Source organism: Mirounga angustirostris, unplaced genomic scaffold (assembly GCF_029215605.1).
Source record: "Mirounga angustirostris isolate CCGP_5_RB_7025 unplaced genomic scaffold, mMirAng1.0.hap1 SCAF_9, whole genome shotgun sequence".
NCBI lineage: Eukaryota > Metazoa > Chordata > Mammalia > Carnivora > Phocidae > Mirounga > Mirounga angustirostris.
Window position 1 is genome coordinate 107,268,898 of NW_026991717.1, and position 288,358 is coordinate 107,557,255.

The following is a 288,358-nucleotide window of genomic DNA, read 5'->3' on the forward strand; positions in this document are numbered from 1 at the left end:
CCTGAGAGCATTACCTCTGTGATACAGACCTAACCCAAACCTAATTTCATCATATGTGACCTAAAATAAGTCATTTCATCTCTTATAGACTATTTCTGTAGTAGTAAATGTAGCAAATGGAAATAATTATAGTATTGAATGTGTTGGAAAGAGTAGAAATTAAACACACTAAAACTGTTGCCCTATTCAACTCACAAAAATTAAAAGATTGATGCCCAATATTAACAATGTTATTCTGAAAAAGGACACATATAAACCTATGTTGGTTATAGCTCATTTGATCTTTTAGAAGAAATAAACTAAAAGACCCTGAATCGCCAAGGAAATGTTGAAAAAGAAAAACAAAGCTGGGGGCTTCACGTTGCCTGATTTCAAGCTATATTACAAAGCTCTGATCACCAGACAGCATGGTACTGGCACAAAAACAGACAAATAGATCAATGGAACAGAACAGAGTGCCCAGATATGGATCCTGAACTCTATGGTCAACTAATCTTTGACAAAGCAGGAAAGCCAATGGATAAAAGACAGTTTCTTCAACAAATGGTGCTGGAAAAATTGGACAGCCACATGCAGAAGAATGAAACTCGACCATTCTCTAACACCATACACAAAGATAAACTCTAAATGGATGAAAGACCTCAATTTGAGACAGGAATCCATCAAAATCCTAGAGGAGAACATAGGCAGTAACCTCTTTGACACTGGCCACAGCAACTTCTTTCAAGACATGTCTCCAAAGGCAAGGGAAACAAAAGCGAAAATGAACTTTTGGGACTTCATCAAGATAAAAAGCTTCTGCACAGCAAAGGAAACAGACAACAATACTATAAAAGTAATATAAACAATAAAATTTACATACTCTTTGATTTGCCAAACCCCATTCTCAGTGTTTATCTTAATATAATTATTAGACATCTTAAATATCCAATAACAGGAGGTTAAAAATATATACTATAACTGTTAAATAGAATACAAATGTTTTTGTAGCATATATTTATAATATAAATATATGTTCACAAAATCACACAGAACACATGTGGCAAGCCATATTTCTATGAGTAGTGGGATTATGGATTATTTATTATATTTTCTTCTTTTCTAGCTCTTATTTCTAATTTTACATAACAGTTATGTATTATAAGCATTTTATATTTACATAATATTTATATGTACCTATGTACAAAACATTTATGTAAAATAAACCTTTTATAGACAAGATAGTTACAAAATATTCTTCTAACATTTATTCATCCTTGGTAGAAGTGGTAACAGAATGCATAAAGCTATACTCGGATCATGAATGTATTATTCTCTGACACTTGCCCACAAAGGCAGCAGACCCAGTTCTAAACAGATATGTGTTGGTTAATTTAAACATGATCAGGGTACCAATGAGGTCAGTACTTAAATTGATAATTTATGTGTTGTTATTGGTTTTAGAGTAAGATTTTTAACCAATGTGAAAGATCAGTTTAAGTTATTCTATGGCACATGGAATGTACAAGCCATGTGCAGTTAATTAATGTTGGTTAATTAATAATTTATTAGGACTTAATGGACTAACTGGATCTTTGCTTTTTCTTCTTTCTATTCTTTTCCAACTTCAAATCAGTAACGATGATTAGCACATAGGTAACTTGTGTTTTATTATAAAATCTGTGAAGAATTTCAGTTTCTAACAAGCTTTTATGTCCAAATTCTATTGCTTTCTCTATCACCTTCTTTGACCCACATCCTTCCAACCTGAATTAGATTCATCCCCCTCTCCTTTAAAAATTTTACATAGCTCCCTATATTGTATTTCAAGGATCATCACGATTTGGAATCCTATGTTTATCTCTGTGGTTTTTTAAGTCTTCCCTCCCCCATCAGACGCCGAACATCACAAGAGCATGGACTGTGTTTATCTTTATTTTCCACTCCATAGCAATTACTACAATATCCTACAAAACTATGGTTCTGTTTGATGTGGATGTAAATTTTAGAGGATGGCTATTTTCCTATTTGCAAATTCTACCATAACATAGATCCTTCTTTAATGGATGTCTTCTGTATCTCAGAGATACCCCAGGAGAAATGAGGGAAGTGAAGACTTCCTCAAGAAAATCCCAGATATAAAGAAATCAGGAAGAATGCTAATGTGACAAAAGAAGAGAATGCCGGAAGGTCTCAGTCTCAAGACAGGTCAAGACTCATAAAAAGCAAAACCCGAGAGAAAGGCACCGGATTGCATAGCTGTGTTTTCCTCTCCTTGACTCCAGGACCATGCCCAGGAGGAGGGAGTGAAGTAGCATTTCAGGCAATTGGCAGTGAACAACTAGAGGAATCTCTTTCTTACATAACAATTTTTCTTTTTCTTTTCACGTATTTATTTTCTCCACCCTCTTGCTGCCTTCTGCTGTGCCAGACAGAGATGCCTATGGGTATTTGGTACTACCAGTAAAGGAGCTAAAAGTGGCTTTTCAGTACTTCCAAAACTATAAACGAATCCAAAATTAAAAAAACAATCAGCGTGGGGCGCCTGGGTGGCTCAGTCGTTAAGCGTCTGCCTTCAGCTCAGGTCATGATCCCAGAGTCCTGGGATCGAGCCCCGCATCGGGCTCCCTGCTCCGCGGGAAGCCTGCTTCTCCCTCTCCCACTCCCCCTGCTTGTGTTCCTGCTCTTGCTATCTCTCTCTCTGTCAAATAAATGAATAAAATCTTAAAAAAAAAAAAAAAAAAAACAATCAGCGTGAGCCAAAATACAGGCATCTTTTAGGCATTATCATAAGAACCAGAAAAGAGATGGGAAAGTGGCTAAGGACTAGAAAGCCACAGAGCCCTGGAAGAAGACTCTAATATAACAAACACAGTCAAATAATAACAACAGAAATCACAGGAATGGAGACATCTTTTTTTTTTTAAGTTCCATTTATAAAATCCAACCATCTGCATAATTCTACCTTTGTCTAGTAAACTGCAAAATTTGTAGGAAATACTATAATCTCATTCAAAAATAGGTTTCTCAGTAGACATTTCTGAAGATTTACTCTAGTGTGATTCTGGAAACAGATCAATCAAGGCAGCTCAGAACAAATACACACACCTACTCCTATCATAACACTGTCTGCAGCATGTGGATTCGTTCACGATTTAATTTTTCCCCTAAGTCTAAAATATGTTTGTGCATTTTTGTGTTCAGTGTGTATGTATATAGAAATATTTTATTCATCCAAATTACTCTACAATTGAGGTTCTATTTTCATCTATATTTAAAGATGACAGGACGCACTGAATACTAAGATTGAAGACTAAGATTAAAAATGGTGCCAGGCATGACCAAGTTCTCATAATTTATAACTGGTAAAGGAAGAAATAAATTATAACCGCCACAGACTAAATTACTTGTTAGCACTTATTATTGTTTCTCTTATGCAGGCACTACATGGGTACTTTTCATCTTCCTGTCAAATAAGTAAGGTGGGTGTTTGCATTGCCAACACAGATGTGAACACAGAAGAATGAAACCCAGTCTCCTGGTCTATATAAAGCCATGCTATTGCACAAGTCATCCATTGCCCTAAATAAGCAAGTCCTTCTTCTCATTCCTAGACTATAGATATCAAATGATTTCTTAGTCCCTTCCTCAGAGACTAGTGGCAGATTGGTAAGAAAATGAAATACAAGCCCGCCCACACTACTGCACTGAAGTAATTTCAGCATGGTACATAAAAAGATTACACTTATGGGGCACCTGAGGGGCTCAGGTGGTTAAGCGTTTGACTCGATTTTGGCTCAGGTCATGATCTCACGGGTGTAGAGATCGAGCCCCAAGTCCAGCTCTGCACTGGGCATGGAGCCTGCTTAAGATTCTCTCTCCCTCTCCCTCTCTAAAAAAAAATTATAAATAAAAGAATACACTTAACATTCCTGGAGAGAGATTTGGGTCACTCAGGGCTTATTTTAGTCACACAATGCCTCCCTATCATTACCAGAGCAAAATAATACTGCCTATTACCACACAGAAAGTTTACTAATAATTATATCAGCTAACAGTAATATAAATCTTGCATTGGAGCATTCCTGAACTATGCCAAAAGCCATGACAAACTACATATACACTTGAATGTTCTGAAATATCAGAGAAAATATTAAATTTTAATATGAAAAATATTAAAAATTTCAGAAAATATTTAAAGTTTTCCTTAACTTGTAATGTTTCTCATAAACCCTTGAGTATTATTTTAATTTCTGATACATGGAAGGAAAAATAAAATTGAAGTTTCAGATAAAAGTCTACATTTTCAGAGAAAGCCTATAAGGTCAGCTAGGACAGAGGAATGTCCATAATGACTCTGAATGCTTCAAACTATTTCAGTGGGTAACGAATGAGCCACACACATGGCCATGATAATATTTAAATTCCCTTACCACGTTTCTACACAGGTAGGAAGCTCAGAGTTCTCAGGAACTCAGGGCATGATGCTTCTCCAGGCTGAAGAGTAGTCCCTTACAAGGATAGACTAAGCAGTCTCTTTTGCTCAATAAACAGGTTACTAAACAACCACAGAAAAAATATGCCATTTGTCTCCTGGGCATGGCCTAGCTTAGCCCCATCAGAGATTCTGTGTTCCTCAGAATTTTTTAAAAATTAGTTCCATTTGTAAAACTACAGTACATAGATGTAGTAATAAAAAATTGTTGAGAAATAATTACTGACTCACCATAGAATCTTACTCTATAATTTTTATATAGAATATCTTGAATGTGTGTCTGAATTTGAAATAAGATATGATACATACTAGTACTCCAAATCATTCAGACACAATTATCATATAATATCTTTAATACTACTAAATTAGTGTCAGGACGTGCAAGTTCATTTTGTACTACATTCGGCCTGTATCCTTTACTCGCAGGGAGTTAATTTTCTCCTGAAACAGTTAGATCACTGCATTTTAAAATACTTAAAGTCACCTGTCATATCTCTCCCCAGGTCTTCAATTAGCCAAACTAAATATTCATGTTTCCTTTAATTATCCACCATATAACAAGATTCCCAGAACTTCATGCCATCATGGATATTTTCTGGTAAGTGTGCTGTCATTTGATAGTATTTCTTTAAAAATATCCAGCTATGGGGCGCCTGGGTGGCTCAGTCGTTAAGCGTCTGCCTTCGGCTCAGGTCATGATCCCAGGGTCCTGGGATCGAGCCCCGCATCGGGCTCCCAGCTCAGCGGGGAGCCTGCTTCTCCCTCTCCCACTCCCCCTGCTTGTGTTCCCTCTCTCGCTGTGTCTCTCTCTGTCAAATAAATAAATAAAATCTTTAAAAAAATAAAAAAATAAAAATAAAAATGAAAATATCCAGCTAGAATTATAACACAATATTTTATGTATGATCTGATTAACATGGACTGGAATGATTCTTACCTCTCTTGATCCAAAGACAAGAGTGCTTTTAATGCATGTTAAGACCAATTCAGTTTCATTTTACTATATTCACATGTATATCTTTACATGAGCTATTTAACATAGTACATTTGTCTGTAGAGTTTTTCTTGGAAGGCTGGTGCCTTCACTCCTAGGTTCTGTTGTACATCGCCATAGGAACCTCTTGAATTATTCAGATATTGAACCAAGAAAATGAGGCCAGGTATGAAAATGTCATCCCTGTTTTTCACATTTAGGAATACAAAGAAAAATATTTAGACATGCTTTTCTCAATTAAAAAAAAGATAAAAGTAAATTGGCTAAAAGGAAGTTACTTTAACTTATAGGAGAAACAAAATATATTGCCTACCATATTTGGAAGAAGTGGAGTACTTCTTTGATAGATTTGGTTAAAAAAATAATCTAAGATTTTAAAATATTCAAATCTCAATTTGTTTAAATTCTAAAGGTGTATTTCTGCCTGAATGTTTTGCATATTTCTGCCAGAACTTTTCATATAATGACATCTTCCTACTGAGACTTTATGCTTATTACAAAACACATGAAACAAGAAATGAAGACCAAAGAGCTTTTTTCTACTGATTTTTTCAAATTACATGTTAGAAAAAAAAGTGAGACAGTGAAAAATAAAAAATGACAAGGTTTTAAGCTTCATCATCCTTTCTATTTTTTTCCCATAATCTCCTTTTTCCTTTTTAAATCCTCAATCATTCTACCCATTTCTCAGTCTTTTAAGTGCACAGGATGTTATGAGCAGCAAAGCCCAGAGGACAGATTTTGGTTATTAAATTTGAAAAGAATCTAAAGCAACTATAGAGCAATTAGTAGTCAATAAAATACTTTCAACTAAATAAAATTAATCTCGGTACTGTTCCATATAGAAAATCTTGCCTAAGGCAAACTTTCCTGATAGAAATGCTACAATCTTCATGTCAGTCCTGACTTTAATGCCACAATTTGTATTAAAGAAAGCATTATTCACATAAGGCAAGGTAAGACTGAATTACATCACAGTGATTAATTTGCTTGTGGGGTAAAGCTGAATTCAAAAAATCTATGAAACTAAATTTGTGGAAATGATAAAAGGAAATGTCAGTAATTAGGGCGAAGGTTCTTCTCTAATTAGCTGCAATGCATCATTAAGTTCTATTGTACTAGCAACTGAAAAAAATCTCACTGTTTCAGAACTAACAAGAGAAGCATTAGAACAAAGAAATTTGACTTTGTACATTTCAATCTTTTTCAGTATATACTCATAGTTAAATCTGATAACAACCAACATAATAAAATATCTGAAAGAGACTATCAACAAAATGTGAGATAAGAAACATAGTAAGAGAAAGTATTTGGCTTACTGAGGAAGTAGAATAGAGGACTCTGACATCAAATACAGGATAATTGTTAAAATTCAGATGCTGTTTACTAAAGCTACATCCTCAAATACATTCATATTGCTAAGATTGTGAATTACAGAATTTATTTGATTACTACCATCAATCTTTCATTTCCTTTTTTCCACTCTTGTATTTTAACAAGCTCAATTTTATTCTTATTCTCAAAAAAGCCTGCAGTACACACAAATATGTGATAGAAGATAGATATAGATAGATAGATAGATAGATAGATAGATAGATAGATAGATGATAGATAGATAGATGATAGATGGATAGATAGAAAGCTTTATTATGAAAGCCATATAAACTCAAAAGCTGCTGTGCCGAGAATATACTATAAAGGGACAGACCAGTTATTTGGCTATACAGTAACCCAGGTAGAACATGATAGTGACTTGGACAAGGAGATGGCAATGGAGTGGTGAGAACTGGAAATGGAGCCAGCAGGATTTGGTGGAGGTTTTAATCTGGGGAGGTTTATCTAAGCAACTGAGGGGTGGAGTTTCCATTAACTTCATTAGGGAAGAATGCCCGTGGAGCAGGTTTATGGGAGATGATGAGAAGTTCAGTTCTGGACAGCCTTTTTTTTTTTTTTTAAGATTTTTTTAATTTATTTGACAGAGAGAGTGAAAGAGCACAAGCAGGGGGAGCAGCAGAGGGAGAGGAAGAAGCAGGCTCCCTTCCGAGCAGGGAGCCCGATGCGGAACTCGATCCCAGGACCCTGGGATCATGACCCAAGCCGAAGGCAGATGCTTAACCATCAGAGCCACCCAGTTCTGGACAGCTTCACTGGATGTGATTAGGCAGCTGGATAGGGGAGTCTGTCGTTCAAGAACAGATCCAAATGAGTGTGTAGATTTGGGCAGTGTTAGCATACATTTTTAAAGTCATAAGATTGTATGATATCACTGAAGGAGAGAATATGAACAGAAAAGGGAACAGGCACAAGGACTTAGTTCTAGAATATACCCCAGTTTAAGATATTATCTTGGTCAAACTGCTTTCAAGAAATGCCACACTAAATTACACACAAACCACAATTTTATGATAGTGTTAGTCACTACAGCTTTTGCTAAGAGTGGACATTATCTTTGTCCATTTGACATATTAAAAATGGTCTCTTGCTGTTTCAATATTTATTTATTACAAGTTAAAATAACATATATGTTTATTGCTAATTTGTATTTTTGTATATTTATATAAATTAACTATGTACTTAGCTCATTTTTCTCCTCAGGTATTCTAATTCTTATTCATTTACAAAATCACTTTACATATTAAGGTATTAACCTTTCACTTGCGATATCTGTTGCAAATACTCTATCTCATTTTCATTTTCATGGTTTTTGGTGTGAAAGATTTTACATTTTTTAGCCAAATCTATTTATCACTTTGTTATGTATTCCATTGCTTTAATATGTACAAAGATAAAGTAAACATGGTCACGTATTTTCTTTTTATTAGTTTATGGTTTCTTATTTTTTACATTTGACTCAGTCCATCTGATATGTTAGGCCACATGGGAAACCCTCATTAAATATTTTCTGAAATTTTTAGCTCATTTTATAATTATATGAAATAATATATCAATTCCTTCTTTGTGATATGTCCTTTAACTTAAATTCAGTTCTTATCTATAGTAAAATCTAGTTCTGAGAAGTTATTCCCACTCTTTGCTCTGGCTAATAATTCTTGTGTCTATACTTTGATACTTTATTACCATATTTTAAAGTTATATGTACACTATGTAGTCAAATTACTGAATGCCTAACAAAAATGTGGCTCTTCTGCTCTGGTTGGAGTTTCTCTACTAAACCCAAAAGTTGAACGACAATTTTTGTTTTCTCTTTGTTCAGTAGAGCATATGGCGTGCTAAGAATGCATTTTTTAACGTTTTTATTTAAATTCCAGTTAGTTAACATACAGTGTAATATTAGTTTCAGGTGTACAATGTAGTGATTCAACACTTCCATACAACACCCAGTGCTCATCATAGCAAGTGCACTCCTTAATCCCTACCACCTGTTTCACCCATCCCCCACCCCCCTCCCTTCTGGTAACCATCGGTTTGTTCTGAGTCTGTTTCTGTAAGAATGCATTTTTAAATTCATCCTCATTGACTATACAATTCAAAAGAATCTCCTATAACTCTGTCCCAGGCCCAGACTTTGGCGTATATCCCTTTATTTACAGTTCTGTTACAGCTAGTTCTCACACATTTGGGTGGGGATTTTCTTACAGACTGGGAGAAATCAATACAGGCATGGAGAGTTTGCTGCCACATTAAATTAAACTTTAGATAGGTTTTATACATGCACAACAAACCTTTCATATTTGCCAGTTATTTAACTCTGCTTCCCCCTTTAGTAAAAAACTACTCTTTCTGGATTCCCCTTTCAGTTAGGAAGCACATCTGTGATTTTTTTCTTATCCAAAAGCTAATCCACTTTAATATTTTAAATTATTTCTTTAAGAATCTTTTCATTTAGGGTGCCTGGGTGGCTCAGTTGGTTAAGCGACTGCCTTCGGCTCAGGTCATGATCCTGGAGTCCCGGGATCGAGTCCCGCATCGGGCTCCCTGCTCAGCAGGGAGTCTGCTTCTCCCTCTGACCCTCCTCCTTCTCATGCTCTCTGTCTCTCATTCTCTCTCTCTCAAATAAATAAATAAATAAATAAATAAATAAATAAATAAAAAGAATCTTTTCATTTGAACTAACATTTTATTTTACCTTTAATATTAGCCTCCCAATCTTTTTTTCCTATTACTCCACTTTCTGTGGATACTCTACTGATCAGAAGTACATTTCTGTGACTACAAATAATGAACAAGCAAACCAAAAAAAACGAAACAAAACAAAACAAACACCAAAAAAAAAAAAGTGGTAAATACTAGGAACCCAGAAACTGTTTCCTGATACACTGGCATGTGGTGTGTCTGGAAGTGGACACGCCATGTAGCAGTTTCACTGAATGTGGACCTCAAAGAACATCATGCATTTGATGTCTTAAACACTGAGTCTCACCTGTATCCCTGAGGAAGATTCTCTTCCTTCTCTGGATACCCTCCCTATAACCATATATTGTTTGGCTCAGGCATATATAAATCAAATTCCACAGAATGTAGTTTGTCCTTTTCCCATCTGTAGTCATACATTCCATTTTAATGGCCATTTAACTAGAAAATTAATACTGCAGCTTGTAAGATGTTGAAAGAGGGAGAAATCTCATCCTCTTTCATGATTCCTCGAATAATTGCTCCTACCCCCTCCCCACCCCCCACCAAGTATCTCACCTGCACTTCCTGTAAAGGCTTTCCTCCCTCAACTCTTCCATGTCTGACCCCTAAATATCCCCTCAACCATCTGCTCCTAACAACAGCTGCTGTGGCTTAAAATTACCTCAATGAAATTCCTCCGACTGAATATCTACTTTGCTCATTTGCTCTTTCCCTTTGACAACAAAAGGTGCTTATTGAGCAGACCTTTCAGAAAAACTCCAAGTCAACATCATATGATTAAAAGAACAAATCGAATTTGTGGGAAATGACAAGGAAAGTAATGTACTATCTGATTATCATGTCAAAATTTAGTACCTAAAAATAATCATCTCCCATGATGCTTATAAAAAGAGCTCAAGATGGGTTTTCTCTAAAACTCCTGTGCAGACCCCACTTGTCATCCCCCATACTGGATGTAAATCAGCTGGGTGTAGGAAGTGAGAATTTATTTATTTTTAATTTGGTTTTGTTTATTTTAAGGAGGACTTTGGGTCCTTCTTTTCTTTTTTTGGTTTTTTTTTTTTTGTTTTGGTTTTTTGGGGGTCCTTCCTTTCTAATATAAGAGAGATGGGAAAAATTAGAAAAGGTTTCATGAGAAGACAAGGAAGACATTAGAGATGTCAGATGAATGGGGAGCCTGGTATCCACTTTATAGATTTATGTAAGGAAAAGAGGAAAATAAAGAATTGTATGTTCTTCATAAACATGTGTGAGAGAGGGGAGAGATTTAAGTGGAGGACAGCATAGAAGACATATCACTTTTTTACTTTATAAGCAAGAAAGTTTCTATCTAAATTTTAAATGGGCAAAAAGTCAAAGAAGAAATCAAGAATAAAACTGACCAGAGCGATGGCAGCACTGTTAGTTTTAGAGGAATGCAGCAAATTACTCTGAGTGGTAATGAGTGTTTTAGGGAAATGGAGTAATTAGTTGTTTTCAGAAACAACAATTTCTAAATTGATGATTAATGGTTGAGTGCTTAGCACCTTCTAAGCACTCAATACATACTACGATTGACTGATACGTCACTTACGAAAAACAAAGTAACACAAAGCAATTATACAAGCAATACATGAGTGGGAGAGCTACAGGCATCTGAAGATCCTATTGAAATGGAAAATAAATAACAACAATAATATCCCATACCTTCTCTGTGTCAATGCCTTTTGACATGGACCATGTTGAGACAATATAATCCATGACTCGTTCACTAAGGCCTTTGGGGACCTGATAGAGTTTCAGAAAGTCCCGCACATTATTCAGCATCTCATGGTATCGGTTGGTGTTGGCATACATTTGCTGGAAAATTGTAGTAACATTTCCAAAAATAGTTGCATAAAGAAGAGCTGAAAGAGAAGAAATAATGAAAATAAAACAAATATCCCAAGTGAAAAATAAATATGAATATTTATTAATCAATGAATCATCTGACAGAGATGTCTTTATGAACTTTTAGAGATTAATGCATGTTAACCCCTGAGAAGAGTGCCTGGAATTTGGTATTCACTCAGTAATTGTTACCTTCAGTCTGAGAAACACAACTTCATGAGTATGTGCCATCCTAGTCAATGTGGCAAAACATGAGACAGGCTAATCAACTTCCTAAAGAATTAGATAAGGCAGAGTTATAATTTGCCTAAGGAATTCTAGCCTTAATGACTAAAGACATCCTGCTGTCTTGTCGTCCTGAATGAAGCCTAATCAATTTAAATTTTCCAGGGATTGAAGATCCAGTTTAGAAATGTATGCTCTTTTTCATTGCTTGTTTCTTCAGCTTTTTGGAATACTTCTCTGCTAATAAATATTTTTAACAGAACATCAGAAATATAGGGAGTAAAGACAAATTAAAGAGTTCCATTTTTTAAATAAGGAAATGGGACTGGAATAAATAGCTAAATTAAAACTTTGCAAGTGCTTGAAAATTCCAGTTATTAAACTCATGTTTAATATCATGTTTAAGGACGCCTGGGTGGCTCAGTCGGTTAAGCATCTGCCTTCGGCTCAGATCATGATCCCAGGCTCCTGGGATCAAGCCCCACATCAGGCTCTCTGCTCAGCAGTGAGTCTGCTTTTCCCTGTGCCTCTGCACCTAAACCTTCCCCCCACCCACTCATGCTCTCTCTCTGTCTCAAATAAATAAAATCTTTAAAATAATAATAATATCATGTTTAATTCCAGCATTGTAAGGTTTTTGATTCCATCATTTTACAAGTAAAGCCAACTTGCAGACCACTATTATTTATCATCAGAGCCCTATGAATGCAGCAGGACCCTCCCTCAACCCATAATTCACCAACTCTTCTCTCTCCGGATGTGGTCGGGCTACAATGTTAACCTCATTTTGTAAAAACTTTTAAAAACAATTGAGTTCAACCCAGACTCAACATACCTCCAATCCCACCCACCCCACACTATCCTGTCCCTTTGGTTCCATTCCTTGCTTGGCAGTAAACTCTTTTGAAAAGGGGCAATACTTTATTCCCCTTAATATTCATAAACACAGTATTTAGCAACCATGTACATTCCATAAGCATTTCACAAATAAGTGTAGTATCACCAGTGGTCACTTCCTTTCTACATCCTCCAAGCATTTGAAAAATGACTCCTCTAAACTGAGTATGGATTCATTTTGCAGTTTCATCAGCCAAATCCCGTTTGATGACAGTGGTATAAAATCAAGCTAGTAAAGCAACTTAACCTTAATCTGTTTTCAGAAATCATTCATTTTTTTAAGAACAGTTGTTCTTTGAATACAACAAATTATAAATTCACAACAGAAAGCTGCGATTTTATAACATTTACTCAGTTTGTTTTGTTTTTTGTTTTTGCTGTTATTTAGGCATTTTGATGCCAGTTCAGAACAATTTTTAAGACCGATGATATTGTGTTAAAACTGAGTAGGAACAAGGCAACCTCCTTGGGTCCGCTTCCTCTTTGGGAGTTTTGTACTATTATTTTACTATCGCTCAATAAACCTTGCTTTGCTAAAAAACAAACAAACAAAAACAAAATTGACTAGGAACTGTATAGTGCTGACATTTCTCAACTGGGAATTAATTAATTAATTTTTCAATTATTTCCAGTGTATTAACATACAGTTATTTAGTTTCAGGTGTACAATATAGTGATTCAACAATTCTATACTTTACTTGGTGCTCATCAAGATAAGTGTGCTCTTAATTCCCTTCTCCTGTTCACCCATCCCCCCACCCACTGCCTCTAGTAACCATCAGTTTGTTTCTTCTCTACAGTTAAAAGTCTGTTTTTTGGTTTGTCTCTTTTTTTTCTCTGTTCATTTGTTTTGTTTCCTAAATTCCACATCTGAGTGAAATCACATAGTATTTGTCTTTCTCTGACTGACTTATCTTACTTAGCATTATACCCTCGAGGTCCATCCATGTTGTTGCCAATGGCAAGATGGGTCTTTAAATCTTTGAATATTTATATTTAAAAACAAAAACAAAAAAAAGTAGGTAATCACAGATTTAATATCTCTATTCCATCATTGTTGGTATCAGGAAAGACAAAGAAATGTAAACAAATTAATGGTAGACGAATCATATATCAAAATATGGAAGTTTTCATTTTCAGAAAAGAGAAATAAAGAGAATTTATGTCTTTAAAATAATGAACATTTCAGAAGTTAATGAAATAATGCTATAATCATTGTTTTGAATAGTGTTCAGCTATTATAAGTTGTCAATAAATATCACAGAGCCACCTATTATTTTGACATGTTCAGCTTGTTTGGCTCCCTAAAATGCTTGCAATATGCTGTACTTGCCAAAGTGTCTTACTACTGCCTTTTAGTTTAACAAATTACCACACATTTTATCTTTTTGGGTACATTAAATATGCACACATTCTGCTCATATAAAAAGTTTCAGCACTAAAACATGAATAAAACTGCCAAAGTATTAAAAGTGTGCAGCATTAATAAATGAAGAATATAATCAACATCCCATTAAGTTTGGCATATTACAAAGATAACCACTTCTGCTTTCCATTTTCATGGGAGTGTGGTGGCTTACACTGGGTAGGACTAAACAAGGTCAGAATTTAAGATAAGACATTCAATTTTGTGTATTTACATTAGAGAAAAAATTTTTTACTTTGAAATAAGTTGCAAAAACTGTGCAGAAAGTTCACATGCACCTACATGCAGCTTCTCAGAGTGATGACATCTTACACAACTAAAGTCATTTATCAAAACCAGGAAATTGAAAATGGCACAATACAATTACCAAGACTATAGATCTTACTCATATTTCACCATTGTTTTACACACACTCATTTTTTGATATATAATTTTATAAAATCTTATCACATATACAGATCTGTGTAATACATCTGTATTTTTTTAAAAAGAAACTACTTCTTCCTTAAAAATATTCTCAATGCTTGGGACTAGCATACATTTCAAAAACCATAGTAAGAGCAAGCAACAATGTTCCATGGCAGGCAAGAAAACTGTGTCCCGCCACAGTCTGTGTTCCCAGGATAAATGCGCACATCTCTGTGTTATGTGCATTTGCCAAAATGCCTAATTTTTTAAGTAGGCTCCATACAGTGTGGAGCCCAATGTGGGGCCCGAACTCACAACCCAGAGATCAAGACCTGAGTTGAGATCAAATGTCAGATGCTTACCCCACTGAGCCACCCAGGCACCTCCCAAAATGTCTATTTTTATAAACCTTATATTTGACAACAATGTGGCTATCATCAACTAATCTTTTCTTCTTTATTTAAGTACTTTTTAATCCCTTGGAGAACAGTGGTCCTCCCTGTCATTCTGCTGTATTTCAGGCCTTGTCTTCTATGCTCCCTACTGTATTTCTAGAACACAGACCAGGTTCTGGAACATAGTAAGTGTTCAAATATTTTTTTCCAGTATATTCACACACCAAAAACCTAAGAAACAGTTTTTCAGAAACATCCTTTTTGCTAATCAAAGTCTCACTACTGGTGATACAAAAACACAGAAGGAATACACATTATTAACATGAGTAGGAGAATAAAATATTTAGAAGCTAAGGTGATACGTGCCCTGGCTATATTAAGATAATAAATAATTTGGGAAGGCCCATTATCATTCATCAAACATGAATGCCTGTGCTTGGCCTGGCCAGTTTTATAGAGGCCTGTTACATAATTTTACCCCTTGAATGCAGTGCTACATAGTCAATTCACCTACTTTACTAATAATAATTTGGCTAATTTATTAAAATTTGATAAGCCTTTTTTATATGCATTCCCATAGCCTTTTAGGCTCAAGACAATTTTAGACAAGGCAAACTTATCACAGTTAAAGTCTTGGTAATTCTGGCATACAGTTGGGTAATAATCTTATCTAAAAAGTCTTATATTTTCTTATTCACACAAAGAAATTATTTTGAAGATAATTATGGTAGATTGAAGATGGCCACAAGTCTCTGACACCTCTTCCATTGACAAGCAGGGTCTACACCCTTCCCCTTGAATCCAGGCATGCTCTATGACTGACCGATAGAATACAGTTACTATGCTTCTATGTCAGTATCTGGGCCCCGGCCTTAAGAAACCAGAAACTTGCAATTCTTTGCAACACTTGCTCTTGGAATGTAGTTTCCATGTTGTGAGGGATCCCAGGCATTCTTGTAGAGAGGCCTACACGAAGAGCAATCAAGACACCTAGCCAATAGCCATAGCTGAGCTCCCAGCTAAGCAGTGGCCTTAAACTGAACAATTTAAAATATTGATATGAGAAGACACTTCTGGTAACACTTAAGGCTATATAGGTGATTCAATAATATCTTTCCTTTCTATTTCTATTTAATAATGATAGTTAAGACATGAAGGAGGAGAGTCTGGGCGGCTAGTCAGTCAAGTGTCTGACTCTTGATTTCAGCTCAGGTCATGATCTCAGGGTCATGAGATTGAGCCCCGCATCAGGCTTCATGCTGACTGCTTGGGATTCTCTCTTTCCCTCTACCTCTGCCCCTTCCCCTGCACATGCGCAGACACATGCTCTCTCTCTCAAAATAAATAAAACTTTTTTAAAAATTATAAAAAATACAAAGGAAAATGTTCCATCAATCTATAACTATGTGTGGGGTGCCTGGGTGGCTCAGTCGTTAAGCGTCTGCCTTCAGCTCAGGTCATGATCCTAGGGTCCTGGGATCGAGCCCCACATCGGGCTCCCTGCTCGGTGGGGGGCCTGCTTCTCCCTCTCCCACTCCCCCTGCTTGTGTTCCCTCTCTCGCTGTGTCTCTCTCTGTCAAATAAATAAATAAAATCTTTAAAAAAAAAAAATCTACAACTATGTGTGCAACACACAGCTTGGCAACATCAGCTAACCAGCCATGTCTGTGGCTGAGCCACCTAAGTGGATTTTCCAGACCCATTCAAGCCACCCCAACTGATACCACATAGACCAGAAATAAGTCATGCCCTCCTATCCATGCATAAATTAGATTCAAGAGTAAAATAAATGGGTGTTCTTATTTTAAGCTGCTAAGTTTGATTAGTTACACAACTAAAATAATTTAAACCTTAATAAAACAGATTGGTTCTCAACAGGATAGAGAACCTGGGGGATGAGGGGGAGTGAGCTCCTTACAATGCACATCAGAGCTCAATAGTATATTTTAGGAGATACTTTTAAATATTTAATATACTTCGGGGAGCCTGGGTGGCTCAGTTGGTTAAGCTTCTGCCTTTGGCTCAGGTCATGATCCCGGGGTCCTGGGATTGAGTCCCACATCAGGCTCCCTGCTCGTCGGGGAGCCTGCTTCTCCCTCTCCTTGCTCCCCCCTTCCCACTCATGCTCTCTCTCTCTTTCTCAAATAAATAAATAAAAATCTAAAAAAATTAATATACTTTATATTTTCAAATTCTAAAACACCTTTTTTATAATATAAACATTAAAGTCATTAATGTTTAATGTTTTCAAAAGGAGGCATAGGTTAAAAGACTGAATAATGTCATTATAACTAATCACAGATTTCATTATCCATTCAACATTGTTGAATTCAGTAGATATTTATTGAACATCTATTTTATACCAGCCACTACACTAGCCAGTAAGGAAATGATAAAAAGACAGACGTTTAATTCCTGCTCTCAAGTAGTAGCACTACTTTCTATAGAAAAGTATAGTCTTTAATTCTCCCAAATCACATTCTTTGAAAGAAGGCTAATGATCTTTTCCTTTTCATAGGTTACAAAAATTCACAAATAAACTTATAGCCAGTCCAAGTATATAAACTAAATATAGTTTATTTTTCATGGTTAAAGAATTTGCAAAGTCAAACAAAAATCTATGTTCAGCGAATTAATTGTAACTCAGCTTCCACTCTTAGGAGTTGCTCAAGAAAACAGATTAAGATGATGATATCTGGGTCTCTGAAGGAATTACATTCTCCAGCTGCTTCATTTTGTTTGCTCCTTAGGTCAACCTATATCCATTCATCTCATTAATGACTGATTTGTACTTTTTAGACTTTTTGTGACTGTTCATGATGACATCCAACATTTACTTTTCCTAATTACCTTCTTATAAATCTTGGCAAGTAAACACTGGCCTTAGAATGAGCAATTTAAAATGTTGCTATGAAAATGTATTTCTGGTAATCTTTAAACCAAGTAGGTGGCTTAACCATCATTGTCTTTCTATTTACATTCACTAAAGTCCACCTGTAATAATGATATTTAAGATGTAGAAGGAAAATGTTCCATCAATCTGGTAATTGTATGGGTAGCTTCCAGCCTGTTAAAATATATGAAATGGCTCCTGTTGGTCTTAGGACAAAGTGAAGGAGCTGATCTTCAGAAACCTGTGATTTCACAAAGTCTTCCTTTCCTTCCAGCTCTCATAATGGCTCCTGATTTCTTCCCTGTATGCTCTTTTGCAATGACCCATATATGTGTGCACCCTCTAGGTATCCACTTATGAGCAGATATTTTCTCTTTTCCAATCTTCACTTAATCTATGCCCCATTCCACCTAGTACCTGAAATGTGCCAATTATCCAGTTAGAAATGAATCTTATTACTTTACGTTAAATATTGAAAACTATTTAATATACTAGCTCTCTAAGAGATATTGGAATTTTGAAGGGAGGAATTCCATCTAATACAATGAGTTGATTAAATCATTATTTGAATTAAATGTTAACTAGTGAGATGAGTTGGGACACAGAGGGACAATTTTTAGAACTTAGCAAATTATAGCATAATATTGGACAGATTACACCAGTTTATAGATGATCCCATGAGTACCATAACAACTGACTATATCAAAATAGTCTCAATAATTACATGGCAATGATTATTGATATTATTTCCTGTATACCCTAAGAGTTGCTTAATTTTATGAAATTAATATATATAATAATAACAGAAACCTCTGTTAATCAACTAGTAATGTAACATCAAAGATGGACAGAAAGGGAGGGAGATGAATGGAAAGATGTAAGAGGACTGTTCATTCAGAAGAATTCCAAGAAATTAAAGTTCGAGTAAAAACAAAGAATCAAAGGATCAAAATAGCTTGATCTTCACTTTATCTTTCTGTGATAGTTATTCTATTTTTTATGCTAAGTAAATCCATTTTCTTTTTCTTTCTAATCCAGCAAAATTCATTTGTACTCCAATAAAGTTAGTACATTTAGCTTGATTATATAGCTATAGAAGTTTTTGTAACTTTGATAAAGACTAGCTGGAAAATATAGAACAATGACTCTGAAATAAGGGGAATGATAATAATAGATAATAATAGAAGTTCAATGAATACTGACCTCATTATTTCAAATTCATTTATTATGAGTCAAACAATAGTTCCTAAAAAGTATCAAAATATATCAGGCAACCAGAGACAACCAAACGTTAGGGTTATCTTTAGAGGCCCCCAGCTCCCTCTTAGTGCCCACCTCTTCCCTCTCTTTGATATACCTACCACCAGCCAGAGCCCCCTTCTTACAGGGGCCTACCTCATTGCTTAGGACATCATATCTTCCTGGTTGGTGCATTGCCCAGCTGATGCAAAGGCAAGATTAGTCACACACACACACACACACACACACACCTTCAGAGGGAGCTGTCTTAGACACTGAACACCATCTCAAGCAAGGGCACTGTTAGATCTGCCATCCTTGGGACACTGGTCACTCTTGTTATGTTTCTCAGAAATTCTAAAGCCATCTTAGAAAGTGACAGAGGAAGGAAAAATATGAGGAGGTTTGGAAATAAAAAGGCACAGAGACAGAGATTGCTGGTGATGCACAGTCACTCAGACATGCCTGAAGGGAAAGGAGATACTTTTTTTCTGACATTGTATTTCAAAAATCATAGTTACAAACAAAGACTAAAACTTCAGCTGAGTACAAATGACTAAAGGAAAATAAGATATGTTCATTTCAGGTGATGCCAAGCTGGGCAAAGTTCAGCACAAACACAAAAGGCAGAATACCAACTTGGAAAAGGTAGCATGATGGACCTTTTTATTTTCTGTATCTAAAAATTGCTACTGTTTTGGTTTCTAGGAACAACTGAAAGTATAAACTACATTTTATGAGTTACTAACTAATAACATGTACTTTTTGTACTTATATTTTGTTTCCAATATTTTTTTTCCTCTGTTAAGTTAGGAGAAGGCACATTTTCTCCTCTCTTCATCTCTATTCACACACACACACACACACACACACGAGTTTAATTATAATCTGATCTGATGAATAGGTAATAATGATATAAGTTGTATTTTTCAGGGTATTTATAAATTCTTATATTGTATCTTTCTTTTTAAAAAAAACTTTAAGGGGGCGCCTGGGTGGTTCAGTCGGTTAACCGTCTGCCTTCAGCTAAGGTCATGATCCTGGAGTCCCGGGATCGAGTCCCACATCGGGCTCCCTGCTGAGTGAGGAGTCTGCTTCTCCCTCTGACCCTACCCCCTCTCATGCTCTCTCTCTCTCTTTCAAATAAATAAATAAAAAATCTTAAAAAAAACTTTAAAACACAAAATAAGGAAACCATAATGGTAAGATTCAGACTATAGCAGTTCAATGATTTTGATACAGGAATTTTCCTATGCCCCTCAAATTATGGAATGCCAAGATCAACCTGCTTTACCTAGTTACAAGTCCAGCTTTATGAGCTACGGGGAAAAAAAAAGAGAGAGAGAAAATAAAGTGAGTTCATCATGGTGTAATTAAGGTGAAAATGGAATTTCTTTTACTTATGGCTCTTCTCTGTTTATCTTGTACTAAATACACATTTTAGTTGCTTTTTGGTAGTGTTAACTTTTCAGTAATGATATCTGCAAGTCATTTTTGTAATCTTTAGCACCAGAATATAAAAAGAAACAATAAGTAGAGCATAACATTAAATCACTTACTCTTTCTATGTATCTATAAAGTGGGTGTTACTATTACGCTTACATTGGATGGAAGCACCAGATACAGTATTTGAATAATACTAAGATACCTTTTTGCCAAAACACAAGTATTACTGATCCAAGATCCAAAAGTGGGAAGTGGCACTGCCAACAACCTGAGGGCTCCTAGGAACAGTACCTGTGGAACAGCCAAGAGCTTCTCATATACTATTGCAACCTGTCTTCTTGCAGACCCTCAATACATTTCATTCTTACTTCCAAATCTTTGTTCATGGAACTCCCTTGTGGTGGATTGCAAAATATGAAAATTTTTTTCCATCTTGATATGCACATGTCTTTGCATTGAGACTTTATTGCCTCTCTACCATAGGTGGAATCTATTTCCTTTACTCTGGGCTAGCTTTATGACTTCCAATAGAAGGTGGCATAGATGATATTATGCAACTTTGCTTTCGATTTATGGGTATATATAGAAACATGACTAGAAGGATGTTTACAAAATGTTAATAGTTGTTATATTTGGGCAATAGAATTTGTGGCAATTTTTGTGTCCCTTAAACTAACCTACATTTAAATTTTTACAATAAGCATGTACCATTTTTACAAAAAGGGTAAGTTATTTACATTTTTAGAAAGGACAGAGCTATAAATCTCTTTAAAGGACAATTAAGTCAGTTCCCAGGTGACATAGTCATGAAAAGTCATTAAAAACCCAAGATGCTAATGGTGATAGCAAATCTTTACTTAGTGCTTATTATGAGCCTTATATATGTTATCTCATCAAATTCACACAATCACCCTAAGTTACTATTTTATCCTCATTGTAAACATAAGAAAACAAATTCAGGAAATTAATCTGCCCAAAGTCAGGTCAGAGTCTCAGTAACTACACAAACTAACACCCTTATCAGCTTTAATGTTGATATTGCAAATAATAATCACCTTATCCCATAGCAGACCTCGTATAGCCAATGTTAGCTGTTTACTAATCATTGATCTGGCCAAAAGTTCTTAAGTAGGAATAGTAGATCTCAAAGAATCAAATACTCCCAAGGTCTACATTATAGGTCAGGTAGAAATAGGATGCACCCCTTAAGTGACATGTACCCATCACTAAACTAGGATATGCTTACATGAATACAGACAAGAAACCCTTAAATCTGCTGTGGTTGCCACAATACCCATTCATTTAATGCAGTAGAAAACAAAATTTATTGATTAATATCTCTGTAACATAAAAGGAAAATTCTAGTTTATGTTGCTTATGCTTATTCACTATGATATACTATTATATATTATGATACATATCAATACTAATCAGGCATTTATCTTTATTTTGACAGAATTAAAAATTCAAGAAAATTGGATATATACTTAACTGACAGAATGGGATTTCTAATTTGTGAATCTTAGCAGGCAAAATACCCAGGGGACATGAACAATACAAATCTAACTCTTACAGTCTCCCCATCATCATCCTCACATTGTACATTCTTAAATGTACTTCTTTTTTTTAAAGATTTTATTTATTTATTTGACAGAGAGAGACACAGCGAGAGGGAACTCAAGCAAGGGGAGTGGGAGAGGGAGAAGCAGGCTTCCTGCAGAGCAGCGAGCCCGATGCGGGACTCGATTCCAGGACCCTGGGATCATGACCTGAGCCGGAGGTAGACGCTTAACGACTGAACCACCGAGGGGCCCCACCTTAAATGTACTTTAAATGTATCCTTTGATCCTCCATCACAATCTAGTTTAGATGCCCTGTCATCACTTTGCAATGACTGTAATGACCTTCAGCTGGACTCCTCCTTCTATTTTTTTTTTTCTCAATTACTAGGGTCAGCCCACTGAACTCATCAATAAATACCTTTTATCAGCCATCTTTGAACCCTTTCTTTGAAGAAGTAGGCAGAGTAACTTGTCCAGTCTAGAGATCCATCTGCTTGTCACTATTCTCCTGCTTCCCTTCTATCTGTAAACTACACTAAACACCAAGTTTCCAAGCCGGATAAACAGCACTTTGGAGGGTGGAGTGAAGCCTTTCATTCTGGAGCTAGGAAGGGAGATGAGATATTGTAAATTTCTTTCTGTTACCATTTTCTCAACATATATAATTTATAGACCCTTTACATGGTGGAGATGCAAAGTTACAACTTTCAAAGGTAAAACTGAACAATTTTATGAGGCAGACATTTTAATCAAGGGCACCACTGCTGTTCAGTCAGTTAAGAGTCTGACTCTTGATTTTGGCTCAGGTCATGATCTCAGGGTTGTGAGATCGAGCCCGCACTTTGCTCTGCATTGGGCAGGGAGCCTGCTTAAAATTCTCTCTCTCCCTCTCCCTCTGCCCCTTCCCTGCCTCTCTCCCTCTTAAAAAAAAAAAAAAGAGCACCCCTGCTGTTCTCTGGTCAACTGCTGGCTCCTCTCTCTGTAAGAGTCCTTTATGAAATCAGTTACTAAGAGTTTTTCATGCTGCCTTCAGATGAACTCTTATAGCTTCCTTTCTGTTAACATCTCAGAATCCAGTCTTGTCATTCCATGGCTAGTTTAACCACAACAACCTCCTCACTGCTCTCCTTATCTCTGTTCTCCATTATAATACAGTCTGCATATGGACGCCTGGCACAATCTCCTAAAATACTAAAATTTGTGATCCTATTTTCCTCCTTAAAAATATTTAGTATATGCACATAGTCTATAAGGTAAAGGCACTCTGAGAGAAACTGTAGGATGATCTCTACAATGGGAAAAAGTATCTATCTGTCAGACTCAGTACTTTTTTTTCCCTCACAAGTTATTTTATTTATCACTTCCCCACCTAGACTCTGAGCTACTGAGAGTTAGAAACTATATCCTTGCCTTTTTTTCAAACCAAGTCAAAGTTTTGCCTAGTGAGTGAATAAATGAAAGTTAATTTAGCCTTCTATAAATAAAGGGACATGAGGATTTCTCTATGTGAGTATAACAGAACATTAGCATGACTATATCTCTCTGGCTGCCTATACAAAGCATGAACAATCTTACTACTTATGAGAATTTCATGTAATGCATAGCAAACACTTCATCAAAGGAAAGGCATTATAATCCCTGAATGAATGTATTCTTTAAGCTTTTTAAGCCAGGGCCAGTATCATCTATTTCCTTCAGAATCCTCAGGAATAACTAGATATTCTCAACAAAGTGTGTGACCGACAAAAGTTGTTGACTAAGATGAAAGAGTTACAACAGTGATAGGGACTCTGTCCCTTGTTTGGTGAAATTATACCACGAGTTTTTGTGAGCATAAAGACATTAAGTTTTATGCACACTGTCAAAACTTTTAAGAATGGTATTTTAGACATTTTATAAACATAATTAGTGCCCCCCCACCCATGCATTGGCCATGGGTATTCATGGACATATCCAAGCACACAGGCATTAAGTGCTTACTGTGTGTAAACACAATGCTAGGCACTATGGGAGATACAGAGATGTGCAAGTTTATAAACATATTTTAAATTTTTAAATTAACATTGGAAGCAATTTGGTTATAAAATTCTGTGCTCAGCTACCATATGATTCAGCAATTGCACTACTGGGTATTTACCCCAAAGATACAAAAGTAGGGATCCGAAGGGGTACATGCACCCCGATGTTTATAGCAGCAATGTCCACAATAGCCAAACTGTGGAAAGAGCCAAGATGTCCATCGACAGATGAATGGATAAAGAAGATGTGGTATATATATACAATGGAATATTATGCAGCCATCAAAAGGAATGATATCTTGCCATTTGCAACGACGTGGATGGAACTGGAGGGTATTATGTTGAGCGAAGTAAGTCAAACAGAGAAAGACATGTATCATATGACCTCACTGATATGAGGAATTCTTAATCGCAGGAAACAAACTGAGGGTTGCTGGAGTGGGGGCTGGGGTGGGAGGGATGGGCTGACTGGGTGATAGACACTGGGGAGGGTATGTGCTCTGGTAAGCGCTGTGAATTGTGCAAGACTGTTGAATCTCAGATCTGTACCTCTGAAACAAATAATGCAATATATGTTAAGAAAAAAAAAAAAGAAGAAGGTAGCAGGAGGGGAGGAATGAAGGGGGGGAAATCGGAGGGGTGGACGAACCATGAGAGACGATGGACTCTGAAAAACAAACTGAGGGTCCTAGAGGGGAGGGGGGTGGGAGGATGGGTTAGCCTGGTGATAGGTATTGAGGAGGGCACATTCTGCATGGAGCACTGGGTGTTATGCACAAACAATGAATCATGGAACACTACATCTAAAACTAATGATGTAATGTATGGGGATAATATAAGAATAAAAAAATTAAAAAAAAAAATTCTGTGCTCAGGAATGATTATGAATGTTCTCATATTCCTTAAAAATGTTCTTCAGTGAGGTATCAGAAATCTGACAAACTATCAACACAATAAAAATCCTGATCATTAAATAAAAATACATATGGAAAAATGCTCTAGAAGAGTCAATAAGGTCAAAATGGAACAGGTTGACCTTACTTTCCTATTGAGACTATTCTACATTAAAATCATAGGTTAGCCTCTTCATCACTGACTTAACACTGCCCTTGACAACTCTCATTACTCTCTTCCTTTTAAATAGTGCTATCTCCTTCACTTTTAGGACACACTGTTCCTCTCCTGGCTCTTGTCTCCTCCCTTATCTAAGCTGTCTGTCCAATTAATCATTCAAACCAACACCTTCTGAGAGTAAAAGAGGGCATTCTCAATAGTTACATTGGGACAATAGGAGTTAGTCGATCTATCCCAGGTAAACCAGGGACACTATGGGTCACTCCATTCTTGTTCCAATTTCTCTTCCTATGGTTCCTCCCCTCATTGTAAGAAACAAGGTCTATGGGCTTCTGACAGTCTTTTGCATCAGAACTCACTCCTTGAGGAAGACTGGCCATTCATGGGATCAACTAGCATCTAACCCAGATGGGTTTTCATGTCTTACCATCTCATGTTACAAGTACCTACACACATCACTTTATTTGGACAAATATATCTCTCAAACTGCCTAGTGTGGTGACCAGAAGGAATCATGTCTAGAATATTCCCCAAATTTCTTTTTACCGTCATCTGAACAGACAAAGTATAAAAAGAAGGCTCTAGAAGCTGAAACCCCTACGTTCTTTTTTTGCTGGGACTGTATACAAATTTAGCTGACCCTGAGAGTTTAAAATGAACAGTAAATTTTGAAAAAGATATGAGTGAGATGAGAAAATTCTGTCTATAGAAGGGAAAATGACTTAACAAGGTGGAAGGAATTTGATTTGATGGAGCAGTCTGGAATTTGCAAACCGTATTCTCTTGGAACACTATAATTCTCTATGACTTTAACAGATGTTTTTCTCAAAAAAATAGTTTCTGGATCAAATAAGTTTTCTATTAGCTCGCTCTCTCTGAGAGTCCCAATTCACATTAGCATATCACAAGGCTTATTAACATATCAAAAGCTCTGAGAAGCCTTGCAGTAAAGACACCATTTTTCATAGTTGTTTGTTCTTGGAACCCTTTTTATTCATTAAAACCTTAGGAACATTTTGCAGATCTCCATGGAAAATCATTTCACAATACATGCACTGGAGCCTGTGAGAGACTGTTGCCACCGTCCCAGGATGCTAATGCAGGCCAGCAGTGAAGAACCCATTTTAGCAAATCTAAAGACTGGGGGTGCTACATCGACCAGTGTCACAGACTGATGTAGAAGGTAATGCCTATCTAAAGGAAAAGCAAGAGAAGGAGTGCTAGCTAGGTGGTGAGGCCAAATTTGAACTTGAACAAAAAATAATCCAGGCAGTGGTAGAGAGCAAGATGAGGGGAGAGTATAGGTGAGTTGGCAGGGCTTGTCACTCCATTCTTATTCCAATTCCTCTTCCTATGGTTCCTTCCCTCATTATAAGAAACAAGGTCTGTGAGCTTCTGATAGTCCTTTGCATCAGAACTCACTCCTTGAGGAAGACTGGCCATTCATGGGATCAACTAGCATCTAACCCAGATGGTTTAGCCAGAGTTGTTGGGTTTGTAGGCAGACTCCCTGGGTTCCCCTGCCACCGTTTTGTGGGTCTCAAAGTGGCATTCTCTAATTGGGTCTGAAGTCAGAGTTTGATGAATAAAGAGTAAAATGCTATTTGAAAAAGCTTGCTCTTGTGGGTGTAGACAGCTTGCACTGGAGTGTGAAAGAGACTTTCACAGGTGAATAAGGTGAATAAGCCAGCAGGTTGGTAACCATCTCTATGAAGAAGAAATCAAGAGTACCTGAAACAGAGCAGGGGCTAGCAGCTAAAGAGAGAAATCAACCAGCCAAAACACAAGGAGGAATCAGCAAAACAGTAGCTTAAGTCAGTGGACCCATATGCAGTTATACCCTTGCAGTCTTGGGGGCCTGGGAAGGGTCTGCCATAGCTTGTCACTCTGCATATTCGGTGTGTACTATCTTCCTTTATGTTGATCTGTACCTTCCCGAATCTTTTTGTAAATCACTTCAGTTGTATACATTTAGCTTTTCTATATATATAAAGTGTAAATTTTATTGTAAACAAGAAAACATATTTTCCATGAATTGTGCATTTCTGAGGAGAATCTTGTATATTGCTTGGAGCAATAAATTAAAAGATGTAAAAGGTTAACTGATGTTAAGCATGCATTATAAACATGCATTTTATGTATGATAGAGCACCCCACTGACTTACTTTAAAGATAAATTCCCATCCTGTGTTTAAACAGGACTGGATCTTTTAAAGACTAATCACCAAGAGACTATCATGTATAAGACAATCATATCATCATCCAATGAAAGGAACAAATCCATGTGATGATATATGAAGACATGAAAATAATCCATCATGAAATAGAATATATTACTCCACTTACAATTCCTGGGAACTATGATTTATAGAAACTTTGAGTATTCTGGCCAGGGAAATTTTCCACCCTCAGCCTATTCATTAGTTGCTGGCTGAAATGCAGAACTTAGTTAATTGCCTATAATGAATGGAGTCAATACTAACCTATTGGGTCAATAGAAATGGCATTGGTTTAGTAGGTTTCAAAGGCTTTAATTCTTGATTTGATAAAATTATCCTCATCTTTCTAATTTGCAAGACTGTGTACCCCATGAAGCACTGTGCATCCCCTGAAACACGACATAATATATTACTAAATGTCTTCTCTATCTCCCACATTACTAGGTTTCATTCTTTTCTAATAACACTTGGTACCAAATGCTCACCTTTTCAATAAATCATTACTGCCAAGGTCTGACGTGTATGGAATAAAGCCATACCAAGTTCATTTTACTGGGCACATCACTGTGGCAGAAATGTCAACTATAATAAGCATGTGATGAAAAAGATCTTCAGGGCTCCTGTCAGGTAGTACATAACCTGACAGTAGGTTAAAATTGAACATTACCTGAAGAGGCTGGGTGACTGCAGCTGACAGCTGTCATTAACAATGTGAAGAAGAAGGAATATGTCACCTAAGACCTCCCAGCATTCACAATTTACAGGTGCTTTCACATCCCCATTTCATCTTTCTAACAAACATGGGGTTGGGCATTATTCTCCACCTATGGGTGAGAAATATGTCTCTTCTCCCCGTCCATATCACCACTGCCCTGATTCAGACACTCATCATCTCTCAGCTGAATGACTGCCATAGCCTCCTCACTGACATCCTTGCCAACGATCATGTTCCAGCTATAAGAACTGAATAATATTAGGCTTTTCTGGGAGGACAAAAGAACCTGAAAACTCAGTTGCTTAACAATAACCAATTTTTACTTGTTCACAACTCTACGGTGGATGTGGATCACAGTTCATTATGTTGTTTGTTTGCCTAATTTATAGATCTATAATGTGGCTCTTGAGTGAAATAAATGCCTTGTGCAATTGTTTCAGTTATTAGGAAAACTCATGATTTATCTGAAAATGAGAACTATACACAAAGCACAGATTCAAGCACATGTCAGTATGTTCTATATCCTTGGGCACTCAGTAAAAGTGAGTTGTCCAACTGACTAAGTCACGGACGTTACATTTGGGAAGAACGATTGTCTAATGATTCAGTGCTTTAAATTACATTAGTTACTGTAATCAATCAATCACTTATTTTTACTTTTCTGAAAAGATCGGGAGTAAAAGAAAACAATAAAATTCTGTATCCATTTATCATAAATGCCCCAAATCCTCCTCAATGTTTTCTCCAAATGAAAGAATCAGGTAGTAGGGTATAAAAGATGCTGGAAATGAGAGGAGACCTTAGACGCTGCAAAGATGGAGTGACTATCATCAGACACAAAGTGACTTCTGTGTATGCACATGTCAACTGGTGGTTCATGTTCCAAGGGCTGATCTGGCTCTAGCTTTCTATGTTTAATTAGGAACTCAGGCTTCTAACATAACAGTGTATTTTAGGGGGCTTAATACCCACTAACTCTTAAGCATGCAAGAGGCTTGAGAGTCCTGAGGCCTGAGGCCTGAAAATAATTCCTATTTATTTTTTTATTATATTATGTTAATCACCATACATTACATCATTAGTTTTTGATGTAGTGTCATACACAAACAATAATTCTTATTTAAAACAAACTTAAAAATCCTCCCATAGAAGAAAGAACAGAGCATAAAGTTTATCTCCTAGAACTTTATTCCTGAAAAAGTGAGGTTTTTGCTGGACATTTTGCTTGTGTATTTGCTACCACAGAAGATTTAATTTCACAAGGAAGCTCGTAATTAAAGCAACTGAGCACCCTGTGTATAAGTGTGTTTTTTCCTTTTAAATGGCTGGTAAAGTTAAGAGCATGGGATTTTGCATTCAGAATCTGAATTCAAAATCCCAAAAGCACCCACACAATAGTCGGTAACCTTGGAAAAGTTATTTAATCTTTCTGAGTTTCTGTCTCTTCAGCAAAAAAAAAAAATCAGTAATAATAATAATAAACCTTGCCTATATAGTTTTTGGAATAATTGAATGACATGATTCATATAAAATGGTTTGCACAGAGGTTGCCACATGAAAAGCACTCAACAAAAGTAAGTTATAGCCAAGATACGGAAGTAACCTAAATGTCCCTCAATAGATGAATGGATAAAGATGGTATGGTACATATTACTCAGCCATAAAAAAAAGAATGCCATCTTGCCATTTGCAACAACATGAATGCACCTACAGGGTATTACGCTAAGTGAAACAGGTCAGACAGAGAAATACAAATACCATATGATTTCACTTATATGTGGAATCTAAAAAGCAGAACAAATGAACAAACAAACAGAAACAAACCTGCAAATACAGAGAACAAACTGATGGTTGCCAGAGAGGGTAAGATGAGGGGACAAGCAAAATAAGTGAAGGGGATATAGAGATACAAACTTCTAGTTATAAAATAAATAAGTCATGGGAACAAAAAGTACAGCATAGGGACTATAGTCAATATTATGGTAATAATGTCATATGGTGGCAGATGGTAACTATACTTACCATGTTGAACATAACGTAATATATAGAATTGTTGAATCACTGTGTTGTACACCTGAAACTAATATAACATTGTATATCAACTCTGTTTCAACTTAAAAAAATAAAAGTAAGCTACAGTTCTGTAAGTAATACTGAAATCTTGCCAGCTCTCTGTACATTGTTATAGGGGAAAATTTAAATCTGGCTTCAATATTATATTGGCTTATCTAAAGATTTTGGAAGTCAAAAAAATACTTTCTAAGCATTTTTTATGATAAGAACATGACTGCAAGTGATCAGTCAAATCTCAAATTCTAAAACTTTAGTAAGATTTGCTTGCTATTTTAAATATACTCTGGATTTCTTATGCACTATTCTTAAAAATAGACTACAAAAAAACTTAATAAAGCAAGTAACCATAAGATGACAAAGTATCAAATATGCTTTTAAAATTATTGCTAGATGAAAGGCCAAAAAGGCTAATTTAGACTAGGAAGATTATTTTCTATAATTCTTGTTTCTCATTAAGTTCATCTTTGAACAACCTGAGATTATGGTACATATATTTAGGGAACATTAACTGCCTTCCTAAAAATGAAATCTGGACTTCTATTTCCAACCAAGATGTAGTAACTGATAACAGCCATATCCTTCCATTATAAATAATGAGAAAACTGGATAAAATATTTGAAACAATTGTTTTTAAAAGTTGGGCAGCAAACAGGACATAACTGTTTCCGTGAGGGACAGGAAATAGACAAGATGAGCCCAGTGATTGACCACAGAACAAGAAGGGGAGGGAATTCAGGTTGATCAAGATGATCGAGCTGAGCTGAAGAGACTGAGATGAGAATTTGGGAAGGCTAAGGAGGCTAAAATTTTTGTGACAGAGTATCAGAAATGAATATGACAAGCAAAGAAAGAAACTCCAGAAATCTCCATAGGTCCCCCTTGAGTCTGCCTGCACACTACAGTGTATGGATAGGGTGATACTCCTTGAGTTCAAGATAGAAATACCTGGTGAATCTGTAAGCTGAACCAAGGTCTCATAAAGGACTGTTCTAGATTTGTCTTCCAACCAGCCAGAGTGAAGAGACCTCATTGAATATGTAAGATATTCACTAGAAAACCCAGAGAAGTCATATCTTAGGAATAGGGATAAACTAGTAAAAGAGTAAAGGCAAAGGGCACCTGGGTGGCTCAGTTGGTTAAGCATCTGACTCTTGACTTCGGCTCAGGTCATCTCAGGGTCATGAGATCGAGCCCCATGTTGGGCTCCCTGCTGGGTGTGGAGTCTGCTTAAGATTGTCTCTCTCTCCTTTTGCCCCCTGGCCCTGCTTGTACTCTCTCTCTCAAAAGAAATAAATTAGCTAATTTAAAAAAAAAAAAAAAGGGGTGTTTTAGACTCATCTAACAAAGCTTTAAAAACAAGCCTTAAAGGGGCACTTGTTTTGAGCACTGGAGGTTATATGTAAATGATGAATCACTAAATTCTACTCCTAAAACTAATACTACACAATATGTTAACTAACTAGAATTTAAATAAAAATTTCAAACAAACAACGAAAAAAAATTGATGGTCAGTGATACATTTATAAATAGGCTTAGAATGCGGAAAATTTGTCACTACTGAGTCCCAGTTCACATTCTTCTGGAAGAAATAAGACCTGGATATACCGAATTTGAAATGCATATGGGAGAAGAAGCAACAAAAGTCTGGAATTAGCTGAATGTACATTACTTTGAAAAATGAATCCAAATACAGATAACCTGAATAATGAGTATTTCTAACTTAAGGACTTGAGAAAGGGAGAGAACAACGAAGTGATTAAAAATTTAAAAAAAAAAAAAAAAGGAAAGGAAAGAGAAATTACAAAGTCAAAGATGCTAACAGATCACCAGACAGTCATTCAAAGACACTTCTAATTCTGACTCAGCCACTAGATATTTAGCAAATCTTTGCCTTTTGCCTTTGTTTTGTCACTGGAGGAACTTCCAAAACTGCCCCCTATCCATATGTGAAACTTCTGTGCATCCTAAGTATCCATTAAAAATATTTTTCTCAGAAAAAGAGGTTATTCCTAATCTCCCTGGCACAGAAAATTGCCTCCTCTGTGTATGTTCTATTTTCCTCTACTGTACATGGTGCTATCAGCCTGTTTCCCTTGCTTCATTAAACTTCTTCATTGTTCAGTAACATAGGACTTATCATGTGATGAGCCAGTAGATCATAATAAATGTTTGTTGAATAAATGTATGAATTAACAACAACAACAAAAAAAACAAGCCTTAAGAGGATCAAATTTAAATGCAAATTACTGAGCCATATATCAAAAGAATACTCAAAACTTTTTAAAGGAAGACAATGAAATCCATCAATAATATAATATTGACAATATCCAACACCTGATCAAAAATTATTAGATATGTAAGGAAAAAAATGTGACCCATAGACATGAAAAGAATTAGTCAATATAAACAGATCAAGAATTAACAGAGATGACAGAATTAGTTTGTAGGCACTTAAAACAGCTTTTATAAATATGTTTAAAGATTTAGATAAAAATATGAGTATACAGTGGAGAGAAAGGGAAGGTACATAAATAACTAGATGAAATTTGTAGAGATGAAATATACAAAATCTGGAATAAAAAATTTACTGAATAGGATTTATAGCAGATTAAATTGTATAAGAATGAAGAACACTGGAAAGAATAAATACATAGGTAAATATAAAAGACAATTTCCCATTTTTAAATTTATTTGAAAGGAAACTGCCCTTAAAATAAAAACAATTTTATGTTGTAGAGTTCATAACATATGTAAAAGTAAAGTATATGATTAGCCATAGCACACAAATAGTGGTAGGATATAAACATATGCTGTTATAAGATTTTTACATTATATGTGAAGTGGTATAACATTATGTGAAGGCAAAATATGATAAAGTAAATGTACATATTTAAAACCCTAAAACCTCTATTAAAAATTCGAACAGAGAAGTTTAGCTAATAAATCAAGAGAGGCAATGAAATTGAATGTGAAAAGTATTCACTAAATATCAAAGCAGAAATGAGGGGGAAAAGGAAAAACAATAAAAACAAATAGGAAGATAGTGGACATAGACCCAACCAATGACAATACATTAAAAGTAAATGGCCTAAACATTCTAGTTAAAAAGTGGAGAATGTCAGTTTAGATAAAAACACAAGACCCAACTATAAGAAATTCACTTTTAATATAAAGATATGGATAGTTTGAAATTTTGAAATGGCCATACAGACAGTAAGCATGAGAAAGCTGAGTGGGATACAGTTATCAAGTGTGCTTCAATACAAGCAATACTGACAGAAATAAAGAGGCAAACTTCATAATAAATTAGTGAATTCAACAAGAATACACAAGAATCCTAAATGTTATCCACCTAATAAAAAAGGTTCAAAATACAAAGTAAAAACTAAAAGAACTGAAAGTGGAGGTAGTCAATTTCACAAATAAGAGTTAGAGACTTTAATTCTCTTTTCTCAGGAATTCATTGAACAGTACCAGAAAAATCAATAAGAAAATGTAAAATCTGAACTCTACTATCAACCAATTTAACCTAACTGACTACAGAACATTACTCCTAACAATGGCAGAATACACATTATTTTCAGGTATATATGGAATATTCACCTGGGTAGACCATATGCCATACGATGAAACAAGTGTCACTGAATTCAAAAAAGGATTGAAATTCTACAGACCACAAAAAAAAAAAGAAAGAAAGAAATTTAAGCCAGAAATCAACAGCAAATTAATAATATCTGGAAAAAACTTCAAATATTTGGAAATTAAATAACATGCTCTTAAATGTCTATAGATTACAGAAGAAATCACAAAGAAAACTAGAAAATAGCTAGAGCTGAATGAGAATGAAAAATATCAAAATTTTTATATGAAATGAAAGAAATGAAAGCAGTATTTAATTGGGAATCATAACGTTAAATATTTATATTACAAAAGAAAGGATGCACCTTTAGAATTTAGAAAACATCTAAACTAAAACCCAATTAAGTAGAAGGAAATAAAAAGTTAAAAGCAGAAGTCAATGAAACTTAAAAATGAAAAAAAAAGAAAAAAATGAAACCCAAAATGGTTATTTGAATAGAAGCAATAAAACTAACAAATCTCTAGCTAAAATGATCAAGAATAAAAAAGACAAAAATTATCAATATCAGGAATGAAAGTGGATGCTTTCATTAATAATAAAGAAATAAAAAGTAATATGTCAATAATTTCAATGGCTTAGGTAAAATGGATAAATCCTCAAATGACAGAATTTGCCAAAATGCCACAAGAATAAACAGAAAAGGTGAATAGTACAATATCTATTAAAGACATGGAATTTGAAATTAAAAACCTTCCCACAAATAAAACTCTACACTCAGATGGCTTTAATGGGGAATCGCTCATATATTTCAGGAAAAAGATATAGCAATCTTGGCAAGTTTTTTCAGAAAATAGATAAAAAGGAAATAACTTCTCAACTCATTTGAAGAAGACAGCATTACTCTGATGCAAAAGCTAGTCAAACGTATACAAGAATATTACAAACCAAATATGAGAATATTTATTTATCTCACAAATGTTAATACAAAAATGCTTGAAAAATATTAGCAATTCAAATTCAGCAATATTTAAAGAGGATAAGTATCATGACCAAGTGTAATACATCTTAGGAATGTATGATTGGCTTAACATTTGGGAAATCAATCGATGTAATTTACTAAAATGACAGCCTAAAACAGAAAAATCATACAATCATCTCAGTAGATTCCAAGAAAGAGCTTTACAAAATTTAATGCCCATTAATGTTAAAAATTCTCCGGTAGTAGAACTTGATGGAAATATCTTCAAAGTGATAAAAGGAATCTACAAAAAGCCTGTAAGTGACACCATAGTAATAGTGAAAGACTTAAGATTTTCCCCTAAGATGGGTAGTAAAACCTACTCACTCTCAGCACTTCTATTCTATATTAAGGTAGGGTCTTAAATGCAGGGAAAAGAAATAAAAGACACACTGACTGGAAAAGTGAAGTAGGGTGGGTTCATAAATGACATGATACTAACAGAAAATCCTAAGAAATCACCAAAACTATTAGGATAAAAAAGTGAATATAGTCATGTTACACAAACCATGAGAGACTATGGACTCTGAGAAACAAACTGAGGGTTCTAGAGGGGAGGGGGCAGGGGGATGGGTTAGCCTGGTGATGGGTACTGAAGAGGGCACATACCGAATGGAGCACTGGGTGTTATATGCAAACAATGAATCATGGAACACTACATCAGAAACTAATAATGTAGTGTATGGTGATTAACACAACGTAATAAAAAAAGAAGAAAAAAACAAGACACACAGAGAAGAAACAAAAGTGTAATTTTATTTCTATACACTACCAACAAATAATTGAAAAAGTATATTAGAAAAACAATGACATTTTAAAAAGCAAGTAGCATGAAAGTATTTAAAGATAAGTTTAAATATGTGTAAACCCTGAACAATAAAATCCACAAAACATACTATATACTACATACTATATAGACTTCTTTATCAAGATAAAATGGCTTTACCATAAGGGTAAGATAGGTAAGATCAATGAAACAGAATAGAGAGTCCAGAAATAGAACCACATGTTTGATTAACTGATATTTGCTCAGGTGATTAAATGGAGAAAAGATAGTAGTCCACAATAAATGGAGACAGAACAACGACGTATCTCTACATGAAACAAAATGAATCTTGATTCTTACACCACATGTTTTTTTTTTTTTAAATTCAAAATACACCTAAAAGTACAATTAGAGCTAGGAAATTTCTAAAAGAAAATACAGGAGAAAATCTTATCAACCTTAAGGCAAATAAATATCTTTACAGAACACAAAAGCACTACATATTTTTGAAAATTGAAACACTGGACATCTTACAAATCAAAACCTTCTGCACTTGAAAGTATTATCATTAGAAAATAAAAATTCACACCATGGGTTGCGAGAAAATATATATATATATATTTATATGACTTATCCAAAATATATAAAAAATATGTGTTAACTAGTAACTTAAAATGGGCAAAAAAAAAAAAAAATTGAAGTTCCTTTGTATTAGTTTGCGAGGGCTCCATAATGAAGTGCCACAAACTGGGTAGCTTAAATAACAGAAATTTATTGTCTCACAATTCTGGAAGCTAGACATCTGAGATGAAGGTGATGGCAGGGTCTGCTTCCTGAGGCCTCTCTTCTTGGTGTGTAAATGGCTGTTTTATCCCTATGTCTTCACGTGGTTTTCCCTCTGTGCTTGTCTGTGTCCAAATTTCCTATCCTTATAAAGACACCAGCCATATTGGATTAGAGCTTACCATAATGACCTCATTTTAACTTAATCATCTCTTTAAAGACTCTATAATCAAATAAAATCATATTCTGAGGTACTAAGGATTTCAACATACTAATTTTGGGACACAATTCATCCCATAACCCCTTTACTAAAAAAACCCAAAGATAACAATGATTAATAATCAGGCTCCCTGATTTCAAACTATATTACAAAGCTACAGTAATTAAAATAGAATGGTATTGGCATAAAAACAGAAACATAAGTCAATGGGAAGCAAACCCATGCATATATGTTTTATTCAATTAATTTATTACAAATGAGCCCACAGCATATAATGGGCAAAGGAGAGTTTCTTTGATAAATGATGCTGGGAAAAATGCAAAGCAATGTGCAAAAGAATAAAACCCAACCACTATTTCACACCCTACACAGAAATGAACTCAAAATGGATTAAAGACCTGAATGTAAGACCTGAAACCATTAAACTCCTAGAAGAAAATATAGACGGTAAGCTCTGTGACATAGGTCTTGATTTTTTTTCATTTTAAACCAAAAGCAAAAGCAACAAAAACAAAAGCCAACAAGTGGGACTACATCAAACTAAAAAGCTTCTGCACAGCAAAGGAAACCATCAACGAAATAAAAAAGCAACCTACAGAATGGGAGAAAATATTTGCAAATCTTGTATCTGATAAGGGGCTAATATTCAAAATATATAAAGAACTCATACAACTCAATAGCAAAGAACAAACAATCAAATTTAAAATGGGCAGCAGATCTGAATAAACATTTTTCCAAAGAAGACATATGAAATGGCCAATAGGTACATGAAAAGATGATCGTTATCACTCATCATCAGGAAAATGTTAATCAAAACCATGAGATATCCCCTCACACCCCTTAAAATGGTTATTTTCAAAAAGACAAATAACATGAGTGAATGAGAATGTGGAGAAAAAGAACCCCTCATGCACTGTTGGTGGGAATGTAAATTGGTGCAGCCACTATGGAAAACAGTATGGAGGTTTCTCAAAAAATTAAAAATAGAACTACCAAATGATCCATCAATTACACTTCTGGTTTTATCTGAAGAAATTGAAAAAACTAACTCAAAAAGATAATATGTACCCCTATGTTCATTGCAGCATTATTTACAATAGCCAAGATATGGAAACATCCTAAGTATCCATGAATAAATGGATAAAGAAATTATGATATATATGTGATAGAATATTATTCTGCCATAAAGAAGTATGGAATCTTGCCATTTGCAACTACATGGGACCTCGAGGGCATTATCCCAGGTGAAATAAATTAGAGAGAGAAAGAGAAATACCGTATGATGTCTCTTATATGTGGGATCTTAAAACAACAAAACAACAACAACAATCTCACAGATATAGAAAACAAATTGGGGGTTTCCAGAGGCAAGGAGGCAGCAGGGGGCAAGGGGAGGAGGAATAGGTGAACTGAAAAAAAAGAAAAAAGAAAGAAAGAAAGAAAAAAAATGATCGTCAGGAACAAAAACAATTCTCAAAACCATTAGTAATCATGTTAATGCAGATTAAAATCACAGGGAGGTACTACTACACACCCAACAGAATGGCTAAAGTTTTAAAGACTAAAAGAAGACGTTGGAAAGGATACAGAACAACCCCAACTCTCATATAGCCAATGGGAACACAAAGCGGTACAACCACTTTGGAAAACAGCTTGTCAGTCTTTTACAAAGTGACATATACTTACCATATGACCAACAACCCCATGTAATCTCCATGATTATATTCTAACGATGTAATCTCTAATAAGTGTCAAATCATATCTATATCATCTGTTCCCAATTACATCCTGAGACTGAAACCGTGGGTGGCACGTAATGAGCACATACAAAATATTAAATTCATGAATGGATTTCTTTAACTGGGCCATTCCTATTTAACACTTAGCTTATTTCCAATGTAAAGGTAAACTTTCAACCGCATGTCTGGTAATTTAGGCACATTTTAAACTTCCTGAAGCACATTCCCAAATACTCTCCAGAAAACTCGTAGGGATTTATATTCCTATCTGTAGGGTGCTACAGTGTTCATTCTGCTCTCTACCCAGTGTCAGGCATTAAAATTTACTGCACTTTTGCCAATTTAATTTGGAATTTACTTTTTTAGTCTGTATTTCATTAATTATCAGAGGTGTTGATCTTTTTCCACTAAATTTGTTTCTTCTTTGTATATTTTGGAAAAATCTTGTTTTTATAGTTTTGCTTTTAGTGCTATTCAAAATCAAATGCCTTCCATGTAATACAGCCCATATAATAATTTTTAAATTCACAGAGCCAGGACAGAACTTTGTGTCCACTTTCTGCTACATGAGAACATTTTTATTAGAGAATATTTCATTAAGAATGCTAAGCAATGTGTTTATTAGCTGCTTACAACATAGCTGCTTCACAACAAGCTGGACTTTATGTTTTTTTACGAGAAATGTACTGATATACACTTACATTCAGTGAAATTTTGAGTGGCAATTCTATGTGAGACACACTGAACTAAAGGTATTATCTCAATTTCTACTCGTGCTTTCACAATCAAAACATTGCAACAGTTTATTAGATCATTCCACATGTAATTGTATTTTCTGTGGAGTAGACTGTGGCACTTGAAAAATAGTTAATCAATGGTACAATCATATATTAGAGCTATAAATTCCACCCTTTTTAAAAATGCACAAACATGCACACTCATGCACTTACACATACCACTCAAAACTCTCAAAATTAAAGGAAAAAAATCTCAAACTACAAGAAAATTTTTCCAAAAAGAAAACCCAACACTGAGTTTCAAAAATCCTTTCACAATGGAAAAAAGTAGAAAGTGGGATCTGATGGTCAACACTGGTGGAATGAGAACTGTTGGATCTCATTAGGCACACCAGTTAGGATATAGTGCATTTGAGAGCCAAGAGGAGAACCTCACACACAAAACATTATTGCCTACCAACTATGTTCAAGAAACTACATAAAATCATAAATTTTTAGAATCATATTAAAATGATGATGTATAGATGTTCTTGGGGACAAGAGTAAGAGATAAAAGAAGTAGATGGTAGGCAAGCAGAGAAAAGAGGACTGTGAAGAATTTTATCATCATTAGCGGCAACTTCATCACTGTGCCCAATTCTTACTTTTTTTTTTCTTTTTAAAATAATGAACAGCCAGTATAAATGTAGTATAGTATTTATTCATTTGAAAACATCTCAGAAACATGGACTATTTTTAGAAGATGACAAGTAAGTCTCATATGTGTTTGTTGCCAAGCTGAATCTGGAGCTAACAAAGGTTCCACATCCAGTGAGAACCAGCCATTGATACATGGCTCAGTCTTTACTCTCATTGACACAGAGAAGAAAAAAAAAAATGCAGCAAAGCTGCAGCCATTTTGTAAGAGCTGAATTTATCTAAATGTTTCACTTTTCAATCGGTTGCACTGACATTGTATAGAAACACTTTTAAGCCTTCAATAAAATGCATGTGCATTAGGGAATATTTAGCCCACATAATAGATCACATTTTTCTACCCCTATTTGGCATTACAGGTAGTCAATGGTACCCTGACACGGTGCTTACCTTCCAAGAGCTTAGATTCTAAAATAAGCAACTTCAAGGTACATAAGAACAAAAAGAAACTAAGTGCATGTCACTTGTTTAAAGATTTCCATGGAAGATTCTATCAGGTCCATCATTTATAAATCCCTAAGACAAGAATGTCTCTCTTCTGAGATCCCTGAAATCCCTCATGCTATAAATAAATGGAAAATATGGGCGCCTGGGTGGCTCAGTTGGTTAAGCGACTGCCTTCGGCTCAGGTCATGATCCCGGAGTCCTGGGATCAAGTCCCACATCGGGCTCCGTGCTCGGCAGGAAGTCTGCTTCTCCCTCTGACCCTCCCCCCTCTCATGCTCTCTCTTTCAAATAAATAAATAAAATCTTTAAAAGTTAATTATCACCATGTATATTTCTAGTAATAGGTGCCATTTAATGACCACTTTCTATCACAATACTTTTTGAGGTTGATGTAAGTATCCATTTTTTACAGATCCAGATGAAGAAAAAGAAGATTCAGTAGGTTAAATTATGTCCCAAAGTCACTAGTTGCTGGTGAGTGAATTTCAGGCTATCTACTTTCAAAGTCTTGCCTCCCAATCACCGGATCAGATATATATACGGTCTCCTAAAATAACTTCAATAATCTACTCTATTTCTATCATTCTTGGAAAACTTTTATTTAAAACACTTAACGATCTTTTAAGGAATTTCTGGAATCCACTGAAACTCTTCAACGTTATTCTCCTCCTGGTCATCTGAGGAGGACTACAGGTTAAAAATCTTTCTCAGGAAAATAATAATTCCCTCTAAGAAGAGAGAATGTGAATTACAGATAGGTCCTGAGCTGCATGCTGTAATTTCTTTTTTTTTTTAAGGTTTATTTATTTGAGAGAGAGAGAGACTGCGTGTGTGAGGGGGAGGGGCAGAAGGAGAGGAAGAGAGAGTGCTAAGCAGACTCTGTGTGGATCGCAGAGCCCAAGGCAGGGCCCTATCTCAGAATCCTGAGATCGTGACCTGAGCTGAAACCAAGACTCTGGGGCTTAACCAACTGAGCCACCCAGGTGCACCTAGCATGCTGTAATTTCTATGCTCCTCGACATGCACAACCATAGGACTTCAGCCAAGTCTCATAAGCAATGTGCTACACACTCAGTAATCGGACTCACGATTAACAATACTGACACTCAACCACCACAGTGCTGATGTAGAGTAGGGCCACATGCCTTCATGGTTCTAAACTAGATATAACATGTGTCCTGGAGTAATAGAGCCACCACCATTCTGATTCACACAATAGTCACTTCAAAACAAAGTTGGAAATTGTTCATTTTCTCTTTTCTGTTTTAATGCAATTTACTAAATTTGTTTTACCATTATAATGCATGCTGAACATGCTTCTTGGGTGGGTTTTAATTGAGGAGCATGACTCTTCAGAATCAGACACGAATGCAAATTCACAACCAATCAAATTTCTTTTTTTTTTTTTAAAGATTGTATTTATTTATTTGACTGAGACAGAGAGCAAGAAAGCACAAGCAGGAGGAGCTGCAGAGGGAGAGGGAGAAGCAGACTCCCCACTGAGCAGGGAGCCCGATGCGGGGCTTGATCCCAAGACCCTGGGATTACGACCTGAGCCAAAGGCAGATGCTTAACGGACTGAGCCACGTAGGTGCCCCTCAATCAAAGTTCTTATTAATAAAACATGCAACTTTAGCACATAGGGATCAACTAACTTCATTAACATTTGGGAAACTAAGCTAAAAAAAGTTTTCAAGTATTTTCTACACAAAAAGAGCCTTTAGCTTTATATTACTTCCTTTCTACTATGTGGCCTAAGAAATTTTCTAATATCCTTGAAAATTATATCAATAGCTTACAATGTTAAACATTTGTGGTTAGGTTTTAAGTCTCTAAACATGAATTTAGCCTGAAATTACATTGAGGAATCACAGTGAGAACTGTTTAATGAGTTAATTAGTACTCACTCTTCCAACAGAACTGCGCTCATTAATCTGGGAGATAAACAGCAGATGCTTGCTTTCTACTCTCTGAAGTATGGTTCTTCTCCCAATCCTTACTGTCCATTTAACTATTTGATCCAATTGGGACAACTTTTTGAGTAAGAATTGGATGTATTTGCAAGTTCAGTAGAATTCAATTACCTATGATGTGTCTAAGAAAATTTAGCTGCCCTGTTTTGAAAGCTAGTAAATGAATTAGCCCCTTAGGTACTCCAGGAAATGCAGTGATTTCACCTGAAAAACATAGAAGTTTTTTTCTCAGGAGTAATTATAACTAACTAGGAACTGCTTTTAAGTTCAGGACAGCGAAACTTTGCTAATACTCATGCAATGTAAATTAAATTTAATGTAAATTAAAATTCTAGGACACATTAAATCTGGGATGCTGGCGATCCAATGTGAAATGAGGATTATCCAAGAGAAAACCTAAGATTGAAAGAGTCTGAATAAAATATATACCTGTAGATACATAAAATTTCTGTTATAATTCACAAGATGCTATTCATAATACTTAACATTTCTGGTGTAATGATGGGATAGTTAGGGTGAAGGAAGATAAATTTTTCACATTAATCCTGCTGTTCTTTTTTCCCACCATGGATATGTATTACAGCAATGATAATAACAATGATATAATAATAACAGTGATTAGTGGTTCATAATAAGTGGAAAGAGTAAAGTTGGAGGAGTGTGGAGGCAAATGTCCTTTGCGCTCAGTTTGGAATTTCTGGCTATGGAAACATAGCCAGTTGTTTTCTCTTATTAAGACATGGAAATTTAACAATATTCTAAATCCAGAAGTATCTAATTTGATAGCCAAAGCCCTTTTTGCAACTTAGAGAACCCCCAGTACTGCAGAAAGAGCAGATTTTCTTCAAGATCTATATTAGAACTAAAAATTTTTCTAATTAAAATTATAATAAAACTGGACAATAATACAAACCTCCATTTAATCTGTAATGCACCTATGATGTGATGCTAATAGCTTTTGGTATGTATATAGCCAAACTTATAATCTGATTTCCCTAGGTCTGTGATTTGCATTCCAAGCAACAGACTTAAAAATGAAAAATTACTACTCTTGGCTTGTCATTTATATAGCTTTGAGGCATGTATGTGTAGGGGATATAAACATGCCATGAATATGCCAGCTTTTTAAAAAGACAAATAACAAAAACAAAGGAATAGAAGGCTGGGTGATAAGTAAGTATAAAATACTGATGATGAAAACATTATAAATCTAAACCTGAATTAGTGCAAGTACAACATCAGAAAATTTTCACCTGAACTCTGTAACAAAATTATACCACTTCCAGTATGAAATAAGTGAATTCAGACACAAACTAGATGCTTTTTAAAAATGCTTTGAAAACAAAAGCACATAATCAATGAATTATTTATATAACTTTATAGGATGCCAGTATCCAAAAAAACAAAGATGATCTCAAATCCTAAAAAACAATGATTCTACTTTAATGAGTGAAAATAAAGACCTGTTCTTGAAGAATGAATTGGATAATGATAGTAATTATAATTTCATGCTTGATCTTAGTGCCCGGGAAAAGATTCTTGAAATAGCACCAAATATATATATATATGATACATAACAACCCACAACTGATACTAAAACCTACCAATATGGTACTAGACAAGCCATGTCATCTCTGTGGACCTTAATTTAATTCTATTTCCTTTGAATTACATGATGTCTAATGTCCTTTTCATCTCTAAGACAATTATATTAATTATAATTATTATATCCCATATTCTAAGAATATGGTAAGTATAAAATGTTACAGAAGAATATAAGAAGAAAAAAAGTATTTCCCAGAACTATGATGAAAAGATAAAGGCTTATAACTAAGATCATCAATCTTCAATATTGACCAGTCTTGTAAATAATCATTAAAAAATTATAGTGAAAAACATTCTTATAGGAAAACATGTTTTCTGCATGATTGCATAAGGTGAGGACTGGCTAATGGAGCATTACCCTAGATAACACACTTGAAGACAAAACTTTAAAATATTTAAAGCACAAAAATATGTTGAACAAGTACTAAAAAATGATAGAATAATTCATTGAATTAGACATTTTCCAAATACCTATTATGTACCTGGCACTGTGTCAGACAGTGGGGAGGACAATGACAAAATGACATGGCCTGTGCCTTCAGGGGAGTTAGATTCCAGTAGAAGTAGCAGGCAGTTAAACAAGTAACTATTTTAAAATATTATGGGTATAAGGAGAGATATTTGTTGAAAGAATGGCGAAGACCATTACCTAAACATCCTTTTGTGTTTCAGAGTTATTATTTATCAGCACAAAGTAGATGAAAGAAGTACAATTAAATACAAAGCTAGACAGAGACCGTATGTTACATAGTGGGTTTTGGTTTTTTGTTTTTGGTTTTTTTTACAAATAAATAAAATGTTGAAATTCCAAAGAAGGACTCTCAGAAGAAAGGGCTAAGCCTGTAAGGAAAACATGAAGCCCCAAATCCCATAGCCCTTCTCGAAGGTAATACTTTCTGCTTTGGATTCTGTGCTGCCAACACTTGTCTGTTTGCAAATAAACATCTCACAATTATTAGTCATGTTTGCTCAAGCTGAACATTTCTCTCCTTGAAAATTTAGCACCTGCAGAGAAAACACACACACACATGAAAATATCACTCTTCCAGGCATCTTCAGGTTTCAACTTTGGTGCAGACGAGACAAAACATCTCTAATTGCACAGCTGACTTCCTCTGGAGCCTGTCAGTGCAAGAGATAACAGCCGAGCAGTCTGGCTGCTTGGTCATAAACTGCAATACTTGTAGTATCTAAAAATTTGTGCTTCAATTTTTGCATTATGCCAAATGGTCTGCACTTAATACTAACAGAAAGTGGAATCCCGCCGGCTACAGATTTTCAAGAACACAACCGGCCACATGCTCTCATTAACGGCTGTGCTACACCAAACCTGGGGCTGAGCAGAGCCACCCCGGCTTTAACCAGGGCTGGGCCATGGGTAGGTTTAGAAGCCCATAATGATAGTGAAACTATCTGAAAATTTAAAAAGAGTATGTTCCCATTTGCTACATGAAATTCTTCATGAAGTCAAACTTGAACTGAACCTTGAAAGAAAGTGGTCATAAGCTCTTCGTCTGCAAAACGGGCTTCATCAATCATGCTTTTCAGGAAAAATATGGCTCCTGTCAGCATGAACATTGTGTTAATATACACGCATGGTTGGATGCTTATTTCCTTCCACACACTAGGTCATGGGACAGACTAGCTTTGCACTTAAGGAGCATTTTGAAACAGGCACAAAATGGGGAAATTACTACATCTCTGTATAAACAATAAAAATGATTAAGTAAGGAATAATACCAGTTAAGACTGTTAGTAGAGACAGTTAAATACAAGAATGTTAGCTCTGAGTAGAGTTGGCAGTATGATGATATTGAAAGTTGTACTTTTCAGGAGTGTTAAAATAACATTTCTAGACGTAAGAAAATACCAAACACAATGCCACATTTGGTTTACCTAATCCCGTATTTCTGACAATGGGAGAAAGGGCATTTTAAGGGAGAATACATAATTAGCCCTCTTGCTCCTAATTTCCCTTATATAAACTATTATGCTATCTTATTTCTAATGAGATGTTCATTTTACTATTTATCACTGCATACATTTGACAAAATACAGATCTAATCATCAGACAGACTTCAAAACTATACCACTCAGCTTGTATGACCTCCTTGGCAACAGGAGGAAAGCAATACAAGTCAAATGCAAGTTCTTGGTTGAGGATGGGGCAAAATACCCAAGACTACACTTCCAGAAGTTGTGTGCCTCATGCAACTCAATGTCAGTATTTGGAGACTGTGTGGTGACTATTTCCAGAAGCAGGAAGACAAAACACAGAGGTATAAGAAAAGAGCAGGACAAAATCTATCTCTTATCAATGTTTCAAAAATCATTTGAGTATATTAAAAAAAAAAAAGTGTGGGGGCGCCTGGGTGGCTCAGATGGTTAAGCAACTGCCTTCAGCTCAGGTCATGATCCCAGGGTCCTGGGATCGGGTCCCGCATTGGGCTCTCTGCTCAGCAGGGAGCCTGCTTCTCCCTCTGCCTCTCTCTCTCTCTCTCTCTCATGAATAAATAAATAAAATCTTTAAAAAATAAAATAAATAAAATAAATAAAATTTTAAAAAAAGTGTGGGAATAAACCTTCAACTTGAACCATAGGGCTGAACACATCAGATAAAATAATGCTGAGCATGATACAAAATTTGAGGCTCATAGAAGGAGACTCCCTTCATTAAAATGGAAAAAGCCTTGGCCTCTGGGGTCAGAACAAGTGTTCTGGTGACGGCTTGGCCACTGAGTGGTCTAGAAGGAAACTCTTGGAGCCCATGACTTTCTCTTTACCTCTGGTCAAATATATAGCCTCATCAATTTTTAGGACCCAGTTCTTCTTACTTAAAATAAAAAGGATAGTCAAGATGATTTTTAGTCTCAGCTATCTCTAAAATTTTATGAATCCTTCAGTTAATCCTATGGTATGTATTTCTAAGAGCATTTTACATTTCTTTTACCTAAGAATGGTGAAAACTGAGGACATGCTGATTCTCAGTCAAGAGTCTGAGGCTCTGCAGATGACTTGTCTGGTCTGCTATACTTTGTTAGATGCACTATGATTTGTCTTACAAGAGCATAAACGCTTTCTGCCTTACAGAAAGGGAAAAGCCTTTGATTTTATCCTCTAATCCCATTCGGCTGAAACTACAGACCGAAAGTCCTGCACATATTATAAGAAGATGTGCTTAGGACACTGCTGATTGTTTTAGAAGCTTTCTATTAAGGGAAAATTTAAACAAAAATTATGAAAACATATATTCCCTTTTGGACTATATCTCAGTAGATGAAATTTATTTTCTTTCAAAGCTTTGCTATGTCACCCTTGGCAGGAAAGTCATTCAACCTCTTTGGATCTCATGAGGATGAATGCTTTGTATGAAATTTGAATTATACCTAACCTGCCCATAGGCAGGTATCTGAAATAGATGACCTCTTAAGGTGACTTTAAGCTCTATGATCTCTATTTCTGTGTTGTTAAGTTGAAAACTAATTTGATATACATTCCTATAAACCTGGTCTAATAGAAATTTAAGGCTTCCCTCAGAGAACTGTATTAGATTAATTCTCAATAGCAGATAGTGTCACTAGATATTAGAAGCAAGTATCTGTGTACATCTTCACCTACACAACAGTATCATTATTTTTTTAAATATATTATTTATTTATTTGAGAGAGAGACAGAGAGAGCATGAGCAGGGAGAAAGGCAGAAGGAGAAGGAGAGGGACAAGCAGACTCCCCGCTGAGCGCAGAGCCCGACACAGGGCTTGATCCCAGGGCCCTGAGATCATGACCTGAGCCAAAGTCAGATGCTTAACTGACTGAGCCACCCAGGCGCCTCCACAATAGTATCATTATTACTTGTAGATTTCCTGAGATTGCAGAATGTCTGTCACCCATCTGCATAATCCACTTGGATCTGTGTCCTTCATATCAAAGCATATTTTTTATGCTGCAGAAAAGATCATTGACCCCCAACAGTTGGATAATATAGAAAAATAAATCTGCTTATCTAAGAATTTCCTGAAATTGCTCTCTGATAAAACCTAAGAACTTCTTAGTCATAAAAATATCTATTTGGGGAGAGGCAAAGTCACATAGAGACTCTAATTCATCCTTAGTGCCAGTTGAAATGTACTTTAATATAGGTGATAACACCTTATAATATTAACATCCTCGAGCATATCATCCAGTGGATTGCCATGGGCTAGAAGTGGCTAGATGGCATGAACACTGAGAAAGAGGAGATTTTCTCTGGAGTTCCGGGATCACCCTGTAGGTAACACAGGTTAGATACCTGACAACAAAGGCTACTCATGGAAGTGCAAGGTAAGAGAATTAGAGGAAAACAAAATGATAGAAATAGAAGTCAATAAATGTTATTCAATATATATTTATTAATTGAGAACTTGACACCTGCCAAGCATTATTCTAGTCACTGAAGGCATAGCAATGAACAAAATAGATTTCCTCCCCTTGTAGAGCTTACATTCTAGCAGAACATCATATGGAAACCCACCCTGGAAAGGTAGAGACTGTACTGAAGAAGCTCAACTGCAAGTGAGAAGAATATCAAGAATTGCACAGCCCAGTGACAGGAAACAAGGGGAAAGTCTAGAACTAAGAGTCAGATGCACAGAATCAAGGAAAATGATGATATGGTAGTCTAGAGAACAGCCAGGGATCACATTAACTTTTAGCCAGTGGTCACACACTACGAGGCTAGGTTTTTACAGCTGGCCTAGTTCCTATTGCTCTGCCATTCTGATTCTTAAGAACCAAATCTCTACAAGGTGAGAAGCCAGGGCAGATTCTGACACCCAGACTATTTTAGTACCTGCAATGTTTTGGATATGAGACTGGCTCATTAAGTACCAAATTCTGCACACAATAACAATTCTGTGTGATAATAAATTATCCTAAATACTGTGTATTTCAATTGAATACGTAACTACCTAGGAGATAAGTGAGTAATCCATGAGTATGGAAGACAGTTGCTCAGAAAGGCATTAGGTTATGTACAAAAATTAAAAGTTGAAGGTCATAAAAGTGTCATTGATCAACTAGTCATCAAATCAATACGAGTCATCAAGACTTGAAACTAAACATGAACATTAAGCCCCTACTCCTATAACCCTATACTGAGAACACATATACACATACACACACCACAAAATACACGTGCACACAGAATCTATGCATTAAGAGACGGGGTCTCTATCCTGGTGGTGTGGGAGTGGGACAGGAAGAGTTCAGACTTGTAAGTAATAAAACTGTCATCAACTAAGAAATATGAGTGCTTCCCTTTATTGCTCTCGTGTATTTAGTAATTGCATGTGTTCAACCACCTCATACAGATTTCCTCCAACTCAAGCGGCAATGATACTGAACTATTCCAAGTTTCTTATTCCAGCAAGTTATTTTTTTAAATTTTATTTTATTATGTTATGTTAATCACCATACATTACATCATTAGTTTTTGATGTAGTGTTCCATGATTCATTGTTTGCATATAACACCCAGTGCTCCATTCAATACATGCCCTCTTTAATATCCATCACCAGGCTAACCCATCCCCTACCCCACTCCCCTCTAGAACCCTCAGTTTGTTCTCAGAGTCCATAGTCTCTCATGGTTCGTTTCCCCCTCTGATTCCCCCCCTTCATTTTTCCCTTCCTAATATCTTCTCTTTTTTTTTTATTCTTATGTTAATCCCCATACATTACACCATTAGTTCTATTTTTTTGTTGTTGTTTTAATATATAATGTATTGTTTGTTTCAGAGGTACAGGTCTGTGATTCAACAGTCTTACACAATTCACAGCACTCACCATAGCACATACCCACCCAGCCACCCCATCCCTCCCACCCCCACTATTCCAGCAACCCTCAGTTTGTTTCCTCCAGCAAGTTATTTTGTCTTCACTTTTATCACTACCTTCAAGCTGCATCCCTTAGAATACCTGGAAGTCAAACTAATGATTTCCACTATACCAGAACAAAAGCTACCTAATGTTGGTTAACATCCAACTAATTCTAGATAGCTTTTGTCTGACCATCCGCTAAATCAGAAGCCAGGGGTGAAGTGTAAGTCATCCTCCACTCTTCCTTGAAGTCTCTGCATGGAAGAACACCTTTCTTCATCTGATAGCCTGAACTAAATGAATCCACCTTTGATTTTCATTAAACACACTGAAATTAAACTCACTAAGGCTCAATAAATTTTTCAGATATTTCAAAAAATAACTCCTCTTAATTTAATTTCTAAAACTTGAGTGAATACATTCCCCTCTTTTCTACAGCTGGGAATCTATAGATAACCAAGCTTATAATCTACTCTAATGATAACTCAGAAATGGAGCAAAAGCCTTAAATTCATAATAGTGAACTTAGTAATGGAAGGAAACTTGATATTTCAGCTTTTCTTTAGTTTTAGACTCTGTTAATAAATTACAAATAATATACAATTCTCATGGCTCAATTAACTCTTAAATAAGCCTTTACACTTTGGAAATGTGAAATGGGAAGGTTTTTCCTACATCTATTTTGAGATATTTTAAAGTAGTAATATTAACTGTAAATATACTTTGCTGTTCTGTTTTCTTCAGGCTCCTAGGAAATTATAGAAAGATTCTGATAACCTAGTGCCCCCAGATTTAACGTTTATGCTATCAATATAGATTAAGGAACTCATTAGTCAACAATAATTCATTCTGCATCATGATTTGAATAAAGCAAATCACTTTCTGAGCAGGATGGGGGCAAAGACAAATTAAGATGCTCCATATGCAGCATCTACCTTTGCAGTCTTTTTGGTTCAGAGATATGACACTGAAATTTAAGACAAGAAGGTTTATGTCTTTTTCTCATAAAACTTACTCCAAAGAGATAATCTTGTAAAGCTGCCTCAGCATTACTGAGAAACACCTCTTTTTGACATGCATGGATACCCAACATTAAACCCTCCTTTCTATGAATTCCTTTAAGAGGTATAACCCTAACTCCATATACATAAAGATTTAATTTACTCTTAAGTATAGGGAAAATAATGACCAAGGTGTGGGCATAGAACGAAGAAATTGCTTTCATACCATAAGCTTTCCCAGTGGGCAGAAATGATGGAAATCTACACTATGTCTTCAACCCAATAATCCATAGGTATGTCCAGAAACGGAATCTATAGCAACAGCCCCAAGAATATCCCTTTCCCTAATGGCAATTCTTTTAGATGAGGAGGGGAAGGGCACAAGTCCTAAGCAAATCTGTCTTTCCATTTGAATTGTTAATAGGTCACTGAAGCTATATGCTATGAATCAATCAGAATTACCTAGTAATACAGTGAAAAAGTTTGATTCACCTTTGTCAGCAAATAGCAGGCAACTTAGATAAAAATGTTTTAGGGGTTGGGGGGGAATGCAAGATGGAGACCTACTATTGGATAGCTGCTTCAATTCTTCATTTTACATTGCCAATGAATATTGAGAATTGAGAGGAAATCCCCCATCCACCTTCCTCTTATCATGGGGAGTATCCTTAAAGGGAGAGCAGAAAGTATATTGATCCGTATGTTTCAAAAGTCTTTCTGAGGTAGATTCAGAGTTCAATTTTATGATCAATATAGCATATCTTGTCCAGGTATCAACAGATGTACATAATAAACTGCTACTTAACGCATTATAGACTATGAAGTGAATTCTTGTTTCTTTACAGGCATTCTGATCAGAATTCAAAGATTTTCAGAAACAAAGATTTTCATGAGGTCATAGGAACCCCTCTCTTGATCCTTTTGGATCCCAGCAATTACATGTAACAACCCAGTAAATAATCCCAATGAAAGATTAAAAATTATTAAAGATCATATAAATAATCTCATATGGCCACATATGAAGGATATACATAAAACACCCTGCCTTTCTTTAGAAGAAAACAATTATTATTATTATTATTATTATTATTATTATTATTATTATTATTCTTTTGCTGGTAACATAAGTTTTTATTTTCATTCCAGTTAGTTAACATACAGTGTTATATTAGTTTCAGTTGTACAACCTGAAGTGTTAAATTACTATATTGTACAGTGGAAAACAATTATTGAAAGCTAAAAATTCCAAATTATTCTTCAGCAACTAAATATAGTGACAAAAGGTCACTGTGATGCAGTGGTTAGAACTGAAAAATTTTGACCACTAACTTGCTTTATGGTGGTGGTCCTTTGTCCCACACCAACACCTAGTGTTTCAGATTTAGGCTTTACTGACATCACAAGCAAAGTGAAAATAACTAAAGACAATGCATGAATCTTTTGAGCAAGCAGTATGAGAAATAAATAGCAATAACTCTGGATTAGCATGACTTTTAGCCAGAGGTTATAAATAATGAGTAACAGATGTCTGATCCAGAGTCCTTTTGTTGCATTATCTTAAGTGAAATTCAGGTTTATTTTTAAGCTCTCTTGAATCAGATACTATAAGGCAAGAAAAGTGTTTTTATTAGTGGGAAAGAAATGCTTTTCTAGATGAACCAAGTGAAAAAGATAAGACTGAAAAATTAACATGGGTGTTCATCACATACTGAAGAAAGAGGTTTTTTGATCTGAAAGACACTGGAATATTGGAAAAAATGGCATGGATGAAAAGAAAAGAGATGTAAATTTTGCCTTGAATCTAACATGGCCTTATCTGACTCAGAACGAGGCCAAGGAATAAAATCTATCACTGCCTCATCTACAGCATGGGACTATTATGAGGACTCATAAATGTCAATAAGTTAAAAAAGAAAGAATATAGTTAGACAGAAGAGCAGCAAGTGAAATATGAAACCATGCTAGCTTTATTGCTTTTCACATAATCACAAAATGCAATAATATTTTTTGCATTCCCTATTTTTCTCTTTATGTCTCTTCCCACCACCACTTCCCACACCAACTTGGCCTGGTAATTGAAACTTCCAGTTGAATCAGTCCCATGGAAATGGAGCATGGAAAACCAATACCAACCACAGCAGAAAAAAAAAAATCTCTAAACATTTTCACTTGGATGTTAAATTTTCTCATTTAATGAAAACTCATGAGAATAATTGGATGCTGAGTCAATGAGCCAGCAAGTATTTATTAAGCACCTGCTAAGTACACAGCATTGTCCCAGGCACTGTGGATTAATATAAATAAATAAATAAATAAAACCAGATGTTTAGTCCTAAAGAGCATAGAATATGTTAGGGGCACAGACTAGAGAATATTATGTATGATATTATATCATATAATATAATAAGGAGTTACTTTCTAAGATTACATTTTAGAAAGTAAGAGAAAAAATAGTATAATGTGTGTTTTACTCACTATGATATCTAATTTCTGGTATTAAAAACAGAACTAAAAGACCAGAACAATGGTAAAAAGTACAGAGGGGAATGAGTGGATTTGATTTAAAATTCCTTATGTTGCACTAAAAGAAGGGAAAGCTACTCATTAACAGTAGACTTTGTTAAACATACATATTAAGATTTCTAGAGAAATCACTAAAAGAATAGACATAGAGATTATAACTCCCAAAATAGTCAAGGGGGAAAAAGTCAATCCAAAAGGAAGGAAGGAATGAAGGAACAAAGGACAAAGGAAGGAAAGAAAAGAAAAAGAAAGAAAGAATGAAAGAAAGAAAGAAAAAAGAAAGAAAGAAAAAGAAAAACAAAAATTAGAAATTGAAAGCTTATAAAATAAGATTATAGATAGAACTTTAAAGTACTGGTAATTAAAACATATGTAAACAGACTAAAATCTTTAGTTAAAATCAAGATTGCCAAAGTGAATTTTTCAAAAATATAACAATGAACGATTTATGTGAGATTCAAAAGAGAAATAAAACACTTTTAATGTTCAACCTTTTAGGTTGAAACTTGAAGGTTAAAAATTATATCAGACAAATATTAATCAAAATAAATCTGGTATTAATAATAGACAACAGATCCCCATTCAAAAATCATTATTAAAATATGTGCAAATACTACTAGAGATCAAATAATATAAAAATTATTACTAGAGATATTATGAATTATTGTTAGAGATATAAGAGTTATATAATAATGTTAACTACACTGGAACTTAAAATTAAATTAAATTTAAAAAAGAAACAGATACAAAAAATAATAGTTATATAATAGACATTAGATGCAAAATGTGATACATAGAGTAACTACATATGGGTCAAAATGTTAATTATCCTGAGATGACATTTTAAACTTGTATGTACCTTGTAACATAGCTTCAAAATAAATAAAGCAGAAATTGCCAATAGACAGGAGTTTGAAAAATTCACAAAAATGAAAGGAGATTTTAAACACATCTCTCTTAAAAACAGATTCATCAAGCAGATGAAAAAATCTTTAAAGATATTGAGCAACACAGTACATAAACCACAAAATCTGGAGAATTTAATTCTTCTCAAAGGAATGTTAGAAATGAACCATATCAAGGCAGTAAAACAAGTCTTGACAAATTTCAAAAACACTGGCACAATGTAGAATATATTTATATATATATTAGAATATGTGTACAAATACAAATATATTTATTAATGTATCTAATATAAATGTTTATTTTTAATATTTTTAAATATTTATATTAGATTATAAGTTAGCAGTCAATACCTATAAATACAGAGAACAAACTGAAGGTTGCCAGAAGGGAAGGAGAAGGGGGGAGGAGTAAAATGGGTGAAGGAGAGTGGGAGATACAGGCTTCCAGTTACGGAATGAATAAGTCATGAGAATAAAAGGCACAGCACAGGGAATATAGTCAATGATATTGTAATAGAATTGCATGGTGATGGAGGGTAGCTACATTTGTGGGTGAGCACAGCATAATGTTTAGAGAAGTTGAATCACTATGTTGTACACCTGAAGCTAATGTAACATCGTGTGTCAACTATACTCAAATTTTAAAAATTCTGAAATAAATAAATAAAAATGGAAAAAATTCAGCAGTTGATAGCAAAAATAAAAAAAAAACCACTCATGCATTTAGAAATGTTAAAATAAGCTTTTAAATAACCTACAGGTTAAAGAAGAAAGATATCAAAATAGAAATTGGAAAACACTTAGAACTGAACACTATCTTGTATCTAATCTAAGGCATGCAGTTTTTCACATTTTAATATCTCTGAAATCAGAATATATCTTATAATCAATGATAACTTTCAACTATAGGTGGCCAGATGACATAATTGCCATTACCTTCACATAACGGATTGTTATTCCTGGTGACTTAACAAGAAAATTGCATCCTTCATATTCCCGTGTGCAAAACATTTAGGATCATTTAAGGAAAAAATACAAATTCTGTTTGTTCACCAAAAATGATCCAGTGGCATATTTCTGGTAAGATCAAGAGAGCACCTGGGTCAAAACTCACAGAATAGCTGTCAGCATTTTGGAAGCAAATCCCAGGAAAAATAGTAAAGCACTCTTTTTTTTTTTTTTTTTAAGATTTTATTTATTTATTTGACAAAGAGAGACAGTGAGAGAGGGAACATGGGAGGGGCAGTGGGAGAGGGAGAAGCAGGCTCTCCATGGAGCAGGGAGCTCGATGCGGGGCAGGGAGCTCGATGCGGGGCAGGGAGCTCGATGCGGGGCTCGATCCCAGGACCCTAGGATCATAACCTGAGCCGAAGGCAGACGCTTAACGACGGAGTCACCCAGGCGCCCCAGTAACGCACTCTTTAAGGAATGCCTTTGATGGCACAGAGGATGACTTAATACGGACAAAAATAAAAGTCTATGACTGAATCAATGAATGATTCAGAAGAGATGGATTCTGAATGTGAAGAAGCTTAATATCTTAACCAATTTGGTTATAAATATTTCTTTCACATATTTGCACAAGAGCAATACATGGCATAACTACATGTTTTTTTTTTTTTATTTTATTATGTTATGTTAGTCACCATACAATACATCATTAGTTTTTGATGTAGTGATCCACGATCCATTGTTTTCGTATAACACCCAGTGCTCCATGCAGTACGTGCCCTCCTTAATACCCATCACCGGGCTAACCAATCGCCCCTCCTCCCTCCCCTCTAAAACCCTGTTTGTTTCTCAGGTCCATAGTCTCTCATGGTTCATCTCTCCCTCCAATTCCCCCCGCCCATTTTTCCCTTCCTTCTCTTAATGTCCTCCATGTTATTCCTTATGTTCCACAAATAAGTGAAACCATATGATAATTGACTTTCTCTGCTTGACTTATTTCACTTAGCATAATCCCCTCCAGTCCCATCCATGTTGATGTAAAAGTTGGGTATTCACCTTTTCTGATGGCTGAGTAATATTCCATTGTATACATGGACCACATCTTCTTTATCCATTCATCTGTTGAAGGGCATCTTGGCTCTTTCCACAGTTTGGCTATTGCGGACATTGCTGTTATGAACATTGGGGTGCCTATGGCCCTTCTTTTCACTACATCTGTGTCTTTGGGGTAAATACCCAGGAGTGCAATTGCTGGGTCATAGGGTAGCTCTATTTTTAAATTTTTGAGGAACCTCCACACTGTTTTCCAAAGTGGCTGTACCAACTTGCATTCCCACCAACAGTGTAAGAGGGTTCCCCTTTCTCTACAACCTCTCCAACATTTGTTGTTTCTTTCTCTGTCCATTTTTGCCATTCTAACTGGTGTAAGGTGGTATCTCAGTGTGGTTTTGATTTGGATTTCCCTGATGGCTAATGATGACGAACATTTTTTCATGTGTCTGTTAGCCATTTGTATGTCTTCTTCAGAGAAGTGTCTGTTCATCTCTTCTGCCCACTTTTTTACTTGATTATTTGTTTTTTTGGGTGTTGAGTTTGAGAAGTTCTTTATAGATTTTGGATACCAGCCCTTTATCTGTAGTGTCATTTGCAAATATCTTCTCCCATTCTGTGGGTTGCCTCTTTGTTTTGTTGACTGTTTCCTTTGCTGTGCAGAAGCTTTTTATCTTGATGAAGTCCCAAAAGTTCATTTTTGCTTTTGTTTCACTAGCTTTTGGAGATGGATCTTGAAAGAAGTTGCTGTGGCCGACGTCAAAGAGATAACTACATGTTTTTAAAAGTGTATAGAATCATCCAATAAGTGTAAAATAAAAATTAGTAATTATAAGAAACCATTATGCTATAATTTATTTTTTCTAAGTGTTATACAAAATAATCCTTAGAATAAATGATGAACTATGGTACCATATGTGGCAATTGTGTGATAAAGCTAAGAGAAAGTACTGAACACTTACAATAAAGAGATGAAAGTCTGAAAACAAATGAGCTCAGCATCCAAATAAAGAAGTTTAAGAAAATAAATGAAAAAAATATTAAATGAAGGAAAGAGCTAAGAGCAGAGCAAAAACTAGTAAAAAAGAAAACAAAAGGGGCACCTGGGTGGCTCAGTCGTTAAGCGTCTGCCCTCAGCTCAGGTCATGATCCCAGGGTCCTGGGATCTAGTCCCACATTGGGCTCCCTGCTCAGGAGGAAGCCTGCTTCTCCCTCTCCCATCCCCACTGCTTGTGTTCCATCTCTCGCTGTGTCTCTCTCTCTGTTAAATAAATAAACAAAATCTTTAAAAAAAAGTGGTTGAATGTCCTTTGAGAGACTTAGCATGATACTAACATAAAGTTACATAAGGATAGTAGGGATGTGGCAGGTGGGAACATGTGTTTCCATCCATCACTCTGTTCATCCATCCAGCTACTTACATTATTGCTGTTGGGGACCAGGGCTAGACACTTTGGAAGATGCAAAGTCCATGTGTATGTGTCTCTCTGATGTTTGAGAAGGGTGAATTTTGCATACGTTTGCTGTACATGGTTGATTTTGTTTTATTTGACAGAGAGAGACACAGCGAGAGAGGGAACACAAGCAGGGGGAGTGGGAAAGGGAGAAGCAGGCCTCCCGCGGAGCAGGGAGCCCGATGTGGGGCTCAATCCCAGGGCCCTGGGATCATGACCTGAGCCGAGGGCAGACGCTTAACAACTGAGCCACCCAGGTGCCCCTAAAACTATATTTCTTAAAAATAACACCTGGGTGGCCTGCTTCTCCTTCTCCCACTCCCCCTGCTTGTGTTCCCTCTCTTGCTGTGTCTCTCTCTGTCAAATAAATAAATAAAATCTTTAAAAAAAAAAAAAAAAGAAAGAAAAAAATATGATGTAGAGGGTCAACAAAACCAAAAATTGTTTCTTTAAAAAAAAAAAAAAAGAATAAAAGTGCCTAGCAACACTGATCAAGGAAAAGAGAGAAAAGTAGAAACAAATAATAATAAAATAAAGAATAAACATAAATGAAGGCACAGCAGAAATTAACAACTGTGATGAAATGAAAACATATGCTAATAAATTTGAAAATTCATGTGAAATGAACACATTTCTACTAAGTGTAATTTAACAAAACTTATCAACATAGCAAAACTGGCTCAAAAAGAAAAAGGAAACTTGGGCGCCTGGGTGGCTCAGCTGGTTAAGCGACTGCCTTCGGCTCAGGTCATGATCCTGGAGTCCCGGGATCGAGTCCCACATCGGGCTCCCTGCTCGGCAGGGAGTCTGCTTCTCCCTCTGACCCTCCTCCCTCTCATGCTCTCTGTCTCTCATTCTCTCTCTCAAATAAATAAATAAAATCTTTAAAGAAAAAAAAAGAAAAAGGAAACTTATCTTTTGACACTATAAATGTTGAAAAAATTGAATCAGAATTAAAATCTTAGCACAATATCACTAAGTATAGATGGTTTTTTCAGGGACATTCTATGAAGCATTCAAGAAATATGAATTCAGCCTTACATGAAACTCCTTCAGAATCCAGAAAAATTGGGAAAAGTCCCACTCTTTATGGGGCTAGTTCACCTGGATACCCATTGCTAATCTCACTTACAAAAATAGATGCAAAATTCTCAGTAAAACATTAGCAAAAATAACTCACCAATTTATGAAAAAAGTTACACATCTACATGAAAATGATTCATAAGGACCAAACAAGTTCATTCCAAAGATGTAAGATTTAATGTTATAAAATGTATTATTCTAGTTTACTATGTTAACAGATTAAAAGAGGAAACATGATCTTCTCAATAAATTTGTTATAAAAATTATCAGCAAACTAGAATAAAAAGACCCTTCTTTATTTAACATGATAGGGGTTATTTTTTAAAACTATAACAAACATAATACTTGATGGTAAAACAGAAAAGTATTTCTTTTGAAAGCAGAAGCAAGGTAAGAATTTTCATTTTCATCACTTTTGTCACCAAATGAGGAATTCTAGACGGTTCCAATAAGACCAAAAAAAAAAAAAAAAAAGAGTTAAAAGTGTTAGGGTTGAAAGAAAAAATATTATGTATTATGTATATCTATAGACAATTTTTTAGAAATGATAAAAGTTTATCACTATGATTAACCTATAAATTTAATAAAGAAACATTAATGGCTTTCCTATTCAATATCTATGAATGGTTAGAAAACATAATTTTAAAGTATACTATTATAATTCACTAATACAACAAACATGTATTAAGTGGCCATTATGTGTCATGAACTAGTCTATGGGCTGGGACAATATAAGTTAAAAACAGACATACATAAATAAATAAATAAAGCACAAAAATTTCTGCCCATGTTAAGTTCTCTATAGATATATATGTATATATATAACATTATATATAATATAGAATATACACCATATATATTATATTATCATATATTATACATTTAATGTATATGTTTTTTATAAACTTAACAATAAATATATAAGACCTTTATGGAGAAAATTATAAACACATAGAAATAAATACCATGCTCCTTTCTTTCCATGCCGATAGCGCTCTCACAAACATGTTGAACGTTCCTAAAACCAGCCAGACTTTCTGCAAGAAGTGTGGCAAGCACCAGCCCCACAAAGTGACACAGTACAAGAAGGGCAGAGATTCTCTTTATGCCCAGGGAAAGCGGCGTTATGACAGGAAGCAGAGTGGCTATGGTGGGAAGACTAAGCCAATTTTCCAGAAAAAGGCTAAAACTACAAAGATTGTGCTGAGGCTTGAATGTGTTGAGCCCAACTGCAGATCTAAGAGAATGCTGGCTATTAAGAGATGCAAGCATTGTGAACTGGGAGGAGATAAGAAGAGAGAGAGCCAAGTGATCCAGTTCTAAGCTTCATATTTTGTTAATATTATGAAGACAATAAAATCTTGAGGTTATGTTCACTTCAAAAAAAAAAAAAAAAAGAAAGAAGAAATACCATGCTCAATATCATGAAATACCATTTCTCTAACAACTGATCTACAGTTTCAAGGTAAAATCAAAATGTCAACAGGTTGTAGGTATTCCTAGGTGTGTGTGAATAAATTTGCTTGGTGATTCTAAAACTGGAAGAGAAAAATGCCAAGAAGGGTCATAACATTCCAAAATGAGCAGCACCAGACTGAAAGATTTGCCTTACTTTATAATAATACTAATTATAAACTTCTACTAACAAAAAGCAACAAGTAAATATTGGAGAGGCAGTGTAGTATCCAGAGCCAGACTACCTGAGCTCAAACTTTGGGTCTGCCACTTTCCAGATGTGTGACTCTAGGAAAGTTAGGCTTTTGTGCCTAAGTTGCCCACATCTATAAAATTAGGGTAATAAGAGTAACTTCCTTATAAAGATTAAATGAATTAATCTTTATAAAACTCTTAGAACAGCAACCAGCACATAGTAGGTACTATACATGTATTTGATAAACAGACAGTGTGGTAGATATATGGAAAGACAGGTAACTCCATCAGCTGCGTGCGTTTATGAAAGCTTGACGTATAAAACATGTGACACTGCAGATGAGTTGGCGGAAATGAACAATTCGATAAATGGTACTAAAATGTCCAGATCTGGGAAAATGAAACTAAATCCCTACCTCACATCTTTTTTTTTTTTAAGATTTTATTTATTTATTTGAGAGAGAGAGACACAGCAAGAGAGGGAACACAAGCAGGGGGAGTGGGAGAGGGAGAAGCAGACTTCCCGCTGAGGCGGGAGCCCAATGCGGGGCTCGATCCCATGACCCTGGGATCATGACCTGAGCCGAAGGCAGAGCTTAACGACTGAGCCACCCAGGCGCCCCTCCCTACCTCACATCTTAATAAAAAATGCATTTTAGATCTGACTAGGGTTTAAATCGAAGTGGAAAAATATTTTAACATTCAGAAGGAAATATAGGAGAGTATTCCTAAGATCTCAAACAAGACGGCAAAAGCACAAACCGTGAAAGATTGGTTTGACTACATTAAATGAAGATCTGTTCCTAAGATACCATAATGAAGGTAGCAGAGTGGTGCAGAGGAAGTTTGCTGGCCCATAAGATACCACAATGAAAATGAAAATATGCGACACACTGGGAGAAGATATTTGCAACTAAAGATATATCCAGAATATAGAAAAAATAACTTGGAATCAATTAAAAAGACAAACAACCAAATGAAAATGAACAGAAGATCTGAAAAAGTCTATTATAGAATAAGAGACATATGAAATGGTTCTCATCTTAAAAAAAAAAATATTTAAAATTCTGATTAGTAATCAGGGAACCTAACCTGAAAACACAGTTATCACATTCCCATCCACCTGGTGGTGATGTGGATCAGGACCTCATGTTTACTGCCGGTGGAACACCATGGAAATAAAATTTCACATCATCTTGTAAAGTTGACCAAATGCACAGCTATGACACAGTAATTCCTCTCATAGGCATGTACATATATACACTTCTTGTACATCCGCACTGAGAGATGTAAAAAAAATGTTTACAGAAGCACTGTTTGTACTGAAAATAAAACTAGAGATAATCATAACATGTAGCACACTTTAGACTGGTAACAAGAATTGCAGGAGCCATACAACAGAGCACTATTCAGCAGCGACAAAAAAATGAACCACAGTCTCACATAACACAGTGAATGAATCTAATACACATAATGGTCAGGCAAATGAGAAAGTCACAGAAAAATGCATATAGTGTATGAATCCATTTATATAAAATGCAAAAACAGGTAAAACTAAGCAATGTATTATTTGGGGACACATTCCTTAGGTATGGAAACAAAACCAGGAGAGTGGTTTCCTCTAAGGCAGAGGGAAGAATATTGGATTGTCAAGGACCAGGGTGACATCTAAAGCGCAGGCAGTGTTTCTTTTTTTCTTTAAGCTGGGTGGTAGGTGCATTTTGCTGCTTTGATACTGTACATATATTTGATAGACACTCTTTAAGTACACGATGTATCACATGACAAAAACAATTCTAACAAATAAAGAATACTTGTAATTTCTACCCTCAGCAAAATGTATAATACTTTAAAAAATACATGTAGGGGCCCCTCAGTGGCTAAGTTGGTTAAGTGTCAGACTCTTGGTTTCGGCTCAGGTCCTGATCTCAGGGTTCTGAGTTGGAGCGCCCTGTGGGGCCCCATGCCCAGCATGGAGTCTGCTTGTCCCTCTCCCTCTGCTCCTCCCCCTCTCTCTTGAATAAATAAAATCTTAAAAATATATATATATATGTAAACAGATGTTTATTTTATAATCCATATGCAGCTTATTTTATTTTGTTGTGATAAGAACACTGTACATGGGACCTAGCCTCAGAACAGATTTTGAAATGGCATTTCTAGACGCTTCTACAACTGCTACACAATGTTTCCATCTTGCAGAACTGAATCTTGCTAACAAACCCTTATAAAGTTTCATGAAACTTTTTTTTACTTGCACACTTATTTCCCCACTCTTGGAAACTGTGACCTAATGACCTCTCTAACACTGAAGTAGGCTGAGTCTGATAGAGGGAGTATGGTATGTTTTTTAAGAAGCCAATTCTGTAGTCAGAGAAACCTGGCTTAAATCCTGACTCTGCCACCAGTTAGCTGTAGGACTTCAGACAAATCACTTAATTTTTCCTTGTTCCAATTTTCTCATCTGAAAAAAATGTGGATAATAATATCTATTTCATAAGACTGTTATAAATACATTTATGAAAATTATGTGGTTTTCCATAAATTATGAAAATTAGAAACAGTGTCAGACCCATAACTAGGGCATAATAAGTAGTTGTGGATAAGAGCAGAATACTGTAGTCCTCTGATTATATTCCAAATGAAAGAACTGACCTCCCTTCATCCTTGTCACAACACCCTTGTGTTCCTGTCAAAAGATGGAGTCCTCAAACCACTACCTCTACCACATACACCCATGCCCACACCTACACACTCCTCTACTACTAAATCTTACCCCCTCCTGGTTTCCATTTTGCTAAAAATCTTCTCAGGATGAGAATGTGGCAAGTGTTTATTTTGAAAATTGGGTTTCTCCCAGAGGGGGAAGAAATGGGACCCAACTCAGAGTCTGCCCCTTTAGAAATAAGAAGGGACCACTCTTCCGAGATTGAGGGAAAGATGGGCTGAAAGGCAGAAAGTGAAAGTGAATGCTGGGTACCATCAATCTTGTTACTTTCCATCTCTGGACCCCAGTTTAACTGAAAAGCTTGGTCAGCCAACATGTCTGGTCCTCTTCAGTACTAGCACTCTATCAGCCCATGTAGGATGCTGACTCACTGCAAGCTCAGAAAAAAATAATTTAGAAGTGGCAGGGAATGTGCCAGGGGATCAGTGATAAATAAAGAAGAAGATTATTCCACAATGACAAAGACGAAACTGGACTGCATCATTCATATGGCCCGAGGAAGCAGCTAGAAAAATAATGACTAGATTGATGGATGGTTGGCTTCATTGCTGGGGCTATCAAAGTTATACAGAATGTATGATTACTAAAGCTATTATAAATAGTTTAATACTAAAAGTTGATCTTATGTCATATCTAAATAATTTCATTATATTATAAATAATATTTATTTTTCAGAAAATATTGATTGTGAAATCATAGTCTTTTTCCTTAAATGAAAAAAGTCATTCTTATATCAATTTATTAAGGAGCTATAAAACATTTATGTGAAATTAAGAGAGCATGGCTTTTGAACATGTCAGAAATGATGGCATCCCTATAAGATTACCCCAAGACTACTCCTTGATGAAGTCATTACAAATGCAACTTCCTCAGAAATGCACATCATCTTCATCAAGAATGCAAGTAAATCAAAAAGTAGCTGTTTCCACATGGGCATATAAATAATTTTAGTCTAAGTTAACTCTTTATACATCAAGAATGAAATTACCAGAATATTTTCTCTTAATCACTGTATGTGTTTTTCCTTCATCAGCACGGCTCTCCTGTTTTACACAAGTGAAGGGTCTCCACACTGAATTCAGTCATATGATGCCACTTTTATGCTATTATTATAGACTCAAAAGCAGATGAAACCTAGTTAGAAGCAGCCTAATTAATTTGACTGGAGGGGGTATTATGTTTGATTCTTGCCATCCAACCAGAGAGATCCTCTCGTCTTCAGCAAAATTGCACCCATACATAGAGCCCCAGCCCTCCCCCCGCACCCCGCCCCCCCCGGTCCTCTGTGGTTTCCTTATAAGCCACACCATCTGGAGAAGCTGCCTTGGGTCACCTCACACATGCATACACATACACACACACACACTTCACAGAAATTAAGCCCTCATCAAAGGTGCAAAATCATTTTTCTTTTAGTCAGGTTTATCATTTTTCATAGTTTTCACAGATGATATACTGAAGTTTAAGTGGCTGCTAAAGATAACCACTAGCCTTTGATAAAATAAAAAGTGCTGAGTTCCACCTTGGATGTACATCTCACAATTCATTTTCCCCTACCACAAGCCAAATGGAGGTCTTACATCTGAAATTTGATTATGTCTGACTTCCACAAAGCTTACCACCTATAATAGTAACCATTAGCTTACATGTAAGAGCTTTGCTTTTCAGGGAAAAAGAAGTTTAAAAGAGAATGGAACTAACTTAGATTATGATGTAAAGAATATTCATTTATAAAGTTTAAATTTTACCCCACCCCTGATCTAGATGTGTTTCTGAGTATGAGTATATTTTTTTTGTTTACAGAATCAGAGCTCTGGAGGAGTCACTGAGAAATCATTAAGCCAATCATTGGGGTTCAGATGGAACTGTACCCAAACTAGGTTAAGAAAAAAAAAACTACCCCCCTCCTGATGAAGTCCCAATAAGTAGCCACAACTTCCCTTCCTTTCCTCTCCCCAAATTTCAAAACCTCACCAGTTCCTCAGATCTTTTTGGAATATACAATGAAGCCTCTTTTGTTTTGTTTCAGCTTTGGTAACATTTGCATAATAACCCTGATACTGAAAATTATTAATGAAGATAGAAAATAATGAGGCACAGAGAATAAGGCCATAGAAAGTGAGCACTATGCATGTCTGCCATGAAAGTCATTCCCATCCTGGCCTTAATCTCACAATGACCCCACGATAAAAGTTTGGATTCTTTCTACCTTCTTTTTCCTGTCCTTGCTAAGATTACTTTTCCTCTCTTCTCCTTCACTTTGGGGGAAAAACACAAGATGACAGATGTTAGGTAAGAGTCCTGGATTCTCCCAACAAAAATGAAGTCATGAAATCATGAAGTTGCTAAAGGATAGAAAATTATTCTGTGGCATGTGTTCATTTGCTGTCAAAATTCCTGTTAGCTTTCCCGCTCTCCAGTAAATGAGGCCAACTTCCCACTCTGGGAAGCAATGTCAGCAGAGGGGAGAGAAGTGTGGTGCAGTCAGCTTCCAGGCTGAGCCAACCATGTCTAATTCTCCCAGGCCCTCAGTCACACTCACTTGCTACATCGCAAGGACCCACAGAGTGCTTTTCTTTCTTTCTTTTTTTTTTTTTTTTTGTGCTTTTAAATAGGCTCTCCATGGCACGATAAAAGAGAAAAATGTTCAGTAACAGTTACTGAGATGGGCGGAAACTGAAGCAGGAACCAGGCCCACTTCTCATCCATCCGCCACCCACGCAGAACATGACAGCATTGCCTCCTGCCTATTGCTCTGCTTCTTCCACATGGTTGGAAAGCTGCCTTCCTTACTCAAAAAGGTAACACACCTACTGTAAAAATTCTACGTGAGCTCCCTTCACGGACAAGGACTACAGTTTTATTCAACCTCATAGTTTGTTTTTTTAATTTTTCTCCAGTATTTTAATATCTTGACTGCATTCATTCATTCATTCATTCATTGTCATTCATTTACTGAGAGTCTAATGACTGTCAGACACCATGCTCAGTTCTTGTTAGGAAATGATGAGCAAACCTACACATTCCCTGTGTTCAGGGGAGCTTACAATCTATCCAGTGGGGAGGATTAAATTAAAAAGTCACACACGTGACCTTTGTATGTGGATGTGTGTCATCACAGATATACATATAGTTGGTGCTGGGAGTTTATTAAAGGCTGAGATGACCTGAGTTGGAAGACTTCCAATGAAATAGTGATCAAGTTGAGATGTAGAGGAAACATAGAAGCTCATTCCATAACAAAGCCACTTTCCTCTCTTTGACACAAATCTATATTTCACTTGAGTCAACACTGCTCATAATTTCCATTAAGAATGAGAAAAATCCATCTTCTCTTTTAAAGAAAAGTTTGGATACTGAAAATGTAAGACCTGTCTAGTTCTCTGTTGAACAATAACAGAACACAGCTAGGCTTTTCCCCCTTGCTTTCCAACTGAAATTGTTAAACTCATAAATATTAAAAGAACAGACCACCCTTCACATATAAAAGTCATGTTGTTCACTCACCATAAGTAGGACACAAATTAGAGAGTTTGGGCTTTTTCTTTTCTTTCTTTCTTTTTTTTTTTTTTTTTTTTTTTTGAGATAGAGAGAGGGTGTGCAAGAAAGGGGCAGGGGCAGAGGGAGAGGAAGTGAGAGAGAATCTTAAGCATGCCCAGCATAGAGCCTGACTGGAGGCTCAATCTCACAACCCTGAGATCATGACCTGAGCTGAATTCAACAGTTGGATGCTTAACCAACTCAGCCACCGAGGTGCCCCTCTTGTGAACTCTTATTTTTGGTAACATCAATATTCCTTCTCATTTCACTTTCCCCATGAAGGTACATGAAAGGTACATGTTTGTAAAGACTGTTTACTGGATTGAACAGGGAATCAGAATCCAACTCCGTTCAAAATACTTTCTAACACCTTACCTAAGGTATTTCAAAACAAAACTGTGTCCTTCATTGGACACTTACAACACCATCTCATTTTTTCCTGAATATTTTGTTAAGCCCCATTGTTTTTTCTTAATCTTACAATCTGAATCCCTTCTTGTAATTCTGACAATTTCCCACATGTACAAAACCTAGATAAACAGAGGTCTCTCTTTAATTATTTAATTCTGCTGCCTTGATTTTCGTTAGCATAACATCCGGCATGTTGGCTTGGATGCACAGTCTCAGGAAAACTGGAAAAATTAATCAGGCTCAGTGACAAAGATCCTGTGTTTCTCATCTATATAGAAACATAAAATATGGCCCAGTCATACCTGGAGTGTTTTAGGAGTGATTACAGGGAAGCAACATAGATCTTGTCCATTACTCCCCCTTGTTTATGAGGCCTGTCATTCTATCAGAGCAGAAAATGAAATAAGTCTGCGATGATTTGTCTTCACAGTACCACGCTGTTTCCTAGTTTATCATGCATTTTTATTCACTCCCACTTGATAGTCTCGTTGATGGTTTCATGCTATTCTTAAAGAAAGGGCAACTCCCAAGGTTATATAACAAGGGGCCAGGAATCCAAAGAGATCAGTATCCAGGACAAGAAACCAAGACGCTGCAATCCAGGAATGCCTACAGGGTAGAAAAACTGGGAACCGCACTGAAGCAAAGAGTTTGAGTAACAAGTATCAGAAATTAAAAGCAAATAAGACCTCAATACTAAGTGACATCTTTTTGTCATTTCCTGCTCATTTGTTTATTTTCTGTAAAGCAGGAAGCAGTTTTCAAGTCTGGGTTTCCTGGCTGAGTGTCAAATGATAGGCACAAAGTACAGCAGCATCTGAAACTTGCTCTGGCCCATGTCCTACATAATAACATCATATACAACTCAGTAATCAACTAATAATCAATGCTCTCTTGCTGTTAGATTTCCATGAGTGCATTGTGCAAGATGGAAGTCATCTACCACAATGCTATCTTCAAAGTATTGGGGATATGTTCTTAGATGTCCCAAGGGTATCCTTGATACTCCATATGAATCTATCATCCAAGACCTTATATAAACAATTTTCAAACATGGTTAAATATACAAACTACACAAACTCTTGGGGGTAACATATTCCATATGTTCACAACTTAGCTTGTATTAAAGTATCATATCTCATTTTATCTGACCTGAAAAAGAGAAAAGAAACCAATATTTATTAAGCATCAAATATGTAGTAATAGAAGGCTGTGTGTTCATTCTTCGACCTCATTCCATCTTCACAAGACTGCTATGATGTCCATTTCACAGGTTAGGAAACTAAAAGTTTCAATGACGTTGACTACTTGGTTAATAGTCAGGGGAGCAGAGATAAGCAGAGGTTTAACAGACAAGTCTCACTTCCAAATATCTGCCTGCCTCTTGCTCATATAAAAAGTGCCTCCTGAGTTCCTAGTCAAGATGGTGGTCTTAGAATATGCTATGGTCTCTCCTTCCCACCCCAAATTCCTAGAAATTACAAAACAGCTTATTGATGAGGATCCCTCAGCAATCCTAGATTCAAGGAAATTATTGGGAATCCCTGCAAGATGGGAGACAGTATCTAAACAAAGAAGGAAAACAAAGCTCCAACATCCAGACAAATGGATTGGAACTCAACAGCTATAAATACAAAATGATTGCTAATGATGACAACAACAAAAGAATAACAACAGCATGAAACAAATTCTAGATGATGTCAGCATAATAGTTGGGATTTTTGGAAGGAAAAAAAAAATTGAAAGAATTCTGTAGTTCTTTTCTTGGACAAGATAGAACAACATTGTAATTCTGAGCCATGTTAAAAATATATACATATATGTTAAAATATATATAAATCGGACATACATATATATGTAGTCTTTCAAAAGAAAGAAAGAAAGAAAAGAAAGTATAGTAAACATAAATTAATTCCTACGAAGCAAAATTCAAATTAAGCATAACTATACTAAACTCTAAAGGCAAAGCAAAAATTTAAACTCACAAATAAGACAATTTTAAATAATTCATGTATTAAGGAATAAATTTAAAGACAAAGTAGAAACACAAAATATAACAATAATGAAAATATAGCATATCAAAACCTGTGGGGTATGCCCAAGGAGATTCTCAGAGGGAATTTTCAGCAACAGGTATATTTAATAGAAAATAAAAATATTAACCTAAAGAATTGATGTTATTAAATTGAAACAGTAATCAATATGATCTACCTCCTATCTCAATCTTCCATTAAAGATAAAAACAAAATAAATTCAAAGAAAATACAACAGTGAAAGTTTAAATTAATAAGCTAAGTTACATTAATAACAAACTAAATTAAAAGTTTAACATCAGAATGGATGTCACAGACAACTTTTGTAAGACAAAAATAAAGTACCAATGAAATGAAATGGGTTTTTTTTTGTTTTGTTTTTTATTTTTATTTATTTTTTAAAAAGATTTTTATTTATTTATTTGACAGAGAGAGATAGCGAGAGCAGGAACACAAGCAGGGCGAGTGGGAGAAGGACAAGCAGGCCTCCCACCGATCAGGGACCCCAATGTGGGGCTCGATCCCAGGACCCTGGGATCATGACCTGAGCCGAAGGCAGACGCTTAACGACTGAGCCACCCAGGCGCCCCTGGTTTTGTTTTTTAAGTAGGCTCCACACCCAGTGTGGCACCCAACGTAGGACTTGAACTCAGGACCCTGAGATCAAGAGTCGGACAGTCAACTGACTGAGCTACCCAGGCACCCCTGAAACAAGTTCTTTTAAAATAACCAAAGAGAGGGCGCCTGGGTGGCTCAGTTGGTTAAGCGACTGCCTTCAGCTCAGGTCATGATCCTGGAGTCCCAGGATCAAGTCCCACATCGGGCCCCCTGCTCCGCAGGGAGTCTGCTTCTCCCTCTGACCCTCTTCCCTCTTGTGCTCTCTCTCTCTCTCTCCCATTCTCTCTCTCTCAAATAAATAAATAAAATCTTAAAAAAAAAAAATAACCAAAGAGAGGGGCGCCTGGCTGGTTCAGTCGGTTAAGTGTCTGCCTCTGGCTCAGCATCTGCCTTCATGATCTAAGGGTCCTAGGATCGAGCCCCATGTCAGACTCCCTGCTCATCAGGGAGTCTACTTCTCCCTCTCCCTCGGCCCCTCCCCCCTGCTCCATCACTCTCTCTCTCTCTCTCTCTTTCTAATAAATGAATAAAATCTTTAAAAAAATAAATAACCAAAGAGAGGTAGCATATAAGCACATGAAAAGATGTTCAATATCATTAGCCACCAGAAAAACAAAAATTAAAATCACACTGTCACTACACACCTATCACAGTAGATAAAATAAAAACTAGTGACAACAGTAAAAGCTGGTGAGGAGGAACTGTATCACTCACACATTGCATGGGAATACATTGGTGGGAATTTAAAATTGTACAACCTCTCCAGAAAACAGTTTGGTGGTTTCTTATAAAACTAAACACACAGTTACCATAAGACCCAGCAATTGCACTCTTGGGCACTTATCCTAAAGATATGAAAACGTATGTTCACACAAAAAGTTGTCAACAAGTGTTTATAGCAGTTTTACTCACAATTCCCCAAAACTGAAAACATCCCAGATGTCTATTTATATTAAATACCATTTAATACTACTCAGCAACTAAAAGGAAAGAATTATTGATACACACAACAATTTGGGTGAATCTCCAGAAAATTATGCTGAATGAAATGTCAAAGCCAAAAGGTTATATAGTGTGTTTCCACTTATAGAACATTTTTGAAGTGAAAAATCCTTACAAATAATGATACACTATATGCTGGCTAATTGAACATGATAATAAGAAAAAGGAAAAAAAAAATGGAAAGCAGATTGGTGATTGCCAGTAGGTAAAGATGGGGAAAGTGTGTATGTAGGGGGGAGGAGGATGGAGGTATGTGTACTTATAAAAGGGTACCAGGAGAGATGACCATGGTGATGGAACTCTTTAGTATCTTGACCACAGCACTGTAAACACAGATCTAGCCATATGATAAAACTGTATAGAATACAAACACAGACACAAAGAAGTACAAGCAAAATTGAGCAAAGTTGAGTAAGATCAGTGAACTGCATCAATGTCTGAATAGTAGTTGTGATACTACACTGTAGCTTTGCAAAGCAGTACCACCATCAGGGAAGCCAAGTAAAGAGTATATGGGATCTCTTTGTATTATTTCTTACAACTTCATGTTAATCTAGAATTATCTCGATTTAAAAAATTAACAGAGATGAACTTTTGGCAAGTCTAATCTGAGACAAGGCACAAGTAAACATTAAAAAGAAAAAAAAATAAAAATAATATCATAAGGGAATATTATGAACAACTGCCAATGAATTTGAAACCTAGTTAAAATGACAAGTTTTCTAGGAAAAAATTACCTAAATCATCTCACAAAGAAGCTAAAAATCTGAATCGATCAATAAATACAGAAGAAACTGAAACAGTAATCAATATGATCTACCCCCTCTCTCTATGACACCCAATTCCTCCATGCAGAAAAGTTATTATGACAGATCTGAGACTGCCATCATTAGGAAGGTCAGTTTGCAAGGCTGGCTCTTGGCTGGTTTCTGGGATCTCAACCAGTAAACACTTCCCTACATTGATATAAAACTTCCTCTAAATGAGTGGCTCGCCCTGCCTAAACTGTTTGTACAAAGAATATGGTTTATGCTAAAACCCAGCATTCTTTCTGGGAGTCTGGAATTTTGGTGCACATTATACAAAGGGTGCTTATGTAACCAGCTCCCAATTAAAAAAAAAAAAAAAAACCCTGGGTGCTGAGTCTCCAGTGTTCTTCTTTGGCACAGTTCATATATGTTCATCTTGTTGCTGGGGAAATTAAGCTCACCCCATGTGACCCCACTGGGAGAAGACCACGGAAGCTAGCACCTGGTTTCCTCCAGACTTTGTCCCCATTCACTTTTGCCCTTTGTTGATTTTGCCTTGCACCCTTTTGTTGTAATAAAGCTTAGCCATGAATAAAACTAAATACTGAATCTTGTGAGTCCTTCTAGCAAATCACCAGACTTGGGGGTGGTCTTAGAGAATCCTGACACATCCCTTCACTATCTAAAAAAAGGCAAAGGTCCAAATGACTTTTTGAGCAAGCTTAACCAAACCTTTAAGTAAAACAAAATTCATTTTATACAAGCTGTTTATATCTCAAACATCTAAAAAGTTACCCTATGTATTTTAAAAGGCTAATAGAACCAAACATGGCTTATGGAAGAACAGACAAACGTAGCACAATTTTAGAGTATCATTGCAAAAGTCCTAAACAAGTTATTAGCAAATCAAATCTAGCTGTTTACTAAAAGAAAGAAACATCATGATCAGGTTGCTCAGACCAAAAAACTTAACCTCTCTCTTCCTCTTATATCCTAAATGCAATTGAAAATCCTTAAAACTCTTGTTAGCTTTCCTTCAAAATAGAAGTAGATTTTCATCGCCTCCACTACCATTCACCAAGTCTGTTCTGTCTCTATCATCTCCCTCCTGTTTCACTGGGATGAGCTTTTCCACATCTCCCTCTTCTTCCCTTGCTCATCACTCCCGTATGTCTGTTAGTCCAGAGCGAGCCTGCACAGCCACAAGGCAGGTCATGACACTCATCTGCCCAGAATCAGCAACGTCAGCCCATCTACAAGCCCTCTCCTCACACTTGAGTCCCCTTACCTGCGCTGCTATCTCTGTTTCACAATGCACTTACCTCTTCCTACTAAAATTACAATTTTTTCATTTATCATATTTATTGTTTATTTTATGCTTTCCATTATTAGAATGCAAGCTTCATGAACTAAGGAACTTCGGAGTGTTCACTGATGTAACTCAGGTGTCTAGAACACTGCCTTTACATGCAGACACTTAATAGTTTTCTAATCAATGTATATCTGAGAATTGAAAAATAGTTAAGGAGGGCATGTGATGTGATGAGCACTGGGTGTTATAGGCAACTGATGAATTACTGAATACTACATCTGAAACTAATGATGTACTATATGTTGGCTAATTGAATTTAAATTAAAAAAAAAAACAGAAAAAAGAAAAATAGTTCTACAAAAGGAAAGAGATCAATGCGATTCACTACATTAATATGTGTTACATATACATACGAACTTCTTAACAGATGCTGAAAATTTTTTACTTTAAAAAAGTCTCTTAGCAAATTATAGGTAGGAGAAAAATTCCCCTGCTCCATTAAAGAAAGAAACAGCAAACATCATGCTTTATTATGAAATGAGAAGCATTTCATTAAAATTAGAGAAAGGAAAAAAGATGCTCACTTTCATAGCTATTATGTATTTTACTGAGTGTCCTAGGAATGTAGTAAAACAAAGAAAAAAGAAATAAAACATGTAGGCCAGGATGGAGGAGATAGTCATTAGGCAGGACTGTTACTTAATAGAAAACCAAATGGAATCAATTGTTGAAATACTAGAACTAAGTTCATAGTGTAACAAGATATAAAATCAACATGTAAGAATCAGTAATTCTCCTATACACCAGCAATGACCAATTAGACGGGTAATTTTAGAAAGAACATTTTAAAAAAGGTATTCAGAGAAAAGACTGTGAAATGCTCCCAGGAATAAACCTAACAAGAAATACTCAAGATCTTTATGGAGACAACTGCAAAATGTCCCTCCCCCCTCTCCTGTCTTCTCCCCCCTCCCTTCTTCCCTCTCCCTCAAACCTCGCCCTCCGGGCTCTGTTGTTGAGCAAACACGTCAGGCTATCAATCTCCCACCTCAAAGATTTGCATCCGTGGTTCCACTTGAAAAGTAGCTCTTTCTCAAGACATACATGTGGCTCAATTCCTCTCCTGATTCAACTCTGTTCAAATGTTACTTTATCAGTGAAGATTCCGCTAACCAGAGTGCACACGTGCACGCATGCGCACACATGAGCCTTTATTGTTCTTTCTCCCGATACCCTACTTTATTTTCCTTCTGGGCACTTACCACTCTGCAACATATTATATATTTGAATCTTACTTGTTTTCTCTTTTCCTCCAGTAAAATATAAGCTGCTTAAAAGTAGGAACATTTTAATCAATGTTATATCTCCAACACCTATAACAGTGTCCTAAAAATAGTATGTGTTGAAAAAATATTTGCCTAGTGAAGGACATACGAGAATACCTTGAATAAATTGAGATATTTACGTGCATGGAGGGAAAGGTTGATGCTATAAGTAAGCTAATGATCTAGATTTAACCTATGACTCCAATGCGACCTTTTTTAAAAAAAAAAAATTTTTTTTGAGAGAGAGAGAGCAAGTGTGCACACACAAAGGGAGAAGAAAAGGGAGAAGCATGGAAGGAAGATGCTCAGACGCTCAACTGACTGAGCCACCCAGGCACCCCTAAATCCAATGCAATCTTAATCAAGAGTCCAGTAGAATGTTTTCATGGAACTTGACAAGATAATTTTGAAATTCATACAGAAGAGTCAATACTCAGGAATTGTGTCCTACCAGATATCAAAATATATTACAAAGATGTACAAATTAATAAAACATGACATTGGTTCACAATTAGACATTCTGATCAATAAAATAGAATAAAAGAACTGGGCCCATGGCATGTGAAAATTTTGTATATGAGAAAAATCAGCATTTCAAGTTGGTGGATAAAGGCTTTGAAAACTCAAGAAATATAAAGTGTTTTACATACTCCTCTGTTTCACAAGATACATATTTTTTAATTCATCACATTATATACCTGAAACTTACACAATATTATATGTCAATTATATCTCTATAAAGCTGGGTGGGGAAAGATGCTGAAGAAAATATATATATATGACTAAAGATTACTTTTACCTAAGCCTGCCTACCTCTTAAGCTTGTGAGGATTAAATGAGCTGATATATGTTAAAGAACAATAAAATCTTTTTAAATGTCCCTAACACTCAGTCAATTTAGTATGAAGAATTATTTGACAATTTTATAATAAATGGAAAATTAATTGATGACAACAATCAAATTTAATTTTATCTTTCAGTCCTTAAATGTGTGCTCATTCAAAACAGATTCTAGTCTTACATTCCCTTACCTTGCTCTATTAGCTCTTAGTTTCTCTTATATCTTAATTTATTTAATAATTGCCTCAAAAAACTAATGTACTGTATGGTGACTAACATAACAATAAAATTAGATTAAATTTAAAAGCAATCTGCCATGTACAAATACAACATAATTAAATTTATAATTGCTTTTATAAGCCATTTTGAGCATGAAAAATGAAAAGGAACAGAAAGCTTCAACTACATTTTTTCACACTGAAGTAATATACACAGCCAGGTATGTTCCCCTTAAAGGTGCATGGATTGGCGTATCTGTCTACTTAAGACTAAACCCCTGCTGGGAATATAAATTGCGACATAAAGCAAAAAGTGGCTTTTTTTACTTAAATTGTGAAGAATTACCTAACAAATATATATATATATATATATATTTTTTTTTTTCCAATAACATCTACCCGAAAATGGTTTCTAAATCAGTACTTACTTTAAATTTTATTCCAAAGGAATAAAAATGTATGGAGGAAAGGCTGGGGCAGTGACTTGTCAAGACAAATGAAGCCACAGGATAAATCTAATACATTTTCTAGGCCTAGTATATAAAATGAACCATAAATAATCAATAGTGAAATAAATCCAGAAACGACCACACGTTAAAATAAATTTGAAACTTCTTTATTTGAAGAGTAGTGGTGGGCAACTGATTCAGAATTGCAAGTAAGATAGCAATGGTTTGTCTAATTAATAGGGACTCTCTAAATTCAATTTATATAACCACCTAGAATAATTATAGTGCTCAGGAGAAGTTGAAAGAGTAATAACACTATAAAATCCAAGGCAAATGGTTTTTAATGCATACTGGAAGAAGCTTTGGTTTCCTAATGATTAATAATCATCACCTAAAATAACACAGTTTGTCAAAGAATTTTATTCATCTTTCAAGTAACTGTAGAGCAGTAATACATCCCTGAGGTTTAAAAGAAAAAATTTCTCTTGGCTTCCTTCCCGTAATATGCTCTTGGAGTCTTGGAGAAAGGAGCAACAATTTTAGTCTCAAACCTCCCCAACTAAAATCTCTCACCCTGTGTATGAAAGTCAAGGATTATTTGTCACTTCATCTTCAAGTCTGAGAAAATATCAATAAAAAAACACATTCAGAGATATTCCAGTAATGGAACTGAATGAAAAAGGCTGGGTTTTTAGGAGTAAACACCACTCTAATGTGTTTTGTTAAAATAGGAAAATATATCAAGGGTTATTACAAAAAATTAGATTTGCTGATGATATATAAAGAACTCTCAGATGTTAACCATATTCCTTCCACAAAAATAGAAATTGTTAATCACCATCTCAATTGGATTACTCATGATGAGTCATCATTTATGCTGGCCTAATGTGATCTGGGAAAGTCTCACTTGTGTTTATATTTTCAGGAGGCCTCCAAACCACCCCCTTTAAACTGAAAGATACAACAAAAAGAGAGACAATAGGGAAAGAGAGGTAGAAAATGCCACAGGGATTCTGCACCACCTGGGAACTCCAATCACTGAATAAATTAAGTGGAACTGGCCTCTAACAGAGACCGTTGAAAACAGATAATTAAGCGGTGCCTGGGTGACTCAGTCGGTTAAGCATCTGCCCTTGGCTCAGGTCATGATCCCAGGGTCCTGGGGTTGAGTCCTGCATAGGGCTTCTCCCTCTGCCTGCTCTGCCTGCCATTCCCCCTGCTTGTGCTCTCTCTCTCCCTCTCTCTCTCTCTGATAAGTAAATAAATCTTAAAAAAAAAAGAAAACAGATAGTTAAAATCATGATTTTATATAAAATTTCATAAAAGGAGGCTGTTACAATGTGGCTTCACAAGTGACTGGAACTATTCATTTCCTAGGAATTTTCCATTGGAAGAAAAGGACATCTCTTCATTTCTCTCTTCTCACATTTACATGTATCGTACCTGTACATAAAACATATTGCATGTACATTTACACATGCTACATGTGTATCTTTCTTTGAAGATATGTAAGGAACATGCAGAATATCAGTGGGAGAGGGATCTTATATCACCCAATAAAACAAGAGGCTTATTACATCATGTCACTACAATGACAGAACAATTGGAGTTCTAGGCTCTCCATAGTACAAGGACAAAATAACAAAATTGAGGCTAATTAGCAGGCACTATTTCTTACCTGTCCCTTAAAGTACATCTCAAATACCATGGGTTCCACAAAAACAGTTTGATGCCTATCTCAGCCCATTCAGCTTCTCCTGCTGTAATCATATAATTCAATTGTGGCTGTTATTGGTCAGACACCTGTAGGGTATGTCAATATGTATAATTTTCCCTCACCTCTCCTTACGCTGCCATAGCCACGGTGGCTTCCTTCTCATTACTCCTCGGATGTTAACACGGCAGGCACAATTGCATCAAAGGTCTGTCCCCTAATTGTTCTCACTGTCTGGAAGGCATTTCCACCAGATATGCACAGGGTAAGTCTCACTGCCTGTCCTTCCTAATTACCACCTTCTCAATAAACATACCTGACTTCCACCCTGCCTCCCACACTCCCAAATGCCCAGATCCTGCTCTACCTATCCTTTTTCCATCCACTAATTATTGTCCTCATAATAGACTATTCATTCTCTTATTTACTATGTCTATTATTAACTGCCCGTCCCTCCCCTTTTAGAATGTAAGTACCATGACAGCAGGAATCTTTTTTTAGTTCACTGCTACATTCTAAGAGCCACAGAACAGTATGGGCTCAACAAATATTTGGTGAATGAACAGTGTGGGGCTCAACAAATATTTGGTGAATGAACACAGTGTCTCTAAGCCTCATACAACCCATCAGATACCATTCATTTAAGATAAGAAGCAAAACCTTAGAAAGGTCAGTAAATGGTCCAAGGTGACATGACCAGCAAGTACGGGAGCAGAAGTACTACACTGTTCGAGGGCATCCACATTATTGTATCTACTACTTTGACCTCCAAAGTGACATTAGTGCTATGCATGCCTCATTTTCCCCACCATAAGCACAGTGTCTTATGTTCAGCAAACACGGGAGTATTCTAATAAAATGGAGCAGTGACCGTAAGAGGAAGCCAATTTTTTGACATGTTACAAAGAATAACATTAAGGAACTTGGATGCTCCATAAACATAAGAGACAAGGGAAGGAGGAACAGGTCATAACCATCATTCATCGCCAGCAGTTCCAATTCTCAGAAAGTAAGCTGTAAAGGGGAAAATGGTAGTGCAAATTAATAGTCCATTTTCTGGCACCACCATCCTTAAGAAAGTCAAGTCGAAGAACCCACCTGTCATAAGAGCCTACACATTCCCAGTTTCCTTAATCTTTCTTTAGAAGAATGATTATCTTATATTCTTATTCCAGTCTGTGGGTACTAGTCTAGAAACAGACTTAAATTAATAAAATAACACTTTTACTTGACAATCTAGAAATCAATGCCATGAATTTACCCCATCTTTCTTTGTTTCACTTTTTTAGCCTGAGTATGAAGTATTATTGCACTGAAAAAAGTATTTATTAGAAATTATCATAAAGCTGGGTGTTTTGATATTTCCTTTATGTTCCCTTCTCTTACTACTTAAGGAATTAGGAACAACTTTAAATTATATTTAATACCCAGCCACTACATAACTAAAAAATGCCGAAGTGTTTATATGTAGAAATACACACGTTCCCCCTCACAATCTGGCAATTAATTCTATGCAATACTGCCATATGAGGTATTACAAGGAGGGAGCATATGTGATGAAATACTCATGAGAATATTCACATTTCAAGTGTGCACACTTTGCCATCTGAGCAGTGAGAATAGACAGAAAGTGAATTCTCAAGCATAAATTATGATGTAAATTCCCATTAAATTTTGGATTTTACAGTCTTTGAGAACAGGGTCTTTGTCTTATTCACCTTTGTAATTTCAAGCTGAGCCAGTGCCTGGCACGGAACAGACATTCAATAAATGTTTATGGAATCAGATCAAGACACCACAGGTCTCAACCAGAGATCATCCCTGCTCCAATTAAACAATATATGAAAAGTAACAATCTTTTTCTTTAATTGGCTGTGTGACTTTATAACTGGCCAAAACTCTTGTGAGGTTCCTACCAATTATTTGGATAGAACTAATTGTGTTTTTATCTTTTCTGCATTGAATTAATGCTATCAACTCACTATATAAATTTGCATATTCTTCTAAGTCCTTCCTTCGCTGTTAATTGAAAGAGGGGGCTATATGTTTTGGCATGCACCACGCTGAAAAAAATATTTAAGGCTTGGGGTGCCTGGGTGTCTCCGGCAGTTAAGTGTCCAACTCTTGATTGTGGCTCAGGTCATGATCTCAAGGTTGTGAGATCAAGCCCTGAGTCAGGCTCCATGCTCAGTGGGGAGTCTGCTTGAGATGCTCTCTCTCCTTCTCCTTCTGCCCTTTCCCCCACTCCGTCTCTCTCTCTCTAAAATCATAAATAAATAAATCTTTTAAAAAAAAAAAAATGTAAGGCTTGTGAGTTTCCCAAACTGCTGTCACTTGTAGAAGAAATCTGATGAATAAATACCAGAGCAAGAAATGGAATACTCATGGGTAGTATGCTTATTTTCTTTCACTGTAGACTTTTTTAGGGTTACAAATGCCATGAAGATGCACAAATGATATTTAAACGAGTGAAGACAGTAAAAGTGAAAGTGGAATTGTTTATCCCCTGAACTACTTTGGAATAAAAGCCATATATTTATTTTTCTTCGTATCCCAATGTTGAACACATTGGCCCTCAGTTTATGATGAAGCAAAAATATAAGGAGTGAAAAAATGTTATTCAAAAAAAACATTTATAATGGTCAGCTGTTCATGGAAGTACCAATAATTTGATAACAATCAGTATCAAATAAAATTTGTACTGAAAAGTACAAAGTACAAAAAAAAAGTACCGAATTCTTTTTATTAAATAAATTTAATATACTATGAAAGCATTTTATGTACATTACCTCATTTAATCTTCAATGCAACTTTAGTAAGAGAAAGGCATTAAAACTCCCATTTGACATTTGAGGAAACTGTGGTTTAAAAATAAGCAACCTGCCCAAAGACACCCACACAGGACATGGCCCAGCCAGGATTTGAATACAAGTGAAGCCAATGCTCATATTCTTACCAACCATACCCTGAATAATTGGTTATTGGGGAACACACTGAAAGGAACACTACTACTGTTAAAAGAGGTCAATTAATTTCTTAACATCCAAATTCCTTAATGTTATTCCTTATAACATTAATCGGCCTCTTCTTAGGGTCATTGCTTCACTTTATTAGAATAATCCTGATGTGAGAAGTAATTAACTTCAGGGGAAAGACTTAACTGTCAGAAACACTAAAACAATTCAGTTTGTTGTATCACTGAGGTGCCTTTTCTGATTTTCTGATGAGAAAACAGTCTTTCCCCACTGCCATGTAAATCCCGGATTCTGTTCTGAAAACCTCCAGGCCAGAAAACACTACTAACAGGATTTGAGAACACAGAGAAGCTCTGGAAATGAAAGGTTTGCTTAGAGAGAGAAGCACGACCCTCTGTTGGGGTCGTTTTCTGCAAATAAAGGCTTTGACTCAGAAAACAGTCTTATTCTTTATGGCTCTCAATCCCAACAAATGATTGATTTAATGCAGCTAAGGGGACAGGTCCAGATGAAGGTAAAATAGCAGAGTCCACCCGGTACATCTAGGCAATTTTCTATCAACTTGATCACTGAGAAGAGCCCTGAAAGATCCAGAAAAAATTCACGTGAGAGGTATGGTGGTTTGCTTTCTAGAAATGCAAGAAATCAGGGTTTGAGGATCCACACCAATGAAATAGGAATACAAACTAACATAAAAATTGAAGCTTACACTATAGTTTAAAATGTGTTTAACTTCTAGCAAAGAGGGTAGATGAGAAAACGAAGACCCTTCTTTTGCTCTCCTCAACACAAGACCTGTGTTACTCCTGTTACATAGTTTTACATTGTTATATAGTTCCTAGTTATGTTTGATGAGACTGAGCTCTGTGCATCTCACTGCAACACCAGGAATCAAGTGCTTACTGCTCCCTACTCAAATTTATCCTCACAAGGGGGAAAGAGGGCAAAAAGAGAAAGAAAAAAAAAAAAAAAAAACTTTACTTTTTGCATTGTCTCAAATACAGTGCTTGCCAATAATAACAGTACATTCACACAAGTGCTGATAATTAATGATGTGATATCAACTGAAATCTACACGCCTCTTTATTCTAATGGTAAATTCTGCCCTGAAGACTGAAAGTGTTCCGCGGATGAGAAATTTATCTGGATCAAAATCCAGCATAATACCAGGCATAAAATCCTTTCTAATTGTACATGTAAAATCCTGCTTAATACTTGGTCTCACTATTTACTGGAAATGAGATGAGGGAAGAATATGCCTGCCTGAAAGTGGACCGAGCATTCTGATATGGTGCTCTCGCGTTGACCCATTTTCACAAATTCATTTAACTACTTGGACATCATCCTCTTAATTCTTAAAATCCAAAGCACACCCCATATTATGTAATGCCTTAACATTCCTATGCCTCATTTCTTTTAATACCTGGTTGTTTTTCCACTGAAATTCCTTTCAAAGGACTGAACTAGAACTCGATTACTACAAGAAGCATCCTATTAATATCCAAGGATTCAGTTCCTAATCTTTCTATCAAAAAGGGGAATATTTTTCAGCATGAGATAGGCCATTTGACCTTACTATTCCTCTCCATTTCCATCTACCTAAGGGATCACAGTGTTCTCCAAGGCTAAAATACTGCTTTGGCATCAGGCTAATCTATATTCTAACCCTTAGTAGATCCTTTATTCCCTTTGTCTCATTTTCATCTGAGAAATATTAATAATGTTATATTGTGAACTGAATTAAATGAGAATGTGTTTGTGAAAACTCAGTAAATTTTAAAGTAATTGACACATAAGTGACAGCTACATGGCCTGGCCTGGTTCTGTGTCCTATTAAAATGAAGCTATTTCTACAATGTTGAGGTAGGTAAAGACAGTTTTATTAAAAATGGCTCAAAAGCCAAAAGAATCCATGAAAGAAGAGTTCTGTTTGACCACATAAAAATTTAAAATTCCTGAATGCCAAATAATAGATTAATAAGTAAATAAGCTACTAAAACAAGACTGAAGAACTAACCATCATCTGGGGAAAATATTTGCAACATATAGAATAAACAGAAGACTCATATCCTTAATGTGCAAAAAAAAAAAAGTAATAAAAAATCAGCAAAAAAGAAACTGCACACTAACAAAAATAATGGATAGAAGACATTACAATGTAATGTGCAAAACATATACAAATGGTCACTGAACATAATGAATATATTCAACCCCACTAAACACTGAGTATTAGAAATTAAAATTAAAACGTTTTTCAACTATCAGACAGGCAAAGATTTTTTTTTTTTTAAGATTTTATTTATTTATCCGACAGAGAGAGAGAGAGAGCACAAGCAGGGGGAGCAGCAGAGGGAGAGAGAGAAGCAGGCTTTCCACTGAGCAGGGAGCCCAACATCACAGGGCTCAATCCCAGGACTCCAGGATCATGACCCGAGCCGAAGGCAGATGCCCAACAAACTGAGCCACCCAGGTGCCCCAAATATTTTTAAATTGAGAGAATCAACAATGGCAAGAAGTAAAAGAGTTGGGCACACTCAAAATATACTGGTAGAGGGTGAAGTTTTTACAGCCTTTCTTATTTGGCACTATATACCCAAATAAAAAATATGAATGTCCTTTGTGCCAACAATCCCACTTCCAGGAATTTGCTTGCAAGTAGTAAGATGTCCACGCACCAAAGTACTTGTGGAAATCATGTTTACCATAACATTGTTTATCATGTAAATATTGGAAGTGGTTTAAATGTTCATCAATATAGAATTGCTTAAATGAAGTCTAGCATAGCCAGACAAAGTAGCACCATATTCAAAAGCATGGCACATACTTATAGTCACTGCCACAGAAAAGACACCCGTAATACATGTGAGCATAAGAATAGGTTACAAAACAACAGGTATAGTATAGTCTCATTTATCAAAATGCTATCTGTACATACATGCATGTGCACAGAGAACTGTCAGAAGGCATATCCACCCAAATATCTGTAGGTAGTAGGACTACAGGTGATCATGATTTCTCATTTGTATTTTCTGTATTGTTTCATTTTTCTTCACGAGTATGAATTATTTTTATAATCAGATAAAAAATAAAGCTATTTTCATATTAGAAAACAAATATTATAGCTACTTCCCTAGAGATGATATTTTAATAATGATATAAGTGCCCTAGGTTTTTTCTGTATGTTTTATGAAGTTCAAAAAGCTGGGATCCACAGGGAAAAAAAGGAAAAACATAAAAGGAAGTTACAGCGTTGCCAAGATGATTAAACAGTGAGCATCACACATTCTGGCCTAGAGTAAGACTGCCTAACCAAGTTTCATGTCTTACTGGCTGGGCTTAAGTTACTGAATCTCTCTGTGTTCAATTTTCTCTCTGCTGTAAAATATGAGTAATAATATCACTTAACTCATAAAGTTATTATGAGGATGAAATGCGTCAATTTATGTAAAGCACTTAGATTCATACCCAACATCCTAGAAAAAAAATGTCAGCTGTTCATTGTAAAATGAGATAATGTGTAGAATCATCATCACCCATCATGGAAGTACAATAAATATTTACTATTGTTATAATCTCTCTGCTCATCATGCGTCACCTAAGGACATTGAGAAGATGAATCATTTTCTCTATCTCAGAATAGGGAAGATCAAACAGTCTATTGAACATTAATAAATTTAAATATAGCATTTCCAAACCAAGGGTGGAACGAAAGGCCAATAAAGGTTTAGGAAGGCATGCCAGATAGCCAAAGTCCCAGGATATCTGAGGTTGTCCAATCTTAGCAAGGTGATATCAATTACTTTGACAAATCAATAAACTCCTATATAAAACTATTACTAATACCTTACATTTATACAGTGCATGACAGTTTTCAGGGAACTTGCCCATCTCCATAATGGGTTGGCAGTGTTTCTGATCACCATGCCAATTCAATGTGGGAACAGAAACTGGTGTTTGACCATCACTTTAGGACACCAACTCCCACTGGCGCAAATAATACAGGGGAGCTGGAGGTGTAGGAAAAACAGTGGAGAGAAATGGGGAAGACAAGGCAGATAACAGGGAGAGGAGCCAGGATACCGAAAACTCATTCTGAGTGCAGTAAAGAAAATGGGAAAAACAGAACCTCTCAAGTTAAAGCAGGGATGGAGGGATGGGGTCAGCTTGTTCATTCATGTATTCCAAAGTACTGAGTGTGTTAAGTGCTAGATATACAATTAAGTACAAAAACCCTCATGTAGCTCATCGTGTGGTGCCCTGCCTGCTCACCTGCCTTACTAGTTCCAAGATGACCCTTCAGAAATCTTCAACTCTTCAGGGCAACTTAAGAACCACTGAACTCAGTGTTGTTCTGTGTTTAAAAAAAAAAAATCCTCAAAATAAATTTACTTAGGATGTGTTCCCATCAAGCAAAAAAATACAGTCTTGAAAACAAGATTCATTAAATGGAATGAGTAAGTCAAGGGAATAAAAAGCAGAGCATAAGGAACACAGTCAATGATAGTGTAATAGCAATGTAACAGGAAAGATGTCAGCTACACTTGTGGTGAACAGAGCATAATGTATAAACTTGTCAAATCACTAAGTGGTACACCTGAAACTAACGTAACATTGTGTGACAACTATATTCAAATAAAAAAATAATAAATAAATAAATAAATAAATAAATTGAAATACCAATAAATTATTCAAAGCTGTTAGATATTCTAAAATGATTTCATTTTCTTTCCCTTCCCTAACTACTACTAATAATTTAATCTCATTATGAACTCAGTTTTGGATTTACAAAAGGAAAGAAAAATACTGTCTGAAAATAAAAATCAAGTAAAAAATACAGAAAGAGATATATTACTAAAGCTCCCTAAATCAGAGGTCATACATTCATTTATAAATTTTGAAACATCCTTATTCCACAAAGAAATTATGCAAACTGCAAGAGAGCTTTTTGTTTCAATAAAGCAATTAAGTGCACTAATTGTTCTGTGTTATCACTTAAAAACAGCACAATTAATTTGTCATTCCTACCAAAGCCCGTGTGCTTTTGTGTGGCTCTCTATCTTTAGCTATCTCAAAGCACTTTCCCACACATTTATTTTGTTTTTATCCGTTGTAGAGCTGCAAAACGTGGAGAAGCTGACATTATTAGTTCAGAAACAAAAAATGGCCAAATGTGGCTCAGCATGTCCCACAATTAAACACAGTTGCAGGGACACGGGACTCCGTTTTCATTCTCCTGCTACCAAAAACCTACTGCAGAGTAGAAATAGGAGCTTAAAAACCTATCACTTCTCTAAATAAATGGAAGCTAAATTACGCTTGTCCTTTAAAATACAGGAAAGTGTATCTGTGTTTTCATGACTTTGTGGGTAGAATCTCAAAACCCTAATTGAATATGAAGTGGCTAACAGACCATTTGTGGTGAGAAGAAAATGCCTAGAAATTGAGCATGATGGAGAAAAGGTTTGGAGACAACTCCAGCCTGGTATGATCCAGTTTTGAGTCATCAACATTCTGGGAAATCTCAACTAAGCCTACAATTTCTCCTGGCCATAAATGACTCGCAGGAGCTGCACCCCTCTGCACACGGGAAGAGCAGACAACCATCCCAGGGAAAGCGTAACACCAGAGAACAACACTGGCCCGGCTCTCCACCCGTTCCCCCACTGTATTCAGGGCCTTGGCTGCATCAAGACTGACCTGTCTCTCAGGGCCCACCACACTGGTTGCGACCTGATTCCAGAATGGACCATGAGGACAGGTCCTTTCACCGGCCAGCCTTCTGGGCCAAGATATAATGAATAAAATACATCTTATTTTGCTCCTTTTGAAAGGGACAGACACATTGGTGGCTGAATTTTTAATATCCTGAGAATACCAACAATACGTTTTGTGCTTAAAAGCTTAAAACATGCTCCCATGTTTTCTTTTATCTGACCCTGTAGCAGCTGACATACATAGGACCGCATGATGGTATCTATGACCAATGTTCTTGTACTGGCTTCTTCTAGGACATAGTGATGCAGAGGATATACATTCTGGGTTTCACTTTATATAGTGCATTTGGGTATCTAAATTGTACTTCCAGATTCAACTATATAAGGTAGTTTTCCTTTGGTATCCCTGAAGTTTTGAGAGTAGAAAAAAAGATTTTACTTGAATTTCTAACCTTGGGCCTTAATATCTATATTTATATCTATACCCATCTCTCTCTCTCTACCTCTCAAAAGACAGAGAAAGACAGAGAGAGACATAAAAGCACCGAGGACACAAGTATGTGTATACACATGAATTTGTATTATATAGCGGATATAAAAAATTATAAAATATGTCAACTAAGTGTTTGATCGATTAAAAGATGAATGGAGACTTAGAAATTCTTTCTTTTCAGTTAAGTGAAGTATAATAAGAAAAAAAAAACCAAACCGGATTCCCAACACATTAAGGATTGGCTGAGTCCCTATGGACGACGATCTGTTGGCTAACTGGAATTCAGACCTATCCCAAAGTATAAGGGAGAGATACCATGTAAATTACTCTGTGTTTAACCAAAAGACATATGCCTCCCTATCTCACTCCAAAACTAATTAAAGCACATATTCATTTTAAATTGAAAATAAACCACAAAAGGTTTAAAACAAACTAATGTATGGCATTAAACCATATGGGCTTTCTTTTGTGCAACTGCAGCTTGCATACTTAACTGTTCTTCTAAATGTTTCCTCCTTCTCCTTGAAAATTCTCCAAAAGTACACTGTTACATTTTTCGCCTTGTGTACCACAATGAATATTCTTCAGCATCAGATTTGTGTCAGCCTAAAATACATATTTATATATAATAGGATATATAATGGTATATAGATATAGGTAATACAGACACATATTCATTCTGCATTTCCCAGCTAGAAGATAGGGAAGTTAGCGTATTAACTAACCCTCTCCCACTGCCCCTGGCTCATATACCTGGTATCTTTAAAGCCTTAAATTCCCAGTGAGTAGACATTCTCTTTTGTGCCTAAATGACAGGATGGTCCACAGTCTGGCCACAAGGCAGCTTCTAATCAACCCATGTGGACACAATTCTGGAATCTGAAGTTAGTTTTCCAATTATGGATTTCCAGAGACTAAAAATAGTAAGGCATGTTGTGGTGTTTTCTGACACAATATTAAAGAAGAAAGAAATGCCCACATTAGGGAAAATAAGATCTGGAACAGAGAAAAGACCTTGCAGGTACTGGCACTTTTGTTGCTGTTAATGCACAAACCAGAGAAATAGATAAGTTTTTCTTCTTGCCGGTATGGGCTTGCACAAGCTTTAAAAATGACAAAAGCTACATACTAATCAATGCCGGGTGAATGCTCACATATCCTGAAATACCATACAGTAAACATTTCAAAATGTTTCAGGCAGGAAATATTGCAAGTGGTTAATACAGAAGGAGAATACAAGGGAGAGAGAAAAGAAAAGGCTGCAAGGAAGGTAAGGAGGGTAGGCTTACACCAACTATCTTACTCTTTAATTTCAGGAAATCAAAGTGATTCAATGCTAAGGAGCCTGATAAACTAGAAGTGCATCTTTATAGTTGCTGTGATAAATTCATGAAAATTTTAGATGGTCTATAGCCCAAAGTACTATGTTGGATGCAGTTAAAGAAGTTGCCAGTATTTCAAAGCCTAAATAGGGATTTTTTAAAACACAGATGACTAACTAGATTGTTAGGAAATCTAAAATCCCCAAAGAACCAATGTTTGAAAAAAATGCTAGAACAACAAATAGTAGAAAGAAAGAGGAGCCCCCACTGTTTTAGTCCATCGGGGCTGCCTTAACAAAATGCCACAGACCAGGTGCTTTAAGCCATAAAAGTCGATATGCTTCACAGTTCCGGAGTCTGCAAGCTGGGGTTCCAGCATGGTCAGGTTCTGGTGAGAGCTTTCTTCCTGGCTTGCGGAAGGCTGCCTTCTTGCCATGTCCTCACATGGTGGAGAGAGAGCCCTGTTATCACCTTTTCTTGTTATAAGAACTTCAGCTCTATCAGATCAGGGTTCATTCTTATGACTTCACTTAACCTTAATCATCTCCTTAAAGGCCCTATCTCTGATACAGTCACATGGCAGGAGAGGGCTGGGATGGGGAGATGGGGCTGGAACTTAAGTATCTGGAAGAAACACAATTCAGTGGGTCCACAGCACCTGCTTCTTGGGCTATGGGTCAATGTTTATGGATGACCCAAAGGAAACACAAGTCTTTGACTCCTGCTCTGCCCGTTCTCTACTTCAAGCGAACACTACTCAGGCCAGAGGATAGATTATAATGAGCACTTGTGTGAAAGGACATAAACCTGACAGGAGACAAATTGATTTAAAAAAGAAAACAAAGCATTAATAGCTCTAAAAGCATTCATGCATTCTGGGCCCATCAGATTTTATCCCAAGACACAGTGGAGAATCTGCCAAAGAGATCGCTGTGTCCCTGCTTCCTATGTTTGAGGAATTTAGAGTCAGCAAAACACTAGGAATAAGGCAAACCCGATTGTGATTTTAAATAAGCATAACAAAATATCATGGATTCCAAGAGCAAACTAGGCATTGTCCTTTGACAAGGTTTAAAATGGATTAGCACCCAGAAATGAGAGGAATGATCTCTAAGACTCATCAATGGTCCTGCAGAAGTTGTGCTAACCTCATTTCTTGCTTGATAGTCACTGCACTGTGCAGATTCACCTACACCTTGGTGAGATGGTAAACAAGGTTTTCAATGATAGCATGGAAGGGAGTTATATGGATTGAATGCTCATTCAGTTAGGCAGATTCTCAATTAGTGCATGACTTCACCACAGGATCGTGACTGACAACGTCCACCTGAATGGAGGTTTCTAGTAAGAACAAAACAAAATGGTTATTTAGCATTTACAATGTACCAGGTACTGCTCTGAGTACTTTATATGAATCAATTTGTTTAGTTCTCACACCAACTCTATGAAATGGGTAATATCACCCCATTTTACAGATGGGAAAACTGAGGCTTAAAGAGGTGAGAGTAAGAGCTTCTGCCCCCAAGATTCCATCAAATCTGCCCAAGATCCCCAGCAACACCTTGACTGAAAAAATCCAGCGATCAATTCCCAGGTCTCATTCTGCTTGATCTACAGGTGACACTTCCCATGGCTGCTTACTCACTTCTCCTTGATACATTTTCTTCACCTGGCCTGCAGGACACTTCACTCTTAAGTTTCTTCTTACCTCACTAAGTGCTCTTTCTCAGTCTCTTTGCTGATTATGCCTTGTCTTACTGACCATTCGAATGCCCAGGGCTTAATTCTTAGATCTCTTCTCCATCTACATTTAATCCCATGGAGGGCTCAACCAGCCTCAGCCATATTTTAAATATCGGCTCTATACCAACACTCCCAAATGCATGTTTCTAGCCAGAATCCCTCCCCTGAAATCCAGACTTCTCTCCCCAACTGCCCATTAGATATCTGCACTTGTTGTCCAACAAGTATCTCAATCTTAACACGACTCATCAGAATTTAACTCCTAATTCGATGATATCCTTCCCCCAAAAATCCCTCTGCTTTCTCCATAATCATTTCCATCCCTAGAGAAGAGTAGACCAAAACAAAACAACTTTGAGTCATCCTCAATTTCTCTCTTCCTTTAATATCCCATATCCGATCTGTCAGCAAACCCTATTGGTTCTAGCTTCAAAATATAACTAGAATCTAACCACGGCACACCCCCTCCACTGCTACTACGTTTGTCAAGCCACCATCATCTCCCAGTAAGATTTTTTTTTAAAGATTTTATTTATTTGACAGAGAGAGAGACACAGCAAGAGAGGGAACACAAGCAGGGGGAGTGGGAGAGGGAGAAGCAGGCTTCCCACCAAGCAGGGAGCCCAATGCGGGGCTCGATCCCAGGACCCCAGGATCATGACCTGAGCCGAAGGCAGACGCTTGACGACTGAGCCACCCAGGCACCCCTCCCAATAAGATTATTGCCATAGCCTCCCTGAGTTGTCTCTTCCCTCCCTTGTCACCCTAAAGTTTACTTTCAGCATATTGGCCAGAGCGACCCTGTTAAAATGCCAGATCGTGTCATTTCCTGTTCAGAATCATCTAGAAGTTCCCATCCACAGACTAACAGGGTTTTCAGGACCCTGCATGATCTGGTCCCCGGTCCTTTCTGACCTTATCCCACACCATTTTCTCCCTACTTCACTCTATCCCAGACTCTCCAGTTACTCCATTTATAATAAGGACACAGCCCTTGATCATGATACTTTTAAGCCTGCTTTTTACCACTAATCATGAGATTTTTATTAGTTGCCCTTCCCCTGCTTTAAAATGATGTAGGCAAAGTTCTATCTGACAATAGAAGAGTCCCAAATACCACAATAGTGAGACATTTTATTTTCACTCCTACTGAGCTAGGTAGGCCCATACTCTATAAACCTATTTACTTGAGACTTAAGCCAGAGAGTTTAAAGGTGGTGCTTATATAACAATGTTCACAAGATAGAGCTTCACAGGAATCCCTGTGATTTTCACTGCAAAGCAGCTTTCATCAAAAGCACATATGTTCCCATCCTACACCAACTGCCTCAGTGAAGCATTCCAGCTGACAGTATTCCAGCCCCAACACAAACTGAGGAACACCTATAACAGGTTTATCAAAGAAATCCAAGCATCACTGTGCTGAACTCACTGTTGACTATAGGATGGTACTTATTAAAGGCTGACAGAAGAAGAATTTTAGCCATTGCTTTAAATTTAGCCCATAGTACTGAGAGTGGTTTTTTCCTCTACTCCTTTATTGCTGACCACTTCTAGTCCTAAGAGCATAACAGAATCCTGGCTTTAAGAAATTGAAGATATTTAAGGCTGGCTTCATCCATGATGCTGGTAAATTGCCCACTTTCCTTAAATTCTAAAGTAGAATGCTACGTGAAAAAGTTAGGCTCCTGACTCAATTGGGCTGACAACAGAGACTGATCATTTTTACAGGGTTAGGTCTGTATTCATAAGGGATTGGGGAAACATGCCCTGTTGGAGATGGGCTTGAGGAGGAATGTAGTATCAGAGAAAGCCTGGCTCTCATGAATACAGAAGGAAGACCGCCAGAGAAAATGATTGAGCAGAGGGTGTCATAATGGCACAGGACTTCCAAGGAACAGGGGCCACGCAGCAGAGCTGAGAAGTCAGGCAGACGGTGGAGTAGACTTACAGGTTAAGTAGACAGATATGAACCTCTGATGGGTTTAGGAAGGTTGAGATACTCCCTACCAACCTAGTACCTTGAGACAAATGGTAAATAGTGGGAACTTTTAGATTAAAAGTCATATAAATCTGGATAATAAACAAATGAAAGAGAAGCAAGAACCAGGAGAACTGACAGAACCATGCCAAAGGAACCACCAAAGATAGAGGATTGATCACATATAGGTGTCTCTTCTTTCTCTCAAAATTCCACTAAATTGGGGCGCCTGGGTGGCTCAGTCGGTTAAGCATCTGCTTTCGGCTCAGGTCATGATCTCAGGGTCTTGGGGTCCAGTCCCGCATAGGGCTCCCTGTTCAGTGGGGAGTCTGCTTCTCCCTTTCACTCTCCCTCTGTATTCTCTCTCTCCCTCTCAAATAAATAAATAAATAAAATCTTTTATTAAAAAAAGCTCCACTAAATTAACAGTAAGTGGGGTTTTTTTTAAAAGCCATAAAAACCACAAGAATGAACAGAATAGGAGAACATACAACAACAGTGAAATTTTGAAAGGTGGAAAACATAGAACAAGTAGTAACTGACTTAGCAGATCCAAGAAAGCTGAATCTTAAGCCAGCAAAAGGGAAAACAATTCAACATAATGTGCTCTATAGAACCTGCATATATCCCAGGAATGGTTACTACCACTACCCCCTGGAAGTTGGAGGGGGGGCAACAGTGGAGCTGAAACTGGAGGATTTGTTGATAATCTGTTTAAGCAGCAGATGGATACCCATCTCCTCTATGCCCTACCTAATTCCACAGAGCCAGGCAGTTCCCTTTCTACCCCTCAGCAGACTGAAGAGGGTCTCTGGACTGAGGGAAGACCAGAGAATAAAGGTGCCATACTGAAACCAGGGGGATTACGTGAAACTTTACACTCTAAATGTCAAATGCTCAGCTCTATTCTCCATTCAGCTTCCAGAAATCTGGAGCAAGGCTTATATTCTGCAGCCTGGAAATTGAAAAAATTCCTCTTTGAGGAAATTGACAGCCCAACAGAAATGATGAAAAAAAAATGATGTTGCGTATTCTCCACAAAATAAGCCAACAGATCTCTCTACGTTAAGGCCACAGTCGTAAGTCCAGCCATATACAAACAATAAGGATTCCTAGACATATGCATAACACCTCCAACATGAGAAACAGAGACCAAAACCAGCAAACCAAAAATCAATTTGAAGGACACAGAGACTATGTGGGGATCTGAAAGCTATCCTACATCCTCAGAAATGGTAGAGAAAATTTTGAACCTATGAAGGAAAAACAGGATATTATAAGAAGGAACACAGGTAAGGCTGTTGAATCACAGACCTGTACCTCTGAAATAAATAATACATTATATGTTAAAAAAAAAAAAAAAGAAGACAGTAGGAAGGGAAAAATGAAGGGGGGGAAATCAGAGGGGGAGACGAACCATGAGAGATATGGACTCTGAGAAACAAACTGAGGGTTCTAGAGGGGAGGGGGTGGGGGGATGGGTTAGCCTGGTGATGGGTATTAAAGAGGGCACGTACTGAATGGAGCACTGGGTGTTATATGCAAACAATGAATCATGGAACACTACATCAAAAACTAATGATGTAATGTATGGTGATTAAGATAACATAATAAAAATAAGTAAATAAATAAATTAGGAAAAAAAAGAAGGAACACAGAGAACTCAAGAGCTCTTGGAAATTAGCAGAAATGAAAACTCAGTAGAAAGATTAGAAAATGAACTTAACAGAAACTTCCAGACAATAGAGAAAAAAAAAACAAAACCAGAAAATTGTAGGAAGAGAAAAGAAAATTAGAAAATCAATCCATAGTCTCTCATGGTTCGTCTCCCCCTCCAATTTCCCCCCTTCATTTTTCCCTTCCTGCTATCTTCTTCTTCCTTTTTTTTTTTTTTTAACATATAATGTATTATTTGTTTCAGAGGTACAGGTCTGTCATTCAACAGCCACATGCAGAAGAATGAAACTGGACCATTTCCTTACATCACACACAAAAAGAGACTCAAAATGGTTGAAAGACCTAAATATGAGACAGGAGTCCATCAAAATCCTAAAGGAGAACACAGGCAGCAACCTCTTCGACCTCAGCTGCAGCAACTTCTTCCTAGAAACATCGCCAAAGGCAAGGGAAGCAAGGGCAAAAATGAACTATTGAGACTTCATCAAGATAAAAAGCTTTTGCACAGCAAAAGAAACAGTCAACAAAACCAAAAGACAACCGACAGAATGGGAAAAGATATTTGCAAATGACATATCAGATAAAGGGCTAGTATCCAAAATCTATAACGAACTTATCAAACTCAACACCCAAAGAACAAATGATCCAATCAAGAAATGGGCAGACACATGAACAGACATTTTTCCAAAGAAGACATCCAAATGGCCAACAGACACATGAAAAAGTGCTCAGCATTGGTCGGCATCAGAGAAATCCAAATCAAAACCTCAATGAGATACCTCCTCACACCAATCAGAACGGCTAAAATTAACAAGTCAGGAAATGACAGATGTTGGTGGGGATGCGGAGAAAGGGGAACCCTCTACACTGTTGGTGGGAATGCAAGCTGGTGCAGCCACCCTGGAAACAGTATGGAGGTTCCTCAAAAAGTTGAAAATAGAGCTACCATAGACCCAGCAATTGCACTACTGGATATTTACCCCAAAGATACAAATGTGGTGATCTGAAGGGGTATGTGCACCCTGATGTTTATAGCAGCAATGTCCACAATAGCCAAACTATGGAAAGAGCCAAGATGTCCATCAGCAGATGAATGGATAAAGAAGGTGTGGTATATATATACAATGGAATATTATGCAGCCATCAAAAGTTATGCTGAGCGAAATAAGTCAATCAGAGAAAGACATGTATCTCATATGACCTCACTGATATGAGGAATTCTTAATCTCAGGAAACAAACTGAGGGTTGCTGGAGTGGTGGAGGGTGGGAGGTATGGGGTAGCTGGGTGATAGATATTGGGGAGGGTATGTGTTATAGGAAACAATGAATCATAGAACACTACATCAAAAACTAATGATGTAATGTATGGTGATTAACATAACATAATAAAAAAAATTTTTTTAAAAATCAATCCAGGAGATCCAATATCTAAATAATAGGTGTTTTAATAAAGAAATAGGACTTTATCAATCAAATAACTCAAGAAAATTTCCCAGAGGTGAAGAATAAGTATTTCCAAATGATGAAACATACTCATTGAGAATCTAGAAGAGATTCTAGAATCTAGAAGAATGGATAAAAACAGACCCATATAAAGGGACATTGTCATAGTATTTAATAATGCTAGGTACTAAAGAAGATTCTAAAGTTTTCCAGAAACAAAGGGAGAAGAAAAACATACTTATAAGAATCAAGACTTGAATCAGTCTTCTAAATAACTCCACTGAAAACTCAAAGACAAAGGAAGAATGCCTAAACGTTCTGTCATAAAATTATTTCTAACCTTCACATCTCTATCCAGATGAATTATCAATTAAGTGTGAGGATAAATGAAAAACAATTTAGGACATACAAAACCTCAAAAAAAATGATCTTTTATGCACCTTTCTCTGTAGGCTATTGCAAGAGCTGTTCCATCCAAACAGATGTAGGAAACAGAGGGTCCACAAAAAAGAAAGGCAAAGGAAATTCTCAAGCTCACAGATGAAGGGAGATATTGGGCTGAGTGAGAGCTGCGGGTCAGGTCTATAGAGACTAGTCCAGACTGGGGAAAGTCAGAAGATTCCAAGGAAGCCTCCAAAGACAAGAAGTTGATAACTACCTAATAAAAGGGTATTGAGATGAGCATTACATGATGGAGGAGAAGCATGTGGAACACCAAGAAAGAAAATGACATAAAACCAAATGTTGTATGGGAAAATAATTATAGCAAAGCACGTGACTCCATTGCAAATAGTGTTTGCATAGTCATAATGAAAACAGGCCATTGATTTAATCAAAAGTATGATCTAAATATATCGAGAAGATAGAAAATTGGAAAATGTATACATGTGTATGTGGTGGTGGTTAACAGACGGGACAGAAAAGAGAACTATATTTTAATCTTCCAAAGATGGAAGTCAATAGATAATGACTAAAACTGAAAATCCTCTCTAATAATCATCCTATTTAGAGATAAAAAGAGATTTTACCCAAAAAAAAGTTAAAATATTTTAAAGTTATCTCTGGGAAACAGAAAAATATATAGGGAATAGGGAACTTCTACTCTTCAAAATAAACCTTATAGTACTATTTGGCTCTGTATGTGCATATATTACTTTGATCTAAAAATTAAATTAAAAAAATAGGCAGACAATCTGAATTACCACACAGATTAAATTAAGAAGAAGCTAGGAAAGCCAGAGGTCTGGAAAATATTCAGATTTCCTTCCTTTCCTCTGTGGGCCCTGGGTCCCTTCCTGTTTACCTCAGCTGTCATCTCTGGGGTTGTAATATTAGCCAAATCCTATTCTTTTCTAACCAAATCATCTTCCTGTCTCTGGAAATCTCTCCAACCCCTAAATGAGTAGTTAAAGTCACATAGCCTTAAAAAGTCTTTCACCAAACATCAGAAGCCAAAGAAATTTCCCTTTGGGTGAATGACACACTTGAACACACTTGTTTCAAGATGCAAATTTCTCCAAGATACATGTATGTGATTTTGTTTCTTTAGCAAACAATAACAACAACAATAACAACAAGGATATATATGCTTCTGATTGAGGTTGAAATAGTACTAATCTTATGTGGCCTCTAAGAATAGAATATCCAAACTTTATCATTAAATTCTATGTGTGGTATAGTTATTTCCAAACCATTTAAATCTCTGGGTGCTTCTCTTCTATGGCCAATGAACAAAAAGGGATTGGGAGGTTGCAGTTCATTCATTTATGCCAGGACTCACCCACAATTGTGGGTGAGGAACACACACAGGAGTATTTTCAGTGCCTCTAACCACTGGTCCTTCCTAATGGCCCCTCTGCTGTCCTTCCACTCAAACAATGGCAGTCACTTTTCAAGGGGAGTATGGATACAGCTGGGAACAAAGGAAGCAGCGTAGCTTTGAGTTTCAAATTAGACTTTTTTTTAAGCCCATAGCCAAAACAATAATCTTGAAAGAATAGATTTCCTTTGCAAGTGCCAGGCTCTCGAGACAGCAAATGGCTTTTTTGTTATTGTTGTTCTTGTTGTGTTTTATTTTTACTGTTAAAACCTTAGCTCTTTTCCCAGAAAACACTGGGGGAGAGGGTGGACAGTGAAACATAGGTGGGCAGAATAGAAGGAAATATAGATGAAAAAGGAAACTTGAAATCGGGTAAGGGGAAATCCAAAAGCAACAGAGAAAGTGTATCCTGCCTCCCATCCAGAACTCTGATATGCACCATACAAAGAGCAAGGAGCACAACCATAGGACAGATACAGCATGAAAGACACCTTTGAAAGGTGGAAAAGAGTGAGGTGGGAGGTTACAAACTAAGTGAGCTCTCTACAGGAAAATGGAGTCAGCCACATATTCACGTATCTAAGTTCTATCATATAAAAATTTAAACCTACCACTAAAACGCTTAGATCTGGAGAACTGGTGTAGTTTTGCTTTGCTCTAAATACACGGGTTTTTCAATAAGGAGTATCAAGACCCATTCACTTGTTCAAAAAGAATTTATTGACTACCTACTACGTTCCGATTATACCAGGGATACAGAGGTGAACCAGATAGACAAGCTCCCTGCCTTCATGGCTCCCACTTTAGCTGGGGAGACAAGTAGAAAATATGTAAAGAAAGAATTAAAGAACATAATTATAGCCCATAATAAAAGGATAATGAGATATAAAGGATGGAGACACTTCGGACAGACTGAGGAAGAAAGTTCTAGAACTTGCCATGCATGGCAAGGAACCAGAGAAAAGGGACACGATTCATCAATCCCTGATTGCTTTTCCCACCACAGAGCTAGGAAGAATAAGAGAGTCTTTCTTGAAGAATCTCTTCCCTCTTGGCATCATCACCTTGGCTCCCTCCCGCCCCTGCCTGCCAAGCAGTGCACCATGCTCCCAATGTTTTCTCCACCGTCTTCTGAAATCTCAGCATCTCTTTCTTCTTCATTGTGGCAGTGAGATAGTTTGAAGCTCAGTCCATGCTTGTGTGCTGAAAAAGACTTAGACCTTTCAGAGAACAAATTGGCAGTTTCATAAGGGCCTTCTAGAGGGAAGGACACACAAAACAGGGACCATCGGCAAAGTGATCAGGGAGATATCTGGAAATTGTCTGGCTCCCCTAAATCACTCCTTGTAGGGAGACACTGCTCAGCCTATCAGGAGAGCTGCCCTTGATCCTTCAAAATTTGTTCCCAATATCACACTTTCCAATATTTAAGAGACAGAGTATAAGGATCCAACAAAAGAAACAGAAAAAAAGGGTGCCTGGGTGGCTCAGTTGGTGAAGCAACTGCCTTCAGCTCAGGTCATGATCCTGGAGTCCCACGATCGAGTCCCATATCAGGCTTCCTGTTCAGTAGGGAGTCTGCTTCTTCCTCTGACCCTCCCCCCCCCATGTGCTCTCTCTCTCTCTCTCTCATCCTCTCTCTCTCAAATAAGTAAATAAATCTTTATAAAAAAGAAGAAATAGGGAAAAAAAGTAGCCAGAGCAGTGGGAGAGAAACCAGGGAGAGATAAACATCAAGAAACCAGAGATGTTTCTGCATGGATGAAAAAGGGTCTGTGAAATTTAGCAAATGTCTTTCAAGTGGTAGAAGGGGAAGTCCACTTTTAATAGATAGCAAATGAAGATAAAGTGAAGACACATGCTTTAGGAAGCTTGCTGAAAAAAAAGAAGAAGAAGAAGAAGAAGAATTGGTAGTTAGATCACAGGCAAAGAGAGTGCAAACTGGAGTGTTCTATTCACATATGTGTATTTTTTTAGGATTAAATAGACATGAGCATGATTATGGGCTGATGAGAAAGAGCCAGTAGAGAGCTAGAGAGATGGAAAACACAGGAGAAACAAGGGCAAACCACTGGAGGAAATAAAACATCGAAGGACAAAACAAATCCATGACCACACCCTGGACCATCCACACAACCCTAGACTCAAATATGAAACTGCCCACGCACCATAACAAGTGACCATTTGCCACTTAGCACAGCAGTTGCTTGCACCGAAAGCCTGAAATGAAATCCTGACCCTTGCTTTCTCTCATACCCTCATATGCTGTGGGTCCTAACATTTGTCCAGAACCTAACCAATTCTAACTACCAATGGCATCATCTCTCACCTTGACTATTAACCTGTCTGCCCTCTGCCATCCTCGATCCCTCACAGTCTATTCTCCATACAGCAACCAGACTGATCTTTATGAACCACAAGACAAATCATGCCACTCTTTGGCCCCAAGCCCTCAAACGCCTTCCCATCTGACTCAGAAAAAAGTCACTCCTTGGACCTCGAAGGTCCTGTGTGGTTTGGCTGACCCCTCACTCCCAAGCCACTTCCCTCCTCCAGCCCGTCTTTGTAAGAGGATCGGAAAAGTCCAGGAATGCACATCTGCCACAGCAACGCTTTCCTTTTCAGAGAAATAAAAGAAAGGCCACCTCCTGAAATGAAGAAGAGCAGTCAGAGGTTGAGGAGAGGTGGAAAGAAAACATGGGAGAGTTGCACAAGAATAGCTATTCAGCAAAATGTGAGAGGGAGATGACCTAAAATAAGCAAAGATTTGTACGATCATGAACAATGCATTGTAGTGGCACCTGTTCACGTAGCTGTGGTTTACGCCAGCCAGTTCTCAACAGTCCCGAAACAGGAACAAAAGACACAAGTAGATTCAGGTTGAGGACTTTTTAAGACACAGCGCAGCAAGAGGACAAAGGATGCTGGAATCTTGAATGTTGGTGTGTGTCTGGGATGAGGGAAGAGTGTTCTCTAGCTAGACCCTCCAAAGAGAAGGGAGGTAGGAAATGCACCGACTATGCGGGTCCTTTGAGGCCTTTTCTAAGAAAACTGAAAAGGCCAAGTCAGAGGCAGCTCAGTGTAAGAAAAGTTCCCGAGGTCAATAACACCTATCAGTCAATGCCCATTTCTTTTGGCAAAGTCTAACTACAGGTATGAGCTTAAGTGTCCTTCCCTTACATTCATTTTAAATCAGTAAGGCTCCCAAATTACACTTTCATAGATGAAGACTTTTGGGGGGTTGTCAAAAACATAAATTCAACTTTAAAAAAGATTAGCTCCAGAACTAGCTTCAGAGAGAATTTTTTAAAGCCACCAGTATTTCCTGACAGTCAACCTCAACCTAATTCTCATCCCATAAAAATTTTCCTATCTACAATCATGTAGCCCAAAGCTACAACCACATACCTGGCACCTTTACTCCCAGGGAGGCCTAACTCAGTCATCACAATTTATGTGAATATTAATAGGTAAGAAGCAGTCACTTAGGAACTGGCTTAGAAATTGTTCCAAATGAAATCCCCTCTCTGAGCATACCAAAGCAATTCTTAAATCCATACATAAGGCCTTCTGGGTATAACATTTATTTTAGCAAATTCTAAATATATTCATATATGGATTTGTTAGTCTTTCAACCTTTGAAAAATTTTGTATTTTATTTCCAGCACAATTAAAATTATATATATCAATTGATCCTTGATATCACATAGATAAGGATCATCTAAGTCCCCAGGGCTTTTTCTCTAGCAGAGCACAATTCACCTACCAGGTAACAACCTATCTTGGACAATACACCCATTCATAGGAATCAACACAAATTTATTGGAAGGTTACCATATAATCTCATAAATAAAATTCTTCCCTGACTAAAATCCCTGTTCTTAGAAAGTGGGATTTCATAAAAACTTCTTACCAAGTCAATTTTATTTTCTATCTTATAACATGAAACTCCAAGTATATTTAATATATCTCATAGTCTAATTTAAATATATTTTATTGAACTTGAATGGTGATTCAGAAAAAAAGCATCACTGGCAGTGAAAAATACTGAGTAAGTATAATCTACCCGCACTAGGTTAATGGCTACTGATAAAATTATTTTCCTTCATACAAGAAAAAAAAAAGGTTTAGATCCCATAAAGGCAAATTCTCCATGTGATTCTCTCCCCTCAACTATCCAATGAAACTACTGCAGAAGGTCACCAATGAGCTCATGATGCCAACCAGACCTCCTAACTCACTGTCCCATTTATGATGCTGTTCTCCCTTCCTTCTTGACATTCTTTCATCCTTTGTTGCAACAAACTCTTCTTCTGGAGTCATGCTTCCTTTTTACCCCTCTCAGTTCTCTTCTCTACCCTTCTGTGGCTCTCCTTCCTCAAGTGTTACCCTTCACCAGCTTCTTTCTGACTCTACCCTGCACTCTCTTGACATCAGTTACTTTGTCTACACCATGATTCACAAAGAGATCCCACCATGCTTCACATCACTAGAACCCCAAAACACACTTTTAACTGCCTAACCTAATACACATCACCAACTAAATGACCTGCAGGCACCTCACACTAAACACATTCAAAATAGAACTATTCTCTTCCCCCAGGAATGGTTGCTTCTTCTTTCCTATCTCAGAAGAGAATTTAGTCATTCACTCAGCTGAATTAGCCAGACACTATCAGTCCTTTTGACTCTTCTCTTGACCATATTTGACACATTTATCCACTCACCAATAACAACTTAAAAAAAGGTTTCAGGAATTTTATACGCAACCTATTTTTGAGTATTCCAAATAACTCTACAATGAAGGGATCTCCATTTTACAGCTAATGGTTTAGATAATTGATGTAAATTCTTAATAAGTGAATGTAGGTTTGTCTGACTGTAAAGTCCATGGTCTTCTCATAAACCATGCTGTCTAGCTAGACTGTGGGAAGCTACGAATATGCCAAATCTGGCCTGCCACCTGTTTAAAGTTTTATTGGAACATAGCCATGCTTATTTATGTCTTTGCCTGCTTTAACATTACAATAGCAGAGATGAGTGGTTGCAACAGAGACTTACAGACCACAAAGCCTAAAATAGTTGTTATCTGTCCTTTTATAGAAAAAAAATTTGCCAATTCTGAAACTATACCATCCTCTATAACCCTACCACCTCAGGTTCTTGCAACAGCCTCCTAACTGGTTTCTCTACCCTCAGGCTTTATCTCCTCCAATCCATCTTCCACACTGAAGAATAAAGTTCTTATTTATCTCACAACCTTTAGGATAAAAGACAAATTCCTTATCAAGCTATGCAAGGCTTTTTGACATCCTAGTTCCTTCCTTCCTCCCCATCCACATCTACTTTCTGTTCAAGCCAATGTGAAATACATGGAGTTCTACAAAAGGGCCAAGCCATTTCATTACTGCTTTTTTTCACATATGTTCTCTTTATTTCAAAAAATGCCTAAGTCCTATGTGTTTTTTGTATTCTAAGCTCAAGAGTCACTTCCTCCTAAAAATCTTCCTGTATTGTTCAGGATAAGCTAGATAAACTTCTTTCATTCGTTCAAATTATGTTTAATGAGCCTAACTATCAACTAGGCACAATGCTTTATGCTAAATAAATAATGACAAATAGGACAAATACAGACCCTGTTCTTACCAGCCTTATAGTTCAGCCCAACTTCTTTATTCATCTGTTCAAAGTCTTAGCTCTTAGCTCATAGTATTAAGAGAGGTACGATGGACATGAAGATGGAGAAGGAATGGAGATGGGCAAGGAGTTGCAGATGGAAATGGGAATAGAGATGGAGATGAGGATGGAGTTGAGGATGGAGATGAAATGGGGATGCGGATGAAGATAGGAATGAGGAGGAAGATGGAGATGAGGATGGAGATGGGGATGGAGATGAAGATGGGGATGGAGATGGGGATGAGGATGAGGATGGAGATGGGGATGAGGACCTGGATGGGATGAGGATGTAGAAGGGGATGAGGATGGGGTGGAGATGAGGATGGAGATGGGGTGGACATGAGGATAGAGATGGGGATGGAGATGAGTATGGGGGCTGGGATGGAGATGGGGATGGAGACAGGGATGGAGATGAGGACAGGGACTAGGATGGAGATGGGGTGGAGATGGGACTGGGGATGGAAATAGGGATAGGGATAGGGATGGAGATGGGAATGAGGTTGGAAATGAGGATGTGGAAGGAGATGGAGATGAGGATGGGGATGGAGATAGGGATGGGGTGGAGATGGGAATGGAGATGGAAATGGGGATGGGGATAGAGGTGGAGATGAGAATAGGGATGGAAATGGGAATGGAGATGGAGATGGGAATGGGGATGGAAACGGGAATGGGGATGGAGATGAGGATGGGGATGGAGACAGAGATAGGGATGGAGTTGGCAGTGGGAATCAGGATGGAGATGGAGATGGAGAGAATGGGAGAGAAAGAAATGATTCAGTGATTCTCTTGTCTGACACTCACCATGCCACTAACTTAACTCACCATACCACTGAAAGTATTGAAAGTATCCATTGAAAGTATCCAATTTGTCTCCTTAATAACAATACTATCAGAACACCTGGGACAATGCTGGATGAATTAAATAATTTTGAGTGATACAGAAACACAAGGTAGTTCCAGAGACCAAGTCCTTGCAAAGAGGTCAGGCTAGTTAATAGGCCACTGAAAAAATTTCCTGTTTTATGGGAAAACTCAATCTTTAGAAAATCTGAGAGGTTTTGTGAAAATGTAACTAGGTATAAAAAGGAGCATGAGTATAAAAGAACATTCCTGTAAAAGATACAAGCTCTATTTTGAATAAGAAACGGAATAAAGTGCACATCACATAGTCTTTTTCTAACTACTGGACTATACATCTGAAACTACTGAACCATGAAAAAAGGTACTTATAACCCTGAACTTTGTGTTCCACAAAATGTTTTTCCTCATAGGATACTCAGAGCTCATTAAAGAAAAGAGACCCCCCCTCCCCAAAAAAAAAAAAGGAAATCTTTTTTACAAGCAGAGGTAAAGCAGACACAAAGAATTGACCCAGTTTCCAAAATAAACATTAAGCTTAAAATTCTCTCCATCTGGCTGAATCTAAAACCAGAAATGAAAATCAGCATGTTCACACTCCACTTCCTACCTACACCACAACAGCAAGGACAAGAAAAAATTCAACATGTTCCTTAATATTATATCTCAGTCATCTAAAGTCTCATGTTAAGATTTGTAGAATAATTTTTTTAATATTGGAAAAGGGCAATAGTTCACTTTTATGTTTTTTAGCATCATTTCTTTAATATTTATTTTCATTTTATTTTTTTTTCTTCCAAGTGTTTATTTAAATTCCAGTTAGTTAACAGTTCACTTTTAAACCTGCCTGGATATCCATAAGGGCCAAACTCCTTCAGAGTCCCCACTGGCTCCCCACTGGTATACAGATTTCTCCCTGGGCCCCACTCTTATGTCCTGAAGAATGTCTTTTTCTGCTTAATTTCTATTTGAAAAACACTTTTCTTTCCACAAGCATATTTTCTATTCTCTACAATATCTCCTGACAATGTCCCCTTTACTCTTCACTGAATATATTCCATATAAGATGCGTGTATAAAACAAGGTATGTAACATACACGAAAAGCCCTAAAACCTGTGACATCTCTTCCATTTCATTATTAACCCCATTCCAATAAACAGCCCAATTCTATGAATAGTGGTATAACTGCACTAACAGAATCTTAGATATATAAAATGTTGGCACTGAAAGAGACCTTAAAACTCATTTATATCAACTCCTGCATTACACAATTGAAAAAACTAAAACCCAAAGAGATTCAAAGACTCTCCAAGGTCACATAGGCCTTTGCCTTCAACTTATTCTATATTCTCCCAATCTCTAGGTCTCACCATTTTCTATTTATTTCCTTTTCTATAGAGAGAGATAAAAGCAATGCCTATAATCGCAGCTTGGCTTTTATCTGAACTCCACAGAGAATGCTAAATTAGATCACCAACTGGAGAATATGATGCGCGGCATCAGTCTCCTCTGCATGATACTGAGTGACCAGTATGTAACTAAGTGGTCCCTGGTGGCTTAACCACCCACATGGAGATTTGAATTTCTCTTCATACACATCCCACTGGCAGATGGTCCTGCTATACTTCTAAATGTGCTAAACCACTTGCCTGCTGCATTATAAACCGTATCAGTCAATTACACAAAGATCTTAGACTGAGCTATCATCAATTACATCCTGTTTGAAAACAGCAGATTAGCATTATTATGACTACCTGCCTGTCTACCAATTAAATCTCAGCAGTTTTCATATTGATAGTTTTTAGTTTTGCTTTGTTTTACTTTTAAAGACTTAATTACATGGACTCCTGCCAGGACAGATTCTGATTGCCGTATACCACAAGTCAGGCTGCCTCAACCTAGCAACCAAGCAGGCAACAATAGAAAGATCAAAAAGAAAAAAATATTTTTAAATAAAGCAAGTACCCAGAGTCTAATCTTATAGTCCTTTGAAATATGCTATCTAAACTATGCTGTCTACATGTTTATTAATGTATTTAACAGTGTGTTAAAACAAAACAAAGCAAGCAAACAAAACCGAGAAAGAGAGGGAGAGAGAAAAAGAGAGAGAGATTTATGGTTAGACACAAATTACTTATGGCAAAAAGTTATTCATAACTTCTATTTTTATTTTATGTTTCTTTCTTTAAAAATTACAATGACAAATGCCAGTATATAGATTTTTGTAATGGTTGGGTTAAAGTAAAATACAATTTATATGATCATTTAGTAATGAAGAAAAAACTAAGTAAGTAATTACTTCCTTGATAAATCTTTAGAAGAGGATTCATAAAAATACATTAAGACAAAGGGATAATCATATCAGAAAAATTCCATTCTCATATTGCTTTTTTTTATAGCCATCAAAACAAATCATCTGTGCACTGAGATGCTTTCTGAATAGAAGCAAAATTAGTCAGTCTGCTAATCATGGGGAAAAAGAAAACTATTAAGGGCTCAATAAGATTATATAAATGAAATGGATTAGAAAACATTTCATGAAGATATCATGAAGTATTTGCTCTGCAAATAAGCAAAGAGATTACCCACATCTTGATCTCAAAAAAAAAAAAAAAAGTATGCTATTTTCCACAACTGACTTTTATTTTTTTTGGCAGAACTAACTACAAAAATATATTTTCACAAATGTCCTTTGGTGGTGAATTCCATGAACATCAGCAGGGTCATCAGGTTCATTCATGAATGGACAAATGCAAAGGAATGAGATAGTATACTATCCTGAGATAGTATAATGGCTGCTACCAGAGCCATGAAGTTCTACTCAAGGCATAGGGCATGCCAAAATTGAGAAGAGACAAATTTGAGATAAAGAATGCATGGTGGTAGACATATGTTGAGAAGATCCAAACAACTTTTCCAGTCCTGGAAATCTGAGCAGGAAGATTCTCCACCTCGGGCAAATGATGGACAAAGGATTTAAGTCTAAGAAATCCCCAGGTAGCAGATAAAAGAAATAACCCAGGGATCCTGCTGACATAGAAGGTATCAAGAGAGAACATAAGGTGACTGGGATTGAAGGAAGGACACAGTCATAAATTTTGTCTGAAGATTTGTCTGAAAGCAGCAAGCAGAACCCTGAGACTGTGTTCCTGGACAGAGTCCACATGCAATTCAGCATTAGGGGTGAAAGGACCTAGAGGTCAGAGAGGAGAGGCCATTAAAGAAAGAAGAGCGCTCAGAATGGACCTAGGAACTGGAATTGTTGCCATTAAAATTTCTCAATTTTGCTAGAAGGCATGAAAACTTTAGATGACTTTCTCCAGAAAAAGAGGCTATCATTTCACAAGTAGTGATTATTTTTCTCCACAAAATATAGGCGTTTTTCTCCACAGAGTATAGGCAGTTGGTTTCTCCACCAACCTTTTGATAAAACGTTTTTCTCAGCTACTGTGTTATAAGGTTATAAGTGGTACTTCTCAAACACCACTCAATTCTAGATTGACTAGAATCTTAGCACAACTAAAATCACGAAGCTTTCTTTTTCTATCTCCCTCTTCCTTTACTCTCCTTCCCCATCACACACACACACACACACACACACACACACACAGGCATACAGACATAACGCTAACTCCGGAGCTGCATCTATGACTGATAACACATACTGGGTTCTGGGAACAGCAGCAGTTTGTTTTGTTTGTCTTCCTTGGTGTTATTGTAGGGAGAAAAGTGAACTAAGATTACAAACAGCTGCAAGAGGCACATTTGGTTGATATTTTGAGCATGTGTGTCTAATAGATTTTGGAATTGCAAGAAGTTACTTTAACACTTCATGGGTCTTGACAGTTTTCTATCAGCTTCTTGGTGGCTGCAAAGGAAACATGCCATTAAATTACTAAGGACCCAGGGACTAAGAAGGAAATGAAAAAGCATTTCCCTAGAACACCCCCGGCAACAGAAACTGGACTTGAGGCATAAAAAGAAAACCGAAGTCAACAGGCAAAAGAAATGTCAGGAACTAGTTTATAAATGGAAAACTAATGCTCAGGTGTTAAGAAAATCGCACAAACTCAGAAAAGAAAAGGGCCAAGTTTAAGACCAGGTCTTCATCTTGAAATCAAGATAGGAACTAAATAGAGATAAAAGAAGGATAAAGACCTTTAGATATAGCACTACAACTGGCCATACATGAACTAGAGAAAGGATGTAACCAAAATGAACCAAATGAAGTTTTGAAAACTCAACTGAATCTACGTGAAAATTTTCAATGATTTGAAAATTCAATCGATGATGAAAATTTTCAATGTCTACCTAGATTCCAAAGGTAGACAGTAAAAAGTGGTGGGAGACAGGGTTGTTGGCGCTTTCACTAACTAGCCTCTTAGAACTTCTCAGGAACTTAGAGACATAGAGTTGGAGCAATCCAGATGTAGGAGCCACTACATTCCCAGAGGCAGACACAGGTGAACTCAGGGCTTTCACAAAGGAATCAGAGCAAAACCTTGAAGAGTGTGCATTTTTCCAGCATGTATCTTCATCAGAGACCTAACTGGAGTGGATTCAAGAACAGGAGATTCTCATTACAACCATCAAGGACATCTTCAGTTTCACTCATTTATACAACAAACTGAGATTGAGTATGGCATAAAAAGTTGTTTAGAAGCTGAGTATACAGAAGGAAAAATAGGCAAAGGCACTACTGTCATGGAACTTGCGTTCTGAAGGAAAAGAAAAATGGAGTAAATGTGTTTTCAGGTCTTGGTAAGTACAGAAGTAAAAGATTAAAGGGCAAGGATTAAGGGTGATTGGCTTTGGGTGTTCTCTTTTTATAGAGGATAGCATTGGGAGGAATTTCTGAAGAGGCAATTTGAGTGGAGACCTGCATGAATTCATGGCATAAATAAGAGGAGGGGTGTTATAAGCAGTGGGGAAGCAAGTATGAAGACCCTGAGACAAAACTGAGCTTAAAGTGTTCAAAGCAAGATGGCTAGCATGGATGGAATAGAATATGCAAGGGCAGGAACAATGAAAAGTGAAGTGGACAAGGTGGACAACAGCCAGACCATTAAGACTTTGATAGAAGGGTAGGGAATCTAGATTTTATATTATGTGCAATGGAAAACATCGGAGGGCTTCGAGTAAAGGAATGGTGTGATCTTATTTACTTTAAAAGGGCTACTCTCACTTTCTCTGACTGACTTATTTCACTTAGCATAATACTCTTTAGCTCCATCCATCACTTCTGGGTAGAGACTATGGGGCAAGAGTAAAAATAAAAGGAACATATAGAAGATTGTAGTAAATGTCCAGACCAGTGATGGTGATTTGGTCTTGAGTGGTAAGCTACGGAAGTGGAGAGAAATAATCAAATGTATTCTGAAGGTAAAGCCAACAAGACTGGTTATAAAAAGATGTAATAAATGAGAAGAAACAGGAATCTAGGATGATTCCTATGTTTGGGGCCTGAGAAACAAAGTGAGTAGTGCTATCCTTCAACTCTATATAGATTTTTTTTTCTATTATCCTATTGTTTAAAAATCTTGAGAAAAAAAGAAAGAAAAACCTAACTATGCTAGTCCATCCACTTGCAAAATAGTTTGGCAATTTCTTTTAAAAACTAAACATACATTTATTGTGTGTCTCAACAATCTCTTTCCTGGATATTTATTCCAGAGAACTGAGAACTTATATCCAAAAAAAAAAAAAATTGTACACAAATGTTCATGGCAGCTTTCTTTGTAATGGCAAAAACTGTAAACAATCAAAATGGCTTTCAATAGATGAACAGTTAAACAGTGACATATCCAAACCATGAAATACTACGCAGCAATAAAAAGGAATAAACTATGGATACACTCAACAACTTAGATGGCTTGCAAGGGGTTATGCTGAATGTTAAAAGCCAATTTCAAAAGGTCACATTTTGCATGGCTCCATTTACATGACATTCTCAAAATCCCAACACTATATAGATGAAGAGCAAAACAGTAGTTGCCAATGCTTAGGGATGCTTTGGGGGAAGGGGTGGGTATGACTATAAAGGAGTAACATGCAGAAGTTTTTGTGGTGATGGAACAATTCTGTATCTTGATTTCAGTGGTAGTTAAAGGAATTTACACATGATAAAACAACACAGAACTACACACACATATTGTATTAGTGACAATGTTGATCATGTGCTGGATTGATTATACAGGATGTAACTATTGGAGGAAACTAGGTAAAAGGCGCAAAGGCCTTCTCTATACTATCTTTGCAACTTCCAGTGAATCAATAATTGCTTCAAAATAAATTTTCTTAAATCTAACTATGCTCGAGTATAAGGTAAAATGCATTATATAAATACTAAAGGCAGTATAGTAATAAATACCACTGACAAAATGTCGTCTTCTGAATTTATAATGCGCCAATACATTTTACCATGTTGGGTGTTAGGCAGCAGGTTTAATTAATCATCAGGATCTCTTTGTATACAGGAACATATTTCCTCCTAAAGGCCTCTGAAGTAGTAGCACTTGGCATTCTCAATCTACCTCCTTACCTCTAAACAGCAAGTAGAACCTGTGTGTTCTGGTTTCTGCACCTGCATAAAGGAGTGTAGAAAGACGGAAGCTAAACTGCTAACATCGGTGCTCTAATAGCTATCAAAAACTTTTAACTCTGAAAATGTGAAAACTGCCTTACATTGACCCAAGATATTGACCTTTCATGGGCCACCTGACACTCCTGGACTCTTAACATCTTTCCCATCGGTGTCAAAATACAAACCTCTGCAATGTGGAATCTCAAAAGGATGGCTCAGACCACAAACCAATGACCATGACCCAAAGGCTTAACAGGTGCTAATAACACTAACCATACCTCTAGTACGATGATCTTAAGGTTACTCTAGGGGTCAGAACTAGGCTTGGATAAATCATCTAAGTCAACCTGAAGGGGTAGATGATGGTGAAATCTCCCTCAAAGTCTTCTTTTAAAATAGCTTCTTTGATACGTATCTCCTTAATGTTCTGATCTGACATAATCCATCCTCAGTCTGAGTGGAGAACATGTGTTCTTTCACTCCTTAAAGAACATTCTACTCCCTGGAACACCATACAGACATTTAGTACTCAGGTGTGCCTGCTAAATCCTGGACACTTTTGTCATTGCCAAATGAGCTTGTATTTACTAATCCTTTCATTCTCTCAAAGGCGCATATATTCAACCTAGAGTGTTTGTAATGAAGACCAGATTTATAAAACTTTTTTATGAGTCCTAATTGTAAAAAAACAACATAAAACTATCCTGAGATCAGTGCTAGTCAAGAATTCAATTACTAACTAAAGTAGTTTCTAAACTATGTGTCTCCCATCATATCCTGTCTGCTTTTTTTGGAATTTAATACACAGCCAACAAAACCTATGGGATGTGCTAGATGCTGCCTTTCTAGATGCTAGTCTCCCTTGGAAAGAGCTCTGCCAGACAGGATGCTGTGAATAGAATTAAATCAAAGAGCTCCCATCCTGATTTTTGTATCAGTCTATCTACACTGTTTTTCATGTGCTAATACATTCTAAAATGTAAAATACATTATTTGCATATTTATATTCTAAGGCTGAATAAAAATTAAACCAATGCAAATAATATGGATTAAACGCCTTTCTGAAGAGAAAGTAGCTTCATTTTAATCCTATTAGAGATTGGAGTCTGGAAAACTGCCAGCAACAATGATTTTTTAATTAAAAAAGAAAAAAAACAAGATACTTACAGCCAACCATCATCATGGCCACTGAAAACATCTTCTCCACATCTGTGGTAGGAGCTATGTTTCCAAATCCTATGGTTGTAAGGCTTGTCATGGTAAAGTAGAGAGAGGACACGTACAGAGAATCCTTGCTGGGTCCTCCTTCCCATATCCCTGCACTGGTATTATATCGATACGGAGTCCCAATGCTCAAGGCCAGCTGGTAGAGCCAACTGTCTATTTGGATGGTGTTCGTCACTTCATCGATGACCTCATAGTCCCCAATGCTGTACCATATGCAGGCCAGCCAGTGGGCAACTAGTCCAAACACACATACCAGGAGGACGAGGACTGCTGCTCCATACTCTAGGTAATGGTCCAATTTCCTAGCAACACGGCCCAGTCGCAAGAGACGCACCACTTTTAAAGAACTGAAGAGACTGCTGATTCCCTAAAGAAAAGAAAAGAAATGACATGAGACTTTCAGAAAAGAAAAGGCTGGGGAACAATTCAATGGTTTACCTTCACGAACTTGATTGCCCATCTATAGGCTAAGAACATACACATAATATATCTCTGACTTTAAGTCAACAAAAATGCTGGAACGGTAAAGAAACTTTTCTTAAAAAAAGCAGATTTTCCCCAAAGAAATAAGATATTTCTGAATTATTAAATAAGACAACTTTTCATTAGCTAAGGAAGTCCAATTTGTCTTCAGAAGTGATGTATAAATAGCACAGAGAAAAACTAAAGGAGAAAATTGCTCAAGTGCAATATATACAGAGTACAGAAATAGGATGATGAAATCAGACCTTTTATTACTTCTTCCTATAAAACTTATCCTCTACTCAAAAACATTTATTTTTTTATTTCTCACTTTATAATAACCATGAGCACCAAACTTCTGAGAAAGGAATCCCAATCTTACTGGCAAGTAAACAGGAAATACTCCTGGGTATGTGGGGAGAATGACCAGGTGCCATTGTTGTTTCCACTACCTCCTGTCACAGTCATGATAAGCACTAAATTTGTAGAGCTCTGAAAAAGTTAAGAGTTGAACGCAGAATGGGCACATAATCTACAAAATCCTATCATCCCCTAGCAATAGTCATAGAAAAGAATACTAAGGGAACAGCAGCAAGATAATTCATATTTTGCTGAGAAGCTTAAAATCCAAATACAGCATTATCCAAATGGAAATACAGAATACACTTTCTTCAAATACCGAAAGTCCCATAGTAATTTTTTTTTTTTGGAAGCATATATTAAGCCATGTGGGGAAAGAGGATAAATTCATTCCTGATGCAGGGAGGGAAGGTAGAGCTGTGATCGGGAAGCCTCTCATCTGACCATCACCTCCAAATCTCATGAGGTCTATGACTCCATTATTGCTAATTCTTTCTCCCAGGGAGGAGACAAGGAGTCTAGCATAACTCACTCTGAGCTTCCTTCTGACCAACACAGAGGAATTGGGTGGTATAGTGGAACAGATGTGACATTAGTAAGACACTAATTTTGGCATCGTAAGGTTCTTGATAGTTAAGATGAAAGGGTTAAGAATGCATTTGGTTGGGACGCATGGGTGGCTCATTTGGTTAAGCGTCTGCCTTCAGCTCAGGTCATGATCTCAGGGTCCTGGGATCAAGTCCCACTTCGGACTCCTTGCTCAGCAGGGAACCTGCTTCTCTCTCTGCCTACCGCTCCCCCTGCTTGTGCTCTATCTCTCTGACAAATAAATAAATAAAATCTTAAACAAAAAAAAAGAATGCATTTGGTTATATTATACTCCATATGGTAGCATACGACTGAGATATTTCAAAATAAATATTTGAAAGAGAGAGAACAAAGAGAAGTAGAAACAAGAGACCTTGTGGAAACGAAAGTAGCAGGAACATTTTGACAGTTTTCTGTCTCAAGCTCAATATCTTAGGTCTGGCTCTATTTCAATTCCTGCTCTTAAATGCTGTGGCATCAATGCGCAGCCTTAAAATAAATTCTCATTTTGCTTGAACACTTGAGGGGGGGCGGGGAAAACATACTGAACTTTAGGCAGTTAAAAAAAGTAGAACTATGAAAATTCAGAAGATGAATTGGCATAATGCAGTGACCTGAGATCTTGGAAGGTAAGAAGATTCAAGAGAACTTGGAAGCTCTCAGAAATGAAACTGTGTAATCACAAACAAAGACAAAAATAAGCATTTATTAAGCACTTCTACAGGCCAATGTCTGAGTTAGGCCCTCGGGGCATTAAAATAAATATGCCTTGCTTCTGCTCTAAAGAAACCCATAGTCCAAATGCATGACATACACCAAATGCATGACTAAATTGTGTTGTTATAGATGTTCTCTAGTTAGCTTAAAATTTTAAAGGAACTATGATACTTCCGATAAAATACTGCACAGAAGGGGTGCCTGGGTGGCTCAGTTGGTTCAGTGTCAGACTCTTGATTTCGGCTCAGGTCATGATCTCAGGGACGTGAAATCAAGCCCCAAGTCAAGCCCCATGTTGAGCCCTGCATTGGGCTCCGTGCTGTGTGTGAAGCCTGCTTAAGAGTTTCTTCCTCTCCCTCTGCCCCTCCCTTCCTCTCCCTCTCTCTCTCTCTAAAAAAATAAATAAATAAAACAAAAAAACTGCACAGAAAGTGATTTCTATCTGAATTTTTTTTCTCTAAAAACAAAGAGAAGAAAAAAACAGAGAGGAAATCTTTACCCTCATTCAAACTAAAAAACAGTCACAACTCTTCACCAGAATGCGAAAAACCAGGACCTACTAGAATTAGGCCCATATGGTGGGAGGGCACACTCCCCTGATTTCTGATGTAGGCAGAGCTCTTCAAAAGGAGGTGGTCCACCCTGAGCGTACCTGCTCAGGATCCCACTTAATCAAACAACACCATTTTCTATGGCCATGTCCAACACTACTTAAACATTACAAAATATTTTGTAAGCATTATAAACTCTGCCCCAGGTTCTGTGATACCACTTCCTCCTGGGTTTTACCAAGTCCCCAGCTGATATCTCTTCCAAAATCATTTTCTAAGGTTATCCCTCTCTATGTTTCTATGATGTGTTAGGATTCTCATCATGATTATCCGCAGCCCTCTCCCAATTGATCTACTGCATATGCATGATTCAACTGACTTTTATATATCGAATTCAGCAGTCCACTTCTTAGCACAAAACTGTCTCCTGACTTATTGATACAGAAGCCAAATACCCACTATACATCTCCATTTAAATGTCTCACAGGTGTTCAAAAGGTAATTGGTCCCAAAGGGAATCCATTGCTCCTCCTGAATGAGTTCTCCATCTCTTACTCTTGTGAGTGACATCATTACCTGCCTCATCCCTCAGACCTGGGGCTGAGCCTCCTGCCACATCCAGCTGGTTATCAAGTGTTATCAAAGACATGAGTAAGTGCTCAAAATACATCTACTTAATAAATCTCTCAAAAATTTCCCTACTTTCCTATTCCCAAGGCCTTGTCTTGGTCATGACTTCATGTTTTTACTTACTTATGTGGCAGGAAAAGCCTCTCCATCAGCCACCTTACCTCTGTTCCTACTCCCTTTAATTCACAGATCACACTACACAGGCTACCAGACTGGTGTATATTTAAATCATATCTATTTATTCCTGTCCCTCTCCAATCTTAACTGTTACCTCATACCTATAGGATTAAGTATTAACTCCCTACTATGACATGCAAAGCCCTTCAGAACCTATTATCTGCCTATCTAACTTTTATCTGCCTTCAGAACCTATTACCTCCCACCAATTCCTGCTCCTGCCTTCTATGTTCCAGCCACACTTAGCTACGTGTAGTTCCCAGAGGCCCATCTGTTTCACGCCATGTTACTAGTTGCTCCTTCTTCTTAAGGGGTTTGTCCTCCCACTTTCTTAGTGGCTAGCATCTTAATTGCAGTTTATGACAAACACTCTCTCCTCTGTGTGCACTTCCTGGACATCTCCATCGTCCCCAACCATCTTCTGACATACCTTCAACCTCTCCCCCACCGTGAGAGTTAAGTGTTCTTCCTTTATGTTATCATATACTCTTTGCACATTTCTATCACAACAAGTATCACAATAACACTTTATTACAAGTCTAGCTGGCATGCATGACATTCCAGGAAACTCTAGACCCCTTGAAGAATATATCTAGTGTCAATTACAAAGCTTTGTCTATGGTAATATGCTAAACAGTTGATACATTTGATGAATGTATCAAAAGACTTAGACAAGCCAAATGTGGATGGTGTAAATTTAGGGAAGGATAATTAATAATAGATGTGATATGATTTAATAGTAAAATATAGACAACAAAACAGGCAATGTAACTTTGAGTTATAGCAATAAAGATACGGTATGAAGAATGAAAAAGAAATTCTCCTTAATTTCTCTAACGACCAGACCACAAGTATAGGAGATACATAAAATATATTCAGCAGAGGACTGCCAAAAAAAGAACTCAAAAGTATACCCTATTAGGAAATATGGAAGGAAATAGAAAAAAGGAGACTGGGGCAGGGCACTATAATTGTGTTCAAATACACAGGGCCCTGATGAGGGTTGAGCTCATTCTGTATAATCCTAATGTAGATCACCTGAATCATAGTTGGAGCTACAGGGATAGAAGGATACAATAAAGATTTCATCAAGCCTGTACCACACATTTCCACGCAATAAGCCAACCAGAAAGTAAGATCACTCATTGCTACTTAGAAAAGACAAATAATTCACAATAATATTGAACACTTACTACAGGCCAGCTATTTTTCTAACTGCCTTATAAGCATTAACTAATTAAATCTTCAACACAATCCGATGTGGTAGGTACCATTATGAAAACATAGACCGGGGGGTGCCTGGGTGGCTCAGTTGGTTAAGCAACTGCCTTCAGCTAAGGTCATTATCCCAGGGTCCTGGGATAGAGTCCCGCATCAGGCTTCTTGCTCAGCGGGGAGCCTGCTTCTCCCTCTCCCTGCTACTCCACCTGTTTGTGCTCTTCTCTCTCTCTAACAAATAAATAAATAATCTTTAAAAAAAAAAAAAAGAAAGAAAGAAAGAAACATAGCCTGGGGGCACCTGGATGGCTCAGTCAGTTGAGCGTCTGACTTTTGGTTTCGGCTCAGGTCATGATCTCAGGGTCATGTGATTGCGCCCCCAGGTCGGGTTCCATGCTCAGCGGGGAGTCCACTTGAGATTCTCTCTCTCTCTGCCCCTCCCCCAACTCGTGTGCTAGCGTGCACCCTCTCTCTAAATAAATAAATAAATCTTAAAAATTTTTTAATTAAAAAAAAAAAGCCCAGAAAGGTTGAGTAATTTGACTAAGTTCACACAGCCAGTAAGAGGGGCCGAGCTTCAAATACAGGCAGTCTGGCTCCAGACTCCCTGCTTCTAACCACCTCACTATCTGACCTCACTCTGAAACTCTATATTATACCTAGAGCATAATGTGTAATTTAAGTACATTAGTACCTGCAATACTACCTTATATGCGGTCATTCTCTACACGACTGAATAAAGGAGATTAAATACTTTGCCACACTCTTCTCCCCACGCAGGCACAGCCACGGCCCACTGCAGGGGTATGTGGAGGCCCTAGAACTCTGTAGAGTCTGCAACTCTCTAATATGGACCAACTCACTGCATTCCCACAACAGTGGGATTCCTATCTCCATTGTTCATATGAGGACCCTGAAGCTCAGACATAGTAAATGACTTCTCCAAAGTCACAGAGCTAGGAATGAATGGAAGCATCACTCAGACCTAGTCCTTCAGATTCTTAGTGCATTTCCCACAACAACCAATGGCTGTGCAGTCTTCCTGTCCTGAGCCCCAACGATCCCTTCAATATTCATCTTTCTAATACACAGTACCCTCCACGGACTCATCACAGACCTTACATTAACCACAATCTCCAGCACAGGCCTTCAAGGTGCCCAGGCCCATCTCCATCTGCACTGCCAGGTCATTTCCCACCAAGCCCTTGCATAGCAATACTGCTCAGGTCAAACCAAACTCCTGTTTGCTCCCAAACACAACCCCAAAGTTTCACCTTTGAATCTGTCCAGAGTGTTCCCTTCAACTACTTATAAAATCAGAAACTGTTATTCAAAATGAGTAATATGCAAATAGGCAAGTTTGCTTTATTCGGAAAGTTGTTTTAACTTTCTCATTTTCCATTGTTCTGTATCAAAGGGAATTTAATGCAATCATTATAACCAAAACTCAAAGTGAAATGACTTGCTTTTAAAATGTGATGAAAAAATAACTAATCTTCAACAAAGCAGGAATGAATATCCAGTGGAAAAAAAAACAAAAAATGTGATGAAATACTTAAAACTTGAGATAATGTAAATGTCCTTCTCCAGTGTAATCGGTAAATACATAATCACACATTCACTCAATGGAATGCTATTCAAATATAAACATGAACAGACTATCTATATACAACAGCAAGAGTGAATCTAAAAAGCATCATGTTGAGCAAAAAGACCAGATACAAAAGATTATATATTATATGATTTCCTGTATAAAAAGTATAAAAACAGGTGGAACTCCTCTGTGGAATTAGGAGTCAGGATAGTGGATCCCTTTGTAGGGGAGAAATAGTGACTATGAGGGGTATAAGGGGGAATGTGGGGTTCTGGCAACATTCTGTTTCTTAATCTGACTAGTAATTACTAGGTGTGCTCAAAACTCTTTGAGCTCCACACTTTTAAAATTGTAATTTTCTTTAAGTATGCTATATTTAAACATAAAAAAAAAAAATGTTCCAGAAAATCCAGCAGTCACTTCTGTGTTGTTAACATTTCACCACAGTACATTAAGCTAATGATTTCTTCTGCATCATATGATTTTTTCGAGGAGGGGGAGCCATATTCAATACTGTATTAAAATAAGAGACTTTCTTTATGACTCACTCTCATGACCTTTAGATTGGGCCACAGACTGTATTTAATTCCTTGTTTAAACTTGAATTTCACCCATACAGTAACACTGGATACTTTTGAAGGCCGATCCTCAAAAAATGCCCTCCTTCTGAACTACCACCTTTGTGATAACAACTTCTTGATTTTGTACTTTCTACCAGTTTTATCTGCTCATTCATTGTCTGCGTCATTTCACTCCACACTTTCCAGTCCTCCAGTGCCCTCCTCTGAAGTCCAGTGGTTTTCTGTCCCTGTCCTAACCTCTGAACTCTTAGCACACAAATCCCTGGGGTTCCACAGGTGGAAGAGAATATCAAACACATGAAATGTAAAAGAGAACACAAGGCTAATGGAGAACCTTCAGTGATTAGCCTTCCACCTTTCCAGCTAATTTCCTTACTTGAGAAGCCCCCCTCAGGCCACAGGAGCACAACAAACAATATCCAGGAGACATCACTGAGGGTTTTTTTTATTATTATGTTATGTTAATCACCATACATTACATCATTAGTTTTTGATGTAGTGTTCCATGATTCATTGTTTGCATATAACACCCAGTGCTCCATGCAGAACGTGCCCTCCTTAATACCCATCACCAGGCTAACCCATCCTCCCACCCCCCTCACCTCTAGAACCCTCGGTTTGTTTTTCAGAATCCATAGTCTCTCATGGTTCGTCTCCCCCTCCAATTTCCCCCCCTTCATTCGTCCCTTCCTGCTATCTTCTACTTTTTTTTATTTTTTTAATGTATAATGTATTATTTGTTTCAGAGGTACAGGTCTGTGATTTAACAGTCTTATACAATTCACAGCGCTCACCACAGCACATACCCTCTCCAATGTCTATCACCCAGCCACCCCATCCCTCCCACCCCCCACCACTCCAGCAACCCTCAGTTTGTTTCCTGAGATTAAGAATTCCTCATACCAGTGAGGTCATATGATACATGTCTTTCTCTGTTTGACTTATTTCGCTCAACATAATACCCTCCAGTTCCATCCACGTCATTGCAAATGGCAAGATTTCATTCCTTTTGATGGCTGCATAATATTCCATTGTATATATATATATACCACACTTTCTTTATCCATTCATCTGTTGATGGACATCTTGGCTCTTTCCACAGTTTGGCTATTATGGACATTGCTGCTATAAACACCAGGGTACACGTAACCCTTCAGATCCCTACATTTGTACCTTTGGGGTAAATACCCAGTAGTGCAATTGCTGGGTCGTACGGTAGCTCTATTTTCAACTTTTTGAGGAACCTCCATACTGTTTTCCAGAATGGCTGCACCAGCCTGCATTCCCACCAACAGTGTAGGAGGGTTCCCCTTTCTTCACATCCCCACCAACATCTGTCATTTCCTGCTTGTTAATTTTAGCCATTCTGACTGGTGTGAGGTGATATCTCATTGAAGTTTTGATTTGGATTTCCCTGATGCCCAGCAATGCTGAGAACATTTTCATGTCTCTGTTGGCCATTTGGATGTCTTCTTTGGAAAAATTTCTGTTCATCTCTTCTGCCCATTTCTTGATTGGATGATTTGTTCTTTGGGTGTTGAGTTTAAGAAGTTCATTATAGATTTTGGTTACTAGCCCTTTATCTGATATGTCATTTGCAAATATCTTCTCCCATTCTGTCGGTTGTCTTTTGGTTTTGTTGACTGTTTCTTTTGCTGTGCAAAAGCTTTTTATCTTGATGAAGTCCCAATAGTTCATTTTTGCCCTTGCTTCCCTTGCCTTTGGCAATGTTTCTAGGAAGAAGTTGCAGCAGCTGAGGTCGAAGAGGTTGCTGCCTGTGTTCTCCTTTAGGATTTTGATGGACTCCTGTCTCACATTTAGGTCTTTCAACCATTTTGAGTCTCTTTTTGCGTGTGGTGTAAGGAAATGGTCCAGTTTCATTCTTCTGCATGTGGCTGTCCAATTTTCCCAACACCATTTGTTGAAGAGACTGTATTTTTTCCATTGGACACTCTTTCCTGCTTTGTCGAAGATTAGTTGACCATAGAGTTGAGGGTCCATTTCTGGGCTCTCTATTCTGTTCCATTGATCTATGTGTCTGTTTTTGTGCCAGTACCATACTGTCTTGATGATGACAGCTTTGTAATAGAGCTGGAAGTCGGAATTGTGATGCCGCCAGCTTTGCTTTTCTTTTTCAACATTCCTCAAGCTATTCGGGGTCTTTTCTGGTTCCATACAAATTTTAGGATTATTTGTTCCATTTCTTTGGAAAAAGTGGATGGTATTTTGATAGGGATTGCATTGAATGTATAGATTGCTCTAGGTAGCATTGACATCTTCACAATATTTGTTCTTCCAATCCATGAGCATGGAACGTTTTTCCATTTCTTTGTGTCTTCCTCAATTTCTTTCATGAGTATTTTATAGTTTTCTGAGTACAGATTCTTTGTCTCTTTGGTTAGATTTATTCCTAGGAATCGTATGGTTTTGGGTGCAATTGTAAATGGGATCGACTCCTTAATTTCTCTTTCTTCAGTCTTGTTGTTGGTATATAGGAATGCCATGGATTTCTGTGTATTGATTTTATATCCTGCCACTTTACTGAATTCCTGTATGAGTTCTAGCAGTTTTGGGGTGGAGTCTTTGGGGTTTTCCACATAAAGTATCATATCATCTGCAAGGAGTGAGAGTTTGACTTCTTCTTTGCCGATTTGGATGCCTTTTATTTCTTTTTGTTGTCTGATTGCTGTGGCTAGGACTTCTAATACTATGTTGAATAGCAGTGGTGATAGTGGACATCCCTGCCGCGTTCCTGACCTTAGGGGGAAAGCTCTCAGTTTTTCCCCATTGAGAATGATATTCGCTGTAGGTTTTTCATAGATGGCTTTTATGATATTGAGGTATGTACCCTCTATCCCTATACTCTGAAGAGTTTTGATCAAGAAAGGATGCTGTACTTTGTCAAATGCTTTTTCTGCATCTATTGAGAGGATCATATGATTCTTGTTCTTTCTTTTGTTAATGTATTGTATCACATTGATTGATTTGCGGATGTTGAACCAACCTTCTAGCCCAGGGATAAATCCCACTTGGTCGTGGTGAATAATCCTTTTAATGTACTGTTGGAATCTATTGGCTAGTATTTTGGTGAGAATTTTTGCATCCATGTTCATCAAGGATACTGGTCTGTAATTCTCCTTTTTGATGGGGTCTTTTTCTGGTTTGGGGATCAAGGTAATGGTGGCCTCATAAAATGAGTTTCGAAGTTTTCCTTTGATTTCTATTTTTTGGAACAGTTTCAGAAGAATAGGTATTAATTCTTCTTGAAATGTTTGGTAGAATTCCCCTGGGAAGCCATCTGGCCCTGCGCTTTTGTTTGTTGGGAGATTTTTGATGACTGCTTCAATTTCCTTAGTGGTTATAGGTCTGTTCAGGTTTTCTATTTCTTCCTGGTTCAGTTTTGGTAGTTGATACATCTCTAGGAATGCCTCCATTTCTTCCAGGTTATCTAATTTGCTGGCATAGAGTTGCTCATAGTATGTTCTTATAATGTTTGTATTTCTTTGGTGTTGGTTGTGATCTCTCCTCTTTCATTCATGATTTTTTTGATTTGGGTCATTTCTCTTTTCTCCCAATTATTCTAATGTTATTTCATCTTATGGTATCATTTATCTCTCGAATTCTGTCCTCGTGATCCAATAGTTGTTTATCTCTCTTTTTCTCAGCTTCTTTATTTTCCATCATTTGGTCTTCTATATCACTAATTCTCTCTTCTGCCTCATTTATCCTAGCAGTTACAGCCTCCATTTTGGATTGTACCTCATTAATAGCCTTTTTGATTTCAACTTGGTTAGATTTTAGTTCTTTTATTTCTCCAGAAAGGGTTTCTCTAATAACTTCCATGCTTTTTTCAAGCCCAGCTAGTATCTTTAAAATCATCATTCTGAACTCTAGTTCCGACATCTTACTAATGTCTGTATTGATTAGGTCCCTGGCAGTCGGTACTGCCTCTTGTTCTTTTTGTTGAGGTGATTTTTTCTGTCTTGTCATTTTGTCCAGAGAAGAATAGATGAATGAGAGAACAAAATGCTAACAGGGTAACAACGTCCCCAGAAAATATACTCTAAACAAATCAGAAAAGACCTGAAACTGGGGGAAAAGAAAGGGAAAGAAAGAAAAAAGAAAAATATAAAAACAAACAAAAAACAAAACAAAACAAAAAAACAGAATATGATCAAATATGATCAGGCTGGTGCATAGATCAGTGCCACACACTAGATTCTGGGTGCATTTTGGTCTGTTAGAAGAAAGTGCCTCCCAAATTTTAAAGAAAGAAAAACATATATGTAGAAAAATAAGGGTTAATTCAATGAAGGGATGGAATATGACTGTAAGGATGAAAAATATAAAAGATTTTATAAAAGGAATTGATAAGATAAGAATTTGGTTGAAAAAAGCAAGAAGAGGATTTTTTTAAAAAAGGGAGAGAATCAGGCAGACTAGAACAAGCCATACACTAGAGATTTAAGGTATATTTTGATCTTTAGAAGATCTTTAGAAGAAACTATCTCAAAATTTTAAAGAGAGAACAACTTATATATACATATACCAAAAATAAGGGTAACTCCTATGAAGGGATAGAATATGACTCTAAAAATGAAAAATAAAAAATATTTTTTAAAAAAGGGATTGATAAGATGTTGGTTGAAAAAGGGAAAAAGAAAAATTAAAAAAAAAAAAAGACAGTTAAAAAAAAATTAACTTTGAAAGGCTAAAGAATCATGGGGAAAAAGCCATGAATTCTATGTGCAGAATTCCCCTAGCATTGGAGTTCTGCCATTCTCATTGATCCGTAAACTTGGTCTTGGCTGTCTGTTCTCGCTGATCTTCTGGGGGAGGGGCCTGTTGCCGTGGTTCCCAAATGTCTTTGCCGGAGGCAGAATTGCCCCGCCCTTGCTGGTCTGGGCTAAGTAATCTGCTCGGGTTTGGTCTCAGGAGCTTTTGTTCCCTGCAAGCTTTCTGTACAGCTTTGGAGGCCGATAGTGAAAATGGCGGCCTCCCAATCTCCGACCTGGGGGAGCCGAGAACCCTGGGCCCTGCTCCTCAGTGAGCCCCCAGAGAAAAGCAGTCAATCACTCCCATCTCCCCGGTCCCTGGCCGCACTCTGTGCTCACCCAGCCTGTGACCGAGCATTTCTATCTCTGGTGCACGACCCCGTGTGGAGTCTCCAAACCCAGCAGATCCCTGCAGTGCACTCCTGCGCCGCTCCTCCCAAGGGAGGAAGGGGAGTCTTCCCAGATCTGCCACTTGTTGGGTCCCTGCTGGAGGAGCAGTGGCCCGACTTGGCCGCGGATCATGGTTTCTGGCAACCCCGAGCTGAGAGCCTGCTCCTCGGCTCCGTCTCTGCAGCCGGCTTCCCCACTCCGATACCTGGGAGCTCTGCTGCACTCAGGCACCCCCGGTCTTTCTGTGACCCCGAGGGTCCTGAGACCACACTGTCTCAGTGAGGGTTCCATCCCCCGCTTAGCCACTGGAGCAATGTCCTTCAGCAGAGCCGACTTCTAAAAGTTCCGATTTTGTGTTCCGGGGCTCTATCACTTGCCAGAAGCAGCCAACGGAGGCCCCCTCCCCCGCCGTCTATCCTCCCAAATATTGCCTCGGATTCACTTCTCCGCACGTCCTACCCTCCAGAAAGTGGTCACTTTTCTGTTCAGAGAGTTGTGGCTATCCTTTTCTTTGATCTCCTGTTGAGTTCGTAGGTGTTCAGAATGGTTTAATCCCTATCCGCCTGAATTCCTGGGACCAGACGAAATCCAGGTCTCCTACTCTGCCATCTTGCTCCTCCCCGACATCTCTGAGTTCTTAGCTCCTCGATATTTTTATGGATTCCCACATTAAAGAGATGTGGGATGTTATTAGCATAAAAACAATGTATTTCAAAGATAAACCATTTAAAACACAAATCAATGCTCTCAATGAATCATCACTAATGATAGTAGGCCAATGGCTCAGCTAATATTTTTTCCTTTCTTCCCTTCTTGCTTTATAAAGAGAAAAGGGATGATCCAAGAACTTTCTTATCCAAGGATACATGACAAATAAGTGGGTGTGATAGAGCAGAAATACAGCTTTGTAATATCCAGTGCATGGTGTTTCAGATGCACCTACATCTTGCATTCCCACACACAGGATGTTATGGAAGATTGTTTGCAAGGAAAAAAAAAAAGAGCTGTGGTTATTTTCCTTCCTATATCCACACCCCTTGGCAATGTGACTTTGCAACTCCTACCTTCAAGAGATAAGATCTATTTCCCCAACCCTTGAGTCTGAGCTGGACTTAGGACTTGCTTGGCCAACAGCATGTGGCATAAATGACGTTGTGCTAGATCTAAGCCTAGACATCAAGAGGGATAGCACCTCCACTCACAGTCTTGGAACCCAGACTACTGGCTATGTGAAGAAGACCTACAAGGCTTTTGAATGATGAGATACCAGAGAAGCAGCTGTCTGAGTCATCCATTTGAGCCATCCCAGACCTGTCAGCTACCAAGCAACTCAGCAATCTACCACAAATGCATGGGTAAACTTAGCTGAGATAAGTTAAACCTAGCCCAAGTTAGCAGAACCACCTAATGGAGTCAAAGACTTGTGAGTTTTAAAGAAATGGTTGTTGTTACTATCCACAAAGTTCTGGAGTAGTTTGTTATGCAGGGAAAAAAGCTAACTGATACAAATGTGGGGAAAACACATATGTTATGTGTTTATATACGTAGAATTTCATACTCGGTATGACTTAACACTAAGGACAATATATATACCTACTAGATACAAAGGTCCCATTTTAATAAGATTATCCAATATAGGTAAGATACAGGTATGTAAAATAAAATTTAATATACAAATGCTAGATATTATTTATCTTTTATATTGGGAAATGTGTCATTATTTTGCTTTGAATAGATTTGTGCCAATGACTATTCCACGAAAATAGAGAACTCAAAGTTATTACTTCACAGATTGCATAAATATTTTTCAAATACAACCTCACCTAAAATGTTTCCATCCCCTAGGTAACTTTATTATCCATGTAGATGAGCCTTCCAGTACCTTGGCCTCACAGTTTCTTCACCAATTCCTCTCCAATAATCTTTCCACTTTTCCTCAGACCACCCACTTACATGGTCATAATCTGAAATTTGTCATATCCTAAATGTTTTTCCAACTCTGAAGGCTTAAACTCAACCACCCTGCTATCTGACCACTTCCTCTTCTCTGTTGAGCTAACTGGTCCAATTACAACTGCAATAGTAGTCAACCTTATTGAAACTCCAGTCCACCAACAGATCTACTTTTTCTCAATTTGTCAACTCTCTCCATTCTCCACTCTCTTCTTTACGTAGCCCCATAATGGCAGTAACACTATACACCCTGAATTCCTTAACATCTCTGTCTCTTCATTATAACTTCCTTCAAAATCCGAATCCTAGCTCAATTATCAGCTTTCTTCATGCCTGTGTTAACTGTAAAGAAAGTCATAATCTTGAACTGTAATAGGGCAGATTGGTTCCACTATAAACTCATTATCATTAATCTCAAAGAATCTCACAACTACCTAATAGTTTTACTGCTTTTCTTATAAATTATGCACTCACTATTTTTCCAACTTTCTCTACTCTGCTCAAAATCCTAACCATGCCCCTCTTCAACTACATTCTTCCCATAGACATTTAAACATCTCATTGATAAATAAATAAATAAATAAATAAATAAATAAATAAATAAATAAATACAGTTTGCAAGAAGCTTGCAAGAAACTCCACCTTCCCATTCCAGACCACTTCCCTGGTCCTCTTTTAATATCTAAGCAAATGTCAGCATTAGCCATTTGATTAAGCAAACCAGAAACTGAGAAGTATTCTTGTCACCCCTCTCTCTGTCATCCCGAATACCCAATCTATCTTAAAATCCTATTAATTTTAGCTCCTAAATATCTCTCAGATTTATCCATTTCTCTCCATCTCCACTGTCACCACCTAAGACCATGCTACCAGCATCTGTCTCCTGGATCTATAGATGTTTCTTAATAAGTTTCAAGTCATTTATTTGACCCCAACCAATCTGCTCTGAACACTATATGAGTTACCTTTCAAAATCATTCCCAGTTTAAAATTACATAATGGCTTCCCATTATTCTAAAATCTGTTTTGGTTTACAAAGACCTGCATGTTGTGGCCCCTACCACTCTAACCTCATCCTTCAACACTCTTAAGCTCACTCTTCATCCAACTTTCAGTTTTTGGATATGCCTCGCTCCCTCAAACACAGGGCTTATGCACTTGTTAATCTTTCATACCCTCTGTCCTTAGTTTAGCTAGATCTATTCATACTTCAGATCTCAGCTCAATCATTGTTTCTTCAGGGAAACTTTCCTCTCCAGGCTAGGTCAGGTCATTTCATTATATTATCTCAAAGGACCATGTACATTCTCTTCATGACATTTGTCTGTTTGTGATTGTATATGTTTTGTTCATCCTTTTATTCCTCACATGTTCTTTAGCACTCCCTTGCATGTAGTAAGCACCAAATATTTACTGAAAGAATGAATACATTATTTAAATAACCAATACATAAATCTTTCCTAATAATTTCTGATTCCTCCACCATTGATATTATAATTAATAATAAATAGCTATTTCAGCTTCACGGATAGCACCACATCAGGCAACTGGATAAAAAACCACAAAACAATAATAAATTCCATTTGATAAGCACTGGGTTCTTATTCTAAATAGATTATGTACATGAATTACTACATAGTGCATTTCCATTTTCTTTTGCAGAACACAATTTAAAGACAAAGAAAATTACAAAGTACATTTGTTATCTGAACTTCTAACCCAGATAACAAATTCCATTGTCTCCTTCCTATTCAAAACTCACACCTCCAACTCCTTCTACCAAGACATCCATGGGGAAATAATCCTAATTACTCCATGCATTAGTTAACATCCTTTAGAGAAGGATCTCAATTTGGATAATTTGTACATACCACCTGTTTTAGCCAATTTATATTCTTATCAGAACACAGTGGGATAGATAGATGATAGATAGATAGATAGATAGATAGATAGATAGATAGATAGATGATAGATAGATAGATAGATAGATAGATAGATAGATAGATAGATGAATAGACAGATGAAGAGCAGATATCTACCTTCAGTAATATCCATAATGTACTTTTTAAGTGCTCCTTATTGTGGAAAAGACTTTTTCCCTTTACTATCCATTGGGTCCACAGTAAATACAAAGCATGACCAAAATACATACCCTAAAAAGAGGTATATTGCCTGAAGCTTCAATTTTTTTCGAACATCATGATACATGTACAAACTAAGTTGGGGGATGCTTTAAATCCTTCAATAACTTATTGTTGCCTTTACAATAATCCAAATGCCTTAATGCAACCTGCCTACCTCTACACTCTCACCTTGTGCATCTCTGTCTTCTCTCCTCTATACTCCAGTCATAGAAAACTTCATTCTTTTCTTCAAAAATGTAATATTCCCTCATCTTGGGGTTTCTAACCATGATATTTAAAACACTTTCCTGAACCTACCAATCACCCCTTTTGCCTGGTTAACTCCTACTTATCTTTCAGGTCTGTCACCTCTTCAGAGACTTCCCTTAACTATCCCCATCCTCAAACAGATTAAGACCCTTGTTTTACAGAATAAATGCCTGGTCCAAGAAGTGCTGAGGTAATAATGGAGAGTGAGAGTTGAAGCAGAGAAAGGCTGAGGTGACCATGATGGACCATGTGCTAGTGAAAGTTCAGAAGACTCAGGAATGAGAGCCAAGAGATAGAAAAGAAGAAGAGAAGGTAAGAATTCCATCAGTAAAGAAAAGACAGGAAAGGATATCAATAGGACTAAGTGAATCATACTAACGGTAGAACACTCAGATCTACAAATTTTGGAAAAACAGAAGAGCAGAGTGAACAGTCATGTCCTCCAAAATCATTTTCTAAAAGTGGCCCTTTTCCAACAATTGTGATGATAATATGTGACAATATGGTTGTTAAAGCTATAATAAAAAGATGAAGCAATCTCAAAGCAAGGCTGTGAGACATGCAAAGAAGGTGGTCAAAGAGTAGCTCCCCTTTTGTAAGCTTTTTCCTCCCTACCTAACTCTTTGGCCAAGCACTCACTTCCAGGCTTACCCCCTACTATTACAACTTGGCTGTGCCTTGGGCCAAGGTTTCCATGGCTCTCAGGGTCCAGGACCATACACTAGTTCTTAAGGTCCCGTTTCTTTTCCAACATTCTGAAAAATGTCTGTCTTTATACTGTATCTCCCATCACTTCAGGTTAGTTGAGTGACTTTTCTTTGCAACAACAACAACAAAAAAAAAATCTTATTGCCCTGTGTTATTTCTATGTAGAGAGCATATTACTATCTGAAATTTTATATATACTTGTTAAATTTTCCATATATGTTTACTGTCTGTTTTTCCCCACCAGAATAAAAACTCTGACCAAGACAGCCTTAATGCAGCTTGATTAAACTTTAGACAGGCTTTTTCCTTGACTCTAGGCCCCTGATCTCCCTTTTCTTAGAGCATTTACTTTAGAAAGCTTTCCATCATAAATTCTTTCTCTGCCCCTTTGAGATATAAATCTTCTCCCAGACTCCTGTCAGTTGTACAAGCCAGGAATGTCTTTTTCAAGGACTTGGGAGCCATCCCTTTGAAACATAATCAAGAAAAATAGCACCCCTATCTCTCAGTGCCTGTGGGAGAGTAGGAGCCTAACTTTGATGACACCAATTAGCAAACACAGATGTCTTAATCACATTGACTAACTTCTTTGCCTTCTGTTTCAACAGAGTTAAGTTCAATCTCACTCCCCTATTGCAATAGTCTTGAACAAAGTCTTTCTTCCCATTTTTAACAAGTGTTCAGTGCAATTTCTCCTTGACAGTTCCATGAAGATAGGGAGGATTTGTGTGCTTGTTCACTGCTGAGATTCCCAATATTTACAATAAAGAAGTAGCTCAATATATACCTGTTGAATGAATGGATGAATGAAGTCACATAAGGCATTTTTTTTTTTTTTGCATTTAAAGGATGACTTAGAGGAAAAAAAAAAAATCCCTCTTAAGCTATTCCTTTATATTTCTGAATGAACTACCACATCTCAAAATTCAATCTAGGTACATGGCTTATAATCACACTAAAGAAAAGAAATTATCAGTCCTGGTGACATAACTTTATTACATGTACTGACAGGCTTCTGCACATGGAAATTTTATTCTCTAAATATGAATACTTTCTTTGCCAATAAAGGTGAAACTATTGTTAAATATATGTACTACTATTAAACTTTTGTTAGATTTTAATATTGAACACAAGCAGTTCAAATGGTTCTAAAATTCTAGCACGACCATATTTGAGTTAAAAATTCTGCTAGCCTAACAATTTGTAATTATCACAAAATAACTGTTGCATAATCTCCTTTCATCTAGGCCTCTTTACTTACTGTGGCCAAAACAGTTACAACATCTGCAAAAGCTCAAACAAAAACTTTTGAGTATGGCCATTCATAACTTAGTATAAGCTTATGTATAAATGTGAATGTAACTGAAGGTGGCTTACTTTGACTGACACAATGACCTAAGCACAAACAAATCACAGCAAACCTGGCATCTTCTGGAAAAATGCACACCAGGCATTTGATTGTAAAGTCCATATTTGTATCTGCAATGCTGACCTAGTAAACATTCAGACTCACGAGACTGCCATAAACTGTTCTCAGAGGACTCAGAAAGATACAGGGCAGAAATCACTGGTTATCAGTAAGGCAGCAGAAGGCATCCTGCAAGACTTGACCTCATAGCTATCTATGTAGCAGTCCACAGAGCTATGTTAGTTGTGCCCTTCTCCCAAGGGGACAACTCAAAAGTAAGCAAATGAGACTCAATTGGCAGATACTAGGATCATCCTGACTTAAAGACTAGAGAACTGACACTGTGCAACCCCACATTCAGTCTGAACATTCAGAACTGAAACCATACTTTACGATGTTAACATGACTTTGTGCTAGTCCTCTGTCTTCCTTAGCGTGACTTAATTTTTCCAGGACTCTCCTGCCCAGGCAAATGGTTTGATTTTTCATCACAGGAACTTCCCAAAGACCCATTAACTCTTCAGTAGAAAGCATAAACAAACAGTTCATGCCCTAAGGTTCTCTGAATTCTTTGCCTCAAAATCCTCACCTTGCTGTTTCCACCAATCCTGAACTATTGTATCATGATTCTTGAACTTTACCCAATCCTAATTTTTGACTTGAAGAAGAATTAAAGGATGTTAAATAGGGTAGCCATCCATACACTTTCCTCTGAGTGTATAGGTGAAAGTCAAGTGTGGGTAAACCACCAATCTAATCCTCAGTAAAAATATAAATGGTTTTTGATTGTTATTAGAATCACTAACATTGTTAAGGTGCTTTCTCAAGCAGAGAAGAATTAGAAGGTATAAAGGATTTAAAACTGTAGCTGAAGTTTTTTTAAGCAGGCACTAAAAAAAACCTATGTCTGAATAGAAGGTAGAATCACCCCAAAGACAATAAATGAAGATTTCATCACAGTTAAAGTCTCATGCTCTTCAGAGCAAGGGAAGTTATTAGGATAAAAAGGGGCATTGCATAATGATAAAATGGTCAATTCTCCAAAAAGGTAATAGCCTTAATGTATATGCACCTAACAAGAACATCAAAATATGTGAGGTAAAACCTAGTAGAACTACTCGGAGAAATAGATAAATCCACTATTATAGTTGAAGACTTCAATGCCTCTCTATCAGAAATGGTCAGATCTAGCAGACAGAAAATCAGTAAGGACATAGTAGAACTCAACAGCACCATGCATCAACTGGACATAACTGACACTGATCAACTATTTTATATAAAAACAGCAAAGAAAATACATTCTTCTCAAGCTCACATAAAACATTACCAAAATAGAACACATTCTGGGCTACAACACACACCTTAACAAATTTAAGAGAACAGAGGTCATAGAGTGTTTGTTTTTAGATCACAATGGAATTAAGCTAGAAGTCAACAACAGAGAGATAGCTGGAAAATCTCATAATACTTGGAGACTAAACAACGTACTTCTAAATTAAAAAATGAGTCAAATAAGAAATCTCAAGAAAAATTTTTAAAGTTTTTGAACTAAATAAAAATGAAAATACAATGTATCAAAATTTGTGGGATGAAGTGAAAGTAGTGCTTAGAGGGAAATTTATAGCTTTGAAAGCAAATATTAGAAAAGAAGAAAGATCCAAAATCAATAATCTAATCTTCTGCATTAGCAAACTGAAAAAAGAAGAGAAAATTAAGTACAAAGTCAACAAGAATAAAAGACATAGTGAAAATTAGAACAAAAAAAATCAGTGAAATTGAAAATAAGAAATCATAGAGAAAAATCAACAAAACCAAAAGCTTGTTCTCTGAATAGATAAAATTAAGATTCTAGCCACACTTACTAAGAAAAAGAAATAGAGAAGACACAAATCACTAATATTGAGAAATGAAAGAGAGAACAGCACTACACAGACATTAAGAGAATGCCTTAAAAGGGGCGCCAGGGTGGCTCAGTCAGTTAGGCAGCTGGCTCTTGATTTTGGCTCAGGTCATGATCTCAGGGTCCTGGGATGGAGCACCACATTGGGCTCCAGACCCTGCGCTCAGCAGGGAGTCTTGAGGATTTCTTTCTCTCTCTCTCTCTCCCTCTCTTGTAAGTAAATTAAATCTTTAAAAAAAAAAAAGTATTAGAATACTATGAATAACTCTAAAAGAAATGGACCAATTCCTTGAAAGATATAATCTGCCCAAATTCACACAAGAAAAAATAGGCTATTCGAAAAGAACTATATCTATTAAACAAATCAATTCAGTAATAAGCTTCCAAAATAGCCCCAGGCCCAGATGAGTTCATGGGTGAATTCTACCAAATATTTCAAAAGAAATATACCAATTTTCTACAATTTTTTCCAGAGGTGGAAGTAGATATGATACCTTCTAACTCATCTTTTGGAATCCAGAATTACCCTACTACCAAAATCAGACAAAGACATTATGAGAAAAGAAAACTACAGACCAATATTTCTTGTGAATATAGATGCAAAAATCCTCAACAAAATATTGCAAATATGGCCAACAATATATAAAAATAATTATACAATATGGCCAAGTATGATTTTTCCTAAGTATGCATGGCTGGTTTAACACTCAAAAATCAATTAAGATAATCCATAACATCACAGACTAAAGAACAAAATCACATGATTATATCAATAGATGCAGAAAAAGCACTTAATAAAATATAATAGTCATTCATGATAAAAACTCCCAGAAAACTGGTAACAGAGGAACTTCCTCAACTTGATAAAGAACATGCATAAAAAACCTACAGCTAACATTATAATCACATAAATACAGATGTATATGAGGAAAACCACAAAATTCTAATGAAAGAAATCAAAGAACAACTAAATAAATGGAGTGATATCCCATGTTCATGAAGAGGAATACTTGATATTGTCAAGATGTCAGTTCTTCTCAGGGTGCCTGGGTGGCTTAGTTAGTTAAGCGCCTGATTTTTTTTTTTTTTTTTTTTTTTTACATTGGCGGAGAAAGGGGAACCCTCCTACACTACTGGTGGGAGAGCCTGATTCTTGATTTCAGCTCAGGTCATGATCTCAGTGTCATGAGATCGAGCCCCACATTGGGCTCCATGTCAGCAGGGAGCCTGCTTAAGATTCTCTCTTTCTGAGGAAAAAATAAAACAAGATGAAATCAGAAAGGGAGACAAGCCATAAGAGACTCTTAAGCATAGGAAACAAACTGAGGGTTGCTGGAGGGGAGAGGGGTGGGGGGATGGGATAACTGGGTGATAGACATTAAAGAGGGTATGCAATGAATGAGCACTGGGTATTATATAAGACTGATGGATCACTGACCTCTACTTCTGAAACCAATAATACATTATATGTTAATTGAATTTAAATAAAAATAAATAAATTTTTAAAATAATAAAACAATAAAGAAATATTCTTTCCCCCCTCTCTGCCCCTCCCCCCCACACTTTCTCTATTTCACTCTCTAAAATAAATAAATCTTTAAAAAAAAAAGTCAATTCTTCTTAACTTGATCTATAGTTATAACACAATTCTGATCAAAATCCCAACAAGTTATTTTGTGGATATCGATAAACTGATTCTAAAGTTTATATGTAGAGAAAAAGTTGTGAATAGCCAACTCAATATTGAAGGAGAAGAACAAAGTTGGAGGGCAGATACTACCCAACTTCAACATTTGCTTTAAGTCTATAGTAATCAAGACAGTGTGGTGAAAGTAGAGACAAACAGATCCATGGGACAAAACAGAGAGCCCAGAAATAGACCCACGTAAATATAGTCAACTGATTCTTAACAAAGGAGCAAAGGCAATACAATGGAGAAAAGATAGTCTTTTCAACAAATGCTGCAACTGGACATCCAAACGAAAAAAAAATCAATCTAGACACAGACCTTAAATCCTTCATAAAAATTAACTCAAAATGGATAACAGACCTAAATTTAAAACACAAAACTAAAACTTCTAGAAGATAACATGGGAGAAAATCTAGGTCACCTTGGTTTTTCTGATAACTTTTTAGATACACCAAAGGAATGATCCATAAAAGAAAAAATTAATAAAATGAACTTCAGTAATATTAAAAACTCTGCTCTGTGAAAGATATGATCAAGAGAATGAGAAGACAAGCCACAGACTGAGAGAAATATTTGTAAAAGACATATCTTATAAACGGCCATTACATAAAATATACAAAGAACTCTCAAAATTCAACAAGGAGAAAATTAAAAACTTGATGAGCAAAAGACCTGAACAGACACCTGACCAAAGGAAATATCGATGGAAAATAAGTATATGAAAAGCTGTTCAACATCTTATGTCATTAGAGAATTGCAAATTAAAACATTAAAGAGATACCACTACACATTTATTAGGATGATCAAAACCCAAAACACTGACAACACAAAATGCTGGTGAGGATGTGGATCAACAGGAACTCTCATTCACTGCTGATGAAAATGCAAAATGGTACAGCAGCTTTGGAAGATAGTTCAGCAATTTCTAACAAAATTGAACATAATCTTCCCATATGATCCAGCAGTTGCATTTCTTGGAATTAACCCAACTGAGTTGATAACTTACTCCTACACAAAAACCTACACACAAATTTTACAGGAGCTTTATCCATAATTGCCAAAACTTGGAAGCAACCAACATCTCCTTTAGCAGAAAAATAAACTGGTATATCCAGGCAATCTAATATTATTGAGCTCCAAAAAGAAGTGAGCTATGAGCCATAAAAAGACATGGAGGAACCTTAAATGCATATTAAACATGAAACAACATACTATATGATTCCAACCATATGACATTCTGGAAAATGTAAAACTATACAGACAGTAAAATGATCAGTGATTGCTAGGGGTTAGGGGGGGAGGAAAGAATAAATAGGCAGAGTACAGAGGATTTTTAAGGCAGTGGAAGTATTCTGTATAATACTGTAATGGTGGATACATATCATTATACATTTGTCCTAAACCACAGAACATACAACATGGACTTTAAGTGATAACAGCGTGTCAATGTAGGTTCATCAATTGTAATAAATTGTAATAAATGTACCACTATGGTGGGGGATGTTGGTAATGAGAGAGGCTGTCCGGGGGGAGGGGGGGAGTTGGCAATCTCTGTATGGAAAAGCTCTGTACCTTCCTCTCAATTTTGCTGTGAATTTAAAATTGGTCTTAAAAATAAAGTCTATTATCATCTATGCAAACACACTGATAAGAAAAATCAATCAATTCCAAGGTGGACTGGACAGTGTTTCTATGGATTTAATCTAGGAAGATGAAATCTAGGAAAACTAAGAAAAAGAAATATTAAATATTAAATAATCCCTACCTGTACCACTCAAACATTATTTTAAATTATCTGTAGGCTTTAATGAAAAAGTAATGGCAACCAAATTGTATTAAATAGCAATTTCTAAAATGCTATATTTGGTAGAGGGTCTGAGATTCAACAGAAGGGAGAAAAAGAGATCAGAAGCTGAAAAAGTGATCAGAAGCTGAAAAAGTTACCAAAATCTACAAGCATAATTAGCTTCTTTAATTTCCAATTCTTGATTTGATGGCTAGATAAGAAACAAAAAATATGCAATCTAAACAATGTATACTCAAACACAGTAATTCATGTGGCAGCTTCACAAGCATAATCTGCAAAAAAATAATTTAGAAATCATTTTCCATAAGATTTTCAGAAAATTAAAAATATTTATATATTTTGACTTAGCAATAGCTGTCCCATTCATTTGTCCCCTAAAACAATGCAAAAGTGATCTTTTCCCCATTTCAATTTGTCATGACCTAGTTTATCATGTTTACCACTTACTAATACCACTCACTATCCTGTGTATCATGTTTCCTAAGTTCACTTACACTACCAAATGGTACATTATCTTCAGTGCCATATCTTTCTCTGATGCCCTATACTTCAGTTCTCAGTTCCCCCTAGCCTCCCAGAACTCAGGTTCTGAGGACCACCCAGAGCTGCATTCAAATGCACCTACAAAAGAGCTTAATTCTATTCCTTGGATTCCTAGTGACAACATTTTTACCCTGTGTTATGGTTCCTAGGAAATCTGCATACTTCTTCTCAAACATAACACTTTCCTCTAATGCATGCTGCCTTCTGTGCCTCACAGCTCTCTTACAGAATCACATATCCAGTTCGTGAATTCCTAGTAAATCAAATTACATTCAGAAAGCACATCAACTGAGACAATCATAAAAATAAAGAGTTATTAAGTGGGCGCCTGGGTGGCTCAGTTGGTTAAGCGACTGCCTTCGGCTCAGGTCATGATCCCGGAGTCACAGGATCGAGTCCCGCATCGGGCTCCCTGCTCGGCAGGGAGTCTGCTTCTCCCTCTGACCCTCCTCCCTCTCATGCTCTCTGTCTCTCATTCTCTCTCTCTCAAATAAATAAATAAAATCTTTAAAAAAAAAAAAAAGAGTTATTAAGTCATGCACCTGTATCACGTTAAAGGATTAAACTACTTTCAGATTCATACTCTCCTATTCCCAAGCCACCATCAGCTCACTTCATCATTCTTAAGTTTTATGTCGTTGTACAATTTACTAAAACCTTGCTAACACTTCATTGCTTCAGGTCAGTGAGTCATTGATATGCACTAAGAGTAAAAAAGGATTATCAATAGATGGGCCACATTCTTCACCATCACAAGGCTTATAGTCAAGCTGAGGAAACAAACATACACAAATGAAATAATAATATCCTCTCAGATATGCAAAATTCTTCAAGCAAAATTCATTCATATCTCTATTCCCATTTGTTCCTTATAACCACCCTGTGGTGTAAGTAATTAGGTATTCCTTTCCTTTTCTTACAGACACAGAAACTGAGAGCCAGAGTAACCATCCCAAAGGCTCACAACAAACATGTTCTAGGGAAGGCATAAGACCCCAGGTCACACAACAAATGGTTACAGTGCTCATGAACACACACAAGCTACAAAAGAAAAATAACTTTAATTATATTGATGGCACTCAGGTACATAAATGAAGATGAAATACGATGAAGATATTCATTACAGTTGCTTGGAAATAATCATTTTTAAAAAGACAAGAGGCCCAAAATGGAGTCACTTGTGCTTAGCCCATGTCACCAAACCAAGACTTAACACCAACTTAATTGCAGTTTCAACCTCTCCCAAGAATGTAATCTTAACCAGTCCATCTGGAATTACCTGGTCAGCTCTAGTGAGGTAACCGCCTGATAGAACCCCTGCCTTCTAAAGGAAGGTGACCTAGCCTGAAATAACCCACTCTTTGCTAATAATGTCCTTGTCTTGCCCCCTTCTGTCTATAAAAATCTTCTATTTTGTACAGCTCCTCAGAGCTCCTTTGTGTTTGCTAGATAGGATGCTGCCCAACTCATGAATCATTGAATAAAGCCAATATGATCTTTAAAATTTACTCAGTTGAATTTTTTTTAATATAATGTAGGAAGGTTTCCCTGAAGAAGTATGTTCCAGAGAGTTGGATGTCATGTAACAGATAATACAGAGCCGACCCACAGGAACTGAACCAGAAGGAAGTCAAAAATGCATAAAATAATGTGAGCAAAGAAACTGGTAGACATATGGATATATCTAAATTAAAGTATTGAAATTAAATAAGACAACAATATAATAGTTAAAAGAGAAAGTTAAAACAATATAGAAGAAAAATACAAGACAATAATAATTTGAAAGATGAGAAGATGAACAGAGGTCCTTGAATTAATTAGGAGACGGGTAAAGATACTAATAAGCCACATATTGATGCTAAAAATGTTAAGAGTAATCAATGAGGGGTGCCTGGGTGGCTCAGTCGTTAAGCGTCTGCCTTTGGCTCAGGTCATGATCCCAGAGTCCTGGGATCAAGCCCCACATGGAGCTCCCTGCTCGGCGGGAAGCCTGCTTCTCCCTCTCCCACTCCCCCTGCTTGTGTTCCCTCTCTCGCTGTCTCTCTGTCAAATAAATAAATAAAATCTTTAAAAAAAAAAAGAGTAATCAACGAACAGAAAAACTTCCAAACTAGTGGAGGGAATCCAGGAGATGAGAGAAAAAAAATCCAAAAGGTGGAAGAAAAGAAGAAAAAGGAAATAAAAACATAGAGAAAAGCAAAGAAAAGGCATTTTAAAGTGGAAAAGAATATGCTCAAGTAAATCAAAATGCAATTAATCTTGATAAATATACATAGATTAAGCTTGTCAGTTACACTCTCAGAATCCATATACTATCTTTAGAAGATACAGCTAGAGTATAATAATCTATAATAATAAAATTTAAAATATAGAAATATATATACCAAAAACTATATGAAAGCTAATTTAGTTCTACTAGAATCAAGCCAAATAGACCTTAAGCAAAAACAATCATTAGGGACAAAGAAAGTGAGAAAATAATGTTGAGGAAATCTCCCAGACAGGATAGCAAAAATAGAAAGTGCTGGAAACAGGAGAGAAGAGAAAAAGAAAATTAGAGGACTAGTCCAAAAGGTACAATATCTGAATAAAAGGAGCTCCAGCAAGAAAAAAGTGGGGGAGAAGGGTGGAGATAATCATCATAGGAAAAAGAAATTAAGACATAAAATGTGCTTTTCCAGATCGAAAAGGGCCACCATCAATGCCCAGTCAAACTGATGAAAACGGACCCACACTAAGGCATATCATCAGAAAGATTCAGAACCCCGGGACAGAGAGGATACATCAAACTTCCAAAAAGAGCACAGGTCACATGTAAAGGGTCAGAAATCCTAATTATCTCTAGCCTAGAGTATTATAGTTAGCCAAAGTCAATCATGTGGCAGGGGGGAATAAAGAGATTTGTTTAAGAAAATGATGTTGATCGAATATTGCTCGCACCAATGTAATGAGAGAAGATGTAGACAGTTGGCAGAGAGTTTAGTGTTTGAATTAGTGATAAGTACAAAAAACTAAGCAAACAATAAATCCAGCTATTTATCAACTCTGAGGAAAGTGCAGAAAAACAATCATAGCATGTTTAAGGTTCCATCATAAATAGCATATTTGTAGTCATAATGATATTTATTGACCCAAAAGAATGATATACCTGTATTGTGAGAATGAGGTGATGAGAAGAGTGCATGGACATAGTAAGGGCTAGAACCTCAAATACCACATTGAGAAGTCAAAGACAAGGCCTAAAACTGAAAAACCAAGAGGTAGGTACATAATCTTTTTGTTTGCTGACATGGAAGCAAATAATAAAAGAATCCCCTAAACAATTTGAAAGTGGTTGCCTCTAAGGCCTTTTTTTCTTTTTTCTTCAAAATGAGATATTGTCAATCATTCTTCATAGAAGTTTTACCAACTTATAGTCCCTTGAGCAATGTATGAGAGTGCCTGGACCATCACTTTATCAGTTCCGGTTCCGTACGGAGTGCTGCCAAATCAGGGTTAGAGGTGCAAGTTTTACTGAGATAAAGGTCTGGGAAAGATAATGGAGGAGGGAGGGGTCTTCAGACCAAAATGCGGGTCTGACATGGGTGAAGGGGTATTGGGTAGAAGAGCGTCAGACCCAGGTAAATGGGGAGCCCCAGAGCAAAAGTTACTCAACAGAGGAGTCTTGTGTTGAGAAGGACTAGACTAAATTATAATATTGCCCCCATTCTTAATTATCGGCTAAAAGTAGCCTTGGGGAAATATGGCCTCAGTGTGTGAACTGCAGCAGATGAGAAAATGCAGCAGTTGTCAGTCAAAAAAAAAAAAAAAAAAGGCCTGGGGGGTTGGGGAATGGGTTAGCCTGGTGATGGGTATTAAGGAGGGCACGTTCTGCATGGAGCACTGGGTGTTACACGCAAACAATGAATCATGGAACACTACATCAGAAACTAATGATGTAATGTATGGTGATAAACATAACATAATAAAATAAAATAAAATAAGCCTTTATTTATAGCATTTTAGGCTTTCTAACTGTAAATACTCCCACTGCGGTCAGTTTCAAGCTACTAGTGTGACAGGGTAATGACTCACCGAATGAATGCTGAGTTTGGAAAAGATGCTAACAATTGGCTTTCCCAAACTGTGCTCCAGACAGCAGGTTTCCATGAAGGATGAGCTAAGCAGTGCACCTTCTTAGCTACTATACTCACCAACCTAGTGCGTTAACAGAGTTTTTACTGCAACAGTGTGATAAGTGAAAATGGTATGTCGGTGTAGTTTGTAGTCTTACTCTGCATTTTACTTAATATGCCTAAGGCTGAGGATCTCTTGATATATTTATATATTATGTTAAATGCATTTATTATTTTGTAACATATTTACTGTATTTTCTATGAGCTGAGCCAATCTTTTGATTATTGTTATTAAAATCCTTTTATGCCTATGTTCTAAATAATTGAAATCTTAATATATTGATCTTAATATATTAATTCAGATAGTAAGTGAAATACAAATACTGCTTATCATCTCATCATATTTCACATTTTCAAAATTAACTCCTTTTGACCCCTTTCAGAGGGTAAATAGGAAAGAAATAAATGTACCTTTAAAAGCATGTGTAAATGGAATCTAACATTAGGAAACAATTTACTATAATTCCTCCTTTTTCCGTAATTTTTAAAGTAATGTGTATAGCATCAAAACACAGTATCTACACTAAACTTTCAGGGAAATAGTTTTTTTTAATATTATTAAAGTTAACTGAGTGTAGAAATTTTATGGGGAAAAAGTCACTGAATAGTTTCTATCTACCTCCCAACATACGTAGAGTAACAACAATATAGTAGAGAATTTTCCATCTGAGCAGTCTACAAGGACAGAGTAGAATCTTTAGGGAAATTAAGTTTGTAATATTATCATTATGAACACATTTTAATAATAGATGCATTCTATATTGACTCATTTTTACATTATTAGTTGAGATTATTGGTTGCATCCTATCAGCTTGCTGTAGCAAGTTGGAAATCATCCACTATTAAGTTAAAAGCTACGAAGCTCTGGATGAAGTGGTCTTTTAAGATATTACACATTTTTAGGGACACCTGGGTGGCTCAATCGGTTAAGCATCTGCCTTCAGCTCAGGTCATGATTCCAAGGTCCTGGGATCGAGTCTCACTTTGGGCTCCTTGCTCAGCGGGGAGCCTCCTGCTCCCCCTGCTTGTGTGCACTCTCTCTCTGACAAATAAATAAATAAAATCTTTTTTAAAAAAAGATATTACACATTTTTAATATCTTTTAAGATTAATTTTTTTAGAGAGAGAGTGTGTGCGAGCAGGAGGAGGAGCAGAGGGAGAGAGAAAGAATCCTCAAGCAGACTCCCCGTTGAGTACAGAGCCCGATGCAGGGTTCAATCCCAGAACGCTGAGATCATGACCTGAGCTGGAACCAAGAGTCGTCTGCCCAACCAACTGAGCCACCCAGGTGCCCTCCACATTTTAAGTATTTCTAGTTGTGTAGGTAATACTGAATGAACGGGACCTTGAACTAGGCCAGACATCAGAAGTCATCCAATACAGTCTTTAATCACAAATGTACTTAGACAAAATTTAAAACAAAGGATATAAAGAAGAAACCAAACAGGCAAAAATTTGAGGATTTTCCATAAAAGTTTTTTTTTTTTAATGTTAACTCAAGCACTGCTACCATATATATCTGGAGAGGAAGAGTCAAAACATCTATGGATGCATAGAATGCTACTGTTTTCCAAAGAAAATACATCTATTTCATCTCTCTTAATCAATTACCTAATTCATAACTGTATTTGACCCCCAAATGCTCTGCTTTTCTTCTGTTCCACCTCCTCCAACCACAACCTCCACTTCTTCAAACCACAACATCGAACCACAACCACTGTCTTAGTAATTGGTATTATCAACCAGAAATCAAGAAAAAGATGCAGATGAAAATTAAAGTCATTGAATAATATAATTTATAGCAAGTAGGGTGAAAGCTGAAAGTGGTGGCTAAAAAGAAGTTTGGATTGGGGTGCCTGGGTGGCTCAGTTGTTAAACGTCTGCCTTCGGCTCAGGTCATGATCCCAGGGTCCTGGGATTGAGTCCCGCATCAGGCTCTCTGCTCAGCGGGGAGGCTGCTTCTCCCTCTCCCACTCCCCCTGTTTGTGTTCCCTCTCTCACTGTGTCTCTCTCTGTCAAATAAATAAATAAAATCTTAAAAAAAAAAAGAAGTTTGGATTATCTGCACACTCCTTTTATCTTAATTTTCTCAAAACATACGGTCCACAGTACTCAGAAAAAAAAGAAACTTACCTCATCCACATTTTCAAAGGCATTGATGATGTCATAAGGTAAACAAGACAACAGATCGATCACAAACCAAGTTTTCAGATAGTTCATCCTTATCAGCTTGGGGTCAGAAATGACCTCTCCACCAGGTCCCACAAAAGTCGTGTGAAAATTTAAAACAATATCAACCAGAAAGATAACGTCCACCACACTGTCCAGCACCAGCCAGGCTATGTTGTTCTGCTTCGTTTTGAAGGAAACGTTATAAGGAACCATAATGGCGGTGTAGAAGGTAAGAATTAAAATCACCCAATCCCAAGTAGTTTTAAAAGCACAATAGTGTAAAATAATGTGTGGTGGCGTCTTTGGCGCTTCTTGCTTATACTGAGGAAGGATATCTGATCCCAGCTGAAGAACCTAAAAGAGAGACAATGTGTATATAAATGACTTGAACATCTCTGTACAGTTAGTAATGAATTCAAACTTACTGGAAGTCAAACCACAGCATATTTTTCATGACTCCTGGTTTCAAGACCAGTCAAACCCTAAAGTTTTGTCACTCTCTTCTGAGTTGTACCAAAGTTTGTTTAAAGGAAGTTAATCTTTCTGCTGTTCTATCTGGCTTTCTCTCCAGTGGCCAACTGTTGGTTCACAAACTGGCCCCCAAACACCAAGGGCAAGGAGAGAACAAAGAAAAGGACAGACCACTCCAGATCGTTAGGTGGCAGTTTAATAAGCAAGGGAACATACTTACAAGGCTTGTCATAAGAAACAGTAAGACGAGTAGACCTCCGCACCCACCTACCAGAATCTTAAAAGCTTAATAGATACCCTAACTGGATCCAGTCACATATACAGTCCAAATGGTCTCATCCTACTCTTTCAAGGCTATGTCCTTGAAAATGGCTCCCACTGTGGGAATGGTTGGCAGAGTGTACATTCCAAGGACCAGAATGAGGAGCCTCCAATTGCCTGGGTCCAGTTCCGGGGTCAGCCAGCAGTCACATCCTCTCAATAACTTCCTCTAACACCAACACTGATCCACAGCTCTGCTGGATGTCCACTTCTGGGATTGCTTTCTGTACACTCACTTGCAAGCCTGCCTAAAATCACACATCTCTGATTGTCCAACAGTTATTTGGGTGACTCACCGTTACCCATTTTTCACACATACTTAGCACCTCAGGGAGCATAACTTTGATTCTGATGGCCTCGCTGAACCCCAGGACCACACTGTTGGTGATCTTGCTGTTGAGTGGGACTCAGCAAGAGCCCTAATGAGCAGCATAGTGATAACAGGGTTGTAAGTGTTATAGCCTGCTTTTTCCTTTTCTCCCTTCAATCAGGACTTAAAGAATTGTGTTTCCTGTCCAGATGCATATTTGCTTTGGAAAAAAGAAAATGCTAAATACTCAGGTTTGCTTCTCCATACCTTTTTGACAGATGGAAAAATTTCACTGCAAGGTTATATGAACCTTGACTTACTATAAGCAGGTCTAATTAAAGAGACAAAGGGAAAAAGCAGATGACAGAGCAAGAGTAGAGGCCTGGGCACTGCTGGGCAAAAGTAACAAACACAGACTTAGCATTGCTTTCCAGGACCTGGAACTTGGAAACTGTGAAAAAGAGTTGAAGGAATAGATCAGAGAGCTCTATTCCATGCCATCAATGAAGCTAAGGCTGAATAAATCTATGTGTTAAGGAATTTGTAAATGGGACTTTGATAAATATTTCCAGCAGCTTTGTCATCTTATATATCCAAGTGTTCAGCGTCTCTAAGACTAATGGGATCCAGAAGGTAGCAGTCAAAAAGTTATCATAAGGTTATAAATGCATTAAATATTTGAATATAAGAATAGACATAAACAAAAATACCTATTAGCAATAACTCATACGCCACAAAACAAAACAAATATACTAGCACTTCTTGAAACTCGACAATTATCCTGAAAAGTTTCTCTTGTGCATAGAACTTACATAACTGAAAACTAAGTATATAATACCCATTATTAATATTTGAAATGTGAAAAACATCACTAGTATTCTCAATAGTTGTGTATTATAACTTTTGTTGTTTGTTTGGGGGCTATCAGAACTATTTAGAAAGATTTTTATGTATTTATCCTCATTATCAGTGCCCCAGCCATATTTCTCCCATAAGGCCTTAGATTACTTAGCAACAAATTTTCCTACCAAGAATGTAAGCTTCATGTTGGGATAGAGCATTATGTAGACAGAATCAAACAGAATCATGGCTTCTCTTTCTCTTTATAGCCACTGATCAATCCATTCCAATTTCACCATGTTAAACGTGAAAATTTTCTTCATAGTCAATGTTAATATTTTACCATCTATATTTACACAGCGTATAGCTGAAGCACAAAGAAATCAGACTTAGAAAATAAACTCAAGTGCCAGGGTGCATTTATGACCTTCATGGGCCCTAGGCATTTTTGCCTTCCTGGACCCCTTTCTCCATAAAAAAATAAAATAAAATAAAAATTGCATTTTACAACTGCATTGTTACAAAGAAGAATAAATTATTATAAATCCAACTTTTTTACCTAAAAGTTCAATTTTTCCTTCTACTGTTACTAGAAATTCAGACATCCCATGGACCCCTAAAAATGTTGTGGTCCCACACACTGCTTATAGACAAGTTGACCCTGCTCAGCACGCTGGCAGAACATAAGATGTCTTCTCTAGAGATGGAATTGGATCACTCCTGAGGTTAGTATTCCTTAAATCTGGCTACAAACTAGAACCATCAGGAGAAATTTTTTAAACGATGATATACTCATATCTAGAAATGCGCCCCCACTGACAATTAAATTCATCTTGTGCGATCTCTATTTTCAAAACCTTTCCTGAGTGATTATAATGTACAGTCCAAGGTAAAACTCTTGTCTGATATTTCCTTAGACATTCAGGACCCAGTTCTTCAGACAGTGACTTGCATATGTAAAAGGATCCAGAAATGCTACAAGAGTGGGAGGAGAAGCAAGCAGAGAGAAGGAGGAGGAGGAGCATGGCATCAACCACAAAGGGACACTCATGCTCCCACTTTGATCTCTCTCATATGCAGAGCACGACTTTAATCTTCACTCTGACTCTGGGGAGCTTTTATAAAGCAGTGAGTAACAATCCTTCATTTTCGTTGCTAGTCCACTTGTACTTTGAGAAGTGATGAGCCTTAGGTGGAGGGGGATGAAAACACATTTTCAGATTATTTTTGTACCAATACAAACACGTTCTTTCTCTCTGAATATCTGAGAGCACTGACACTAATAGAATCAGAACCAAGGACATGGCATTGGGACGGATATTTATCTTCACCCCTGTAAAAGTGAAAAGCTGAAGCCAGTCAGCAGGAAGTCAGTTCTTGTGGACCACTGATGAACTACCTACAAGGAGACCCCAGATCTTTGAAACCAGGAACTGCCTCCAAATGTAGGTGTCCCGACGGCACTGTGATAAAATGTATATGTCTTGGAAAAAGTGAACACCTGAAGTTCAACAGCACATCCAAATAGTCAGGTTGAACAAATTATATGACTCTGAGTAAAACTTTTGAAATGATATCCTTCTGCTAACTTGTTGCTTCTTTTGGGTCAAACTTTGGACTAAGAGCACATGCAGACAAAATATCTTTTGAAAATCTCATTATTTCTTCAGGTTCTCTGAAATCAAGCCTATGACCTGACAGAAAACAGTTTTGTATCTGAGTCAGGTTTGTGAATTAGAGATGACCAATAAAGAAACTATCAATAATCCAAAGGCGATGCAAAAATAAAATAAAATCAGATGGGAAGAAACAGGGGTGAAATTTCCTCAAAAATAAAAGTAAAAAATCATGTGCTATTGAGGGGAAAGAAACTTCCCACTTGATGCAGAAGGAAAAAAACAATGAATGTTTCAGGGTGCTAAAGTAAAAAATTTTCCTCTCTATGGTCCCTTCCTCTTGTTCTTGCCCAGTTGTACAACGGAGAAAAGAAAAACTCTGAATAAGGTATTGTTAAGACCCAGAAGGAATCATGACTATGAAAGTCAGCAGTCACAGAAACATGTCCCTCCACTTGAGCTTGATTTGTAGAAAAAAAGGGACAACTCAAGGCAGAAAAGAAAGCTTTAAAATCAAGTAGTACTTTATAACAAGCATCACTGACAAAGGAAGTTGTATCTACTAACCTGCTTTAAATCTTGTCCTAATTGCATATTGTCTTTTAAAATATTGTGATTATTATTATTAGTTAATATTTAATTATGTTAATGTCTAACCTGGGCTTTTAAAAACCTGATTGCACATCTAAGTATTAATCTCTCCCCAGGCTACCAGTGCTATTTAGAGCAGAAAGCCTTCTAAGTCCCCTGTTAGCTATGGTCCAAGAAAAATCCAGAGTCCTCCAAATTCAAGGAACAAACTTTACTTCCACACCCTCTCCAAACCAAATTTAATATCTGCCACTAGTTTAGAAAGTTACTCTGGAGCTCTTCAACTCACTTTTCTCCAGCAGAGCAAACTGATGAACATATATACTTAATTTCATCTTTCTCTTCTTTGGTAAGCTACCTCAGAATATTCTGTGAGTGCCCACTAAGTGCTTAGCCAAGCTTTTGTAGTTTAGTTAGCTTTTAGCATCATTCACACCAGGAAGACAAGTGATGATTACAGAAGACACATGAACAACAAAGCTTTTAGCGGCCCTGGAGTTCTGTCCTCAATTCCTTTTCTCTCTGGTTTCAATATACTTTCTCTGGGTAACATCATCTAGTCCTAGGGCACCAAGGCCTGAAATTCAGACCCAGATATCCCTCCAGAGCCAGACCTAGAAATCCCTCTGCCTTTTTTTTTATTATTATGTTATGTTAATCACCATACAGTACATCATTAGTTTTTGATGTAGTGCTCCATGATTCATTGTTTGCATATAACACCCAGTGCTCCATTCGGTATGTGCCCTCTTTAATACCCATCACCAGGCTAACCCATCCCCCCACCACCCTCCCCTCTAGAACCCTCAGTTTGTTTCTCAGAGTCCATAGTCTCTCATGGTTCATCTCGCCCTCCAATTTCCCCCCCTTCATCCCTCTGCATTTGAGGCATCTCCACTTGGATTTCCTGTCAGGCACTTTAAACTTAACATGCCCAAAACTGAACTCATTCCCATTGCCCCCAAACCTTCTCTTCCTTCTCTTATATTTGTCATTTTATTAGCCACAGTACTATCTATCCAGTTGTCTTTGACTCATCCTCTTTTTCACATTCAATTCTTATCTATCAACAAATATGTTGACTCTAATCTTGGAGTGTCTGCTATCTGCCCATGTCCATCTCCGGTTTCCTTGCTTGAAGCCATGGTCAATCTAGCTGATTTACTCTTAGGTTTTCTGAACTAGTTTCCCTATCTACCCATTCAACACAAAGCCTCTAGGTTTTTAATCATTTTTGTACCACAGATCCCTTTTGGTAATCTGATGAAATCTATGGACCCCTTCTTAGAATCAAGTTTTTAAATTAATACAAGAAAAACATGGCATTGCAAAGAAAACCATAGGGACCAATCTCCCTTTGAGAGGTTTCTCTAAAGCATAAATGTGATCTTATCATTTCCCTGGCACATGGGACACCAACCACCACTGTTTCACTCTACATAACTTTAACCTTTCCTTCACCTGACTTCACCCACACTGAACTCATATTCAAAGTCATCATACTCTCTCATCTCTGAGCCTTTGCACATGCTGGTCTCCCTGGTAGAAATGACCTGCATCGCTTCTTTACCCATTTCTCATATTTTTCCTTCAACATTCACTCACCCCAGGTATCACCTCACTCAGGTAAGCCTCCCTAGAGCCCCAAGTCTAGGCAAATGCTCTTGTATGTGTTCCCACTGCACCCTATCATCCTATTTATCATATCCTATTGTCAGTTTCTTCTGCTTGATCTTTAGTTCCTTGATGGTAGAGCCCATTGCTTATTCATCTTCACATCCTTTATAAAGTATCAGGCACAGAGAAAACTCTCAATGAGTGTGTGCTGCATACATAAATAGATAAAATGAGTGAACTTCCTATCTCATTTACTCAAAGAAAACCTCACCCTCTACAAATACCACTTGGGATGTCATGAACTAGTTTCTCATTTCAAAAATATGAGAAAATAAAAAGAAATATTTAAAATTTCTGTAATTCCATAAGGGAAAAATAATTAGAAGATAAGTACTTGTAAAATAATAACCAGAAATACCTATATTGAATCATTTGGAGGGAAAAAATGTACCACCACCACCATCTTGGGAAGGAAAGTTAGTCTCCCACTTACTTCAGCTAATCTTGAATGTTTGTGGACCACCTCTGTTTTATTCATTGGCGTGAGCTGCTGCAAAACACTTCGGCTATTTGTCAAAGCCCGCGTCAATCGGGCAAATTTTGTCCAACCTTAAAAGTAAGGAGAGAAAGTCTCAGTTTTTCACATATAATGAATATGGAACCCAACATTCTTGCTAATATTCAAAGGATCTAAGAAATAGCACAACATCCAGAACTAATAAAAAGTATCAATCTAAAGCATTTTATTTCTGCATAAACATCATCACATTTCAAGCGTAGCTATAAAGTAATGAGTAATTTTTATATGTGACCTTTGTGTTTTGCTCATATCTATTACACAGTCTCAGTAGCCAACTTACAGCTGCCCACAAAATTCTGTGCTCCCCCTTGCCTTATATAGATTTGTTATTGGAACACAGCTGCCCAGCCATGAATACACTTCCCAGCATTCCTTGCATCTAGCTGTGTCCATGTCCCTAGTTCTCATCAATGGAATAAAAGCAGAAATGAAGTGTGTCACTGCTACACATGTGCATGCCGCAACATAAGAAGCAAGTGAGACTTCTCTACACTTTCTTCCTCTTTCTACCAGCTGGATGCAAGTGACAACAAGGCCCCAGGGAGAGGTAAAGCACTGAATCAGTGCACAGAAGATTGCCATATGCCAAGGATCACCTGCCTTGGACTGTAATGTGAGCAAGAAATAGGCTTCTGTTGTGTTAAGCCACTGAAAGTTGGGGGCAGGAGTATTTATTATAGACTAATAAAAATAGTTCTACTGTGCATTGTGTGCAGATATATACACATAAGAAAATGAAGCCCAATTTTGACAAATCTCACATATTATGGTGCTTATCACACTTCCATCTTTTCTTGTTACACAGAAAAATGTTATTTCTCTCTTAACAACTACAGTGATAGCTAAAGATCCTTCCTTAAATATCTAGAATCCCTAATATTGTTTTCTGAAAGAGTAGTAATTTTAACTTCTGGGGGAAAGGGATGTGAATTTAATGAGAAAGAAATTTCTTCTGAGGGCGCCTGGGTGGCTCAGTTGTTAAGCATCTGCCTTCGGCTCAGTTCATGATCCCAGAGTCCTGGGATTGAGCCCCACATTGGGCTCCCTGCTCAGTGGGAAGCCTGCTTCTCCCACTCCCACTCCCCCTGCTTGTGTTCCCTCTCTCGCTCTCTATCAAATAAACAAATAAAATCTTAAAAAAAAAAAAAGAAATTTCTTCTGAGGCCTCAAATTCCTGTTATTAAAATAATTAATTTCAAGGAAATGTGAATAAGTAGAGCAAAATTAACCATACTCGGGCGCCTGGGTGGCTCAGTTGGTTAAGCGACTGCCTTCGGCTCAGGTCATGATCCTGGAGTCCTGGGATCGAGTCCCGCATCTGGCTCCTTGCTCGGCAGGGAGCCTGCTTCTCCCTCTGACCTTCCTCCTTCTCATGCTCTCTGTCTCTCATTCTCTCTCTCTCAAATAAATAAATAAAATCTTAAAAAAAAAAAAAACTAACCATACTCTGGTCCTATCTCAATTATCCTTTCTCTACATATCCCAAAGACTCTAATTTATTAAAGATTCCATTAAGACCATGTGATAATTTCTATGCTAGTGCCCCTAACTACGTTATTTGTCAAATAACTCCTTAACAAGGAAAAATCCTGCTGGTCCCAAGGAATGACTGTAATGGCAATGATGAAATTTCAAACAATGTGACAAAAGATGAAGGAAGAAATCCTGGGCAGACACCTGTCAAATGTCTTTCAAACTATACTAGGTAGATGACATCATACTTTACTACCATTCTTCAGGCTAATTCTGACTTCAGTTAAGCTTTGTATTTCCCTACCAATTCAGCTCCCTCTATGGTATCCAACAAGTGGATTAGAAAATAGGTAAACTGGCATCAGTTGGTAGAAGGTCCTTAATTCTTAATTAATGGACTTTATCCTAGTGGCTAGAAGAAAAAAAATGTTAGGCCTTGAGAATTGTACGTAACCCTAAGGTTAATTCTGTGTATTGTGCTAAAAAAAAATTTAAAAAAAGGAAGCACCAGATATGCCACCAGCTCTCTAAGAACTTAACATCAATGTAAAAGACCAATATGCAATCTCTATCACCAATCTAGACTCTTCTTCTGAGGACTAGACCTATCTAGTATCTAATCAGCCATTAGCCACCTCTTACTAAGATAGTCTAGGGCGCCTGGGTGGCTCAGTTGGTTAAGCGACTGCCTTCAGCTCAGGTCATGATCCTGGAGTCCCGGGATCGAGTCCCGCATCGGGCTCCCTGCTCAGCAGGAGTCTGCGTCTCCCTCTGACCCTCCTCCCTCTCATGCTCTCTCTATCTCATTCTCTCTCTCAAATAAATAAATAAAATCTTTAAAAAAAAAAAAAAAAGATAGTCTATAGGCTTCTGACAACATGTCCAAAATTGATCTCATCATCTTCTCTCTCCATCTCCAACTCCACATCTTTCATGTATTCCTGGACTTGGTGAATGGGCCCATGATATTTCCATTGCCCATATCAGAAACTTGAAATTTACCATCCTCCTTCACTATTATCTCCACATCCACATATTCAATCACTTCTAAGTCTTATAGACTATAACTTATTAATAAATACTCAAGTTGAATCTCCTCTCTCCATCCCTATATGTCAGACAGTATATCATCTTCCACCCGTGCATCTTAAAGACTATACTCTCTATCTGCTCACTGACCATATACTCCCCAAGCAACTCTCTACATTGCTGCCAAAGTGCTTTCTAAAGCACACAACTGGTCCACGCCCTTCCCTTATTTCACTCTTTAAGAGACCCCTTGAAGCCTTCAGTATAACATTGCATATCCTTGGTATATAGGTCATTTAGTTTCTGATCCCAAAGACTGCTCTGCATTCATCCCCTTCTACTTATTCATATATACTCTGTATTCCAGCCCTACTAAAATCAGTAGCAAATTTAAAAAAAAAGAATAAATTCAAAACTAAAATTAAATCTACTAAGAATTCTCTGTACACCCATGATATTCAGTGTTTCCAGGCTTTCATGCATTTACTGGCACCTTCAGACTCAGTTAAAGCATTATCTCCTTCTGGAAGCTTCTCTGATCCACTCATAGTGGTAAGAGTATCTTCAGATGACAGTAACAATGTTGGCACCTGAAATATTTCTTGTGATCATTTCTCTTTCTTACTTCAACTGGATTTATAATTGCATTGAATATTTCTAGAAACTTACAAGGCAATGTTATACTTATTGAAGCTTCATTTTCCTAAGACAAGTGATGTTACACATCTTAGTACTTCTGAGTACTGGATTTAGAAAGAAGCCCATTTTTATTCCCAGAGTTCAATAAGGTTTATCCAGAAAATATTTTGAAAAAAATTAAAAGAGATATTGGAGGAATAAATTCATTGACATATAGAAGAATACAAATCATCAAATGGCATGCGTTCTCTCATTTCCTAGGATAATGGCTAGGGTTAGGGCTTTCTTATAGTCCTCAGTTCTAAACAGTTAGCATTTTTTTCAAGACCCCTATACCACCCCTTTCTCCTCACTCTCAGATTACCTTGTCAAATGTTATTGAATAAACAGAAGCCATAAGAAACATAATAGATAGCCCTCAATTTCCTTTCTGTCCCCTCCATCTCAAGACCCATCTGTATGGCACTGATTCTTGCCTGCACCTTTATCATCTCAAAGTAGTAGACATTTGCTCTTTTCTGATCATGCATATGTTCTATTCATGAACATTTAAGTAGTTTCTAGATTTTCACTATCACTAACAACACCACAGTGAATTTCCTTATACCTATCCCTTTGTGCCCTTGGACACATTCGGAATTGCCTATGTTATTAACTAAATTAGTTCATTTGATCTGTCACCAACCCCCACTATACAGTCAAACTTTGAAAAAGTCAAGCAGCCATACTGTCTAGGTCAGAGAAAAAAGACACATCAGCAGTTCTAACTTTTCCCAGTGATACATTTACTGATCTCACCTTTACAGAGACCTCACTGGTATAACTGATTATTCAGCACAGTTTGCTGATGTTACTTAGATGTGGTCGATATGGGGTAATGTGAACAGACAGCTGACTATGAAGAGCCTAATACTTGCTCTATGAGTTGTTCATGGAATTATGAGAACATTTGTTCTCCTAAAAGCTCAGGATGCCATCTCCTTCTTAATAAAACATTAGTTTAGCTCTATTGGGTTGCAATTAACCTCTTTATCATGCACTGCCTAATCTTAAAAATAAGAGAAAGTCACAGAGGCAGTTAAATCAATCTATTAGACTGTAACACAAGATTCTAATCTATACGAAAAAAGCTTAGGTAAACAATTATACTCTTGGCCAAAGAGACTACATGGCATAATTACTCATGTTTCATCTGTTGTTTCCTCTCTAAAGAAAACCATTGGCTTCCCACAGGGGAAGGTTGCTATTTTTGCTGTTAGCTTCATTCTGTAAGAATTTTTTTTGTCTCAATTATTGGCATGAAGATGCCATAACTATTTGGCACAGGATATTTCACACTGTGAGTGTCTTGGCAGTTTTGGAATCTGTTTGAAAATACCGTACAGGATAAATGGGCAGAGATTCTGGCCATCTCTTGTAGAACACATATGGATAATCAACGAAATGGATTTCTTGGCTGTAATTTTTCCCCTTTGTATTATTACAAATGATGAATCAGGTACCATTGACTGATTATTTGAGCAACAGTTCCAAGATCTCAGTACCAGGAACAAAAGATAACAAAAATTCTTTGCCCCCTTGAATTATTATCAGTAAATTTCTTGGTTCAAAACAGTTCAATTCTGTCAGAATCAGAGTGTTCTCAACATGTGCTTAATTGCTGTAGGAAAAAAGGTGAGCAGGCTATTAATGTGGCCAAACCACAATAATAAGTTTCCACTGGAAAGGATGAGACAGCATGGTGCAATAGAGAGAACATGGGATTGGAAATCAGTCACACTTTGCATGTCAGGATCTTCAACAGTAAAATGGAAATAATGATACTAATTTTCAGAATTATAGGAAAGAGCAATAAAGAACATAAACTTCCTGACATATAGTAACTACTCCATCAAAACTGGATTCCTTCCCCTTCGATGGTTTTTACTACCATCCGTCATGGTATAAGTCAGAGGTATCACTGACATCACTCAGTGCCATTCTTTTTAAGGGAAAAAAAATCAACCTAGAATGAAGTTTTGGTATTATAAGATTCATTATGAGGAAGAGGCACACTCAGATTGGTTGGCTGCCATCACATTATAGTTACTATCCCAGATACAATTTAGAAATAAAATTCAGAATTAGCCTTTACTCAACTCTTTCAACCATGTGTCTGAGTTTCTTGGTAAAAATACCAAAGCAAGTAGGAAATTGATGTCAATTCCAACCTTGGCAAATCCTCAAAGGACTTAGGCCCTTGCTCTAATCACTGGCCCCTTTTCACATTAAGAAAGTCAAATGTAAAGTGCTGAATAGCAGTGGCTATGGGGGCACTGTTTACTTGTTAATAATCTCAAAGGGAAACCTTTCAATGTTTTAACCATTAGGTATGATATTTGTGTAGATATCCTTTTGTGTAGATGCCCTTTACCAAATTTATTAATTGTCTTCTAACTCGAAGAATTGAAGAAGAAGAAGAAGAAGAGGAAGAGGAGGAGGAGGAGGAAGAGGAGGGAGAGGAGGAGGGGGAGGGGGAAGGTAAAAATACCCTTGCTCTGGGATTAAAAGTTCCATTCTGGCCTGCTAAGGTATGGATTCACTTGTCTATTCTGCATCTTAAAATACTATTTCCTATGTCCTAGGTAGAACTCTATTACCTAAGTATTTCTTCAAATTTTACAAACACCCTCCATCTCTGCCCTTGCAACAGCCTCAACTCCCTGATACTTTGCCCTGATTCTTTTCCATTCACTCACCTTACCAAATCCCAACTCTGGTTAAATCCAACTCTTCATTACTTCTTCATCTATAGATCTTTGACTAAATATGGATAGAGTAAAACAATAATCATGCTCATAGATTCTAGTGGAACTCATGACCACTAGTCCGAAGCAGACCTTAGTGTTCAGCTTACCAAATTCCCTTTGCCCGCTCACTTCTCCACCCTCTTAGATTACCATTTCATACCTACTTCTCTCTCACCATGACTTCAATACTTCTTCATCTCCTTCACCATCCTTACTCTCAGGTGATAACCATGTTTTTTATATTCCTGAGAAGAGCAATCGAAAGAAAACTTCCAATATATATTTACTTGTTTGTCTCCCCTCCCCGCCATTAGGATGGGAAGGAACTGTGTATCTCCAGGACCTAGAATGGTGCCTGCACCATTCTGTACGCCTAATCAGCATTTTTGGTTGAGGGGAAAAAATCAGTAAAATAGATAAACAAGGGGAACAAAACTTTCCTACAAGAGTCATAAGAAGGCTCATGTTAAGTAACTCTGGTGCCCAAGGTTAAATTAAAAGTAAATCTACCATCTCCCAGTTCATTGTTTTAGACTCAAATCATTTTGATATTATGGTGTTATCATGAAATCTCCTCTGCTCTTTCTCAAAAGTTCCACAGTCCCCTTTATTCAACTTAAGAATTTGAGAGACATATTTTTTCTGCCAAGATTTCCAAACACACTTTCCTATACTTCTACCTTCATAGAGATAGTAGGATGATTACTTAATGTCATAAATATTTTATTTCTATTGAATTTTTCATATTAATTTTACAGCTCATTTGAACAATAGAAAGTAGCTCATATACAGCATTCATAGTTACATTGTGCAATACTTTTTTCAGTGATCTGTTATGTATTTGAAAGGTGTGGAAAAGTCTCAAAATAAAAGTCTGTTTAAAATAAGCTCTTCCCCCACAAATTCTGGCACTGGAAAGAGATAGTCTTCTCTAATGATTTTCACAATGGGGTCTGATTTTCCCTGTAAATTCTAATTTACATGCCTATCAAGCACATAGTTCAAAATCAAATGGTCTGAGTTGTTTGGAGTTTATTCAAATGCCATTTTTTTTGTAAGAATGAGTTATGCATTTAAAAGATTTTGCCTGATGAAGAACTCTGAGATTCTGATATAAGGATACAGGGATGGAGGTGTAGGCAGATAAATGGAAGGGCATTAACTTGAAAAATAAAAGTCAATGCTCAATATTAGCACCTTTTCCCCAATTTCACTAAAAAATGCTGTCAATTTTTAGTTTCCATAAATAGACTACATATACTGACACCATCAATCAATGTTCAGCATATCAAAATTGAGAATGTACTGTATGTACTCTCCCTAACTTCAGCAGTGTCATGAAATCACTTAAAGAGAGAGAATTATAATATTCATCAAATATAGATATAAATATTACATAAGGGAAAATACTGTGACACAAAAGCTTTTTACTCAGTATTACTGTCATTCAGTGTGAAAGCAAGACAAATTCATCCAAAGAATGTTAGGTCACAAATCATATAAAAATTACTTATCTTTTATTTAAAAACATATTACTTTAAGATATAGTCAGCTGTTAACTGGAGGTTTTTCATTGATGTTCCTTATCAAGTTGAGGAAGTTGCTCTCCATTCCTACTTTGCTAAGAGTTTTTACCATGAATGGGTGCTGGATTTTGTCAAATCCTTGTTCTATGTCAAATGAAATGATATGATCTTTCTTTTTTTAGCCTGTTCAAATAGTAGATTACAGTGATTGATTTTTTTCATGTTGAACCCACTTTGCATATGTGGAATAGATCCCACTTAGTTGTCATGTAGATTCAATTTTTGTTGAGTATTTCTATATGAATATTCATGAGAAATATTGGTCTATAATGTTCTTTTCTAGTGATGTCTTTTTCTGGTTTTGGTATGAGGGTAGTGCTGATCTCATAGAACAAGTGAGGAGAGTTCTCTCTGCTTCTATTTTTGGAAAAGATTGTAGATTTGCCAAAAATGAAAAACAGAAACATTATACATGGTGTTTCTTTGTTTTGGAAGTTTATTAATTATTAATTAATTTTTAATAGATATAAGATGATTTAAGTTATCTATTTCTCCTTGTGTGAGTTCTGGCAGTTTGTTTTTCAAAGAAATGGTCCATTTCCCCTAAATTATCAATTCAGTGGCTATAGAGTTGATCAAAGTATTCCTTTATATGCTTTAATGTCCTTGAGATGAGTTGTGATGGCCCTTCTTTAACTTCTAATGTTGGTAATCTGCTTCTTCTCCCTTTGTTCTTGGTTAGCCTGGCTAGAGGTTTATTAACTTTGATGATCTTTTTAAAGAACCAGCTTTGAGTTGTGGTGATTTTCTCTAATGTTTTCCTATTTTCTAGTTCATTGATTTCTGCTCTAAAGTTTCTTATTTCTTGTCTTCAGCTTGCTTTCACTTAAATTGCTCTTCTTTGTCTCCCTAAGGTAGAAGCTTAGGGTTTTAATTTTATATCTTTCCTCTTTTCTCATATATGCATTTAATGTTACATACATTTTGCTCTAACCACTACTTTTGCTATATCCCATTAATTTGATAATTTGTAATTTCATTTTCAGTTAGTCAAAATATTTTTCTAATTTATCTTCAGGCTTCTTCTTTGGCCCATGGGTTATTTAGAAATGTGTTAATTTCTAAGTATTTGGAGATTTCTTAGCTATCTTTCTGTTATTGATTTCTACTTTAATTCCATTGTGGTCTAAGGACATGCCTTTTAAGATTTCTATTCTTTTAAATTGGCCAAGGTGTGTTTTATGGCCAGAATGTGATCTATCTAGTGAATGTTCCACATAAGCTTGAGAACACAAATTCTATTGCTATTGGATGGAGCACATTGAATTTTAAAACAAACAAACAAGCATTAAACCTAAATACTATTAGAAAACTATTCTATTTTTAAAAACAGTATTTAAATTCATCCTAAACCTTCTAGACACTGGGTCTATGAGTAAAGGTAGAAGAACAGGTAAAATAAGTCCAAAAGTGAATATTCGATCTTCCAGGAGATGATTTAATACACACATTTTCAGAAACATTCACAAATAAATTGTTCCATGTTATACTTTAAATGGTTTACACATTACTGGGTCCTGGGTGGCTCAGTTGGTTAAGCAACTGCCTTCGGCTCAGGTCATGATCCTGGAGTCCCGGGATCGAGTCCCACATCGGGCTCCCTGCTCAGCAGGGAGTCTGCTTCTCCCTCTCCCTCTCCCACTCCCCCCTCTTGTGCTCTCTCTCTCTCAAATAAATAAATAAAATCTTTAAAAAATATAAAAATAAAAATAAATGGTTTACACATTACAAAATTTTCCTCTTATAATTTGATGTTAACCAAAAACTGACCAAGTATAATATATGTGAATTCATATGCAAGGAATAAACCTATAAAATTTTTCTACAATTATGATTACAGTTGGAAAAATTAAACTTTCGTGCCAGTTTTTTTAAAGAGGTAAGAAAAGGCAATGCCAAATGCAAAGAGGAAGATTACATTTTTAGTCTCCAAAGAGATTATTAAAAATAACATGTCATAAAACTTCTAAGAGTATTTGAAATTCTTCATTTATCAGATACCAGTTTTTAATTTAAACATAATTGGAGAGAATAAAATGAGAGTAAATTACATAGAAAACAGGATAAAAGCACATGCCACTGACTACTGCTTTCTATAACTCTCCCCCTGAATATTAGAGTCAGTAAGACTGTAGTCAGGATGTGTGCATTTTGCCAGCCACTCTCTTGATAACAAAATTATTCTTCACATAATCTAACAGCATCTACCCAAGAGAATCTACAAAAGCTGAGTAAGTAAAGGGTGAAAAGTAACGTGAAAAAAGTCAACTAACCAATCTCTAATCAATTCAACAAAATTCAATCAACTGATCAACTGGGCTGTAAAAGGACTTCACCCAAACCATCTCACAGGCTGTTATATTTTGTGTTTCTAAAGTTCATCCTGGAAGAAGTTGTCAAAATTCCCATTATATTGATTCTAAATTAATAATGCTCTACGATTCCCATTATATTGATTCTAAATTAATAATGCTCTATGTTCTTCCTTATGTCTTATCTCAATTCCTCTTATTATAATTTAAGTTAACCAACTATTATTTCTACTCTGGATAGCCACGCTATTTCCATTCAAATGGTATGATTGAATAAAACTGGTTGTGGATAATTACTAGCATGAATGTAAAGCAAAAGAAGTACCAAATAGTAAAATTTTGTGTTCCAGTTCAACCTATGTATTTTTTAAATAATAATATATTTAATTGACAGCCTAATTCTTAAGTGTGGCCATTCCTTTGAAAATTACCTTTTGTTGGGGTGCCTGGGTGGCTCAGTCAGTTAAAGTGACCAACTCTTGATTTCAGCTCAGGTCATGATGTCAGAGTCGTGAGATCAAGCCCTGCTTCGGCTCCACGCTGGGCAGGGAGCCTGCTTAGGATTCTCTCTCTCTCCCTCTGTCCCTCCCCCCACTCTCTCTCTCTCTCAAAAAAGAAAAAGAAAAAGAAAATTACCTTTTGTTGAATCATCCTCTATTGGCTGTTTGAACAACGTAATATCCTTGAAAGTACATAGGAACAAGACCACCTTTTCATGTTCATTTCTTATTGGTGCAATTTGCATATAAAACCAAACAGGGGTTCCTGTAAGAGACAGAAAGGACAATAGAGTGTGACATAGCCACAGCAATGATTTGGTCTCCTGCCTTGCCTCTTTCTTCAGCTGCCCACTGCTGTGCCAGGAACGAGCACCAAAACAACAGTACTTTAATTGCTTCCAGAATTTAAAAAAAAAAAAAAAATTTAACTTTGTATCAATTACCAATTGGTCAAATATTAATAAACATTTTTCAACCCAAAATATCAAAATGTGAAAGTAAAGCTGAGGGTGACATTTCACCACACAGGAGCACAAAAGCTGTGTCACTACCGTAACACCAGCATTACCTTTAGGTCTGTGTCCCTGCACCTCCGCTGCTCTCTCCAACTTCCTTTTCATAGTTTCACCATGTGTGACCACTCCTACATGCTTCTCTCTTCCTGTCCCTTTGAGAAGTGTTTCCAATTGACTTCAGCAGCAATCGCTGATGCTCTGATAAGCATTCCTCTTGGAAGAACATTTGAAATGTTCTTCCTACCTCAAGGCTCTCTCGTCAGTCAGAGTTGTAAGATGGCTCTATGCCTTTGACAGCAGTCCCACATCAGAGAGAGAGGATGTCAGCAACGCTTGATGTCTGCTGTACACAGAACTCTACCTGAAGCTTTTAAGGCGACCTTAAAGGTGAGGGGGGGGGAGACATGCCCCCAGCCCTTGAGATTCTCAGGTATCTTCATGAGCCACTGCTTCCTATCTTCTTCACTCAAAGAATGAGGCTTGACTCTGTCACTATGTTCTTTATTTTTTTTTGTTTGCAGTTGTTCAAATATTCTTTATTTTTTAATAATTTACCAGTTGCGTATAACACCCAGTGCTCATCACATCACATGCCCTCCTTAATGCCCATCACCCAATTACCCCATTCCCCTGCCCACCTCCCCTCCAGCAAACCCCAGTTTGCTTCCCATAGTCAAGAGTCTCTCATGGTTTTTCTCCCTCTCTGATGACCTCCCATTCAGTTTTCCCTCCCTTCCCCTATGATCCTCTGAGCTGTCACTATGTTCTTTAAACAATGGCTCCTGCAGACTCCAGAAAACAAAGAGTTTCAGAGCACTTAAGGCTTTGGATTTGGACAAACCAGGAACTGGCATTATTTCAAACAATAAATATTTGAAGACACAAGAAATGCCTTCAAAGGAGTAATTATCCATTAAACGATAAAACACTGAAGGAATGTTCCATCAGAATCAAAAAGACACATTTTCCATTATATTCTTTCCAAGCCATGGTGCAGTAAAGCCTCTCCAAATTTTCTATCTTAAAGACATAAAGGCTTTTGTTAGGTTTGGGATTTGGGGAGTGAAATATGCAGCTATTAATAGTCTCTATATGAGAGTTGATAGTCTGTTAGTGGTGCAACGAAAACCAAATTAGAAAAAACTTCATACCTTTGGCCAAAAAACTCACAGAGGAATGTCACCACAATGGGGAATTTGTCATGTAGACAAGAAGAGATGGCTTAACTACCAGGTTCAAGAAGTCAGAGAATTAGAAAGAGGAGGTGTTTATGGAATATTCAGTTCTGACAACCAGATCCTTAGCAACCCTGGGGCCTTTTAAAACACGGCCCTTTCCAAAATGATCACTGGGTGAGACAGGGATCTCAAAAACCATCACACCATCTCCCAGAGAGGCTTGTTCCTTGTTTTCTGCTCCTTCTTCTACACAGTGTACCCAAGAACTGTGAGTGATGTACACAGTTCTACAAATCACCAGACACATGCTAGCAGATACGTGGCCTGTGGCTGTTCCAACACAGGAGCTTGAGGCAGCAGGGTCATAAACAGAGAAAAGGGCATTAAAAATCAGTCATTTTCCAAGGTCTGTTAAAAATCTGAACAGAAAGAGATGATGTTACATTTTGCACATTCTATGAAAAGAGCAATTTTTCAAATTTTAGCCTAGAGGCAGGACTGTTTTTTTAAAACTGCTTTCAGCTATCAAAGTTGACTTACAGGGTCAGATTCCTCAAGTAGACAGAGTATTTGCTGAGTGGCTGGCAAAATATCCATACTCTGGTCTGGGGGTTCAAGAGAGCAGAACGTCTGAGAGGGTTAGGCAGAGAGGCCAGTCGTAGATGGAAACTCAGGGCAGTGTCTTAGCATTGATTATCTGGGCGGCCCAGACTATCACAGGTGTGCCTTTGTGCAGACAGGAAGACCCATTTAAACCATCACCCTAGTGCTACTGTTTCCTTCCCAACAGAAACGGTTCCCACTAATCAGAGCAATGCACCTTAAAAACAGAGCCTACAAACTGAAATGTCAATGATGACACATGTTAAATCAGATACCTCAATCCCCCCATTTGCAAAATGCTGTTTAACCTAATTACTTAATGGAAGTGTTAGGAAGACGTGGCATTCAGGCATTCCCAAAACATTTATCTACAGACATGTGAATTTTTCTATCTAACATTTTTAAAATGTTACAAAAACATATTTTTTCTAGTTGATGTTCAAGAACCTTCAGGTAACAATTTACAAGATTTTTTAAAGCTCCTTTCAGTGTAGTAGAACTCCACTAAAATACCTAAATGATACCTATCCATATTAATGAAAAAAACTCAATGCAAATAACAGAATTTCAAAACATTAAAATAAAGCAAAATACCACCTTGGAAGGAAACTTTTGGAAATGTAAAATTCAAGTTCTTGTTAACATGATTTAAAGGATATAAGGAAAACAGAATCTCCACAAAGGTATTTTTAAGAAACTCAGACACTATGAACTTGGTTCTCATGCTTTAAAATCAGGCAAATATTTGTTTATTCTTCTTAGTGTCAAAGTGAAATGACTTTAGTAATAGGGAATATCCTTAAATTATTTGCTAAACTCAGGGCACATATCTAAGTCATTCAAAGGAGAACAACCTATATGAAAAAGATACAGGGTTTTGACATAGGAGTCTACTACAAATTTATCGATATATATCTGGACTTGGTGAGAAAGACCCAGAGGACACCTCAAGCTTGACTTTTCTCTGGTCGAGGCCAGAGCAGATCATTCAGAATGGATTGTTTTCTAGGTGACAAGCCAACAGACATTTGGCCATGAATAAAGAGGAATACCTCTTTGGCCTTGATTCTAAAATGAAAGATAAAATAATAAGACATTCCATAGGTAAAACCACTAAAGACCAGTATTCCCATTACCAAGTGCACTAATTTTAAAGCAATGCCTGTGGCTGTGATTATGCCTTTGATGGTCTATTAATAAAAAGAAAAACCTAAGTTCAATTCTAAATATTTTATAGTGAATAAATGTTTGAGTAAGGTGGAGAGGATGAATTATGCTATAAAAAATCCAGCCCGCTCTGAACATGGAGCAAGTGCTTCCTCTTGAAGCTAAAATGCTTCCCAAACTGGGGAAGAATTTAGTAACCATCAGTTTCCACTAAAGATAATAACTGGCTTTGGGACGCCTGGGTGGCGCAGTCGATTGAGTGTCCGACTCTTGATTTCGGCTCAGGTTATGATCTCAGGGTCATGAGATCGAGCCCCACGTTGGGTTCCATGCTCAGCGGGGAGTCTACTTGATATTCCTCTCCCTCTGTCCCTCCCACTCATGCTCTCTCCCTTTCTTTCTCTCTCTCTGTCAAATAAATAAATAAATCTTTTTAAAAAATGGTAATAATTGGCTTTGCCGTCATTTATCATTAACACTAAATAAATTGACCCATCTTGTAAAGTGGACTGTTCATTTAAAAAAAAATTTTTTTTTTAAAAAAAAGGTCAACTTGGGAAAAAGAAATAAAAGTCAGTGACCAAACTATTCAAAGAAAACAAATTAGAAAGGAAATTTGGTTGTGGAGTACAATAGTTGGTTTTTGTTTGGCTGCAAATTCTGAAAGAGAGTCCATATCATGAGGTCTTATGTGATATATAATGGACAACTGATCATTCACAAATTCCATCCTAGAGAACAGTTCACCATAATCAATATATATTTACCAGATGTGAATGGCCTATTCTGAAAGTAGGAACTACTTCTGTTAGCCTTCTACACAAAAGAGTCAGAGTCTAGCAAAAGGCCACATTGGTAAAGACCTCAAGTCAATAACCACGTCAGCCGTGCACATGTAGAAAGGGAATCACACATACTCAGTGATACCAATCACCTTTTCCATTAACCACAAGAAGAAATGAATGAATTTCCCTATCATTTTTAGTTGCTATCATGTAACTGTAGGATCTTTACCATGACTATTAATTACAAAACATTTTGCCACCTTACACACACATACAAAATCACATTTAAAATGCACCATATTTTCCTGCCATTCCTCAAAAGGTTGCTTTTCATAGGGAGAATCACTCATTAGTTTTGCTCTCTAATTTTATCAGCACCCCCTGCCTTTACCAAGAGAAGGACAAAGTTTGATATTCTCTCTACACTATAGCTCAACCACCACTAACCAAAACATAACATTAATCAGAGTTGACACATCTTATTGGTAATTTAGATACTTACTGTTTTTCTTGTACAGAAGAACTTCAAAGCAGTTTGAATCGTAGTTGTCAAAAGTCTGTCTGACTTTCTCAATGGTCTTCTTGTCAGTCAATTCTCCATACATAAAACTGGGAAAAAACAAACAATCCATTTCAGTTTTGTGTTGCTTTTCAAATGCTATATAAAATCACATAGTTGTCTCTTTTGATTGAGTATTCAAATTTAGTTACAAAATTAAATACTGCTCCCACGAAACAAACTAAATTATTGAAACAATGTTTTAATCGTGATTGTTAAACTTCTTGCTAAAAGCTAGGTTTAGAAATTATTTCATATGTGTGTGTATATATATATATATACACACACAGAGAAAGAGAGGGAGAGAAAGAGAGAGAGAGAGAATCATCAACTTACATAGTTCATATAGGCATGAATTTCAGTAACTATGGTTTAGTTAAATAACACCAGTTTCCCAACAGCACAATTCAAATTTCAGTTATCATAGTATATTAACTGTAAATAACTGCATAAAGTATAAACTTTGCTGTTAGCTCCTCAGCTACAAATCACTAGTAAATAACAGATACACATCACAGTCAGTAACCAATCACATCACTTCTTTCCAAGCCCCTCAGTCTTGGTCCCCGTACATCTGTTATTCAGTTCACGCCCAGACTCAAAGCATGTAGTTGTGTTGCCTCCTTGGCTCTCAGCAATAAACCCATGTGACATTTTACAAAAACGGATAACTGAAAGCAGGAATTAGCCATCAAAGATTAAAGTCTAGTGAAGAAATGAAAAATGATAATGCTGGAAGGGGACATTCAAATCGAACATAAATGAAGATATAGACGAAACCCAAGACTATGCATGTTGACACTGTTGTCATTTGAGAGACTCTAGATGTGCAGCTGGAAGAACTTAGGGAGGGTGAACTTATCAACATAAGTCAGGAAAGCGATTGTGACAAAGATGACCAAGTTTTCCCAGGGGCGCCTGGGTGGCTCAGTCATTAAGCGTCTGCCTTTGGCTCAGGTCATGATCCCGGGGTCCTGGGATCGAGCCCCGCATCGGGCTCCCTGCTCGGCGGGAAGCCTGCTTCTCCCTCTCCCACTCCCCCTGCTTGTGTTCCCTCTCTCACTGTGTCTCTCTCTGTCAAATAAATGAATAAAATCTTAAAAAAAAAAAAAAAAAGTTTTCCCAGAGGAAGTGACGCCAGTAAAAAAATTTCACATTAAAAGAAACCACAGGAGATAGTTCACAATCGTGAGAGCACAGGAATAAAATAGTTGTGGTTGATGCAGATTTATGAAGGAGTATGAGCATTTACTAAGAGAAAAAAATGCTCTCTTCATGTCATGCTGTATCAGGAGAAGGCAGTATAATTCAAGTGACTCATGATAGTTTTCTTAAAAAGAAATGAAATGCTTTAATTCTCAATGTTTCTTAAGTTCTAAATCACAGTGTGCTAAATATGAGTTTTACTATTATTTGCATTTCCCTGCATTTATAACCAAGAGTAAGAGAGTTTTTAATGTTTTGACAGACATGGGTAAAGTCACAGAATAATCACAAATTTTTCCACTGAGTTTTAAGATCGTATTGCATGGTTTCAGCTTGCATGGTCTTTTTTTTTTTTTTTTTTTTAAGATTTTATTTATTTGCGAGAGAGAGGATGAGAGACAGAGAGCATGAGAGGGGGGAGGGTCAGAGGGAGAAGCAGACTCCCTGCCGAGCAGGGAGTCCGATGTGGGACTCTATCCCGGGACTCCAGGATCATGACCTGAGCCGAAAGCAGTTGCTTAACCAACTGAGCCACCCAGGCGCCCTGCATGGTCTTTTTTATCTTCCCACACACAAGGATACGTGAAGAGTCCATGTTACACATATACTACATCAACATTCTCATCAGTTATGAGGATTTTTCTCAAGACAGGTGCAGGAATGGCTAACAGGAGAAAAACAATGGTGATAAATTGAAGAAGATATACGCTGTTGCCATGGGTGAGGGAATATACAAAATATAGGTTAAAGAGTGAGATTTTACATGCTTACATGTAATTAAATGTTTACAAACATTTCCCAATGTTTGAAATTATCTGTTTTTCTAAGAGAACCTCACCAAAAGTCTGATTATCTACACAACAGAACTCAGTCAAGGACTACAAGCCTCTCAAACTTTACTTGTGATGCTTTCATGATCATCAGTTGTGCATCTGGTTTTAGATACAAAGATCTACTAATTAGCATAATTGTCCAGAACCTATCTTCCACCAGAAAAGAATATGTGGCACCTGCCAGATACCTTGACTAAGTTTCTGAAGGTTCAAGTCTATCTTTGTCATTGCTTTTCTTCCAGTTTCAGTGAGTTTGCATATCAGCCAGAGGCTAATCCAAGTGAGGTAGGGCCTAAAGCTTATATAGTCTTAGGGACCCTCTTTAAAGAAAATAATATAAAATTATAAAACAAAATTAGGTACAGAGTTTTGGAAGACATCCACTCAAGGGAGGGCCCCTGAGTTAAGATTCATTGTCTTCAAGGGAAATCTGCCCCCAAATTTATCAACCTAGAAAATTTACAACATGGAAAACATAGTTGAATAGCAAAAAAAAAAAAAAATAGTGGATTCAACAGCAATACTATGTCACAGCCAGAAATTACAGAGTCATGGCCCATCTTATGATAACACTAACTTAAGGAACTACAATTCTAGAAACTAAAAAAGGAAAAGAAATAGATAAAGCTTACCGAAGACTGCCTAATCCGCATCCTGCATTTTCAATTACAGTATTTCTATCTTTTATTAAAAAAGAAAATTTTCATTGTCATTATAACAGTAAAATAAGCAAGAGAATCTCAGAATAAAATGACAGATTCTAACCCCATAATCTCAGAGCCAGACTCACAGAAGAAGCCTCCGAGCCTACCTATAACACAGCATTGAAAAACCATAATTTCTGCCAAAGCCTGAACTCCAGCTCATGACAGTTTCATGAAAATCTCTTAAAGGCATTACACTGAAACTAGAATTACTCAGTTAAAGGCACCCTCCTTGCCCTCCAAAAAATAAGACACTACTTTAATACTGTTAATATTTTTTACAGACAGGTGAACTTTTTAAATCAACCAGTTTTTTTTAATTGACTGTTATTTTTAATTTAAAGACTTATTAGTAGAAAGAAAACATTTAAAAACAGGGAAAAAAGTTGAGACATGGTTAAGTTAACTAAATGTTTATGGTCTTAATAGGAAAGAAAAGAAAAACCATTTTACTCCTGTTAGTAAATGTCAGAGCTCTATGGTTCAATAAACTAAAACACAATATCCACAACTGACCAACAGAAAAACATTAAAAACAAGAAAGCATCTACAATATAACAAGCAATTAAGATTTTAAAAATTTTGAAAAATTAACTCTAATAGGATTTAAAAATAAGTTACAACTTAAATTTAAAAAACTGTCTTGGAAATTGACGTAATAATATCACTTAATAAAAAATAAAACACAAGTCCAATTCAGTGAAAATTCCAAAGAGAAGATGAAAAAAGCAACTTTTCAAATAAACTCTAAAAATTCTATAATATATTCTTCACTAAATTAGCCCTCTCAATGGTAAAATTACCTGTCCTAATAGAGGCACTTTAAGAAAAAAAAATCCCAGATTATTACAATCTGAATACTTCCTTAAAAATTTGTCTTTTATTTCTTACATCGTTTCACTCGTATTTTTCATTTTAAGTTTATTAAACCAAATATATGTGACAGAATGCTTATTTGAGGTGGTAAAATGCAGCAATTAATGAATAAAAAATATTTCAAAATGAAATATATATAAAAAATATAAAAGATGTCTGAAATGTATTATCCATCCTCCCAATGAAAGTATTTCCATCTGATGTTGTTCAAATCATACTGATGAAGTCAATGCTTCCACAAAGTCTACGAGAATGGCACATTTGTTTATTTGCTCAGCTATTTACACGTAAATGTTGAGTGTCTTTATCAAGGTTTCCAGCAGCCTGACTCTGGATGGCTGAAGCTCAATCCAGTCTTTGAATGGTTAATGGAATTTGAAGGAAACCAAGATTTAGAAATGGTAATCATCAGGCTTTAGAAACTATATACCTATATAATAATTTTGCACATTTTTTATGTGTACCCTCCAGGAATATATAATGGGAATATAAAAAAATTTTCAGAACTTCAAATTGCTCTATTAGAATGCCAAGCTCTCCTTAGAGTAATTATAAATGACTTCTTCAGCTGCACTGTTATCTTTATTGGAAAGGAAAATAAAATTAGATGCTCAGAAGCTATCTATCCCTGCTATAATACTGAGTGGTCACGATATAACAGAAGTCCACCCACCACTTACAAACTGCATAATTCATGGGCAAGACATATAATTGCTTTGACCTTCAGTTTCCTCATCCGTAAAATGATGATAATGTTCATATACCTCAGAGAGTGAGGGTTTTAAAAAGATAATGCACATGAAGTCACAAATTATAATGTGCTATACAATGGCTGAATTCATGACTGGAATGCTTCTTATGGGTGGGGTTAGAAGAAAACCCCTCCAGCCCCAACCCCACTACTCTCTAGCTCCTCTACAATTCTAGAACAGGGGTTGGGCCATGCTTGTTAATGGGCAGGGTCACTGCGTCTTAAAGGGATACATACATCATTTTGTGTGTCTTCTTTATGAGCCCATGAGGTTGAAGCACAAACCCAGGGCCTACTCCTGAATATTCTGGCCACTTTTCTTGCCACACAACTAACTGGTGGTAAAATTTGGTCTTGGGAGTAAGGGAGAAATTTTCCTGAGGCCTGGCCTAGGCTAAATCCAGCTTGCCTGAGCATTGGGCAGTATACCTTTCGTGTATTTTCTGCCCTGGCAAATTTCTAAGGACAGGTGGCCTTGGTTTATAGCAGGATTTACTTATCTTGGATCCCTTGTTCTGCCAACAAAATCTCACAAACAAGCCTCATTATGATACCTACCAGCAAGGATGGCTATAAATGTTGACAGAGTTCCAAGGGAGAAAGGAACCTTACAAACAAAAAAATATATATAACCTATTCATGAGTTCTGCCAATCTATCTTAATCTGCTAATGGTCAACAATGCTCTTGGACTAAAACACCATATTTAGTCACTGCAAAAAGGATAATATTATCTATAGGCTGTAATTCACAGCCTAGCAAATTCTTCATCACAGAAACCACACAGATTGACTTAATGCAGTTGGTAAATGTGGTCTCTCGCTCAGAACCAGCCACAAGAATAAAATTATCACAAAAGTTAATGGAAGAATGGGCTCAAATCTATATAGTCAAAGGATCAAAAAGTAAAAAGCCTGAGAGAAGGGGAGTAAGGAAGAAAATTTACAAACAAATAACACAGCTTTCAAAATCTGAAAGAGGTAATTTTAGAATAAATCAAAGCATTACTTTATACATTGAATCGTAACCAAAATGTTTCACAACCCATTAATTTATATGAGCTTAAAATGATTTAGATAGAGTCATAAATGGTAGATCCATGGCATGTAATTAATGGAAATCAGGGAGAGCCCTGGACATCTCTAACCTTTGGAGTGTGACGTCACTGAGGCACCTCTGCTCTCCAACACCTTCCCCCAGTGCCACCGTGTGAGGAAGAGCCCTCAGCCAGATGGAACCAAACTGACTGACATCCATCATGTGTAATGTGCTCTCACTGGCTGAGAGGACCCTGAGTTAATAAAACTACTTGTGAAATTCATCCAGTAAAGTGCCTCTTAATTGCTTCATTGTCTCATTTGATGGCTTGGATAAAGGATTATTAATGAGCCTCCCAGAGGAAAAAAAAAATGTATTTGAAAGGATCTATATACTCCAATCCTCCCTACCTATATTATTGCTCTTCTCACACTTCTAAAAAATAAGCAACCAAACAAAAGCAAACAAACAAAAAAACAGAAGGGGCTTTTAAAAATCTCTCAGGTCAACCAAAGGTAAAATGCTAAAGTGGTTTCTACTTAACCTATGATAGCATGTCTTGATGTCTTTAATGTCATGGCTTCCTGGGGGTCATGAGATAAGATCAGATGCTTTTAAATACCCTCCCCCCAAAACCTACAATCTCTTTTAAATATGCAATACATTTTGTGTCCTTCAATAAATAGCAAAACAGTCCAAAGGCTTGGAAACGCAATTATTACAAAATAAAATGGACTACATTTGAAATTCCTACCAATCCCGAAGTGTCATTAGAATGTTTTTCTGAAATTTTAGCCAAAACAAAAATGAGATGGTACCTAGCATACATCACATTTTTAAAAATAGAAATGTAGGGGCACCTGGGTGGCTCAGTTCATTAAGCATCCTACACTTGATTTCAGCTCAGGTCATGATTACAGGGTCCTGGGATGTAGCCCCAAGTTGGGTTCTGTGCTCAGGGTGGAGTCTGCTTGTCCCTCCCCTTCTGCTCCTCCCCCTGCTCCTCTCTCTCTCTCAAATACATAATTTTTTTTTTTTAAGTACATACTATTATGTACTATTACGAAGTACAAGGATGTAGGAAAAAAACACTCCCTTGTGGCTGCTGAGAGCAGAAACAGGTACTCTGGACAAAAAGGGCAAAGAAGGAACAAGGAAATGGAAGAACTAAATTATTAACCTCTTGCTATTGTAAAATCACAAATTAATATTTTTTTCATCTTCCCAAACAACTCATATTTGAGTATTTTAAATGTAGAACATTAATTTTTGTTGGTCACTACTTTAATCCATCTAATGCAAGTTATATAAAAAGATGATTGATTTTTTCAGCATATAAAATGTCATACTGTTTCCTCACAGACTGATGCTCACTGATTTGTAGTTTCTTACTCTGTTATGTTTGCCTAAAACTTCTCATTATTAAAATCAGTAAAATTCTTTGAATTATTTGTAAGGCTATCCTCAGTACCAAATTAGTTCTCTCCAACTAGAATTGTGGTGATTCCAAACTTTATAATAACTCTTAGCTTTAACAATGTATTCCTATATTTGTATATAATTTTTTCTTTCCTTCTTTTCTTGTTTCCTTGTGCAAGATATTCAAAGGTTTTTATAGACTTATACAGGAAATAGAAAAAAGCCATATGTAAAAAAAAATCAGAATCAGAATGGAGATACTGTTCTGCGAACTATTTTTTTTGTTTGGTTGGTTGATTTTTTTACTTAAAAAATATGTTGTTAGCAAAAAAAAAAAATGTTGTTAGCTTCTTTCAGTGTCTTATCCTTCCAACATATGATTTTGAAAGTTAGGCTTTGCCATAATATTTTTTAGCAAACCTACTACTGGACATTTTGACTATTTCTAGGACTTTATTCTTCTAAAGAATGCTGCAGTAAACATAAAATGGGTAGAGTTTAATTTTAAAAGGAGACAAGGAGGCTTAAAAGGGGAGTGCATTAGAATAAATTATGCCTATAAGAAAACCTGGTAAGGTTCAAATATCATCTGCTCATGTATCAGATGCTAGTCTTCATTGTTCTGTGAAGGCATTGAACTGGTTGCAATTTTTAGATCAGCAAAACACATTGGGTGTTTTGTGCAATCAACTAATAACTGTTTACGTTAATAATATTATCATTTCAGGGGCACCTGGGTAGCTCAGTCAGCTGAGCAGCTGATTCTTGGTTTCAGTTCAGGTCATGGTCTCAAGGTCCTGGGATCAAGCTCCACAGGGGGCTTCCCGCTCAGCAGGGAGTCTGCTTGTGGATCCTCTCCCTCCTTCTGCCCCTCCCTCCCACTCGTGCTCCTGCATGAGCCACTCTTTCTCTTTCAAATAAATAAATAAATCTTTTTAAAAATGCTTTAAAAAAAAGAATATTATCATTTTGAAAATGCCATCTCTAACAATAGTGAAGAAGAACTGGGGAAGGTTTGCATACTTCTTCCCACAGTGAAAAAGCATAACATTATCCAAAGTTTTCCGCTCTCTCACCCACCTTAAACACCATACCACTTGGGATGAAATACAATAAACAAAATCATGTTATACAATTATACAGGAGACCTAGGTTAGGGTTTATTGCAACACAAGCCAATCCAATTCAACAAATACAAACACAAAACACTGAGCTGTGTCCTTAGTGCATACAAAAGTGAGCAAGATGAAATACCTTCCTTAAAGACATTTATAATCTAACACTGGTGGTGGGAGGAAAAAAGCAGCTCTTTTAGGGGAGAGAATATGCTACTATAACATGGAAGCATTTTTTTTAATGAATCCTTTTGTAGGACACATTGCACATGCCAACGAAAAGAGACTGGCAGTAGAGGCAGATACACGGAATCAAGAAGAGATGGGAGCAGGACTTTACAATATATCCAGATATGAAGAGGAATATGTCTCAAAAATGACAAAAGCAATAGCAATGAAAACCCCATGGGATAAGGAAAGCTAGTTCAAAGCCAGATGATCATGCCAAATAATGAACCACAAGGGAGTCAGAGGAGGAAAATCTTGTTGAGAGTATCATAAATACCTTCAGGTGGAAGACGGCATCTGAAACAGGCATGGCATGATGGTGGGATGTCCACAGTCCAAAAAGAACTACATCAAAAACTAATGATGTAATGTATGGTGATTAACATAACATAATAAAATTTAAAAAAAAAAAAGAAGAAGAAGAAATGGGTATGGGAGCATCTACAGTCCCTGGAACTCTCTATAGAGCCTGTTCTATAAGTATCATCTACTGTAAAACTAACATTTTCCTAACCTAAGCCTGCTGAGACATAAGAGAACAGAGAAGCTCAATACAGACCTTAACCTCCCAGAACTTAGAACACACACCTTAGCGGCAGTGCTGGCCTGGGAGCTAATATTCGTCCAACGGAAGAAAAAGGCACAAAGACATCAATGCTACCAAAGGCAGTTTCTCAATAAAGGGCCACAGTTTTCCATCACTCTTGCTTACCAATTTCAGACCTGGGAGTGAAGATTGAATGTGAAAATAACTTTAGAGAGAAAAACGAAGATTGTGGGGACCAGATAAGTGAAGGAAGATATCTGAACCAACTATTTCTCAAACATGCCTAAACATCAGAATCATCTGAGCCTTTGGTTAAAAGTACTGATACCTGCCCCCACCTCCCACCCTGGGTGATTCTGATTGAACAGGTGATTCCCAGAGGTAAGGTCTGGGAATCCAAGTGGTGCAAAACGTCTCCAAGTGATTCCTACATGTAGTCAGGTTTAGACTCACTGGTAGAATATGAAATCCCTGGCTTCCATGAAGATGTAGAATATATATATATATTTTTTTTTTCAACATAGATATATAGAAAAAAAGACAAATAAATCACTGTATTTCCCTGGGCAAGTCCCTAAACATAACTCTACCTCAGTTTTATGCTCTGGAAAACAAAGGATTTGGAGTAGAAAATAATTTAGTTCCCTTATAGTTCCAAAATAACATGATTTTGGAGCTTAGTTAAGTGAGAGCTTTGAAGAAAAATTAACTCAAGGAAAAAACTTCCCATCTGGCCTTACTGAAATATTGTGAAAAAGTTTTCCGATCTAAATTGGTTCCTTTATAGAATTTCCTTTTCTTTTAAATGATCTTTTTTCATAATACTCTCTTTAAACTCACAGACATGGCATATTTTAGAAAGAATTGTTATAAATACTGTGAATGCCAGATTCTGTTTTACAGTGGCCAAACAAAATAACGATGGTACAATGTACCAACATTACAAAGTACATGTGATTTACACAGGATGTAAGAACTTCACTTTGACGTTCTTTAAATGTTCGTGAATTACGTCCTACTTGGTTGGGGGCTGTTTACTCTCTTCAAGACCGTTTCAGCAGCTCAAGAAGTACTGATAGCATCCGTGGTTCTCTGATAGAGGATGCTCCTTTCATCACTCAGCACCTAGAATAGTTCATGGCTGGGGCGCCTGGGTGGCTCAGTCGGTTAAGCGACTGCCTTCGGCTCAGGTCATGATCCTGGAGTCCTGGGATCGAGTCCCATATCGGGCTCCTTGCTCAGCAGGGGGTCTGCTTCTCCCTCTGACCTTCCCCCTCTCATGCTCTCTGTCTCCCATTCTCTCTCTCAGATAAATAAATAAAACCTTAAAAAAAAAAAAGATTTTAAAAAAAGAATAGCTCATGGCTCACCATAGATAGTCAAAAAATACTTATTGAATGAATTAACAGATTTACAGATATGCAAAAATCTTTTTCTTTGCACAAGTTCCCCCCAAGGGCTCTTCAACTATATTTTTCCACTGATAATTTAGTCTCCTTAATATTCTAATACAATTTTTACTCTACAGTTTTTAGATGTGAGTAAACAGATTCTGGTACCGATGGGGGGAGGGGTGGGGAAAGGGGGACAACAGTCTCCACACCAAGCGATTCTTGGGACACCAGCTGGTTGCATCACCAGCGAGACCCCAAGACCTGACCTTTACTGCCCACCTGCTTGTACTCACCGACCTTTCTCCCACATTTTTCCTTAAGCTCTTCTTTCCGGCTTAGCTCTTAACTCCAGCAAATGGAAAGCGAAGCCGCCCCTCCAAGCGAAAGCGGCTGCGCTGACCAGACCTCCAGGGGACCCAGCCCAGGGACCAGTTTGAGCTTAACCCCTGACTCGCGCCTGCGCGGATGGACCACGGAGCGACCTCTGGAATGACCGACAACTACCTTTACCTCGTTATACTACTGCAGTCTCCGCCCTCGGAGGAGCACAAGCCTCATTTACATAACATACAGTGTGGGTATAGGCATGTTTTTCGTGACCTTATGCCCACCTCTGCATTCGATGATAAGGCTTCCCTATCTAAATATTCATCCTAACCCTAAATAAAAGGAATCCGTTCACCCTCGCTCTGGGGACTCACGGCTTTGGAAGCCATTCTCCTTCATGTCTTCATTTGCTGCAAATAAAGTTTTGTTTGTGCGACTGATACTCAACCTGGTGCAGTTTCTGACTCACCAAGCAACGAACTCACATCGGTTCAGGCACAGCTGTCGTACAATTCAACTGAATTCTGACACAGTCTCTCCGGAGATAGCATATAATTCCACACGTCAAGGGTTCTGTCTGACAAGACCACGCCCCGCCCCCTACGCCAGACACCAGCTGAAAGCACAAGTTGTTACCTGTACTTCTGACCTACCAACTACAAATTGGAGGTTTCCACAATCTTCTTGGGTTTGATTAATTTGCTAGGGCAGCACACAGAGCTCAGAGAAATATTTTACTTACTAGATCCCTGGTTTATTATAAAAGGATACAACTCAGGCATAGCTAGATCAAAGAGATGCGCAGGCAAGCTATGGGGGAAGGCACAGAGTTCCATGCTGTCCCCACGTGCTCCACTCTCCCAGTACCTCCACATGCTCACCAACCCAGAAGCTCTCTGAACCCTGTCCTTTGGTGTTTTTATGGAGTTCTTATGGTTTTACACTACATAGTCATGACTGATTAATTCTTAATTCAACCTCCAGCCCGGTCCCTTCCCTAGAGGTAGGGAGGTTGAGGGGCTTGAGTATTGAATGTTTCAACCCTCCAGTTACCTGGATGGTTCCCCTGGCAATAGTCTCCATACTAAGGTTACTTAAGCACTTTCCAAAAGTCACCATTAACATAATAAAAGGCACCTTTATCGTTCTTATCACAGGAAATTCTAAGGGCTTTAAGGACCTGTGCCAGGAACTGTGTCAAAGACCAAATATATATTCCTTATTATAAATAAATCCCAATATCACAGAGTCGAAGCACAGGAGTTTCCCCTTATCTGGGGAGGATCCGTTCCAAGACCCCCCACCGTGGGTGTCTGAAATCGCAGATAGTACCTAACACTGTAGAAACTGGTTTTCTTTTCCTATACACGCATACCTACGATATAGTTTAATTTATTAATGATGCACAGGAAGAGATTAACAATAATAATAATAAAATAGAACAATTATGACAATATACTGTAATAAAAGCTGTGTTAGTGTGGTCTCTCTCTTTCTCTAAGCATCTTATTGTATTGTACTCACCTTTCTTGTGAAGATGTGACATGAGAAAATAGCATAGTATTTCACAGGAAATGAGAGGAAGTGAGGTGAATGATATAGGCATCAGAAGGAGGAGCATCTGCCCGTGGAAGTTTAAACTGTGGGTAATAAACTACTGGAAGCATGAAACCAGAGGAAACAAAACTGCAGGAAGCAAAAACCACAAGGAAGCAAAACCGAGGTCAAGTGGGCGACTACTATAAGTTTAACCACATTCAGCATTTACTTGAACTTCAGAAAAGATTCCTGAGCTGTTCTATTACCTACCTGCAAGTGCTGCTTTTCTGCATCACGTCAGCTCGATGATACCCAGAGAGTTTGCAAAAACCGTCATTACTATAAACTACAGGCCAATCCACAATCTGGGCATTTCCCAGTAAGAAACTTGATTCTAAAGAAGAAAGAAGGAAAAGGAAGTTTTTTTATCTTCATTTAACAATGTACTTCTTTCAAGTAAACAAAAAGACAAATTTATAGACAAATACAATTATGGTTTGTTAGTACAAATAATAAAGCCTATTCTTGAGATTGACATAATCAGTTTAGCATGATTATCTAATGAGATCAGCAGTAAGTACCAGATTTGCATACAAACAAAAACCCCATTTTAAAAAAAAGCCAGTTTATTTAATACCTCTTTGCATTCAAATATAATCTAATCTATGAAAAACAAGTATGGTTAATATTAAGTAAATGTTAATGACTATAATAATTACACCTAAACACAGATTAATTTAAGAATAGGGCCAGAGTCACTTCTCCACTAATTGAGAAAACTAAACTTGATAATATTGAGGCAATTTGTATGACTGCTTCAAAAATTCTATTATTATAATTTTGACATGATGGGACAAATTGTCCATTAGATTGATCTTGAGAAGTCTAATTTAAAATAACACTGAAGAGGGGTGCCTGGGTGGCTCAGTTGGTTAAACTTCCGACTCTTGGTTTTAGCTCAGCTCATGACCTCCTGGGTCATGGGATCAAGCCCCACAGAGGGCTCTATGCTCAGTGGGGAGTGTGCTTGAGATTCTCTCCCTCTGCCCCTCCCCCCACTTGCTCGCTCACTCTCTCTCTCTCAAATAAATAAATAAATCTTTAAAAGAAATTTAAAATAACATTGAAGATTCCTTTTTAAAAATAAAACTATTCAAATATATTATTTTCAACCACATTCTACACAGAATTTGGAAACTATCATTATTGTAAATAAAAGAAATACCTTTGGTCTGTTTTGCACAGAGAAGTGATTTTGCTTCAGGTATAAAATAAAATAAGATAAAAACAGAGAGGGAGGGGTGCCTGGGTGGCTCAGTCATTAAGCGTCTGCCTTCAGCTCAGGTCATGATCCCAGGGTCCTGGGATCCAGCCCTGCATCAGGCTCCCTGCTTGCTGGGAAGCCTGCTTCTCCCTCTCCCCCTCCCCCTGCTTGTGTTCCCTCTCTCTCTGTCAAATAAATAAATAAAATCTTTAAAAAAGAAGAAGAAGAAGAAGAAGAAGAAGAAGGAGGAGGAGGAGGAGGAGGAGGAGGAGGAGGAGGAGGCAAACCATAAGAGAATCTTAAATACAGAGAACAAACTGAGGATTGCTGGAGGGGAGGTAGGTGAGGGGATGGGCAAATGGGTGATGGGCATTAAAGAGGGCACTTGCTGGGATGAGTACTGGGGGTTATATGTAAGTAATAAATCACTAAATTCTACTCCTGAAACCAATACTACACTATATGTTAACCAACTTGAATTTAAATTTTAAAAAAAATTAATACAAAAAATATCTTTTGATATCAACCTTGATTAAAAATCCAATATTTAAAAAGAGTAAATTTGGGCGCCTGGGTGGCTCAGCTGGTTAAGCGACTGCCTTCGGCTCAGGTCATGATCCCGGAGTCCCGGGATCGAGTCCCACATCGGGGTCCCTGCTTGGCAGGGAGTTTGCTTCTCCCTCTAACCCTACCCCCTCTTGCGCCCTCTCTCTGACTCTCTCTCTCTCTAATAAATAAATTAAAAAAATCTTTAAAAAAAAAAAGTAAATTTAAGGGATTACTATACTTCAAAAATTCAAAATATCTACCAAAAAAATCTTCTTTGAACTCATATTCAAAATAGTGTCCTAAAAGGGAAATTAACTTATGAGTTTAAGACTTTAAGTTTAAATCCTGACTCAAAGTTGGTCTTCATAAAAATAGCAATGCAATTCAACATTTACTAAGTAGCTGCTAAGTAAAAGGCACTACTCTGGGTCAAACAATGGGATAGAATAAAGATCAATAAAACATACCCTTTATTCTCAAAAAAACTTCCATGTTAAGAAAAATAAATATGTAACAACCAATTACAATTATCAGAATAGATGCTAAATCTAGAAGTATTGGACAAAATATGGCAAAAATCTGTTTCAAAGTACTAAAAACAACCAAAAATAGAAACTGAAAAAAAGACAAACCCTTGAAATAAAAGAGATACATTAAATAAGATATTCATTTAACTGTCCATTCCCAGAGAGCAAATTTCCAGGTTATACAGTTCATTGGTGATAGAGCTCAAGCAGAAAAAGTTTTAGGGGACTAAATAGTCAAAAGTCACAATTTGGGGCTGCCAGAGCAGCCTGAAGTTGAGGGGAAGATCCTTTAACATACGGAGCCATAAACCTGTATATAAATCTACCTCAAATCCTTCTCTGTGATCTAAACTATGCATGCACAAAATGAGTCTACAAGAAACCTGTCTACTCCAGCAATGACTACAAGGCAAGAGGTAAGCAGAAATTTCACCAGCTCTCAAGGCTAGAAGACAAATTGTTGAGTTCAAGTCCTATCAAGTTAGAGAAGCTTGGTAGATACCTCAAGTTCTCCATTCAAGCCACAGAAGGTCATGCTTTAGGAATAAGAAACAAGTCCCAGGATAATGGGTTATAACCTGGGACTAAGATTAAAAATGTGGAAAATACACTCTCTCTCTCTCTCTCTCTCTCACACACACACACACACACACACACACACACACATTCCCACAAAGCTAAAATCGTGATCAAGGAAACCCACCCATAACTACCTGCTCTCTATAATGTATGAACACAGTGTCTGGTATGCACTTAAAAACTATTAGGCATGCAAAGAAACAGAAAACTTTTATGATAATCCAGGAAAAAATAAGCCATAGAAAGAGAGGTCAATATGGGAACATAGAAATAAATAATACAACCTCTGGAATAAAAAAATTCATTGGATAGGTTTAACAGTACATTGAACACTAAGAAAGAACAATTTAAAAACATATCAATGCAAACGGTTCCAAGCTGAAGCAAAAAGAGAAAGGGATTAAAGATGTTCCATAGGACAATATCAAGCAGTCTAAGACCTATGTAGTTGAGGCTGGAAAAAAATAGACAGAATAGGGCATAAATGTTATATGAATAAAGGATAACTAAAATTTTTCAAATTGCATGAAAAATAACAACCTAGAGATCTTAGTTCAGTAAACCCAAGCAAGATAAATGCAAGCAAAGCCACAGTACAAAGATGGGTAAGGGTAAAGCTGAACATAGAAAATAAGGGGAAAAAGGTCTTTTAAGCATCCAAAGAAAAAAGATTATTTAAGTATGTTTCAGGGGAGATGGGGGAGATAATAATTACAGCATACAAATCATGAAAAACAAAGACGACCAAAAAACAATGAAATGACATCTTTAAAATACTGAGAGGAAAATATTTATCAACCTAGATTTTCATGTAGAGTGAAGGTATCCTTCAAAATTGAAGGCAAAATAAAGACACATTCCGAAACAAAACAGGAAGAATTCATAGCCAGCAGAATCACAGTAAAACAAATGTGGTAGGTGTTTTAGCTGAAAGGAAAAAAAATCAAAATAATAATAATGATGACCCTCACAAAAAAAGTCAAGAAGGTAAAAATAAACAGCTGGTGGGACAAACAGAAAGCAAACCACCGGGGGTGCCTAGGTGGCTCGGTAGGTTGAACGTCCAACTCTTGATTTTGGCTTAGGTCATCATCTCGAGGTCATGATCTCAAGGTCATGCAATAAGAGCCCTGCTTTGGGCTCCACACTCAGTGCAGAGTCTGCTTGAGATTCTCTCTCTCCCTCTCCATTCGCCCCTACCTCCATGCTCTCTCGCACTCTCTCTCTCTCTCTCTGTAAAATAAATAAATAAATCTTAAAAGAAAAAAACGTAAACCATGGGATGGTAGCCCTAAATCCAACCATATCAAGCATTACATGATGGGATAAATAGACTAATTAAAAGACAGAAATTTTCAAACTGGATTTTAAAACAAAGAAACTGATAGTCTACTATTTCTAAGAAAGCCATTTAAAGTATAAAGACATAGACAAGTTGAAAGTGAAAGTGTGGGGAAAATACACTACATAAACACTAAGCATGAGAAAGTAAATGTGGCTACATTAATGCAAAATAAAGTAGTCTTAAAGACAAGGATAATAGAGCTAAAAAGAGGCAATTAATGATAACAAAAAGGTCAATTCATTAGGAAAACATAACTTTCTCAATACCTATTAAAGGCTCAGACAGCTCCAGGCTCAGTGAAATCTTTCAAATATTTAAATAAGACATAATATAAATATTATACAAACTCTCAAAAAATATATGAGGAAACATTTCTGAACTTGTTTTATGAGGTTAGCATTATCATAATACCAAAAGCTGACAATGTCTGTTAAAAAAAGATTACTGACCAATATAGTTGCAAAAATCCAGAAGACCATATTGACAAATAGAAATAGCAATATATATATACTATACATATAACCAAGTAGGGTTTATCTTATCACTGTAAGGCTGATTTATCATTATGTGATCAATCAATGTAATCCATCATATCAACAGAATAAAAGAAAAAACCTATCATTATATCTCAATAGATGTAGAAAAAACCATTTGACACACTTATTCATGATTAAAATCTTTGAGCAAACCTGAAAAGAAGGAAACTTCCTCAAACTGATAGAGGATACCTACTAAAATATCTATAGCTAACATTATTCTTAAAAGTAGAATATTGAGTAACTTCCCCCTAAGATCAGGAAAAAGTCAAGGATGTGTATTCTCAACCCTTATACTCAACATTTTATTAGTGGCCCAACTAATGAAATAAGGCCAAAAAAAGGAAAAAGAAAAAAACAGAAAGGATGTAAATATTGGAAAGGAAGATACAATTGTTTTCTACTTGCAGATGGCACGATTGTTTACAGAGAAAAGCCTAAGGAATATTCAAAGGAACATCTAAAATTAAGTGAATTTAGCAAGGTTGCAGGATATAAAGTTAATATAAAAGTCAGTTTTGTTTCTATATACTAGCATGAAACAATTGAAAAATGAAAAATAATTTCACTTAGAATGATATAAAAAAATATAAAATACTTAGGAATAAATTTATCAAAAGATGTGCAGGACCTCTGGAGTGAAAACTAAAAAAACTCAGGTAAATTAAAAAACACCTAGACAAAAAGAGAGCTGTGTCATGTTCATGAATTGAAACTGGACATTTTTAAGACATCAGTTCTCTGCAAATTGATCTATAGATTCAATACAATCCCAGTGAAAATACCAATAGGCTTTTCTGAAGTAATTGACAAAGTAATCATAAAATGCTTATGAAAGTACAAATTACCTAAAATAATCCAAAATAAAATCTGAAAAAGAAGAACCAAGTTGGGGAAACATACAACCAGATTAAAAAGTTCAGAGATAGACCCTCACATAAATGGTCAATTGATTTTTTGCATAGATACCAAGGCAGTTTAATGGGTAAAGAAAAGTCTTTTCAACGAACTGTGCTAAAACAACTATATATCCACATGAACAAAAATTGAACCATGACTGCTACCTCACACATACACACACACACACACATTTAAAATGGGTGATCTGGGGCGCCGGGGTGGCTCAGTCGTTAAGCATCTGCCTTCGGCTCAGGTCATGATCCCAGGGTCCTGGGATCGAGCCCCGCAGGGAAGCCTGCTTCTCCCTCTCCCACTGTCCCTGCTTGTGTTCCTTCTCTTGCTGTGTCTCTGTCTCTCAAATAAATAAATAAAATCTTAAAAAAAAATAAAAAATAAAAAATAAAATGGGTGATCGACCTAAATAGAAAAGTGAAAACTAAAAAGAAAACGGAGGAGAAAATCTTTGCCACTTTAAGGAAGACAAGAATTTCTTAGATAAGACTCATATAGCAATCACCATAAAGGAAGGTGTTGATAAATTAGACATCATCAAAATAAAATCAGCTGCCCATTCAAGGACATTGTCAAAAAAAGTGAAAAGGAAATCCACAGAATGAGAAAAAATACTTACAATACAGATATTTGAGAAAGAACTCCTATCCAGAATATACCCAAAAATCCTACAAAAAGACAAATGACCCAATAAACAAAATGGGCAAATGACTCAAACAGACATTTCCCAAAAGAAGATATACAATGGCCAATAACCACAAGAATAAGATGTTCACCATCATCAGACATCAGGGAAATACAAATTAAAAGCACAATGATATATCACTCTTCAACCATTAGGGTGGCTATAAAGGTTAATGATACAAAATTTGATGAGAATGTGAAATAAATGAAACTCTTTATAAAAATATTAATGAGAATATAAAATGGAACAATCATTTTGAAAAACAGTTTCTTGTAGAGTTAAATATTTAACTATGACCCAGATATTTCATTCTTAGGCATTTACTCAGTGAAATGAAAACATATGTTAACAATAAGACTTGTAGAAAATGTTCACATCATATTTATTCATAGCAGCCAAAAATTGAAAACAAAGCAAATGTTCATCAACAAGAGAACGGATTAAAAATTGTGACATATTCATACAAGAAAAGCTACTCAGCTCTAAAATGGTACAAACTACTCATACATGCAACAACATGGATGAATCTGATAAACATTATAATGATTGAAAGAAGCCAGAAGCTATAATTTCGTTCATATGAAGTTTAAATACAGGCAAAGTTAATCTATGGTGATAGGAATCAGAACAATTATTACTAAAGGGAATGGGTAGGCAACTGACAGGAAAAAGGAAAAAGAAACTTTCTGGGGAAGGTCATTGTTCTCTATCTTTATAGAGGTATAAGTCACACAAGTGTATATATTCCTCCAAGAGCAATTGAACTGTACACTTAAGATCTGTGTATTTTACCACATATTAATTACTTACCTCAAATTTAAAAGAAAACTCAAGGAAGACAAAAGACCAGAGATCCAGAAGTTTTAGGAAAGCTGTGGCATTTGAAATGAACCTCAGCTACGAGAATGGTAATACTACCTTTTCTTGGTACATAGGGTGGTTAAAGTAGAGATTAAAATGAACTTCCCACAAAAAAATGCTTCATAAAGTATAAATTCCTCTATAAATATATGACATTTTCATTTATGTATAGCATCAAGTATAAATGGTCATAATGTGATCATCAAAAACTAACTTTTCTCCTCTTCGCCCAGGCTGGGTCCTACTCAGTTTACTCCTGCTAATCCATATGCTCTCCACTTCATGACTAGGCAGCTATGGCAGTCCATTCAGCTACATGGTCTCCCTGCCTCAGCTGATCTTGTTTGTCACACTAATGTTCACTTGTCCCCCCGAATCCCTGCCTCCATCCTACCACTCCTCATCCAGATCAAGACTCCCAAGTGCTTACATTATCAGATTCTCTCCCAGACTTGGAAAGCAGAGAGAGCTTCATTCTCCCTACCTATACAAAGTCCATACTATTGCAGTTAAGTCAGTTTTCTCATTATGGCTCCAAAATATACTCACCATGATGCCTACTGTCCGCTTGAAATGCTTTTCCCCCATTGCTTTACCTATCAAACCTTTCAGAACCAGCTCACTCTACCTTCCCTATGAGACATTCAGTGAGTACCACTCAGCCTACATCCCCCTCTGGCTACCACCATATCTGTCTCCAACACTTCACTGGACAAACTTTCCATAAAAGTTGTTTATTCTCATTGGTTCCATCTTCTCAGCTCCCATTCACTCGACTCACTCCTATCTGGTTCTTTCCTTACCACTCCAGGACAACCAAGATCACCAGTAACCTCTCCATGTCACCAAACCCAAAGGATGCTTTTTATTCATCTCACTTGACAATTCAGAAGCACTGGTAACCACTCCCTCCTTAAAATTTCTTGACCCTTAGCTTTCATAAAATGACCTTCCCCTGGTTCTCTGAACAGTCCTCCATTTCCTTTGCAGGCTCAACATTCTTTATCCAGTGAGTATATATTGGAGTTTCTCCACATCAGTTCCTCTTATAACTTCACCTGTCTCCAAAGATTCAGTAACTCATAACTTTATATCTCCAAACCAGACCTCTTTTATAAACTCTAGATCTTGATATCCACATTGACCTAGATATCCTCTTTGATATGTTTTTTTAAGATTTCATTTATTTATTTGACAGAGAGAGACACAGTGAGAGAGGGAACACAAGCAGGAGGAGTGGGAGAGGGAGAAGCAGGCTTCCCGCCGAGCAGGGAGCCCGATGCGGTGCGGGGCTCAATCCCAGAAGCCTGGGATCATGACCTGAGCCAAAGGCAGACGCTTAATGACTGAGGCACCCAGGTGCCCCTAGATATCCTCTTAGATATCTTAAAGGGACCTCAGTATCTTAGAGAATGGGATTACCATCCATACAGTTATGTAAGCCAGAAATCTGGGAGCCATCTTTCAATATCCTTCTCATTATCCTTATAGCAATCCATCACCAAATCCTATTAATTTTATCTCCTCAAACTTTCAAATTTCTCCATTTATCTGGATCTTCACTGTCATCTCCCAAATCCAAGCTTCCATCGCCTCTCCCCTAGATCACTCCAACAGCTATCTAATTGATTTACACCAATTCTCTCTGGGATTTCTTCAATGGATTGACCACACTGAAGCCAGAGAGGTCTTTCCAAATTTCCAACTGAATCATGTTCTCTCCCTGCTTTAATACCTGTCAATAACTTATAATGGCTCTCAGAATGCTCAAATCCTTTCCTTGGCCTATAATGACTTCAAAGTCTGTCAAATCGGCCACAGTCAAATTTTTCTTGTATTTTTGTAAGCTTCAAGCTCTCTCCCCACATAGACCCTTTTAACTTGCCATTCTCTCTGCCTAAACACCATTCTTTTCCTCACTTATCTGATTGACACTTGCAGTTATTTAGATCTTAACTCTCATGACCTCTGTAAATCTTTCCCTGACCTTCTGACCAGGTCATACCTAATAATTTTAGACATGATGCACCTCTTCCTCACAGCCCTTAACACAGTTATAATTTTATACCTTTTTGTGTTATGATATGATGAATGCACATCTGCCTCTTGGGCTGTAAGCTCTGTAGGACAGAGCCTGTATGCACTTTGGTCCAATTTGATCCTCCTGTACTTAACACAGTGTCTGGCACATAGTAGATGCTTGCTTGTTGGTTGACTATATCAATATACAAATGAATTAATGTATTCATGCAGGGATCTCTATATAATTGGTATCATGAAATTTAGTATGCAATGCCTCTAAGTACTTCATATATATGTTACTTTTAACTTCTTAGATAATATAGTCCTTAGGATTATGAATTTTATGCCTACTGTGCCTAGAAGAGTTGTAATATAGTAATTATTTATTGGTTGAAATAATTGCTTCTATCCCAGGAAATGGAAAACAAATGTTCTAAAAAAGAACTAATATAAACATGAAAGGTCCTACTGAGGGATGCTTTCTCTCCTCCAGAAACTAAGCAAACCAGTGTTTTCAAACTTGTTTTAAGTTGAAGTTCATAGTAAGAAATTAATTTTATATAGTATCTTAAAATGTGTTTGCACAGATACACACATGTACCTACACAAACACACAACTAAAAAAAATTCTCAAACAACACTTACTACATGAGATATCCTCCTTTTTTATTCTATTTCAATTTTTTGGTGTGCTAGTTAAGACCCATTAAATCAATTTTATACCCCAAAGTAAAGGTTATATCTCACAACATCCCCAAGGTCTTGCAGACCTCCCTCTGTCATAAACAGACTTGTTTTCAAGACATTTGTTAGGATTTGGATCAGGAGCTCTAATTGCTCCTAGTTAATTCTGCTATTAAAAATATTAAACTGCTCCCACCATACCATTTTTAATAACTCTACGGTGAGAAAATTAAGACTCCAGCTCAGTAGGGCCTAACTATGATTATTCATTTGTTGTTGATATATTATTTCACTTATACTCTAATAACTCTATGTAATAGCAAAATCAAAGCAACCTTTAGCGAAGCCCAAACTCTGTGCTAGGCATTGGGACAGGTTTCATATCTATTATCTCTAATCTGGAAAACAACTCCATTCTGCAATGAGTCAGAGACTCACCAAGCCCAGATTCCCCAGGACTAGCAACTAGAACGCAGGTTCCCTAAATTCTAATTCTTGACTGAGATATTTGCAAATTCAAACATTTTCTGGGTGAAACTGTGTCTTTTTTTCCCTATAATGGAAACGTAGGAAGTCAAAGAGTGAAGAAGTCTTAAAGCGACTCACTACAGGCAGGATAAATTCTCTTATAAGCTTGGAGTCAGAGTTGTTCAGTGGGAAAAAAAAAAACACGGAAGTTGGAATCAATCCCATTTTTCAAAATATATACTTGGTTTTAGCCAATAATCATAGAATATGGACTATTCAGGTATTTGCCAGCTACATACTAGAGTATTTGCTCTCAGGTTCAATCAGACCTAGCAACTCAGAAGAGAGTTTTTTTTAAACCAACTTAAAGATTAAATAGTCCAGGAAATATGGTGTCTATTCATCTTTATGCTTCAAGTTTGATTTTATTCATTTAGACCATCAGAGAGTGAAGTAACTACATGTTCACTAGGCATTACCTCAAGGTCCTAACAATTGCATGTTAGCAATATGTGCTCTGGGTTTATGGAGGAAAAGCATGAGAACTGCTTTTATTATTTCTGAATGTTTTATAAAATTGTAATTGAGAAAATTAGCCACAGTGCCAGGGACTTCATATAACAAGTCATCAACTGGTAAATATTCATAATAATCAAGTTACTACAAAGAACCCTGTCCCCAAACTTTCTGCCAGCACTTGGATCCCCTCTCAATACTCCCAAGGGAGCTACTCCGAAAAACCTAGGGAGTTTTAATTAGGTTATTGGTTTCCTCACACACAAACTAGAGATACCAATACCTACCACTCTGGGTAATTTATGGAGATGAAATAGAGTAAGGCAAGCAAAATCATTATGAATCAACTATTAGAGCAAAAAGTCTTTATAGCACTAGGTGTTATATGCAACTGATAAATTTTTTAATACTACATCTGAAATTAATGATGTACTATAAATTGACTAATTGAATTTAAATTTTTAAAAAGTCTTAATAAACTAATAACTTATTATTTATTATGTACAAGATTCTTGTACAACTATGTCATATATGCAGAGAGAGCTTTCTATGTGTGAGTTCTGTATATGTATGTACAAGCAAAGAACTAGAAAAAAACACAAATATTTAAATGTTGACCCTGCAAACCAAAACCTACAAAATTGTATTTGTCACTGAAAGCTAAACTACAAAATAAAATATTAAGAGGAATGGGGTGGCACAAAAGAAGGGGAAACAGATTTCCTTTTCATGTCAAAGGCTAGATTAGATGAAAACTGATAAATATTAAATAGACTGTCCAGGATTTTCCTTTGGATATTTGTCTGTTTGTTAACTGAAACACAATTTGTGTATTTGAAATATTCATACAACTGTTCCATTTCCCTATAGTCATGAAAATTACTGTTTCAGTGAATGTGGAATCTGGTATTATTAAGAAATATTAAGAACAGGATAGCAAATTAATTAAAATTGTTTCCCGGAACATTTTAATTTCCTTTGGCTTTAAAACATGGTGGGGTATTAAGGAGGGCATGTATTGCATGGAGCACTGGGTGTTTTATGCAAAAAATGAATCATGGAACACTACATCAAAAACTAATGCTGTACTGTATGGTGACTAACATAACATAATTTAAAAATAAGTAATAAAATAAAACATGGTGGGGAAAAGCAGTCTGGCTACTGAGAGATAACTTCTCTTCAAAGGAGGTGAGTTACAAATCTTGAAAGTGAGATCAGTTCAGAAGTTTTGGAAACACAAAGCTATTAAGGAAATTGCCCAGAATTCTTGGTGACCACCACCATCCTCACTGTTCTGAACTGAATATTTGTGTCCTCCCAAAATTCATATGTTGAAACCCTACCTCTCATGTGAAGGCATTGGGAGGTAGAGCCTTTGGGATGTGGTTAGGATTCGATGAGGTCATGAGGGTGAAGTCCTTCATGAATGGGATTAGTGTCCTTTTAAGAGTCACAAGAGAGTTTGATTCCTCTGCTCTGTTCTCCACATGTGAGGACACAACAGAAGCCAGCTGTCCACAACCAGGAAGAGGGTTCTCACCAGAACCCAACCATCCTGGCACCTTGATCTTGGACTTCCAAGATTGGGAGAAATAAATTTCTGCTGTTTAGAAGCCACTTGATTTATGCTATTTTGTTGGAGTAGCCCAAATAGATTAAGACATTCCTCAACCAATCTTGACAGGGAAACCAGTTCTGATTTGTCCTCACAGTTCTTAGCATACCAAGAGCCATGAATTCTGGAAAATTCAACTTTCTTGGAATCCAGACTATTTCAGTCCTTGAAGATGTTTGCAAGCATTTCCTTCCAAATGATTCAAATATACAGTATGTTCCTGCATGAGGGGCCTAAGAATCAAGTCATTATCCCCACTCGGTGTTAGCAGTCCAGTACAATATTTTGGAAGCCGAATTCTACACGAGTAGATTCTCTCTTTTTTTTTTTTTTTAAGATTTTGTTTATTTATTTGAGAGAGAGAGAGAGAAACCAGGGGGAGGAACAGAGGGAGAGGGACAAGCAGACTCTGCACATAGCGTGGAGCCTGATGGGGGACTCGATCTCAGGACCCTGAGACCATGACCTGAGCTGAAATCAAGACTCTGAGGCTTAACCAACTGAGTCACCCAGGTGCCCCATACATGAGCAGATTCTTGACTGAATTTCTGCAAAGGGGCTAAGTCTTGAAATATCTCCTATTCTTTCAAGACCATCCAGTATTTTCTCAGAGATGGACATGAAATAAATCAAGCACTCTTCCCTCATGGGTTAGAAGGTCAAAAATATAAATCACAAGATCCTGATTCAAAATGACCCAGTAGGAATCATTATGTGTTTCTCCCAATTTTGACTGCACATTTCATTGGGATGGAGATTGAGGAGCATTGGAAAGGGCCCCAGGAGTTACTCATTCCAGGCCTCACCCCTCAAAGATTCTGTTTTAATAGGTCTGGGGTGAGATCCAGGCATCAGTATTTGTTTTTAAACCTTCTGAGGTGGTTACAATGTGCAGCCGGAGTGGAAAAGCACTAATCTACTACAATAATCCCCAAATACTGGTGGCTGCAATAGAATCCTGTCATGAGTGTCAAAAATGTCAAAAATACAGATTGCTAAATTCTAATACAGACACATTGAATAGAATCCCTCAAGATGGAACATAAAAATACAGCCTCTGAAGGAAAGTCCCATGCTCAGCCAGGTTTGGGGAACTGACCTAGTACTTCGCTACTCAAAGTGTGGACCAGTACCACCTGGACGTTTGCTAGCAATGCAGACTCTGGGACTCAGCCACAGACCTGATGAATCGGAACCTGCATGTTAACAAGATCATCAGGTGATCCTCAAGCCCACAAATGCCCTCATCTTACGCATTCTTTCCTTCTTTTCATGGATGAGAAAGCAGGCCCAGAAAATTAGAAGACTCGGGTACACAGGAAAAGAGTGTCCGGTGGGAGACAAACACACAGCCAGGCCTCACTAAGACTTCCTGTCCTATCACAGTGTATTTCTGAATTGCTGTCTAAGCTTTTGTTTTGCTTTGTCTGAATATAAAGGAAGCACTTCCTCTTTAAAGTGCCATTTCTTCAGATAACAGGAAAATATCCATATTCTATGCCCTTGCATATTAATCCCATTCTTAAAGGAGATCATATACAAACTATGAGGTCAATAGTCTTGACTGATAAAAACTTCTCAAAGAAGAGAAGTTATATTCGGTCAATGACAATATAAAAGCATGGGAGATGTTCCTTCCCTTTCTACAGCAATTACAGGAAAAAGTGTTTTCCTCTGAGCTGCTCCAACACTACCTGTATCTGGCATGATTAGACAGTTTAAAAAAATTTTTTTGTTTTATTTTGTTTTTATGAAAACTATATCCTTCTGTGGTCCAGAGATTCCATGGACATTAACAAGGTGAAACACCTTTTGGGTGATTAACTCTCTCTCTCTCTCTCTACTTCTCTCTCCCTCCCTCCCTCCCTCTTCCCTCAACTTTCTTAGGCAAGTTACCCTAGAGAGATGAATTTCAGAGCACTAGCACAGAGAAGTTTTCAGATATTTTAGGAAGTGATGAGACACACAAAAGAATTCTAGAGTACTAAGGAGGAGAGAAGATCTCAAGTGGGGGTGAGAAAGGGAAAGTACTTCACAAAAAGAATCCAGAAACATCAAATGAACCACTTTCACGAATGTATAGTTTTTCCAAGGTCTAGAGTTGCCTCTGAGGACAATTAACAGGATTTTCTCTCTATGTTCACTTCATCCTAACTTTGGAAAAGCACACCACCCAGAAACCAGCACTGTTATTCTGAAAGTTACAACCTCAGGACAGGGATCCTCCAACAGAGGCTCAGTGCAGGTGGAAGCCCAGAAAGGTGGCTGAGAGCTATTTCAAGCTGCTCACCAGATCCCCTGGGCCTCTGTGAAGAAGTGCTGAGCACAGGTACTCCTGGCTCCAAGTAGCACCTCACCCTCCAAATCTTCTGATTCAAAGAGCTAAAGAACACACATTCCAAAAATCAGTGACCTCAAAGAAATGGAAAAGCATTCCATGCTCATGGATTGGAAGAACAAACATTGTTAAAATGTCTATACCACTCAAAGCAATCTACACATTTAATGCAATCCCTATCAAAATACTACCAGCATTTTTCACAGAGCTAGAACAAACAATCCTAAAATTTGTATGGAGCCAAAAGAGATCCCAAATAGCCAAAGCAATCCTGAAAAAGAAAAACAAAACTGGAGGCATCACAATTCTGGATTTCAAGTTATATTACAAAGCTGCAGTAATCAAAACAGTATGGTACTGGCACAAAAACAGACACATAGATCAATGGAAAAGAATAGAGAACCCAGAAATGGGTCCACAACCTATATGGTCAACTAATCTTTGACAAAGCAGCAAAGAACATCAATGGAAAAAAGATAGTCTCTTCAACAAATGGTGTTGAGAAAACTAGACAGCAACATAACAGAAGAATGAAACTGGACCATTTTCTTACACCATACACAGAAATACATTCAAAATGGATGAGACCTAAATGTGAGATGGGAAACCATCAAAGTCCTAGAGGAGAACACAGGCAGAAACCTCTTTGACCTCAGCTGTAGAAAATTCTTTCTAGACATGTCGCCAGAGGCAAGGGAAACAAAAGCAAAAATGAACTATTGGTACATCATCAAGATAAAAAGCTTCTGCATAGCAAAGGAAACAATCAACAAAACTGAAAGGCAGCCTATGGAATGGGAGAAGATATTTGCAAATGACATATCTGATAAAAGGTTAGTATCCAAAACCTTTAAATAAATTGTATCAAACTCAAAACCCAAAAAAAAACCCCCAAATAATCCAGTTAAGAAAAGGGCAGAAGACATGAATAGACATTTTTCCAAAGAAGACATCCAGATGGCTAACAGACACATGAAAAGATACTCAACATCACTCATCATCAGGGAATACAAATCAAAACCACAATGAGATACCACCTCACACCATTCAGAATGTCTAAAATTAACATCACAAGAAACAACAGGTGTTGGTGAGGATGCAGAGAAAGGGGAACCCTCTTACTGTTGGTGGGAATGCAAACTGGTGCAGTCACTCTGGAGAACAGTATGGAGGTTCCTCAAAAAGTTAGAAATAGAACTACCCTATGATCCAGCAACTGCACTCCTAGGTACTTACCCAACAGATACAAATATACAGATTCAAAGGGGTACATGCACCCCAATGTTTATAGCAGCATTATCAACAACAGCCAAACTATGGAGAGAACCCAAATGTCCATCAACTGATGAGTGGATAAAGAAGATGTGGTATATATATATATAATATATATATATATATTATATATATATAAATCTTGCCATTTGCAATGACGTGGATGGAGCTAATGTGTATTATGCTAAGTGAAATAATTATCACTCATTTGTGGAATTTAAGATAAAGAACAAATGAACCTATGGGAAGGGGGGTAAGAAAAAAAAGAAGAGAGGAAAACAAACCATTAGAGACCCTTAATGAAGGAGAACAAACTGAGGGCTGATGGTAGGAGGGGGGGGATGGGCTAGATGGGTGATGGGGATTAAAGGGGGCACTTGTTGTGATGAGCACTGGGTGTTGCATGTAAGTGATGAATCACTGAATTCTACTCCTGAAACAAACATTGTACTGTATGTTAACTAACTAAAATTTAAATTAAAAAAAAAAAATCAGTGACCAAAAAGGGAAATTTGAAGCTTAAAAGCAACACTTAAAATTCATGTAGTAATTGTTAATGTTTTCCGAAAGGGATTGGTTAAAGAGGGCATTTCAACAACGTTGATTGTCAGCTATTCATTATAAATTAACGTTTTGGGTTGAAATTTTGGTTTTATTAAAAAATTTACTTTGTTTCTGGTCTGAATCAGCCTCTTATTAAAGTCGGAAGCTACATGTTTCTAGTCCACAAGAACAACCAGACTGACCAAGCTAATTACCTAGCCTGTGATATTCTTTCCTGAACTTCTGTAAGTAGAATCCAGAAGTCCCCTGTGTACACAATCACACTGAACTAAACTCCCTTTGGCTGCATTCTTCTTCACTTCAAGGGAATGAAAAGGAGCTAGATAACAAAGTGATGATGCAGGTGATGTCTAAAGCTTCACTCCAAACCTGGCTCTCAGGGAAATCTTCACTACTTCTATCTATACCCAGCTGCTTGAACCAAAATCCAGAAAGGCATCCTTCACACCTCCTCATTTATGCCATCACTAAAACCTAATAATTCTACCAATTGAAACATGTCTGATGCATCTACTTCTCTCCATTTCTATTGCTCCCAGCCCAGCCCAAGCCACCATCATCTCTTGCCTAGACTACTGCAACAGTCCCCTCGCTGGTCCCCTACCATGGCTCCTCCTCCTTCTGATCTAACTTGTTGTTACACAACAAGTAATCCTTGTGGCCAGGAGATTTGTCCACTGCACTTGGAATACAATGCAAAAGCCTGACCCTGAATAGCCAGGCCCCAGCTTTCTCTTCTTTTGCTTACTGCGATCCAACTACACTGGCCTCTAAACTTCACAAACTTAGCCACTCATTTTCTCTGTCTCTCTTTAGGACTGTTCACCTGTTTTCTCTTCACCTGAAATATTTTTCTGCCCACTTATCACCTAGCCATCTCTTACTTTGGGGCTCCATTTTATACTACTGCCTTAGAAAGACCTTCCCTGACACCACCTCCCAATCAAAACTAATCCCTGTTATTCTTAGTCACTGCACCCTTTCCTTTTCTTCATGATGCTAATCATAATTTGTAATCATATGTTGGACATGGGTTTGTTGAATTCCTGTCTCTCCTCCCAGACTCTGAGTTCCATGCAGTCAGAGACCATGTCTGTTTATTTATCACTATATCCCCACAAATGTTTGTTGAATGATCAAAACCAAATATAAAAATTCTGATTCCTATTTAAAGTCATATAATCAACAATTATTAGAGCAATGCTAGATATTGTCAAGAATTACAGATAAGGACCATGCTAGGTAGTTTTCTTCAAAGAACAGACAATTCTATGGAAAAAAAAAATCAGGGGTTCCCAAGCAGATTTCCCCACACTCTGGAAACTTGTAAATTTAAGTCGTGGAGTCTATCCTATTTTTTAAACTTGTCTTCTGGGTAAGTGATATCTATAGATATATTTAAGCTTCATAGAAGAGTAACAGCAGAACAATCCCTGAAGCACATATAGCACATGCTATTTGGGTTAAATAAAATTCTGGCACAGATGGCTAACCAAGAGCATAAATAACTAATATGTCATAATCCACAATATTGATTTCTGGTAGATGCATTGCTCACTTCCACTATGGAATAACAGAATATAAGGCTGGTATCTTTCCTGTTCTTACAGATACACCTTTACCCTACAGCTCTATAGCAAGGTAGTGTGTGTGTGTGTGTGTGTGTGTGTGTGTGTGTAGATACATACACTTTGTACCTTCCACAATGAGACTAATTATTATATGATAATATTGGCAACATTAAGCAGACCATCACTGTGGGAGTTTGAAATATGCAAAAAATATCTGTTAATTTATTCAAACTTGTTCAGCTGTCATCAAAGATAAAAAATATGCCTCCACTTTTCATCTCCTTCAATATCAAAGGTACATTTTTAAGTTTCTGTGTTTCTTTGATGGCATTAACTTCAACATTTTTCCAACTAGCCAAAGTGGTTTAGAATGCATGAGATTCTTTAACATATATTTCTGAAATTCTAATGATAGGAATAATAGCAGTTTTGCTATAGAAAATATTTCTCCATGCACAAAAAAGAATGTTCAACAATTCAAAATTTCTACTTTTAGTAGTTGGTATTTTGTTCATGAGAAGATGGGCTTCTAAAAAGTATACTGGTCAGAATTATTAGGAGCAAAATGTAACGGCAGTAATGAATATAGGACTCATAGTCTTGGAATACAATAGAAAACCTTCACCCTGATATAGATAATGAAAAACTTTTACTGACTTTTATTATAATGAAATTTCTTAAAATACCTGAAGCCATAAGACATCACAGTTATATAATCTTGGACAAAAGTCAAATCAGTCAAAATGTGTTTATCAGGGGGAAAAAGCATTACATATTTAATCTTTAAGCATTTTTCAATCCTGCGAATAAACAAACCTTGTTTTTGCAAAAGATTTGCATCTGTGAAGGGATTATATATTTTCTTTGAAGTTAACCTTTTAAGGCAATCAACACTAATGGCTAGATAACTAATGAAGAATTCCAATTAAGAGATGAGACTAACTTGCACACCTGGTAAAAACACACAAGTGAGGCTTTTCTGAATGCATTTACAATCTAATTAATTTTCTAAAGCATTGTTCTATTTTTCTCTATTATCTATGCAATAGGAGCTAATTGTGTAAGGGAAATATACAGATCACAAATTCAATTCCTTTCTCTTCTTTGGCCAGCTTTCACAGGGCCAGGTACAGAGAGGCTGACATTTCCACCTTCTCCAGCTTCTGCAAGTACTGCCAGATACTGAGCTAAAGAGAACTGATGTTTCTTTGGCTCTAAATAGTAGTTATTTGTTGGAGGGAAGAGTGGTGTTTGTCTGGGGTTTTGTTTTTTTCTCCAAATAAGTAAGCCCTTGGTCAAATGAGTCCAAATATGACTTAAAATGTCATTGAGTTAATTCTTTGCTTTCTTCAAGTTAAAAAAAAGCAAAACAAAACACAAAACAGAAAGAAGGAAAGAAAATCTCCCCTACCTTACCTTATCTAGAGAAAATAGGAAAAGGTGAATATTTATTAAGCTCTTACTATAATGAGGTACAGTGCAAGATCTGTTACATTTATGGGTTTGCTGAGTCTTTCCGCTGACTTGCAAGGTAGTATTTACAATCCTAGAGAGGGCTAGTGTTTCACCATGGGTAAGGTCTAGAGCCGGGACAAGAGTCTGTGTCATCACGATGGAAATGCCTTTGCCCTGTGGAGAGCTCTGTTCTCTGAGCCTTAGAAATGTTCCTACAGAGTCTCAGAAAGATTGCCGGTTACTTTGACTATGGTTGCTCTAGGAGAGAGAAAGACAGCTTTTTTTTTTTTTTTTAAGATTTTATTTATTTATTTGAGAGAGAGAATGAGAGACAGAGAGCATGAGAGGGAGGAGGGTCAGAGGGAGAAGCAGACTCCCTGCCGAGCAGGGAGCCCGATGCGGGACTCGATCCTGGGACTCCAGGATCATGACCTGAGCCGAAGGCAGTCGCTTAACCAACTGAGCCACCCAGGCGCCCCGAGAAAGACAGCTTTAAAAATGAAGAAGGACAATGTATCTCACCTTTCATTCCTCACACAGAGATAAGATATTTTGTTTCTGAGCCCCGTTAATGAAGCAACTCTTTTCTTTCCACCTATAATTCCTTCTTTGATCCATCATATTTACATATATTGGCTGCATATGATGTCAGTTGTGGACACGTTTCATGCCCTGACATCAATCAGTATAGTTAATCATCATGAATTTACTTTGCACACAACTCTTCTAGGAGGTACAAAAGAAGTACATGGGAAAATTCTTACCTACAAGGATTGATTATCTAGTTAGGAAGACCAATATTCCACTGATTGTGAAGCCAAAGAAGACCCTTAGATTTCTAGACTAAAAGCCTAAAATTTTTAATTTTTTTTTATTTGAGTATAGCTGACACACAATGTTGCCTTAGTTTCAGGTGTACAGCATAGTGATTCAACCTCTCTATAAGTTATGCTGTGCCCACCACAAGTGGGGATGTCCCCATGTAACACTGTTACAATGCCATTGACTATATTCCTTATTCTGTAACTTTTATTCCCATGACTTATTCATTCGATAAGTAGAAACCTGTATCTCCCACCCCCCTTTACCCATTCTGCCCATCCTTCCATCCCCCTTCCCTCTGGCAACCATCAGTTTCTTCTCTATTAATTTGTAAGTCTGATCCTGCTAAAAGATTAAAATATTAAAGACACCTTTGACACAGATGGGGAAACAGCAAAGTGAGTAAGTCCGTTTGAAGCCAAAACTAATGATAACTTCAATTCTGGCTACCACTGGAGTTTAGATTACTTGTGAGAAATACAAGAAGAGAAATTCTGTAGGCCACTGGAAACACAGAACTGGGACACAGAGAGGATACAGTTTAAATTATGACAGAGGACAAGCTTGCTCTGAACAGCAGGGTGAAGATGTGTAAGAAAGATGGTTGAAGTTTGAACCTGGAGGACCACTTATTCTTCAGGAGAGGGGAGACGAGGGGAAGGGAGTGACAGGGCAAGGAAGAGAGGAGAAAGGGAACAGGAAAGGAAGAGGAGGGGACTAGAAAAAGAAACCAGGAAAAAGGGCCAGAGAAAGTGCAAAGTCATGAAGGCCAAAAGACAAACAAGTGTGGGGAGAGGGTGGTGGAGCATCATCTCAAATCCTGCAAAGTCAGAAAATAGGAACAAATAAAAGGCCTTTGGATTCACAAGAATACTCGTTCGTAATCTTCTAGGACATTTTAACATTATGGTACAGATGGAAATCATTTGAAAGAGGTGCAAAAAGAAATGGTGACCAAGAATCAAAGACATCGACTACCGATGGTGCATTCAAAAATTTAAAACATCTAAATGATAGTAATAACTAAAAGCACTGACAAAGTATTTGTTATATGCCAGACACTGTTCTCACTACTTTGTATGGATTACTTCTTTAATCCTCACTCCAGCACCATAAGCTACGTACTCTTATTACTTGTATTTTACAGAGGAGAAAACTAGGTACCAATAAGTAAGGCACAGAGCTAGTAAGCATTGGAGTCAAGACTCTCATGCAAGCCTGTGGCTCCTAACCAATGTGCACACTGCCCCTCACAGAAAAAAAAAAAAAAGGCATTATTTTTATCATTGTGTTTATTATGCATCCCCAGTGCTTATATCAGCACCTAGCACATAGGAGGCACTCAATACATTTTTGTTTCACTAATAAATTATTAACTAAAAAGAGTATATGAGGGTCAAGCAAAAGGATGGGAGCCGTTTCGGGGGGATTTTATTCTGCGCCCATTCAACCCTTGTTGAAGAATTTTTCTATTCTCCCAATGCTCTAACTATATGAATATAAACTTATTGTGCTTTAACTTGCCCCAAATAAAAAATATGCCAGCAGACAGAAAAGGCTTACAGAAAAGATCAGGATAAAGATTAACTTCTCCCCTCAATCCAAGTGAGTTGTTTGATTTTCAGGCAAACTTGGCGATCGGAGGCTGGCCCTGCCATCTCTAAAAAGCCAAAATCCATTTTCTCTCGTCTGTGGGATTCTGTCCAGAAGTACAAGCTGCTCCACAAGGCAAAACTCACTCAGAAGATACTTAAACTGGGAAGGATCGACTCCCAAGGATAAAACTTGCCGTCTCCTAACTGTGAAATTATTTTTTAAAAATTTAACTAGAATCTACAAATCTCTATACGCTTTTCTTATACGAAACAGTCTAGCTTTTAAACCATTAGAGAGTAGAACAAAAGCAGTAGGAAATATTTTTAGCTGTACATCAAGTTGGAATAGGAGATGAGCGTGAGATCACTTATATGTTCACCTCTCGTGCTCTCATGAGTCCCATGTGATTTGCCCTATACAATGCAATTTCCGCTTTCAGATATACCCATTGACTAAATATTTTAAACTATTTAATCACTTACATAAGCTTACTTAATAGATTCAATCAGCATTGTTTTTGAAAAAAATCAATTATGGACTTGTTCAATTTAGGAGACAAAATCAAAAAGCAACTAAGGGGCGCCTGGGTGGCTCAGTCGGTTAAGCGACTGCCTTCGGCTCAGGTCATGATCCTGGCGTCCCAGGATCGAGTCCCACATCAGGCTCCCTGCTCGGCGGGGAGCCTGCTTCTCCCTCTGACCCTCCCCCCTCTCATGTGCTCTCTCTCTCTCTCATTCTGTCTCAAATAAATAAATAAAATCTTTAAAAATAAAAAAAATAAAAAAATAAAAAAGCAACTAATACTTGGTGCTCTGTGCTCTTCACAGTGGAAGATGTAAAAGTATTGTGAGGTATGACCCATATCATTAAGGACCTTATTTCATACAGCAACATGTCCATGACTTTCTAATTATATGTCATTACCTCTAGGAACTGCTATAACTGTGCCCCTAAGCTCAGATCTCAAGTCCCATAACTTTGTAATTAGTATTTATATTTTTCTAATGGGACCAGACCCTGAGAAACAAAGAAATCGATTTCAACAAAATTTCAAATAGCTTTTCAACCACTCTTCCTTTCTAAGTTTTTTTTTAACTGCTCTTCAATTAATTTTTCTACCTTTTCCACATGAAAACTTAATGTATCACAAAACTACTATCTAAAATGTATACAAATATCTCAGGGTGCCTGGGTGGCTCAGATGGTTAAGCCTCTGCCTTCGGCTCAGGTCATGATCCCAGGGTCCTGGGTTAGAGACCTGCCATCGGGCTCCTGGATCGGCGGGGAGCCTGCTTCTCCCTCTCCCTCTGTCTCTCCCCCTGCTCATCCTCTCTCTCTTTGTATCTCTGTGTCTCAAATGAATAAATAAAATATTTTTAAAAAAATAAAAAAATATATACAAATATCTCTTTATTAGTAATAGTACCACATATAATCAAAAACTAAAATAATGTCTAAAATTCACACTCAATATTATCACTTCCACCATTCAATCAAATATTCCAAGACTAAGCATTTTCAATATTAACTTCTATATTTTATAAAATGAGAATATTTACATGATTCTTTTTAGTGATTCTTTAGTGATGACAAGGAGTCATGCCATATACATTATAAAGCTAGAGTATTTGGCGAAACGTGAGGATTTTTTTCAGCTTTATTGAGGTATAGACAAATAAAAATGTTATATATTTAAGGTGTACAACTTGATGATTTCATAAATGTATACATGGTGAGGTGATTATCACAATCAAGTTAATTAACATATTCATCACCTCACATGCTTTTTCTTTTTCCTCTGTGTGTGTGACAAGAACATAAGGTGGGATTTTTAAAAATTCTACTCTGTTATTGGTAAAGGAAAATGTTTTATAAATGTACATTTCTTAGAGCACATCAAACCACTGTCTTTGACTTGAATTTCCACAATAATAATTGCCACTGGTTTGGGATTGTGACTTGTTATTCATGTTTACTGGATTTCACAACATATCTCTTTTATTCATAAAAGTGCTGTATGGAATGTTTTAATTTTTCCAATTAAAACTAATTTTGTTTGGGACATTTTGAAGCATCTCCCAATATTCGGTTTCTAACCCTACCAAAAAGAAAAAGAAATTCCTGAAGCCAAGATTCAGACTTGCTGATTGGCAAGAAACAAAATCTCTTCAAGTAGTATTATCTCTAACCATATTCTGGGGAAAGTTTAATAAGTTTGGAGAACTTCAGAGAATATTTTATCTAGCTTTGTATTTTATTTTAAAAGTCTGGATAACATCAAAATACTAGAATCCTACAATCTCCTAGGAAAATAACTATAAATCTGTGAACTATCTTTGAATGAAATCAAAGCACTGTCAGGAACTGATTCTACTTCACTGATTTAATATGAATCATATCAAGACATCTGGTAGAGGAAAAATTTTGTTGAAATAGAAAATATATATGGACATTATATGGCGTTCTTCTGCAAAACTTTTTATTTCATGGATATCACCACCACACCAAAAATGGTTTATTACAATAAAGTTTTGTTCATCTGCTAAAGTAAATGGTATACTAGTCTAAAATGTATTTAAATATGTTCCTTTACATAAACTGTTTTTATTAATAGCCAATTTATTTAGTCACAAAATGTTGGTTGCCATCAACTAAAATAAGACTGTAATAATTAAAAGAAATGAATATGTTTTTTCATTTCACTTCCCTATACGTCTTACACTTTAGATATTTTCTTCCAAGAGTAACAACTAACTACGCTGGTTTTAACCTCCAATCAAACTCGATGGAAAAATCATGAAAACAGAAAAAGGAAGACAGGCACTACTTGGTTCACCTGTGCCAGAACCTACAGTGACCTCTTGTGGTAAATACTATCTACAGAGCTTTGGAGAACAAGACCTTTTCCTAGGCCAGACACTGGAGAACATAGAAGCATTGTTCCTCCGTGCTAGCAAACAGCCATCACCAACAATGGAAGTAAAAGACAAATACTAACTAAACTAAAGGATTCCTTGTTGGAAGTCTACTCAGTCGTTGTCAATGAAAATATTCATAGTTGCTTTCTTCTATTAAAAACTACAGTGTCTTACATGGTTCTTTCAGTAGGGCAAAGGATGACTGGGGACATGGAGTTCTTAACACCCCTGCTCCTGGAATCAAGCAAAAGATAGACAAAGAGGGCAATTTCTGGTGAAGACAAGAGTGAACTGGGATAAGCAGCGTTCTGGTCAGTAAAGCATTGCTATTCGTTACATAACACAGTGTGGGCTCTAGAGACAGAGATAATCTGCTGGTTTATTTATAAATACAATTCAGGGAGTGGTCAGTATAATTTCAACCTCTACAATGTATTAAAAGTAAAAATGATACATGGTAAGACCTGGGTTAATCAATGTTTCAGACACTATGCAATTCTGTCACTATTTCCTGAATAGTGGTTTAGATGTTAAAGGAAATCTTTCAAGAAAAAATATCATGAACATAATATCAAAAAAAATCATGTTTTCACCATTTTTTACCTTGGATACTACTAAAAAGGTATGATACCTTTTTTGTTTTATTTTTAAAACATTAGTTCTCTATTTCTTCTCCTATAGGTTCCCTTTTAAGATCTCAGTTTTTACAAATGTTAATTATAGCAAAAAAAATAATTTTGGATTTTCTGTAAAAGGTGACTGAATCAAGAAAGTGCTTGTACAACATAAATATCTCAAGCCATAATGGAAAATCGAGTATATTGAACTTCTCTTGGAGGATAAGTGGTTGATAAAATACTACCTTTTCTGTTTTCTTCTTTCCTGAGCCCCTTTTTTTCCTCTAAAGAGAAAAACATTTCTAGTTTTTCATAATGTTTAGAATATTAAAGAACAATAATCAAATTCTAATAAAAAGATACTAAATTTGGTATGTATAATATTTCAAAAATAGCAACCTAGTTCACTGTCATGGACACTAATCATTTCTGCCTATTTGTTAAGGAATCAAAGACAACATACAAATAAAACATGCTGCCCCAGGACATAGTCAGGTTGAAGGCCTTGGAAATGTTGTGTTTTGTTTTGTTTGAGTCTAAAATTTCACCTATAACTCTTAAATACTTGATTTCTTTCCGTTATTTACCCTCTACCCACAGGTTTACTGCTCCCTACAGCCCAATGTACACTGATGAACAGTTTTCATAAATAATTGAAATTTAAATAAGGGAAGATAGCCTAATAATGTGCCAGATGTGGGTTCAGTCAATAAGCACTTCGGGCTGAGGCCTTCTATGAGACCTTTCACGGAGGTGATGAACTAGTTCCCAAACTTTCTGTTCCTGGCAACTCATTTTGAACCTCCTGGCCAAAAATGTATCTAAACCTTGCTATTACACTTATACTTTTGATCTTTACAACTTCTTAGACGATATCCACTAGAATCACATGTTAAGAATTATTGTAATTCCTTTTATTTATCTAAAACTGATCTTGTCTTTTATCTTAACACTAAAAAGAGGAATTCCCTACTTGTACTATTTTGGGATTTGGCCATAAAGTATGTTTGTATTCATCCTACTCAATAGCCCTCATTATTTTATTTTACAGACTTTGAATCACTGGTAACAATTTGAAATGCTTCCCCATAACAGACTGAGTCAACCAAATAAGGAAAATAAAAATCCAATCTCAAGAGGTGTAAAGAAACTGCAAACAGGAGCTAGTACTACTGTAGGGCACAGAATACAGCGCTGTTCGTCTGGGAAATTGCAACTGAAGAGTTTGGAACTTTATTAGGAAGTGCTCCAATTTAAAAGCTACATCCAAATAGACCACATTTCATGCTCTTTTGTTCCATGTCATCAAGAAGTTCTCTGATGGATGTCTAATTGGCTGAGATTTCAGTTCATTAGTGATGTCCATGGACAAATAAGTGCCTGATGTTTTTTCTTTGTGTCTAATACTTTTCCAAATCTGATATTCCCCCCCGACTTCTGTATCTCTGTTTCTGTATCTCTGTTACTTTCCACATCTCTCATTTGCTCTTTGTATGTGTGTGTGTGTGTGTGTGTGAGAGAGAGAGAGAGGGGTTTTTCCGGTACCTCCATCTTTGTGTCTGGGTGAATGGTTTTCTGTTTATCTCCGTACGTCTCTCTGTATAATTTCTATATCATCCGACACTCATTAAAAGATCTGATCTTTTCATATGAAGAAAATGATGTTGTATCAGAAAGAGAAGCATTGCATGGGGTAAAAGTAAATAGGCAACCCCAGCCTATCTTTCTTCAATTTCTTTCTTTTCCACTAAAGCTCTGCCAACACTTCACTTTCAACGTGGTTAAGTTAGTGAATAATGAAATCTTCAGTGTGACAAACCTCATCCATCTGTGAGAATCCTGAAGGGAATTTTCTCTGTTAGTCTCAATTAAACAATTTCTCAGAATGAATCTTTCTATTTCTCTGCCAAATCATATAGAAATGGCAACAACTGTGGGATACTCCCACATGAATGTGCAGACCAATTTAACACTGTAATTCTCAATTTCTGGGGTTCTTCCTGTAAAAGTAGTACTGAGACTTTCTAGTTTTTACTACCTACACATGCGCATATACCTAGCTTACATGTCCAACGCATTTCAAACAAAGCTCAGAGGTATTGAGTAGTGGTATTAAAAGTTAGCCATAAGCAATGAGAAGTGATATTTTAAATGCCAAAACAGATCAATTTCCATTTGCACTTGGTGTTGTTATTTATGGAAAGAAGCATTAAACCAATGAAGCAATTATATAGGGGAGGTGTCAAAAAGATAAAACATTCATTAATTTGGATGGTAACTGTAAAATAGTAGCAGCAGAAGCAGATATCTCTAAGCCATATTAAGGTAAAGTCTTAATCTCTTGTATATTTGCAATAAGAGATATTCTAAAAACTGGCTCATAGTTCCAATCTGTAGAAGAAGTTTCAACCAAAGATGCTGTATTAGTCAACTTCAGTCAAGGAATTCTCATCTTCTTTCTGGTTATCGCGCAGAGGAACAGAGCCTGTAGGTTTTATTTTTTAAGGCCTTCTCTGAAAAGTCCTCTCACAGACCAAATTGCATGGAGTTGAAATAACCCAAGAGGATAAGAAAGCTCAAATAAAATGTATGTATCTTAAATAGTTAATCCCAATAACCTTTAAATTTCCCAGATGGGTTGTTTTAATAGTAACATCCCGTTGTACTCTAAGTCTTTGCTTAATATACATAAGGGTAATGTATAAACACAGAAATTGCCTACCGTTATGAATTTGTATTTTGTATTATCATAAAAAATAAAAAATACATTTGAAATCACACTGGAATGGTTAAAAATACTATAGATTTTTTTAATTAGACTGAGACTATTAGCTACTTTTTCAACCAAAAAGTCTGCTCTAGACTTGTAAAATATCAGGTGTTGACCAAAGTGGAAGAAATAAAGTCACAAGCTTCTAATTAAAACCAAATACCACAGCAGAGATTTATGAAAATTACCTTGGGACACTTAAATATAGATAGTCCCCAAATCAGGGGAAATATCTGCAAGCCTAGTTTTAGAAGAGATCCTAATCTAAGAATTAGTATAATCTAGTCAACCAATTCAGGGAAAGCATAACTATTTTTTTTTAGTGTGACCCTCTCTTACCCACTAGGCAGAGAGCTTCTTGAGAACAGAAGTGTTTTCACCATTTCTTTTATCCAAAGGACCCCAGAGAGTGTCTGTTGTATATGGCATCCAAATAAATATTGTTTCAATGAATGAGTAAACAATGAATTATGGAACTGCATAGAGTATTTCCATTGTTCTACTGTCATCAATATGCAGAAATATCTTTTTCATAAGTCTCCAAATAAGAGATCTCAAAATAAAATAACAGGCCTCTAAAGGAAAAAACTTTAAAGGATACTTCATATCTTGCTTTAAAATTGGAAAATATATAAAAGAATTAAAAAGACATGAAAGATGGAGATTTCAGTAACATGCAAAGTTTAGAAGGTCTTAAAATGTGAACTATATAATGATCCCAATTCAGAATATCTTGGAGGAAATGAATTTATAAATGCATGGCATTTTTAAAGACACTTTAAGGCAAGAAAACCTTACAATCAGTGGCAAAGTAGAATGGCATTTCTAAAAATTCTTTCTCCAGTTACTTTAAAAGCACTGTAGCTATTGCCTCCCTTTTACATTTCTCCTGTTTAAGTCAAATCAAATATATCATATAGATTAATATAGACCACTGCACACTGAAAAAAAAAATAAAGAAAATTTAAACACGAACTTAACCATAGTAATTGCCTTCCCATTTTTCAAGTACTCTATTAGGTTCAACTCCGACTATTTTCCCCTGCACAAGGTTTCTTTCAGCAGTGCTCATTGGGCCCAAAAGCCATTCCAGAGACTTAAATCTTATTAAGTAGCCACTTTCACAGCCATTCCCAACTTGAGGGAAACGCTTCCACTAAGATTAACTCTAAGAATTTGATCAGTCCCTGAAGTGGACTTGGGGAAAAAATGTGGGGAAAGGATGAACAAGAAATATATCCCTCATCAAAGCAAAACTCAACTTTATTCTCCAGTTGAACCTACACCCTACCAGCTCTCTCTTCCCTTCCCCCCGTTCTGGGCTCTGGACAGGTGGGCGGGAGATGAGTATGTCTTGGAGAGGGGATGCAACTAACTTTCCTCCACCACCTTATTCTGCTCCCCACCCCAAATCAGGTCCAACTAGTAACTGAAGCCACCAGGTAGAGCTGTCTGTATCCCTCTCCGCCTTAGGAGAGGGATGGGATGGGGAGGATGGGGGGCGCCCGTGGGCAGGATGGAGGTGGGGGTGTTCTGAACTGCAACTCTTCTTACCGCTGGAGCGCCTGACGATGTTCTCCAAAAATGTGTTCTGCGGTGCCACCAGCCCTCTCTTGCCCCCCGGCATCCTGGGTCTGGAGAGCGGCGGCCAGGATCCGCGGCGGGGGAGGGGGGGATGCAGGAAGAGAAGGTGGAGGAACAGGAGGAAAAGGTGGAGAAGAAGATCGAGCCGAAAGAAGTGGGGGCGCGGCGGCGGCGACGGGGTCCCCTGACTGTGTCTCCAGCCGGACCCGGATGAGCAGCTCTGGGGAGGAGGACCAGGCAGTTCATGGTAGTAGCGCTCCCCCGGCCGCCGCTGCCCAGTCTGTGGCGGTGCCGCACACGGGGCTCGGGAACTGCAGGCTCCGCGGGGCACAGTGCGCCTGCGCCGCCCCCGCTGTCGCTGTCCCGCCGTTGCTGATGCTGAAGCTGCTGCTGAGGCTGCTGCCGCGGCGGCGGTCGCCCGGGCGCGGACTCCGCATTTCTCCCTCTGCCCCGCGCCCCGGGGCCGGGGAGCGGGAAGTGTCAACTCAAGCCCTCGCTCCCAGTCCCTCTCAGTCCAGATGCGGACCTCTTTACTGAGCCTTCCTCTCCTCCTTCCCTGGCCCACCCCTCCCGCGCAGCTGGATCGCGGCTGCCCAGCTGAGCCCAACTTCTGCCGGGCGGTGCGCGCGGTGGCCGCTCCTCTCTCCCCGGAGATCCAGACAAACGTTCGCTGTCCAATGGGGCCACGGAGCGGGAGAGGAAGTGAGAAGCGAGCAGGATGCCAGAGTCAGCAATGGACAGTCGGAGGGCTTACATCTCAGCTTCTCCCGCCGGGGTCCCGAGCCCCAGCTGCTCCCAAAGACGCGGCTGTCAGGGCGAAGGTGTCGAGCAGCTCCCGCTCCAGCTGTGGCTGAGCGCGGAGCAGGGACTGACTGGGAGGCGCGCGGGGACGCAGAGCAGCCACCTGACGCTGCTACCGCCCCCCTCCGGGCTTTGGCGCCCGAAGCTCAACAGAAGAGCCGTCAGCACCCGCCCTGACCCACGCCCAGGAGCCGGGGCCAGTTAGGGTCTGCGCGCGGAGAAGCGCGGGAATGGCCCCTGCGCCTCCGGCTGGAGCTGGCGCGCGGGGGAGCCTCCCCAGGGCCGCGGAGCGCGGGAGGCGAGCCCCGCTACCCGGGTTAAGTTGCGGGAAAGGTTGCACTTAATGCAAGGAGTAGGGGAAGAGGATGAATAATTCACACCAGAGAGAGGAGTGCAGCGGGCAGCATTTGTGGTGGAAAAACAGTAAAGGTGGTGGGAACGAAGCAGCACGGGGGGGGGGGGGGGGCGGGGGAGCGGGGAGGCGGCAGGAATCTTCTCTAAGAACCCTCCATCCGCTCAGAACCAGGGACAGAAGTGGAACCTTTAGAATACTTAGTCCAAAAGCAGGAAACTACCCGGAGAAGGGGAAATAGCATAATTGCGAATGTAGCTCGGAGGGATGGAAGGAAAAGGGGGAGCTCATGCCGAGGCACCTTCTTTTATCTAAAGCAGAGGTTCTCAAGGCGGTCCCGGACTGGCATCATCTCCTAAGAACTTGTTAGAAATGCAAAATATCGAGCTCTACCTCAAAGCTAGATAACTAGGAACACTTGGGACGAGGACCAATAATCTGTTTTAACAAGCCCTCCACGTAAATAAGATGCATTCTCGCTCAAGTTGCAGAAGTTCGGATCTAAAGCTTCCCCTTCAGAGGCTCCACTGGGCCTATCCAAAAAGAATGACTGCTAAGCAGGTTCAAGGACTAAGGACAAAAAGCGCACGCTGCAGCACGGTCAGAAGTCGAAGCGAAGGACAGTTGTGTGGGGGCGTCTCCTTTTGCTGGGGTCATAATATGCTAGGTAACCCCTGTTAGAAATGGTCAAGGCTAAATTGCTACGAAGCGGCAGGAATCCTCAGGCTGGGGTCCCAGGAAACATCTGCTCAGCTCCTGCCTTGGGCAGGAAGGAAAGAGAGAAGGTGTCTGACTTTGTTTAGAAACCCCTAGATTACCAACCGCTGGCCTCGACTTTCGATCACTCTCTCTCCAGAGCACCTGGGGGGGAGGGAGAAGAGGTCATTGCCTGTGACTGAGAGACACAGGATCCAGGTTTTAGCCTAGGGCATTTTCCCCCTCTCCCCTCTGAAATTTCCACCTATTTGCCCAGAGCTTGGGCGGCTGAGTAAACCCGGAAGGTTGAAGCAAGGCAAAGAGCAGTTTGCTGGGCTAGGATTCCTTCGGCAAAAAAATCAAGAGACCGTGGAATAACACTAGGCTATTTTAGCTTTCTACTCAAGTACTGCTGGTGGTGCAAGTTAATTCCCCTACAGCTAGAAGGTCTTCTAAATACATTGGGGTGTATTTAGTTAAATAACAAGGGACTCAGGCACGCATTGGATCCGTCTAAACCGCCTGCCACCGACAGGAGTCAGAGATGTGGCTGAGGTTACAGCTCCCTCCCTGCAGTTGACTGGGTGTGGGTTAGGGGCGGGGCGAAGCGGAAAGGCGTTTTTAAACGCACGAAAGGATTCCTCCCTCCCCCATGGGTCTTATATAACCTGTGTTTATGGGGACTAACCTAATGTACGGACACACCATGGTCCTAGACTAATGAGCCATTCACAGACTGGAGTGGTAACAGACAGGTAAATATATATATAAATATATATTTAAAACATATAAAATATATATATTTCATAGATTGCTATCCTAGACTTCTAACGTGATAAATCCATTATCATCATTAACAGGAATATATATATATAACATATTTATTTCATAGATTGCTATCCTAGACTTCTAACATGATAAATCCATCATCATCATTAACAGGAAATACTTCAGATCTATATGTTCTTTTGCACATCATCAGCTGCCCACATCTCACCTCTGGGTATTGATATAAAACCTCTGTTTCCCAGCATTTCCCATCTAGTATAAATATCTCTGTTCCTAATCACTCCTCTGTGGGTGTATTAGCTCACACTTCCCAAAGAGGAAACTCTTTTGGACTCCATTAAGACACAGTCACACAATTACTGGTAAAACTTCCCCGTTTATTTCCATCTGCAGATTTAATTAAAATGGCATTTATCTTTTCTTCTTTGTCCTTAATTGTATAGCATTATAAACTTGGATTATTTTAGGGCGCCTGGGTGGCTTAGTCGTTAAGCGTCTGCCTTCCGCTCAGGTCATGATCCCAGGGTCCTGGGATCGAGCCCCACATCGGGCTCCCTGCTCGGCGAGAAGCCTGCTTCTCCCATTCCCCCTGCTTCTCCCATTCTCCCTGCTTCTCCCATTCCCCCTGCTTCTCCCATTCCCCCTGCTTCTCCTATTCCCCCTGCTTCTCCCATTCCCCCTGCTTGCATTCCTTCTCTTGCTGTCTCTCTCTCTCTCTGTCGAAAAATAAATAAAACCTTAAAAAAAAAAAGTGGTCAGGTTCTAGGTACATTTAAAAGGTAGAGCTGACAGATTAAAAAAAACTGTTGGATTATTTTAATCATTGTAAAAAATTGGTAGTTATAAAATGTCAGACCTCTGGCTTCCACACTTTTCTTAATCTTCGAGTTTAAATTTTCATTTTCCAGAGGAAGAAACCAGGACCCAGAGACATGAAGTGCCTAGTCCGAGATGACACAGTGCCTTAGAGGCTGCGCTGAACCTAGAATCAAGTCTTCTGACCCTGTAGCAAGAGCTCCTTGTAAATAATAGAAAATAATCTGATGCTGTCTAAATACTGGTAACCACCAGCAACATCCAGTGATCTCTCTGGCCATCGCTGATTTTGCAGCACTGGAGAGAAGAGAAATCCCTGGGAACAATTTGCAACAGCTAGCTCCTAATCAAAATAGAGTTAAGGAAAAGAGAGTGGCGCCATACGGACTGACGAGCCCCGAGGAATGTGCTGGCAGATTGCAGCAAGGTGCCAATACAGGATTTTAAAAGTGTTTTGCAGACAGAGTCCATATGTTGTAACCAAACTGCAGGATTTAACAGGTGAGAGAGAGAGGAATCAAAAAGCTTCAATGTCACACAAAGGGCTTCTTTTTGTTTGTTTCATTGCAAGGATTCCATTTTAAAGCAGAATCATTTGTCCTTTTCTTCTTTCTTCAGGCATTGTCATTAGAGTGGTGTTGTCTGTGAGAACCAAGAGTTCCAATACCCAGAAGTGTTCGCTGATGCCCAAGTCACAGCTCGGAAATGAGTGGATGTTAGGTGACCTGCAGGTGCATTCCATTTTAACAGCAACTAACATAAAAGTGAAGACTTGGAAATCTGACATATTAGGAAGTGGTGGTTTGTAATCAGTTCTGGTTCACTGAAGGATTCTTTTATCAAGCACCCCTTCTTTGAAGATTTTTTAAATGTAGTTTATTTGACAGGAGTGTAATTATATGTAAACTCTCAGAAATGCTTAGAATTAGGTCCAGTCTGACTTAATGTTGGACCCCTTCTGTGAAAATAGCTTACCCACTACTCTCTAGGGGAATGATTTTTCTCCCTATCTCCAATTTTTGTTTCTGAGATAACTTCGGCCTAGGTCTAAGGTGCAATCTGTGGATGCTGAATGGGGAGCTCAGATGGAAGAATGGGAGAAAAGAAGAAAGGGGCCAGAGGCTGCTCCCCAACTTGGCTTCAGGGTTGGTCTCATTCGAGCAGTATCAGTCCAAACCATTTCCTGCTCCCAAACCCATTTCCCAAGTGTCACTCTCTGTTTCCCTCAGAGCCCTGCCCCAGCTCTAGGAGCGATATACCCAAACATTACTACTCAGTTCCTCTGCATGCACAAAGTCCCACGCTTGAACTTATAACCTCCCTCCTCCTCCTCTTCTCCCACCACCTACCCAAACTAAGTTGAGAAAAAGCAGAATGGACAGGAGAATAGCTGAATATTATATAGAGGGCCAGTGCTTATACTCTGGACCCAGACTGTCTGGCATTTAACCTTGCCTCATGCTAGCTATATGACCTAGAGTAAGTCATGTAACCTCGATTTCCCCTTCTGTCAAATGGGGGTAAAAATGATCTACTTAATAGGGCTGCTATGAGGGTTAAATGAGTTCCTATTTGAAAGCCATTAAAATAATATCCAGCATGTAACAAGTACCATATAAGTGTTTATAAAGTAAAATGGTTTTATCCCCTTCTGCTTTCATTTACAGTAAAAGCTCTAGGTGGTGATCATTACTAATGCTCACCAATATCCAGTTGCCTTCTCCACCTTCTTGATATTAGTTGCGGCCATAAACTAGTTCTGATCCTTGATATGTGAATGGAGGGGATGTGTGTTACTTCCTGGTGAAAATAAACAATAGCTAGAACTCAATTCTTAACACTCCTCTGCCTCTGCCTCCATTGGTGATGGAATGCCAAGCAACACAGGGAAAACGGCTGCCCCAAAGAGTCCCCTAGACCTGCGGTGACATCATATAAGCAGGAAATAAGCTTTTGTTAATGAAGACCCAGAGATCCTGGCATTGTTTATCACTATACCATAACCTAATCTACCCTGACTGATACAGGTTATGAACTTGCTTTAGGTGCAGGAAATTGGGGAACAATAATTCCATGACTGCACGTTAGAATCACCTGTGAGTTTCTCAAGATCCCAACATCCAAGGCACAGCTCCCAGACCAGGTAAATCAGAATTTCTGAGCATGAGACTCAGACATCAGCAGTTTTAAAGTTCCCCAGGTGATTTCAGTGTGCATCAAGGTTGAGAACAACTGTCCTAGGGCAACGCTGCACTCTGCAGGAATCTCTGGGATTTAGATACTGTGCCAAGATCCTCAACTCCCAAGAATCAGACCTGCAGTTACACGTACCCAGCAGAGACCCAGCCCTAACTGTGAGTTTCTCCATGCTTGTAGCTACTGGGCATCTCAGGAGAGTAATCTCCAAGACCGATGTGCTATAAATTCAAAGCCTCCAAACCACTTGCCTTCTCAGTGCAGCCCAATCCTTCTATGCATTCCTCAACCATCCCCTCTGTTCTCTGCAGTAGGTTTTTCTAAGCTTCTCCTCTGTCTTCACACCTCAGATGTCACCCTCTCACCTCTCAGTCTCAGAAGATGACTCACAGAGAACAGGTCATGCTGTCAATCCTTAGACCTCCTGCTTTGCTTCTCTCTCTTCCTTCTTTCTTCTAGGTGAATAGGAAGCGATTTCCTTCTCCATCCCTCCACCAGTGCTCTGCATCCTATTCACTTGTGCCTCTGAAGGGACCTCACTTTACTAACTGTCCTCCCATCCCTTTATGTCAATGTCTCAGAAGGGTGCTCTGTAGTAAGTAAGGACTCTGTAGTAAGGACTCTGTAGTAAGTAAGGACTCTGTACTAAGTAAGGACAGAAGTAAGGACTTCCGTGCCTCCTGTCCACTTCTTTACCCACCGTGGATTGGCCTCCACCCCACTTCTTCCCTCAAACTGCCTTCCCAAAGACCATTTTCCAAATTGCCAAATCCTGAGAGGCAATTTTATTTTTAATTTTTACCTGCTTATGACATTTGGTCCTGTTACCACTCCTCTCTTCTTAAAACGTTCTCTCACCTTAGACTGGTTTGGAATACTGATTTTGTGACCTCAGCATTTTAATTAACCTATCTGTGCCTGAGTGTCTTTATCTGTAAAAATGGAATAGTAATAGTGCCTACCTCATATGGTCGATGTAAGAATTAAATGAGATCGTACAGGTGGACAGTCTTGTATCCACACTGCTTGAAGTTGAAAACTTTGAAATCCTTAAGTTTTCTTTTCACAGATTTGTTTGCCAGAAAAGCCTGACGTGACCAGCCAGGAGGCTGTCTGTACTCTCTTGATCCCACCGGCTGTGAGTATTGACACGCTTTGCTGTATAGCTAGACACACACACCTGTGTGCTGACTGGCTCTCTCCGTGTGGCAATTCCACAGGGATCCCCGATTCAACATGTCCAAAGTTTTCTCCACCTCCAGTGTTTCCTATCTTAGAGTGCCCTCTCCACCTACCCAGTTATCCAAGTCGGTAACTTAACCCTTCTCTATCCTTATCCCCCACCTCCAATGCTGCTCATTCTGCCTCCCATCCATCTCTTAAAAGTATCCTTTTAAGTATTCCTGGCACTGTTTGCGATCAGGGCTCTGCCTGTGCAGTCAGGGTTGAGAATTATTGTTCCCCTAATTTCTTGTACCTAAAACAAGTTCAGGGGCACCTAGGTGGCTCAGTCTGGTAAGCGTCTGCCTTCAGCTCAGGTCATGATCCCAGGGTCCTGGGATCGAGCCCCGCATCAGGCTCCCTGTTCAGCAGTGGAAGTCTGCTTCTCCCTCTGCCCCTCCCCCTGCTCATGCTGGCACTCTCTCTCTCTCTCTCAAATAAAGAAAATCTTTAAACATATAAAATAAAATAAAATAAAATAAAATAAAATAAAATAAAATAAAATAAAATAAAATAAAATAAAACAAGTTCATAACTGCATCAATCAGGACAGACTAGGTTATGGTGCAGTACCAGAACTCATCTTGCCATTGCATTGCTGCAAGGGTCCTCTAACCTTGTCCTCCTGCTTCCTATCTTTTCCTGTCTTACTCTGCTCCATTCCCATCTCTGAGCTCCACCCCAATTCATTTTTCACCCCGTACTTCCTAAAATCTATGTACATTACCCTTCTAAGTTCGCCCTTACCCTCAGGTGAAAGTCCAAAGCCCTTAGCTAGCATTCTTCTTTCCATCCCTGACTCCCGCTTACATATTTACTCTCAACTCATCATTTCCCATTGCCCACCCCACATCCCCATACTTCCTTGTTCCCTACACTCCCCTTTTATTCCTTGTACTTACCATGCTCTCTCTTTCTTCCTTCACCTATGTCCTGTATCACCAGGCATATTCCTTCAGATCGTAGACTAGATATCATTTCCTCTGAAAGGTCTCTTTGACTTCCAAGACTGGAAAAAGAGCCCTTCTTGTGTCTTCTGCCCATGCCACCATATGCTTTCTTTACTGCAGGGCTTGTCTCACTGTTGTAGAGAAAAGATTACAAATACAGATGAAACCCTAGTTCTCTCCTCACCAGCGCTGCTACTAGCCAGCCACTTTGGCATCTTAGGGAGAATTAGGAAAATAAGTCTCCTGTGGACAGTCACAGGACTGAGGCAGGCACACACACCAGTTGGTAAGATGATCATGAGCTGGATTTCACCCTTGATGGGCACCCTTCGTGGGAAGAGGAGGGAGGCTTTCTAAGTGAGAGAACTAGAAAAAAAGGAAAAGCATAATAATAGAAAAGTTTATGATGTGTGACAAAAAGTAGATAATTCAGAATTAACAAAGAGAACTGGGAGATAGAATTAGAGTCACAGTTAGGGACTCATTGGGCCACTTTAAGGAGTTTGGGCTTATTCTGTGGGCAAGGAAAGACATGTTTTGAGTAAAGAAGTGACATGGTATTTTAGGAGAAGGAATCTGTATGTAATTGGTGTACAAGATGCTTTGGGGACTCATCACCAAAAAAAATTTTTATAACTCCATATGGTGATGGATGTTAACTAGACTTATTGTGGTGATCATTTGGAATATGCACAAATTAGAATCATTATGTTGTGTATCTGAAATTAATATACTACATGTCAGTTATATCTTGATTGTTTTTAAAAAAGATGATTTGCAGAGAGAAAAGACCAGGATTGGAGAAATTATATGAGAGACCCCTGCATAGGAGGATATGATATTTTTGATGCATTAATAATTATCTCCCCCTGAATCTCCATATTTACTGATATTCTCTTGCTGTCATTACACTGTCACTCCTCACAAGAGCTCACTTCTTCTTGGCTTTTGAATTTCAAAAGCCTAAGCAGTGGAGAAACAGAAACACAATACGTAAAATGTTATGATAAAGACTATGTATATTCTTACCCCGTACTAGACTGCCTTAAGTACTTTACATGCATTTTCTCATTTAATCTCATTTAATTCTTCTTTTTTTTAAGATTTTATTTAAAGAGCTAGAGAGAAAATGTGCAAGTGAGTGGGGGGTGGGCAGAGGAAGAAGATCAGAGAGAATCCCAAGCAGACTTCACGCTGAGCACCGAGCCTGAGTCAGGGCTCAATCTCACGACCCCGAGACCATGACCTGAGCCGAAATCAAGAGTCTGACACTCAACTGACAGAGCCACCCCGGTGCCCCTAATCTCATTTAATTCTAATAGAGTAAAATAGAACTTCATCCAATCCAACAAATATTTATTGAGCATTTATGTACCAGGCACTACAGTAGGTGTTTACATTCTGATTCCCATTGAATCAGAAATGAAACTGAGGCACAGAGGAGTTAAGTAACTTGCACAAGGTCTCCAAACCTATATGTGTTATAGCTAGGATTATGTACCCAGGTATTCTGTTTTCAGAGCCCAAATTCTTAACCCTTCCATTTAACCATGGCACTGTACTATTTCCCAAAGAACCAGCTATCTCATATGTTCCCACTTCCAGCCTAGATAAGAAAAAAATTCCCCTGTGCTAAGAGAAGGGAACAAGCTGGAGAGAAAGCAAAGAGTAAGGAAGTCCTGTCTCTACTGCAATGTGGACAGAGCCCTGGATTTCTAAGGGAAATAACAAAAAACCCCAGTAAGTCTATGGGAGCCAAGACAGAGATGATCTACCCCTCTCCTGGGTAGAACTCTAGAGAAGCAACAAGACCCTGGAGAGGAGATGGCTGAGTTGGGTGGCTCAAGAGATGGGATCCTAATTAGCAAAGAGAAATTCCCCAGACCTTGGTGGACATGTGGACTTGAACACAGTGGAATGATTCTCGCATGCACTAGAGGGTCACCCAGGCAGCAAAGAAAGTGAAACCCAGTAAAATTAAATCACCTATATTATCGGTTTTACCTACCTGTCTCTGTCACCACACTGTGAACTCCTTAATATCAGAGATCAAGTCTCTGCATATATGTTTCTTTAGCTCTGAATCAGTGCCTAAAACATGCAGGTTACAAAATACACTGATGTGTTATTCAACGTAACTGGGAAGATTTTAGTGTAAAATTAAAAATTTTAATTTCTACCCACACTTCACACAATACACCACAATAAATTCCAAATATGCTACTAAGTTAAACATGTAACAATTATTTAAAATAGGTTTCTAAATTATTTTTAAAACAGAGGAAATTATAAATGACAAGGAAAAGCAGTTTTGAGAACATCAACTCTATCACCTGCACACACATAAAAAGCATAACATAGTTGAAGAGGAATTTAAAGGAATGAGAAAAATTATTCATAATTCATATGATTGAGACTACTGGAAGACTGTTTCCTCAAATGTTTTGTTGCTACTTACAATGAATGTGATAGCTGTAGACATAAACACTTTTAAATTTAATCTGCATTATTTATAATCTGCATTTTCTCCATCACTCTGTTAAGTTTCTATAATCAACAAAGCAATAAATCAAACCCTGATTTGTAGCATTAGCTGATTTCCATAGCTGACCAAGTTTCTAATGCGACATCACTAAACGTGGGGTTGGAAATTGATGCACGCTAGCATACCATTATACAGAACTTCCACCTTACAGATCTAATAGTCATAAATAATGCTAAGAATGTATATAATAGCAAAAGGTAGTAACATAATTTAGGAAGTGATGAGTTTTGGGTATTGACTATGTTCATTTTTAATACAATTTAATTAATTGCAAATTAATATAATTTAATCTTTATTAGTGACTACATTTCACAACGCACTCACAAGATCCCTGAAATTTTAAAAGTTGGCTCTCACAAGCAGGTACAAGGTGGTTCTGGCACACCACAGAACATCGGGCTGTTGCTGGGTGGAGAGGGCCTGTCTTCAGAACAAAGGCCACTTGCCAGGGGAAACCCTAATTGCAGGGACCAACAGAAGGGATTCTGCCCAGGGATTTTCTCAGTTTCCTTTTTTTGCTCTAGCTAGATGGATGGACCTGCGTTTTTGTACCACCAAACAGTTCTGACATGTGGAGGCCCTGCTTATTTATAGCACTTTCTTACTTCCATTTCTTAAAATGGCTGCACACAGGGGGTATTGCCTCCATTTTATAGGTGAAGTGTTTGGTTGTTAAATGTTGTCTCATTTAATCCTCGGAACAATCTATAAGATGGCGGGATGCCTGTTTTTCTTTGTTCTCTTTTTTTCTGATAAACCAAGAGATGTTAAAAGTGACTTGCTCCCAGGCGGGATTCAAGCCCAGTTCTGTCTGACTGCAAGGCAACTTCCTCAGCCTGCATTCTCAGCAAATATAGGGTTACTTAGTAGTGAATAGATCAGCTTCTGTAAGATGACTAAGCTTTTGACCTAAAGAAAAGAGAACTCTATTCACTGGCTTCCTCCACCTTCAACAAAATAGTCACATCATTGGCAAGCATGTAAATTCTAGCTTATATCTATTTTTTTCTTTTTCATCAAGATAAGTGAAAATAGCAACCAATATTCATGTTAGAACTACCCTGTCATCAATGACAATCATAGTTCGACCACAAACTCAAGAGTTAAGCAAAAATCCATGAAAGTATCCTGTGAGAATCAACAAGCTACATGGAATTTATAATAAAGAGTGTTGAACATTTTAATATTACTTGAAAATTATATGCTACACATATTTTACATCAACAGAATGTATAATAAATCTAAATGTGTATATATATACATACATATATATGCATTTTTAAAAGTCAACCAGAGTTAGCCATCAAACAGTTACCCACATGCTAGTGTCTAGATTCACCAATTCTGAGTTTAGCAATCCCAGTTCAAATAGAAAGCTTTATTCTCAAAATCTCAACACCAGTCCAGAGGAAGCCCCCAACGGGCCCTACCTATGGCACCAAGAACAGCTGCATAGGGGATATGGTATAGGAAGTGGCTCATCCTGGGGCATGTGCTGGGCAAGACCATGTTTGATCTTCTCACTGACTACCAGTACCCCAAAAAGAACAGAGAAGCAGGACAAACAAAAACAATAGATACCCATTACACTGGGTCCTCATAAATGGTAGTTACTATCATGTAAAGCAGTTCTGACCTTTTAATCTCAGGAAAGAAAATTAGCAAGTTACTCACTCTATAGTACATCTGACACTCTAAGGTTAAATCATCTCCAACTCATTTAAATTTTCTCCTTTCCCCAAGGCGTCAATAGAGTTCCAGCCTTTAGTTGTTTATGATTCATTCTTTCTTGTGATCAGCATTTCTTGAGCTTCTACTTCTTCAAGAACTGGGTTAGGTGCTGTGGATCCACTAAGTTTACTCTAAATTTGATAAATGGCAAGCTAGCCTGATCACAAACCCATCTGTTGTGTCTCAAACATCCTGTTCTGAATATGGCACCACTTCTTTAAAAAACAGTTTATGCCACCTCAGCTTCAGTAGACTAATTGAACCAAACATGTTCAAAGAAGCAAACTCTAAGAATAAATTCCCAAATGTCAGTGCTGTCTAGGAGGAATGAAGAAACATATGGGATCCCAGCCATTCTTCAAATTATTCATGCCAAGGTGTCTGAGGGGGCTGGGCTCCAGAAAACAGTTTTATGCCTTCCAGAAAAGTCCTATGGTCATGTAATTCTAATTGTAACCTTGAAAAAAATAGATTGTGCATTTAAGAAGTCATTGCAAAAAAAGATTAACACAGAGGGCCATTATGTTATATTCCATTTGCAGTATAAAACAATGTTACAGCCTTAAAATTGGGCAAGAAATGTCCCTTATTGTAAGAACATCCTTTGCATGTGGATGTAATGAAAGCCATCCACACTGTACACCATCTTTGGGGAGATCAGGCCAGCATCTTCTCTAGAAAGGACGATAGGGGTCTTTGAAAAAAAAACTATGGCATGCATCTTACTTACAAAAGTGAACAAACGTCTCTTATGCCAGAAAGAAATACATCAAAGTGGCTCAGATGTGTAAACCAGAGGCAGTCAAAAGAGTTTTTTGTTTAAAGGATATGGGCCAAAAAGAAAACAGAAACTCAGGAAGTTAAAGAAGTCAGCTCAGATCAGGAGAGAAAGAACAGCCTGAAATAGCCCATGCAAGTGTAGGCCAGAATTGGCATCATGGGCTAGGAGGATGGGAGAAAGAAGCTAGGAAAGGGGGGGCCAGGGGTGGGGCTTGAGTGCCAGCTGTATGCTAGGCCCTATATCAGCTACTTGTCATAGGTAATCACTAATCCTCAAAACGTTTCAAGATAGATGTTATTTACCCCACATTACAGATGGTGAAACAGACACTCAGAGAAATCAATAACTTGCCTCAGGTCACATGGCTAATTAAGTTAAAAAAAAATTAAGGGGAGGGGGACACACTTTAGATTAAATGCTCAGAAAAAGTCTCTCTGTAGAGGTCACCTTGAAGCTGCAGGTTAGGGGATGGAAAGAAGCTAAGCCCAACAGGGTGGAAAGAAGAGCAGTCCAGGAAGAGGGAACAGCTCCTGTACCAGGCCTCAGGTGAAAAAAAGTGGGGGACCTTACAGAAACCATAAAAGAGTGGGGCTGGAGTAGAGTGATAAGGGGGAAAGGGGTGCAAAGTGATGTTGAACATAAATAAACGCAATCACATTGAGTTTGTAGACCAAGGCAAGGAGTTAGAACTTTTCCTTGCGAAGTATAAAGGGGAGCCACTGAGGCATTTATCTGTGGGGTGTGGCATGATCACTCTGTGTCAGGAAGAAGCAGGAGAGGAGGGTGTGAGCTCAGCAAGAAGGCTGATGTCATAATCTAGGCAAGCAGTGAGAGTATGCTGCAAAAATGAACAGTGGAGAATGGACGGGGGCAGGGTGGAGGTGAGTTGGGAGATAAAATCAACAGAGACTCATCAATGGAACGGATGTGGAAAGTAAGGACAGTTCTAACCTCTGTCCCTGACGTCAGCAACTGGGTGAACAACGGTGCTATTGCCTGAGATGGGGAAGATCTGTCAGGGAAAGACATGTTCCAGGAGAGAAATCTGGTGTGGACATTTTGAAGCTATATATCCAAAGTGGAGACGTCAGGGAGGTGATTTGATGCTCTGAGCCTAGAGTTCACGGGAGACGTTTTGGTTCCAGAGAGCAGATGGAGAAATCCCAACCAAGGGAATTCTGCAAGGATTTCCTCTAAAGGCATCTACATGACCTCTGTGTCTACGTTACCAGTTCTACAATTCCCCCACAAGGGTTGAAGGGCATGCTGTTGTATATCTTTCCTGTCTTTAGCAAGTAAAGAGTTTGCAAGTAGAAAGAGGGATAATGAGATAAGAACCACAGCAAAAAGACTAAATCCTTACAGCACTATTCACATGAGGAAAACCCTAGAAGCAATCTAACTATCCATAGTTGGGACTAGGCTTAAATAAGTTATTACACATTCCTTAAATGAAATATAAGTCAACCACTAGAAATCGCTACTATAAATCTACCTTTATTTTCCAGTATGAAAGATATTCAAATTATATGGAAAAAATATTTTACAAAATAACAAATGCTATATAATCATATCATTTATTTGTTAGAGAGAGAGAAATGAATAACCATACTGGTATGATCCCTGCCTCCCAAAAAAAAGCCTTGAAAAATATACATACGTCAAAGTTTAAATAGTGGTTACTTTGGGTGGGGGAATTCTGAGTGAATTTTACTTTCTTTTTCATACTTTAGTGCATTACCAGGTTATTTTTACGATGAACATGCATTTCTATATGTGTATGTTTTTACATCTGTCTTTATAATCAGAAAGAACAAAAACAGCCATTTTCACTTATGAAGAACCAAACAAGAGTCTGGAAATTTCAGGTGGAAGCCAGAAAGAGCCAGGCTGGCAGCCAGCCACTCTGCCCCTGCCATGATCAAAACAGCGTGTGTTTATTCATTTCAGTTCAATTCAACAAACACTTCCCATGCACCTTCTCGGGGCTGGATTCTAGTCGGATGATGAGGAAGCACCGATGAACCCACCTTATTCCCTGACCTTGATAAACGCACAAGAAAGTAACCTGGCTTTAGATACACATTTATAGAAGATTATATTCTTTGCTAGAGCTGCCATAATAAAGTGCCACAGACCGAGCAGCTTAAATAACAGAAATTTATTTGCTCGTTAGCTGGAGCCTGGAAGTCCGAGATTAAGGTGTCAGTCGGCAGGTTTGGTTTCTTCTGAGGCCTCTCCACTTGGCTTGCAGATGGGCGCCTTCCTGTCGTATCCTCGCATGGTCTTTCCTCTGTGCATGCATCCCTGGTGTCTCTGTGTGGATACCAGTCAGATTATAGTAGGGCCCACCTCATTTTCACTTCATCACCTTTTTAAAGGCCTTATCTCTACATACAGTCATATTCCTAGGTATAAGATGTTAAGACTTCAACATGTGAGTTTTACGTGATGTGATGAGCACTGGTTATTACATGCAACTAATGAATCATTGAACACTACACCAAAAAATAATGATGTGCTATATGTTGCGAATTGAATTTAAATTAAAAATAATAATAATAATAAATATTTTTCTCTATGTCATGTTCAAAAGTTCTCACTTTGTTCAGGAATGCTCAAAATCCATTCTCCCTTAAACTGTATTCCATATGGAAGGAAACAGCACTGCCTAATTAGAGAAAAGGTGGCTTCCCAAGGGACTTATTTGAGCAAACACCTAACATAAGGTAGCTGCCCATGTTAACAAAAATCACGTGAAAGACTATTCTAAATTACAGGCAAGCTTATTTCTTCTCAACAATATTCAGGATAATGCTAGCAATATGTCTTCCTTAGCATACTCAGAAAAATAATACATACATACATACATACATACAAGAATATCCCCTTCCTACCTTGCCTGCATTCTCGTTTTCAAGATTCTACCTGTAAAATAGGAAAAGAGCCAGCAGGGCTGCCAAACATATAGCATTTACCACCACAGTGCCAGGTACAGGGTAAATACTCAGTAGATATATAGACATGTATTCGCTCCCTCTCTGAAATGTATTCCTTGGTATCCCCAAAGTTCTTTGACAGCCTCCATCTCCCAGTCTCAGTCATATGGTGTAGATGGCCTTGACCCCAATGCATTACCAATTCCAGGAGAGGAGTATTTGGCTTAAGTCAATCAGCATTCCATATCCACTTTGTCCACAGTGATTGGTTTAAATATGACCATGTTACTTAGAAACAAAGAGATGTGAAAAGATTTTATCGAACACTCCTGTGAAGTAGCTTTCTCTCTCTCCCCCCTAGTTGGTAGATTATGAAACCTCGAATTAAAGCAGTCATTTTTTTTTCTTCTTTCATTTTTTTATTCTTATGTTAATCCCCATACATTACAACATTAGTTTTAGATGAAGTGTTCCATGATTCATTGTTTGTGCATAACACCCAGTGCTCCATGCAGAATGTGCCCTCCTCAATACCCACCACCAGGCTTACCCATCCTCCCACCCCCCTCCCCTCTAGAACCCTGTTTGTTTTTCAGAGTCCATCGTCTCTCATGGTTCGTCTACCCCTCCTATTTCCCCCGCTTCATTCTTCCCCTCCCGCTACCTTCTTCTTCTTCTTCTTTTTTTTTTTCCTTAACATATATTGCATTATTTGTTTCAGAGGTACAGATCTGAGATTCAACAGTCTTGCACAATTCACAGCGCTTACCAGAGCACATACCCTCCCCAGTGTCTATCACCCAGTCCCCCCATCCCTCCCACCCCAACCCCCACTCCAACAACACTCAGTTTGTTTCCAAAGCAGTCATTTTGTTACCTAAAAGGCAGAGCCTGGAGCTATAATGGGTCAATAGACAGAGCTTCCAACTGGATTGGAACACATACATTCCTAACTTCTAGATCTGATTATCTGTTAAGGTGACATATCATTCCCTCGATTGTTTAAGCTAGTTTGAATTATATTTCCTCTCACTTGCAACCAAAAGATTTCTTATGCAGTGAAAACAATGAATGAAGGAAGGGATAAACCAACCACACAAGGTGCTACAGGTGTGCTCTACATTCATTCACTGTGAACAAGATTGTAATCTGTCACATCAACACACAGCGGGGAAAATTCCCCCATTTCCTCCACAAGATAAAATTAGGGTAAATCTATCCAAAAGTTCTAATTCCCAACTCTTCATCTAGATGTTCAACTTTCAGTCAATTTGTAGATGATTCACTTTATAAATTCCCAGTAGAAAATATCCAATCCCAAGATAACTTTGCTGCATTTGAAAAATGGGTCGCATATCTTATAATTGTTAAGGATAAAGAGTTTGGGAGTACTGTAACTAAAGAACAGAGTTTCCTACAAAGGTATGATTTTAAAAAAAAAAAGGATAAAACATAAAAACATGCAAAGAAGCTCATGGCAAGCACTGGCTCTTGGGATCTGGGAGACTTATGCCAATAATATGGGAAGAAAGCAACCTGTTGCTGTTGTTTCCTGCTTCTGAACTCAAATAGCTCTGGAAATCTTGACTCAGTCACTGTTGGTGGTGATGATTTCAGTGATACCTATAAATGTATTCGCTATATTATCTGTTCCAGCTACTGTGTTCCAGAACTAAAATCAATTTGATATGATGATATGCATAACAAATTGTTCCAAAATTTAGTGGCTCGAAAAGATATCTAATTTCCTCATGAATCTGAAATCTGAACAGATCTTGGCAAAGACAACTCATCTCCACTTTACTGGGCATTAGGTGGGACAACTTGAAGGATGGGGACTGGAATCATCTGAAAGCTTGCTCATTCACTTGCCCAGTGGTTAATGCTGGCCATGGGCTGAGACATTAGCTGAAGATGCTGACCAGAGCACCTATACATAGCCCAGCTTCCTCACAACATGGTCATAGTTTTCCAAAAGTGAGCATCCTAAAAGGGAGGGAGAAAGAGAAAGAACACTTGTTACAGTCCCTTACTCAGATCCTTTTAGTGTTCCTTCCGGAAGACACATTCCAGTTCTTAATCTTACATCAGAGACAGTTAGGTGAATATAAGGAAGCAGTAGAAGCCCCTGTGAATGATAAAAACAAATTGTCTGTTAATTTATCAGACAATTATCAGACAATTTATCAGACAATTATCAAAATATCAGAATGGAGGAGAATGGAACCTTCTACTAAGCTATAATATGTAATCAATTTTATAAAGATTTAGGCACTGATTATGCTGGGAAAAAGATGATATACTATGAAAAGTGAGAAAATTGACAAAACCCTAGGACTTTAATTTATCCCATAAAATTGTATTATGATTGTCCCTGATTGACAAGAGTATTAAAACCGAGAAATAAAACATTCTGTAAATACTGTCAGCTTTTGTACATGCACATGATAATGTTTCTTTTAGTATGAAAGATACACGGTCATCAAGATCTATTTATATTAACATAGATAGCCTAGGAAGACTGAAATTTTCTTTTGAGTTGATTCCATGTATCATTCCTTTATTCTGTGTTTGGTAAACAAAAGAGCTCTCACAACAGTTTTGAATTAATTAAAATATAGAGAGCGCCAAGAAATAATTATTTCTATTCACTTTCTTTTTTATGGATAAAGGAAGAGGAAATCTTTATGTTTCCTGGTGGCCTTACCAGGAAACTCAAAAGATTATTCAAACATAAAGGCCATCTTAATAATTTTATTATAAATTTGAGGTTTGATTTTGAGAAAGGCAAAATCAGACTTATCAGAAAAGATAAGAGCATATAAGTCATTAATATCCAAAGATAAGAAATAATTACATGCAATATTTTTAAATAAGTAACCATAACTATTAATAGTTTTAACTTTGAAAGAATAAGTAATCTTTCAAAGAAATTTAAGAGTATTCAAAAAGCACAGAGTAAGAACAATTTATTAATAAAAGAGTAAGAACAACTTATTAATAAAAGAAATCTCTGTTACCTGGACAGAGAATAACTTTGCTACCTAAGAGAAAGGAAAAAAAGTTAGTTTTATTCTGTGTGAATTTAATCTATGTGACAATTTGCCTTTGTTTTTCTTTATATATAAATATATACAAATTGTCAAAACTTTCAACACTTTCCTCATGGCTTTTCAAATCATTAGTTGTAGGCATTACAAATGTATGAATTCAAATTTGTCCTTTTTAGCTTTATGAAGACCAACATTCTTTAGGAAAACAATGGCAAAATTCCATAAGAAAACACTAGCAAAACAGTACATTAAAAGGATTAGTCACCACGACCAAGTGGGATTTATTCCTGGGCTGCAAGGTTGGTTCAACATCCACAAATCAATGTGATACAACACATTAATAAAATTTGACAAAGTACAGCATCCTTTCTTGATCAAAACTCTTCACAGTATAGGGATAGAGGGTACATACCTCAATATCATAAAAGCCATCTATGAAAAACCCACAGCAAATATCATTCTCAATGGGGAAAAACTGAGAGCTTTCTCCCTAAGGTCAGGAACACGGCAGGGATGTCCACTATCACCACTGCTATTCAACATAGTACTAGAAGTCCTAGCCATAGCAATCAGACAACAAAAAGAAATAAAAGGCATCCAAATTGGCAAAGAAGAAGTCAAACTCTCACTGTTTGCAGATGATATGATACTTTATGTGGAAAACCCCAAAGACTCCACCCCAAAACTGCTAGAACTCATACAGGAATTCAGTAAAGTGGCAGGATATAAAATCAATGCACAGAAATCAGTTAACTGCATTTCTATACACCAACAACAAGACAGAAGAAAGAGAAATTAAGGAGTCGATCCCATTTACAATCGCACCCAAAACCATAAGATAACTAGGCATAAATCTAACCAAAGAGGCAAAGAATCTGTACTCAGAAAACTATAAAATACTCATGAAAGAAATTGAGGAAGACACGAAGAAATGGAGAAACATTCCATGCTCATGGATTGGAAGAACAAATATTGTGAAGATGTCAATGCTACCTAGAGCAATCTACACATTTAATGCAATCCCCATCAAAATACCACCAACTTTTTTCAAAGAAATGGAACAAATAATCCTAAAATTTGTATGGAACCAGAAAAGACCCTGAATAGCCAGAGCAATGTTGAAAAAGAAAAGCAAAGCTGGCGGCATCACAATTCCAGACTTCCAGCTCTATTACAAAGCTGTCATCATCAAGACAGTATGGTACTGGCACAAAAACAGACACATAGATCAATGGAACAGAATAGAGAGCCCAGAAATGGACCCTCAACTCTATGGTCAACTAATCTTCGACAAAGCAGGAAAGGGTGTCCAATGGAAAAAAGTCTCTTCAACAAATGGTGTTGGGAAAATTGGACAGCCACATGCAGAAGAATGAAACTGGACATTTCCTTACACCACACACAAAAAGAGACTCAAAATGGTTGAAAGACCTAAACATGAGACAGGAATCCATCAAAATCCTAGAGGAGAACACAGGCAGCAACCTCTTCGACCTCAGCTGCAGCAACTTCTTCCTAGAAACATCGCCAAAGGCAAGGGAAGCAAGGGCAAAAATGAACTATTGGGACCTCATCAAGATAAAAAGCTTTTGCACAGCAAAGGAAACAGTCAAGAAAACCAAAAGATAACCGACAGAATGGGAGAAGATATTTGCAAATGACATATCAGATAAAGGGCTAGTATCCAAAATCTATAAAGAACTTATCAAACTCAACACCCAAAGAACAAAGAATCCAATCAAGAAATGGGCAAAAGACATGAACAGACATTTTTCCAAAGAAGACATCCAAATGGTCAACAGACACATGAAAAAGTGCTCAACATCACTCGGCATCAGGGAAATCCAAATCAAAACCTCAATGAGATATCACCTCACACCAGTCAGAATGGCTAAAATTAACAAGTCAGGAAACGACAGATGTTGGCGAGGAAGCGGAGAAAGGAGAACCCTCCTACACTGTTAGTGGGAATGCAAGCTTGTGCAGCCACTCTGGAAAACAGTATGGAGGTTCCTCAAAAAGCTGAAAATAGAGCTACCCTACAACCCAGCAATTGCACTAGTGGGTATTTACCCCAAAGATACAAATGTAGTGATCCGAAAGGCTACATGCACCCCAATGTTTATAGCAGCAATGTCCACAGTAGCCAAACTATGGAAAGAGCCAAGATGTCCATCCATAGATGAATGGATAAAGAAGGTGTGGTATATATATACAATGGAATATTATGCAGCCATCAAAAAAAAACCCACGAAATCTTGCCATGTGGGACGATGTGGGTGGAACTAGAGGGTATTATGCTAAGTGAAATAAGTTAATCAGAGAAAGACATGTATCATTTGATCTCACTGATAGGAGGAATTCTTAATCTCAGGAAATAATATGAGGGTTGCTGGAGTGGTGGGGGGTGAGAGGGATGGGGTAGCTGGGTGATGGACATTGGGGAGAGTATGTGCTATGGTGAGTGCTGTGATTTGTGTAAGACTGTTGAATCACAGACCTGTACCTCTGAAACAAGTAATACATTATATGTTAAAAAAAAAGGGGGGGGGCGCCTGGGTGGCTCAGTTGGTTAAGCTACTGCCTTTGGCTCAGGTCATGATCCTGGAGTCCTGGGATCGAGTCCCGCATCGGGCTCCCTGCTCAGCAAGAAGCCTGCTTCTCCCTCTGACCCTCACCGCTCTCATGTACTCTCTCTCATTCTTGCTCTCTCAAATAAATAAATAAATCTTTAAAAAAAAAAAAAAAGAAGAAGAAGAAGAAGATAGTAGGAAGGGAAAAATGAAGGGGCGGAAATCGGAGGGGGAGACGAACCATGAGAGACTATGGACTCTGAGAAACAAACTGAGGGTTCTAGGTGGGGAGAGGGCTTAGCCTGGTGATGGGTATTAAAGAGGGCACGTATTGAATGGAGCACTGGTTGTTATACACAAACAATGAATCATGGAACACTACATCAAAAACTAATGATGTAATGTATGGTGATTAACATAACATAATAAAATTAAATTTAAAAAAAAACACTAGCAAATAAAATTCAGCAAAACATAGAAAGGAAAATACTGCATGACCAAGTGCAATTTACCCTAAAAATGTGTTTGTTTTAGCATTCAAAATCAGTTGATGCAATTAATCATGCTAAAAGAATAAAGGAAGAAGACCATTTAAATTGATGGTAAAAAGAGCATTTAACAAGAATCAACATCCATGTATGTAATAAACGTGCAATTTCTAAATGCAGAAACAGAAAGAAACTTTTTTTAACTTAATGAGGGGAATCTAAGACACCTAACATCATATGTCATTGTGAAATACCGAATACTTTCTCCCCAACTCAAGAATAAGACAAGGCTATCCACTCTCACCACATCTATTCAATTTTATGGAGGTCTTAAGCAGAGAAAAAAGGTATAAATAGGAAATACAAATCATAAAGTTTGAAAGGAAAGAAGTAAAACAGTCTCTATTCACAGATTATATCACTAATTAGGTAGAAAATCCTTAGATCCTAAACGAATTCAGTAAGGCCTCTGAGTAGAAAATCAACATACAAAAATAAGACAAATATACTAGCAGCAAACCATAGGGAAAAATTTTTTTAGTATCACAATAGCATCAAAAAATTAACAATTACAAATGTATTTAACAAAAGACATATGAGCTAACTACAAAGAGAACTTAAAATAATGCTGAGATTGGGGAGCCTGGGTGATTCAGTCAGTTAAGCCACTGACTCTTGATTTCAGCTCAGGTCATGATCTCAGGGTCATAAGACTGAGCTCCCTATCAGGATCCACGCTCTGCACAGAGTCTGCTGGACATTCTGTCTCTCCCTCTGCCCCTCCCCTGCTTGTGCTCTAAATACATACATACATACATACATACATACATACATACATACATACATAAAATCTTTAAAAAAAATAATGCTGAGATTAAGGAAGACCTAAATAAATAGAGCAATATATCATGTTCAGGTATTGGAAATGATGTTGTTAAGATGTCAGTTATATCTAAATTGATCTAGTGAGTCAACACAATTTCAATTATAATCCCAGCAGGTGTTTTGCAGAAACTGATGAGGTCTTTCTAAAATATATATGATAAAGCAAAAGTCCTTAGCTTTATCATGTTAAAACTACTTCTCATCAAAAGATACTATCAAGAATATTAACTGGAATTTAAAATAAAAACTTTAAAATAAGATACTATCGGGCACCTCAGTGGCTCAGTCTGTTAAGTATTCGACTCTTGATTTCAGCTCAGGTCAAGAGATTGAGCCCCGTGAGCACAAAGTCTACTTGTCCCTCTCCCTCTGCTCCTCCCTACACTTGAGTTCTCTCTCTCTCTCAAATAAATTAAAAAACTTAAAAAAATAAAATACTATCAAGAAAATGAATAGACATTATATGTTTAAAAATAAAAAGAAGATAGTAGGAAAGGAAAAATGAAGGGGGGTGGAAATCAGAGGGAGAGATGAACCATGAGAGACTACGGACTCTGAGAAACAAACTGAGGGTTTTAGAGGGGAGGGGGTCGGGGGATGGGTTAGCCTGGTGATGGGTATTAAAGAGGGCATGTATTGAATGGAGCACTGGGTGTTATTCAGAAACAATGAATCATGGAACACTACATCAAAAACTAATGATGTAATGTATGGTGACTAACATAACATGATAAAATTTTAAAAAATAAAATAATAAAATAAAATATAATTTAGTATGCCATTGTAAAAAAGAAAGAAAGAAAATGAATAGACAAGCCATATATCAGAAAACAATATTGGCAATACATAATTTTGACAAAGAACTTGCATCTGGAGTAATACGGAGCTTCTAAATTCAATAAAAATATATAATAACTTTTAAAACATGAATTTGAGGAACATTCCATAATGTTAAACAGATCGATTCGCCAAGAAATCACAGCAACCCTAAATGTGTAAATGCACTGCATGAATCTGGATTAGAATGAAGAAAACATAGCTATGAAAATCAATATCGGGCAATTGATGAAATTTTAATATGAACACGAATGAACCTTGAAAACAGAAAACATTATGCTAAGTGATAGAAGCCAGTCACAAAAGAACACATATCATATTATTCCATTTATGTGACATATCCAAATCAGACAAATCTGCAGAGATTGCAAGTAGATTAGTGCTCGCTTGGGGCTGGAACAGATGATTGGGTAGAGGGTGCAGCTAAAGTATAAGAGGTTTCTTTCTGAGGTGATAAAATGTTCTCAAATTGTCTGATGGGCACATTTATCTGTGAATATTTTTGAACTCTTGGGTTTTTTCCTTCTAAAAGGAATTTTATTCTCAATAAAGATGTCATTTAAAAAAATCAGTGGTCCTTTCCGTATGCCCTTTCTTATACATACCATGTAGGTATTCATCGTGTTCTCAGGTCATATTCCCCCCGAGGCAGAGCCAGAGTCTCTTGGATTCTACTGCATACAATGTATTGAGGAAGTACTCTTTAGGGAAACATTTAGGGAAGTGAGGACTGTATTTTTGGAGGAGAAAAGAGTCAAGCAAGAGCCTAAATTGTCCCTGCTGAATCATCCCTACCTTGAATCAAGAAGGATGGTCTTATGGACCCTCGTATTAGTTGGTCTTAGGCTGCAGCTGCCCCCAGCCCCAGAGTTGTAACCTTTTTGACAAGCAGGTTCCCATATCAGCTGGGAGCTGTTATCTAGCTGGTGGAAGGGAGCAGCTGTGAGTCATTAGCAGCCAAAATGCAGCAGCTGGGGGACAAATGCATTGGTCTAGTAAAGGGAGTCTGGGCAGGGCATCAAGCAAATCTACTAGGTGGCCCAAAGGAGTCCTTCTGGAGAGTGGCAATATTTAGCTAAAATAGCTCATTGCAATATTGTTTGTAATAACAATTAATTGCCTAACAATTTAGAAGGTATATGTTTTGTTCATACAGAAGGATGCGATTAGCCATTAAAGATATAGTAGAAGACCATTTAGAGAAATGGATATAAACTAGAGAAATATTGTAAGGTGAACAGACTTCAAAAGTATGACTAGTATAATCCCACTTTTATAAATGTAGCTGTACATATATTTTGCATGCTTTCTTATCCCCTTTTGGGAGGGATGTACATAAAAATTTAAATATTGGCTATTGCTCAGGAGCAGGATTATAGCTATTTTTATTTTCTATATTTTATCTGTCTATTCTGTATTATTTTTTATAAGGAAGTAATTTTCAGGCATTATACACCAACAAACTAATTCTCAAATTTGAACTGAAATTGTGTGCACATACTCTAATACTGTGAGGTTAAAGACTTAAGATTCCAACAACAAATCTAGTTCTTGGAGAAGTTACCATCCCAGTGTGTTGCCTTCCACTTTATACATTTGAGTGTTTCTTTTTTTTTTTTTAATTCAAGTATCATTAACATACAGTGTTATATAGTTTCAAGTATATAATATAATGATTCAATAATTCTATACATGTCTCAGTGCTCATCAAGATAAGTGTATTCTTAATCCCCTTCACCTATTTCTCCCATCCTCCCACCCACCTCCCTCTGGTAACCACCAGTTGTTCTCTGAATTTGAGTGTGGTTTTTTTTTTGTCTCTTTTTCCGTTTGTTTGTTCATTTGTTTTGTTTCTTAAATTCCACATATGAGTGAAGTTATATGGTATTTGTCTTTCTCTGACTTATTTCACTTAGCATTACATCCTCTAGGTCCAACCACGTTGTTACAAATAGCAAGATTTCCTTCCTTTTATGGCTGAGTAATATTCCGTTGTATATATACATCTTCTGCATCCATTCATCTATCAATGGACACAATGGGTTGCTTCCATATCTTGGCAATTGCAAATAATGCTGCAATAAACAAAGGGGTGCATATATTTTTTGAGTCTCCAAACTGTTTTCCACAGTGGCCGCACCAATTTGCATTCCCACCAACAGTGCGCAAGGGTTCCTTTTTTCTCCACATCCTCACCAACACTTGTTGCTTCTTGTATTTTTTTATTTTCGCAATTCTAACAGGTGTTACACATTCCGTTTTGTCATTACACATAAAGCAGGTCAGATTGGCAGTCACTGACCAACAAGAGATGAAACTACAGATCAAACATCCATGTACTGATTTTCAATGGAGTGACCAATACATTCCAGCAGCCATTCCATTCATAACTTACTCACAGCCTTGTGTTCCCATTTAGGTGCCTGAAAAGACATGTAAGTTAACAGAAGGTTGTTTGGGGAGTATACAAATCAGATGGTCTGGACAAATATTTAAGCCAGGCTTTATGCTGAGTCTTGATGAACCACAATGGACCACCCCCAGAGCCTCTCCTACTCACCACTCCTGCTGAAAGTCAGTCCAGCAGCCCTGGCCACAACTGATAGGATGAAGAATATGCACCCAACTCAGAAGCAGCATCCACACACTGGTCAGGGACTTTGGTGTGACTTGGAGCAAAAAGGAGAGATAATCCAAGTTGCCTCCCTTGGAAATTTTAATTAGGCATTAGTAAGATAGTTAGGCTAGAGAGCAGAAGCTGGAATCAAGCCATGATAGCTTGTCAGGGCCGTGGTAGGTTATGGAAATCAAATGTTATGAGGCAAAAATCCCACAGAGAAACAAGACACTACAAGCAAAGAGACCGTAGCAGCCCACAAGGAGGCAGAGTCTCCCCAAGTCTCTAAAGTGGCCTCAGTTCTTGGCTACTTTCTTTTATCAGCTCTCAGGTATCTTCATGATAAACTGGGTGAACAGGATCTTGGGTGAACTCCAGTTTCCTATATCAAAAGCACTTCACTTCACATGCACTACCCCTGATTCAAGTCTCAGTGATAGGAAGCCTACCATACTCGTATCTCTTAGGAATCAAGGTGGATTAATTCTCCCAAGGGAAGGGGCCACACAGTGCTACTTCAGTGTGTTTCTTTGAATAATAATGGTCTCCCCACTCTCCTGAGGGCAGGAGACTCATCTGGGTTTGCCCATCAGTATACACCCAGCATGACATCAGCCCATAGATCCTCTCGGTAAACATATTTTGAATGGAGGAATCAACAAATCACTTTAAAATATCTCATTTATTTAATTTCCACAGCAGCTGTGTGAGATATTTCTCTCCTAACCATGGCTTATCGGAATGCAATTGTCTATTGGCCCATGTAATATTATACGTTTTTAACAGTTTCTTCTGAACCATTAAAATCAAGAGCAAGAATAATAGCTAACTTTTAGTATCTCAATTAGTCCCTATAGTCATAGAAAGAGAACAAAAAAAAAATCCCTTGTCTATCTACAATGTGCTAAGCTCTTTTTGTTATTCTAATTTAATATTCCCATCAACCATATGAAATAATATTACATTCTCATTTTACAGAAAACAAAAAACAAAAACAAAAAACCTAAGGCACAGAGGAGTTACATAACTAGAAAGGAATGAAGCCTGGATTCAAACACAAGTCAAATTTAAAAGTCAGTTCTTTCTACTTATCCTGTGATGTTTACAAGGATCTTAGAGATCATCTAATTCACCCTTTCATTTTACATGTGGGGAAAATAATAAGAGTTAAAGTACAATTTGTGATTCCTGACTCTCTGAGAGTTGTGAAGACATGGATACCATTGTTCTCTGATAAAGATATATAAGTACAAAACTGGAGTCATTGCAAGTCTTGAGGTCCTTACCCAGGTATTAGTATTACTGATTCCATTTTACTGTTACAGTTGTTACATTTGACCATAGGAGAAAAATAACTTAAGTCTCATTATTTACTTTAATTTTTCCTATGTTACACATGGATGGACAGATGGATGCATCGATCCATCAATTGATCAATGGATGGATCGATGGATTGATGGATCGATGGATCTACCTGTCTATCTGTATACATCTACAATTGCCCCTGCATAAGAAGTTACTACACTTTACATGATCAGTTCCTCCTCATTCAAAGGTAGATATTTAATTATTTTAAAGGGCCATATATTGTCCACGTTATTTTATCTATATATCATCTTACTAATTTAGAGCCATGAAAAAAACCTCCATTTCCCAAGTCTCTGTTCATCTGGGGGATTAAAATTCTCTTCTGCATAAACTCTGAGTCAGCACGAAAAGACCCAATCCTGCCAGTGTTCATCACTGACGATTCCTATTCCTTCCAAGAGAAAGGAAGTATGGACCGCTGCCAGTATTGGGTCCCTGGTGCCACTTTCTAAAGCCATCTGTAACTAGACCGCTGGCTTCATCTCATGCTAATTACGTGCTAATCAATTTATGTACTTTAGGTCACACTGGGATTAAAAGTCATACCAGCAGGGCAGCACTGAATTTCATGGTAGTTTGGAGTTTTCTAAATTCATTTTGCATTTATTAGCAGTGATACCCTTGCACTAGATGTCAGCAGAGGGAAACACCCCAAAGCCAGATCTCCGTTCCCAAAGTCATGTGAGGGGATCGTGTCCATGCTGACTAAGCAGTACAGGCAAATGCTAGACCATGTCCACATGTGGTTCTACAGTGGGGGACACTAGACATACTGGGATTCCGAGATACTTCAAATCTTCACTTGCAAGTTGACAGGCTATAATTATACACACACACACACACACACACACATTACGTTACATTGATGCACACTGAGGTAATTTACTATAACTTGATGATTTCTTTTTTTTTTAAAGATTGATTGATTGATGGATTGATTGATTGATTTGAGAGAGTGAGCGAGAGAGAGCATGAGCTGGGGGAAGACGCAGAGGGAAAGGGAGAAGCAGATTCCAAGCTGAGCAGGGAGCCCTTGTGTTTTTCATTCATATAAAAGGGACAATAATGCATTTCCTCATAATATTTCTCTACAGATTAAATGAGATAATGTGGGCAATGCACCTAGCATAGCATCTAGCACCTAGTACTCAATGAATGCCAGGCTCCTTTGTCTAAGAAGAATGGAAGGCACTGTTGAGTTTACAACAGTTTGGCTGCACAAAGGTAAGTGGGCCACCAGCTCGTATTTGAAATGATACTGAAGAATGTCTGGAGGCAAGAACATATAACAAGTGCCTGGAAAACCACACAGAAGATTGAGGGATTCAGAATAAGATGATCTGAAGTTGAAATAATCCCTGGCTCTCTTCCTATGAAAATGAATTGTAAGTTTCAGTTTGAGGTGTACCTGTCCTAGGAAATTATCTCTTTGAGTCATTTTCCCTTAAGGCATGGATTTAAAACATTCGTATTCTACCAACTTGCAACTTGTAGTGTAAGGACCTGTTAAATTCAAACAGGAATACATGGAATTTATCTGTACATAAACACTTTATACAGATAGATCAAAGAGAGAAGCTGTTATACAAAGTTACAATATTGAAGAAAGAAGAAGACTATGAAAAGATATGAAGGTGCCATGAAATATCTCATTTTCCAGTTAATTATGACATTCTTTAGAGATTCATAGAACTATTAGGCCAGGCAGTGTGTCTGGATATTGTGAATCTCGCCACACTCAGGTTTGGAGTGTCTTAAACCATGCCAGATAGATGGGTCCTGTATCATCTCTTAAAAAGCATTGTTAGAAGTTCTAGAGGTTCACAAACCTAAATTATTGCAACAAAATTCATGGAACAAGCTTCTTGAAGGTTGTTTGAACTTGGGGGAGGTCAATTAAACACAATAAAGCAACTGGTACTCATACAGACCTCCTTGAAAGGCCATTTGTCCTGCAAACAAATTCAAGGAGTGAAGCAAATTTAACCTTCTAGGCAGATGACTGACTCTCTTAAGTCTTCGGTGTGCTTTCTTTATACCGTGACCACAGATAAGAGCAAATATGCTCCAAGGGGGATCCCTTGAAGCATGCAAACCATGAATGCAGAACCCAAGGATGTGATAGAGTAACAGTCTGCCAAACCATCAGTAAGGTCGAAAGCCCAAGTTGGAGTCTTGATGACAAATCAATTAATTACATTGGATAAATCTCATATAAGTAAATAAACTGTTGGCATGAATTGCTGGTGCTTACGAAGAAAAATATTCTCATAGATCTGTACACACTCAAGGACTGATCTAACAAGGATGGGTCGTGGGGCATGCGGGGTAGTGTTAAAGTTTCCCTGAGCCCCTGCACTGGTGGTGTATACCTCTGAGAAATGAACAGGAATCTAACTACGGAAGTAGAAACAAAGACTTTTACCACTGTGTATTTTGATACCAAGATTTCGTTGAGTCCAGGCAGAAATGTTCTAAAAATCAGAGTATTCAGTAAATGATAGGAACATGTTTCTCAAATGATAGTAATTATTATCTTATTACGAATAATTAGAACAACTAATAACTGTATTTTGCATCATGCTTTAAAAACTACTTTCATATTCATAATCTCTTTTAAACCTTCTAAAACCTCCATGTATTAAGTGTATTATTCCCATTATACAGATGAAGAAATGGAAATACAAGATGTTAACTAACCTGAGCAAGACAATATACCTATGGCCCAGCTAACATTTAATGTTATTTTTTCTAGTCTCACAGATTTACTTGAATGGCAGGTCTGGCATAGTAACAGTCTCAATTTAAAATACCCTAGGATAAAAATAAAATCACAAATATAAACAAACAAATGTACAAAGAACAGGGGGCATCAATTCTTTGGAGAAATGTGGCCATGGATGGTCAGCACAGAACAATTATTATTATTCATGAAGAGAAAATAATCATTCTCTGAGGATATTTAATTTATTGTAATATTAATAAAGATTTAGAAAACAGAAAGGATTGTTTATAGTGTGGAGGCAATGGGGATTACACATAAGCAAAGAAACACCAGGGAGTGTGCTTGTCTTGGTTGTAGGGCCTTTTTTTTTTTTTTTTAATTCATTATCTTTGCTTGGCCCAGGAATTACATATTGAAGTTCCATAGCACAGAGAAGCTGATGTAGCAAGTAAGCCAATTTGAATAGGTTTTTCATTGTTTCTTGTAAAGACATGATTTGCAGTTACAATGTTTTCTTTCACACAGTGCTTTTAGTTGATCAAATCCTCCCTTCAAGACAGGAAGGGAAATCAACAAAACGGTCAACATTCTTCACCTCTGCCACCATTCAAGACAGCTTACTTGCATGTTGCAATGAAGGCTCTTATTAGCTCTTATCCTATTTTGAATCTAGAATACTTTATTGTGATCTTACAATAAAACGGCATAGCTCTATTGTATGATTCTGATAATGCCCATCCTACAGAGTTTAGTGATAAGCCTGACACTGCCATTTTCTCAAATTATACTGTGGGACAATTTGCAACCATTTTTTAAATTATGCATTTAACAAGTTATAAAGCATCTCCCCCGTGTACAGAAGGAACACCTAATGGAGTTTCTCCTTATCTGAATTCAAAGTCACCCTCCCTTCGTACCTAATCAGTGTAACCAAGGTTCCACAATACTGAGTAGACTCCTTCCGATTCAGAAGACCTATTACAAAATTAAACTCTCTAACAGGCTGAGTAACATCTGAGCAGAATCAAAGATGTAAAAAAGAACATTTCCAAAGAGAGCTAGGGGAAAGGATGACATACACAGAGGGCTGGCTTTTTCACCCTTGAATTGAGCCACGCAGATGTCCAGGAAGAAGTTAACAGAACTCAGAAGACCAAAATCCATGAGAAACCCCTGTGAAGATAGCATTCAGGACCTAGAGGTGGCCAAAAAAAAAAAAAGGCAGCTGAGAGCAGAAGAGGGCCAGGCACCATAGACAGAACACAGACGATAGAAAGTCATTTTCCCTCCTGATATGCTCTGTATGTTAAACTACAGGCCAACCTGTCATCAGCCATCTGCAGCAGGGACCCAACAACCAGGATGGGCCACCTCCTCACCCCACCTCCATCCAGCCAAGCTTGGTGATGACAACAGTGGGAGGCATCTGTTTGACAAGCACCATGCTGTAGACAAAGTTATCAGGAGGTGCCCTAAGGGGCAGGATGGTTTGGCATGTGGTCGGGAAGAGGGGAGCATGCCTCCCTGTCAGCCAAGTGAGCACAGGAAGTGCCACCTTGACCAGAAAACCAAGGAAATTCCTCTCTGCTGCTAAGCACCCATCTTTACATTTGTGTTCTTCTTTTCGGTCTGCTAGTAACTTCTTACCCACCCGGAGCTGCCTCCTGATTTAATTCTTACATCACCTCAGCACAGAATAGATGATAGTTCAAAGCAGGAACAGATGATAAGGAAGGTAAAAAAAGAAAAAGAAAAAAGAAAGAGAGGAGAGGAGAAATAGGTGAGCCTTCTTCATGAGTCTTTTGGCCTCAGCTTTAGTGCATCCTGAGGTTTCATTACAGAGACCCAATCCACTGACATTAATATAAGGTACCGTGTATTGAATACCTGTCATGCACCAAGCTCAGTGCCACTTGCTTGACAAGTATTATGTAATTTAGTACAACACTAATTCATAGGTGAGGAGTCAAACGTTTTTAAAAAGTCTTAAAATGTGTCCATATTCATACAGATTTTATATTGTCAGATGCAAGAGTCAAACCCAGGTCAGGGTGGCTCCAGAAATTATTCTCTAAGAATGCTCTTCACTTCCATTTCTAGAATTCCCTTTGAAAATGCTTAACAAGCAGGCATCTAGAGCTGAGTGTAAGGTAGATGCCTTTTGAGATTAGGAAGACGCTTCCGGGCCACCATCCCCCATGCAGAGGAAGTGGGCCACCTTGCCCATCCTCCTAGGGGCTTCCCCCAATGGGAGGCAGGACTGAAAGAGGGGGGAAATAAGAAAGAAGCTGCTTTTCTCCTTTCTAGTCACACTTACTCTGTCTTCCCAGATCTGTGTAAGAGAAAGAACCACCTTTGCTTTGATTTCTACCCAATACACAAGGCATAAAGTTTGAATACCATGAACTGAACAAAAATAAATAAATCTTGAACAATAGATATTCCCTAAAGACTTTATGCATCTCTTTCTCAAGCTCCCCCCCTCTCTCTGGAATCCTCTGGAAACTCAATCTCATCTTTAATTTGCAGAACACTTTAACTCTCTGCTCCCTGTGGCTTGGCTTGGGCATATCATTGATATTCTAAGATTCATTAATGTGCTTTGCTCAATAATGGACCAGTTCCTCTGGCATCCCTGACTTATATGTCCAGAAGAACAGGACAGAGGCCCATTTTCTTCTCTTTTCTTTCCCTCTCACGCATCAGCTCCCACATAGAGATTACTCTCACCTTTGTTAATTATTCTACCCACATTAAAAGTCAGTTGCTGTTCACTGTAATTTCAGGGTTTTTTAAGTCTCTTATGAACACCTTAATTAATTATAACTTACTTATACTTTAATTGCACAGAAAACATTTGTCTCTTCAAATGGAGGTGCTCTTGCTAATTCTCCAGGGGCACTGGCAGGCCAATACATTTCTTAAATTGTAGCATTTGAGAAGAAAAAGTATTAATCCTAGACCATACTATTAATATATTCTTGAGTTAATACTTTCCCACAAAAACTTCGTGATAACAATTTAGTAACAAAGGGACTGGTCTATATACCAGCCACATGGGATGAGAGACAGTTCTAGAACTTTCATTTAAAACATGCCAGGCAGTAGGACAGCCCCAGGATGTGAGGTCTGCTCAGAAGTATGGCTGGATACTGTGCAGAGCCTCACTTGTAGGTTACAAAGAAAACCAAAGAAGGGAAGTCAGCTCCTTTGAGGAGGGCAGGGGAGAGCAGAGCATAACATAGAGCCTTGGGATGCCCTATTTCATCAATGCAGGAAGAGCTAAGAATATTTCTACCATTATTTTTTTAAGCATTTAAGTGTTTCCTGAAACTAAGATCAATGTTTTACATAAGTTCAGCCTTCGTTGCTACTGGAATTTTATATTTCTGACTTCTGCTTTCCTCCAAATGATGTTCTTGAAACATTTTCTGAAATCTCAGAAGTAAAAGATAAACGCAAGCCAGGACCTCCAGCATTTGTTAAAATGGTTTGTGTAATCCATCCCAGTTTACTCTGCTCCACCACAGGCTGATTTTAATCCTCATATGTAGTCCATTCTGACCCTCTGCCCACGAAGATAAGAGGAATAAAGCTTTTACAGTAATATCATATCGGCAAAGGATTCCACAAATCCTCCTGTAAGATTGGTACAAAAAAATCCAATTTAGCAAAAGCTTTAAACACACACAGACCCACACACGATACAATGTACCTCCAATCAATGAAGCTTGTGGTGAACAGGGGCCAGGGGAGAGGTATAAACCTGCATTCCCAAAAAACACCCAACTTCACAATGGAAGTCTTAATTCTGCAAATGTTTAAAATAGGCACTGAACTCATTATTAAATGAGTCTTAAGATCTTTAGACTTTCTTTTTCCCCCCTGTTGGTTCTGAATCTCAGACTATCAAAACAGAACTTTTTTGTCTTACCCTATGAATCTCCCAATTTTTTCCCAGTAAAAAATGGCTAGCTTTGACAAACTCAATTTTGCTTTTTCTTCTCCTTTGCAATACATTACCATGATTTCAGACCAAATTCAAAATTTTTTCTAATTTTAAGCTTGCTGCTTTCTGCTTATAGTATTATCCAGATTTGATGGAGAATTAACAAACAAACCCAAAAAATCAGTCTAATGGTTTGCCAACCCATGGCAGTGCAGACAAAAGCAGTTTGCTTCCCCTGGGCAGATTTTGACCAACATTATCACAAGGACTTTATCCTATAAAGCAAAGTGATCAGCTTCCCTCAAAGCAGCCGCCCAACTACCTGCTCAGGCTATTAATGTCTTTTCATTGCCTACATTTTTATTCTACTCTACATGTGCCCTAGTTGCCATTGGATTGAAGCAGTTACAGGGTCAGGAAATGAGCTATAGCAGTATCATCCTGAGCACCAAAGGAGAAGAGAAAGTGCTGGCGGCAGTATGGGCTTTGGGGGCAGATCACAGGAGGACCTTGCTGTGTGTGAGAGCTGGAGACCTGTAGAAAGAAAATGCTTTAAACAAAATTCTCCCTTGTCCTTGGGGAGGGCACTGCTTATTTATTCCATGGCGAATTCTTTTATAAGACCAAATATTATTCGGTAACATCGTTAACCTTACTCTGATTGGTTTTAAATCTGGAACTCTGTTGGGTTTCTTGGAGCGACTCATTGACTCACAGATTTGGTCTTCATCCCTTTCTGATCCCACCAGAATCAGGATAGACACTTCTACTATCTCTCTGTGAAGATGTCAGCAAGGCAGTTGGATGTACGGTTTTGGGGTCAGGAAAGAATCTGGGGTTAATGATGTAAATTTAGAGTCCTTGAAATGAGGTAGGAATTAGACAAGCAATCAGGGGGCAGGAAATATTGTTAGCATAAGGAGAAAGGCCACCAGTCCTTCCCTCTTCTTCTGTGCGGACAACAAACTCACTTGCAAATTTACAAAAGCTTTGTCTCTGCCTTTCATGCTTCACCCACCTTTCCTGGAACACCTTCATTTCCCACATTCCCTGACTTTAAAGCCCTCTGGCTTCACATTCCATCTTGTAATGTAGTTATGAGCTTGCATGTCTCATTTCCCTCCCAGATGATCACCTCAAAGGTCAGAGCCAAGTCTGACCTCACTTTGTATGACCCAGAGCTTATACAATAGCCTTCTTAATAATTATTTGTTGAATTTGAACTGTGTTTTTTTTCATCATCATCCAAGCCTCCTCTGACATGAGTTCGAGCAAACTGAGTTACAGCACAAAATCTCAATACCTTGTGTGGCACACGAGACTGACCATATACTTGCCCTGTATCAGCCTTACTTCTAAGCATGAATCTCTCCCATCCACCCGAACTATGTGACAAACCCATATGTATTTTAAGCCACATTGATTAAATAACAATGTACCATATTATTTTAAAAGAACAGATTATGTAACCTTAAGCAGATTACTAATTCTCTCTACAATATAAGTGTTTATCTCAGTGACTAATTATACTTGATTAACATTAGTTTCCTCTTTTAACTTTTAGTTCCCTAAACCAATACTACCTTATTCCTCTGTGCTTTTGCATATTCTCCTTAAGGGGAATTAAGGATCCTGTGAGCAGACACCTGGCAGTTACTTGTGTTTGGTTGTCAAGCACAGAGGGTTTGATTACACAAATCTATCATCATTAGTGGAATAGCAGATTATTTAAATTCTTTCTCTCCTGAGAGACACCTTTTTGAAGATGCAGACTTACATCTCCACCTTCCTCCTTAAAATGTCCACTTAAATGTCTCACTTAGCTATCTCATACTTAACATGTCCAAAACTGAACTCTTACCCCTTAGGCTACCTCAATCTGCTCCTTCTCCAGCATTCCCTAGCTCAAAAATTGCACCATTATCCATGCAATGCCAGAAACTTGGGAGCCAACTTTGACAACGATCTCTCCCTTACCACCCAGATCCAGTTGATCAGCACATGATAATGATTCCATTAAATTATAACTTGAAATATGAATCTCCATTTCTAAGGCTATTACCCTACTTCAAATGAACTTCATCTCTCATGGGACCACTGTAAATAATTCTCCTTCCTGCTTCTACTCGAGACTTTCTGCAGTGTATTTTCTACACAGAAGCCAGCATGTCTTTTTAAAAATGCAAATCTGATTATGTCTCCTTCATTTTAAATTCTTCAATACTTTCTACCCCTCTTCGAATAAAATTATAAATCCTCAACCTGGCTTATAACACTACACATAATTTGGTCACTGTGCTCCAGCCACACTAAGTTTCTCTCTGTTTTTACAACTTTCCAAGCTGTCAGCTCCATATCTGTGCTCTTCTCTACTGTATCATCAACACCTAGGCAATGCTTGGCACATACGTGTTTAATTAATATTTATTGAATGCGTAAAAGAATGAACAGTTTTGAAGATTATCACCTTTACGCCAGAAGAGCAGGTGAACCCATCATAATCCTTTTAGCTGCAAGTAATGGAAGATCCGACTAATAGAGGTCTAAACAATAAAAATTTTTATTATATCATACAATTAGAAGACCATGGAGAGTGTGCTCGCTTCGGCAGCACATATACTAGAAGACCATGGAGAGGGCAGCTTTGGGTCAATTATTTCAGCTTCAGAATAATATTTTCAGCCTCCAGTTTCTTTCCTTCTCTCTGCTCTGCAAGCTCAGCATGCATGAACAGGACCATCCCCTTATGGTCACAAGATGATGAGAGCATTTCAGATATCACAGGTGGATGACAACATCCAGCTAACAATAGGAGTGTTTCCTCCATTCAGCTCTTTTTATTAATGAGAAAAACCTTTCCCAGAATTACCCTCAATTCTATAGGCCAAGATTGAGATATATGCCATGCCCATTCCTAACCAAATCACTGGAAAAGAGTTTAAGACCATCATAATTAGACCAATTATCAATTATTCCTTGGAGCTGGAATAGTTGACTTTTCTTAAGCAGTCAGAGGAAAACAATAAAACAAAATCAGAGCTCTGCCAACAATGAAAAGTTGAGGGACAGGGAGAAATGAGAAATGGAATTGACAAGGAAAAGGCTATTGATAGGCAACCAAAAGTACCACAAAAGAACATCATCTTCATCAAAATTCACAAATATTGTTAGCCAAAATATATTTCCTCTATTTAAGTGAGTTAATAGGACTTGGGTCTATAAGCAAAGACTTAAGCTTAAATCTAAAACCATTTGTCGAGGTAGACAGCTTGATAAGTAAGAGCACAGGATCTGGTTACACCTGATCCAACCTCAACCAAAGCAGCTATACCTGTTTTCTGTTTAATATAGTGAAGCTCTATGAAAGATTTTATTTGAGAAAAGGGTTCTCTGGCTACTAAAAGGAATTTGAAAATTCTTAATCTGATATTTTCCGAATGAGCAACTGGGTCCCAGAGAGATTATATAATTTGTTTAAATTACATATGGGTCAAATGGCCTAGTAAAACAGGACATCTATAGGAGCCCAAGTCCCAGGGGAAAGAAATAGACCAGATTCAAGATGCCAATAACAAAGGAAAGGATACTTGGTAACAGTGTACTTGGGCTCAAATGTTTAGGATGGCTGGTGTTGGGCTTCCAAGTGCAGGTAACACCTGATCAAAGAGGAGTATTTGAGGATTGAGATAAGCAGCAATTGTCCCTCCTCTCTCAAGCATCCCTCCTCCATCTGTCTGAAGCCTCCTCTTTCATGTGCTCCTTAAAAGTTAATGTACCACATTCTCTTCTTTCCCTAGTTTTTACCTCATGTGTTTTTTTCTTCAGTTTCAACTACCAAGTTTTCTCTGATGAACAGAAATTTCTATTTCCAGCACTTTTTTTTTTTTTAGATTTTATTTGTTTATCCAGCACTTCTCTCCCCAGCTCCAAATTTGAATTTGAATTTGTAATCACTCATTGGCCATCCCCAACTAAATATCCCACAAACACCTCCAAATCCATGCATTTAAAATTTACACCTGACACCTCCTGTCCCCTCACTCCCCACCCGTACTTGCTCTTCCTCAAGTGGTCCCAATGCCAGTAAAAGGTCTCCCTGGCCAGAAAGCTGGCCAGTCACGTTCAACCCTCTCGTTTCCTCACCTGCACTTCAAAAGTTGCCAGGATTGTCACTTCCAACACCCACATCTCTCTCAGACGAACTCCTTTTCACCCTACCCCCTGCACACTACCCTCACTGTTTCTTTTCTAGTTGTTTTGCAGTAAGTCCCTTGATGGTCCATCTTTCCCCTAAGTCCATCCTCTGTCCTATAACCACAATGATATTTCTAAAACAGACATCCAAAGTAATTTTCTTTCTTAACAATTTATTTTCCAGAGTTGCAGAATAAAGTTCAATTCCTCAGAGGGCCCCGAAGCCCTTCTTGGCTGAGCACCTGACTCTTGGTTTTGACTCAGGTTATGATCTCAGGGTCATGAGATCTAACCTTGTGTTGCGCTCTGTGCTCAGTGCAGAGTCTGCTTGGGATTCTCTCCCTCCTCTCCCTCTGCTCCTCCCTCCACTCATGCACATGCGTGTACTCTCTCTCTCTAAAATAAATAAATAAATCTCTAAAAAGAAAAACTTCAGAAACAAACTCTTGATCCTCCATTTCAATAAGAACAAAAGAGACTGAAGATTTGCAGAAAACATGTAAGACTGCAGAGCCAACATAAAGGGATTCTTCATCATTCATTTATTCTTTCACTTATCCAACAAGCATTTGGTGAGCACCTATTACAGACACTACTCTAAGGGCAGGGAATACAATGATTAGTAATACAAGAGTTCACAGGCCAGCACTCTCTAATAGAACTTTCTGTGATTAACTTCTCTGATATTGTAGCAATTAGCCAGATATGGCTGTGGAGCACTTAGAATGTTACTCATGCAACTGATGAAATAAACATTTAATTTTATTTAATTCTAATTAAATTTAAATAGCCACATGTGCTTAGTGACTACCATATTGGACAGCACAATCTAGACCAATATATAAATAAATAATTATCAGGTGAACAGGACTGTTGAGGAGATATGTATAAAGTAACATGGGAGCAAAGAAGTGAGTGACAAATTGTTTTTGGAGTTGGGGAAAAGCTTCCAATATGTGGGCACGAAGAATGAGTAGGAGATTGCTTGATGGGGAAGAGTGGTGTAAACAGAAAAACTAAACTTCTCCAGCCTAGACAGAACCTAAAGAAGTGGTTGATAACTCATCTGAAAGTTTAATGAAGCTCTTACAAGCTGGAGCTTTGTGTCACTGAATGCTTTCTTTAAGAGGCATATATCATTTGATTGGTTTTTATCCTCAATGGGACTGAAGGGGCACAATCTGGAGGGAATGGAGAGGAATGAATGAAGATGAATGAATCATGTTCTACATAATACTATGAAATCTGTATTTTGAGATAAGTAGCCTCACAAATTATAATGTCATTGGGAATATTCTTCATCTTGTGAGTTTATACTATACTACACCACACTATACATCACTGAGAATTTATATGTGTCCTTAGGGGTGTGTGTTGTAGTGTATGTGCATGTGTGTGTGTGTGTGTGAGAGAGAGAGAGAGAGAGAGAATGAGAGAAAGAATAGTATAAAGGGCCTATCTACAGCTTATTTTAGGAGAGAAATTTGAAGGGGGAAAAACTCTGAGGATTCAATTCTACCCTAGACTGGAGTACTTTCAAAGGCCATCCTACACTATCCTCCCAGAGCCCCAACGGCATATTTCTAGACTACATTACTCAAACATTGAGAAATGTACTACTGGGTAAAAGAGATGGATCTGAGGCCATACTTGGCCAGGTGGAGAGGGTTTATAAAAGATGAACAAAAGACCTCAATGTGAGACAGGAGTCCATTAAAATCCTAAAGGAGAACACAGGCAGCAACCTCTTTGACCTCAGCCAAAGCAACTTCTTCCTAGAAACATCGCCAAAGGCAAGGGAAGCAAGGGCAAAAATGAACTATTGGGACTTCATCAAGATAAAAAGCTTTTGCAAAGCAAAGGAAACAGTCAAGAAAACCAAAAGACAACTGACAGAATGGGAGAAGATATTTGCAAATGACATATCAGATAAAGGGCTAGTATCCAAAATCTATAAAGAACTCATCAAACTCAACACCCAAAGAACAAAAAATCCAATCAAGAAATGGGCAGAAGACATGAACAGACATTTTTCCAAAGAAGACATCCAAATGGCCAACAGACACATGAAAAAGTGCTCAATATCGCTCAGCATCAGGGAAATCCAAATCAAAACCTCAATGAGATACCACCTCACACCAGCCAGAATGGCTAAAATTAACAAGTCAGGAAACGACAGATGTTGGTGGGGATGCGGAGAAAGGGGAACCCTCCTACACTGTTGGTGGGAATGCAAGCTGGTGCAGCCACTCTGGAAAACTGTATGGAGGTTCCTCAAAAAGTTGAAAATAGAGCTACCATATGATCCAGCAATTGCACTACTGGGTATTTACCCCAAAGATACAAAAGGAGGGATCCGAAGGGCTACGTGCACCCCGATGTTTATAGCAGCAATGTCCACAATAGCCAAACTGTGGAAAGAGCCAAGATGTCCATCGACAGATGAATGGATAAAGAAGATGTGGTATATATATACAATGGAATATTATGCAGCCATCAAAAGGAATGAGATCTTGCCATTTGCAACGACATGGATGGAACTGGAGGGTATCATGTTGAGTGAAATAAGTCAAACAGAGAAAGACATGTATCATATGATCTCACTGATATGAGGAATTCTTAATCGCAGGAAACAAACTGAGTGTTGTTGGAGTGGGGGGTGGGGTGGGAGGGATGGGGTGACTGGGTGATGGACACTGGGGAGGGTGTGTGCTCTGGTAAGTGCTGTGAATTGTGCAAGACTGTTGAATCTCAGATCTGTACCTCTGAAACAAATAATGCAATATATGTTAAGAAAAAAAAAAAAAAGAAGAAGAAGAAGGTAGCGGGAGGGGAAGAATGAAGCGGGGGAAATCGGAGGGGTAGACGAACCATGAGAGACGATAGACTCTGAAAAACAAACTGAGGGTTCTAGAGGGGAGGGGGGTGGGAGGATGGGTTAGCCTGGTGGTGGGTATTGAGGAGGGCACATTCTGCATGGAGCACTGGGTGTTGTGCACAAACAATGAATCATGGAACACTTCATCTAAAACTAATGATGTAATGTATGGGGATTAACGTAAGAATAAAATTTAAAAAAAAAAAGATGAACAGAGATTCACCTTGAGGAAATTAAAAGAGAAGGTAAATCCAAGGACACAAGAATAAAGTTAGGAAATGTTACAGGGGAATCCTGAAGGCCCACAAAGTGCCTATTTGACAAAGGTTTAAACTCTTGGATCCATTTATATTTCTTTTGAGCCATGGGAAAGGTAATATTTTGAAGAAAGTTTTAAAAGTCTTCCCTTAATATAATTTCTTGTTTGTACAAGTTAGCTTAGTTAAGTCCTGAAGGGAAGTGAGGAAGGCCACAAAGAAGAGAAGTGAGCCCTGTCATGTGTTTCCTACCTCCACTATGTTCTCTACCAACCCTCTTCATGATGGTCCTTCAGATAGGAACAATATTGTCTTGAACGAACTATGGACTATTTGTTGCTGGATTTAACTTTTAGCAAAGACAGCCATGTCTTGTGGTACAGCATAGAGTGGTGGGTGGGAAGACAAGACTTAAAAGAGCGAATGCAGGAAGAGGAGATCCAAGGATCTTTCCTCCTCTAGCACACATACACACACACACACGCACACACTCACAGCTGCACAAAGATACTAGAGGATGATGACTCTCAAAGGAAGTAAAATACTAATATTTTAATAACAGTGAGAAATGCACTCCAATGGGCATATATGCAACTTAGTGTGTAATATTTCAGAATTGTGCCTACATCTGTACCTTAATACCTAATTGAGTCTACTTGAAGAAAAATGCCAGTCTGAATCAGTGAAAAATCTTAATCATAGGTGATTTTTCAGGTTATGTAATTACACTAGTTTTAGTAAGTTGAACTCACCTGATGACTGACAGAGCTCTGCCAAGTGAAGGCCTACAAGATCAGCATTAATGGTTAGCTAATTAGCAACACCGGCAAACAAAACCATTTACAAATGCTCTACTAAAATACTTGAAAATCTTTGTACTCTTGCTTCTCTCTTCTTCTTTGGCTATTCATTTAGTTGTCTTTATTCATCATGAAAAATATACAGAAAGGGGCGCCTGGGTGCCTCAGTCAGTTAAGCGGCTGCCTTCAGCTCGGGTCATGATCCCAGGGTCCTGGGATCGAGTCCCGCGTTGGGCTCCCTGCTCAGCGGAGAGCCTGCTTCTCCCTCTCCCACTCCCCCTGCTTGTGTTCCTGCTCTCGCTGTCTCTCTCTGTCAAATAAATAAAATCTTTCAAAAAAAAAAAGTACACAGAAAAACTCCAAACCAGCCTTTGTTCAAATTATACATGAGTGGCATCTAAACTAATGAGATTTTTCTCTATTTATCTGAAAAATATCACCAGCTTAGTAGCCAACAATGTCATGGCTGGCAAGAAAAAGTGATTCAGTAAAATTATTTTACTGAGCTGATGGACCATGTCCAATTTTTTTCTGCCCAATGTTCGAAAGATTCCTATTGCCTTTCTGATTTTCAAAATAACTAACTACAAATTTCAGCTTATTTTGAATACTTTTCCTTAGAGTGATAAATCTTTGAGAACCTGGAGCACTCAGGTACACTACAATAGGATACAGCTTAATATGTTGGATATAGTGCAAATTTGCATGGTTTTCTCTAGAGCATCTGAAAATTTAGCTGAGGAGAAGCTCTGCAAATCCCAGCCTCCTCCCAGTAAGTAGTGGAAGAGCAAAGGACTTGCGAGATTCAGAGTGTGTGGGCACTAGTGATTGTCCAAAAAGCCCGCAGCTCACTGCACAGGAGGTTAAGTATAATCTACCACCCATATATTATTTAAAGTAGTAAATAAGAATAAGTTGATTTAAGAAAACCACTCACAAAGTAAGGAATATTACAGAAGTAGTTTGTGAACCTAGACAATTTGAGCATAAATGGCAGGCAGAAGCTAGAGTATGGGTCTTATGATGCTGTATTGACTCTTGCACAACGAAAAAACCAAGTCCTTTGATGTTTCTTTCCAACATAAACCAACTCTAGTTTAGATATCAAGAACATGACTTTCTCCCCCATTAGGCTGCAGCCAGGGTATGCTGGTAAATCTTTAGCAACTGGCTATCTGTCTATAGTTCTGACTTGAATATTGCTTGATGTTTTGGTTACTGTTAGCGAGTAAGGCAGATGTGAAACAATTAAGATGTCTGAAACTTCACTGGCTTGTTAGTCATGTGAACAACTTGTTTACTGAGTCAGATAATAATTTCCTAATTCTGGAAGAATATTTTCTTAATTTTTTGTGCTAGTCATAATAAAACAGCTAGGCAACACACGCTTAAGTTTAATCTGCATTATCAACACTGTTCTATCACTTTCTTAAGTCTAGAAGGACAATCAACAAAACAATAATTCAAGTCCTAATCCATAGTGTTTGCTGATTTCCATGGTATAGATACTCCCACCATGGCCCCTTCCAGCTACCAACATGATGTCATAGAATGCAGAATTGAGAAGAGATGCACAGTGACATACTAGCATCTAATCTACCATATAGATAAAATAGACATAAATAATCTCAAAGCATAGATAATAATTACAGAATGAAATAATTAAGAAGTGATGAGTTTGGGGCATTTTTCCTTTGTTTTTAATAATTTATCTCAGTGTAAGTTTTCATAATTTACATTTTTAATGATGGCTGTGTTTAACAGCTGGCTTAGAAAATACCTGAAAATTTAACAACCCACTCCTAGAGACAGTAAAGCTAGCTCCAGCATACCCCTGGTCCAGCCATGGCTTAAATATGTAAGATAATAACCTGAACAAGAGTAATATGCAATCTACTAGTATCCTTCAACATATGACTACAGGTGGCTTCAGAGACTTCAAAGAACAGAGCACTGTAGGAAAGAGACACAAGGCTAACAACGACAAAAATACAGAGAATATTTATAATAACCAAAAAATACAGGAATAGATACAAAGCAGTGAGTATATAAGATGAGGCTTCCAATTACCTATCCAATCAATATCTGTTCTTCTCATAAAGGAAACTTATATTTTTAAAGATTTTATTTATTTGTGAGAGAGAGAAAGAGCACAAGCGGGGGGTAGGGACAGAGGGAGAAGCAGACTCCCAGCTGAGCAGGAAGCCCGATGCAGGACTCAATCCCAGGACCCCGGGATCATGACCTGAGTCAAAGGCAGACGCTTAACCAACTGAGCCACCCATGTGACCCTTCTTATGAAGGAAACTTAAAAAGCTGTCTATCCAATAACCATTCTTCTCCCCTTTCTTCTTACAAAAAGAACACGGTTATTATTTGGAGCACCTATGTCCCCAGTTAAATAGTTACACTTTCCAGCCTCCTTTGCAGCTAGAAGTGGCCATGTGGCAGTTTGAGCCAATGAGAAGTAAATGGAAATTACTTGGTAAGGCTTCCAAGAAGGCTCTCCTAAGGGATTCATTCAACTGGCACATGTTTGTTCCTTGGTCTTTTTCTTCCCTGTCTGGAATTTTGTGTCAAGGTCCTGAGATCTTAAGACTAAAAATCCATGCTCGAGGTATTTGAGCAGAAAGATAAAAGTCAGTTCCCTGATCACATCATAGAGAACGCTTCTATCTCTACACTACCTACCTCCAACCCTCATTACATGAGGAAAAATTGGGAAGAACATATTTGCAAATGACATATCTGATAAAGGATTAGTATCCAAAATCTATAAAGAACTTATCAAACTGAACACCCAAAAAACAAATAATCCAATCAAGAAATGGGGAGAAGATATGAATAGACATTTTTCCAAAGAAGATATCCAGGTGGCTAAACAGACACATGAAAAATGCTCAACATCACTCATCATCAGAGAAATACAAATCAAAACCACAATGAGGTATCACCTCATACCTGTCAGAATGACTAAAATTAACAAGTCAGGAAACGACAGGTGTTGGCAAGGATGTGGAGAAAGGGGAACCCTCTTACACTATTGGTGAGAATGCAAAATGGTGCAGCCACTCTTGAAAATAGTATGGAGGTTCCTCAAAAAGTTAAAAATAGAACTACCCTATGATTCAGCAATTGCACTCCTAGGTACTTACCCAAAGGACAAAAAAAAAAAAAATACAGATTTGAAGGGGTACATGCACCCCCATGTTTATAGCAGCATTATCAACAATAGCCAAACTATGGAGCGAGCCCAAATGTCCATCTACTGATGAGTGGATAAAGAAGATGTGGTATATATATGTGATGTAATATTAATCATCAAAAAGAATGAAATCTTGCCACTTGCAATGACATGGATGGAGCTAGAATGTATTATGCTAAGCGAAATACGTCAGAGAAAGACAAATACCATATGATTTCACTCATATGTGGAATTTAGGAAATGAAACAGTTGAACAAATAGGAAGGAAAAAAAGAGTAAGAGAGGGAAGCAAACCACATGAGACTCTTAATGATAGAGAACAAACAGGGTTGATGGAGGGAGGTGAGTGAGGGATGGGCCAGATGGCTGATGGGTATTAAGGAGGGCACTTATGATGAGCATGGGGTATTGCATGTAAGTGATGAATAAGTAAATTTTACTCTTGAAACTAATGTTGCACTAACATTAAATAATGTTAATATGTTGACTAACTGGAATTTAAGTAAAAATTTGGAAGAAAAAATATTTTAATAATCAATCATAATTAGATTAAGCTACTCTCACTTGGATTTTCTGCTATCTGCAGCCAAACTAAAAAAAAAGCTTAATTAATAAGGGATCAGCATGAGACAATTGGGAAAGAATGTCAAGTAAGAATATGATAGAGCTCAGCCATGGGCATCACCATTTCCAGTTTAAAGTGTATCTAAGAGGGCGCCTGGGTGGCTCAGTTGGTTAAGCGACTGCCTTCGGCTCAGGTCATGATCCTGGAGTCCCGGGATCAAGTCCCACATCGGGTTCCCTGCTCAGCTGGGGGTCTGCTTCTCCCTCTGACCCTCTTCCCTCTCGTGCTGTCTCTCAATCTCTCTCTCAAATAAATAAATAAAATCTTTAAAAAAAATAAAAAATTAAAAAAATAAAATGTATCTAAGAGCCTTTCACTAACTCTCACTCAATCTCCCACTAAACATTTATAAGGACCAGAAAGAGAAAACCAGGGCTTACTGTTAATGCATTCTATGAGTCAAGAAGGAATTTCAACTAACTGTACAGTTGTTAAAGTAGGAATGAGAAATAATTGTTGACCCATGGATCACCCTTTGCTACCGGAGGCATAAGTAACAAGCCCCAAAAGAAGGTAGAGAGACAACACATCCCTCTCCCACTGTACTGGTCAATGCTTCTTTGTTTCCAAATGATAGAAACCTGACTCAAATTAGCATAAAATTCAGGCAGAGAATAATGGAGAAGCTTGTATAATATGATTAAGACTCAGCTCCCATTCGGGGCACCTGGGTGGCTCAGTCGTTAAGCATCTGCCTTCGGCTCATGTCATGATCCCAGGGTCCTGGGATCAAGCCCCGCATCGGGCTCTCTGCTTGGGGCAAGCCTGCTTCTCCCTCTCCCACTCCCCCTGCTTGTGTTCCCTCTCTTGCTGTGTCTCTCTCTGTCAAATAAATAAATAAAATTAAACTAAATCTTAAAAAAAAAAAAAAAAAGACTCAGTTCCCCTTCATGTGTTGTCTGTGTTTTCTTGTGTTGGCTGAATTGAATACATCTCAGGCTTCATGGCATAGCCCCTAGCAGCTCCAGGGTCATATTTTCCTGGGCTCAAAAGCAGAAGAACATTTATCTGTGTCTCAGCCTGCGACCATTATGTCTCCTTGGCTCTGCCTAGGTCACCTCCCAACCTTAAATGAATCATTGTGACCAGGGGAACTTGCAGTCCTCTGATTTGCCGTGCCAGAGTCACCTGCCTCCTCCCTCAAACTAGGGGAGGAGCCCCCTTGAAAACACAGGGACCGAGTAGAGCCACATCCCCTATTGGGGAGAATAAGGCATACAAAGCTATACCTTGGCTGTTTTCTCCACGGATCTAATTTTCTGCGAAGGCATTACTTTGGGAAAATATGATGCGCCAGTGAACCAATTGCTTCCATATCCCCACCCCATATCAGCCCTGGGCAATAGAGAAGGAATATTTCTCTGAAAGAAAAATTAAATTGGGTACCTGGAAAAGGAGGATGCATAGAGGGGGACAAAAATCATATCCATTACAGCTTTGTTATCCTCAGGTCAGAAATTCAGAGTCCACACTAATGGAAAAGTGGCAACAGTTCCTCTCCCATGTCAGTAATCCATTCTGAGCCACCACTTCCCAGATGGCTGGAACAGTACTACATTTCTACCTACACACATCAGGAGGCTGCAACTTCAAGGAAACACCAAACTAGGAAGGTGGGGGAAGGAGCCTGAGGAAGAAAGCCAGCATATTTCACACTGAGAGGTCCTGTCCTCAGTGTAAACTCTTGAAGGGAGGAAGAGCACTGGGTGGAGGCAGTGCTGGGGATTCTAATTTTCCATGTGCCACAATGATTCATAGAGTCAGAGGCAGTGAAAAACAATAAGATCTTGCATCAACCGGGCAGGGCCACACCAAATGAATGCCTACCAGACACTAGGAATCGAGCGGGGAGCACTTCATGTCAAAAACAAGAGGATGGTGATATATTTATCAGGTATACAGGAACAAAAAGTAACCGAGGGACACCTACCAATTACGCACAAAGACTTAAGTAGCACAAAGAGAGAAATTTGTATTGACAAGAGGAATAAACTGCCATAATTTTTTATAAGTGAATGATATAAAGTAAGAACTACTGTAAATAAGGAAAATTGTTCTAAAATATTATTTCAGATCGACAATAACAAAACTAAAATCACTACATGTCAAAACTTTTCAGTAATGTAGTGTTAGTATAATAGAGGATTGTTTTAGTCATTTATTCAGTGAAGGAACAAACTACCCCAGGATAAAGATTTTAAAATCACTTCTCTCTCTCTCTCTCTTTGTTATTATCCCAACCAGCAACCTACTTAAAACCGAAAAGCCTTGAATGGTTCTGTGTTTTCATAATGGTCTTTGTTCTACTTAAAGTGTTCTTAATTTTTCTTCACTGACCCCTAAGCTATATTTTACCTGCCACCTACCTAATTATTTAGTTAATATGACATCTTACTGTCCTATTGTATTGACTCAAAAACATTTATTTTAAAGGGGCCTGATAGATATGACAAAGATTAAAGATAGAAAGTTTTGTGCCCTTGGAGTTAGAGGTCAGGGAGAAGAAAGGCAATAGAGGCAGCTAAGGGAAGTACACTAGTCTGATAGGATTGTCAAAACAAGTACCGAAGACTGGGAAGCTTGAACAACAGAAATGCACTGCCTCACATTCTCACATTTCTGGAATCCAAAAGTCCAAAATCAAGGTGTCAGCAGGGTTGGTTCCTTCTGAGGGCTGTGAGGGCAGATTCGCTCCAGACCTTTCCCTTTGGCTTATAGATGGTCATCTTCTGTCTTCACCCCATCTTCCTTCTGTGCATTTCTGACCTGTCCAAATTTCCCCTTTTTATAAGGACACCAGTCACATTGGGTTAGGGCCCACCCCAATGACCTCATTTTAACTTGAATAGCTCTGTGAAGACCCTATTTCTAAATAAGGTCACATTCTGTGACACTAGGGGTTAGGACTCCAATACATCTTTCTTCATTTTTCAGGGAGGGAGACACAATTCAACCATAACAGAAGAAATGGGTCTTTCTGAAAATGGACCAGAATAGAATTGGGACTGCTTGCTGTCCACCGAGTGAAGTTTCTCTTTTTAACAAGCCACCTAAAATTACCACACTTAAGGAAACTCTTCCCTCCTGTTTTTCATTTTATCACCCTTCAACTCACACCACCCACCTCCTTTTCTTCCATAAGTCAACTGTATCTATATTTTCCTATCTCCCATTTTTAATTTTTAGTCACTTAATAAATAAAGCACTGATTTCTTTTTCATAAAATAAAAGCAAAGTCACCACCCATGAATGTCAGAGTGGTATAAAGCCTGACACATTTGGCCCCTGAATAGCTCCAATCTACAAATGGAGCCACTAAGTCCCTCCCAGACTCTGAGACCAATCTGTTTCCTATACAGGGAATAGAAGAGTCTGGCCTCAAGCTTACTTCTGGTTCCATGCTAATAGAAAAGTTCAGTTTGTCAGTAATTTATTTCCTGACTTGTGACCCAGGCTCCTTGTGACTGAATCCTTACCCTGTCTTCTTGTTATCCTTTATCTAAGTTCCTACTTTATGGTCTACCACTTCATGGCTAGATTCTTTTTTTTCCCTTTAAGAGTAGGATTTACAATTTCTGGATTCTCTGTCTGCTATCACTGTAACCAAGAAATTGTATTCTTGTCCCTGGACTTCACTCTCCTTAGAACTGGGTCAATGATAGAGTTGCCTAAGCTGTATAATGTTAAAACATCTGCCCCCTTGAAACTCTACCCGTTGTTGGTCTTGTCCCTACTTGAACATCATGGTACCTGCATATAGTAAGTATAAAGCAGATGTTTGTGGTTTTTGAATAAACATTAATTGGTGTTGGACCTTGAATATTTGTTAATGGCACTTCTTTCCCTCCAGACCAAGACCAATACCAATACCCCCAAAGGACATCTTTTTTCAAACTCTCATTACTGCCTTTTCATCCCTGGAAAGTCTTACTTTGCTTCCACATACAAGCCACTGATCTTTATTGGAATGATGAGCCTCTTAGACTCTGATTCAGGACTTGCTTAGATTAGGACTCAAATCAAGTCATGTCAGCCTGGTCAGACACTGGTTCCACCATATGCATTATGCCCCCATTATATGAAGCAGTAGAAATTGCTCAGGCCTAAAATAAATAAATGATCAACATATTCCAAGTAGCCCTAATATCTCCTTCCTTTTGAGTAGATCAAGACATATGATCACAGAATCACTCCAATAAAATACAAGGAGATGGTGCAGTAAAGGGTTAACTAAGGCCCAGTTGCTCCAGCCCTGTATATTCCAAAGAAAGGCCTGACCCAGAAGGATCGGTCTTTGGCCAGCTCCTAGGAGATAACCTCTGAGCCCTTGGAATATCCTGCTTAGTAAAAGTGTCTTGTATTCCCAAGGCCTTGGTCAGGCTATGTCAGTTTGACCAGATAGTTTATGCTAACTAATGATGTGACTTGCAGTAAATGCCTGTTTTTGTATGCCTGAGGTCATGGGCTATGCTGCACCAATTTGACCTCTGGGGGGTTGGAACTGGGTAGCTAAGGTTGATCACATGGGTGCTGCATGCCTATAAAACCAACCTGAAACATTATAATGGTAAAAAGCCCTTGACACCAAGCTCAGGCCAGCTACCCTGGTTGGCAACACTTCCTACATGTTGTCACACATCATCGCTGGAAGGATGAGCCATACCCATGTGACTGCAATGGAGAAGACACCTACAAGCTTACATCTGGCTTCTCCTGGACTTCACCCATTCACCTTTTACCTTTGCTGATTTTAATCAGTATCCTTTCACTGTAATAAACCATAACTGTGAGTGTAAGAGCTTTTCTGAATCCTGTTAAGTCCTTCTAGCAAATCATCAAGTCTGATTATTATCCTGAGGAGCCCTGGCTCAGAGCCACTTTGAGTGAATACCAAAATGAGTAAGAGAAACTAATTCTTTTCATTTCTTTATCCTTGTAGATTTTTGGAACTGAGAACACTCAGGATTTCTACATAGATCTATCCCTTTACCCTGGCTCTCACCTCTATATCAAATCCTCAAGATGAACTGACTTTACCTAGAAAAATTTTCAATGCCTAAATGTATTAATGAAAAAATTCAACCTCTACAGACATAGCTTAAGGAAATGATCACACATATTCACATGGATAGGTATAGAACATTCATTCCAGTATTGCTTGTAAGTAAAAGAAACCAGAGGCAACTTTTATGTTCTTCAACACAGAAATGTTATAATGCACAATAGAATAACCTTACTATGGAATAGTATATAGCTAGGTCTTGATATTGGTGCAATCCAAGAAATATTACTGAGGTTAAAAATCAAGTGTACTATGGGGCACCTGGGTGGCTCAGTCTTTAAGCGTCTGCCTTCAGCTCAGGTCATGATCCCGGGGTCCTGGGATCAATCCCTGCATCAGGCTCCCTGCTCTGTGGGAAGCCTGCTTCTCCCTCTCCCACTCCCCCTGCTTGTGTTCCCGCTCTTGCTGTCTCTCTCTCTCTGTCAAATAAATAAATAAAGTCTTTAAAAAAAAATCAAGTGTACTAGGTACAGCTTCATTTTTATAAAAACAAAATAAAATCCTCATTTTTTTGTTTATGTACACACAGCAAAAGAGCTGGAATCTCATTAATCAGATACCAGTGGTACCATGGAGCAAAAAAGGAAGGGTGGAGTAAGAGGAGATTTCTTTGGTGACATTGAAGTATTTTTCAACCATTTCTGGTTTGGTCTGGTGTGGTTTTTGTAATTTCCACAGATTTTAAAAATACTAGACATCGCAAATTTTAAACCACTTTGCCTTTATTTACAATGCCAAAACCACTTGACCCTAGTCAGCAAAATTCAGCAGTGTTAGAATTGGTGTTGCATTTACCTTCACTTTTCCCTCTAAGCAATCTCACCTGAGCTGTGCTGCTGGTTTAGCAGAATAGATCTAGCTTACCAGGTGTGAGAACAGGTAGCTAGAAGGGAATTGGCAGACACCCTGCATGAGAATGAGGCTCCCTGATAGTGGTCATTTGACCCTGCTTTACCTTGTCATAAAGATCTTTAAAAACTAAGTATGAATGTTCTTGTTCTCCTAGCTCATGGAACAAATACCCTAAGCAAGAATTCCTCCCATGAACCCATTCTTTATATTCTGTGGGGCTGGGGAAACTCCCTACTATCAAAGAGCAGCCTGAGTACTGAGTGTGGTTTGTGACAGTTATGGGGTGGACATTTTTCCTGGCTATGTTCTTGCTCAGCCAATTGCAGGTGTGATCTCATGCAAGTCTACTTCTACTCTAAATATCAGTTTTCTTCATCTGTAACATAAGGATCAGGAATAGATCATCTCTAATGTCATTTACAGCACTACAATTCTAACGGTAATAAATTAGTTCCATTTTCCTTCACCTGGCACACCTTCTTCCCACTGCTTCCAACCAAACTCCCTATTGTTCCCAAAGAAGGAAAGGTTAGGCCTCTATAAAAAGAAACCAAAGGATTCCTGTTGGGCAAGAATAGTCACCCATCACCCAACTCCTCCTCTACCATGAGAAGAAATACAACATTAACTACTTTTACATATTTCAAATAAAGCTATCCACTTCGTATTAGTTGTATTATATAATTCTAACTCTCACACAGCAATTTATGTCTTTTGATGTCTATCAAGAAGATGAGTTAAAACCTTGATTAATGAAAAGCACGTTTCATATTTATATGTCCTCTTTAATCTTTTGTATGAATAAAGAGGGAACATTAATCTCTGACAAAAAAGGAAGTCTCAGCATGGAGAGAATAAGGAACAGGCCTCAATGTTAACAGAGATGTAATTCAAAGAGCTTGTGATCACTTTCAATTTCTAAGACCAACTTCTAGATGTTTCTAACATTTATTTTGTCTCTTGATTTGAAGTCCTATCAGGAAATACAAGAATAAAAACATTCACTTATGGTCTTCATTTTCAGAACAAATTGAGTCTCATTATAAATGTCCATACTTTTCTACTACAATTAATCTGCTCACAAGAAGACCAATGGCAGAAGATCAAAGGACACAAGCAAGGGCTGCTGGGCATGGCAGAATGATGACCAGCATTCCTTCCATCATGACACAACAAGACCCAAGTGCCCAGCAAGTCTACAAGAAATTGCAGCAAACATACTGTACCACCAACTCTGTTTCTGAAACAGCTTGGCATTGTGAGTTCCTGAAATTTCAAGTACATTCTTTTTCACTGTTGCAATTATAAACCTCTGAAGTTAAGAGTCATGGAAAAATGTTGGTAATGTCTGTCCTCTGGCACTACATGGGCAATGGATATCAAGGATATTTGTGCTTTCCTTGGAGTAGCTCTTATGCTTCAAATTGTTTACTGTTTAATTTTAGATTGAACACCAATAACATCTGAAAAAATAACCTTGAAAACCTATACTTACAGCGACTAAAGATAATGTTCTGTAAAACTGTAATTTAGCTGTTGAGCATATTTATGGAACAGCTGTGAACCAACAGATTCTGTCAAGATCTGAAGTAGGCACAAAATATATAGATGACAAAGTCCTTTTCTTAAAGAAATTTATACTCCACCTGGGGCCCAGAGCATGGGAAGTAACACTTGAATTTAGCAAGGAAATGTTGAAACTAGTCTGAAATCAAATTGAGAATGTAAATGCTGAGCTTATCAAAAGAAGGTGTGAAACAAATCAGAAAGTGTTAAACATGTCTGGATCCAAACTCAGAGGAGCTTGGTTAAGGGGAAGTTGCAATAAAGGGAAACATTTCCTGGCTTAGTAGAAATGGCGAGAGCCTCAAGGCTGGAAATAAAAATTTTAAATGGCAATAGGAATTTCAGATAGAGAGGAATCAGCAACATTTTGTAAGAATCATTCCGATTAATGCTTCTTGAGTCATTGCCTAGGGCAATGAAAGAGTGGGGTGTTGGCAGGGATACCCAAAGTGCCTGTAAGCCCTCTAAGAGCAAAGATAAGAGTGGTGACACTAAGCACTCATGTTATCAGGAAATTCCAGAAAAAAAATAGAGTGGTGTATCTTGTGTGCCTAGTCATACTTTGGGGTTCCACTTTGGAATTTGTAACCACTGTGCAATGGTAACAAACAGTATCAATGCTGCGGATACCAAAGCAGTCACACCCCAACCTGGTTGGTGTTCCCACAAACTTTCAAATAGTTACACGTCAGCCTGAACCATATAGAAAAAGAAAAGGCTGCGAACCATTTGTATAAATAAATCCTTAATATCAGCTTTTCTATTTTCCTTGTTTCTTTCACATAAAAGTACATTTAAAAGCTTCTAGTATCAGCCATAATGGAGTAGTTTGTATCAAACTAATCCATCCCACTGAAAAAATTACAAAACCTAGACAAAATATGTTAAAATAATGGCAGGAATGGAGGGGGGGATGAGTACAGGGAGGATTTGAGGAGCTGTGATGCATGTAGAAAAGAAGGAACAGGTAGTGGGCTTTGTCATTTTCATCTGGCTCTTTCCTTAGGTTGCTTTCCAGTTTTCTGGAAGCAGAGGATTAGAGCTCTGCCAGAAATACACTGGTCTTAACGGGCTATGGAGAGAGAGTTTGGTATCTGGGCAACCACAGGGGCTAAAACTTTAAGATTAAAATCACAAAGAGAGGGGAGCCCTGGGAAAGAAAGCTCCATGATCTGCATGTAAATTTCCCTCAATTATCGATCACAGGAAATTTCACTAAATTTCCCTAAACTTCACAGGAAAAGTGTGAGCATAAAAGAGGTAATTCATAGCTAATCCAATAAGCAAGAAAGAAAGCCATACAGATTGTGACCTATTCTCAGACAACGTGATTATCATAGTGGAAATCCCACTGAATCTGGAAAAAAAGAAAAAACCCTAGAACTAATAAGTGAGCTTAGCAAGATCATAAGATACAAGGTCAATACTCAAAAGTCTATTGTATTTGAACACACAATTAAAAAATGGAAATTGAAATTTTAAAAACTGTACTACTTATAATAGCACCTCAGGTACTATTTAGCAAAATATGTGCACTGATGAAAGAAATAAAAATTAGGTCAAAGACCTAAATAAATGGAAAGATATAGTGTTCATGGATTAGAAGACTCAATATTGCTGTCAATTTTCCCCAAACTGACCTGTAGATTCTATACAATCCTAGTAAAAATCCTAGCATTCTTTTTGTAAACAACAAGCTATTTCTAACATCTATAGGAAAAGCAAAGGAACTAAAGCAGTCAAAACAATTTTCTTTTTAAAGGAGCAAAGCTGGGGGATTCCTTTACCTGACTTCAAGATAATCTGAAGCTTTAGTATTCAAGAAGTAAAGCACTGGTAAAAGGGTCGACACAGGCCAACCTAACAGAGTAAAGATTCTAGAAATAGGTTCATGGATATATATTTCACAAAGATGTATATGCAATTCAGTGCATAAAGACATAGTCTTTTTTTAAAAATAGACATGCATATGAAACTAAAATAGTCTCCCAAAACTAGAAATAACCAAATGTCTATCAACAGCGGACTGGATAAATAAGTTGTGGTGTATTCATACAACTGAATATGACACAACATTGGAAGAGAACGAATAAATTTCACAGCCATAATGTTAGAAGCCAGACACAAAAAACTTTTTATTCAAATGTATACGTTAGGCAAAACTAATCCATGAAAATAGACATCAGAAAGTGGTTTCCTTTGAGAAATATTGACTGGGAAGTGACAAAAAGGAGTCTTTTTGGATGGGGATAAATTTCTATATCTTGATCTGGTAGTGATCACACAAAAAATTCACTGAATTGAAAATTTAGGATTTGTGCACTTTGCTGTATACATGTTATTATACCTCAGTTTTGAAAATCAAGAAGAAAAGAAAAAGAAAGTAGAGGGAGGAAGGGAGAGGGGAAAAGCAGAAGAGAGGGACAGAGAGAAGAAGGGAGGGAGAGAGAACTTCATACACTGCTCTGTGATTGATCTCCAGGATATAGTATCAAGTGGAAAATCAAAACACAGAACAATATTTATTATATGACAGCTTTTATCTAAGAATGGAGGTAGGAAGATATAAATATGCTTATTTGCCAAAAAGCAGCAATTGATGAATAAACCAAAAATGAATAAACTAGGGAGGAAGAGAATAGGGTACAGGCAACAAAGATGAAAGCTATGGCTCTGAATGTACTTTGTTTATTGTTCTGATTTTGGAACCATATAAATGTTTTTATGTAACTTTAAAAAATAGATTTAAAAAAGAATACTCTATAAAAATAACAATCTGAAACAGATGTATTTAATAGTGTATCAAATTAATAGTATGACTACATCGAGAAGAATCATATCAAGTGACTGTTAAAATATTATATTTTGAATGTATACATTCCTCCGGGAATGAATACAAAAGACAAAAGAACTGCCATGAAATCACAAGCTACATTCAGCTATATTATTTTTAGCAGAAATATTATGACTGTTACTTTTAAAATACAGTAAATAGGAAATGTTATTAGGAAGTAACATTTTTTGCATAGGAGAAAAGAGACACAAACATAAAATCAAAAATAATCTGTTCTAGTCTCAATCTTTATCCCCATATTTCTTCAAAACAAGTGTTATTCATCACCTCAGGCTTGGGAACAAGCTTGCAGATCTGGGAAATGGGGAATCAAGTTTGGGGCCCAAATAAATTTGAGGACTAACAAGCACTACATTACACTGATTTGATTCTGCTAGGAACACAGCGGCAGCTTAGCACTGAATCTGCTCATCATAAAGAACAGCAAGGAGAATAAACACGTAAACTTTATTCTCAGTGAAACCAGGAAACAGAAAATGAGAAAACTTCAAATAATTCCTGCCCAATGATGGAGTAGTCCTGGAAGGGAAGAATAAAGAGTCAGAGAAAGACAAATACCATATGATTTCACTCATATGTGGAAATTAAGACACAAATGAGCAAAGAAAAAAAAGACAAAAAAGGCAAAAAAGCAGACTCTTAGCTATAGAAAACAAACTGGTGGTGACCAGAGGGGAGGTAGGGGAGATGGGGGAAATAGGTAAAAGGGATTAAGAATACACTTATCACAGGGGTGCCTGGGTGGCTCAGTTAAGCATCTTCTTTCTGCTCAGGTCATGGTCCCAGGGTCCTTGGATCGAGCTCCACATTGGGCTCCCTGCTCAGCGGGAAGCCTGCTTCTCCTTCTCCCACTCCCCCCTGCTTTTGTTCCCTCTCTCACTCTCTCTCTGTCAAATAAATAAATAAAATCTTAAAAAAAAAAAAAAGAATATACTTATCAATGAGCACTGAGTGATGTACAGAAGTGTTGAGCCATTATACTGTCTACCCAAAACTAATATAATGCTGTATGCTAATTATACTTGAATAAAGAAATAGTAATAATTTTAAAAGTTGGAACCACACAAGAAGGCCATACTTTAGGTTTTTCACTAGGGCAGCAGAGGAGGATGCCCTTGAGCTGCGAAGCCTAGGATCTACCCTGGCCTTATGCCTCCACAAGAACCCCCTGTAAATATCACAAAAATCCATCTCATTAAAATATGATTAACAACAAAGCAATATGCTCTACATTCACACAAAGGTCCTCTGAAAAAAATTTAAAAGATGGAGAAGAGTTTATCTTTGTGTATGGTGTTAGAGAATGGTCAAAGACAACTCAAAATGGATGAAAGACCTCAGCGTGAGACAGGAATCCATCAAAATCCTAGAGGAGAACATAGGCAGTAACCTCTTTGATGTCGGCCATAGCAACTTCTTTCAAGATACATCTCCAAAGGCTAGTGAAACAAAAGCAAAAATGAACTTTTGAGACTTCATCAAGATAAAAATCTTCTGCACAGCAAAGAAAACAGTCAATAAAACAAAGAAGGAACCCACAGGATGGGAGAAGATATCTGCAAATGACACTACAGACAAAGCACTGATTTCCAAGATCTATAAAGAACTTCTCAAACTCAACACCCAAAAAACAAATAATCAAGTCAAAAAATGGGCAGAAGACATGAAAGACACTTCTCCAAAGAAGACATACAAATGGCTAACAGACACATGAAAAAATGTTCATCATCATTAGCCATCAGGGAAATTTAAATCAAAACCACATTAAGATACCACCTTACACCAGTTAGAATGGCAAAAATTGACAAGGCAAGAAACAACAAATGTTGGAGAGGTTGTGGAGAAAGGGGAACCCTCTTACACTGTTGGTGGGAATGCAAGTTGGTACAGCCACTTTGGAAAACAGTGTAGAGGTGCCTCAAAAAATTAAAAATAGAGCTACCCTATGACCCAGCAATTGCACTACTGGGTATTTACCCCAAAGACACAGATGTAGTGAAAAGAAGGGCCATATGCACCCAATGTTCATAGCAGCAATGTCCGCAAGAGCCAAACTGTGGAAAGAGCCGAGATGCCCTTCAACAGATGAATGGATAAAGATGTGGTCCATATATACAATGGAATATTACTCAGCCATCAGAAAGGATGAATACCCAAATTTACATCAACATGGATGGGACTGGAGGAGATTATGCTAAGTGAAATAAGTCAAGCAAAGAAAGTCAATTATCATATGGTTTCACTTATTTGTGGAACATAAGGAAGAGCATGGAGGACATGAGGAGAAGGAAGGGAAAAATGAAGGGGGGGGAATCGGAGGGGGAGACGAACCATGAGAGACTATGGACTCTGAAAAACAAACTGAGGGTTTTAGAGGGGAGGGGGGTGAGGGGATGGGTTAGCCCAGTGATGGGTATTAAGGAGGGCACGTACTGCATGGAGCACTGGGTGTTATACGAAAACAATGAATCATGGATCACTACATCAGAAACTAATGATGTATTGTATGGTGACTAACATCACATAATAAAATAAAATAAAATAAATAATTTTAATATTTAAAAATATATTTTATATTATAAAAATATAATAATATAATATATAAATATACATATTTAAATATATAATATTTAAAATAAAAAATAAATAATTAAATTAAAAAAACAAAAGATGGAAAAGAGTAAAATAGCTTTTTTACAGTGAAAACACCAGAAAAATACCAACACAAAGCAGATAAGAAGTGTAATCTAACATTCCAACTGAGATTCTTAAACTTTTATGCAGTAATTGAAACACCCAAACTCAGAGAACAGATGGCCAGATGAGAGGAAGTGATAGTAGATAACAGGAGGATATGCAACAGGAACTGAGAGCACGCAGGACAAAAAAAAAAAAAGTAAGAAAAAGACAAAGCCATTTCAGAAATGAAAACTAAATTACAAAGAACACAAGGAGGAAGAGGCACCAAAAAAAGCACAGTAAGGATGTAGAGGATAGAGAAAATAAAATAAAATAAAATGCAAAGTGGGGGAAAAAGGACTACATTAAAAATATATTTTTTTAAGATTTATTTATTTGAGAGAAAGAGAGAGAGGGAGAGAGAGAATCCTGAAGCAGTCTCCCTGCTGAGTGCAGAGCCCAATGCAGGGTTTGATCCCAGGACCCTGAGATCATGACCTGAGCCCTGAGATCAGGACATGTCCTTGCCCAACCGACTGAACCACCCAGGCACCCCGAAAATATATATTTAAAGAATAAATAAGGGGCACCTGGGTGGCTCAGTCATTAAGCGTCTGCCTTCGGCTCAGGTCATGATCTTGGGGTCCTGGGATTGAGTCCCACATCGGGCTCCCTGCTCAGTGGGAAGCCTGCTTCTCCCTCTCCCACTCCCCCTGCTTGTGTTCCCTCTCTCGCTGTGTCTCTCTCTGTCAAATAAATAAATAAAATCTTTGAAAAAAAAAATAAGACTTAAGGGAGTTTTGCCAATCAAATTTTTCTTCATAGATACATTTCACAAATATCCAATATGATAATTCACACCTGAAAACTTTCAGAGCACAGAAGGTATCTCTTTGGTTTTGACTGTCACTGTAAGACTGTTGAGATAATTTTTTCAACCTTAACATGGACTTTTCTAGACTAACAGAATCACAGGCTCTAGTTTTATAAATCTCTTTTCTTCTTATGTTAATAGTTAAAATTTGTGGAACAAAAGCATTTTCCTAAAAATGCAAAATCAGTGACTACTCATGGAAAAAAAAGCTCCTACTTTCCAATAACTTAACATGAGATAGATAGTTGATTGGAAGACTGGTAGATGATGAACACACATAAATAGGTTAGATAGATGATAGATAGATGATAGATAGATGATCAATAGAAAGACAAGCAGGATAGAGTGTTTAAGAAAAGATGTAACTTTTTCATTCATGTTTTATTTTTCCATTGATTGAAAGAATAGGAGTCAACAATATAATTTTTGTAAGTAAGAGAAAAATATAAAGATTTGAGAAGGCCCTGGATATGAATTCAGTAATCAAGTAGACAAAACACATCCATCCTACTGGGTTTTTCCCCTCAATCTCTAAGCATGCCTAGAAACTACTCCAGCAACTCATCACTTCCTTTGTGAGGACTACTGTGAGCCTCACCAGTCATACCATGAGGACCTTTTGTAGGACAGGTAGTGCCAAGGGGCCCCAGCCAGAAGCAGTGTACCCTAAAAAGTTGCCTAGTTGGTTCCAGAGTAAACTGTGTAAATGGAACAAAACGAGAAAAGGGAGCCAAGTGAAGAGGGAATGGCGGTGGGAAGATGTGAGGCAGACCTTTAGGAGTAAAAGGAAGGAGGGACTCTGAACCAACTCTGGGGCTTGCCATGGCTTTCTAGGCACTACCCTCCATTCCATGCTTGAGGTGGGCATGCTAGGTCTGGCACATCAGAAGATGGTGCTATGATATGGAAACTAATATACAGCAGGTATCAAAAGTACCCCACCTGTTGATGCACAGCCTGTGGAGGTAATATCACCTTGAGACAGATAGATAGATGATGGATGGGTGATAGACAGATGGATAGGTAGGTAGGTAGGAGGATAGATGATAGATAGATAGATAGATAGATAGATAGATAGATAGATAGATAGATAGATGATAGATAGATAGATAGATAGATAGATAGATAGATAGATATCCACCCCCCACCTTGACTAATCTTCTTCCTCTAGTTAATGCCCCTTCTTCTACTTCCATCAACATCTACCTTGACTCCCTCCATTGTTTCTAGTGCCCATCCACTTTTCAACCCGGGATGTGCTAGCATCTGCCCCCATCATCATTTTAAAATTGCTTCCACCGCGGTCACTTGTGACCCTCTATTACTGAAGCCTGTGAAGACTGGTAACTTCTTCAAATAGAATATTCTGCTGCCCTTGATGTTGTCCACTGGTTCTTGTTATGAAAGTTTTCCTTTCACTTGCAGAGCACCACGCTGAGTCTTCTCTTTCTCTCCACTGATGATTTCCAAATTTACATCTACTGCCTCCTCATGCCTGATTTCCAGTCAATCCCATTATTTTGACTTCTTATAGAAAGGTGGAGGAGTGTGGTAGTTAAGATCGTGGACTTGAGCCAGAATGCCTGAGCTGTGTGGTCTTGGGGAAGTCACCTAAGCTCTCTCTGTGCTACAGTTTTATCTGTAAAATTGGGGGAGGGTAGTAAATAACAGTGTCTACTTCATACGATTTATGTTCCAATTAAATGTTTTAATATATGTAAAGGTTTTTTATATGTAATATATGTAAATTTTAGAATAGTACCTGAAACATAATAAGCACAATGTGTTTGTTCTTCTTATTTTGTTATTAGGTATCACTTTCTAGAATTTCCTATAAGCATCTCAAGCTTATTTCCTAAATCTGTTCCTGATATATTCATTTATTCACTTCTCTCCATCTCTAGTTCCAACATCCTATGTGATATCAACTATCTGGATGATTAGTCCATATTTACCACTGTAGCTTTATTTCTGGTCCTTTCTCCCCTACCTCACTACCCCATTCTTTCACTCTACAACAGAAACCAAAATCCATTTTTTTTACTGCTTGACCATTTCATGGTTACTCCTACCTCTGAGCTCCTATCTTCTCTTGTGGCCTACTCTTCCAAGAACTCTCTCTCTCTCTCTCTCTCATTCCTTTCTACCTAGAACACCCAATACCCATTCCCATATAGGATCAGCATATATGGTTGCACAGGTTATGCACTGAAGAACTCCAGGGGAACTCCATTCACATCTGAGTCCATATGACCAGAATCCCCTGGAGTCGTACAGTATCTACACAGTTACATATGATGGCTCTGATCTACCAATCTTATCCAGATAACTCTTGTTCTTTTTTTTTTTTTTTTAAGATTTTATTTATTTACTTGACAGAGAGAGAGATAACAAGAGCAGGAACACAAGCGGTGATCTGCCAATCTTATCCAGATAACTCTTGCTCTTTTTTTTTTAAGATTTTATTTATTTATTTGACAGAGAGAGACACAGCGAGAGAGGGAACACAAGCAGGAGGAGTGGGAGAGGGAGAAGCAGGCCTCCCACGGAGCAGGGAGCCTGACACGGTGCTCGATCCCAGGATCCTGGGATCATGACCTGAGCCGAAGGCAGATGCTTAACGACTGAGCCACTCAGGTGCCCCTTGCTCTTTCTTTAAGCATCTCTGTAGAGGTGCCTTCTTTCAGGAATCTCTTCTGGACTTCGTCACTTGGTCAAAGTTAGTGCCCATCTTCTGTTCTCCCTTGGTACCCCATGCTATTGATTACAGCCCTTTTCACAAAATATTGCAACCATGTTTTCTTGTATTAGCTCTCACCAGACTGTTAGTGGTACAACATGTCCAAACCAAATTCACTAACTTCTTCATACTCCAACCCTCTCATCCAGTTTTTTACTTTCTATCACCCAAACTTCCCTTCTATATTCTCTATTTAGATGGAACCATCCATTCACCCAATCCTTCCACCTACCTTCTGACAATATTCTCATTTTCTAATCAGACTTAATTCGTATCCATAGCAAATTCATGTAGATTTCCATGATGGCACATATCAACCTGAGTTATACTGTAACTACTGGTTCCTGTGCTAATCTTTCCATAAACCATAAACTTAATAAAAGCACAGGATAACACCCCATCACCAATACCTGACATAGTGCTTTCATCTATTCTGTATTAATATTTTTGAATATGTGAAAAATAAATAAAATAACTTTATAGGATTTAAGTAAAATACAAATCCAAATAAACCATTTATTAGGACCCTGTTAAATTCAATCATATGTCTTGGGACATTTTTCTTTAATATATTTTATTCATTTAAAATATTGGTTTTCATTCAGAAAAATACTGAAATGGGCATGTTTCTATAACCAAATGAACATATTTGTTTACTTATATTACTCATATAAGTAAAAATCATTTTAGTATACACTCACATATGTCACTACTTGCAAAATCTATTTCAGTGCTGACAATTTAACTGGCATCAAAGAAATATTGACAATTATGGTGTTAAAAGGATGTTGCTTCAAAGAACACTGTAAATAGTAAAAACCTCCAAAAATAAAATCAAAGTGCTAAAAGCTGTTTTTTAAGTAAATTCCCATCACTTTTCTGATACCAAAACATTTGTATTGCTCATAGATTTAAAAACATAAATGTTTCCTTTTAACAATGAAGTTTCTCCTCCCCCCAAAAAAAGAAAAAGAAGTAACCACTGTATTTGAGTTTGGGTTCTGATCCTTACTGATTTGGGGACCTTGGACAAGTCAACTAATCTCACAGACTCTCTGTTTCCTTATGTGTAAACAAAAGAGAGAGTAATAATATGATCTCACAAAGTTAAATTAAATCAAGATTAAATGTGACTTGGCGTACAAAAGTGATTTCTAAACTGTACACTCCTAGGTCACCATTATTACTACTAATATGACTCCTACCAGGAAAACTGCTTTCCAAAGAATGACTCAGTCCCAGATTGAATTCACTTCTCACATCCCTATGTCTCTTTATTATTGGAACCAACACTGGAAGATAAAAGTTTCAAGATAGTGTTATCTTGAAAGTAGAGAAGAAAATCTAGCTTGTATGAGCAAAGTGTACGTGCACATTAGTATTTGAGTGTACATTTTATTTGCATTGGATTTTGTTTTTTTAATTGCATTGGATTTTAATGATTTTTAGAAAACAAAGCCATAAAAAGCCAACGCTCAAAGTTTCACTTCCAGCCACCAAACAGTGTAGAAAAGGGTCAGCAAATTTGTTCTGTAAAGTACCAGATAGTAAATATTTTCAGCTTTGAGAGCCATATTGTCTGTGTCATAACTACCCAACTCAGATGTTGTGCAAAAACAGCTATAAACAATATGCAAATGAATGAGTAGGGCTGTGTTCCAATAAAACTTTATTTAGGCACACTAAAACTTAAATTTCATATGATTTTCATGTTATGAAATAATCTTTTTCCTTTGGTTTTTTAAAAAACATTTCATGATATGAAAACCCTTAGTTCACAGGCTGAATGACAACAGGTGGCAGGCTGGATTTGGCCAGTGTGCCAATCCCTGGTAGAAAAGATAACATCCCACATTGGACAGTTTTCTGGTAAAAGAGCAAAGCAAGTTAATTCTTTTTGGTGTAGTGATTTAGCCAGGGTTGGTAGTTTTATAAATTTGAATACTTTTGAGTTAAAATTATATGTAAAATTCTTGAAAATCTGCCCCTGAGAACATTGAGGAAATGGGGAGGTCGCTGTTCCAAGGGAGGTCATTGTTTGCATTAATTCAAGGTCCACCAAATTGGTACTTGTGCATATCCTATACCACACCATCGGCCTACAGGTGACGTGTCATGTAACCTGGAAAGACATATATATATAAATGTGCAACCTCAAAATCCTTGCATCCTGCTCATACCTTCTTGCCCAGGCAAGGTAATGAGCATTTGAGAGCTACTCAAACTGGGTTTTTGGGGGGTTTTTTTAAGATTTTATTTATAAATAAATGAAGAGAGAGAGAGAGCACATGAGCAAGAGAGCATGAGTATGGGGAGGAGCAGAGGGAGGGGGAGAAGCAGACTCCCCACTGAGTGTGGAGCCTGACATGGAGCTCAATCCCAGGACCCTGGCATCATGACTTGAGCTAAAGGCAGGCCCTTAACCAAATGAGCCACCCAGGCACCCCTCAACCCAGGTTTAAATTCCAGCTTTGCCACTTCATAGGTGTGTGATTGGAAGGGAGTTTGTCAGATCCTTTAAACTTAATCCCTAATCTGTAAAACAAGAAAAATGATGAGAATATTTGCAAGGTTGATGGAAAGTAAAAGGAGATCATGTATCTAAAGCACATAGCGAGGGGCTCCTGGGTGGCACAGCCAGTTAGGCGGCTGCCTTCGGCTCGGGTCCTGATCCCAGGGTCCTGGGATCAAGCCCCGCATTGGGCTCCCTGCTCGGCAGGGAGCCCGCTTCTCCCTCTCCCTCTGCCTGCCTCTCTGCCTACTTGTTCTCTCTCTCTCTATGTCAAATAAATAAATAAAATCTTTTAAAATAAATAAATAAAGCACATAGGGAAACACATGGTTCCTTTTCCTCTTCCTATTTCCAATTTCAAAAAATGTTTCAAAATCTACCTGCTACTCTAAATTAAGGTGAATTCTCACATTTTATTTTTCCTTTTGTCTGAATCTATTGATTATATGAGGAACCACTAATGTTTCTAAAATTCTTACCATGTATTAGTACAATATTATCACATTTTTACCTACATTTAAAAATGCCTTTTATCAGTGAAGGTGCATACTCATTTAATGGAAACAAAAAGCAAAGAGATTCGCAAGAACATCCAAGCATTAACCTCAAGTGTACAAAGTGCCAAAAAGTTTCAGAAATCATGCTTATTTTCCCATGTAAAACATTAATATCCTTTAAATTTGTCCACAAATACAAGCCTACTTTGTTTTCTTTTTTAGATATACAGTTCCTTAATTGTAAATCTTTCCATTCTATTAGACATCAAGCCAAAAATCTCCTGAGAATTCTCATCACGAAACTAGAAAAGGCTGAGGGGAAAAAAAAAAAAATCTCTTGACATTGAAGAGACAATGACATATGGCTATCAGAGCCAATCAAGTCTAACTGCTCAGGTATTCTCTCCCTTGCCCATCAGGTCACTGTTTTGGTGGGCAAAAGGTTTGGGAGTCAGAGTGCCTGTGTTCAAATCTCAGCTCTTCAACTAGTAGGCTGAATAACCCCAGGTAAATCTATCTACCTCCTCTGTGTGTCAGTTTCCTCATTTTTATAATGGGGTTAAGCATTCCATTATCTCACAGGAAGACCTATTGTGAGGACTAAATGTGTATGTCTCAATTTGGGTATTCCCAAAAGTGGAGCCTGAGATAGGACTCAGGTTCAGAGAGCTTGTTGAGGGGGTGTTCCCCAGGAGACGGGAGGGTAGGGCAAGAAAAGGAGGAATGCCAAGCCAACTAAGAATACATTGTTGGACTGGTTACCATTCCGGGCAACTGGTGTTCAATCCTGCAAGGGGCCTTTGGAGGAACCTTATAAGAATGGCCCTCCAAAGTGTGCTTCTGCAGGATAGGAAGCTGGGACATTTATCCACTAATCCCACTCCTCATTCGCTAAGGAGCTTTAATCTTCCCCTCACCTCCCAGCTGGCTTGTTCACTGGCTAAGCAGCCCTCCCCAGCTTCAGAGGAAGCCCTGAGGCATGTCCTTGGGGTAGGGTGATGGCAACCAGCACAGAACTTTTCACCATAGCTGCACTAAAATCAAGCTGATATAGGCCATATGTTATGGGTTCAGAATCTATCTGGTACATGTATGAAACACTAAGTACACAATACGGAAAATCCTAACTGCTTAATGAATTATAGTTCTTATTATTAATATGAAGACAACACCATTAATCTTCTGGGTCCTGAATACTGAACAATGTCACATACCCAGATAGAAAATGTAGGCAAGGGTGCAAGTAGCAGAAGGCCACAAAATGATGAGCTTATTTAAGACTTCCCAGGGTTCTAGGTGGCTGTAGGATGTTGTGGTGGAAAGATCTAACAAACAGACTAGAACTTCAGTCTGGAGCTCAGGAGAAAATGGGTGGAGCTGAAGCTGGAGACTGGAAACCATCAGTGTCAACATCAAGAGTTCGAATAGTGATGTGTGACCACAGAGGAAGACAAGTGGGATGGAGAAAAGAGAGCTAAGAATAGAACCTCAGCCACAAGAGTATTTAACCTCCACGAAAGGAGGTTGATGCTGGATAACAGACAAAAAAATAATCCTGCCAGGGAAGTAGGAGGCAAGCAGGAGAGGATGGTGTCATGGAAACCAGAGCAGAGATGAAGACAAATGCTTCCAGGAGGAGGGAGTACTCAACAGTGTCGAATCCTGCCGAGACCAACACGAAAACAGCTGAAAATGTTCAAAACATGTATTTGTTTTTAATGGAATAGGATTTTAGGTGGGAGAAGTAGAAACAAGAACAATTTAAGAATTGAGGCACAGAGGGATCTATAAAATTCAATTAAGTGCAGAAGGCTTTTATTGAGTACCTATAGTATGCCCAGAGCATAACTGAGACAGATTATCCAAAAATCATCCAAAAGTAATAATTAGAGATTCTTTAAATCTCTTCTTCTCATCTTTTTCTGTCCTTGGAAACACTTCATATTATAAAATTGGCCTCAAGCTTTAAGTCTACTTGTGTGCATTATTTGATCAGCAAGCACTCCCAACTGCGCTTTCTCCACTAGAATGCAAAGCATGTCATCTGAACAATGGAAGCTTTGCAAGCCAACCTAATTATTAATACGCCCACTGGCTTTTCCAAACACATGCTTAAATATCTTCTTCACTCTAGGATTCAACAGCCTGGTATTGCAAAACCTCACTTGTTCCGCTGCCATAATAACCAATTGTCTTTTAGTTTTGTGGTTGGGAGGCACTGGCCACTAGGTGGAGAAAGACACCCAGTGACCCCCGAGGCAAAGGCATGAACTGAATTTTTAGTTTCTAAGATTCCTTTAGTGACTTCTCTGAACAGTAGGTTGGGTTCGGTTGCAAACAAAAGAAATCTCTATGAATGGCGATGCCAAGTATTTCATGCACTTAGAGGTCATTACTCTTTCCCCTGGAATCTATGCATTCACTTTCCAAGAGTGATTTCCCTGCCCTTCTGATCAAGATAATCCTCAGAATTTGAATTAACGAGTCATTGTTCTGATTCTCAGCGTTTAGCCTTCCACATAGCTCTGGGTAACACAGCTCTTGCTACATCTGTGAAATAGAAGGGATTATGCCCCTTTGTCTCTTCCTCCAGTCCCTGGGCTACACTCAGATACCACCCTTGCCTTCAAAAAACAACAAAGGACAACAATCATATCCTCCAGAAATATTTCCCCTTTTCCTGGGGGCCTTGGAGGGACAGAAGATCTTTCGAATCCAAAGGAATAAAACTCATAAGGGTGAAATTTGAGAACAACTGTCACACCCATAACCCACCCTAAGATCTGTCTTAATCTGGAAATATAGTAAATTTCCCATTATCCTTGAATAACTTACGTGAATAGTATTTCATAAAGAAATTTGTTTCTCTAGTCAAAAGACATTTTTATTCAAATACATAAATTAACTCCATTAAATGCCTTTTGCTATATCCTTTATCTCTCAAACTTTTTAAATCACGGCATAATTTTTGTTCTTTTTCTTTATAATGTTTTCTTCTGAATACACATCTCTCCTATTTTTAATGCCTTAATCACTTTCACAAAATACCTCAAATACAGACTTTTAACTATCGCTTCAAATAAAGTTAAACATTTATTTTCTCATCCCTCATCTAAACAGTTAGGCATGTCCAAATATGTGAGTTATTTACTGGAAAATGTTTTCTTACTTTCCAACTGATCGTTGTTGGCAGAGAGAAGAAATGAGAAGTCAGAGTTGTTTCACAGATATGCTTTTCCTTTTGCTCAAGGATATTACAGAATCTGCCATTTTAAACCTTATAATTTTTTTAAATATAAGAGAGTAGATCCTATGATTCTTACCACAAGTATAAAAATTTTTTTGTATCTGAATGAGGCGATGGATGTTAACTAAACTTAATGTGGTAATCATTTCATGATACATGTAAGTCAAGTCATTATGCCATATACCTAAACTTATTTTTTTTTAAAGATTTTATTTATTTATTTGACAGAGACAGAGATAGCGAGAGTAGGAACACAAGCAGCGGGAGTGGGAGAGGGAGAAGCAGGCTCCCCGCTGAGCAGGGAGCCCGACGTGGGACTCGATCCCAGGACCCTGGGATCATGACCTGAGCCGAAGGCAGACGCTTAACGACTGAGCCACCCAGGTGCCCATACCTAAACTTATTTAAAAAATGAAAAGATAAAAGTGGAATAGTGTAGAAAGACACAGATACTTAGAGAGGGAGATCATAAAGCTAAAAAGAAGCTCAGTGAGAAAATGAAAGAAGTGAGGACTGAATCAGAGAAAGACAATTATCATATGGTTTCACTCATACGTGGAATATAAGAAACAGCACAGAGGATCATAGGGTAAGGGAGGAAAAACTGAATGAGAAGTCATCAGAGAGAGAAAAACCATGAGAGACTCTTAACTACAGGAAACAAACTGAGGGTTGCTGGAGGGGAGGTGGGTGGGGGGATGGGGTAACTGGGTGATGGGCATTAAGGAGGACACGTGATGTAATGAGCACTGGGTATTATATGCAACTGATAAATTATTGAACATTACATCAGAAACTAAGTATGTACTATATGTTAGCTAATTGAATTTAAATTAAAAAAAAAGAAGAAGAAGAAGTAAGGACTGAATGGGAAAATATCTGTTGGGATCCTGGGGTTGTATCTGCAGAACTTGGTGGCATTTTTACTCTAGGATGGTCCCTTTCATATTTGATGCCTTACTCCTTTCATCTTCAGATTCACTGTTTTCCCTGATGTTTAAATCTTGCAAAGATACCCAAAAATCTAAAGATACCATTAACTTTGATTATTCCAAGAAGAAATCACTTTAATTAACTTAGCGATTAATTACTAATTTTACCTTTTATAATTAACTTGGTCTGAAAAGTATGAGATCAAATCTTTGGCTCTGCTTGATTCTCTCAGCCTTTAAGAAAGTGTGTCCCATGCACATGTATGCTCTACATGCACACACAGGATCACAGAAACCTAGAGCCTAGACCTTTGGAAAATGAAACCCTAGCCCCATCATTTGAATGATAGGGCACTGGAGCCTGGAGAAGAGAAGCACCTTCGTCCACACCTCCTGATGCTGGTAGATGGAGTCAAACCTTAACACAGTGCTCCTCATACCTAGTCCAGTGCCTGTCCCACATAAAGATGTTCCTGAAATAAAGACAAGTTTAACCTAAACTGCGTGTATCTGTTACACCGATAGGAGAAGAGCAGACGCTTTCTGATTTCTACCAGCAGAAACAGAATAGTGATCTGTACAGCTCAGGTTTCTCTTTCATTGAGGCTTATCATGTAAGGGGCTAGGAGGGTCATTAGCCCGAGCTTCAAATTTAGACTTTTCACCTTAACCCCCAATAACGTTAAACACTCAGTTATAGAAACACCCAAACAGAACTGAAGGACATTCCCCATACAACTTTAAACCTGAGGCTCTTTCAGGCTCACCAGGATCATATGAACAACACAACCATGTTGCACAATGCTGTGTGTGTGTGTTTGTGTGTTAACAGCACTGATTTGTTAAATGCAGTTATGTAAACTGTAAATCTACTTTTATATTTCGCTTCTTCATACACCAGAAGATTCGAAAATGAAAGTGCTCTGACCTCTTTAGACATCTGAGAACTCTGCTGACAGGAATACCAGGTTGTTTTGTGGGAAAATAGGGCGTTCCTCCAAAACAAAGGCACCGTTCCTAAACATTCACCACCTGCCAGACATTCTATTTGGAGCTTCGTAATATCATGTTGTGTAAGAACATATGATCCCATGCAATCCTCACAATACCCTCTGACACAGGTACTATTATTATACCCAGTTCATAGATGAGGAAAGTGAGGCCTAGGTTAAGTGCTCAAGCATAGACAATTAGCAAGTGGTTGAGCTAGGGCTAGAGAGCGCCCCATCCTGGCTGAGACCAAAGCCATGTCCCAGCCACTCTGGATCACCACCTCCCATGGCTGGCTGAATTTCCATGCAGCAACCCTATTGCTTCAAGAAAATCACAAGAAGTTCTTTAATTCCCACTTAGTGACCTATCAATCACATATTAAGCTCTTCCCATCAGCCTGTACTGCCCTTATTAACCTGGAGGAAGTAAGGTGCTCCAGCCTGTCCCAGAGAGGTGAGTGTTTACGTGAGCATCTGAGTGTGTACATTACATTCAAAGTTAAATGTTAGTGACGGGAGGTCTAACTGCTCGTCGTCTTGCCTGTGATCCCGCATCCTTTCCCTGGCCTTTATCCCTAACTCATTTCTGACACTAATCATTTTTAGGTGCTTATTTTACATTATAATCTATTGCATGGTGCACTTACGGCTCATTCCTCAGCTTTTCTGCCCACTTCCAAATAATAGCCAAATCCTGTTTCTGTTTCTTTCTCCATTGGCCCTAAAGGACAATATTTTTGCCCAATATTCTCTCAGTGTCCAAACTATATCAAAGTCTAAAGCGACGTAAGCTGCTATCCCAGGACTGGGACCAGATAAGGGCAGAAAAATGGGAAGAGTTGTCCTCGATCCTCCCTAACTTGTTCTCTGTATAAGTCTCCCTTCTGCTCTCCCTGGACTGCCTGCTACCCTTGGGCAGGCAGGATTCCTGCTATGTCTGCCTGCTACCCTGGATTCCTATAGTTAAGAAAGATAATGACATTACTAACCAATGGCCATAAGTATTTGTAACTCACTGGTCACTGTCCCTCTCCCTGTCCCTCCTGGAGAGAAAAGTGCCTTTGACAGAATTTCAGACACTGCACACCTGGCAGGAAGGAGTATTCATTATAACATTTAAGTGATTATTTGCTCATATAAAGTTGGGTCCTTCCCAGATCTAAGCACCACATCTCAGAGGATGGATAAGTATGCACCCTCTTCCCTGAAGCAGGATCAGGAGGCTTAGGAAAGAACAGACATTGAACCAGACCCACCCAATAGAGAGAGCCAGGCCTCAAGGACAAGTTCAGAATACCATGTCCAGAGGATTCAAGGCAAAAGAGAAAGGAAGTGGTCCAGGGGAGCTGTCAACTTCAGGAACATAACACAAATTGCTAGGAGCATCTATATAGGCAAGTGGAACAATAAAGAGATTCACTCTGAAACAGGTCACATTCCAAGATCTAATTAGAAAGGACCACTGGGGAAACTAGGAGCAGTAAATAGGCTGGGGAGCAGAGCTCTGTTCAGATTCCTGGCCTGTGAATGGCCAGACCAAGACAGGTCCTTAACTCCAAAGGAACCAAAACACCAGGCATGTCTCTCAGATAGCAACTTGGCTCAGAAAATAAGACAAGAATCTCTCTCTTAGGTATAAGTGGAGAGCCTTGACCTCAGAATAAAACCTCCCTGATCAGAATGGAGATCCAGATTCAAGGCCAGATGCTCTGGCCCCTGGACAGAATCCTACAAGCTCTCTGGTTTGCAGTCAGGATGGAGACGTGGCGGCTGCTGGCTCGGCAACTGAGAGGGCAGTGGTCTCAGTTTGAAGGTCTGAAATGGGGTCAGGTTGGGCTATATGCCCACATAACACTTTATGCTAACTAGGAAACCATATCCTGTCCACATGGAGGTAAAGGTGTGGGCACAGCGCTCGGCAAGTGGACAGCATCTTTGTGTTATCTATAGAAATACACCCCTCCCAGCTGGACACAGACCTGTGCAGGGCACAGCCTAGTGTGTGGAGCACAGGCTACATTCTAGCCCCCTTCTGGTTCCTCAGTCAGGCCCCTTGGGCAGTGAACAACCCATCCAACCATACCTGGCAGTCCTGGAAAGTACAGTGGCTTCACATAGGAGAAGGTTTTTTCCAGAAAGGTCTAGAATCGAGGACAAGCCAAGCATTTTCCTTCTCTCCTCTAAGGTGTAATCAAGTGTCCTCCTCATATCCCATGGGACATAAAAAGTAGAATCAAGGAGAATATATATCAGCAGTTGATTAACAGACCTTTTTTCCTACCAGAAAGGACATTTCCATATGAATTCAAGCTAAGAAATATGAGAAAATCCAAAATGAATGCTTTGGCAAAAACATCTATTTCATGACTTTCTTTTCAAAGTCAAGTTATGCTTCTTCCTTGTTTTTTTCCAGGCTTCCTAGCAGAGTTTTCATCATCTATGACCAAGTGGAGATAAGTTGGACAGATGCACCATTCAGAGGCCAAGTTCCACAGCAATTTTTTTTCTAGAAACAACATCTGGCTTGATGGTGCTTTTTCCCTTGGAGACTCCACGGCTGTGGACGTGGCTGGCTGCTTGGCTTGCTTCTCAGCTGTGGGGCCGCCTCCCAAGTCGCTGCCGGCATCAGCTGCAGCTGGGCAGCATGTGGCTCCGTCCTTCCGCATCCCCTCCCTGTCCTTTGACATGGAGCAGACCCCAGAGGGGTCAGGGCAAGATTCTGGATGGCGTCAGCACTCTGGCCCTGGGCCCCTGGCAGCCACTGGAAGCGAGACCTGGCTGTGTGGGGACCCACGTTCTGTACCATGTTACAGGAAAGAGGCTAATCTCCTCCGTCAGGCAGAACCTGGGGGGTGGAGGGGATGAGTTTCCACTCACAGGGGAGATGAAATGAAAGATCTTTTTGGAGAGTGGGGCCTTTTCTGTTAGTGAAGCCTGAAGATAAAGAATGAGGAGAAAGAAAAGCCTATAAAGATATTTAGAAAGGAGTGCAGCAGTCCCTAAAGGTTCCAGAAATACCTTTGCGTTGGAAGGACTCTGGTCCGGCAATTCTTTGAAAACAATGTTTTCATTTTCCAAATACTACATACTCATTAAAGGAGCTATAGGAAAAGAAAAAAAGTAATACACACCTGGAGAGAACCATGTTTCTACCATCCAAATTCAGCCCATTTGGGTATTTCCTTCCTACCCTTTTTCCTCTGTATATAGAATGCTGGGGGTTGGGAGTATCCTATTAATCGTACATGATGTATGTTTTCATAATTGTAATATTGAATTATACAAATTTTGCCATATTCATAGTCTTCGCCATTTTAGTGGCTACATAGCAGTTATATCAATTTTCTAAATCATTCTCTCATAATGTAGGCTCCGTGGACACCAAAGAGACATTTTTAAAAGATGAACAGACTCAGCAAAGAAAAGATTACAACAGGCAATGAGAGGGAAGAAAAAGTGGAAAGAAAGTGCGAGGTTTCCCCAGCCTGCGAAACTAGAAGGCTGGTGACACAAAGAGCAGAAGTATTATAACTAGCAGGAGCCCCCTCAGAGTGTGGTCTACGGACCAGCCGCGTCACATTTCCTGCAAGCCTGTTAGAATGCAGAACTCCGGCCTCCACCCAGACCCACTGAACCCGAGTTTGCATTTTCCAAGCATCTACGAGCAGTTCATACACATGTTAGAGATTGACAATCACCAGTTTAGAACAATTCCTCTCCCTAACCAGAAATACAGAATCTGTCCACACTCCCACAGGTGTATAATGGCAGACTTGGTCTCGGCTTCTATTTAACCCCAAATTTATCTTCTTCAACTAATAATAATAATAATAAATAATAGATAATAGTTATCAATGCCCAGGTGCCAGCAATTACCCTATTGGCTTTACATCTAGTTCTCACAACAGCTCTGTTAGTGCCTCGATTTTACAGATCAAACGACTGAGTTGTAAGTAATTTGCCCAGTGTCATATAGTAACTGGCAGAGCTAAGACTGAACGCTGGCTCCACCACTTGTGTTCCTTTTTTTTTTTTTTTTAAGATTTTTAAAATTTATTTATTTGAGACAAAAAGAGAGCAAGCACGAGCAGGGAGGAGGGGCAGAGGGAGAGGGAGAAGCAGACTCCCCGCTGAGCAGGGAGCCCGATGCAGGGCTCGATCCCAGGACCCTGGGACCATGACCTGAGCCGAAGGCAGACGCTTAACCGACTGAGCCACCCAGGCGACCCTACCACTTGTGTTCCTAACCACCAGCCTGGACTGGACGGATGGATGCAAGGATGCATGGATGCATGGAGCCTTTTGCTCTATTTAGCCCAGCTTATCTGACAAGTATCACATTTAAGTAGGGACATACTTAAATATGACAGTATGCATAGCTATGTGGATTTGAACCAGGGAAATCTAGTTTCCCACCTGCTCTTCATCAATCACTCTGCCTATAGAACTGCATCAATCAGTAAACCCTACTGACTGAAAAATCACGATCGGCTGTGTAAGGAGGTTTACATCTATAAGAAACTGGCTATGTGTCAGGCTTCCCTCCTTGTCGGATTTTCTATTATTTTCTATTTATCCATTGGCTTTTTCTCCCAACTCAGTCACTGACTTATTCTTTATGATGTTTATGTGTTCCTTATTAGTTATTACAGCCCTGCTCAGAAGATTATGATGATCAAAACAGGCAGTCTCTGCCCTCATAGAGTCTGCATTCTAGAGGGAAAGATAGAGATCAAATAAATCATTACACGTATATAGGAAGCCATGCTAGGAAGGAAAAGTATGTAGTGCTGAGAAAACCCAGCAATGGGTCGAGACCTCATCTTGGAGTCCCCCTTCTTCTGCTCAGCCCCTCCCTGCAGTTCTCACATACCTTACCTTTCTCCATCATCATCTCTCCCCGCTGAACGTCAAACTCCTTTTCCTAAATCCCCCATTACCTTCAGCACCTGTTACCGTCCCATTGCTGCTGTAACTAATTACCTCAACCTTAATGACTTAAAACAATTTATTATCTTAAAGTTCTGGAGGTAAGAAGGTCAAAATGGGTTTTCCTGGCTAAAACCAACGTGTTGGCAGGGCTGCATTCCTTTTGGCGGCTCCTAAGGGAGGCTGGGCTTCCTCGCCTCTCCCAGTTGCCAGAGGCTGCCTCCTTCTCGCAAGCAATTGCACCATCCTGACCTCTAATTCTGTTGCCACATCTTCTCTGACTCTAATTCTCCTGCCTTCTTCTTTCACTTATAAAGATCCCTATGATTACGTTAAACCCACTAGATAATCCAGGATAATCTCTACCTCAAGATCCGTAACTTGATCACATCTGCAAAGTCCCCTTTGCCACAAGTAGCAACATATTTACAGGGTCAGGGGGTTAGGACGTGGACGTCTTGTGGGGGCCATTATTCTGCCTCCCATATCAGGCTCATTCTATCTCCCTTACCCTGTTCCTTGGTTCCATCTGCATCTAGTCCCTTCATCCTATTACCCGTCTCCCTCTCATTCTTTCCCCTCATAACACAACCACGTAATGATTCCAGTAACACATCAGCCAAACAGGAAGAAGGAAGTGAAATGGGTCAACCTGTGAGCCATGACTTTTCCACTGGACCATAACCTTTCTTCTTTTTTTTCAAAAAAAGCTTTTGTCTTGGATTAGATTTTCTGAAAACCAAAACAGCACATTTCCTGGTTCAGAATGTGCCTACAAAACAATAGAAAGACTGATCATTTTTTCCAGGTAACTTTTGTAAAGGAAAGTTACATTGAAACAGTTCATTATATTGGTACAGATGTAGTTAGTTAGTACGTCAGTTAGTATATATCAAAAAAAACAATTCCAAAAAGCTATCCCCAAAATAATTAGGGATAAATACAAAGATGCACAATTATTTATCATGATGAATAGAAAACCTAAATATTCAAGATCACAGGATTACAGGATCGCGACAGTTCACTATGTAGCCTTTAAGATAATATTGTAACACATTAAGTGACATGGAAATAGTGATATCAGTTTTCAGAACAATACAACATGGCTGGTTAATGTACATGATTATGTCCAGAATTATATACCTAATATGACCAGGATTGGTTTTTTTTTCTTTTGGCTTTAAATATGGTTTTCTAATTGTTCCACTATAACTTAGATTACTAAGCAATAAAAAAGCAGAGTTTTAATAACTCTGCTTAAAGGAGGGTTTACTGATGAAAACATACAAATAAAAATTTAAAATAACAGCAATAATAACCAGACTGCATTTAGTTATTTTTCAGTTCACAAAGCATATTCTCATGCAAACTCTCCATCCATAAGATGATTTGGACACTAACCAGGAATATTTATATTCAAAACAATCCATGAGAATCCACATAGCATAAGTAACAGGCACAAGATGACCCTTATCATCTACTCTTTCCCCCTTGTCCACTGTGCTCCTGACACCCAGGCTTACTTTGGTCCTTTCAACACGCCACACTTACTATCACGGTTGAGCCTGTTTATTGGCTGTTCCATCTGCCTGGAATGCTTTTCCACAGATCTTCATATGACTGGCTCCTTCTTATCATTTAAGATTGAGCTCAAATATCACCCACTCAAAAGGCTTCCTTCATCACCTGATCTAATATATTTCTCCTCTTACCCCTTCTCTAGCCAATTTTCCTCATGGCCCATATCTCAAATAATTTTATCAATTAAGTCATTTATTTATAGTTTGCTTCTCCCCGCTACACATGAAACTTTTACCTTGCCTAAAATGTAAAACATACGCAAGCCAAGCTTGTTTTTGCTCTGTTCACCAGTTCCTAGAACATGCCTTATACACAGGAGGTACTCGATACAGTTTTGCTAAATGAAATAATTACTAGTCCATGTTAACTTTGAAGAAATTTTATCCATTGCATTATAGAACATGGACTACAAGGCAAGTTTTATTTTTCTCTGTAATATTCAACTCCTTGTCATGATTCTATTTTTCTTAATTGAATTATCATTTCTATACAGCGAAATGCACAGATATTAAGCACAGAGTTTGATGAATACTGACAACTATATAAGCCCATTTAACCCCTGTCAAGAGATGGAGCATTTCAATCCTCTAGAAAGTTTACTTTTAAGCTTTCTACTTCATTTAGGTAATGTTTATTGATACGGTTTTAAGAGCACTGATCTTTTATTCTGTGGTGCCCAATCTAGTTGATGTCCATACATTGTTCTGATTTTATTTCAGAAATTATATTTTTTTCAATTTGATAATTTTCATTTGGTTCTTATCTAGAATTTCTATTTTTCTCCTCAAATATCCTATCTCTTCACATGTTATAACCATCCTTCCTGTAAATTATTTTAACATATTTTAATGTCTTTGCCTACTAATTTCAATAACTGGGTCATCTACAAGTCTGCATCTAGTGGTTCTGTTTTCTTCTAATTATTGGTCAAATATTCCTGCTTTTTTCATGTCTCAATTTTTATTGTATTATAGACATTATATATAAAAAACAGTGATGACTGCAGTGCATGGGTGGCTCAGTTGGTTAAATGTCCAACTCTGATTTCAGCTCAGGTCATGATCTCAGGGTTGTGAGATGGAGCCCCGCATCAGGCTCACACTGGGTATAGAGCCTGCTTAGGATTCTCTCTCTCCCTCTCCACCAGCCCCTGCCCCTCCCTCTCTTAAAAAAAAAAATGATGACCGAATATAATATTTTTGTTTTCTTTTGATTTAATGTTTTTTCAGAAAGTAACTCTCCTTCATCAGACAGTTGAATTGAGGAGTTCATATTCAATCAAGCTGAAGCTAGGCTACAGCTTTATTTTGTTTATGTTCACCTGTGATTAGCCCTGTGAGCCTCTACCTTTTGGTCAGTATGGGGAAACAATTTTTCACTTTTCACACATCTCTAATACTTCTTCATATCGTACAAAGAAAGGCACTGACTATGATCCAGACTGATAGTCTTCCAGACTGTCTTTTCAAGGATGTTTGTATAGCACACAGTCTTGGAAGACAGGGATAGCAACAAAGAGCAGTCATGCCTACAACCCATTATAAAATATTTGGGTTCCCTGAGCTCAGGTTTACTTTCTTGTAACAGGACTCACTGCCTGTTCAGGAATCATCTGACCCTCTCTGCAACACCCTATATGAATTGGAGCTTGGGGAACCAATGCAAATATTTTTATTTTCTGGCTACTGCTATTTTTGTAATTAATAGACTATCCTTCATCTATGAGCCGGGAGTTCTGTGTCTTCTCCCAGCATCCATGAACCTGTGGCAGTCTAACCTATTAGCTTGCGATTATGGTAAAATCTGACCCTCAGAATCTTCGACAACCAGCATTTAAGCTAGGAAGGGTTTGGAGACAGATTTTTTTTTTAATTCATCTTTGTGGGGCGCCTGGATGGCTCAGTTGGTTAAGCGACTGCCTTCAGCTCAGGTCATGATCCCGGAGTCCCGGGATCGGGTCCCGCATCGGGCTCCCTGCTCAGCAGGGAGTCTGCTTCTCCCTCGGACCCTCCCCCCTCTTGTGCTCTCTCTCTCACTCTCTCTCAAATAAATTAAAAAATCTTAAATAAATAAATAAATAAATAAATTCATCTTTGTATTTAACTCTGGTAGAGCCATGGAATCCACTCCTATAAGAATATGTGAAACAAAATGATTGCTCTCTGCTGTCCAGTGCCTTATTCCTGTAGCTTTCTCAACAATCTTCAAGGATAGTGGGAAAGGGAGGATTTTCAGATCACTTTGCTTTGGTCTCTAGTGCTCTCCCAGATTTCAGTCCATCCCAGCAGCCCACACCGTCATCTAAGATTCGGCTGATTACTCCTCATCCTACAGGAGTTCTACATCTATGGCAGGTCCGCAACTGCATCTGCCCAAACCTGGAGTGGTGACTTGCCCCATGTATGGAAGCTGCCACACTTCTTTGTTATCTATAAAAGGCTGCTTGCTGGCTTGCTTTTGTTCTTTCTTTCTCTCCCTCTCTCTTTTTCTTTTTACCTAGAATTTGGTTCTTCAAGGCTTCCTGTGTTCACTTTTCTTCCTAAGCCCCATATAAAAGAATATTTTTTTTTTTTGGCAGGAAGTAGGTTTTATTGGTGGGCATGAGTCGGGAGGGGGCAGTGCCGAGGTTCTCATGAGTACAGAGCCCTCCATTTGTCCAAGGGGCCACGATTAGGGATATATTTGACCCCACAGCCATCTGGGATAAGCCACTTTTCAGCCACCATGTCTTCAAATTCATCCGCATTAAACTTAGTAAAGCCCCACTTCTTGGAGATGTGGGGCCCCAAGATCCAGGTCTTTTTATTCAGAGAACATCTCCTTCTGATTATACCCCAGATGAAGTCATTCCCAACCTCAGGTGCCCTCTAGTGAACACAACTAACATGTATCCACACATCAAGCCTCCTAGTTCCTTGAACACACCCCAAAATGTAAATACATTATACCATAGGAAATCCAATAGTGTGTATCACCCATTCAGAACCAGACATTCTTTCATAGTCTCTTAGCTCCATCCTGGTATGCTTCTTGTCCTGATCGTTCCTTAGGGCAGAATGAAAATGGGAAGACCACAGATTCCATATATTTCTTATGTGAATTTCAGACCTGATCAGAGCATCTCTCAGATTTCCCTAGGTGTTCTCCAAGCCTAGATTTTTAGATGTAGAATTGCCTAGTATTTGTGGTAAATTGTATAGAAAGATGGACACAACAGTTCCCATCCCATAAACCCTTTGCAATTAGGGTTTTCCACTATTTTCATAATGCTATGGAAGCCCCAAGAAGAATCAAGATGCCCCACCTGCAGCTCCAGTTGAACCCAGTCTTACACTAATCTGCCAGCTGAATGTATCCACCTGAGTGACTCCAGGCAACAGAAGAACCACCCAGCCAACCCACAGAAGCATGAAAAATAGCTACATTTGGGGATGGCTGTTACACAGCAACAAAAATTGAAAAAATATTTAAGGCCAATATTTCTAGAACAAGATTGCCTGGGCATTAATCTTACTTATTTTTCCACTCACTAGCTCTGTGGCCTTAAGGCTAATTATCCAACCTCTCTGGAGCTAAATATTTACCCCTTCTTCCATAGTCACACAATATTCACTGGGTACAGGATTGCTCAGCTACACTACATTTCCCAGCCTCCCTTACACTTAGTAACCACGTGACTAAGGAAGATGAACTGAATAAATGTGTACCATTTCTTGATCTGGACCTTAAGACATTGAACATGTGCTTCTTCATGCTCCCTTCCCTTTCTGAAGAATCAAAACATGCATGTGCCCACAACCTAGCTTCAACCAAAGACAACCTAGCTTTTTTTTTTTTTTTAAATGCAACCTAGCTGGCACCTGGGTGGCTCAGTTGTTAAGCATCTGCCTTTGGCTAAGGTCATGATCCCAGGGTCCGGGGATCGAGCCCCGCATCAGGCTCCCTGCTCAGTGGGAAGCCTGATTCTCCCTCTCCCACACCCCCTGCTTGTGTTCCCTCTCTCCCTGTGTCTCTCTCTGTCAAATAAATTGAAATTGGAGGGGGAGACGAACCATGAGAGATGATGGACTCTGAAAAACAAACTGAGGGTCCCAGAGGGGAGGGGGTGGGAGGATGGGTTGGCCTGGTGATGGGTATTAAAGAAGCCATGCTCTGCATGGAGCACTGGGTGTTATACAGAAACAATGAATCATGGAACACTACATCAAAAACTAATGATGTAATGTATGGTGATTAACATAACAATAAAAAAATTTTTTTAAATGCAACCTAGCTTCAAACCTAGCCCACAACCTAGTTTCAAGTTCTAGACAAAGACAACATCTGAGAAAATGGGGGGGGGAAGATGAAAGGAATGTGGTCCCCTGAATGACTCCATGGATCCCACTGCCCTCCCCAGCCTAGACTCATTAGACTACAGCACAAGAGAAATAAGCTTCTGTGCTCTTTAAGCTACAGTATTGTTCACTTTCTTTGGTGTAGCATCTGAGCTTTTATCCTAACTAATATACCCTCTGTGCTTTAGCTTTAAATAATGCTTAAGGTCAATTTGAAATTGTCTGGTATCTTTTCATGAAGAAAAGATGATAGGGACTTCATAATAAAATTATCAGTGTCTTTCAATATTCCTTTACAGGAAAAGTGTCTTGCTGCAATTGAACACTGTAAGACAGTCTGAAAAATTCTGTTCAAGAAAATGTCTTATAACTTATTATAAAGCACAATGTACTAAGGCTACAAAAAATTTTTCTAGCAATTTTGACATTAGTTGAAAAGTATTCTAAGGGCATTCAATGTATTCAGGCTATTATTGGGCTAAGATTAGTTGCTCATCTTAGCAATGTATATTTTTGAAGTATCCAATCTCAATACTTGACCAAATGAGGTGAGATTCCTGTTTCAACTTGGATATTCAATAGTTTTAAATTTATTCATAGTAAATGAGGCAATTGACTTTTGCCAGATTTGACACACTACTTAACAGCATAAGATGTGCTTTCCTTTCTATTTTGTGGTCCATTCCATTACCTTGGGGGTCAATCATGGAGACAACATGATTGAATGGAATAAATTTTTCTTATTGTTTTCAACCCAGTGGAATTCATTTGAGAGTTAAATAACAGGAAACCAGGCTAAGAAGCCAATTTTCATGGAAAGATATTAAGGATAAATGTCTTATTTAAATATTCATGCTTGAAAGGAATTATTCTCTGAAATCTCTTTCATTTCATATACATTTCATACAGCAGGAATTTTGATAAATTTGTTACAAGCTTTGAGCAGATGTGGAACAAAGGCAAAATGTGACCCAATGTTACCAGGGTCTGAAAAATCATAGAACTGCACTATTTTACACTAGTCTGCCAAAATTCAAACTGGATGACTCATTAGAAGTTTATAAAATAAAAATGGATAAAATATGCATAAAGCCTTACACAAGTATGTTGTTTTTCATGTTTTTATGGTTGTTACAGAATTTGTGTTAAAACTAATGATTACAGGGGCGCCTGGGTGGCTCAATCGTTAAGCATCTGCCTTCGGCTCAGATCATGATCCCAGGGTCCTGGGATCGAGCCCTACATTGGGCTCGCTGCTTGGTGGGAGGCCTGCTTCTCCCTCTCCCATTCCCCCAGCTTGTGTTCCCCCTCTTGCTATCTCTCTCTCTGTCAAATAAATAAATAAAATCTTTAAAAAAAAAAATTTAAAAAAACCCTCATGATTACAGGGCTGAGAGAATAACCATTTAATTTAAGAATAAAATGAAAATAAGCTCATTTATACATTGCTTCTTATTTATATGAGTAGATTCTTGGTGTTTTAAGGTTCATTTTGGCATCCTAAGATTGGTAAGTATAGGGAATGAGACAAGGTAAAAAGCCAATACCCAATTCCAGGATATTATGAATATTAGAATCCTTGTGTATGTGGGGAGCAGGCG

General features: G+C 37.8%; 2 protein-coding genes and 1 long non-coding RNA gene across 3 annotated transcripts; 1 reads left to right on the plus strand and 2 right to left on the minus strand.

Moving 5' to 3' along the window:
- The first annotated feature begins 59,398 nt into the window (after positions 1-59,398).
- Positions 59,399-59,802, plus strand: LOC123862450 (large ribosomal subunit protein eL42-like). Its single transcript, XM_045901991.3, has one exon. It carries the CDS (start codon positions 59,414-59,416, stop codon positions 59,729-59,731), a length of 318 nt encoding a protein of 105 aa, XP_045757947.1. The 5' UTR covers positions 59,399-59,413; the 3' UTR covers positions 59,732-59,802.
- Positions 59,803-101,360: 41,558 nt separating this feature from the next.
- On the minus strand, positions 101,361-205,681 carry LOC123862449 (potassium voltage-gated channel subfamily H member 5). The gene is made up of 8 exons (XM_064571755.1): positions 204,803-205,681; positions 175,030-175,153; positions 162,727-162,833; positions 158,113-158,241; positions 147,562-147,677; positions 141,264-141,656; positions 110,451-110,877; positions 101,361-101,425 (listed from the first exon to the last, which is right to left on the minus strand). The coding sequence occupies exons 1-8, from the start codon at positions 204,873-204,875 to the stop codon at positions 101,361-101,363; spliced, it is 1,434 nt and encodes a 477-aa protein (XP_064427825.1). The 5' UTR covers positions 204,876-205,681.
- Positions 205,682-219,856: 14,175 nt separating this feature from the next.
- On the minus strand, positions 219,857-223,695 carry LOC135361487 (uncharacterized). The gene is made up of 3 exons (XR_010404768.1): positions 223,670-223,695; positions 222,683-222,777; positions 219,857-220,026 (listed from the first exon to the last, which is right to left on the minus strand). It is a non-coding gene; the product is annotated as an uncharacterized LOC135361487 (long non-coding RNA).
- Between the last annotated feature and the right edge of the window lie 64,663 nt (positions 223,696-288,358).

Excerpts from the sequence above, each read along its gene's own strand:
- LOC123862450 (XM_045901991.3), top strand. The coding sequence starts at position 59,414 with ATGTTGAACGTTCCTAAAACCAGCCAGACTTTCTGCAAGAAGTGTGGC.
- LOC123862449 (XM_064571755.1), bottom strand. The coding sequence starts at position 204,875 with ATGCCGGGGGGCAAGAGAGGGCTGGTGGCACCGCAGAACACATTTTTG. Across the intron at positions 141,657-147,561 it reads AACATTCAAGATTAGCTGAA|GTTCTTCAGCTGGGATCAGA; the intron begins GTAAGTGGGAGA and ends TCTCTCTTTTAG. Across the intron at positions 101,426-110,450 it reads GGCCATGATGATGGTTGGCT|GTTGTGAGATAAATAAGAAC; the intron begins GTAAGTATCTTG and ends TTTATCCTAAAG.